General features: G+C 40.5%; 2 protein-coding genes and 1 pseudogene across 2 annotated transcripts; 2 read left to right on the top strand and 1 right to left on the bottom strand.

Annotated features, from left to right (window-relative positions):
* Positions 1-41,366: 41,366 nt before the first annotated feature.
* Positions 41,367-41,979, bottom strand: LOC131196743 (HAUS augmin-like complex subunit 7; annotated as a pseudogene).
* Positions 41,980-50,930: 8,951 nt separating this feature from the next.
* Positions 50,931-68,501, top strand: NPM1 (nucleophosmin 1). The gene is made up of 11 exons (XM_058180831.1): positions 50,931-51,143; positions 52,395-52,474; positions 52,888-53,007; positions 57,647-57,740; positions 57,871-57,971; positions 58,886-58,953; positions 59,782-59,836; positions 63,857-63,955; positions 66,599-66,712; positions 67,284-67,358; positions 68,188-68,501. The coding sequence occupies exons 1-11, from the start codon at positions 51,086-51,088 to the stop codon at positions 68,224-68,226; spliced, it is 903 nt and encodes a 300-aa protein (XP_058036814.1). The 5' UTR covers positions 50,931-51,085; the 3' UTR covers positions 68,227-68,501.
* A 10,864-nt stretch (positions 68,502-79,365) lies between these two features.
* Positions 79,366-222,340, top strand: FGF18 (fibroblast growth factor 18). Its single transcript, XM_058180841.1, is given in 6 exon segments — positions 79,366-80,281; positions 80,284-80,332; positions 80,655-80,691; positions 151,748-151,928; positions 197,615-197,721; positions 221,174-222,340. Coding segments are annotated over 6 exon segments (828 nt in total). The 5' UTR covers positions 79,366-80,094; the 3' UTR covers positions 221,441-222,340.
* Positions 222,341-288,358: the final 66,018 nt, after the last annotated feature.

Below are 288,358 nucleotides of genomic sequence, written 5' to 3'. Positions count from 1 at the left end.
TCCCAGTCACCTGCTCCAGTGGTGGCATTCAGCTGGCTCTCTCTGGTTCAGGTGACCCAGTACCGGTGGTGGGACGCTCGGCCCACCCGCCCGGATGTAATCATGTTCCATTTTTGATGCTCTGCGCATGTGCGTGTGAGAAGAGAAATATATCCATTGGAACGTTGCAGGTAGTAAAGCTTAGGAGTGGGCTTGCAGGTCTCACTGAAACCAAGGTTTTAAACTAGCATAATTGCAAAATTTACCAGACATATTTCTAATACGCTGACTTGTATGCTGCGTTTTCTGCAAAGTACGTGGTTTTGAGATATATTTGGGATCAGAACGTTGAAACTGTGAGAAATAGGGAACTGAAAGTAGACAATGGATAGAGGTTTGAGATGAACATGGGTATGTGCATACAGTGTAGGAAAGAACAGGGAAGTGAAACTATGGAATATGACTTCTGTAACAGAATCATCAGTGCTTGGAACACTTTACCTGACTCTGTGGTCTCTTCCCATAATCCCAAAAGCTTTAACCAAAAACTTTCTGCTATTGACCTCACCCCATTCCTAAGAGGACCATAAGGGGCGTGCATAAGAGCACGAACATGCCTACCGTTCCTGTCCTATTGTTTTTCTTTTTTCTTCTTCTTATATATCTTGCTTATACCTCCTAATATTTCCTCATAGATATGTTTACATACTATTTAATCTTTTTGTGTGATGCTTATATATATTGTTGTGACTAAATAAATAAATAAAATGCGTATGTCAGTAAAAAAAAAGGTATAAGAAATGTGGCTTGAGTTGAGAATGGTGTCTTTTGCCCAATAGCAATCCTTGTAGGATTTGCTATGTGACATTGGAACCCATTGCAGTGGTTTAATAGTGCAAGTTTTGTCATGAAATTGCATTGCTATGTTGGCTGTTCATTTTCCAAATTGCTCATGAATAAACCTCTGATCTTAAAGTAAGACTTATTGCTTGTGGTTTCCTTTTTGGGTTTTTTATTGGGGTATTTTTACAACACGCGGAAGGCCCTGTGCATGTGCGGAGGTGGTACGTGTGCTCAAATTTGCGAACCGGTAGCGAAGGTAAGTGAATACTACCTTTGACCTGCTCCACCTGCTCCACCAACCATCACCACTGTTAAATGACCTGAACTCTGGAGCTTGGCACTCTGGAGTGGCAGTGATGGTGGGGTGTGTGAAAATGCCCAGATTTAGCCCATAGCCTTGGCATCTCTTCATGGTTCCCTGCTCAATTATTAATCAGATCTGATCTTGCTTATTTTTTATTTTTGTTTTGTTTTGAGGTCAGCCAAAATACTTCCCACTGAAGCAATGGACTAGAAGGAACCTCATTGTCAGACTTATTATGGGATAAGCAAGCTCAGAATTGAAATCAAAGGCAATAGGGGAAAAAAAAATCTATTGAGCCTCTTGCTATGGTGCCACATTTTAAACTGGGCTCTATAAGTTGTGGCTTTCTGTATTATGAAAATTATGAAATGATTAAAATTAGCAAGGGATCCAAGAAGTCTGTGGAAGGATCATATGCCATTCTCTGCTGGTTATATATCTTTTTTTTCCTGAAAAGTGCATAGGCTATCATCCCTATGAGTGTTGGAGGCATGCCACCAAATATGTTGAATCTGATGGTAAACTGATGTTTGCCTCATCGCCTTAGGTTTTCAAAGAAATTATGGGGAAAATTTTAGCTGCCCACAGAACTCAGTGTTCATGTGTGTTCTGTGAAAAATTTTACTTCTGTATTTCTGCAAACCACAATCCTATTAAGGGGATTGTGATTTCCCTGCCAACAACTCCCTGCAAACATCTCATTGTTCGCCGATGAGCCAGGAACAGATTTTGGCTTTTTGTCTTCTTCTTGAAACAACCAGCAAGTGATTCTCTTCCTCACTTAGAAGAAGATCTTCTAAGATCCATAGAGAGCCATAGAGATCTTTGGTCCATCTGCCAGGGATGGGCTGGCTTATTCACTAACCCTACTTAGGACTTCTCATTACATGCTACAATTTCACAAATTAGTTCGGCCAATATTCTTCTTTTCTGGGGAAATGTGGCCGTTATATTAGTCAGGCATCAAAATATATATCATTACGTATTTTTATGTCTTAGCCCTGGAATCCTCAATTGTCAAAAAAAGGCAAGATAGTGATGGATAGAAAACCACGAGGGGCGTAACAAATAGCGTCTCCAGTTACTACAACAAAGCACTTCCAGTTCTCCCTGTTGTGCTGGACTCTGAGTTTCCAGACTGGGACTGCAGAACGTCCTCGCTGTTCACAGATGAGCCACAAAACTGTGTGTCTTCTTTGAACCCGAAGGGCCACCATATATAACAATCACAGCTTGGTATGATTTGTGAACCCTTCCCACATATTATTATCATAGCCCCAAAGGAGTAATGGGCAATCTGGAGGTCTCCAAATGATATTGGAATATTACACACATCATCCTTTATGACTGGCCATGGTGGAGAGCTGATGGGAATTGGAGTTCTGGAGAGCTAGGCACATGTTGCTCCTCTGTGTCACAAGGAATTGTGCCTTGTTCTATGAGTTTGGCTCTTGCAAAGTTTTTTTCCCTATGCCTCCCTCCTGTACCCAGCCCTATGGTTTATCTGAAGATTAACGGCAGTCACCCTAGCTTTACATGTGTCTTAGGCTTCTTGTTATAGGAGAGCTCTCTGCCGTGTCAGCGAAGGGGCATCCATTTCAATTTTGCGGAGAAGCTTTTCTATCCATTATTTACTATCTACAGAAAACAATAAAACCGCTATCAAAATGGAGGCTAACCCAAGAACTATTTTTCACTCATCTTGTTAGCCCAAATCACAAGAGAAGTAAAACTTAATCCAGGAGATGTCCGTGCCTTCAAATCAGTGCAGCCGGCAAATTCAGAAGAACTCAGAGCAAGAGTACATCTGAGACAGATGCAAAGCATGGCTGAGATACAGGTTGAAGAGCCACCTGAGATATCTATGTATCCACCAAACCACCCTGCAAATTTATCCCTTTCTTCTGTTTCAGGGTTTTTAGTTCAATCCCAAAGGTGCTTTTTTCAAGAGGCAACTGGACTTTCTGGTTTTTTCTTTGAAGATGTTTTGCTTCTCATCCAAGAAGCTTCTTCAGCTCTGACTGGATGGTGGGGGACGGAAGGATTTATACTCCTTGCAGACAGATGGTCATTTGCATTTTTTAAGAGAGTCATTAAGGCCACCTTCCATTTCCCACCGTCCAGTCAGCGCTGAAGAAGCTTCTTCAGCTCTGACTGGATGGTGGGGGACAGAAGGATTTATACTCCTTGTAGACAGATGGTCATTTGCATTTTTTTAGAGAGTCATTAAGGCCACCTTCCATTTCCCACCATCCAGTCAGCGCTGAAGAAGCTTCTTGGATGAGCTTGGGAGTGCTGCTCACAATCCTTGCAAACTCCGTTTTTGGCTGCGATGGCCTCCTACAACCCTCTGCCAGTGAAAATGGAGCTTGGGAGGGCCACACTCAGCCCTCCTGAGCTCTGTTTTCACTGGCAGAGGCAGGTCCTTCATTGTTTCCAGGGTAGCCCTGCAGGCCAGATCTGGCCCCCGGGCCTTGAGTTTGACACCCCTACTTTATTTGAACTAATCTGCAAGATGGCTTGATCTCATCAGTAGCAGGAGGCAGTTCTAGAGCATCCAAGACTGAAAGCTGAGGAATCTTCTGTAAAACATCACACTCAACTGTTGATGGCCTATTGGATACATTGGAAAAGTGTTCAGCCCAGTGGCTTTTCAGTCTTGTGGTTTTCATCAAACCAGTCTTGATGTGTCTGGGTTTTCAGTCCAAGTACATTTGATGTAGTCTGCATGACGACATCTTTAAACGTCATCCATTTTTCATGGGTGACGGTGACATCTTTAAAGTCATCCATTTTCATGGGTGACGGTGACATCTTTAAACGTCATCCATTTTTCATGGGTGACGGTGACATCTTTAAAGTCGGGCTGACATATTGTGACACAGCAGAATATATGCCAGTGTTGGAGCAACTTCTGCAGGCAAGTCGTTCCACTTATTAATTGTTCTAACTGTCAGGAAATTTCTCCTTAGTTCTAAATTGCTTCTTTCCTTGATCAGTTTCACCCATTGCTTCTTGTTCTACCCTCAGGTGCTTTGGAGAACAGCCCAACTCCCTCTTCTTTGTGGCAACCCCTGAGATATTGGGACACAGCTATCATGTCTCCCTAGTCCTTCTTTTATTAAACTAGACATACCAAGTTCCTGCAACTGTTCTTCATATGTTTTAGCCTCCAGTCCTCTAATCATCTTTGTTGCTCTTCTCTGCACTCTTTCTAGAGTCTCAACATCTTTTTTACATTGTGGAGACCAAAACTGGATGCAATATTCCAAGTGTGGCCTTACCAAGGCATTATAAAGTGGTACTAGCACTTCACGTGATCTTGATTCTATCCCTCTGTTTATGCAGCCCAGAACTGTGTTGGCTTTTTTAGCAGCTGCTGCACACTGCTGGCTCATATCTAAATGGTTATCCAACATTTTCTTAAAAATTTCCAGTGTTGGAGCATTCAGAACTTCTGCACGGAAGTCGTTCCACTTATTAATTGTTCTAACTGTCAGGAAATTTCTCCTTAGTTCTAAGTTGCTTCTTTCCTTGATCAGTTTCCACCCATTGCTTCTTGTTCTACCCTCAGGTGCTTTGGAGAACAGCCCGACTCCCTCTTCTTTGTGGCAACCCCTGAGATATTGGAACACAGCTATCATGTCTCCCCTAGTCCTTCTTTTTATTAAACTAGACATACCCAGTTCCTGCAACTGTTCTTCATATGTTTTAGCCTCCAGTCCTCTAATCATCTTTGTTGCTCTTCTCTGCACTCTTTCTAGAGTCTCAACATCTTTTTTACATCGTGGAGACCAAAACTGGATGCAATATTCCAAGTGTGGCCTTACCAAGGCATTATAAAGTGGTACTAACACTTCACGTGATCTTGATTTTATCCCTCTGTTTATGCAGCCCAAAACTGTGTTGGCTTTTTTAGCAGCTGCTGCACACTGCTGGCTCATATCTAAATGGTTATCCACTAGGACTCCAAGATCGCTCTCACAGGTACTACTATTGAGCAAGGTACCACATATACGGTACTGGTGCATTTTGTTTTTTTTGCCTAAATGTAGAATCTTACTTACTTACTTACTTACTTACTTTCTTGTGCTACAGAAATGTCCCAAATGGGCAGAAATAATATTTTTATACAAAGCTACAATGAGGCTATCACAGAGGTCACTAGGTATCTCCTCTGTGGAGAAAATATCTTCCAAGAGGTCTTGGAATGCCTTTGAGGTATTTGGGTCTAGTGCTTTGTCGATCTCAGCAGGAATCCTGTCCTGTTGCTTTATTTCAGGGGTGTCAAACTCTATTTCACTGAGGGCCGCATCAGGGTTGTTTGAATAATTGGGTCCAAGTTTTTATAGAAATCTTTCTTGCCTTCGTCCAGATTCGTGAGACTGAGTGCATAGGTGCTGGCAATACTGGGATTTGCCAGGAGGAAAGCAGAACACCATGGCTTCAAAATCTAAGGGACTGGTCTGGACAAAACTCAGCAGCACTTTTTGTGCGGCTGTTGATAAAAAATAGGATCGCCAACATGATCGCCAGCATTCAATGACGGATATGGCACAAGCAGAAGAAGAAGGAGGATGCCAAGAATTCTAGTTGATTGTTGTTCCTCCATCTATTCTCCAAGTTCATCTCTATGGTATGTTCCTTTACATGACAGGAATGTAACTCCCCCACATCTCCAGTCTTTTGGAACAGCCTCCCTCTTGAGAGTCACATGACCGTGACCATATTCTGAGCTGGCTCTTTGCACTAGCACTAAGTGATATGATCCTGATGAATGAATTTTTCCAAGCTCTTTATGTTCTTATGTTTGGGTGTTATGTCTTTTTTTTTTAACATGGACTCAGTTATGGGATGTACCCCACCCTAAGTCACATGCCAAGTGGGCAGCTATATAAATTGAACTAATAAATAAAAAAAATGAGCAATAAAAGAAAATTAAAATGATACAAACCTAACTAACAAAAAGAAAAAAAACCCAGCAAATGAATAAACAGCAATAGAGGTGCAATTTCAGATACATAAATGTGGACTTGGTAAAATAAAGGAATAATATATTTTTGTAGGCTTTAAATTTTAAACATACAAATTTCTACTGGAACCATAGAATTCAGTCATCAGAATTCATACATACCATTCTATATTTTTCATTTCATGACAGCTCTCTAATTAAATCATATTCAACTGAACACTTTACTGGTAATGAAGCCAACTGCAACAGCAATTGATAGATTTATTCACTAACTTTTGGGTGCACATAGTTTATTTAATGTATTTATTTAGTGTTTTCATCTTTCTTAGTTAAAAAAAAGTATCCTAATGAAAGTTGAACTTACCACTTTATATTACCAGACTACAATCTATTTCCTGCTGAACTGAATTAAAAGATATTTGGTTTATTTATTTTTAATTGTTGGCAGGGTCACCAATTCCTGAAGTTCTCATTCAGCCAGAAGAGTTAGCCAACAGTAAAATTCACCTAGGTAGAGCAGACCCTCTAACCTGCTGTTTTTACAAAGTAGACTGCAGATCAAAGCATATGAGATAGCCAGGGAAATGGCTGAGTCATGCCTGAGAGTCCTTTATCAAGTAAACCACGTTTGAATAAAATGTTTGGAGAATCAAGATTTACAACAAACCTGGTATTAAGCCTGGCATCCAAAACTTGGAAGCCAGTCCTATTCTCCAGTTCTGCCACCCTAACCAATCTGCTTTTATAGATGCAGTGCAATATGTAGTGTTTTCATTGATGCCAACATGAATGTCAGTCTAATTAGCTTTTATACGTGGTTACAAGACTAACCTTATGTTCTGATCTGGGTAGGAAAATGTTGTGGACCAGCTATGCTAATTTATAAATAGTCCTGCCAGAATAATCTATCAATTTTCTTAACAAAAAGTACAATACTGCAATTTTTGGTGCTTTCTTTCCCTTCACCCTTTCTATTTCTTTCTCCTTCCCAAGGTCTCTATAAGATTCAAGAGCCAATTAATGTTAGAGGTGAACAATCTGTCGAGTTCAACAAGAACTGTATCTAACACAGGATAGCAGAAATCAATTTTTATGTATTTTTTGACTGCTCTTAGGAATAGCCTGTGGAGATGACTATCCCACTGTGCCAGCTTGCTGGATATTTTCTTTTGTTCTTTGTGATCTACAGGTTATATCACTGTCAGAGTGGTTTTTTGATACTGCCAGGCTAGTAATGGCAATTTCAAGCCGTATTTTCAGCTTCATCATATCATACTTTTCACTTATTTTTAGCTCCGCTCATTCTTGAGAAACACTAACAAGCTTTGACCTGTTCCAGGATACTAGCTACACAGAAGCTTTTGTGTCATAGATTTTCCAAAGCAAAGCTAAGATTTCAAGGCACCCTATTAAGTAAACAATCTCCGTATTTTTCCATGTTTAGTGCTTCATTTTCCAATGGAGATTTACGTTCCCATCCCTATGCGATCTCTTGCTTATGTTTGGAAACTACATGTAAAACAGTAACAGTAAAACAAATCACTTCATGTATTCGTAAATATTTTGCTGTGTCTCAATCTTGTCCTGGCAATCTCTAAGAATCAGACATGATTGAACAAAGGAAAACATATTATCTTTTCTTATGTCCAGCTTATATCTGAGGAGGCTTAAATTCATCCTTAGTTGTTTTAGTTGTAAAGTATTGATTTTCTTTTCCAACATAATGTTTGCTTTTCCAACATAATGTTTGCTTTTCCAACATAATGTTTGCTTTTCCAACATAATGTTTGCTTTTCCAACATAATGTTTGCTTTTCCAACATAATGTTTGCTTTTCCAACATAATGTTTGCTTTTCCAACATAATGTTTGCTTTTCCAACATAATGTTTGCTTTTCCAACATAATGTTTGCTTTTCCAACATAATGTTTGCTTTTCCAACATAATGTTTGCTTTTCCAACATAATGTTTGCTTTTCCAACATAATGTTTGCTTTTCCAACATAATGTTTGCTTTTCCAACATAATGTTTGCTTTTCCAACATAATGTTTGCTTTTCCAACATAATGTTTGCTTTTCCAACATAATGTTTGCTTTTCCAACATAATGTTTGCTTTTCCAACATAATGTTTGCTTTTCCAACATAATGTTTGCTTTTCCAACATAATGTTTGCTTTTCCAACATAATGTTTGCTTTTCCAACATAATGTTTGCTTTTCCAACATAATGTTTGCTTTTCCAACATAATGTTTGCTTTTCCAACATAATGTTTGCTTTTCCAACATAATGTTTGCTTTTCCAACATAATGTTTGCTTTTCCAACATAATGTTTGCTTTTCCAACATAATGTTTGCTTTTCCAACATAATGTTTGCTTTTCCAACATAATGTTTGCTTTTCCAACATAATGTTTGCTTTTCCAACATAATGTTTGCTTTTCCAACATAATGTTTGCTTTTCCAACATAATGTTTGCTTTTCCAACATAATGTTTGCTTTTCCAACATAATGTTTGCTTTTCCAACATAATGTTTGCTTTTCCAACATAATGTTTGCTTTTCCAACATAATGTTTGCTTTTCCAACATAATGTTTGCTTTTCCAACATAATGTTTGCTTTTCCAACATAATGTTTGCTTTTCCAACATAATGTTTGCTTTTCCAACATAATGTTTGCTTTTCCAACATAATGTTTGCTTTTCCAACATAATGTTTGCTTTTCCAACATAATGTTTGCTTTTCCAACATAATGTTTGCTTTTCCAACATAATGTTTGCTTTTCCAACATAATGTTTGCTTTTCCAACATAATGTTTGCTTTTCCAACATAATGTTTGCTTTTCCAACATAATGTTTGCTTTTCCAACATAATGTTTGCTTTTCCAACATAATGTTTGCTTTTCCAACATAATGTTTGCTTTTCCAACATAATGTTTGCTTTTCCAACATAATGTTTGCTTTTCCAACATAATGTTTGCTTTTCCAACATAATGTTTGCTTTTCCAACATAATGTTTGCTTTTCCAACATAATGTTTGCTTTTCCAACATAATGTTTGCTTTTCCAACATAATGTTTGCTTTTCCAACATAATGTTTGCTTTTCCAACATAATGTTTGCTTTTCCAACAGAAATGTCCCAAATGGGCAGAAATAATATTTTTATACAAAGCTACAATGAGGCTATCACAGAGGTCACTAGGTATCTCCTCTGTGGAGAAAATATCTTCCAAGAGGTCTTGGAATGCCTTTGAGGTATTTGGGTCTAGTGCTTTGTCGATCTCAGCAGGAATCCTGTCCTGTTGCTTTATTTCAGGGGTGTCAAACTCTATTTCACTGAGGCCGCATCAGGTTGTTTGAATAAAATGTTTGGAGAATCAAGATTTACAACAAACCTGGTATTAAGCCTGGCATCCAAAACTTGGAAGCCAGACCTACATATGTCCTATTCTCCAATTCTGCCACCCCAACTAATCTGCTTTTATAGATGCAGTGCAATATGTAGTGTTTTCATTGATGCCAACATGAATGTCAGTCTAATTAGCTTTTATACGTGGTTGCAAGACTAACCTTATGTTCTGATCTGGGTAGGAAAATGTTGTGGACCAGCCAAGCTAATTTATAAATAGTCCTGCCAGAATAATCTATCAATTTTCTTAACAAAAAGTACAATACTGCAATTTTTGGTGCTTTCTTTCCCTTTCACCCTTTCTATTTCTTTCTCCTTCCCAAGGTCTCTATAAGATTCAAGAGCCAATTAATGTTAGAGGTGAACAATCTGTCGAGTTCAACAAGAACTGTATCTAACACAGGATAGCAGAAATCAATTTTTATGTATTTTTGACTGCTCTTAGGAATAGCCTGTGGAGATGACTATCCCACTGTGCCAGCTTGCTGGATATTTTCTTTTGTTCTTTGTGATCTACAGGTTATATCACTGTCAGAGTGGTTTTTTGATACTGCCAGGCTAGTAATGGCAATTTCAAGCCGTATTTTCAGCTTTCTTTGGTAAAGGTAACAAGTGTGAAACCTTGGTTTGTTACCTTTGGTACCTCTTTGAAATAGAATAAACCATAGCACATCATACTTCTATAGTTCTAAACAGTTGTTGTCCGCCTCCACCCCCAATCTCCTGGCCTTCTGAAAATATTTAAAGACCTGGCACAGTTATCTTGCTAAAAAAAAAATTAGGGATGCAGACAAGAAGGAAAAGATGGTATAAAAACCCTAATTTTCAGCTTCATCATATCATACTTTTCACTTATTTTTAGCTCCGCTCATTCTTGAGAAACACTAACAAGCTTTGACCTGTTCCAGGATACTAGCTACACAGAAGCTTTTGTGTCATAGATTTTCCAAAGCAAAGCTAAGATTTCAAGGCACCCTATTAAGTAAACAATCTCCGTATTTTTCCATGTTCAGTGCTTCATTTTACAATGGAGATTTACGTTTCCATCCCTATACGATCTCTTGCTTATGTTTGGAAACTACATGTAAAACAGTAACAGTAAAACAAATCACTTCATATATTCGTAAATATTTTGCTGTGTCTCAATCTTGTCCTGCAGAGGGGTAGATTACAATATTCTGGTTCTGTGATGGCTTATTTAAAATTGAAGCAATGCTGATCTTTTGTTTTTAACAGGAGCTTGTGGGCAGTCTATTCTTTCTTTTGAAAACTTTATTGAATTTCAGAAAATTCTAAGATACAAAGAACAAAAAAAAAACATTTAAAAGGGGGAAAGCAGAGGAAAAAAAACAAAATTAGGGGATGCAGACAAGAAGGGAAAAGATGGTATAAAAAAATCTAATTTTCAGCTTCATCATATCATACTTTTCACTTATTTTTAGCTCCGCTCATTCTTGAGAAACACTAACAAGCTTTGACCTGTTCCAGGATACTAGCTACACAGAAGCTTTTGTGTCATAGATTTTCCAAAGCAAAGCTAAGATTTCAAGGCACCCTATTAAGTAAACAATCTCCGTATTTTTCCATGTTTAGTGCTTCATTTTCCAATGGAGATTTACGTTCCCATCCCTATGCGATCTCTTGCTTATGTTTGGAAACTACATGTAAAACAGTAACAGTAAAACAAATCACTTCATGTATTCGTAAATATTTTGCTGTGTCTCAATCTTGTCCTGCAGAGGGGTAGATTACAATATTCTGTTTTTAACAGGAGCTTGTGGGCAGTCCATTCTTTCTTTTGAAAACTTTATTGAATTTCAGAAAATTCTAAGATACAAAGAACAAAAAAAAAACATTTAAAAGGGGGAAAGCAAAGGGAAAAAAAATTAGGGGATGCAGACAAGAAGGGAAAAGATGGTATAAAAAACCCCTAATTTTCAGCTTTCTTTGGTAAAGGTAACAAGTGTGAAACCTTGGTTTGTTACCTTTGGTACCTCTTTGAAATAGAATAAACCATAGCACATCATACTTCTATAGTTCTAAACAGTTGTTGTCCGCCTCCACCCCCAATCTCCTGGCCTTCTGAAAATATTTAAAGACCTGGCACAGTTATCTTGCTAAAAAAAAAATATATTTTTATGCCACATCTCCCATTTAGAGCAAAAAGAGGAGGATGCAGCCATGGGACTGGTTTGCATCCTGAAGGCCTTCTCTCCACCTTTTCATTAATTTGTAAGGTCACATTTTAAACTATTCTTTATATTCAGTTTTCTGTTTATAACATTTTATATGTTTTTGACATTTTATTTGTACATTACCCAGGGCTCCTGTATAAGGGAGATGAACAGTTTATAAATATGATAAATTTAATTTCATTTTGTTTCAAGATGAAAGTCCAAAAGTAGGTGGTCAGGTCATTCTTATTTAACAACATTTTTCTCTTCTTGAATTCAAGCATGCCCTTCTATTTCATAATAATTGGCAATCTCCCTCACCCCCCAAAGCATCTAATATTTTGAATTCTAGTTGGCCAAAGTAGGGAACAATCGTCATCCGTGTACCTTTTTATGGTCTCTTCACCTGGGGAATTTTGTATGAAGTAGGTGTTTGCAATGTATGGCTGTTTGCAATGTATGGCTGTGAAAGTTGGACTGTAAGAAAGGCTGAGCATCAAAGAATTGAGGCCTTTGAACTCTGGTGCTGGAGAAGACTCCTGAGAGTCTTTGGATTGCAAGGCGATCAAACGGCCAGTCCTAGAGGAGATCAACCCTGACTGTTCTTTAGAAGGCCAGATCCTGAAGATGAAACTCAAATACTTTGGCCACCTAATGAGAAGGAAGGACTCCCTGGAGAAGAGCCTAATGCTGGGAACGATTGAGGGCAAAAGAAGAAGGGGACGGCAGAGAAGGAGGTGGCTGGATGGAGTCACTGAAGCAGTGAGCTTAAATGGACTCCAGAGGATGGTAGAGGACAGGAAGGCCTGGAGGATCGTTGTCCATGGGGTTATGATGGGTTGGACATGACTTTGCAACTAACAACAAGAAGGTATAACAAGAAAAGCTTCAGTTTAGTCTGAATCTATGTTGGCTATGTTTTAAAGTTAAATTCCGAGTACAACTTCAAATGTTTTTATAAGATATGTTCTTCCTTTTACACAGCTAATTATCTCTCACATACTTTTCCATTATAGCAACATGTGGGAAGATGGTGATGGTAATGGTATCATTTTAAAAAAAAATATGGTGTGGGGTTAGGCTTTGGAGGCTTTAGCTGTTCATTCTCAAAGTCCTCATTTAATAATTTTTTGTGCTCTCTAATTGGAGAGAGCTGATAGTCTCTAATTGGTCTATGGAGATTGGCTGATAGTGATTTCAGTATGTTATCTGCACTTCAAAGCCAAGAGAATTGAAGAGAATCAAAGGTCCTTTCCAAACCAATTTGAAGAGACCAGAAAATGAAAGGCTCGCAATGCCCATTTCATAGAGATTATACTTATAGTCCTGCAGACCAAAGTGTTTCCTAGTACATGCTCAATATAGGAGTTTGTTTTCAGTATTAGGATTTAAATTCATGCACAAATCTTTTTACATACATATTAACTCCTGTCTTCCTACGCTTGCCTTCAACTTAATTCTGAAAAATGAAAAATATGCATGTGTATGGATGATTTCTGTCTGTAATCCATTGGGAACCTGAAACTTTGTTCATTATAGGCAGTCCTTGACTTGCAACAACAATAGTGACCGTTCAAAGTTACAACAGCACTGAAAAAAAAGTGACTTATTACCGTTTTTCACACTTACAACTGTTGTAGCATGGTCACATGATCAAAATTCAGATGTTTGGCAATTGCTTCGTATTTATGATGATTGCAGTGTCCTGGGGTCACGTGATCTCCTTTTGTGACCATCGACAAGCAAAGTCAAATAGGGAAGCCAGATTCATTCAACAACCAGGTTACTAACTTACCGTAACAATTGCAGTGATTCACTTAACAACTAGGGCAAGAAAAGTAGTAAAACTGGGCAAAATTCAAGCGTCTTTTTTAGCAACAGAATTTTTGGGCTTACTTATGGTCATACGTTGAGGACTACCTGTACTGCCAGCAATTCAGGGGTCCAATGGTAAAATATATCCTATGTGACCTTCTGCATCTGGAATTCTATAGCTTAGGATGAAAAATGAAATTATTGCTGGTTGACATTTATATATTTGATTTCAGGATATTTGCAGCAAGTCTTCTCTTGATAACATTTTAGTGGTGTCACAAAAGAAGTATGTTTTCATTTCAAAGATATTTATAGATAGCCCTAGTATATACAGATATAATGTTTTTATTTATCTTCCTTTGCTGTCTCGATAAGATATTTTCCATGACTTTCTACTAAGTTTAATTACATTGATTATGTCATAAAATATATTTCATATTCCAAGAGCCCAAGACATTATGGACATCTATAAGCTATATATTTACATTGACTTGTTGCATTAACTTCATTATAGCAATAGTTATGCAATAAATATCGTCAATGCACTATTTCAAAGGAAACAGGCATGATTATATTCACCTAAAACAAAATGAGCATATCTTTTGCCAAATAAAATTGTTTATTTATACCTATATCTATAGTTCAACAGGACAATATTTTATTTATTAAATGTTTACCTTACCTTTAGCTCTATTGGCTCTCTAGTGATGGCTGATATTGACTTAACAGAATGACTGACATTTTTTCTCATTCTTCTTTAACTTAAAAAAAAAACCCTAAACAAAGAGAGAAACAAAAATCCTCATAGATCCTGAATGGCTTGTCTTACATGTCATAATATCTTACTGTATTCAGTCTTGAAGCTGTTGCACAATATTCTGTTGAAGATATTTAAATTGGGGGGGGGAGGGTACTAGTTATCCTCTCATGTAGAAAATATCTGTGCTGGTCCATGATGTGATGGCCATCTGTAAGAGTCCACTTTTCCATAACAAACCAATATTTTCCTGTTTCAATTAAACCACCATTACTGCTGTGAACTATGCATTCTTGCTTTTTACAGTGCCATTTTGAAGAAAGTTATTTTACCCTTTTGCCATGAATAGAGATGATCAGATACTCCAGTTAAATGTTGTGGTAGCTGGTGATGGGGAGAATTCTTAATCAGATATCCTGGTTGATCTAGTCTGTCAGTTTTACCAAGCCATTGTCAATAAGATTTAAAGCTTGCTCTCACTGGTGTTATTCGTATAGCGATGATTGGTGGACTAGAGACAATGCTGTGGGTTTTCCCTCATTTACCTCTAACCATTGTATGAACATGCCCCAGTAAATGCTTTTTACTCTCCCATATGCTCAGGATAGCACCAGTCTGGTGTAATACAGAGGTGGGTTTCAGCAGGTTCTGACCAGTTCTGGAGAACCGGTAGTGGAAATTTTGAGTAGTTTGGAGAACCGGTAGTAAAAATTCTGATTGACCCCACCCCCATCTATTCTCTGCCTCCCAAGTCCCAGCTGATCGGGAGGGGATTTTTGCAGTAACCTTCCCCTGGAGTGGGGTGGGAATGGAGGTTTTACAGTATCCATCCCCTGTCATGCCCACCAAGCCATGCCACACCCACCAAGCCACACCCACAGAACCGGTAGTAAAAAATTTAGAGACCCACCACTGGTGTAATAGTTAAGATATCTGGGTAGAACTTGGAGACTGTGAGTTCTAGTTCTGCCTTAGGCACAAAGCCAGCTGGATGACCTTCGGCTAATCACTTTCTCTCAGCCCTAGGAAGGAGGCTATGGCAAATCACTTCTGAAAATGTTTGCCAAGAAAGCTGCAGGATCTTGTCCTGGCAATCTCTAAGAATCAGACATGATTGAACAAAGGAAAACATATTATCTTTTCTTATGTCCAGCTTATATCTGAGGAGGCTTAAATTCATCCTTAGTTGTTTTAGTTGTAAAGTATTGATTTTCTTTTCCAACATAATGTTTGCTGTGGGTTTGATCTGACCTGCTTTATCAATCAATTGGTGGCTGATATGGTTGGGAGTTGGGATCTGCCCAGCCCTTATTGGACACTCCAAGTTGCTCTCTTTTATGGGTCTTAACTCTAAACCAGGGGTGTCCAAACTTTTTTTTTTTTTTTTTTTTATTCAAAAAGTTTTTATTAGTCAAAAAAGGTTTATACAAATACATATCAGGTATGGTAAATTTTCATTTTTCTTATCTAAAATAAGAATTTTACTCAAATTTTTTAACACATACAACAGCCATATGGCAAGCAGGTGACACGAAGTAGCTAAGTTTACAAATTTTAAATACGTAATAAAGAAGAGTCAAGAATAAACAGAATATCGTACAAAAGAGAATAAGGAAAACCAACACAATCCCAAATATCTTTATCACTTCCTAGTTTTGGATCTCAGAACTCTGGGTTCAGCCTGACCCAACTCCAGGGCCGCAACAGCGGCAGCCGCTTCCGCCCCATGATCTATAACCTCCCCTTCTTCAATTCCTGGGTCATCTGATTCCTCCACATAGGCCGTAGCCTCCGCCATTGTACTGGTTTTTTTCGTAATGCCCTCCCCGAAAAACATCAATCCCTCCGGCCTCCGCCATCTGAAGCCCACTCCTTCTGGTACAATTTGCTTGACAAAAAATAATATTTCTTTCTTTTTTCACGTACCTGTCTGGGAATCTGCCTCAGAATGGCTATCTCCCTGCCCCTGTAAATCAGTGCCCCACTCCTATGTTTTCTAAGAATTTCATCTCTCGTCTCTCTTCTCACAAATTTGACATGAACCTCTCTGGGAACTGCATGCGTGCGTGCATATTGCGAATTAACTCTATAAACTCGATCCACATCCCAATTCATGAAATCAACACCTCTCCCAAGAAATTCTCCCAACAATTTAGTCACAACATCTCTCAAGTCTTCTTGGTCCACTTCTTCCAAATTTTGAAACCTAAGGAAATAAGACATTTTATCCATCTGTAGTCCAAGCACAGCATTGCCTGTCGTCTCCTCTCTTTTCTGCACTGCCGCATCTCACCCTCCAAACCTTCCACTTTCTGCTTGTTTTCTGCTGAAACTTGTTGAGTATCCTTTAAATCCTTTTGGATAGTCACAATTTCTGCTCTTATTTCATCCAATTTCTTGTCCATATTAGATAACTTTTCCAAAATTCTCTCCATCTCTCCAGCAGTTGGTCTCTGACCTTTTGCCATTAAGGAAAAAAATACAAAATCCTCAGGCAGGCACAGTATCCTTGTAATTTCCTCCGGATCCACCAGGGGCACTCACAGGAGCAACGAGTCCAGAGTACAGTTAGTCAACCAGGAAGCCGAAGGAAGTGATGTCATCAAAATTCTCATAGTGAAGGCGGAAGCTGGGCGCCACCACTGTTCCCCAGAAGGAGGGGCCTCAAACCTTCCCTCCTAAATTTCTCCATCACCTCTTCTCTCCAGAGCTCCACAAAACCGGTAATCTTCTTATTTTAAGTTCTCCTCTCTCCAGAATAACTCGTGCTCCTTCCAACCGCAGGGGAGAAAAAACCCCCCCGCACTCCGGAGCACTCCACTCACGTTTACCGATATTCCCTTCCCTTCTCCTCCTCAATTCTTCTCCGTTCCCTGTTCACCACCAGGCTGCTGCAGTTATAAATCCAATGCCCCGGTGTCACCGGGCACAGCGGCCCAGGCGACGACCAAAATAATGGCCGCGGCCTGTGGCCTCCAAACCCCGCCAAGCCTAGGACGCGCCAGCATCGGTCCCCACAGTCCTGTATGTCGGCTGGGAGACCCCTGGTGAGCCGTCCGTGCGGCAGGTGTCCTTTTCGGAACACCTGGCCCCTGAGGGCCTCGGCGGCGGTGTCCAAACTTTTTTGAGTGAGGGCCAAATACAGAAAAATAAGCAAAGGCCCGGGCCCCGGGGGGGGGAGGGGGGGGGAAATGGGCGTGGCTTATTTTGGGGGTGTGGCTTGGTGGTCATGTGACTGGTGGGCGTGGCTAACTGCTCATGTGACTGAGTGGATGTGGCTATGGGCATAGAAACTACTCAGAGGGCTAAAAAAAGTAATTTTTGACCAGTCCTCACACTTATGACCATCCTCACATTTATGCCCATTGCAGCATTTTTAACAACCATATCACTCATTTCACAACTGCTTCTCTTCACCACGGTTACAAGATAGGGTGCAAAATATAAAGATAGTTGTACGTGTGAGGACCAGTCAAAAGTGTGAGAACCTGTCAGAAATCACTTTTTTCAGCCGTCTGGGTAGTCCCTATGCACAGTTTAGGCTTAAGTATACTATATGTGTGTGAGTTATATATATGTGCATGTGTATCTCTATGTTTGTGTACGTGTGTGTTTGTGTTATGTTGATTTTTAATGTAATATTTGGATTGAAGGCGAACTCGGCCTCGGGATGCTCCGGGGACAGAAACGCCGCAAAAGAGCGACGGCTCAGCTGCCCCCAAGGGGAAGGGAGGACCCCGGAGAAGAGCCCGACGCTTCGCCACAGCCACGCACCTGATCGGCCTCCCAAGGAGCTACGGCCGGGGTGCCCGTCAACGAGCTCAGCTCCCACAGCCAGCCCGGCCTCGCATTAGCCGGGGCCCCTTTCCAGCAGCTGGTGGGCAGCGGGGGCGTGCGGGGCGCAGCCGGGGCCTCCAAAAGCAGTAGGGCCGCCCAGGCCTTGAGTCCGCGGCTGGCGTCCTCCAGCCCTTGAAGCAGCAGCGGGGCGGCGGCCTCCGTGGCCCTTCGTCTCTAGGCGGAGAGCAGGTGGCAGTCAGTGGCTCCCAGGCGGCGATCCCCTCAGCCTCTTCCCCCCACTCCCCGCCTCCCGCCTGACTCACCAGCCCTGGGCCGCCTCCCGCCTGGCCCGGCCTCCGAGCGGAACTTGGCCGGAACCACCAGCGGCTCTCCGTCCGCCTCCCGCTGCCTCTTCCTCCCGGGCAGCCGAGGGCACCGCCGCTTCAGCCCGCACCCCGGGGGGAGGGGGGACGGGGCGGCGGCGGGAGCAGCGCCTGTGCCTATCCTGCGCGCCGCTTCCCCCCGCCGCCACCCCAGCGGATCCCGCCACTGAAATTCATCCTCAGAGTCGCCCATTTTGGCGGCGCAGCTACGCCCGGGGTGCCCGTCAACGAGCTCAGCTCCCACAGCCAGCCCGGCCTCGCATTAACCGGGGGCCCTTTCCAGCAGCGGGGGGGCAGCGGGGGCGTGGGGGGCGCGGCCGGGGCCTCCAAAAGCAGTAGGGCCGCCCGGACCTTGAGTCCGCGGCTGGCGTCCTCCGGCCCTTGAAGCAGCAGCGGGGGCGGCGGCCTCCCGTGGCCCTTCGCCTCTAGGCGGAGAGCAGGTGGCAGTCAGTGGCTCCCAGGCGGCGATCCTCAGCCTCTTCCCCCACTCCCGCCTCCCGCCTGACTCACCAGCCCTGGGCTGCCTCCCGCCTGGCCCGGCCTCCGAGCGGAACTTGGCCGGAACCACCAGCGGCTCTCCGTCCGCCTCCCGCTGCCTCTTCCTCCCGGGCAGCCGAGGGGCACCGCCTCCCTTCAGTCCGCACTCCGGGGGCGGCGGCGGCGGCAGCAGCGCCTGTGCCTATCCTGCGCGCCGCTTCCCCCCGCCGCCACCCCAGCGGATCCCGCCACTGAAATTCATCCTCAGAGTCGCCCATTTTGGCGGCGCAGCTACGCAGGCGCCACCTTTCCGTTGCTGCGCGAGCTCCCCCTGCTGCTCGGCGGCTGAACTGCCCCAACCCTCTTTGCAACAGCGCAGAATGGTGAAGGCGGCGGGCCATATTCAATTATATGTTCAGAATTTGCTGCGGGCCAATAAAAACTGACCCGCGGGCCGCAGTTGGCCCACGGGCCGTAGTTTGGACATCCCTGCTCTAAACTGATTTTTTACTGGACATATCTTTAATTAGGGGAGACCTTTTAATAGAGGACTTACAGCTCTTCACAGAATCAGCTAAAGGTAAAGGTAAAGGTTCCCCTCGCACATACGTGCTAGTCATTCCCGAATCTAGGGGGCGGTGCTCATCTCTGTTTCAAAACCGAAGAGCCAGCGCTGTCAGAAGACATCTTCGTGGTCATGTGGCTGGCATGACTCAACACCAAAGGCGCACGGAATGCTGTTACCTTCCCACCAAAGGTGGTCCCTATTTTTCTACTTGCATTTTTAATGTGCTTTCGAACTGCTAGGTTGGCAGAAGCTGGGACAAGTAACGGGAGCTCACCCCGTTACGCGGCACTAGGGATTCAAACCTCTGAACTGCCGACCTTTCGATCGACAAGCTCAGTGTTTTACCCACTAAGCTACCACGTCCCTTGTAGAATCAGCTACTGTACCTCAAATCCTACATTACACAACTGGACTTTCACTCACATTCTGTAGCATTTCCCCCCTTTTTTCCTCCTATTAATAGATCCCTTGGCTCTTTGGCTTCCCTATCCTTTGGAACAGATGCTTTGGAACTGCAAATGAAAGGAGACATTTGGTTTGCTTTCAGTCTGCCTATTCCATGTATTCTACTGAAATGCTCAAGGCCAACAGAGGCTTCACAGTTAAACAAACTGTACTTCCCAAATCAGAGAAATCTGACGCTTTTTACTCTGTTTTGAAGCACAGTTACGCATAGATTGCTTACAAATAAACATAACAAATACTCCATTTTTTACGATCCTATAATCCCTTAACAGAGTTGGGGTGACTGGATGGAGCTCAGTATTTATTGGCTGGATGCCCTTCCTGACACTTACCCGGAATTCACAGGAGATATTTTTTCTTTGTGCCCTTGAAGAGAAACATCCGCCACTACCTAGGATTGAACTCTCAACCTTCTGAGTGGGAGGTGAATACCTTAACCACTAGGCTACCATGCTGCTCATAACAAATCAAATAACTAAATAAAACATCTTCCTGTTGAACTGTGGAATGATACAAATAAATTGCTTTGTTTGTAGATCTAATCAATCCATTAAATAAAACAAATAAAAATTATAAATTGTTAATAACTTAAATATATTAGGAGTGGAACAAATAACCTGAACAGGAACCATTTACTTTTCACACAAAGACACCTAATATACATTTGCCTCCTCCATGATTGGTAATTCTCTTGATCATGGATACTGGGAAGAAAAATGTATTTGGGTGATGAGAACTGTAGACTAAAAATCTAAAGAATCTAAATCATCTAAATCATCTAAATCTCAATTTCAATCCAAATCCATGTAGAAGGGGCCAGCAGGTTGAAAAAAGATGACTTACATCATGGCACAGTGAAATAATTTCAGCAAAGAAATTATTGAATATTTGCCAATAATCACTACACATCCTATTTTGCTTCTTAAAGTGAGGAAATAGCATGCCTGCACCATTTCCTAACAGATGGCAGGTGAAATAAAACCTTCCCAAGACTTTCTTACCATGTTTTATGTTCACTTTCAAGGAAGATAGCCGATCTATGTTAATACTTTTAATCACTAAAATACTGCTGTCGTTTATTGTGGGATAAACTTTGGTCAACGTCTTACAACGGTGTTATTAGTCTTTGAGGAGAGCTAAGATTCCTTGTTAATTTTAATTAAATAATTAGTGGTGGTTAACATTGAATGAGAATCTCCACTTCCAGAACTGCTGCTTGAAATAATTAAACAAAAGGCAGCTGCCAAGCAGAAAGTGAATATGGGTTGTTCGGTATGTGTGCCACTTTCTTAGAAGGGATACTCCAGTTAAACAGTCTGTAGTGCCCTCTGGTGCAGTTTATGAGGTAAACTTCTTCCAAATAGAAATAAAGCAGGATCAGAGAGAAGGGGATAACACGAGCTACCTCTGCAATATAATTTTTTTATTAATAGGATTTTATATTTTTTATTTTATTTTATATTTAAAACTAGCTTAAAAAATCTTCCTGAATGTAAATATCTGAGAAAAAGAAAATCCAGGTTTAGGTATGGTTTAGTTTCTTTTTCGACTTTGAATAACATGGTTTCATGTGAAATTATACTAATTCTTCAATTGAGTTTTCCCTAAAAATCATGGTGCCTACTGTACAGAAATAAAAAATCTAGTAAAGAATGAATACAGTAAAAACCTATGCCAGAGTCAAATATTCCAATTCACTTTAGAAGAGTTTGTACTGAACTTCTGCCAGGACCAATCTGATAGTTGGAAGAGGTAGGAAGAGCCAGTTTGATGTAATTATGAAGAGCTGGGCTAGAAACCAGGAGACTGTGAGTTATAGTTTCACCTTTGGCATGAAAGGTGGCTGGGTGACTGGGCCAGTCATTCTCTCTCAGCCCAAACCTTCTCACAGGATAGTTGTCGGGAAAATAGGAGGAGGAAACAATATTAGGTATGTTTGCTGCCTTGAGTTAAAAAATATGGGGTGGGGATATAAAAAATACATAAAAATTAAGTAATAAAGGTGGAATAAAAACACATAGACAAACAAATTGTAGTCAGTGTGAAGAACTCCAGGCTGTGCAATAGAGGAAGTGCAGGTAGCTTGATTTTAATGTCTATTTGATCAAGTGGGTTTGAGGAGATTTCTTATATGTTTCTGTAGACCTCTGTATTTTTTAAAGTTTTGCATTTTAAATTGTATCCAATTATTCTATGTGTTTTAATGAACAGGCATGATAGTCTGTTGACTGTCAACATCCAGATTCTATGAATGAAAGAAAATCTATATACTACCATTGGGACTAACCACCCCAGAAGCATTGCTGGGCCTCCAAATGGTGTTAATACAGTTTTAAAATGTATGGAAATTATGTTCATTATAAAGAAAGCTTCGATAGTTGCTGCTAGCAATCTGAACATAATAAATTTTCATTTTTCTTGCTGTTTTTGTTTGTCTAGATGTAACAACCAACATTTTTATTGTTGATTTTGCTAATTAGTAGTCATATGGATCTGCTGTCTGGATTATCTTGTTCCCCCCCTATTATAATAAACCTATTATATAGTAAAACTCTAGACCTATTCAGAGATAGCTCTTGATATTTGACTGCTTGAAATTTTCCCCTTGCTTCCTGCTTCTTCTAGAACAGGGGTCTCCAACCTTGACAACTTTTAAGACTTGTGGACTTCAAAGTCGTAAAAGTTGCCAAGGTTGGAGACCCCTGTTCCAGAAGGTAGCCTCAAAGGCAGCCTTTTCCATCATGGATGTTCTCCAAATTGTGGACTTCAGTTTCCAGAATTCCTCAGAATTACTATTGCTGAGAATTGAGTTTTCATGCTTGGGGTGTTATTGCACTTTTTCTTGAGTTTATCCAACATATTCCACCTATGGTTTAGAAGTGTACTTAGCAAGTGAGCGGTAAAAGCAGGTCATATAATCTTTTGTGGAAGAGTACTTTTAGAACTAGTAATATTTAATCCTATTGGGTTTTACTACTGTATATTTTCCACTTTTTTTTTTTACAAAGAGGAGAGAAAATGTCCAATTATCTTTTTTTTCTAGTTGATGCTTGATATAGTAAACATTCTAAATATATTTTACCCTGGGTTGTTTTATTCAGTTCTAAATGGATGTGGAGAAAATACTTGACTGCAGTGTTAAATTCATCATCATTTAGTAGACAATCAACATCTTTTTTCCAGAGACGTTTTTCCAATAGGAGAGGTAATAGTACAACTGCTGATGCCCTGATAACACCTAATTTAGTCCAGTAGGAAAGAATCACAAAAGATCGCTCTTTGCATTTGTTCCTGTTCTCTGCTGTCAATTTGATCAATGACTGAAATCAATTATGTTTAAGAGGCTAATGTTCATAATATGCTAAATTCAGTGTGACTGGAATAATTTAAACTGAACATCTGACGTAAGTGTACCTCATCCCCTAATTGTAGAAATTCATTCAGAGAATGGTAAATTCTGAAACAAATGGGCAGTCTCTACAACTAAGTTATCTTTTAGCTATTTCCCCATGTAGGTTGTAGCCCAATATCATGTCTATTTACTCAGAGATGTATCTTAGACTAATTTTCAAGGGACAGTCTTAAATAATTGTGCAAGTGAATTGCACAATTTCAATAATTGAAAACAAGTGTTTTTAAACTTCTCTTGGCATTATTATTTATTCTATTTATACACATCCTTTTCTGGCTGAAACTACATCCCTTTTGCCCTTACAACAGTCCTGTGACTAAAATAAAGCAAGTGATTGTTTTTAACTAAAAAGGTAGCTAGTAGGTTTCTAGGTTATAGAGGATTTTAATCTGGCTTTCACCACTTCTAGTTTGCCTCTCTAACTCAGCCTTTCTAATCTATTATCCTCTAGGTGGCTGCAATCCTAACCATCCTCACCAAATATGTGGTTAAAATTTATATTATAATGACAGAAAATGCAAAAAGTATTTTTAGTATTTGTATGTGAGCATGTGGATTGACTCAGTTACAGTGGCGATGGTTGTATCATTGGAAGGCATGAAAGATCAAGTTAGAGACAGATCATCAAGGAGAAAATCTAACAATGTGGTTGCAAAAATAGGTAGTCCTCAACCTACAACAGTTTGTTTAGCAACTGTTCAAAGTTACAACAGCACTGAAAAAAGTGATTTGTGACCATTTCCATACTTATGACCATTGCAGCATCCCCATATGATCAAAATTTGTATGCTTGCCAACGAACTCATATTTATGATGGTTGCAGTGCCCGAGGTTGTATGATCCCCTTTTGCCACCTTCTGACAAGCAAAATCAGTGGGGAAGTCAGATTCACTTTGCAACTGCGTTACTAACTTAACAACTACAGTGATTCACTTAAAAACTATGGCAAGAAAGGTCATTAAATGGGGAAAAACTCACTTAACAAATGTCTTTGTTTAGCAACAGAAATTTTGAGCTCAGTTGTGAGCACATGTGTGAATGGGAGATAGAGAAGGAATTTTAGATTATCACTTCATTCCATCTTATTTTTAGAATATTTTCTTTTGTTGTACTTCTGGAAACTAGCAACTCTCTTTGACAAGTTGGAATAAAATTGTGGAATAAACTTTAAAAACCTATTTCAGATCCTACGTCCCCAAGGTAATGCTTCCATTAAACAAGGTGATGAAATAAGTATTTGAACATTCCCTCAGATTCACATAGGAAAAATCCCATTAATCTAATAAAATTACACTCAAAGGATCACAGAGTATATTTGGGAGGAGTCTATATATATTTAAGTAGAAAGTTAATATTTATCATTTACTGCTTTTCAGAGTTGGGAAGTGGGTGAAGTAATCAGCTAGAGATTATAACTGCAATTAGGTAATGTTAATAGAAGAAGCACTGATGCCTCACTAAGGGAAATTGCTAAGATTATACTTTAAGTATAGTCAATTAACTAGATTTTGACAAAGCAAGGAAAAGATGAAACAGAAGCCTTTGGATAAAATAATGAGAAGGAACATGTCTGTTTTGGGAATCCTAATATTTTGGTTGAAATCCATTAAGTGAAATTAAATACTATTTTAAACCAAAGTGCTAGAATATCTAATTAAGTTAGGGAAAGACTCAGGGAAAGGGTATTGGTATGGGAATTGAAAGACAGTTTACTAGCTTATCAACCAAGCCCATAGGAAAAAAAATTGTCTTGTTTAATTGGTTGGGAAGATCCCTGGATAATAAAAGTAAAGTTTAGCAAAGATTTATTTAGGATGACTTTGAGTTTGAAGCCATAGTTAAGAAGGTAAAGAGTCGACTTCAGAAGAATAACCGAGGGACTATTGAGAAGTAAGGAATACAATTTCCAGTGTAATCTTCCATACCAAATGCTCAGGAGCCACAGTTAAAAAGAAATGAAATAAGGGGAAAGAAGACAAAGGAAGGTGGTAAGGTGAGGTAAGGCCTCATAGCACTATATGGCATGAAACCTGCTTTGCCACTTACTGTATTCCAATATTTTCCAAAGTAAAAATGTTTCCAGCGTAACTGCCTTTAGCTGAATGAACATGCCCATATGTAGAAATTGAATTTTTCTGCTCATTACATTTCCCAGTGCATCATTCTCCTAGATGTATTGGGACTGCAATTTCCAGAATTCTCATTTAGGTATGGTTGATTGGGAATTCTGGGAATTGAGGGCTCCACATATTTGGGGAACACCATTTTAGAGAGGGGAATGCAATATTTAAGATAGCTGTGGACCAAACCCATAGGGATAGTGGGATCAGCAAAACAGTTTCTGATATGCTAGTCACTGATGACTCTGATAATCTGAAATGTCATACACAATTGTTGATCAATAATAGAATAAAATAACTACCATGCTATTTTATAAATATCTTTGAAAATGTTTTATATTTTTTATTTAATTATATTTTTCCTTTTTCAAAAAGAAGTTTTTCCATGTCTGTGCTATTTTTTGTGCTTGTTGATTTATATTTCAGTGGGAGCATTTTTCTTTCAAATAATTTATCAGACCAATTTTCCTACTTCTAAGAATCAAATCACATGGATCGAGCAATGAGCAAAGAGTGATAGTCCTCAGAAGCAAGTGCCCACCTTGCTACCACATTAAAATGTTTACTTTGAAGATTAATATAGTAAGCTGAACAAAAATGCATTTCTACATTCACATCATCATACATGGAAGGGTAGAAATAGAGTACTTTATATTGGTACGATAGCTCTTTCCGAGGTTAAGAATCTTTGACATTAGAAAAGCCAACAAGTTTTAGTAGAATTTAGTAGAACATAAGGATTCCTTTGGATTCCTCCTAGTCTGCCCAACTTCTACTAAACTCCTTTGTAAACCTTTTGAAAACCAGAGATTGACAAAGCCATCCAAGAATCCTATTGGGAATCTGATGCTACATTTTCTGATTCCGTGCCTGAGGTCTCCTACTGATCTCAGAACAAGGAATCTGACCAATCTACTGGCTTGAGGTTGAATGCTAAAGAAATGAGTAAAATCATTTTTCCCAGTCAAACTTGACTTCTGACGTCTTTATGAATATTCCCAAGCAATATTTTTCTCAATAATTCAGAAGTAGTTTGCCAGTGTTTTCTTTTTTCATAACATTTTTGTAGCTTCCCAATCTAGTTTACTATTTTAGAATTTCTTTGATGTCTCCCACTCAATGATTAACTGGTTTTTCAAGATTAGCCATAGTAAATTGAGAGCTGCCATCAGGGATTATAACCTTGTAACCAATCATTTGTTTGATACATCTTAACAGTAATTGCCACTTCAGCTTTAATTATTTGACATATGCAAAATGTAGGCAGGTGGTCAGTCAACAATTAACATGCCTGCTCTATACATCATTTTCAGTTTTATACAATGGTGTCAAATATAATTGATATAAGGGTTTAAAAAGTGTTTTTATTCACATTTATCATAATCAGAGTGCTTTCAGTGTTGTTACTAAAGCAACGTGAAACGTTTCTCTCAATTGAAGCTGTAAATGTTTTTCCCATTTTTTAAAAAGTACACATGGCCATTTTTCAGAGAAAGAGCTGGCACCAGTTTTAAAAATGCAATACTATAATTGAGTATAGTAAAAGCCTCTCTATTTCCTTCAGTTCTCTAATTATTCTTAAAAACAGGCTGATCTTTGGAGGAAATTCTAATCAACCTTTGTTTTAAAAATGAGCTGGGTATTCCATACTCTCCTATATTAATCTAATTGATTTAACTCAAGGTATTACTTAAACAATATTCATCATAGTACTGTCTATGGAGATTCTCAGCCATCCAGGTCATGGTTGTCCCAAAGGTACTTTTTCAATAGGCAACTGTACTTTCTTAGTTTTTCTTTGAAGATGTTTCACTTCTCATCCAAGAAGCTTCTTCAGCTCTGAAGAATGGATGAGAAGCGAAACGTCTTCAAAGAAAAACCAGGTTTAGTCCAGTTGCCTCTTGAAAAAGCGCCTTTGGGTCATCATAATACTCTGAACAATTCCTTACTTGAAAGTAGGGGGGTATTTTTTTTAAATGAATATACAGGAATGTGACCTCCTGTAGTGGTAATGGGCTGTGTGGAAACATCCTGAGTTCTGGGAATGTGACCTCCTGAATCTTGTGCTGTAACATCCTGGGTGGTTGGTTGTGTTGTAACGTACTGAGCTATGGTGTTGTGGCCTCTGGAGTTCTGTGATGTGATGTCTTGAGCAGATGGCTGTGATGCAGCATCCCGGGTTTTGGTTTGGCTCCGAGTTTGAGGTCTTGTCATGTGTTCATGGTGTGTGTCAGCTTGCTTTGTGTGGGGATCGGAGGGGGGCGCAGCAGCCGGTGGTGCCAGTGTGGTCTGGCTTCTGGATGGTGGTTGTGTTTCTGTGGGGTGGGTTTGGGTTTGAATTTGGTGAGGATGACTGGTGGTGGCGTCATGTGTTATTCTGGGTCCGGTGTCAATTTTTGTGGCTGGGAATCATTTGTCGACTAGGGCTAGTTTCCAGATGTCTGGTAGGCGGGAGGTATCGTCACGTTTGTTCATGTTGTGGGCGTGTTTCTCTATTTTGATGGCTTCCATAATTATTCTCTTGTTGTAGTGTTCAGTTTTGGAGATTATATATATGTATATATATATAAAATATACATACATACATACACACACACATACATACATACACACACACACACACACATTCCCACAAGGAAATAATAGTCACTCATAAAGCATCATGTTATTGGATTTGTCTTTATAATAGTTAATGGAATCCTATGCAAATTAATGGAATCTTATGCAAATTAAAATGAATCCTAAAATAGTTATTCATTCTGATAACTAATTCTAGACCAAAGAGATGCAGAAATCTAGTTGTAATTCCGGGGGGGGGCGGGTTTGAGTAAAAATGGTACACTAATGAAAATAATAACAATGATTACATATGTTTGAAGATAAATGGAAAGAAGATTAAAGGTTTGCCTTTAAGAGTCATCAATTAGATCCAAGCTAGCTGTTAATTCTTCTGACAGAGAGATGGAAAGTTTGGCTGTAGGTGTGCTGAGTCCTCTAGATAGGCATTGTTCTAGTATTTAGAAAAAGTAAAATAAAAAACAAAGCTCTTTTCATCCCTAAATATTAAATATTAAAAAGCCAAACATTCAGTGTTGTAGCAGACCAATGCATCACCTGGTAACTTAGTTAAATGGAAAATTTCAAAAGAAAAATACATTGTTCCAGTCAGATCACAGAAAATGTGAGTCTACTCCGAATAGAAAAAGAAGTCTTTAACAGTGATTAAAACTAGATCCAATCTATTAACCATTATAATAAGATCCTAGAGAAAATAATATCTTCATCCTCAGCTTGATGTAAGGATGAAGGCTAATAAAGCCCTCGTTTTTCTAGGAAGCAGTGTCTTAGCACTACAGAAAGAACCAGCAATCAAATCAAAGTTTTGGTCGCCACGATGTAAAAAAGATTTTGAGACTCTAGAAAGAGTGCAGAGAAGAGCAACAAAGATGATTAGGGGACTGGAGGCTAAAACATATGAAGAACGGTTGCAGGAACTGGGTATGTCTAGTTTAATAAAAAGAAGGACTAGGGGAGACATGATAGCAGTATTCCAATATCTCAGGGGTTGCCACAAAGAAGAAGGAGTCGGGCTGTTCTCCAAAGCACCTGAGGGTAGAACAAGAAGCAATGGGTGGAAACTGATCAAGGAAAGAAGCAACTTAGAACTAAGGAGAAATTTCCTGACAGTTAGAACAATTAATAAGTGGAATGACTTGCCTGCAGAAGTTGCTCCAACACTGGAAATTTTTAAGAAAATGTTGGATAACCATCTGACTGAGATGGTGTAGGGTTTCCTGCCTGGGCAGGGGGTTGGACTAGAAGGCCTCCAAGGTCCCTTCCAACTCTGTTGTTATATTATAAATCCTTTTGTGGATTCCTGACCAAATATTTACCTATTCCTACAGAATTGGAAGTTTCTGAAACAGATTTCCTAGACTGCCCGGCTCCTTTGAAATTTCAGAATGTAATCAATGGTTGTGGGAAAGAAGATAGTCACATGCTTTTTCCCATCTTAGCTCCCAGCTTCCCTCTGCAGTTCTTTTTCTCCGCCCCCCATTTGAAGCAGACATATATATTTTTTTCTCTCCAGAGGAAGAAGGAAAAGCTGGGTACTGGACTCTGTACATACTCAAGAATTATATTCCACTGGAGGAAATATGTGTTGTGAATGCCTGCAATTTAGATCTGTAGCCCACAATGAACTCTCCCCAATAAATGAGGATTTCTTATGCTATGCAGGGCTAAGAAGTGAAATAAAATAACCTTTTGAGCAGAGGATTTGGACAGGTGGTGAGTGGGGCCAAGGCTCTCCAGTTGACTTCCTGCTTCATTGCTGGAGTAAACATTCAGCTATTGCAGGGATGTCAAACTTGGGGGGGGGGAAAGTTGTGGTACAGCCCTGACCTATTGTGTACATGCACAGCTCCCTAGGGTGATTTGCAACCCTGCTGGGCATCCTGCAGATCGGGATCCCCAAACTGCTCATCCTATTGACCCCTTTATGAAATTTTAGATTGTTCTTCAACCCACCAACGTTTATTATATGAAGAAAATTTAATAGGCACTATTTAACTAATAGTACAACAAAGACTTCCAGCCATTTGTTGTTTCCTTGAATACAGGGAGTCCTTGATTTATAACTCTAAACGAGCCTCCTAACAGTTGTAAAATGGGTCATCACATCCTGTTGTTTTTGCTTTCTATGTGGTGGTCATTAAGTAAATGCAATGGTCATTAAGTGAGTGCAATGGTTGCAAAGGGAAACCTGTGGTCATTAAGAAAATCCATTGTTTTCTATGGAGTGGTTTTTGCTGGAAACCAGAAGTAAATGGCAGTTTCTATGGTAGGAAAAATGATGTAAATTGTGTTCATGTGACCATGAAACACTACAAGCGGACATAAATGCGGTCTGATTTCTGAGCACCCAAAATGCAGTCATGCGATCGTACAGGTGGGCAGACTCAGAACTTCGAATCTGGATTTTAAGTAGCTTTTCTCTGGGTCCACCGTAAATTTAAACGGTCGCTAAGTGAGGACTATCTGTAGTCTCATTGAAGATGGACGGGGGTGGGGTGGGGGAGGAAACTGTGCTGCAGAAGTTTTGATTGGATGGATGGCCACATGCCAGCTGGAAGAGGAGGACAAGGAAAGGAATGGGAAGAGGAAGAGGAGGAGAAGCAGGGGTGAAATCCAGCAGGTTCTGACAAGTTCTGGAGAACCGGTAGCGGAAATTTTGAGCAGTTCTGAGAACCGGTAGCAGAAATTTTGAGTAGTCGGAGAACTGGCAAATACTACCTCTTGCTGGCCCCAGAGTGGGGTGGGAATGGAGATTTTGCAATATCCTTTCCCCAGGAGTGGAGAGGGAATGGGGATTTTGCAGCATCCTTTCCCTGCCACGCCCACCAAGCCACACCACGCCCACCAAGCCACGCCCACAGAGCCGGTAGTAAAAAAATTTGGATTTCACCACTGAGGAGAAGGAATGGCCTGGGAGAGATGGAGGATGCAGCAACAGAAGCACCTTGGGAGAAAGATCTTCTCTGTTCAGGCTGATCTTGAATAGGAATCTGAGCTTCTGAGTTTCGAATGAATGGCTGGTTTCAACGCTGCTGAGCGAAAGGCATGCAAATCCATTTCCCTCCACCCAAGTTAGGCGATTTCTTCTTTGGATTTCTACAGAGAGAAATTTAACACCTTGGCTCAGCAAGAGCAAGAACACCGGAGGCTCTCTTAAAGAATTTACTGAGTATTTTGATCTCCATCATCATCGTGTTAAATTCATTTTACATCTAGAGATGAGTTAGTGAAATATGCATGGGCCACTGGATTAAAAAGAAACAGTATTGTTCAATTCATATCCAATTGGCACTTTGCAATAATTGCGGAGAGTGTCTATACAACCCCTCAATGCGATTTGATGTTATTTTATTACCGTCCTATTATTCTCCTTGCTAAACAGGCAGGCAGGTGGCGACTGCAGGTTTTTGCAAATGCTTACTGGGCAATATTCAATGTGGGATGTTTTATTTATTAGCATAAAGAGACACAATGGATTGTTGCTGATTAAAGGGATGATACGGCTGCCATAGTTGTCAAAAATATAGACTTAATTCAATAGAGAGGCGACAGTCCGTCTCCACGTTGATCTATGCTGAAGCCAACTGCATCTGAAAGCCGCATAAAGTCAGCATTGGCCTCTTAATTTTATGCTCCAGGGCATGATATAAAAAGGCTGAATTCTTACTAAGTGTCTGTAATTGCATGCTCCTAGCAATGAAAATACAAGCCAAATTTTTCAAAATTGGAAAGTGTTAATGCTTTTCCACTCTGGCCCGTGTCCAGAGTAAATAAACACACAAACCAAAGTGTTTTGTTTAAAAAAAAAAGAAATAGAGAAAAAAGGCCAGCTCCTGTCTGCATGATGGCAGTTTAAAGACACTTAAGTTTAACTACATATTATCCTTTGGTTAGGGCAAACCAGTAGTATATATAAAAATATCTACAAATATTCATGCAACCTATTTTATTAGTATTTTTTGCTGAATTTGGACAATGGTGTAGAATTAAACTAGGGTAAAGATGGAAAAGAAGACAAAGAGCAAATCAAAACAAATTTCCATTATCCTCATTTGCAGGTGTCAATGATTAGCAGATCTAAACCTGAAAAACGTCAAATCAAAAATTCATATATGGCAGTGATGGCGAACCATTTCAGCACCGAGTGCTGAAAAGGGAGCACTTCGGCATATTGTTAGGCATATTGTTAGGCATATTGGAGGCATATTGTTAAGGTGAGAGGGAGGTATTGTTTTCATAGAAGGTGTATTAACTGGTCGTACCGGAATCGTGGGTAGGAGGCTCGGGTTCACAGGAATATTGTAGTTAGTATCAGGGTTTTTATTATTAGATTAATGGTGAAGAGTTGTGGGGATGTTGTTCCAGGGTTAATGAAGATGATGGCTGATAGGGTGTTTATTAATAGGATGTTAGCGTACTCTGCTAGGAATAGGACCAGGAAGTGGAGCTGCCTAGGGGGCATGCGTGCTCTGGATAAGGTACTTCCGGTTTCCGGTGCACGCATGCTTGCTGGCAAGCAAATATTCCGGTTACTGCTACACATGCACAAGCGCTAATCAGCCGGCCAGCGTGCATGCTCATGCTGGAAAATGGAAGACCAGCTCTTCTGGTTTCCGACACTGCCGCACGCACAAAAGCCAGCTGATCATCACGAGTGCATGTGCGCCAGAAACCCGGAAGAGGAATGGGCAATGCCGCACATGCCAGGTGACATGGCTCTGTGTGACACTTTGGGCACACCATCACGGATATAAGGTATATCAGGAGCAAATTGATCCTGTTACACTAACTGGGAACTCTTTACTGCAAATAAATTAACATATTAAACAGAAACAAAATATTACAAGGAGGCAGAAATTGCCATCCAAACCCTCAATACTACGGCTGAACATGATAGAACTTCAAGAAAAAAGACATTTGAGATTCATGGTGGAAACACAGTACAATTCTGTAACACATCAGACTTCGATAGAAAAAGATGGGATTTGAATTAATAAAGATAAATGCCTTTGCAAATGTAAAAATTCAGCTTATTAACCAAAATATAGGTTAAGCATAAAGAGGCACAAGTCAAGCATTCTAATAATAGCCATAATAAAAAATTGGTGGGAACATATAGTTGAAAAAGCAGTTGAAAATGAGCAGGGATTTGTGGGATACTGTGGGATTTCCAAATACTGATTGATAAAGTCTTGGCTCATAACACACCAGATATAATTGTGGTTGAAAAGAAGAAAGTGTGGATAATTGATGTGACAATATCAGGAGATAGTAGAATAGCCATATCAAAAAATCTCTGATGAAACAAAAAAAAAACCTATTGACAAAATTTCCATCTGTCAATTGCAAAAAAAACAACCCTGCTTGAATCTGAACATATATTACGCCAATACATTATGACATCCCAAGTTCTTGGGAAGAACTTGTTGCGTATGAAGCCCAACATCAGCTAAAGAAGTGGCAGCTGTGACTTCCCATTGTTGTGAATAAGTAATAATAGTAATGCAGCAACAGACAGCAAATGCAAAGAAGCTGATAAAAACAATGGACCACCTAGTTTAGCTGCTGCAAGAAGATTGCACAGAATGACTACAAACAACAATATAGCAAAGTAGCAACAATGGCACCTTGTAATAACTGCAAGAAATACTACTTGCCTGCAAACAAGAAACTGGTGGGACAAAGTAATAGAAATATGAAGAAGCTAAAGTGCTCTGGGACTTTGGAATTCAAACAGATAAGCATTTGCCATCTAATACCCTAGGCTTAACAATTGTCGATAAGAAAGATAAAGTCTGGATAACAGACATTGCAGTATCTGAAGAAAGTAGAAGAGAAAGAACTGGAGAAAAGTGAAAAGATGTGCAAATAGAAATAGAACGGATGTGGCAAAAAAAGGCAAAGGAGGTATCAATAGTAATAGCACCTTGGGTGCAATGGTGCACTTGAACACCACTGGCATTGACAAAATCACCACCACTCAATTGCAAAAGGCAACTTCACTTAGAACAGCTTACATCCTGTGGTGATCACTTTAATACTGTTAAACAGCACCACCTACCTATCCGAGGACTTTGGGAAGGACTCAATAGGTGGATAAAAATGCCAAATCCAATTTAAACATTTGGCTGACTGTACGATCAACTATAATAATAATCTTTTACTTCATTAAAACATCAGAAAATACAGCAAGCAATTTATAGTGCATTTATTTTCCTTCCTTCCTTCCTTCCTTCCTTCCTTCCTTCCTTCCTTCCTTCCTTCCTTCCTTCCTTCCTTCCTTCCTTCCTTCCTTCCTCTCTCTCCCCCTCTTCCTCCCTTCCTCTCTTTCTTTCTTTTTAATGTTTCTCTTAAAATCTTTTAACCAAGGATGTGTTTTTGGTTTCCTTCATCTGAACTTACCGTCCTCAAGTTTTTGGGGAGCCGAAGGAATGCTGTTCTTTAGAAGACTTAAAAAAAGATCGGGCTTGGCAGTACTGTAGCCTCAATCAGTCATACATCTTGCTAATAAAGTGATATACAGCAATACTGCTATTCAACAGAGTCTCCAGCAGTTCATTTGGCTCAGTTAATCTTCTCCTGTCCAAATCTTGCAATTTTATTACATGTTGATGAGATGGCTGGTGGGCCAGACAGAAGAAGAAAAACAGGCTTCAGAGAGATCCTTGCAACCCCCGTGAACTTTTTTTCAGGTATCTGGTCCCACATTAAAAATGAATAAACACCACAATAGCCAGTGCTTGAGCTTTGCTCTAAGTGTTACCACTGTGGGATCTTTATAATACATTGGAAAATGGCAAAATTGCTTTTTCCAATGAATTCTAATGAAAAATTAATACAGTAAGTAATAGGAAAATTTTTTGCTCTACCTACTTTGTGAAGAAAAGCACATCTCACTGTCATTTAACAAAGGATGCAGTATTAATAGCTGAATTATGATTAAAGTTCCGGTTTCAATTGCTACTCTGGTTCTTGGGACTTTCAGGGGAAAAAAAGGCCACTTATGAGTTTGACTTAATGAAAATGTTATAAATATTTCTTTTTATAGGTTATTTGATCCCACAAATAATGTTTAAAAAAAACAACAACCCAGAGGAAATCATGCCTGAGAGAGATGGCAAGGATTCTTCCTCGACCAAGCAGGTAAAGTTGTAGTGGTAGACTTTATCCCAGAGAGTTAGCTATGCTTTATTATTACTTTAATTCACAGTCCATTAAGAAAAAAAATTCTGCAATTTTGCTGACAGGTTCCAATTGGATCCCATGCCCCAGTGACCAATCTGGATGAGAAACAATGTGGATATGGAAGTCTTTAGAAAATGATTTAGTAGCAAGCCCCTAGATGGTGGATTTATTAGGAAGCCAGTTTTCTTTTCAAACAAGGGTTGCAAATCTAGTTCCTGAGTAATTGTATATAAGTCTGTAGCTGTCAGTGAGAACTGGCTGACATAAATATGGACTAGGGATGATTCCCGATTATATGGCTCTTTTGACTGTTTATTACTTAATGCAACTTAAACTCATCATCTTCAGAATAGAATAGAATAGAATAGAATAGAATAGAATAGAATAGAATTCTTTATTAGCCAAGTGTGATTGGACACATAAAGAATTTTTATTGGTGCATGTGCTCTCAGTGTACATAAAAGAAAAGATACGTTCATCAAGAATTCTAAAGTACAACACTTAATGATAGTCATAGGGTACAAATAAGCAATCAGGAAACAATCAATATCAATAAAATCGTAAGGATACAAACAACAAAGTTACAGTCATGCAGTCATAAGTCATAAAAGGAAACTAGATATTACAGTATGTCCCACCTACCCCCCTTACATGTGATCTTTTTCACTAATTCCATAGCTTTCTATCTGCAGGGGAAATTAGGGATAAAGAAGCATTCCACAAAAGGCTCCCATTTATTAAGAGGTGGTGATATCCAGATGCAGGCCCATTCTCCTTCACTTTTCCTCTATTGCCTCTGTTTGAATCAGAGTCGTTCTGCTCTATTCTTCAAAGAAGACAGCAGTAGAAATGTAATATTAATCATTTTGTACTCTTGATGGCTTCATTGGACAATGAATCAGTTATATTGGATTGGGAAAGATACTGCTCAAATGCTATTAGCTCTGCCTCCATTACTGAGCTGGGATTTTAGTCCTTATTTAAAGAACTCTGCTGCACTGAGAATAATACCCTTGTAAGGTCACCATGTTTTATCCATCCCATTATTACTTTATATATTGCATTCTAGGAATTAAGGTTGCAGATTATACTTCACAGTGGTACTACTTTTTCTTTATGTTTCACTAAAAAAAACAACACCCCACAACAAACTGAACTGGGCTTTTAAGAATGTATAAATTATGTACTTGTTCTAAAAGTTTATAGAAGCGTTATGTTGATAGGTTGCTGATGGTGGAATATGGAGGGGGAGGCAACATAGTGGGATCATAGAAAATAGGAATTGTCCTCAAAATGTATGGAAGAGCTTGGGGTAGGCTGCTCTAGCTATTTCTTCGTGTGTGTCTGGTGTTCCTCCTTTCACAGAGTTCATCCAGGTGATTGAAGTGCTATCCATCCACCTTTGAGCTAGCAGAAAAGTCAATGTTGCCATTAATATGCTACTCTGATCCCTATTTTACCACAGGAACAAGGCTGGCAAAGAGTACTGTCTTTATTTATTCATTGCAGGTGCTGCCTCTTTAAAGAAATATAGACTGTAATGAACTTGGCACGTAGGTATGTTGTAGCAATAAGTAACAATGAAATGGCCATTTAGTATTATCATTTCTGGTTTGAAAAAGAAGGCAATGTTTTGGTTGACAAAAACAACAACAAAAACAAGCCCACAACAAAAAATTGATTGATTCACAACAATGAAGTTATTTATTTGCGAGAATGAAAAAGGAATGAAGCAATATTTTGATTAGAGATGAAATGTGCTGTCCTTTTGGAAATAAATTTTCATTTCTTGTTTATTTGAATTAATATTCAGTTTTACTACCGGTACCTGCGAAAACGCATAACTCACTAAATCATATTGATTGTACATTTCAGCTTTGTAGATCAAGTATGATTTTTTTTCTCTGAGAAGATATTTGCATCCCTGAAAGATGTATGAACGGTAATAAGAAAATGCAGAGAGATATCTTGCTTTAAGCCTAATGACTATGCCTGAAATAATGGGACTGAATATAAAAGAGAAGGAGATGATGGAGATCGGAGGATTTGTATTAACTGTACTATTATTTCAAAAAATAATAGGTTGCTTAGGTATCTTGATTATGGTTATCTATAGCATTTGATTTTTCTTTTCATAAAGGCAACTATTTGCATGCAAAAGAAAAGATAAAACAAGATTTATCCCAAAGAGTCAATATAACAGTAGAGATGTGACACTATTCTCTTCTAAAATAAATGCTTTACTCAGAGTAATATTTTTGCTTAATGTAATGCCAATTTAAATACTTAATGTCATCTTGGTGAAAGTACAGCCTTAGATTATGAAATTTATGTTGGAGGGTTTTTTTTAAAATGGATTTGTTTTCTACAAAGAAAAAGAAAGAAAGGAAAGAAAGAAAGAAAGGAGAAAGGGAGGGAAGGGAGAATGAAAACAAGGCCTGCCCCCAAATATTTTTTTTTATTTGCATTTATATCCCGCCCTTCTCTGAAGACTCAGGGCGGCTTACACTGTGTTAAGCAATAGTCTTCATCCATTTGTATATTATATACAAAGTCAACTTATTGCCCCCAACAATCTGGGTCCTCATTTTACCTACCTTATAAAGGATGGAAGGCTGAGTCAACCTTGGGCCTGGTGGGACTTGAACCTGCAGTAATTGCAAGCAGCTGTGTTAATAACAGACTGTCTTAGCAGTCTGAGCCACCACAGGCTCAATATGTTGTTACCCAAGGTACCGTAGTACCTATTCCCACCCAGATCAAGATGCATGGTGTCCAAATTATGCTGGAACTGGAGGCAGAAAATTCCACATACACTTCTCCCCATATATAATTAGAATGAAATGAATAGTGTGAAGGAATTAATGCTGTTAGCTGAATTAGACTTATTTTCAGTTGCTTTTAATTCAAATTAATTGTGTGATGCCCCAAATTTAGCATTTAGTTTAATTTTGAGGAGGGGAGGAGGAGGGTAGCCCTACTGAAAGAAAATGTCAGTTTAGCCAAGCTTCTTAATATAGGATTGATATGATTATTCCATATTCTGTTTTTCCCTTTTCTTATACCTTGACAGCAAATCTGAAACTCAAAGAGAGAAAGAATAAAAATTGTTTACATTTCTACCACAAGAGTAGCAAAGTAGGAAAGAGGAGTAGCCTTAGAAACAGAGGTACCTTGCATGATCCTGTCTTTCTAGTGTATCATTTAGACAAGATAAGCAGAGTTAGCCCTAACAGTAGTTACCAACAGCAATAGTAGGGGGCTGAGTTATTAAGAGGCACAGAGAAAGCACTATCTTGTGTAAGTCCCGTCCCTCAAGCCTGTCAGCTATAAGCAGTTATTAAATTAGGGCCCACTCTTTTCCAGAAGAGTGCTAAATAGGTCTCACTTTTTTTCTCATTTCACCTGCCACCACTCCCTCCCCAGATATCTCGGAAAGGTGAAAGTGGGAGTAAATGTTGCAATGTTTATCTATCCATATGACAAAACCACTGACAAGCATGGAAACCGTATGATAGGCAAGTAGATTCCCCACCAATTAGTGATCCTGGGAAGTTGTGGAGATGGCAGCTTATCTGCATAGGAATGGAGGACTCTGGCTGCCAGCCAGGAAGTGGCCACTGGGAATAGATTGGATAGCAAATCTGTGTTTTTCAATTTTTCTGCTACTTTAAGGATTTTAGGAGAACATTTTCTATGTAACTTGGAAATAACCTTTAGAACATAAGGCGGATTCTGAATTATTTGCTCTAGATATAAAGTTCTTTCAGAACTTTAATTAGTGCTTTTACTACAAAACGTTAACACACCTTGACAAAATTGAAAAAAAAAAACAACCATGAGAAAAATTGGTGAAAAACACTTGATAAACGTCTTTGCCACCCATCAGGCCAAAACACAGTGCAACATGATATGTTAAGATTAAGGTCATTTACTGTTCTATTTCCCAATAATAGAATATTTGACGTCAATGGTTTTGGAGATTCAAAGTCTTTGAAGAGCCTTTGTCCTAGTATAAGATTCCTTCCCATTTCTTTTTTGAATCAAACAAGCAGGATTCTAGGTAAATTATATTTACCAGGGAAAGTAGTCTAGTTACATGACTTGTTAATACCTTTTTTCCTCTTTTCTTATCCCACAGCAGTAATTTTCAAGTTCAAAGAGAAAAAGAAATCATGATTAAATTTCTACTATGACAGTAGCAGATTAGGAGAGCAACTCTAAGACACAATTTGAGATAGTACATGCTTTGTACTGTCAGGTCAAATTATCTATATTTGCTTCAATGGTATTTATTGCTGCGCCGGAATATATTTTTAAAAAAGTTTTTCTATTTAAAAAAAAATTAGTATTTTTTTCACAATCAATTTATATTCTTGGTTTAAGTTAAACACGATGATACATTTGAAGAGTTTTGTGTTTTAAAAACTGTTTGGTATGGCTATTTAAATCATGCTAGCTTCACTAGCGCCACCTGCTGTAATCCCAATTCAACAGAATTTCAGTAGCACAGGAGGGATAGCAAAAGTATGGATGTATTCCACAGAAATGAAAAAAAAATATTTTAAGGGTGCTCTAAATCAGTCTTTGTAGGCTGGATTTGAAGACTAGTCTTCTGCATCTTGATGCCCTAATGATATGGTAGATTCCAATACCCCCCACCCCCCCCAATTATATTCAGACAGAGAAAGGGCTCCTTTACAATAAGGACAAAATGACATAAAATGTGTGGATATATGAATGTTTCATTAGAGCTTTTTTCTTCCAGTTTCTCCCCTCCCCCTTTATTTTAAGTCAGTATTTTAAGTCAGAAAAACCTATGACGTGTGTGTCAAAGGTGAAACACCGTATTTTGGGTATGCCCATGTTCGCCAACACCTGACAACAATTATTCTTGAAAGCCTGTTATTTTCTTGCATGGGTTTTGGAAACTGTGGAGGCCGCATGACAATGGGGTGTGTCCTCTCCTGGCCTCTGGACACTCCGAAAGTTGTGTGAAAATGGGACATGCTTTTGGATATATTTTTTGGAGGCTGCGGAGGGCCGGGAAGAGCATTCAGGAACAGCATTCTGAAGGTAAACAATGCATGGCAGATCCTGGGGATTACAAGCACGATTAGACTGTGTTTCTCTTGTGTGTGTGTGTATGTGTGAGAGAGAGAGAAAGAGAGAGGAGAGAGACACAGAGAGACACAGACACACAAGTTACTGTATTTTTCGGAGTATAAGACATACCTTTCGCCTACCTAAAAGAGGGTGAAAAATTTGCTGAAAATACACCGAATATAGCCCCGCCCAGCCTCTAAAACGGAGGTTTCAGAGGCTGAAAAAAAACAAGGCGCAAAGCTCACAACCAATGAACTTGTTGCTAAAGTTCACCTCTGGGAACAGCTGATTGGGGGGTATTCCAGGAGGCCGCCAATCAGCTTTTTTCTTATTTTCCTCCCCAAAAACTAAGGTGCGTCTTATACTCCGGTGCATTTATAGTCTGAAAAATACGATAGGCATTTTCCAAATTTGTAACACGCCAAAGTAGACAGTCTATTTTTTTTTAACTTTCATTTCAAAAGTTTCATTAGAAAAAAAAAACATACTGTATTTTTCAGAGTATAAGACGCACCTTTCCCCCCCTAAAAGGGGGTGAAAATTTGGGTGTGTCTTATACATCGAATGTAGCCCCCCCAACCCACTGCCCCCCACCCTATGGCCTCTGCCTCCCAGCAATTTACCTCCTTGCAGCAAGCAGCAAGAAGAAACAGCCCGTTTCAGCTTCAGCACAGCCTAATTAGCACAAGTTGATTGTCCGTTGGATCGGCCTCCCGACTCTCAGCTGTTTCAGGCTGCAGGGATTGCCATTGCCTATTGCTGCAAGGGCCTCTGCTGCTTGCTGCAAGGAGGTAAATATCTGGGAGCGGATTTTTTTTTCTTGTGCTAATCAACCTATACTGAAAACGAAAATAAAGCAGGCTGTTTGTTGTTACAAGGCAAAATTGCTGGGAGGCAGAGGCAGAGTTCTTTTTCTCCGAAAAATACGATACTTGACGCTTGAGAAAATGGACAATGTTTGTCAGGTTCTCATTTGCATCCTGGGATGGGATACTTTTCCTACAATTTGCAGTCCTTTTATATCCAAGAGCCTCTCAGGGGGGCAAGGATGGCCTAATATTGCTGTGGTTCTTCAAGCATTAATGTGACCATCGCACTTCCATTCCAGATCCCTTTCTGTTCAGGCCACCATTTTACTGTCTCCATTATGGATTCTGAGGTTCTTCATAACTTCTGTATACAGAGCACCGGATTACATTACATGGTTTGGGAAAGGAGGCCACAAGGACTCAGCCTAGAAGTAGGATATTCAGAGTGTTTCTACAGTTCATTCTCATATATTTGTTCCAAATATATGTGAGCAAATGGTATCAGCCTGAGATGAGGGACCGAAGGGCTGTGGCACTGTTGCTGGATATATTGGTTCTTCAGTGGAGCCAATGCTCCTCTACATTGTGCCGTTAGATTTTGCAAGGCTGCTGCTGTCATTTTCAACTCCGCCGATGCCTCCAAAAGAATTTGCTCATGAGAAGGCATTGGGAGCATGGCCTTTTCTGCTGTACTACTTCACCCAAAAGGAGGGCTTTATATTTGCGCTCCAGGGATGACATTCTGGATACTATATTGCCTGCAAATTGGAGCTGCAGAAAATCTGCTTCGTGAACTCTTTGTTCTTACTAGCTATTTCTTGAAAAGATTCCTCTAGGCTGGAATAAACAGTAACAATAACAGAGTTGGAAGGGACCTTGGAGGTTATCTAGCCCAACCCCCTGCTCACGCAGGAGACCTGTACTAGGGATTCAAACCGCCGAACTGCCAACCTTTCTGATCGACAAGCTCAGTGTCTTAGCCACTAAACCACCTAGTCAGGCTGGAACCTGATATAAAGTCAGATAGCACGAATTATTCTGAGGTGGACTTACAGCCACAGCCTGCACTAGAAAGTGGAGCTCATTCTAGGCACTGGCCTTTCCCTTCATGATATCCAGATCATCACCTCAGTGAACCATTAGATAATACCCCATCATTTGCCTTTTATCTTTTTATGATTCTTGGTTGAGGGATGAGAACTGCTGTTGAAGAGGTGAATACTCTGACATAGATCTAGTTCAGTATGTCCAATTGAGAACAAGTTACCGTATATACTCGAGTATAAGCCGAGTTTTTCAGCATGTTTTTTGTGCTGAAAAACGCCCCCTCGGCTTATACTCGAGTCTACCCTTGCAGAGCCGACCCAGGGAGAGGGTTTTTTGCCCTCGGGAACAGCTGGGCCGGCAGGACGAGCCCAAATGCTGCCGGCATGCTTTGCCAGCTCGGCCGGCTCGTTTTGGGGCGCCGGCTGGCCTCCGGCCTTTTCTTCCGCCGCTTTTTGATGGCGGCGGCGGCGGTGGTCGGCGGAGGGGGCGGGGGGCGGAGGGGGCGTTCGACATTTTCGCCCCCCTCTCACTCATCCTCCTCTTGCCCGCGGTGGGGGCGGAGGGGGCGTTTGTCACGAATACATCCCAATAAAATGCAAAGGTTTCAAAGCATGTTTTGGAAAAGCAGCGAGGATGGGGAGAATGCTGCCTTGAATGTGAAAAGCGTGGAAAACTCCAACTACAGTATAAAAAAAAAACATTTGCACTCAGTACTTTTTATTTTATTTTATTTTTTGCCAAGTTTTCCCCAGGGTTTTTTTTCCCCCCTATGGAAATTGGGGAGGTGGGGAGAAAGAGGTGAAAAAGAAAAGCCTCTTGGAAAGCGGAGAAATACGGCAAGAACAAACAATTTCTCCCCCCGCCCCTCCCGGCGCCGTCCTTCTCTCCCGCCAGTCACACGGTTCAGTTTTTTTCCAGGCTAACTATACTTTGCGTTTCACTTCCCCGAGTGAACATTGTAACCCGAGACTTGCTCGTAAACAGTGAGCAAAATTACGGTAATCTCCTCTGCCAAATCTATTCCCAAACCCTCCCCCCCCCAACACCTCCGCTCCGCAAAGGCAAGAAATGAACGCCGAATCCGAGAGGGGGGCAGGAGGAGGAGGAGGAGGAGAGATGGGGGCATTGCAAGCTAGGGTGGGAAGAAGGAGGAGGAAGAAGAAGGGAGGCAAAAGAAACCGACCCTCGCGCAGATCAGCAAATTAGCTTTCCTTCTCCAAACCAATTTTTTTTTTAAAAAAAAACCCGTTCTACCCAGAGCAAATGGCAAATAAGCAGCCCGTTTTGAGTCTGATTATTGTTTCGCGGTGGTTGCCCTCTCTGATCTCCTTGTACATGACAAGGCACCTCTAACCCAGCGCTTTGTGTTTGTTATTGGTAATTCTCCTCTCCCTTCTTCCATTGGAGTCCTCTCCCCTTCCTTTCCGAACGGGGCGGGCGTTTTCCCTTCTCTCCCTCTTTTTTTTTTCCTGGAGGTGGAGGTGTATTCCTAAGGATGCCTTCAGTGCTGGGGAAGGAGCCGATCCATGGAGGGGAGGGGGGCGACGCTGCCGAGAAGCCGCTGCTTACAGAGAGCGAAAGAGCCAGGGAGACCTTGGCATAGGTGGGCGGTTGGTGTAAGGCAGGGCAGAACCTTCGACCCGCAAGGACCCCGGGAGGTGGGGGACGAAAGAGAGGCAGAGAAGGAGGAGGAGGAAGGAAAAGAAAGAAAGGGGAGTGAAAATAAGAGCAGTCCGAGCAATAAATAAATATTGCTGGGCTGCTTTCCAAAAATCCTCAGCACGGAACTAAAAGTTGCAAGTGTTTTGTGAGTTCAAACAGTCCCTTCCAGACTAACACGTTTCATTAAAAGATACAAAGTTTGGTAAACTGAAGCTCGCTCTGTCCAATGCAAAAAAATCATCATCATCATATAATAATAATAATAATAATGATGATGATGATAATGATAATAATGATAATGATAATAATAATAATAATAATGATGATGATGATGATAATGATAATAATGATAATGATAATAATAATGATGATGATGATAATGATAATAATGATAATGATAATAATAATAATAATAATGATGATGATGATGATGATGATGATGATAATAATAATGATAATGATAATAATAATAATAATAATAATAATAATAATAATAATAATAATATTCAGCCGTGCTTCGCTTTGATGGCAGCCTGACGTAAAATGGGGGGCAGGGGGATACATACACGGTTAGGGAAAAATAACAAAACAACGTTTTGGGCTCAATTGCAGTCTTAAATTGAGGACTACCGGTACTTGCAATTTGAACCTTATTGGACACTTCATTCCTGGAGGGTTTTTAAAGAACAGACTGGACAATCCTTTGTCTGAAACAGTATAGGATCTCTTGCTTGAGGAGTGGGGACTGGACTAGAAGATCACTGTTAGTTTGGGATATGTTCAGAGCCCACACATCTGATGACATAAAAAAATTGGCAAAGTCATCTCAAGTCACTTTGGCCGTTATTCCAGGTGGGCTTACATCTGTATTGCAGCCCCTAGATGTCAGTTTAAATAAACCTTTCAAGGACCGTGTGCGAAGGATGTGGCATGAATGGATGACATCTGGTCAAGCTCGTCTGACAAAAGTTGGAAATCTGAGAAAGCCAGACATAGAACTAATAGCACAGTGGGTTCGTGATGCATGGGAAGATATTCCAGAGGACATGGTGCAACGTGCCTTCAAGAAATGTGGCATTAGTAATGCTATGGATGGCAGTGAAGACAGCGCATTGTATGAGAGTGACAGCAGTGATGATGACGACTGTGAACTCAGTGATGACGACAACGTATATGTGGATAACATCACAGAAGCTGAAGTAGCTGAAGCTCTGTTTGGACAAACAGATGATGAGGAGGAGAACTCCAGTTTTGAGGGATTTTAGCTCTCGTTAGCTTGGTTGCTGTTACTTTTAAAGATACTGTATTTTTGATACCATATTCTTTTTGGGGACCCCCTTTTGCACTTTTATTGTTTTTCGTTCAAATAAATATTCATGTTATTTTACTTGGCTCTATCTTTATTTTTTACATTGACCAGTAGCTGCCTCATTTCCCACCCTCGGCTTATACTCGAGTCAATAGTTTTTCCCAGTTTTTGTGGTAAAATTAGGTACCTCGGCTTATATTCGGATCGGCTTATACTCGAGTATATACGGTAGTTGCAGTAATGATAAAAAGAAAAGGCAGTAAAAGATCTAAGACCTAATGATTTATGACTGTTTTTTTTTATTTTGTTTCTTTCCAAGAACCCTTTCTAGGGAAGGGGGATATACTTATACAGGTAGTCCTCAACTTATGACCACAGAGCCCAAAATGTCTGTTGTTAAGTGAGAATTTGTTAAGTGAGTTTTGCCCCATTTTACATTTTTTTGCCACAGTTGTTAAGTCAATCACTGCAGTTGATAAGTTAATAACCTGGTTTGTTAAGTGAATCTGGCTTCCCTATTGACTTTGCTTGTCGGAAGGTTGCACAAAGTGGTCACATGACCTTGGGATGCTGCAACGCAGAGTTGGTATTCAGCAGGTTCTGAACAGTTCTGGAGAACCGGTAGCGGAAATTTTGAGTAGTTCGGAGAACCGGTAAATACCACCTCTGACTGGCCCTGCCCCCATCTATTCTCTGCCTCCCAAGTCTCAGCTGATCGGGAGAAAATGGGGATTTTGCAGTAATCTTCCCCTGGAGTGGGGAGGGAATGGAGATTTAACAGTATCCTTCCCCTGCCACGCCCACCAAGCCACGCCCACCAAGCCATGCCACGCCTGCAGAACCGGTAGTAAAAAAATTTGAATCCCACCACTGCTGCAACGGTCATAAGTATGAACCGGTTTCCAAGCATCTGAATTTTGGTCACATGATCATGGGGATGCTGCAAAGGTTGTAACTGGGAAAACAGTCATAAGTCACCTTTTTCAGTGCCTTTGTAACTTTGAACAGTCATTAAATAAACTGTTGTAAGTCGAGGACTGCCTGTATTTATTAGACTTGACAGGCTTAAGGAATTTATATAAATTTATATATAAATAAGTATTTATATAAATACTTATTTTGTGTGCAGTGATGATGAAGATAAGAACGAAGATTATTATTATTATTATTATTATTTATTACATTTTTATACCGCCCTTCTCCCGAAGGACTCAGGGCGGTGTACAGCCAAAGATAAAATACAGTACATATACAATTAAAACCAACAATTAAAACCTAGCAAATTACAAAAGGCTGAAAATTAAAAGTTTAAATTTAAAATTATAAAAGATTTAAAAACCCAATAAAAAACCCCAATTTAAGATTAAAACTATTAAAACCATTATGCCAGATGATGATGATGATGATGAAACTAAAAATTCCAGTGAGCCCAGTTAGGAATAGCCATTTGTCTCACCTCTTCCCAGAAAATGCATTTCCTTTTTCTCTGTTTCATGCCTTCTCACATTATATTGTTTATTGAGTAATAAGGCACTGTTCTGAACACTGAACAGCACATACCTCTTGGATGACAATGTTGATACCATTCAGCGGCACAGTGGGCAATTTGTTTTCTCTATTTCCTACACACTTTACTTTCTGTGAAGGAAAACAGCACCTGGCTGTTAAAGCGGTAAAAAAAAAAGTCTGGACTGGAAGGACATTTTGTGAATTATAATATAGAAAGAAGGTGCTTTTCTAATTTGGTCTTAAAAATGTATTTTAAAGATCAGATAGGAGAAACACCTTCCTATTTCTATTACAAGTTGAAAAGTGAAAAAGGATGGCAATTGAGCTGTTTCAGATCACATTGGTTAAAGAAATGTTTGGAACAAATTCGAAAAGAATCTGCTTTCTAGTTACAAAGTGGTATGTAAGGCTAAATTAAAATTTTCCTGCCTTTGGCTCAATTAATAGTTCATTGCAGAGTTAAGTTGTATACATGTTTCTGGAGGCAGCATCAGTAGGTGGAGCTGCAGCTTAAAATAACAGTCTGGAAACAAGATTAAATAAAAATAGTTCTAAAGCAGTGGTTTACCAGCAGTACGCTGATGACACCCAGCTGTACTTTTCCACCCCGGACCACCCCAATGAAGTTGTTGAAGTGCTGTCCCGGTGTTTAGAAGCCGTACGGGTCTGGATGGGGAGAAACAGGCTCAAGCTTAATCCCTCCAAGACGGAGTGGCTGTGGATGCCGGCATCCCGATTCAGTCAGCTGCAGCCGCGGCTGGCTGTTGGAGGCGAGTTATTGGCCCCAAAGGATAGGGTGCGCAACTTAGGTGTCCTCCTGGATGATCGGCTGTCGTTTGAAGATCATTTGACGGCCGTCTCCAGGAGGGCCTTCCACCAGGTTTGCCTGGTCCGGCAGTTGCGCCCCTTCCTTGATCAGGATGCCTTATGCACAGTCACTCATGCGCTCGTTACCTCTCGCTTGGATTACTGTAATGCTCTCTACATGGGGCTCCCCTTGAAGTGCACTTGGAGGCTTCAGTTAGTCCAGAATGCAGCTGCGCGGGTGATAGAGGGAGCTACACGTAGCTCCCATGTAACACCGCTCCTGCGCAGACTGCACTGGCTGCCTGTGGCCTTCCGAGTGCACTTTAAGGTGTTGGTTATGACCTTTAAAGCGCTCCATGGCTTAGGACCTGGGTACTTACGGGACCGCCTGCTGCTACCACACGCCTCCCACCGACCCGTACGCTCCCATAGAGAGGGACTTCTCAGGGTGCCGTCCGCCAAACAATGCCGGCTGGCGGCCCCCAGGGGAAGGGCCTTCTCTGTGGGGGCTCCCACACTCTGGAACGAGCTTCCCCCGGGTTTACGTCAAATACCTGACCTTCGGACATTCCGTCGCGAACTGAAGACACATCTCTTTATCCGCGCGGGGCTGGCTTAAATTGGATTTAATGTGAAATTTTATCAATTTTTTAAACGGGGTTTTTAGTTTACGGAAATTTTAATTTCAGGCTAATTTAAATAAGTTTTTAAATGGTATTTTAATCTGTATATTGTATTGTTTTATCTTGCCTGTACACCGCCCTGAGTCCTTCGGGAGAAGGGCGGTATAAAAATCAAATAAATAAATAAATAAAAATAAATACATATCATCTTATAAATAGATGGTGGAAATAAGGAAATATTCAGTCAGACATGGCTTCCATTTCGAATACACAACTCTTACAGGTAAGTTGCTTTTGCTTTATTTATTTGTAAAATTTATTGACTGCCCATCTTATCACAGGATAACGGCAATTCTGGTTGGCTGCAACATTTTTTTAGACAGTTTTGTATGCTATACAAATAAATTAATATATGCTCTGTAAACCAATTTGCTCAAGTAGGCTATATTAGAACTACACTGATTTAGAGCTTTGGCCTCCCTTCCCTTTGAGGCAGAAACGTCTTAAAAGCAGGATGACAGATTAATTTTGCTAGATGAATATATAAATACTATTGTGTAATTGGTTTTGTTTTGTAAAAGGAAGAAAAAAATGGCTTCAGTTTTTTATTTGCCTGGCTATGGTATAAAAATGAGAATTCTGACAAATAACTACTAGCAGGGTCTGTGAAACCTGATTTCTTTCTGGTTGGTCCATGTTTAACTCAGGGAATTTGCTTGGATTTAGCACTATTTATGACAGCAGAATGGCATGTTGAGAATTGTCTTTTTTGCTTCCTTTTTTTGTTACCTTTAAGACTGCAATTATATACTCACTTATTTGAGGCTAAGTCCTTTTGAACTCAGCAATAAGTGGAGATGCATAGGACTACATTAATATATATTTTCAATGCTCCATCAAATTTATTTTAATTATCTGATATCTGAAAGCCTAAAATTCAGCATTCAGCGTAGTAATTACAGTGCTGGCCTAGAGACCAGGAGACTATGAGTCTTAGCCATGAAACCTGAGTGACTTGGGCCAGTCAGTCTCTCTCAGCCCAACTCACTTCACAGGTTTGTTGTTGTAGGGAAAATAGGAGAGACTATTAGGTATGTTCACTCTCGAGTTACTTGTAAAGCAATAGACAGTCCTCAATTTATGACCAATTGCTTAGCGGACCTCCTGGGGGACTATTTACAACCTGGATTCAAAGTTCTGATGGTTGGACCCTCAGTCACAAGACTGAACTTTAGATGCTTTGCAGTCAGGCAGCCCATATGGCCATTTGCACTGTCTTGCAGTCATGTGATGGTAGTTTACAATGGTTTACCGAAAACCAGCATTTACTTATTTTTCGGCAAAACTGCCAACCAATTAATTTAAGTGTTCTCTTAAAATAATCATCACAAAAAAAGTTTGTAAAATCAGGACCAACCCATTTTTTGACTATCGTGATTTATGTCTGTGATGGGCACACTCCATTACAGTCCTAAATCGAGGACTACCTATAAAGATGGGATAAAAATAAAATAAATTTTACGTAAGATTGTGACAATCCCATCTAGAATAACTTTCATAGCGTGGGAAGAAATGTCCTTCTGGGTTCAGTTCCAAGTGGGGAAAAAGACACTGGAAACATGGAGACTGCTTGAAAAGATGGTTTAATGTTAGAAAGGAATCACATGGCTTGAGTTCCTGAACAGAAAAGGTGATCACATGCTTCAAGGTGTTGGGTGATGAACCAAAAAGGAAAGAAACGCCCATCATGCTGAGAGTGCCTGAGTTTATACCCTCTCTTGGGCCCCACCTTAGTGTTTCCTCTTTCTGTATAAGAAATGTATCCTGATTGGTTGTCAAACTCCCAGGTGGTGGTGGTGGTGGGGTCTTAGCTAACTTTGTAGGTTTGTCTCTCAAGCTTATTTGAGCCTTGCCATGTGGTGAACTTCTGTTGCTAGAAGGGTCCTATTGTGTTGCAGATGATGGCCCATTGTCGAAGTGGGAGAGGGGGGGGGATGAGTTTCTGCCTCTGGCCCAGGGGAAGGCAGGAAGCTGCTTTATCTTTAAAACAGGTTTCTCCATTTCTCATCCAGGGAAATATAATATTCTGCCCTTTTTAATATTTTCTAAAATATTTCATTCTTCTAGGAGAGGGGTGGGTGCTAACTTCCTACAATAGGTTTAAAACAGTGTTTCTTAGGTAGTTTTTCAGGATCCTTCCCATTTTTCAAAATTATGGACAATGCCAAAACAGATTTTGTTTTATAGATTGTATTTACTATGAAGTTGAAGCATTTGCTGCCACTACTGCTTTTCACTATTGCTTGACGGAATTCGAATATTGTATTAATTTTCAACAGTGTCTTTCAAATAATCTTGATTTTGAGGACCACCAAAAAGGTCTTCGGGCGGGTCCCAAGATGTGGTCCCAAGACCACATTTTAAAAAGCACTGGCCTAAATTCTGAACTAACACCTGGAACAAAGAAGGCGAGACCAGAAACGCAAATAACTTTTTGAGATTGACGTATTTTGTGACCCAAAAGCAGAGAGACGAGACAAAGCAAGGCAATTTTCTGCACTTGGCAGAGTAAGACCGCGAATACCAGACTTTCTGTAGGGCGCAAAAAGAACCGCTGCACGCACTTTGGGATTCCACCCCCGCGCCCCTCATTTCACGAATCTATAAACCACAGCAGTCCGAAGAGCGCCTGCGCACCCCGCGGCCTACCCTTCCCAACCGCGTGCGCCACTCCGATCACATGGCGAAGGCCCCGGCGTAAAAATCGGGGCCGCCGAGTCGCCGAAAGGTGATCTCCCCTCCTCTCGCGAGATTGGCGACTTCATATAGCTGGGAGGCGGGGCAAAAGGCGGGTTCTTTTCCAGAGGTCGCTGCCGTCTCTGCGTCGTTGGCGCCATCGTGCTCGAGTCTGCTTTTTTTTTTTTCTTTCCTCCCCTTCTTTCCCCCTTTCCTTTTTCCCGAATCTTCGGCAGCCGAGGCCGGTGCTTTTCCAAGCGCGCCAGCAGCATGGAGGACAGCGATATGGACAACATGGGCTCCCTCCGCCCGCAGACCTTCCTTTTCGGTAATGTAGATGGGCTCTTTTCTCCGCCGTCTCCCCTCCGCGCCCACTTCCGCTGCAGGGGCGGCAAGGCTGCGTCTCCTCCGCTGGGCCTTCGCACGTGGCCGGGGTTTGGTGGGGAGGAGAAAACGGCATGCGGGACCCGGAGAAATGCTGCATATTTTGAGGCTGGATCCTCCTCCTCCTCCCTCTTGAAAGTACTTGCTGCTTCTTTCCTCGCCACGTGGTCGACTTTGGGATTCTCTCTCTCTGGGACTTTTTAAATCGCAGCCCCTTTTCCATTTTTCTTTGCAAACCTTTGCATTCGGGTTCGTTAAGGCCACACGCCAAGCGGTGGTTTGCAGGCGCTGGAATTCTTAACGGCGGTAGCCGAGTTCAGTTTAGCCCAGCAGCTTGTGCGAATCCCGATCACGGGTTTAATAAAGTCAGAAGAAGTGTAGGAGAAGGAGAATATAAGATATATATTTATTATATATTATTACTTCCAATCTTATATATATATATATATATATATATATTATATTATATATATAAGATTGGAATATATATTCCAATATATATATATTATTACTTCCAATCTTACACGGGAAAAGACCCGAACATACCAAAACCTGCATATATATATAGAGAGAGGGGGGGGGGAGTGAGTAGTATATATTTATAAGTGTATAAGTAGGATATGGAAGTTTGCTCGCATCAATAGTCCGTCTCTTGATTACGGTCGCTTGAAATCTGTACCGCTGAAAAAGAAAGCTGACCCTGCTGGGGAAAAAAAGAAAAAAGCGCCAAGGAGCCATCATGCCAGTTTTATTACTGGGAAATAGGCAGGGGAAGAAAGACCAGTGGCCACGTGCTTCCGTAGGTAGAGCCGGGTGCAGCTTTCTTGCAAAGGGTAGATGGCAACGTGGTTTTTTTTATGGCCTACAGGCAGAATAAGAAAGCAGGTTCGCTGCTGCTACCTGCTGCTACCTGCAAATTCTAAATCAGTTGTACTAAATCAGTTGGCAATGTGGAAGATTAACTACCCCACCCCCCTTTTCTGGGAGCTGGGTTCATGGCAGTAGGCTTTGGGAAACAAACTTCTGTAAAATATTTTTTACTATATTTTTTATAGATAGGTGTAATTCACATGTATTTTGTATTTTGGTCTGAAATGGAATTATTTTTTCCTTTTTAATAAAAAAGGAAAAATAATTAAATTGGAATATGAAATTTTCTATTTAATAATTAAATGGTCATAATCTGTTTCTGCAGGCTGTGAGCTGAAGGGAGACAAGCCATATCACTTTAAGGTGAACGATGAAGAAAACGAACATCAACTTTCTCTAAGAACAGTAGGTTTAATTTTTTTCCCCTCTTGGAAATTTCTCAGTTTGTGAGTCAGAACACTTACTTGACAACTTGCTATTTGAGCATGCTTTGCAGTTGTTTAAAATGCTCTTAATCATCATATAAAGTACCTTCAGATATGCATAATCAGCAATTACTTGCTTAATATGCAAACTAGTTAGGGTAGCATGTGCCCAGTTGATATATTTCATTATTTATTTTTTTACTTATTTTTTTTAAATTTTTTGAATTTATATCCCGCCCTTCTCCGAAGACTCAGGGCGGCTTACATTGTGTAAAGCAATAGTCTCATCCATTTCCAGATAGGTAATAAAACCACATTTTCTTTTACTAGTGATTGCTGTAGGAGGTACTTGAGACTGTAAAGGAAGATCTAACATTGTGTCTTATAATGCAGGTTAGCTTAGGAGTTGGTGCTAAAGATGAATTGCATGTTGTTGAAGCAGAAGCATTGGACTATGAAGGCAACCAGATAAAAGTCACATTGGCATCCTTGAAGATGTCGGTTCAGCCTACGGTAAGAATATTTCTTGTTTAGTAAAATGTGTAGCAAGCATTACAAACATTGTAAAATGTTATTTTGGCAATGGTTCCATTCTTACCAATGAAAATTTTAAATTGCTTTAAGTACATTGCTTTCTCTGCTTGAAGCCATTATGGGAACTTTGGGTAACAAAAATTGAGTATCAGTGTTTGTACTTAATTGTTTTTTCAGTAAAGTTTTAAAAATAATTTACATAATAAAAGTGCATTTTGATGAATATGTTTCAGTTATTTCAATCAGTCAAATCTTTGTTCACAGACCAACGAGTAAAATACAGAAACCAGTTAATTAAAATACCCAATTTTTTGTTTTAGCAATTGTGGATCCTATAATATTCCTAATCTTATTCTTTCACTCTCCCACTATCTGATTCAGTTTGTTACTGGAATCATTTTTCCTGCTGAGGTCACATAGATCCATAGCTTCAATAGAGAAAGGAAGTTGGATAGAGTTACCTTCTTCCTTGAATTATGTCAATTGATTTGTTCTCCCCTTGGTGTTCTCAGCTGGATTCGCTATATAAAACTATACTTGCCAGTTATCCTAGTTTGGATAATTGTGTATCTGCTATTCGATAAACAAGAGGACAAATAAGAATGGAAATGGAAGGAAACTTCTCATATTAGTACAAAGTAGACTGTCTTGAAATGTACCCCAAGAGTTATGCAAGTAATTACAGGCCGGCATCTATTTATAATTCAAACTCTGCTCAATGGATTTGGATTTTTTAAAAGAAAGTACCTATTGTAACAAATATGTTCATTATCCTACTAGCTTATTAAGGATTTTACTTGTGAAGATGAGTGCTTTTTTATATCCCTATAAATTGTTCTTAGAAACCTTTTATTTATTGCATTGTTATATTACTATTGACAGGGCTTGACCTAATTGGTAACTACTGAGAATTGACGTTATTCAATAAACTTTTAAAAATCTAATTGGCCTTTTAATAGGAGAAGGGTCTCACTTAATAGACAATCACATTCAACACACATTAAAAATAATTTTGCACATGCTTTGACCCAACAGTTCACATTTGATTACAATGCTTATTGTTGCAACCTTTCGTAACAAGATAGGAAATTCATTAAAGGAGATTTGAATGTAGCCCTTAGTGGGACTCAGTCCCCTAATTTTTACCATGCTTACTATTTTCATTCTCTCATAGCATAGCAAACCCCCCCCCACAAGAAACTAAAGAGGTCTCTTCCATGATCCAGATTTTTCATTAAGGCTTTGTTTTAATGACTCAAGAGCTGTTGGTTGTGAGGCAGGAATTCTCCATACACAACATGAATTGTCATTCATTTGTTTATTTCTTCAGCTTGGACCTCCAATTTCTCTAGAATCTTTTTTCTCCTGATCCTCCTTGGAACACATATGTGATATGCTTGCCACTGGAGAATATCTTCTTAAGCATTGAATGCCTTTGTCTTAATGAGCTGATTCTAACCTTTTTTTAAAGAAAGATCTTTTAAATTTTGTCAGGATGGCTTAGTTTCATAGTTTCAGTCTAATTCGTAGACTGCAACTTGAAAATGCCTTGAAGTAATTGAACAAAAATTGAAAACCAGGAACAACTTGATTAGGAAAATTGCAGGAACAGACTGGGGAGCACAAACAAAACATTTTGTAGAGTGCCACAATTATTAGAATGCTGTATTGTTGAATACTACATACCTGTATGGGGAAGAAGTCATACAAATAAGATTGTTGTTCACCTTAATGGCTTTACGAGAATATCTCAAACCCTGAAATCCACACCGCTCTCATGGCTCCATGTTGTTTCTAACGTTACCCCTACTGATTTCAGGCGGCAACAGATAGTTGAGAGTGGAATACCAACCAGTACATAAGATATTACTTTGTACCTTTTCACCAAGCTAAAGTCTAGGAAACCAATTTGGGATAACATACCACAGTTTTACAATCTAGATAAAGAATGGCGATTAAATTGAGCATCTTTTAAGAACTATAACCTAATGGACCACCCAGGTCCAAGAAAACCACTCCTGGAATGCAGTTACCCTAAAAATATGGAGCCACCTGAATAGAGTCAGGCCAGGCCAGAACTAAGGCAAAGCTCTTTAAATGGAGAATGGCCGAGAGCCTGCAATGTGATAATGCCGGCTGGCGGCCCCCAGGGGAAGGGCCTTCTCTGTTGGAGCTCCTACTCTCTGGAACGACCTCCCCCCCGGTTTGCGCCAAATATCTGACCTTCGGACCTTTCGTCGGGAATTAAAAACTTATTTATTCATCCAAGCGGGACTGGACTGATTTTTTAGATTTTTTAAATTTCTAAATTTTAAATTTTAAATTTTTAAATTTTCTGTAATTTTATATGGGGTATTTTAGGTTGGTCAATTTGACGGTTTTAATTCGGCCACTATTGAATAGGTATTTTAAATTGATTTTTAACTTTGTATACTTACTGCTTTTTATCTTGGCTGTACACCGCCCTGAGTCCTTCGGGAGAAGGGCGGTATAAAAGTTTAATTAATAAATAAATAAAATAAATAAATAATGTAATTTAAGAATTCTCAAGAAATGTCATGATCTCATCTCGGACACACTAGAAGCAGGTGGTTCCCATTGTGATTATATTGTGATACATTATGGTGATTTTATTATGGTTTTATCTTAATTTAATATTTTATCGTATATTGTCCACATGCCATATATTTTTTATTTTTATTTTTTTTTGTTTACATTTATATCCCGCCCTTCTCCGAAGACTCAGGGCGGCTTACAGTGTGTAAGGCAATAGTCTCATTCTATTTGTATATTTACAAAGTCAACTTATTGCCCCCCCAACAATCTGGGTCCTCATTTTACCTACCTTATAAAGGATGGAAGGCTGAGTCAACCTTGGACCTGGTGGGGCTTGAACCTGCAGTAATTGCAGGCAGCTGGTTTTAATAACAGGCTTCTTACAGCCTTGAGCCACCACGGCCCTTTCTACATATATGTCTACATATATTTGCTGATTATTTAAACTCATATTTGTATATCACTGACTGTAACCTCTGTAGATGCCATACACTAAATAGACTGCAACTCCTGCATCCAAGTTAGTAATTTAGAAATAATTTCAGTTCTTTCCACTTTATTGGAAATGCTACCTGGTTACAGTCAAGTCTCTATTGCTAAAAATAATGGATTCCAATATTTTGTGGAATGGTAGCTTGAGCAAAAAGTCAGATTTTAATTCATGCTTGGTGATAGAAAGTCCTGTAAGGAGAGAGCAATTATTCAAATACTGTTTTTAAGCAGGCGTAACTAGCTATAAAAGCTACAGCTTTAAATTATTTCCTTCAGCAGAGCCCATGAACAAAGATTCCTGTTCTTCCCCATGTCAACAAATATTGATGAACATCTCTCTTTATCTAATGAACCAGTACATAGCAGAGTTACATATTTGGCAAGCTCTGCCACCAGTGCTCAACAAGAGAGAAAGCGCTGTAATACTGATTTTAAGCATAGAGTCTGAAAACCTCAAGATTTAAGCACTATGCACATCAAGCTGAAAGCAACGTACGCTTTGCAATTCACAAAATATGATTATGAAGACTTCTGTAAACGTGCAGAGAACTGGGCAGAAATGTATCCTTGCGTTTAAGGTACTAAAAGTCTAGCAAAATTAGGCCCTTCATATCCTGAATTGGAAGTCACTGATAACTGATTCTGTACATCTGCTTCAGTTCTAGTTGTTATTGAAAGGCAAACAATTGCCTATTCATAAAGTTTTGATTTGAGTTGTGGCATCTGAGTAGCCCAGCAGTATGACTATATGCTTAAATGATTGCTGTTCTGCATTTTCTTGTTCTGCCAATACTGTGAAAGAACCAGGATTGGAAAAAACTGAAACTGTCTGAAATCTTCCCCCCCCCCTTTTTTTTTTTTTTTACAACCGTGTAATTTGAAACAAACACTTCAAAGGACCTTTTATGGCAAGCTTGCTTTGCTCTAAGTTTGTGATAAAACTTTTTTTTTTATGTACTTGGTTTGAATAGTGCAATACAAACATTTTTGAGTACGTTTTTATGTTTAAAATGAAAATGTATGGAAATACATGCAGCCTAAAGAACAAAAGCGTGGGGACCAGGGATCATATTCTGAAGTAAGGATGCTGATACTGAGAATATCTGGATTTCAGCCTTCTGATAATTAGATGGGGGAGTCCCCAGAGCATCTTTCCCTGCTGGGCCATATGGGTGGGGGGGAAGATGCAACTGTATCAAAGGAACAAATTTGTGCAGTAAGTATTCCCTTGAATTTTACCAAGAAGCCTACTGGTAGCCTGTGAAACACATTGGTTATTCTCTGAACTGGCTAGGGTGCCAAGTAGGTAGCTGTATTTTGGGTCTATGCACCCTCAAGGGCATTTACATTTCTTCCCCTTTCTTTGCAAAAAACTCTCCTTTTTTTGTCTTTCCCGAGTTAGTTATCTTAACTTTGAGCAAAGGATCCTTTTTTGGATTGAAATCTTTAGCTTTGTTTGGAAATATTGGCAATCTCCTTCAGCCTGGTTTGCTTTGAATTCTAGTTAATGATGTCTCTGCTTGTCACATTTTTTTTTCATTTCAGCAGAACTTTCTATTTTTCTTTTAAGGTTTCATTAGGTGGCTTTGAAATTACACCTCCAGTAATCCTGAGATTGAAAAGTGGTTCAGGGCCTGTTTATGTCAGTGGACAACACCTTGTAGGTATGAACATTTATAACATTCTGTGTTTTAATTTGGGTTATTATTTCCATTCAGCTTGCTAAAGTAAATTTAGTTAAACTGTTCTCTTTGTGGTTGAAAACTTCTGGTTTACTCTTGTCTTCTGTAACAGCTTTAGAGGAAGAACCAGAATCTGAAGATGAGGATGAAGATAAAGTACAACAAAATATGGTAAAAAGACCTGCAGGTGTGACATTAGCTAAAGTTCCCCTGGTAAGCATCTAATGGAATGCATTATTTTGACCTGCAGGATTTTAGGAATACAGGTATTCCTTGACTTAGGACTACAGTTGAACCCAACATTTCTGTTGTTAAGTGAGACATTTGTTAAGTGAATTTTACCCCATTTTACGACCTTTTTTGCCACAGTTGTTAAGTTAATCACTGCATGTGTTTGTTAAACGAATTTGGCTTCCTGATTGACTTTGCTTGTCAGAGGGTTGTAAAAGATGGACATGGTCCTGGGACACTGCAACTGTCATAAACATGAGTCAGTTACCAAGTGCCTGAATTTTAATTGCGTGACCATAGACATTCTGCAGTGGTCTTCAGTGTGAAAAACGGTCAAGTCACTTTTTTCAGTGCTGTTGTAACTTCGAATGATCACTGAACGAACTTGTAAGTCAAGGACTACCTGTATGCCTGTGCTGTAAATTTATCCACAAATTTAGTTAGCAAAAGAAAATACTTTTTGCAAATCAACCTTATGAGTAAAACTGAATTTTCTGAATGCGTGGTTCAACTGCTTCTAGTGTGAAAGGTGAAAGAAACAGATTAACCATTTTTGTACTTTGATTTGACATTCTGGATAATTTTTAAGGAATTTTTTTTTTATTTTTAACAAACAGGCAGACATAAAATCATCATCAATCCAAATACATTGTGTTGATGGGTTGATCCCCAATCCTGTGTGCCCGTATACATTCCAATTAATTTATCTAAACTTACATTTTATCAGTATGATATGTATCTCAACTATAATCAAATAATTTCTAATTAATTATAACGTTTCAATTTCTCCTTTAAAATCAACTGACATCCTGGAATAATTTTTAATTATCTTATTTTTATACATAAAATTAGTATTGAAGTTGGCATGTATCTTATGTTACATTTGTTCTTTCAAGAAAAAAGCAAGGATGGCAGATAAGGATTTTGAAGATGATGATGATGATGACGATGACGATGAAGAAGAGTATGTTATATTTCAGTAATCTATTGTGTTTAAATAAATAGCCTGGGCAGGAGATACAATCAAAATACATTTCCCTAGAGTTGTTAAATATATTTTGGGTATATATTTTAGCGACTTTAAAAAAATCCTCTATTACATGCCTGAATTTTACCTTTGATTAGATAATGGGTGGAAGTATGACTTTATCAAAGAGTCTAAATTTTAATACACTTAAGGAAGTGGTCACACAATTAGGCTTTTTGTGAAATTTCCATTGTTTCGTTCCTATTGATTTGTTTTTCTTCAGCTTATTCCAGTAGGACCATCTGTTGGGAGAGGGGTCAAAAAAGTCAAAGATGATGGGCAAAGCCCTGTGATCAAAGTTGCTACTCTTAATGTGTGTTACATACAAAAAAGAGAGACAGCTGTATTCCCCACTTGGGAATGGGACAACTCGCAACAGCCAACTCATGCCCAACTCGTTGTGGGACAACTTGCCATAGGAAAGCCCACCGTGGGACAATTTTAACAATTCTATTTATTTAAAATAAAAAATTTTTTTTTTAATTTTTGCCATTCACATTTCATTCTGTCCCTCCTTTGGATCCTTTAATGATTCTATTCCACCATTTCTTTGATATTAGTGTAACTCTTGTCCCACAGCAACTTGTCCTGCGGCGAGATGGCTGTGGTGAATTAGCCATGCTGAGTTGGCTGTGGCAGTTTGTCATAGCCCCCCCCCCCCCCCCAATCCCCTGTTTGCTCTAATGTAAAATTGGATATGGGGATATCAAATTTATTAGACTTAACAGGCTTTAGGAATTTACATAAACTGAATTTTGATTGTAGTGATGATGAAGATGAGGATGAAGAAGAGGAGGAAGATAAGACTCCACAGAAAAAAGTAAGTTATTTCTACTCAAAGTGTTTCATTCTGAGATGAAAGTAGACTTAAGGTATACATAACATAAGGTATACATAATATACATAAAAGGCAGGGCTAGATGAATCAAAAGTAGGAATTAAGATTGCCGGGAGAAATATCAACCTCAGATATGCAGATGATACCTCTCTAATGGCAGAAAGCAAAGAGGAACTAAAGAACCTCTTGATACGGGTGAAGAGGTGAGTGCAAAAGCTGACTTGAAACTCAACATTAAGAAAACTAAGATCATGGCATCTGGCCCTCTCAATTCCTGGCAGATAGATGGGGAAGAAATTGAGGTAGTGACAGATTTTATTTTTCCTGGGATCCAAGGTCACCACACATGGGGACTGCAGCCAAGAAATTAAAAGACGCTCCTGGGGAGGAAAGGTATGGCAAATCTAGACAGCGTACTAAAAAACAGAGACATCACCCTGAAAATAAAAGTATATAGTCAAGGCTATGGTTTTCCCAGTTGCAATGTATGGCTGTGAAAGTTGGATCATAAGAAAGGCTGAGCGTCAAAGAATTGAGGCCTTTGAATTCTGGTGCTGGAGAAGACTCCTGCGAGTCCCTTGGACTGCAAAGCGATCAAACCGGTCAGTCCTAGAGGAGATCAACCCTGACTGCTCTTTAGAAGGCCAGATCCTGAAGATGAAACTCAAATGCTCTGTCCACCTAATGAGAAGGAAGGACTCACTGGAGAAAAGCCTAATGCTGGGAAAGATTGAGGGCAAAAGAAGAACGGGATGACAGAGAACAAGGTGGCTGGATGGTGTCCCTGAAGCAGTCGACGTGAGCTTAAATGGACTCCAGAGGACAGGAAGGCCTGGAGGAACACTGTCCATGGGGTCGTGATGGGTCAGACATGACTTTGCAACTAACAACAACAACAAAAATACATAACAGAACTGAGTTTAAAGGATTCAAAGATGAATGTTTCCTTTTTTGAATATTTTTTTCTGCTTTTCAAAACATTTTGGATGGACAGCATGCATCAATACAGTCTTAGTGTTTTATGCACCTTGTTGCTTCTAACTCTGAAATTGGGTTCCTGTATTCCATATGCAGAGCATTATTTTCCTGTCTTCTCCCTGCTATTACATGCACTAGTGGACCCATTTAGGAGCAGCTTTTTTGTCTCTTTCCCCAGAAAATACCTTTGCTTTTTCTCTGTTTCATGCCTTCTCACATTACTACTCTGAACGGTTTCCAGCAAATGTCTGGAAGTCAGTGTTGATACCATTCAGCTGGCACAATGGGCTATTTTATCTTTTCCGTATATGCTTGACTTTCTGTGAAGGAAAACAAAACTGCACCTGGCTGTACTTAAAAAGAGGTTAAAAAAAGTTTGGACCGGAAGAACATTTTGTGAATCATAAGATAGAAAGAGGAAGATATTTTTTCTTGTCTTACAGGGTTTTTTTAGGATTAAATAGGAGAAACAACATCCTATTTCTATTACAAGTTGAAAACTGAAAAAGGATGGCACCGAGCTGTTTCAGATTGCTTTTGTTTAAAGAAGTGCTTGGATTAAATTATAAAAGAATTTGCTTTCAAGTTAAGGAACGTAAAGTGAATTTTCCTGCATTTGGCTCAATAGTTTAAATAGTTAAATAATTGGAGGCAGCATGAGGAGGTAGAGCTGTAGCTTAAAATAACAGTTTGATTTTCTTAGAAGATAAAAATTGTTATAAAACAATTCACTCTCACAGTTCACTCTCCATATAGATAGATAAATGGTTGAAATAAGTAAATATTCAGTCAGACATGGTTTCCATTTTGAATACGTGATTCTTACAGGTAATATTTTTGGTTGACTAATGTTTTTTCAGAAAATGCAGAGATGTATATTTCTTGTAAACCAAATTGTTCAATCAGGCTACATTAGAACTAAACTGATTTAGAATCCTACCCCCACCCTCCCGCCATCCCTTTGAGGCAGAAAGCGTCTTTAAAAATAATGAATATTGTTGACTGGAAAATAAGCACTGAATTTGGTACTGCTATGACAATGGTACCTCGGTACTAGACTGCTTTGAAATTTTTCAAATTTGGTACTTGATGCATTTTGACGCAAAAATTTGTACCAATATTCGTTTGTTTGGTACTCAACACGCAAACTAGAACTTCTCATTGTCAGCTGCCTCCAGGCTCACTGCCTTTTTCAATAGAAACGAAAAGGTCATGAATTAGTCATATGGTAGCTCTTGCCCTGTGTACATCCCCTTGTCTTGGCTTCTATAGTCATTTTGTGTATTTTTGCGCTCCCCCCCCCCCCCAAACATTGGGTCCTAATAAAATGAGCAATAATAGTGTTGAGCAGAAAAGAAAATTACTTCGCACTACCATTGAGCAAAAAAATAAAATAAAAAATAGGCAAATATGAGAGTGGTTTTCGCTAGGGAATACAGAATGTCTAAAACAGTGGTAGTCAACTTGGTCCCTACCGCCCACCAGTGGGCGTTCCAGCTTTCATGGTGTGCGATAGGGGTTTTGTCCTATACTGAAGCACTTTCCTTTTTTTTAATTTGACTTTAAAAAATTTTCATAGCATTATTTAAAAACATTTTCATTAGGTTTTCATAAAATTCCCTGTGACAATTTAAATTTCTGAAAATATACTATTTATATTGCCCGCACATAAGTTTAGTTCACGTTACGTAAGTGAAATTAAATGGCGCTATAGTGCGACCGCAAACAAAAGAGCCTCGTCCCAGAATAGCTTGCGCATCTCCCCCCACATCACCCAGCTGTAACAGACAAGCAGAGCTGGTAGCCGCCCCCCAACCCAATCCACGATGTGTGAGAGGCATGTGCAGACGATACACGGCACATTGTGGAACTGGTGGGCAATTAGAAAACTTTACTACTAACAGAGATACAAAAGTGGGCGGTAGGTATAAAAAGGTTGATTTCCCTGATCTAAAACAATTGTCTCCATCATTAAGAATAAAGAAGTAACAAAGCTGTGTTTCCAAACATTCAAAGTTGAAAAGCTGTTAATTTGGATAACTGAGAAGCAGTTAGCAGGCGACAGTGTATCGGAAGGCATGAAATGTGAAAAAGCAAAACCTATTGCATGCTGATCTTTTGAAAAACAAACTAGGACTGAGTGGTGAGAGTGTTAAAAGTTTTTAAGGCCAGTCATGACTAGTTTGATAATTTTAAAAAGAGGATTGACAACCCTAGTGTTATGAGGCATGGCGAGACAGTGAGTGTTAATAAAAAGGCTGCTAATGAATTTGTCTGTGAATTTCATGGTTACGTAGAGGCTGAGGATTTTATTCCCCACCAAGTTTTTAACTGATGAGACCAAATGTCTTTAGGAAAAAATGCCGAACAGAACCTACATCGCAAAAGAGGAAGAGGCATTACCAGGTCACAAACCAATGAAGGACAGGCTTATTGTATGGTTGTGTGGGAATGCTAGTGAGGACTTAAAAATCAAGCCATTTGCAAGAAGCATAACATAAAAAACAAACTCTGCATGAGTTTGTGCATGTGGACTGGAACAGGACAATCCCATTAGGACATGAAGTCTTAGTACAAATAAAGTGAATTTTTTGTTTTATTCAGGTACAGTATTTATTTTTAGGTTTATATCATGTAAAGTAAGTAATATGCAACTATATCTTTTTACTTACTGTATTAAAAATGTGCATTGTATTTGGTTTGGGAACACATTAAATTTATTTACATTGTTTCTTATGGGAAGGTTTAGTATTCATCGAGCCTCTGAACCAATTAACGAGTACCGAGGTACCACTGTATTTGGTTAGACTCCACTGGAATAGTGAACTGTACATTTTCATTACAATAAGAACTGATAGTTAACCCTTTGTAGTAGTGGCAGGCTGTAAATTTTCATTAATTACAGCAAATATGGACAATAGCATAGACTATGGAAATTGTAGTGCAAAATGTGTGGTAAATAATAGTTTAGTTTCTTTCTTGACTATATTAAAATGAGGCTGCTAACATTTATTCTACTTTTAGCCTGCCAGAGATTCTTCTGTGAAGAAAACACCAAAATCAAAACAGAATGGAAAAGATTCTAAATTGGCAACACCAAAGTTGGCAACATCCAAATTGAAAGTGAGTAAGAAGGAGTATGTTTTATGTCAATGTTTGTTATGTATTGCTGTTTTTCTGTTTTTCTTTGTTAAAAAAAATGAAAGTGAGTATGTAGCTTAATTTTCATCATTGACTATTATATTATTAGGAAAATTGAAAGTTGTGCTAATCTAGGTTTTTGATATCTGATTGAAGTATAATATCGGTGTATTATAGGAATTAAAATAGGAATCTGCATGTATTTATGAATTGCCATGTGGATAGTTGCGCAGCTTTTTCATGTAAGCCTTTGAAAGATTAATATATAGTTTTAAGTTACACCCTAAACCGTGTGTCGGCAACCTGCGGCTCCGAGCCACATGTGACTCTTTTCCCCTTCTGTGGCTCCCTGCCACTCTGGTCGTGCAATCTGTTCTCCGCCCTGAGACACTGGCCCAACCCGGCCATGGCCAAAGCCATCCTCGCTAACACAAGGGCTGGCAGGGTAGGAATGGGATCTGGGAGGAGGATATGATGGAAAGGGGGACAGCCCTGCAGCTGAGGAGCGAGCATGAGCTTCAGTGGTGGCTTTCCTGAAGACGACCCTCCTCAAATGACACCCTGGCTGGCTGTTGCGGGGCCAGGAGGGTGTGCACAAGCGAGGATACCCCTCCTCAAGTGGGTGGCTGGGCTCGGCCAAAGCACAATGAAGGTGCACGGAGCAGTGGGTTGACTGGCTGATGGGTGAGTGTTCCCAGCGGCACTGCTCAGCTGGAGGAGTAAAGCTCAGGGCAGCGGGAAAAGGAGGCTGGTCCCGCTGAACTTTGCACGCCCACCCTGGAGATCAGGCTCGGAGAAAACCAAAGCGCCCTCATGAAATACTCTCGTCTGTCAGCTGGTCAGCCCGCCTGCACTTTTGCTGCACTTTGGCCAAGCCTGGCCGCTTGCTTGTGGACAGTATTTTGTGTGTGTGCGCAAGAGAGAAATGACGAAAAAAAGGGGAGAAAAAGAGAAATGAGAAAATAATGGAGAGAATGAGAGGAAAAAAAGAAATGAGAGAGCTGGAGGGAGAGAATGAGAGAAGGGGGAGAAAGAGGGAAAGAGAAATGAGAGAGCTAGAGGGGGAGAATGAGAGGGAAAAGAGGGAAACAAATGAGAGAAAGGGGAGAGAAAGAAAGAAAGGGAGAGGAAAAACAAATGAGAGGCAGAGAGAAAAGGGGAGAAAGAAATGACAGAGAGAGAGGGAAAATGTGAGAAGGGAGAGAGGGGGAGAGGAAAAAGAAAAATAGAAATGGGAGGGGGGGGAGAGAGACCCCTTTTCCCACAGAAAACACAGGGAGTCAAAACCTGGGTAGGGGTGTCTGGGTGGGAGTGATGTTAAGTTGGCCATGCCCACTCTGTTTTGTGGCTCCTGGTGTTTTCTGTGGGAAATGGGTCCAAATGGTTCTGAGTGTTGCAAACCCCTGCCTTGAACGATCATTCTGAGGCAGAAAGTATTTCCCCTTCAGAGCAAATGTTGTAAGCTGTGTCTGATAAATGCTTCTCCCTCTGCAGGGAAAACATCTTAAAAACAGAATGCTCAAGAGATTCTCTCCCTGTCAGTTGACACAAAATAAAAGCTAATGGCAAATTTATAAAGGCTAATATTAGGAAGAAGTACAGAAGTATAGACCTTGTTTAACAACTGTTCAGAACTTATAGTGGTGCTGAAAAGGAGACTGACTGATCCTCAAAGCATCCCTGAAGTCACATGATCACCGTTTGCATACTTTATAGCTGGTTTTCAACAAACCGAGTCAGGAAAATCACAAATTATAGTTATGTGATGTGTTGCTTAACGAGTGGATGTTTTATTTAGTGATGGTTTAGTGATGGTTAAACAACAGCGGAAGTGATGCAAATCTGGCATGGCCACATGTTTTGCTTCGCATCAGTTGCCTATCCCAGTTGTGATAGTTAAATGAGGACTTCCTATAAATGAACTGGCTGAAACAGCACAGAAGTTCAAATAAATGAAAGTAGAATGAGGTGCAGGGGAAAGACTTCTGAGTAGGCTATATCCTTGTAGAATCATCTGCAGTCTTAAGTGTTTTTTTCTATTGGGGCAACCTAGTCTACCCACATATGGGACGGAACATACTGCTTTCACCTTTCAGCCCCAATCCAGGAGCCTGGATTGTCGGTTAATATATAAAGGTAACATCTGCAGTCTTGGCTCCCCAAAGAATGAACACCTAATCCATCATCCTTGCAGAAGTCAATGGATAAGGCAATATATTCTACTGTGGATAAAATAATCAGTGAAAAAGTGACAATGACAAAAGCTATATAGTATTGGATATTATTTCTGATGAAATTTTTACTTTTGTCTACTAAAGCTAAGTTAAAAATTTTAAGACATGTTTACAGACGTGAAAATTTACTGAAAAGTTAGAAGTCTGTACTTGAAATGTCTTTCAAGTCTTTTAAAAAATACATTCCATTATATAAACTACTGAAGTTCAGGAAGCATTGGTTGCTGATACTTGACCAAATAGCATAGTGGCCCAAGATTTTTCTCTTCCTAACTTTCATATGCTTGGTTTTCCCTTCCTCAGGAAACCTGAGGATTACATATCTATTATTGATCATCAGTTTTCTTGTTCTATTGTTGAGGGATTTTAATCCTTGTTTGATATGTTTCAGACTCCAGAATCTCAAAAGGCACCAGAGACTCCCAAATCACCACGGCCTGCAAAATCACCAAAACAATTCTCTATAGAGGAGATAAAAGCAAAAATGCAGGCAATCATGGAAAAGGTAATTTTATCACACTGAATAGCTGTGGCTACTGAGATAGAAAGTATGTATACTTTTTGATATAGAAAACTTGATTTTTCAACTTGTAATGGTGAACAAACAAATCTTATGTTTTTAATTTTTGTATTTTTACAGTGGAGGGTCATCTGTATCCCCAGCTTTTCCTTTGTGCATTCTTCAAGACATATAGCATTAACTGTTGTTTGGTGGAAGAATTAGATTTTTCCTCCTGCCAATTGTAGTTTTTACTCACAATCTCCATTTAATGTATTTACCATATGAATTGCAATTTTATGGGTCTTTGTTGACAATCTCAAGCTTTTTCTAGGGCAGGGCTGTCAAACTCCTGGCCCACAGGCTGGATGCATCATGCGCTGGCCATGCCTGGTTTAGTGAAGGGGGGGAAAAGTCCTTATATGTTACGTGATGCTGCCGTGACGAAGTGAGTTTGACACTCCTGGTCTAGGGCGTTTTCATGTGAACCAGTTCTATTTTAACTAAACTTATTTGTAGCGTGAACTATAGATTTTGTAGTTCATTGTTTTAATGTTGTATTTGTCTCTTTCAATAGGGAATGAATCTTCCTAAATTAGAAGCCAAGTTTGCAAATTACATTAAGAGTTGTTACAAGGCAGAAGACCCGAAGGTAATGAAATTATGTCTTGATAAAATCACTCAAATTAACAGAACTGTGTTAAGAATTGTGTTATTTCTTCAAGTCATTACAAGAAGAAACCAGAACTGGATGTTTTTCTGATGGTGATAATGGAGAATGTTCACATTTTTCTGTGATTATTGGGGGGAGGTGTCAATAAGTCCTTTCATTAAGCCTATAGTGCTTCAATCCCATTTTTAACCAACTAAAATGCTTTTGCATGGAGCATTGCCTGATGCACTTGCCTGTCTTTTAGTGCCTATTTCTAGATCAAAATTATTTTGTAGCTTTAAGCTTTTTTCCTCCGAAGTCAAACAGCATGTGAGGAAACATGGTAGATAGTGGTGATAGTGTCAGGAACAAATTGATTGGCTTAGAGCTATAAATCTTAAATTTTGTGATCCAAATTTCTGAAAGAATGTTTTCCTTTCCCCCAGGAATTCATCCCTCAAAGAGATTTTGTGATGGAGAGTGAAATTATGGTTGCCTAAAAGAGAATTCTTGATAGTTTAAGTTAAGATAGTGAAAGGGCCTTTACTATGCTTTGTAAAATGTAAATGTAAATACACTGAATAATTTTAATCATTGTGATCTTGAGTGGGGCATTTAGTAAATGTTTTTAAAAATCGGTACACACCTGAAATTCCTGTATGTGCATCTTGTTCTAAACCTAAAACTGTTATATTCTGTACCCATAAATATTTTTGAAGCATTACATCTATTAAATAATAAATTTATTCACAAGTTTTATGGTGTTGTAAGGTTACAAAATTACAGCAGGAAACTTGGGTAAAGCTAACCTCCTTATGTATATTTCTAGGTGATTCAAGAGCTCTGGCAGTGGAGGCAGTCTTTGTAAGCAAGAAGTCAAATGGCTCCTTTTTAAACGATGGTCCTGTGTGTTTAACCATTTATACCTGATTGAAGCTTTCTCTCCAGAGTCCAATTAATGTCGTCCACATTATTTTGGCAAGAATGTATGGTCCACAATGCCTGTTCAGTTTTTTTTAATACCAAGATTCCATCCTTTTCATTTAAAATATGTATGGAAATGTTTTGATAATACATACTAGTGGTGATCTGGGAAGAAGGAGACTAAATGTAAATGTGAAAATAAAAATTTAGTATTTTAAATCGTTTTGTTGCTTTGTTATGGGAAAAAAACAATTCTGTATGAATTGCCCTACAGTCGTATCAACTGGATCACTTACTACATTTGCCCAAGGGACTTGCAGATGCTCACTTTTCCAGCCATTCAGGTAGTAATGCTTTTCAGAATTTACAATTTCTGCTTTTTTTAAAAAAAAATGCAAGTTATGGCAATGCACACAATGCATATTAAGTCAGATTGTGTTCCTACACATAACTGCCTTTTTTGATCTTTTGCTGGATATCATTTGAGTGCATTTTTCCCTCCTTTGTCTCCCCTGCAGTCAGTTCTATCTGGCCTCACATTAAGGATGTATACAAAACTAGAGAATTTGTTTTTCACATATTTGAACCATCCATCTCCCTCAGAAAGTTTTGGCGGTGTAAACGTGCTTTGTTCAGTGCATAAAATGAATGAATGTTCCTTGGACATTGGTTGCAGCATTCCAGGCAAATAATTAGGAAGATAAAATCTGGATCATTTAAGTTTTCCTGGTTTGGGCTGAGACAAATCCAGAGGAGCCTTTAGGTTCAAAAAGATCAAGGCCAGGGCATCTTGCTTGTTTCTTCTTCCCCCATCATAACTACTGGCTTGGTTGTTGATCTTTCTATTTCACCTGATAGGCTCCTCAGCTACACCCACCCAGCAAGCTTCTAATCCAGCCTCGGTCTCTTGCACTGCTAACTTTCTCTTGCTACTTCAGAAATTCTGGGTGACTGAACTAGTCAGTCTCAAACCAACTTGCTTTAATAAGATGGTAGTTGTGGGGGAGTGATGGGAGTCAGGAACTTGCAACACACCAAACAATCCCGTCTACCTAAATAAAAGAGAGAAAAGGAGTGCTGGAGCTTGTGTTTCAGGTCCATGCGTAGGCAACATGCTTTAAGCTTTGTAACCATCTCAATACTGAAGGATGTTTTAAATGTTTTACATATATAGTATCTACTTCGTAAGTTTTTTGTTACAGCTGTTTCATGGGCTTATGAGAAAAATGTTCCTCTTAAATAAGAAACCAAACCAGATTGATACAACAAATATTTTCTTTGTTGTACAAACTAGTGATCACCAGGCTTCCTGTTAAAGAACTGCAAAAGAGTCTGGAGCAAATCAAGGCTACAGATTATATGTTGGATTTATTAGATAATAGCAAAAGAGATATCAATTTGACCCCTGCACTGGAATGCTTTTTATAAACTATTGGAATGATACTCTTATGTTTTATACTGGCTGAGTCCTATCCTTTTAGATAATAGCAGTATATGCAAAGAATTATATCCATATTCTTTCACACCATTCTACTTGGTCTGAGGAAAACTGATATCTGTCTGCATTTCGAGGTTGAGTATTTTCTCATAGACATTTCATTACTAAACTAGGTATCATTACATTATACTATTGATGTTGACTAATTTAGTAATAAAATACCTGCGAGAAAACCAAGCTCAAAGAGCACCAAAGATCCCACCTCACAGAATAGGTCAACAGCCACCTTTCAACTGAATGCTGAGGTACAACCAGTTCTTCAGGTTGTAAAGAACCTTATATTTACATGGAGACCCAGTAAATATAACAGTACAAGTTTGTTGGTTATAATTTATATTTGATCTTTCTCATATTCACGCACATACTTATCCAAACCCACCTCAACTAGGCTAGTAAGTAGTTATCAAGCATATGGCATATAATGTCAGGGAAATCTACACACTAGACACAATGCAGTCTTGGCAGCCTAAAATTATAGTTCATTCTCTTCATGTGCCTCTCCTTGGTGTACCACAGGGTGAATTAGCTTTACCCCAGCTGACTAGTAGCACTTGAGTTGCTGGGTCTTCTGCGCTCCTGGCTGGTCTTACCTCACCCCGTCTTGTGTGTCAATGTCTTGCTTTGACTTCTTAACTCTGCACACACGAACACAGCTAGTTTTTTTCCACTAAAGTGGTACTCATTTATCTACTCACAACATTGCATGCTTTCAAACTGCTGGGTGGGCAGGAGCTAGGGATCAAGCTGGGCTTTAACTGCCAGAGTGCAGACCATTTCTGGGCAGCATTTCCTGTGTCGTTAAGCCTCTGCAGCACTGCATCCCCCACAGAGGTGGTATTCAGCAAGTTCCTAGCAGTTCTGGAGAACCGGTAGTGGAAATTTTGAGTAGTTCAGAGAACCGGTAAATACCACCTCTGACTGGCCCTGCCCCATCTATTCTCTGCCTCCTGAGTCCCAGCTGATCGGGAGGAAATGGGGATTTTGCAGTAACCTTCCCCTGGCGTGGGGAGGGAATAGAGATTTTACAATATTCTTCCCCTGCTACGCCCACCAAGCCATGCCCACAGAACCAGTAGTAAAAATTTTTGAATCCCCCGCTAGTAGGTACAAGGAAGATGGATGGAAGGCATCAAGTCTGGATCTAAAAACTCAAAAAGTGGGTGGGCTTCAGGACCCCTTTTATTCCACAAAGGTTGCTTTGCTGATCCTCAAATCTGGCAGCTATTTTTGCCTAGTTGATTTTCAAGTCTGGTAGCTGTTGATGGGATTTGGGGAGGGATTTCTCATGTCTCCTTTCTCATGGCCCAATGTCTTTTGCCTGGTTTAGGTGACATGTTTTCTTTGTTTCCTTAATGACTTAGTTCCTTCTTATCTAGCTCCCTTATCTTTCTTCCAAAAGGATCTTTTAGACCAGAGGTCTTCAAACTTGGCAGCTTTAAGACTTGTGGATAGCTATGCTGGCTGGAGAATTCTGGGAGTTGAAGTTCACAAGTCTTAAAGCTGCCAAGTTTGAAGACCTCTGTTTTAGACATTATTCCTGTTTTTTGACCATTCTGTTTATGTGGCTGCTTCCTTTTAGGTATGAGGATCCCCTACCTGGAATGCCACTACTAATATATAGTTCAAAGGATAAACTGCTGGGCCATTTCTAGAACAATCAGATTGGTATGGTTTGGAAGAAAAAAAGAAAGGCTTTGTCCATACTAAATTGTTATCCCAGTTGAAGCAAGTGGTTGCAGTTGTATAATACATTTTTGCTTTTCTTACAAACAATCCAGGCTGTTTGAGGAATTCATTGATTTCTCTCTTAAAGGAAACTACCACAACTACTGCGGCAGTGTGATAACATCAAATCTGCACTTACGGAGTAACCTATCAGGAAGGAATTTGAAACAGCCTGGATTGTTTGTGAGATAGTCATCCAAAGCAAAAATGTACTATACAACTGTATGCTGTGCACTGTGGCTACATGACAGAAACGTCTTTGGAAAGTGCTGGTTCAATGGCCTAGAAAGGGAGATCAGCACCACCTCCTACAGTCAGCTACGATGAGCGGAGTAAAATCTGCAGGGACTCCTTTACCTTTATACGTTGCTTTGAGCATTGAACATAATATTTGTGTTACTGGTTTCCTAAATAAAACCAATAGGACATTTTTAAAGGACAAGATGTGACTTTTTCATTAAACAGAAAGTTCCTTTTCCTTCACTAATTTAGTTAGTTGAAGTTGACTTCACACTCATTAATTGGTGCTGCTATGCAAATTAAAACTGCCTGAAACAAATGTAATTTCTCAAGAGAGTGACACTAATTTAAAATCCAAATTTAGTGTCAAATTACCACACAGAAAGGAACAGTGCTAAAATTAAGACTTCACAAGAAATGGGCAGCCTTTAAAAGTATCACAATCTGTAGGAGACTCTTGTTGAAAATATTGTGTGAAAGCACTGCTCACTCGCTTTGTCCAGAATAGAAGTGACTCCTAAGCAGAATCACATCAGATACCTGTACAATTAGCACAGCCCCCCCCCCCAAGGCTGTGTGCTTTCCCCACTTCTCTCTGTATATCAATGACTGCATCTCTAACGATCCATCTGTTAAACTACTGAAGTTCGCAGATGACACAACAGTGATCGGTCTCATTCAAGACGATGATGAATCCATATACAGATGGGAGGTTGAACAATTAGCCTCGTGGTGCGACCGGAACAATCTGGAACTGAACACACTCAAAACCGTAGAATTGGTGGTAGACTTTATGAGAAATCCTTCCATACTTCCACCTCTTACAATACTAGACAATACGGTATCAACAGTAGAAACCTTCAAATTTCTAGGTTCTACCATATCGCAAAATCTAAAATGGACAGCTAACATCAAAAACGTCATCAAAAAAGCACAACGAATGTTCTTTCTGCGCCAACTCAGAAAGCTCAAACTGCCCAAGAAGCTGCTGATTCAGTTCTACAGAGGAATTATTGAGTCTGTCATCTGCACCTCTATAACTTTCCTGGTTTGGTTCTGCAACCCAGCAAGAAAGACACAGACTTCAGAGGATAATTAGAACTGCAGAAAAAACAATTGCTACCAACCTGCCTTCCATTGAGGACCTGTATACTGCATGAGTCAAAAAGAGGGCTGTGAAAATATTCACGGATCCTTCACATCCTGGACATAAACTGTTTCAACTCCTACCTTCAAAACGACGCTACAGAGCACTGCACACCAGAACAACTAGACACAAGAACAGTTTTTTCCTGAACGCCATCACTCTGCTAAACAAATAATTCCCTCAACATTGCCAAACTATTTACTAAATCTGCACTACTATTAATCCTCTCATCGTTCCCATCACCCATCTCCTTCCACTTATGACTGTAACTTTGTTGCTTGTATCCTTACAATTTATATTGATATTGTTTCCTGATTGCTTATTTGTACTCTATGACTATCATTAAGAATTAATGACTATCATTAAGAATTATATTAATTAAGAATTATATTATAATTATAATATAAATATAATTATATTATAATTATAATTAAGAATTATATTATTTAATATCATTAAGAATATATGACTATCATTAAGAATTCTTGATGAATGTATCTTTTCTTTTATGTACACTGAGAGCATATGCACCAAGACAAATTCCTTGTGTGTCCAATCACTCTTGGCCAATAAAAAATTCTATTCTATTGCTAAAGCAAGAAGTGGTTTTGAATGGCTGTGTGGATTTTGCTTGATAGGAAAGCAATTGAATAGCATTTAATAACGCCTATAAACAGACACAAAAACGTAACCTAATGTGTAATGTTCTTTGATAGTTCAGTGTTTCTACATTATGTGTGTATTTCAAGATTGATAGCTCCGCTTTCTTTTAATTTTATAATAAACTTTTAATAGTTTTTAATTACAAACAATATTGTTGTAACAGTTTTGGTGAGAAGCAAGATCTAAATATAAATCAGTCAATCAATATATATGCATATTTGTTTTAGATTTGCACATATTATCTTTAGCTACACAGTATAGTATTAAATTGTTTTAGTAATGACTCTAATTAGTTTTTTCAACTGTTGTTGTGCCCTTTTAATTGTTTTTGCAAATTTGCTGTTAAGGATGCTTTTTCTTAAATGAAAGCCAACATTAGATTCTCAACACTTCCACCACTGTTAATACTCCCAAATTATTTGCTTTTCTTATTTATCTTATGATATCAGAACAGTTTGCAGTACTCTGAAAAGTTCTTCCACCAGAGATTTATGATCTTTGCTTGTGCTAATGAAACTTACTTTATATTAGCAACAGCCCCTGTTCAAAGATATATAAATTATAAAGTACAATGCAAGTAAGCATGCAATTTCTTAAATCGTATGATTTGAAAAGGTGGTATGGTTTGTGCACTCCTTAATTCAGAAGATCATTTATCTCTGAGTTCAATGGGAAGCAATTTATTATGGCCTATAATAAATATAAAATATATTTATCCTTAAAAAGACTTTTTTGTTCCAAAAGGAACAAATGCATGCGACCTATTTTCTTCCATATTTTAGATATGGAGCCATAAACCTTTGCCCTCAGTGTAAATATCTTCAAATTTGGCTCTCTCGTAAGAGTTGCTGGTTCAAAAAGAAAAGAGTGGATCTTTTCCTCAAATAGTAAAAGCAAGTTATTTGCTCAAAAATGCTATTTTCACCTCCATTACTTGACCACTAGATGGCAAGCTCGGACTAGCAACTGTTGAAAAACAGCTGGGATGTGGGAAAATTCCTTTGACTTTAAAATAAAACTTGGTTCTTGAAAACAAGAGAGAGAGAGGGAGGGAGGGAGGGAGGGAAGGAAGGAGGAAGAAATAATACCTCAGCAACAGCAGCAATAAAAAAATAGCTTTGTAAAACCAACATCATGCTAATTCTACATAAGTAGGCATGTATTTTTTTTTTCTACAATCCTGTGCCCGTTTCCCTGCACATGGATTGTATCAGTAAAATATATAAAACCAAAAACTTGACAAAACAAGTAATGCAAATTTGGATCAAAGCAGAACATTGCATAAACACAGAAAACAGTCCTATCAAAATCCAAATAGGAAATGGACACCAAAGCCAAATATAGAAGAAAGGACCTATAATGGGAGATTATCCTGTAGATCTTGCCAATGTTTACACATCGATGGTACTGACACAGGGATGTGCCTTGATCAGTTGGACTAACGAGGTATTTCCCCAGGATGGCTGGGATTTAATGTTGATCTAATTCTTCTGTAAGAAAACTGTCCTCTGAGCATGTTGTCATCCACTGATTCTGCCAATCATCACAGCCTGGTGCTCAACCTGGTTGTTTCACAATGGGCATGTGCCCAGTATTCAGCAAGGTGTTCAACGAATTCAAGGTATCTTTCGAAGAAATGCAGTCTTTGCAGGTTAAAGAGATTATTATTTTCTGAAACAAGGAAGTCATCCAGTGCTTTCTTACATTGCTTCTCGGAGGCAAATGTGTGGCAGTCTCTGAAACTATTGCTAGATACTCTCCTTCCTTTCCCTTTCCCTTTCTCACACATTGCATTTGTCAACCTCTGTCCGAATTGTAACATCCAAACTGAGTGAGTTAATTCCCTTGTTTGCCTATGGAGATTCTCAGTCATCCAGGTCACGATTGTCCCAAAGGTGCTTTTTCAAGAGGCAACTGGACTTTCTGGTTTTTCTTTGAAGACATTTCGCTTCTCATCCAAGAAGCTTCTTCATCTCCTCCTTCTGGTTCTTCCTTACTTGACATTTGAAGTAGTATTGCTTACACAGGTTCAATGGACTTGTTGAGACTGGATTGCAATTGCCCTTCAGACAGTCACCATGCCTAACTTTCTTTCCAACGTTACTGCCTCCCCCCACACATTATGTTTATATGGTTTTAAGGGAAGGCAGCACTACTGCAGGTCTCCTCCCAGTTTAACCTATTTCTCCCTATTGGTCATACTAAACTTTCCCAAACACTTTCCCAACTTGGTAGCTTTCAGATGTGTAGCATTTCAGTTCCCAGATGTCCAATACTTAAGGAGCTGGAAGCCCAACACATCTGGAAGTGGTATGAAAAGGGCAGCTTGATTTAGGCTATTTCCCTATTATATGTTGGCAGGACCAAACGAAAACTGTGGCACTCTTGGTTTGTGCTAAAGGAATCTAATGAACCTCTACACCTCACTCCATAAATAAAGGACCTATTTACAATCTCAGGTACTACCTAAGCTTCTTACTGTTTACTGCTCCTTACTGTGCTCTTCCTTCAACTGTGACCCTAGAGCATCCTCTTCTTAGGTAGAGACTCAACCATACTTTCTTAACATGCCATGAAAGTTTTAACTCATGCCAGAGCCACAACTTTTGAGACACATCCCATCTTTCCTTGAGAGTGTTGTATAAAAAAGCAGGTGAGCAGTTGGGTACAGCAGCTAGGAACATAAAATTTGAAGCTTTGTTTTTTTAAGAAGCTGGCTACCTTGGATATCTGCTGAGACATCTGTATATGTTTCCAAAAGACCAGGAATGAGATGCTCAAATGTGCTTTTTGTACCAGTATCTAAAAGACACAAATGTATATCCCACACATATATTACACAAAGATACCTATACTTCCAATAGAGGATGAAATTTGGTTTAAATACAATTAGTATGTGTGGTCGGTCATCATTTACATTAAGACCTGCAGTGAATCGGAAGCCATGGGGAACTGGCCATGTGTGTGTCGGGGGGGGGGGGGAGAGTGAGGATGGCCATGGTCAGATTCATTTCTTGTGAAAAAGTGCTCTAAACAAACCTCTGTTTCAGTTCCCACGTTTTTTTTCCCAAATAAAAGTCTGAATTTAGTCCAAAAGACTACAAGAAGCCCAAATCAGGGATTTGAATCTAGGTTTATCAAAATATTATCCACTCACTGTATAACACTGAGTGTTAGCTGTATTATCAGTTCTACCGGGATGCTTCCAAACAACAGTCATCATTTTGGTATATTGGATTGAACGTTGGGCAAATGCACCCTTTAAAATATCCCTAATTTAGCTGAAAAAAAATGAATAGGCCTTTTAACATACGGGATTAGGTTGGGGATGGGAGGAGCGGCACAGGAGACAGAGATAAATAAATCTTAATCTGCTCCTAAGGAGTTGCTCCCTTAAATAAGGGATGGATAGCCTTTCCTGGCTGAGGACTGCACTTAATATTTTTCAGACAGCTGACAGCCACAGAGAATAGGGTCACATCATACATAAGAGTGGGGCTAATTTTAGATCTCTTTTAATAAAGATACGCCTGTTAAAGTGTTAGGTACCTCAAAATGCTGGCCAACTCTGTCCTTGGCCATCTCAAAGAGGGGATTTCCACAAAGGGTTAGGGTCACAGGTTATCCAATGCCCTACAAGAGGCAAGACAACTTGTTTTTAAAATCTGTTGGTAGATGGCTATGCTTCCATAATGGGCAATGCCAATTCTGGTGAGGGAAGGGCAGTAGAGTGAAGAAGGCAGAAGGAAGGAGATTAGACAGAACTGGATTTCATCTGAGACCTGCACTTAAAGATGACCTGATCTGAGACTTTTAATTTCCAGGTCAGCTGAAAAAAAAATCTAGGCAGATGTAAAGCTTCCCCTTGTGTTCAGCAAGCAAAAGGAGTTGGGATTTCCAGCTGAAGCAGGACCCCTCGGAATGGGACTTCAAGAGTCCCTTCTGCTCAGATCTTTCTTTTTGACTCTGGATTGTCTCCTCTCCAGTGACATAAACCAATTCTAACAGGCTCTTCATCCAAGAAGGGTTTCTATTTCAGCCCAGGAGGTTCCTGGTGCTGCAGATTTTGACTTGGGCTCCAACATAGGTGAAGTAAGAAGTATCTTCACACAGTCATGCAACTTTCTTTGATTTAATAGTTTCCTCTTAAATAGTGAAGGTTTTTTTTTAACTGCTCCTAGCTGTCCTTTGGAAAGATGGGGTGATTTCAGGACCCCGCTCAATAAAATGAGATGGTGGAATGTCCTCCCAACATAGCAGGGCTGGCTTACTGTACCTAGCCACAGAAAGAACAACTTTTCTATCATGGTATTTATCAAGCTTCCCCATTAACTTTGCTTGTCAGAAAGTCATCAAAGGGGATCACATGACTCTGGGACATTGCAACCATCATAAATAGGAACCAAGTGTCCATATTTTGTTCATGTGACCATGGGGCACGTTGCAACAGTCCTAAGTGTGAAAAATGGTCATACCTCCCTTTTTTCAATGCTGTTTCAACTTTTAACAATTGCTAAACAAACTGTTGTAAATCTAAGGACTACCTGTACCAGTGTTCTTCTCACCTTGGCCCCATCTTGTCTCCAGCCTAGGATGTAAACCGGTCAATCCTTCTTGTTTCAGAACAACTAATTGTTCCTGCTTAAACTGATTGGGTCCTGCCAGGCAGAGTGAGCAATCGTAGTTCTTTCCTACCCTTCTTGGAGAAGGCAAGGCCAGATCCACAGTATGTCTTGGGAAAATAATGAGCTTTCTCCCATAGATCATGGGAAGAGTGTGTATGTACAAGTCACATTGACTGACCATTGGTGTGAAAGCATCAGCACTCAAGAGTAATGGCCAGGCATTTGGTTAGCATGGAGGATCACAGGATGGAAGCCACCACCCAGTCAACCTAATTTACGGTGGCCATGCTTTTTATTGAGTTGGAGCCATCTACCCTTATCAAAACTATAGCAGCATGACATTTGCTCTTCTCATTGCTGATCCCGATTTCTGCCTTGACTACCTCAGTTCTCAGGGCTATTGTACTCAATTAACTTCCTCCTAAGGAAGAGAGAGTGACAAAGCCTAAGCAACACTGTCTTTGGACAGTGTTGGAATAAAAAAGAAAAAACTATTTAATACCAGCCTAGCTAAGGACAACTTAAGTCTCTCTCACTTATGGACTAAGAATGAGATGAAGGAGACACAGCAAGAAATCTCAATACTAAAGGGCATGTTTGTGCTGTGGTGAGGGAGAACTCAGACGCTTCCACGAATGGTGCTTTAAACCACTAGTAAGGAAAGATGCTCAAGATACACCGGCAGATTCCAAGAGGGCAGGGTGGAAAGAGGACAGACCTAGTGAGGAAACAACATCCTCCCTTCTCCAAGTCCGTGTTCTTCTTCTCTTCTGGATTCCGGATTCCGAAATGCGCTGCTAGTGCAGGCAGGGCCCGGGATCAGACAGAGCCAAAGTTAAATCAGAGCTAACCAAAGCTAAATCAGACAGAGCCAAAGTTTCAAGCTAGTCCAACATCACCTTTTCAATTGGGCTTGCATATGTCTGGAAGCGCTCGTAGGCGCTTCGCCTGCACCGCCCGCCGCCCTCTCTTGCATTTGGAAGGATAGACTGCCCCTAAGCATGGCCGATCGATCTGGGCAAACAGCCCTCCCAGGAGAGCTCTCTCTCTTTCTCTCTCTCTCTCTCTCTCCTTCCAACCGCCCAGCCTCGGTTTCGCCTGTCAGCCACCCGCTCCTCCGCACCAGAAGACGGGGCGCCTTGGCTACGTTCGCTTTGTCCCCGAATCGCTGCGGTCGCCGTTGGCTGCCCAGGTGGAGCTCCACACCCGCCACGGGACTGGAGGGAGGCGGGGGCCGGCAGCCAGCTGGCTTCTCGATTGTCCTTCGCCTCCAGCAAGTGCAAGTAGCAGCCAGCACCTCCCTTCACTGGCCGATGATGCGCGCTCTCTCGCGCGGTGGGGAGGATGTTGAGAGAAGACAAGAGGGAGGCTAAGGCGGAGAAGGCGCTGAAGCGGCGGCGGGGCAAGGCCGGTGGCCCTATTCGGGTTGTCCTTGCCCTCGGCCCTTCCTCTTCGATGCCCTCGCCAAGAACCTGTCCGACGTCGCCGGGAGGAGGGGGCAGTTTTGCGGTGCCCGGAGGCTGCGCTCGATCAAGAGGAGAAAAGGGTAGAAAGGCGGAGAGTCCGCTGGGATCCGAGAGCCATCCTTGAGCGCCAAAGCGCAGGCTGGGTCGCTGGGATTGCTCTTTTGGTCAGGGAAAGCAGCCGGATCCGAGAAAGAGACGGGAAGAATAGGCTGAGGAGGGGGGAGGAGGAGGGGGGGGAGGCGACCGGAGGGCAGGCTTGTTTGCTGACGATCGGAAGTTACTGACAATCAAGCAGGACCTTTGCCGCTCCAGAGATCGAGCACGAGGGAGAGAGAGAGAGAGACACGCACACCCGCGCGCACACACACCCATACACACACCCATCCATCCCCAGACCAGGAGGAGGAGAGAGTGGTGGTGTGGGGGGGGGGGGAGAAGAGGAGAGCTGATGTCTAAGGGAGTCACTCGGTGGAGGCAAAGCAGGCAGGCTTTCAACTTCTCCTCACTGCTGCCGAGCGCCAAGCGAGATCGCTGGAAAGCGGCGGAGCTTCCCGGAGCAGGACCCTTCCTATGGCCAGCCTGCGGCGGGGGATTTGACGCCGTTCCCTTGAAGCCACTTGACCAACCCCCGCCGCTCCACCTCACTCAGCGATGTCTTATTCCCCGCTCTCCGCCTGCACTTGCCTGTAAGGATAGTGACATTCTCTCTCGCTCTCACCCCCCCACCAACCTCCCGGCGCGCGCGCTTGCCTGCCTGCCTTTTTTTTTTTTTTTTTGCTTTCTCAAAGTCTCGGTTTGGGTGGTTCGGATCTGTTGCGGGCGGCTGGGTGGGTGGGGGTGAAAAGGGGGGGGGGCGCGGCGGTGGTTTTCCCTGAGGAAAACAAAGCGGTCCGAGCTCCGACGGTATTCCTCGCGACCGTTATAAACAAAGCCACCCCGCGTGGGTCGAAGTTTCACTGTTTCACCTCGTCCTCTGATCTTTTTTCCTTCTCACTCCTTTCTTCCCAGATGGTTACATTACCTGCTGCTCTGCATCCAAGTCCAGGTAAGCGCCTTGTTTCCCCTTCCTCTAATTCCCCACCCCCCCCTTTCTGTTCCTCTGAAAGGCCGGCGTGGATTTGGGGCATAACCCAGGCGGCACTTTTCATAGAGAGCTAACCGCTCCCGTGTAAAAAGGTCCCGGGCGTTTTGTATACTGTAGCCTGGGGTTTATTCTACCCGTTGCTCTGCAGTAAAAGCGGGAGATAATCCTTGGCTCTGCAAAACGGCGCCTCTCGCTCCCTGAACTTCCCCCCCTCCTCAGCTGGAGCCGCAAGTGTAAATCAAAGCACCTTCTGCGTTGTTTCCCACCCCCCACGCCTGAGCCACGCAGCCCGGCCGCTCCTTCCCACACGGCTGCCGTCGCCTGGCGGACGGCAGGAGCCTCCTTTAGTAGCGAGTGCTTTTGCGGAGGGCCTGAGAGGCCGGCTAATGAGGTGGGAAGGAAAAGTTAGCCGCCGCAAACGTTGTGGAAAGTGCGGGCAGGAGCTTCTGTTCTGGGAGCCCCGGAGGAGGGAGGGAGGGAGGAAGGGAAAGGGGGGGGGGCAGGGAGAAAAAAATGGGGGGAAGGGGAGGGAGTGAGAAAAGGAGGGCGGCGTGTGTGCGGTTGCAGTTTTGGGTCACTCAGCTTTGAAAGCGTCGGAGTTTCTTCCTCAAAACCGGACCGGGGGTGGGTGGGTGGGTGGGGGAGGAAGGAGGGCGACCGACCGATAATGGAATCGAATGGGCCAAGTTCCTCTCCCCCGCCCCCCCCTCCAACCTTCGTTTCTTAAGAGAAAACCAGCCCGGATTGCGGGAAGGATGTGGGGGTGGGGGGTGGGGGAAGATAGATTGGAAAAGGAAGGGATTTAGAAACGCCGCGTAGTTAATCTCCGCTTATACCTGTCGCTCGAGGTGCGATACAGGGGAGGGACGTGAGGTGAAGAGAATTACAAAATAAATACATGCATAAATAAATAAAAGGACGGTTGAGGGTACGGTAGTTTGGTGGAGTCGATCCTATTCTTTTTCAGGGTATTCCACGGTTTCGACCGTGCTTTTGTTGTTGTTGTTTTTTTTGTTAAGCGTGTATGTGAGAGAGAAGGAGGGCAGACTCTCCTCTGTCGACGGCTGGACACGGAGGTAAACGCAACACGTGCGAGCAGCCCCGCCCCGCCCCGCGATCAGGACGATTCCAGAGCTTGGCAGAGCAGGTGCTTTGCGCCTCCGGAGGCCTCCCCGGCAGCTTTGCGGACGGCGCTGCTTCCCGCGCAAGTTGCTCCGGCGCAGCTCCATCGGCCGCACCTTTCCCAGTTCGCTTCCAGTCCGACCTCCTTCCTTCGCGCCCGGAATGCACCTGTTTGCCAGGCTTTTTCCTCTCTTTGCGGATCTTTTTTTTTTTTTTACGCGATGGGAAGGAGCTCAACTCCCGGGGAACTGGAGGTGGGAAATCTTGAGTCATCTGGCGAGCCGGAAAGCGGCGCCGTAGCCTTTACCTTCCTGGGGAAAAAAAACAAACAAACCAAAAACCAAAGAAACCACGATCCAGTTAGAGTAAGGGAAGGGGAAAAAACAACAACAACCACTCAACAACCCGGGAACGGGACTCTGAAGGGAAAGTGAGAGCGAGAGCAAGGGGGGGAAAAAGAAAAAAAAGAGGCAGAAAGCGACTCTCCGAGCTTGGCTGGAAACGAGTTTGCGGTTGGAAGGAAAGGCGTTTGCGCGCGGCAAATGGGCGCACTTGGCAGGGGGAAGAAAAAAAAAAGAGGCGCCCCCGCCCTTCCCTCCTCCTCCTCTTTTTAATTTGTGCGGTAACTGAAGTTAATCCTCCCTCCTCCTTCGCCAACTTTTATCGGACCCCTCCCCCCCTCTTGTCCACTCGTTGCTTTTAGTTGAATCAGAAGGCTTTTGGCTGGTTGCCTGCAAAGCACTTGCTAAAATCTGATCTCTTACTTCAGCAGGAGCCTTAAAAAAACTTGGGAAGTTATTGGCATTTATACAGTTGGAGCTCTCAAGCTTTCCAAAGTAATATAAAGTAATGAAGGGGGGGGGTGTAGAAGGCGGAGGAGAGAGAAACTCTCTGTACTTTCCTACTATTAGAACCATACTTTATTTAGTGCTGATTATGCAACATTCCGCGCACAGGAGATCTGACAGGCGGATTTACTCTGAAGAAATGAAAAGTCAGCCTGCGTGTCTTTCCCTTCTTTCTTCTCTTCCTCAGAGGGCAGAGCGCTGAAAGAGGATTGAGGTGGAGGGGGGGGGGAAGGCCCAGATTCAAGTTCTCATTGGACTTCAGTATCTCTCCTGGGTGGGACAGGCAGCCTTTGAACCAATCCCTGCCTCTCAGTTCAATCTACTTCGCAGGGCTACTGGTAAGTTTAAGAAGAAGAACAGAGTTGGAAGGGACTGTGGAGGTCTTCTAGCCCAACCCCCTGCTCAAGCAGGAAACCCCATATATCATTTCAGACAAATGGTTCTCCAATCTGTTCTTAAAAACCTCCAGTGTTGGAGCGCCCACAACTTCTGGAGGCAAGCTTACTTTCCTGCCTAAGTAAAATAAACATTACTTTTCTGAACTGCTCAAGTCTGTCAAGGTTCTTCTGAATCTTGAGTCTTTCTTCCAAAACGTTGGCAATTCTCCCCAGCTTGGTGTCATCTGCAAATTTGATGAGTTCCCTTTCTATACCCTTATGTAGTTAATTTATGAAGATCAATCATGATAGAGCTGGAAGGGATCTTGGAAGTCTTCTAATCCAATTCCCTGCTCAAACAGGTAGCTCTATACAATTTGAGACAAGTGGCTTCTTAAAAACCTCCAGTGCTGTAGCACCTACATCTTCTGGAGGCAAGTTGTTCCACTGATTAATTGTTCTAACTGTCAGGAAATTTCTCCTTAGTTCTAGGCTGGTTGTCTCCTTGATTAGCTTCCATCCATTGCTTCTTGTCCTACCTTCAGGTGCTTTGGAGAACAAGTTGACCCCCATCCTCTTTGTGGTAGCCCCTCTGATATTGGAACACAGCTATCATGTTACCCCTAGTCCTTCTTTTCATTAAATGAGACCTACCCAGCTCCTGCAACCATTCTTATATTGCCATTGGGTCCTGCAGAGTAGGTGGGATGTAAATACAGCAGAGAACCAAGTGTTCCAAGAAATAAAAATGAAAAGAAAGCTAGGGTCCCAAAGCAGCAATGACAGCGATCAAGGTTCCAGCCTGAGGCTGTTCTGCACTTCAGCCTTAGCTTAAAGAGGTGGAGTGGGGGAGATAAGAGAGGATAAAGTCAGGTTCCTTGTACAAAAGTTGAGTGTTGAGGCAGGACCTGGGAGGTCTAATCCTTGGGAAGGACTGTGTTGTCAGTTGATCAAACAAAGAAATATGTGAGAAATGGGTTCCCTTCATTCGTCTTCTGATCTTCTTGTCTTTCAATAGAGGCAAAACATTTTGTTAGTTTTGCTCAGAAGCTTTGACAGTTAGTGTGGATGGTCTTAGTGAGACGATGAAAGCACAGCCACACGGCTGCTAGTTGTGTTTTGTTTTTTCAGTTACCCACTTTGCAGTCTGGCATTTTTGGATTGGTTTGAGTTGGATGACTAGATTGGAGATTGAAGGAGAGATTGGGGTGGATTTTGAATACAAAGATTATCTTGGGAAAAGGTTAGCATTTGGTGACCTGATATGAACTCTGTATTTAGTTTAGATTTATATCAGGGACATTAAATTATTGCTAAAAGGCCTATGTTGTATTAATACAAACAATTTGAGATTGTTTCCCAAAGTGTCTACATTAGTTTTATTCTGGTTCCCATCAAACCATAGGATATACTCCAGCAAAGCAAATGTGTTTAAGGAAAGGGTTTATACACTGACTGCATGTTACTTGGTAGTTTGCTGATCAGCAGTTAACCTAACTTCTCCAGCTTCTTAAATGCTTTTGCATCCGTTATTTGATTCTCTCTTGATTGTAGCTAGAATTTTTCTTCTTGCATCAAAACACAGTTCAGATAACCCCAACATTTTACAATGGATCTAATCCCCAGTAATTTTGTCACTGTCCTCCATCCATGTCGTTTGGAATGAATGAAAAATATAATATAGTGGATCAGCCCAAGTAACTGCTGCCTAAACTACCCAGAAAAAATCGAGAAATTCAGTTGATGATGATGATTTTCTGAGTAGTCTTGATTGATACGTCAAAGCATCAATATACTTGGGAACTAGATGTTGTTGGGAGGAAAGAGAAGAGAACAGTTTCAAAACAGGAAGGGAAAAAAAGGGGAAGCTAAGCCAAATACAACTATGTCTGCTTGCAAAGAACAGGGATGGTACCCTTCTCACATGAACATTGTGGCAGTCTACTATTGTCTTTGTAATAGCAGCCAGCCCAATATTTGTAGAAGTTTCCAAAGACAGGCAGGATAGATACTGCCTGTATTCTTATATTACAGTAGACTATCATATGATTCTTTACTTAGAGCTTGATACGTTGCATGAAGCCAACTATTCAAGTTTGTAAAGCATGGTTTCGGTTTTGTGAACCCAGCCAACTGTGGTTTATTTATTGGCTGGCTTATGCAAACAGGTGTGCAAATAGCATAATCTGTGACACCCATCAATAGCTGGCAGCTCTTAAACTATGATGTCATCATGCACTAATCTTAAGATGCTACCGAGTTTACATTTCCATTATCTGAAATGGCTCTCTGAATGCTTTCATGATCAATAACCAGAGATGAAGGAGAATGATGTACATGCTGCCCAGAGGCTTTAATTTATCTAGACTTTGGTAAAGCCAAGAAGTTTTAAAAAGTATAATGCATGTATTTCAATAAGTGCCTATCACACTTATTTTATTTTAATAAGAACCCTATTGCTGTCTGAGGAAAATCAAAAAAGACTGAGAACCAGATGGTTTCATTGGTTAAGACCATATGATTGAGACTGGAAGTCCTTGGTTCAAAGGTCTTGCTCAGCCATAAAAAAATAATTGAGTGATCATCAACTCTCAGTTTAATTTTCCTCCCTGATTTGTTGTCATAATAAAAGATGTCTGTATGTGTGTGAGCATAAAACATCCCACAACAGGATGAGACAGGATGAATGTGTGTGGTTTAAGAGCTGGTGGCTCTTCATTACTTCAAATAAGTGATGGCATTGAGCTAATAGCTTCATACAGCATCTTTAAAAGGTCACCCATAAGAATAAGAAAGGCTAATCTTAGCCAAAAGTCTAATAATAAGATAGGTCTTTTGATTTAGATTAATCTTTTTTATCCTGGTGTCTTTCAGATTTTCATAGCATTCACTTGGGTGATGGGAGTCATAATCAGATGTTTTGGTTTATCTAGCCTGGAAAGGATTGGTTTGGCAAGAGCAAATTAAGTTGTGCATAAGAGGCAAAAGGATCTGCCTCTCAGCCATGGTTTTGGTATCTTTTTTGTGAGATTATCACCAGCATCCAATATTATTTTTGGCTCTTCTAATAGTCAGGTGTCAATCAGCTATGTCTTACTGCAATCCTATGCTAGAAATTCGTGATCTGACGTTTCCCTCCTCACACTTGGCAGGCCTTTCACTGTTGGGGGGGGGGGCACTTGTATAGTTTATATTGGAGAGTGGGGAGACATTCTTCTGCTTGCCACCTTGATGGATTGGGTGAGGTCCAGCAGATCCCATCCAACAAAATGCATACAGTCAGTGGAATAGAATCCTCTTTATCTCTGAAGACTCTTCTGCATGTCCCTCCCCCCCAGGAGAAGGCTAAGGAACCTTTAAAAACAAATTTGAAGGAGTTAGAAATAAGGGGTGTTTGATATACCCTGGTGCTCCTCCTTCTTTGGCATGTTGCAGAGTTGAAGAGTGCTGCAAAGTTTGGTGGTCAAGTGGCCAAGAAATTTAATTTGTTTCTGTTGGCTAAAATTACTCTAACATTTGGTGATCCAGCAGTAAAGTTCTGTTGCCAATACTATTAATGATCTGCTGGACGGGAAATTTAAGCACCTAGATTTTTCTTTTCTTCTTTAAATGAATGTTTCCATCAGTCCATGGAAGCTTGGAAGTAAATGCCAAATTTATGGAAAAGTCTTTTGGGGCTAGTTTGAGAACAAACAGTAATACTTGAATTGGCAGTAGGGAGGCTCAGCTGAAATAAGGTAATGAGTGGGGTCACCACATTTTATGAGTGCGGTGGAAAGATTAAAGAAGGCACAGAACCGAAGGAAAATACAAAGCCTCCAACATGCGAGATAACAGAGAGGATGGAATAGGCATGGGCAGAGAATTACCTTGGAGCTGTTTCCCTTTCTTAATGCTTCGACATGCACTGTGCTTGTGAGTTCCTATGTCTCCAATCCATAAGGGCGCCTGTAGTAATAAGATAATGTAGTGATCCTGTTGCCATGATTTTATGCAGACTAAGAGAAACACTCATTTCTATTATGACTGTCTAGTGGACCCACTGTTGCTAAGGGGCAGGTTCTACCTGAACTTGCTGTTTGCTGTTCCCAAGAGTCAGGAGGTTGCGGATCATGTGTTGTGTGAAGGTCTTGATTTGTCAATCCTCTGGATGCAGGTCTTGGGAAGGTACCACGAGCAACTTGAGTGTTCAGGCAATGGAGCAATTAAAAACAGTGCCTGCACATCCAAGCCCCTTTAATGACTTTGAACAGCTGCATGCTGGACAGAGCTGAGTATGAGTGAGCACAAATTGGTTTGGCTTTGTGGACCCTTTGGGACTCCTGAATGTCAGGATTGGCCAAAGTTATCTTTTGTGAAGCCATTTGAACTGTTTACAAGAGGGAAGAGCTATTTCCAGATATACACACCAAGAGATTGTTCTGTAGGGGATAAAGTTATGCTGTTGTCTGAAAGAAAAGCCGAGGAACCCAAAATTTTGTAAAATAGGATCTGAGTGATAGGACGCTGTGAGAGGCCATTGCTTTTGCTGGACATATTTCTGGCCTAGTTGGATTTGATGCATGCCAAAATTTCCAGCCATTAGCAGCGGAGACTCTGTGGGTGTTCCTGTGTGTGGGCCATGGATGTGTAAGCACCTGTGTGCTCATGATCCTGCACCTCATATTAGTACTTCTGAGAGATTTGGATCCCTATTCAAGTAAATGTGGAGAACCTTCATTGTTTCCTTTGCAGTCATAGCAAGAAGAGCATGGGGGTTCGTATGCAGAATTTCATTACATTGGTAAAAAAACCCACAGTAATTGTATTGCAGCCACAGAATACCAGATATATTTCTTACACTTTATTTTGGGCAGCATTCCACTTTTATATCAGGAAAGATTCATTAGGAAGACAATTGAATGTGTTCAGCAGAAGTAGTTTTCTAGTTTTCCCTTGAGCTTGGAAAAGTAATTACATATTGGCAGAATTTTAAAACACTAATGAGGAAATGTAGTGAGACAAGCAAAAAGAAACCACAATCCATTACACAAATTAAATACTTTAGGTTACTGCAGTTGATTATTGCATGGTAATAATTGTTCTTTTCTTTCCTATTATTGCTTATCAGAGATTACACATATCAGTGGTAATATTTTGGTGTTCTCTTATTATTGGGCATGTATTTAACCAGGGCAGTTCTATGCATGTCTACTTAAGAAGTGAACCTCACTGAATCCTGGATGTGCTATTGTTGGTATGGATGAAGTAGATGCTGCAATAGAGGCACAGCTGCTGAACCAGTGTAGGCGCCTGACCTGATAGAGCTCCATAAGGACCAAGCATTGGAATGGAACAGAGTCCATTAATGTAATCTTAAATCTTCCCCTTGCAAATATCTTTGCACGGTGGCTGGTTTCTGAACATAATTCAAAATATTGCTGTTTACCTTTGAAACCCTTACATAGCTTGGGAACATCTGATTATTTAAAAGAACATCTTCTGGATAGAATTTCCTCAACCCCACTACAAAAAAGCCCTGTTTCTAGTGCCCATCTCAGTTACTGTTGGATGAGATCAGAGTCCCTGCTTTGCACGCTCTGTGACTGCGCAAATAGGAATTAAGGTGAAATCAACATCACAGGAAAGAATTATGTAGCCTGTCCTGAGAACAGCAGTGAGTCTCACTCCCACAGGATTGGTCCCTAAATCATGAGAATAATGTCAAATCGCAAGTTGGAAAATGAAAAAGGTACCAGATCCTAATAGGGATCATTTTTAAAAAAAAAAACATAAAACGACATATTTGTTTCTTGAGAGTGAGATAAACATGTTATAAACAACAGCTTAAGCAATGGCATTTCATGTTGAATCAGTTGCCATCCACAGATGGATACAAATTCAGACTTGCGCTTATTATTTCTTTCCTTTCCTCCATAATAACTTAAATGCTTTCATTTAGAGAATACCACAGCAATTTGGGGGTTTGGAAATGTTTGAAAGTTCAAAGATTTAAGGATTGAGTATTTAATAGGGCAACCATCTAAGAATAATAAGTAATACATCCAAGATAAATGGAATAGGAGCCCACTTCCCATTCATTTCAGTATTTAAAGATATAACAGCTTACTCCTGATCTCGTTGGAAGTACTGTAAGTCTTCAGGTTGATTCAGTTCTGAAGGGAGATGATCAGCTTGAAAACATACTGACAAAATATATAAGGTCTTGTTGCAGGAGAATCTTTAATAAAAGAAATTGGTTAATTTTTAAAAAAATTCCATTCTATTAGGAATTTTAGCTTGCATCAACAGAAAGATTTTGTCATGAATTTTATTTTTGTGCAGTATGTGACTGTAATAAAGAATGATTGGATAAGATTTACATAAACTGAGAGATGGGTGCTTCTGGTAAAGTTTTCAGTGGGGATTTTTGTTTTGTTTTGCTCTTTTCATGGAATCTTATAAGGCCATGATGGCAAACCTATGGCACGCATGCCACAAGTGGCACGTGGAGCCATATCGGTGGGCACGTGAGCATTGCCCTAGCTCAGCTCTTCCCCACGGGAATTTGGCAAACAGGCCATTTCCAGCCTCTGGAGGGCCTTGGCGGGAGGGTTGGGGAAGGCCATTATCACCCTCCCCAGGCTCAAAAAATGCCTCTGGAGCCTGGGGAGGGCAAAAAACGGGCCTACCGGGTCCACCGTGCCAAAAGCAGGGGGAGCACAGGGGGTGTCACATGCGCATGCATGGGGGTGGGTGGGGAGCATTGAATTATGGGTGTGGGCACACGCACGTGTGACCACCCTGCGCTCCCTCTGCTTTTGCGATGGCAAAAAGGTTAGCCATCACTGTTATAAGGCAATGGCCCCCAACCTTTTGGGCACCAGGGACTAGTTCTGTGGAGAGAGGTTTTTCCATGGACTGGAGGGAGCGTAGTTTCGTATGCTGCCTGCATCTCACGGATGGGATTTTGTTTGTTTGTGCAGCCCGGTTTCTGCCATGCTGTGGACCGGTGCCAATCCATGGATGCTGATCCATGGATGCCGATCCATGGACCGGGGTCCAGATGAGTTCCAGGCGTAAATTTTTAACTTCCTCGCCCTCCCACCTGTTCTTTTTTCTTTCCTTGGTACTTCTGGGAGCCATTCATATGGAAGAACTGGAAGTTGTTTGGAAGCATTTATCCTTTAAGAACTCCTTTTGGAAAAAAGTTCTTAAGAACAATGGTACAGATTCACTAAATTGTCCTGTTTGGCACAGTGTATATAATCAGTGCAACTGCATTAATATATTAGACCAGTACTGAAATTAATGGAAAATAATAGGGATACGTCATAGGAATAACTTACGAAATGTTTTCCCCAATTTATAGCCAAGGTAAAGATAGCTTTTCCACAAGTAGCACGTAAAATCAGGAGGTTCGTAAGCAACTGCTTCCTTTCCTAACCAGCCTACAGGTATCGGTCTTTTAATAATGGCAAATACTTTGGTGGTTCCAAACACCCCAGAAAGTAGCCAAGGTAACAACCTTCCCTGGGAGCACCCAAATGCTCAGTAAAGGCATAAGGCAAACACAAAGCTACAAACACGGAGAGGTCTGGTGCGGCTATGGGATGATATCTAGCCCAGAACAAGTTTTGTTAGTAAATGGTCATTACCTTTGAACTGCTGAAAAGAAAAGGCATCGGGACTGAAGGTTTTAATAACAGCAGTTGCAGTAGAATGGGGGGGATGCCTTTCAGCTCCTAAGGATAAGCAGCTGAAGTCTAATGTAGCTGGTGGGATAGTCCTCAGACTTGCTTTGTTCTTGCTGTGTAGCCTGGACGTTTCCCCCTCCCAGCCTTGCCCTTGTCTTCAGGAGACTCTGTCCTCTCTTGCCGTGAACTTCTCTTGCCGTGCCGCTCCTAAATCCCAACACCAGACTGCCACCACGTTGATTAGTGGCAGCAGCCATAAAGGCCTATTGTGTGCTCATTTGTTCCACCGTAAGCCCATGTGTGATGAATATTGTCCTGGGTTCCTAGTTGGCCAGGTGCAACCGCCCAAATTCACGGGGGCTGCTCTAGCCTACCTGATGGGCTCTCTCTCTCTCTCCCTCCACAGAGGCAGGAGATTGGACATCTAAAGAAATGGCCGGCTGTCTGAAGCCGCCCAACGATTTCCTTATTGGCATTCAAAGGCATCACCTTAGGATGGAGAGCAACATAAAAGGAAAGAGGAAGGGCCCAGCTTAGGCTGTCATGGTCTGAGTATTTTTCTTTGTGAGAGGGCCTTCCAGTGATCAGAGTCTGGGTGGAGGTGGGAGGTCTGGGAAAAGGCTGCCTACTTTTCTTCCTTGTTCAGGAAGGAGGGTCCCAATTTTCAGGACTCCAGAAGCAAATCCCACTTTGGCTTTTATTATCACAGCAGTTTCCCCCCACTTTCCCACACTTCCTCCCCCCATACATTAAAAATGTTCTTTTGTGGCTGGGCAAGGCCTCTCCAGAGTTTTCACAATGAAAATCTCAGACAAGACTCTGTTCAGGAATATCAAACCAAAGGGAGAAAAAATTAGAGATCAAGGAAGGCAAACAAAGTGAAACCAAATTATGGTTTATTGGGTCATTTGTTGAATGAATGAATGAATGAATAGATAAATACATAGACTTTTCACCTCTCAGTTTGGTTCAAAGATTTCAAAAGGAAAGCATTAGAGCCTCTGTGTAAAACACACACACACACACACACACACAAAAGAAGAAAAGAAAAACCTTTCAGAAAAATGGGGTGTATTATCTTACATTAAGATTTCTGATGACTAAAATGAAAATGCAAGGAAGCCATAGGATATTCAGTATTCCTTCATCATTCTTAAACAGTTACATTTGCTTCATTTGTTCACAGAAACAATTGATTAGAGAAACTCAAAACTCGGCAAAAAATAATAAACAGCTTTGTAGTTTCCTGAAAGCCTAATGTATGATTACAATACATTTATGTATGTAATGTATGATTATAATACATTTTCTTGAACTCCAGTCCATTTCATCAAATATACTTAATATATACAAATATACTTAAAACAAATATTTTGAAGATTTAGAATAACCCAGTTTGGGGGGGGGAGGAAAATAGCATTTGTTAGCATTATAATAAACAGCCTCCTGGCAGAAAAAGCCAGATTCTGTGTCTACAAATAAACGTGCAGAAAGCAATCTTCTTCATTTATGCCAGTTTATTGGGGTTGAATGGGAATTTGTGAGACAGAGGTGAGGAGATCAGCCATGAAGTGAGCAGATACAAAAAAACGGAGCCAAAATTCCCTGTGTGCAACCGTGCATTCCTACTTGCATACAAAAAAGAGGGGAGGCCATGTCCCTCCCTTTCCCTCCTCCAGCGAGGTAAGACACTACACAGAATTCCCCAATGACCACAAATGGCTCTTCTGGTAAAATAAGAGGACCATCACCGGAGGAAAAATCAACCCAAACCCCTGTATGTTTAGAAGTCCCCAATCTCTCCTTTAGATCCCCAATCTCTCCTTTAGGATAAGTAAACAATAAATAAACAATAAATAAAAATAAAGTCATTGAACTATAGGGCTGCTCCTTAGAATCACCAAGGTCATCTTTCCTACTGCACCATTTGCCAATGAATCAACAAGGTTGGCGTGACTCTTCAGCAGGATCCATCCTTATGTGCATGGCAGGGAAGGGGCTTCCTAACTAGTTAGAGCAGTGGTGGAATTCAAATTTTTTAACTACCGGTTCTGTGGGCATGGCTTGGTGGGTGTGGCGGGGGGAAGGATACTGCAAAACCTCCATTCCCACCTCACTCCAGGGGAAGGATATTGCAAAATCTTCATTCCCACCCCACTCCAGGGGAAGGATACTGCAAAATCTCCATTCCCACCCCACTCCAGGCAAGGATACTGCAAAATCTTCTTTCAATCTGGGGCCAGCCAGAGGTGGTATTTGCTGGTTTTCCAGACTGCTCAAAATTTCTGCTACCAGTTCTCTGAACTGCTCAAAATTTCTGCTACTGGGTCTCCAGAACCTGATGAATAGCACCCCTGAGTTAGAGCCATTAGCCAACCAGAAAAAGTAATCGATGGCTACTTTCCTGGAACAGAAAAGCAGGGGTTGGGGTGAGCAGAAGTACAGCCTTTAACATCTTCCTCCCAATTCACTTTTTGAAGATGAAACTCACCTTGCTTCATTTTATTGCTGGTGACTTTAACCCTGTGAGTATTGCTTTGCAATTTTCTCCCTCTGCCCTCCGAACGCATTCTTCCCTGGACAATGGTGATGAGCAAAGATTCCTTTTCTCCTGCCCAGACCTTGTTACTTTAAGAAAGGAAGGAGGCCTCTGAAAAGCAAGACCATGTCCAACTTAACCTTTACCTGCCATAAAGTAGACTTTGGAAATAAATGTCATGCCCTTTCACCCCTGGGTGGGATTTGAATGGAAGGGGGCAGCCCTCTTTGGCATAATGAGTGCTGTTCTCTGTGGTGGAAGCTGTGATAGTTCTACAAATAAAAAGGATCAGGGGATCTCATGACATCCTAAAATGATTTGTAGCATCTTGAATGAGATGGGATCCATCAATCTGTTGGCAGTGTGCTCTAAAGGACGAAAATTATTTCAGTTAATGGCACAAACTAACAATATAAAAGTATAAGAAAACTCTTAACACTCATATTTACAACATGTGTTTATTAGAGTATATCCTGATTTTCTTCCAAGAGCTCAAAGTGGCATAAATAACATCCGTGCTTATATATTTCTCCAATACAACAACTGTGAGGCAGACTGGATTGAGGCAGAGTAAGTAACTCTAGTTTATTGTCTAGTAAGCTTCTATGTCTAAGGATGGACTAGAACTTGCCGTCCCATAGGAACACTCCCAACATACTAATCCAATGTTTCTCAACCTTAGCAACTAGTGTGGATTTCAACTTTCAGAAACCCTTAGCCAGAGTTAGCTGGTGAATTTTGGGACTGCCCTAATCACTATACCACATTAAGGAAACAATACAATCAACATCATTTAGCCTAGGGGTGTCAAACTTGCGGTGTCATGTCATCACGTGATGTATTGCGACTCCCCCCCCTTCACTAAACTGGGGGTGGGCATGGCCAGTGCGTGATGCATCTGGCCCGTGGGCCGCAAGTTTGACACCCCGATTTAGCCCATAATAAGCCAGGTCTCAATGTAGTTACAAAGAAACAAGTGGATACTTGGTATTGCAATGGCTAGAGATAGAAGGATTAATGGGAAAAACTAGAAAATCTAGGAAATATATAAAGACCTTCAAACAGAGGTCAAAAGAATGTGGCAAAAGAAAGTGGTGCCAATAGTGGTTGGTGCATTTGGTGTCATACCAAAAAATCTGAAAAACCACTTGGACACAATAGGAATGGACAGAATCTCGATTCAAGTCATCAGTTACAAAAAGTTGTATGACTTGGAAGATTCGGAACAACAGGCAAATATTGTAGACTGGTGGTTGGCTAGCTCTAAGTAACTATTTGGAAGAGTTTCCAATTTATGAACTACTTGGCCTATTTGGGATTTTGTAAATTTGGATGAGTTAGGGTAAGCAAATCTGTTCCCTCAAGCAAGTATTGGAAGGGTTTCGTTAATTGACATGTCCTCCCCTTACATTATTATAGTTCATTGGTTTGGGAAGTTTGGAAAAGCTTAATATAGTAGTTTGTAAGCGAGGCAGCATTTTTAAAGAAGGAACAGTGACTAGGTTGTGGTCTTCTGTGATCCTATAATTCAGGTGCAAAAATTGTGGTATGACCCATATGTCCTGACATCCAGCATTAGTTCTGTACTCCACTCCCTCCCCCTCCTAGTCTCCCAAGGGGACGGTGCCAAAGACCCCCCCTTTTTTTTGCATTTTTGATTATTTCAGGATTGAATTCAGGGATGGGATGAGATGGTAGTTAAGAGATAATATCTTTCAAATGATTAAGACGCACATTTCACCCCTTAAAACTCCTGAAACCCTTCCCCCAATGAACTCTATTTTCTTATTTTTTTTGGAGCACAGCTCCTCTATATGTTGAACAAAGCCCACCAAAGTAATCAAAATTAGGCACTATTATCCTAGTACCCTGTAGGAATTTCAAAAGAAATTCAATAGAAGTAGACTGATACATTCCTAGGAAAAAAGAGAAAGGGGGATACAGGGTTCCATAAAATTTGCAAATGCAAATGTAATTGTACAGATGTACATTTTGACATCACGAATACACCTTACAAATGGTAATTTGTGTCAATTTTATTTCTGAATGTGCAGTTCCATGCATATTTATCTGGAAATATGCTTAATTGGACTTAATGGGAATCACTTGGTTTAGCATGAATAGATCAGGCTGTATTTCTCATTGTATTTTGTAGCCCATGATGCTGTGTCAAAATCTGTTGGAATTTTCTTACGCTGCTCTTCGTCTGTGAGAGAGGCTATTATTATACTTCCAATTCATTCTCAGGATGATTTAGAATTGGAAGAATGTAATTTGAATGTATTCTTGAGCTGACTTTATTATTGTTAGGTGTTGGAAAGTGCTGGTGTTGACTTACATTGTACACAGTTTCCCATTGTCCTGAAGTCCTTCTGATCTGAATGAGACAAAAAACAAAGAAAGGTTTTCCATGTGGTCCCTTTGTGGTGTTCAGTGGAAATTTGCGAAGTCAGGGAGGCTGCAGACACCAGGAGAGATTACAGTGAAAAACGAGTCATAATCCCATCCCAACTTCCAACAAATGCCCCAGCAATCTTATAACTCAAAGGTGAGAACATGCACTTAACCACTGGTGAAATCCTCTGCGGGTTGCCACCAGTTCTCTTCCCATGCATATGCGATGCGCACCAACCACACATTGTGTGTGCATGCGCAGTGCACACCAAACGCACGCTGCATGCACACACATGCGCAGTATGCACCAAACGCGTGCTTCATGTGGGAAAAAAAGCCTTTTGAAGGTAAGTCGAACATTAGGTGGGGAACAGCTTTGATGCGCGATTTAGATTTGCTAGAAAGCAGGATTTCCTGCTTTCTAGCAAATATAAATTGCTCAGCACAGCTGATCGTCGGAAATACTGGTTGGAATGAACCAGTAGCTTTTTTTTATTTCTACTGTTCGCCTGAACCGGTAGCTTTTATTACTTACCGGTACACCCGAACCGGTGTAAACCGGTAGCATTTCACCCCTGCACTTAACCCATGAGAATTTTGAAATCTTTGAAATTTTGTTTTAAGAAAAAGAAGAAATGAAATGATTTCTTTTTCAACAGATTGAGTTAGAATAATCAGGCACTTTGGTTAAAGTCAACTTCAGAGGAATTGTTCATTTATTGTTTTTATTCCTCCTTTTAGATTTTTTAAAACATATTTTATTAGTTTTTTTAATGTAATGTAATGTTATTTTTGTATTTTTTATTTCTTACATTTTTAAATTCCTTGTACCTTGCCCTCTTTCTGTTGGTTTTTTGACCACAATAAAGGTGGATTTGATTTGATTTGAACTCCGGAAGGAAGCTAGCTGCTTTGAAAAAATTCTCCACGGTATTAGAACTCCTGTAAGCAAGAGTTTGATGAAATCCCTCAACATATTTCTTTCATGTTGGCCATTCATTTTTATATTTAGTCCATATTCATTTATCACTCATTCATTCTTGACCCTATCTCTTCTCGCCTTTACCAAAGATACTTTTTGAGTATCCATAGCATTTAGTTTACTTTTTATTTCTCCTGATGTATCCCAAATTCATTTTCATATACCATAACAAAATGAGCATAAGTATGTTACACATAGCCATTTTTGGTTCTTCGATGAACAATAATGCCTCATGACACAGTATTCATTTCCTTCCTACTAGTATTTACACAAGTTAACATTTGCTTAATGTTCAAGCTACAAAAGTAAGTGGTCCTTTCTAATAAACTGTAAGTCAGTGAGGATATATTCAAAGTATAAGGTTTGCTGTAGTCGGGAGCTGATTTCTGCAATAAATGCCAGAAGTAGAATTGCCTTCTTTTTTTAAAAGCAGCATCTGAATGGAATCCGGTATTTGAAATAAACCCCAAACTAAATATTGAGCAATTGCAGTGCTGCAGAATCTTTAATGTTTGTGTTAGCCTGTCAGTTATACTGTTGGGAAATATTATTGAAGACATACATATTTTGGAATAGATGAGGAAAACAGGTGATAATAGGGTTCTTAAATAGCAGGGGCCATTCTTCTCAGATCCTTAATTTATGAAAGATCTTCAGCAAAGATATTTTCCATACAAGCTTATCACAGTCGCCTGACTATTTAACTATTCATATCTGTTCATTTGCATAGTAAGGCTCAAACGCGCAACATCAGTGGGCTGGGTAGGGTTTCCATTAATATCCACATACTATCAACCTGTAATGATTATACATGTATAAGTGCATTTAAACACCACCAGACAGGCATAGGAAGTTTCACAGGTAAAGGGCTTTTTCCACATTAAATTGTGTTTGTATAAATCTAGTTTAATATGTTGATCTAAAAATGATTGAGTTAGATATCTGTATAAATTCAGCCTCATCAGTGATCTTAAAAGCAATTGGAAGCTGGATATATCTTTTTACCAAAGAATAGTATTTTTTTTTCTAATGAAGTAGAATGAAACAGTAGGATTTTGTCTAAAGATTCAAAGTTCTATTACTGTTCTCCTTTATAAAATAATATATGTCTCTGAGTATTTGTCCTAGTTTGCCTTTTTAACTTAAATACTAAGTTACAACTTAACAATAATCGTCAAGAAAACTATTCATTGAGAATTCTCATTGGTATTTCTAAAGTAAACAATGTATGAAAAGAATTCACGTAAAAAAAAAGTATGCATCAAGTATTAACTCTGGTGCGATTTGAATTAACATCACTTTTGCTGTACTGTAAGTTATGGAGTTAGAACATAGCAATTATTTTTCCTTGGTTACATTACAACTTCAAGTTCTGTCAACTGTTTAATAGGCTCATCAAATGCTGACTGGGCCTACAGCCATATCTGGTGAAATTGCTCGAGCTGTAATGCAGAAAACTTAGATCTTAAATCACTGGTGCAATCAAAGAGATAACAATATATGGAATTCCATTAGATCCAGTATCCCTCCTGTCAGCTGTCTGAGTAAATTTAATTATCTGCTGTAGGATTCTTATAAAATGAAACAGCTGCTAAAACAGAGATAGCCGTTAAATGGAAAAACAACGATAAGTATCTTTATATGACAGATATGCAAGAACATAGCAGAATAACATCAGCAAACCAGTTAACAAATTTCATTAGGTGTTATGCTTGGATTATGATTTGCCATGTAAGATATAAAGGACTGAGGTCCTTTTGCTTGGCCTTAATCACTGGGGGCCTTGTACTACAACACTGTCTATAATACAGCACAAGTTAGTATTGATCATCCGTAAAATAAATTATGATTGATGTAATGCTGGTGCATGACCCTGTGGTCACGACCTTCGTTCGATTGTTAGGACTCCCTTTTAGGTGAGATCAGAATAACAAACAGTCCCATTGCAATCAATAGTGCATTCCATCAGCCGAGGGCCCAGGGTAGGGGTGGGGGGGTGGCGGTTGTTATTAAAGAGAGTCTAGAGCCGAGGGAGACCACTGTACCTCAGATTGCCGGGTGTGAATCCCTCTTTGTGAGGTGGGGTCATAGATGTCAGATGGGCTTGCTGGTCGCGTACCTGGCTCCTTGCTGCGTGACAGCTGCCCTGCCCGAGCTCCTGGAGGTGCTAGCCGGGGTGGCAGTGGAGACCCCCAGACTTTTAGTCATGGGGGACTTTAACTTGCCATCTGCCGGCTCGTCATCGACGGTAGCTCGGGAGTTCCTGGCCTCCATGACGGCCTTGGACCTGACTCAAGTAGTGGATGGCCCCACTCACATCGGGGGAGGCACACTGGACCTGATTTTTGTCTCTGGTCAGTGGTTGAGAGATCTGGACTTAAAGGAAATAGTCATTGAACCTTTGTCATGGTCAGATCACTCTCCTTCGCCTGGACTTTCTGACCGCTACCCAACACCGCAGGGAGACGGAACCATTACGGTGGTACCGCCCCAGGCGCCTGATGGACCCAGAGAGGTTTCGGACGGAGCTTGGGCCACTTCCTGAGGGTCTGGCTCACGGCACGGCAGAGGAACTAGCTGCAGCCTGGGAACGGGCTGCGGCTGGGGCTTTAGACCGTGTCGTGCCTTTGCGGCCTCTGACCCGGCGCAGATCCCAACCGGCTCCTTGGTTCTCCGAGGAGCTGAGGGGGATGAAACGCCGGAGAAGACGCCTAGAGAGTTTCTGGAGGTCCAGCCGTTCAGAGGCTGATCGGACACTAGTTAGATCCTATACCAGGACCTACCTAGTGGCACTGAGGGAAGCGAGGCGTTCCTACGCCTCCTCCCTCATTGCGTCGGCAGATAACCGCCCAGCTGCCCTGTTTCGGGTGACCCGCTCCCTCCTTCGCCAGGGGGAGCGGGATGACCCGTTGCGGGGACGTGCTGAGGAGTTTAACGGTTATCTATACGATAAAATCGTTCAGCTTAGGGACGGTTTGGACCAAAATTGTGGCGATTCAGACGGGGTATCTGAGGGCGGTCTTGGTGATGTTGTGTGGGATGAGTTTGACCCTGTGACTCCCGAGGACATGGACAGGTTGCTGGGTAGATTGAATGCCACCACGTGTTTACTGGACCCGTGCCCCTCCTGGCTGGTGCTGGCCACTCAGGAGGTGACACGAGGCTGGCTCCAGGGGATTACAAGTGCTTCCTTGTTGGAGGGAGTCTTTCCGGCCGCCTTGAAAGAGGCGGTGGTGAGGCCCCTCCTCAAGAAGCCCTCCCTGGACCCGGCTGTTTTAGGTAATTATCGTCCGGTCTCCAACCTTCGCTTCGCGGCGAAGGTTGTAGAGAGTATGGTGGCATATCAGTTCCCCCTGCACCTGGAGGAAACTGTCTATCTGGACCCGTTCCAGTCCGGCTTCCGGCCCGGTTACAGCACTGAGACGGCTTTGGTCGCGTTGGTGGATGATCTCTGGAGGGCCAGGGACAGGGGTTATTCCTCTGCCCTGGTCCTATTAGACCTCTCAGCGGCTTTTGATACCATCGACCATGGTATCTTGCTGCGCCGGTTGGGGGGATTGGGAGTGGGAGGCACCGTTTATCGGTGGTTCTCCTCCTATCTCTCCGACCGGTCGCAGACGGTGTTGACGGGGCAGAGGTCACCGCGCGCCTCACTTGTGGGTGCCGCAGGGTCGATTCTCTCGCCCCTTCTGTTCAACATCTATATGAAGCCGCTGGGTGAGATCATCAGTGGTTACGGTGTGAGGTACCAGCTGTACGCTGATGACACCCAGCTGTACTTTTCCACGGGCCACCCCAATGAAGCTATCAAGTGCTGTCCCGGTGTTTGGAAGCCGACGGGTCTGGATGGGGAGAAACAGGCTCAAGCTCAATCCCTCCAAGACGGAGTGGCTGTGGATGCCGGCATCCCGGTACAGTCAGCTGAGTCCGCGGCTGACTGTCGGGAGCGAGTCATTGGCCCCGATGGAGAGGGTGCGCAATTTGGGCGTTCTCCTGGATGAACGGCTGTCTTTTGAAGATCACCTGACGGCCGTCTCCAGGAGAGCTTTCCACCAGGTTCGCCTGGTGCGCCAGTTGCGCCCCTTTCTAGACCGGGATGCCTTGTGCACAGTCACTCACGCCCTTGTGACGTCTCGTCTGGATTACTGCAATGCTCTCTACATGGGGCTCCCCTTGAGGGGCATCCGGAGACTACAGTTAGTCCCGAATGCAGCTGCGGGTGATAGAGGAGCCCAGCGTGGCTCCCAGTGACACCTATCCTGCGCAGGCTGCACTGGCTGCCTGTGGCCTTCCGGGTGCGCTTCAAGGTGTTGGTGAACGTCTTTAAAGCGCTCCATGGCATAGGGCCGGGTTACTTACGGGACCGCCTGCTGCTACCGAATACCTCTCACCGACCCGTGCGCTCTCACAGGGAGGGACTCCTCAGGGTGCCGTCGGTAGCGACAGTGTCGTCTGGCGACACCCAGGAAGGGCCTTCTCTGTGGGGCTCCCGCCTCTGGAACGAACTCCCCAGGACTTCGTCAACTTCCGGACCTCCGAACCTTTCGCCGCGAGCTTAAAACTTACTTATTTATCTGCGCTGGCCTGGGTTAGTTTTTAAGTTTATAGGTATTTTAATGGGTTTTAGTCTCAAATTTTAATTGTGGCCAATTTTAATAAGTTTTTTAATTGTATTTTAATTGTATTTATATTGTATTGTCTATTTTACTTGGCTGTGAACCGCCCTGAGTCCTTCGGGAGAAGGGCGGTATACAAATTTAATAAATAAATAAATAAATAAATAAATAAATAGACGGAGAAACCCAATATTCTAACAAAAATGCATCGGGTGTGTCCCAGTGACTCTTGCAGTGTTTAGGATTTTACATGCTGGCTGTGGATTATAGGAATTGAAGTCAGAGGTCCCTGGAATCAACCCTAGATGGTTAAAATGAACTGTCAATAGAGACAATTTTGCTTAGATGTCAAACCCTGTGAGGCTGGTAAATTCAGGAAACAAGAACTACATAGGTTTATGAAAAGCTTATGATGGCCAGTGAAGTAGAGAACATGGAAAGCCCATTAAAGCATTTCTCCAGATTGGCTTGGAACCTCGCATAAGTAAGGTGGGGTTATTTTTGAGTTTCTTTCTCACGGTTCCCTCTTCTCTTGACTTGGATGTCTTGCAGGACATCCCACCACCATAGAATTAAAATGTTGTGCGGGAAAATAGATGACTTACTGTCCAGTACTAGAGCCTTCTCCAGAGAACTAGGATTTGCATCATGTATCTGAAGTAAGATAATTTCAGCCTGGTCATTTGTGCGCTTGGTACACCTGACCTGGACCATCGAACCTGCTTAAGAAAGAGACTTCTCTGATCTTTTGACTTGATATCCTTTTAAAAGGTTCTGACGATCAGGCAACTCAGCTGGGATCGTCAGAACCCTTTAAAAGCTTTTTTTACAACCTCTTCAGCGGAAGGTTGTAGAAAAAATGCTTTTAAAAGTAAAAAAAAAAGTTGACCACGCCCACCCAGTCACATTACGCCCCCAAGCCATGCCCACAGAACCGGTAGTAACAAATTTTACTTTTCCCACTGGTTTGAGACCCCTAGCCTAGAGGGTCCCAACAAAACGGTGTTTGAATCTTATTTCAGCACTGATGATTGGATAACACAGGTTTGAATATATGGAGGACAATTGACTAATTTAAGAGGGGTGGCTGGGCAGACTTTTATTTTCCAATGGGGGGAATAGCCAGAGTATTGTCACTATTTTTCTTCTCCCTGTTGTTCAGTATTTGCCTAATGCTAGGGCTGACTCTGTCTTTGAGATAGTTCTGCAGGAGACTGAAGTATATGCGTATGTGGCATTCTATTTGGTTTGATTTTTTTCCTGTTTAATTTGGATTAAGATTCAGTTTTTTTCCTCATGTAAGTTGATCAGTTACTGTGTGACTCTTTCACACATTACCATATAAGCCATGATTTGTGTAAGTGTGATTGACTGACTAAATCATCTGGGGCTGGGGTCACACAGCATGCTAAGACAAAAGCAGGTGAACTTCATTATAGCAAATAGCCTATGCGATCCTTTCCATGCGTATTTTAAAAAGGAAGTAATTGGGGGGGAAATGTGCCCTTAACTATTGTTTAGCAGCAAGCAAATAGAAATTTTGGTGGTCTCTAGCACCTACTGGTTCTAGGCAGAATTGGAAAACAGTCAGGGAATCCAACATTAACAACGATTCATGTCTCGGTTCCCTCTTGAAATAGTGATCTGTTGCTGCAGCTGGAATAATAAGAGCTGATGCTCTTAAATCCTTGTTAATTTTAACGGCTAATTAACCTCAGTGCTTACTGTGGGAAGAGTGAATGGATGCTTAGTATAAATGGTTCTATATTTTAATTTCAAAAAGGAAATATTCACGCCCTCACCCTTAAAATGAGAGAATATGCCACAGGCTCTCAGTTGATGTTTAAATGGTACTGTGATATTTGTCAATAATACCAAGATGGTGGTGGACTACAGTGGTGGATTTCAAATTTTTTTACTACTGGTTCTGTGGGTGTGGCTTGGTGGGCAGGGCATGGGAAAGATACTGTAAAATCTCCATTCCCTTCCCACTCCAGGGGAAGTTTATTGCAAAATCCCCATTTCTTCCCGATCAGCTGGAAGGCAGAGAATAGATGGGGGCGGGACCAGTCAGAGGTGGTATTTACTGGTTCTCCGAACGCCTCAAAATTTCCACTACCAGTTCTCCAGAACTGGGTCAGAACCTGCTGAAACCCTCTTCTGGTGGACTAGGATTGGAAGGCCCAGGTTTGCATTTACCCTCAACCACAGAAACTCACTGGTGATCTTTGGACCAATTACTTTGTCTTAAGGGGAAAAAAAATGGCAAGGAATTGCTATGCATACTGCTTTGAGCTCCTGGAGGAAAGATAAAATGATCTAAATAATAACAATATTACATAAAAAAATAATTTGGAGCAATGAAATCAAGCTCAGGCAGTTACTGGGAAGATAGATTGCCGTGCAAATTCTTCAGACTCTTTTAAGGGGAAAATACGTTGGGCATTTATTTATGTGTACCAGTGCATGTCATGGAAGAGAAATTCAGTAAATACAAACACCGGGGATATCCATGAAGAATATCCACATTATTCAGTTTATTTAAGCGAGATAGCTAAAGGGCCCAGTTCTCTGGCTTCCTGTGCATGAAAAAAAAAAAAGTATGCAAAATGCAGAATTGAGATGTGATCGTTCTCTAACGGTGATCTCTTCCCTACTCAGTTCATTTACCCTCCCATATATTTATTTCCCCCATCCACCCACATACAATTCATCCCTTTTTCAGTCTACTGGGGTAAAGATTTGTTTAGCTTGGCCCCTCTCTCTTCTTCACTTTAAAGACTTGGGTGAGAGCCTGGCCACACTTTGCCAACAGAAATTGGCCTGGGAAGAGAGCTCATTCTGTCTCCCAGCCAGCCTTGCCTCTGCAGTTTAACCTGTCCAGTTCTGTACTCCAGCCCGGTTTATTCATGACCAATGCCTTTTGGCTGATGTACAGTACTAACAGTACCTGCTGAGCGATATATGGAAGCCCAGTCAGTCAATCAAATAATTAAATAAACATAATCAAATTATCAAATTAATAAACAAGTAAATGAAAGGAAACACTGATTGCACTCTGCTTATTCTCACTCCTAATGAAATACAACCAGCACTGATGAAAATGGCATTTTCTCAAAGAAAGGCAAACCTTGTGCTTGCTGGGTGTTCATTGTTGGTTCCAGACAATAGCATTTGGCACATGAGGTGAACATTCACGGTACAATTGGGATCACTGTCCCTGGTGGAGGTGCAAGAGCTGTATGGAATTAGCTCCTCAAAGTGAGTACCCACTTAAGGCTGACTCCCTCGCTTCTAATTGAGGCACCTTTGTCCAGATGGGTGCTGCTGCTACCCAAGTAGCCCTAAAGGTGGAGTTGCTGACTCATTTTAGGGGTGACTACTGGAGAAGAGCTAGTATGCCTATTAGTAAAATATCTGGTTTTATATGTAGTTTGATAAGAATGATAATAGTTGTGTTTTTCAAGTGCTTAATCTCTGCGGTTTGCAGCAGAATGAAATACATGCCAAGAATCTGAATAGTGCCAAAGTTAGGTAGCTGCTTTTCATAAAGTTCCAGCACAGCATCTCCATTGATTTTAGCTGGATCAGTTCACAGCCAGCCAGCCAGAAAAGCTGTGGGAATCCTAGTGCAGGCCCTGGCCAATTATTATTAGTACTACTATTTCATTCAATATTAGTTTTGTTGCTTTGTTTGTTTACAGAGATTGTTGATAGGTTTCATTATTAAAAAAACCCCGATTTCTTCATACAGTATTGCTGCAACTTTTTGGTAGGATTGATCCTGGAAACTATAGACCAATCAGTCTGTCATCAATACCTGGAAAAATCCTGGAAAAAATAATCAAACGGCTGATTTGTGAGCATCTATAAATGAACAAGGCAATCACTAGAAATTAGCATAGATTTGTTAAAAACAGATTATGCCAGACAAACCTTATTGTCTTCTTTGATAAAATAACTAAAGCTGGGAAATTCTGCATATATAGTTTACTTATATACAGAATTTTGCTTGATGGCACAGTGATTAGAATGCAGTACTACAGACTACTTCTGCTGACTGGTGACTGCCTGCAGTTTCTCGCTGGCTCAAGGTTGACTCAGCCTTTCATCCTTCTGAGATGGGTAAAATGAGGACCCAAACATTGGGGGAAATATGCTGACTCTGTAAACTGCTTAGAGAGGGCCTGTAAAACACTGTGAAGCGTTATATACGTCTAAGTGCTATTGCTATTGCTATTACTTGGACTTTAGTGAGGCATTTGACAAAGTAGATCACAACCTACTTCTTGGTAAGATAGAATAACGTGGGATAGTCAATACCACCACCTGATGGGTTTGCAAGTGGATGACCAACCACATTCAGTATGCAGTTCTCAATGGAATTACATTTATGTGGAGGAAAGAATGCAGTAGGGTACCTCAAGGTTCTGTCTTGGGGCAGTGCTCTTCAATAACTACATAAATGAACTACATGAGGGGATAGAAAGGGAACTCACTAAATTTGCAGATGACACCAGAGGTGGTATTCAGCCAGTTCTGACAGGTTCTGGAGAACTGGCAGCGGAAATTTTGAGTAGTTTGGACAACCAGTAAATACCACCTCTGGTTGGCCCTGCCCCCATCTATTCGCTGCCTCCTGAGTCCCAGCTGATCAGAGTCCCAGCTGATTGGCTGGGTCTTCTTTTGTTGCCCTGCACAGGAGAATGGAGCTGGAAAGCAGGTTAGTGGGGTGGGGAGGGAATGGGGATTTTATAGTATCCTTCCCCTGGAGTGGGTGGAAATGGAGATTTTGCAGCATATCCTTCCCCTGGAGTGGGGTGGAAATGGGGATTTTAAAGTATCCTTCCCCTGCCACGCCTACCACGCCACCCATGCCACGCCCACCCAGCCACGCCCACCAAGCCACGCCACACCACGCCCACCCAGCCATGCCCACAGGACTGGTAGTAAAAAAATTTGAATACCACCACTGGATGATACCAAGCTAGGGAGAATTATCGACACTTTGGAAGAGAGACTCAAGATTCAGAAGAATCTTTACAGATTTGAACATTGGGGCCTGTCTAACAAGATCCAGTTTAGAAAGGTTTACTTACTTTACTTAATCAGGAAAACCAAATGCATAGGTATAGAATAGTTGACACCTGGCTCAGCAGTAAAAATTGTGAAAGGGATCTAGGGGTCCTAGTGGACCATTGCTTAAGTATGAGCCAGCGTGTGCTGCAGGTGCCTAAAAAGCCGGTGGGGTTATCCCTTGCTAAATTTATCCCTTGCTAAAGTTAGCATCAAGCTCACAAGACTAGAGTGATAGTACCACTCTAGAGCACACTACTGAGGCTACACTTGGAATACTATATTCATGATATAAAAAAAATATTGAGATTCTAGAATGAGAGCAGAGAAGAGCAACAAAGATGAAAACGGGGCCTGGAGGTTAAACCATATGATGAACAGTTAAGGGAACTAGGTATGTCTTGCTAAGGAAGAAAAGGATCAAGGTTGGCTTGATAACAGTCTTCCAGTACTTGAGTAGCCATCATAGAAAAGAGAGGGGTCCACTTATTCTCCAAAGCACCTGTGGGCAGGACAAGTAGCAATGGGTGGAAGTTGGGTTAAAGAGTGATCCAGCATGGAATAAAGGAGAAATTTCCTGAAAGTCAGAACAATTAATCAGGGGAACTGCTTGCTCCTGGAGTTGTAGGTAACAGTAACAGAGTCGGAAGGGACCTTGGAGTTCATCTAGTCCAACCCTCTGCTCAGGAGACTTGTACTAGGGATTCAAACCAACGAACTGCTGACCTTTCTGATTGACAAGCTCAGTGTCTTAGCCACTGAATCACCTAGTCAGGTGCTGGATGTTTTCAAGAAAAAATTGGACAGCCATATGGCTGGGATGGGGTAAGGTCTCCCTCTTTGGGCTTGGTGGTTGAACTAAAAGACCTTGAAGGTCTCTTCCAGTTCTATGATACCATGATTGCAAAGAACTGTCTGGTCTTGCAAAAAAAACCCCAAAACCCCCCCCCACAATCCCCCCACCCCAAACTCACAAATTCTCAGGAGCGAGATTAGTTAATAACACTTGGTCCTTTTACCCTGCAATTTGAGTATCTTGAAGAGGAGCTCAATCACTGAGAGGAAGGCCTGAAACCATGTGGGCTGAAATGATTCTTAGCCATTCATAAAAACAGGCCGTGGGCTGGTGCAAATATTTTAGTAAGGGATAACTTTATTTGACTTGCTAGGCTTGGCGTAAGAGTGTGGCTCCACCATCAAAACCACAGCTTTCATATTTAGCAAGGAGCTTCTTTTGCATGGAGAATGCCATGCTTTTCTCCAGGAAGTTTATCCATACCTTTTTGCCACAACAAGCATGTTAATGTTGGAGATGCCATAAGATTCAGTGCTTCGGGTATGTATGGAACCAAACAGTTATTGCTGTGGTTGCCTGGGTTAAATATCTGCCTTCTCCAACTTTGTGCTCACCAGATGTCTGGGATTACAATTTGCAGAAAGTGTTACTTGTAGTTCTTATGGCAGTTTTCCAATCTTTTTATCGTAAGTGGCTCTGATCAGCATTTAAGTGCTTTCTCCTGATGAGGGCATCCACAAAATTATTACACTTCTAAAGTAGCACCTACCAACCCATGTCTGTTACATTCATAGATGGAAAAAAAAAGGAAAGGCCTTCCCAGACTTTTGTCTTTTTTTTGAAATATGAGATTTTATTAGTTCATTTGTTGGGTAGCATTTGTTTTTATTGTTAATATTGATTGAAGAAGATTAGAGCCGTAATCAAAACATCTAGAGGGCAGAACATCCTAGTTGGAGAAGGCTGTTGGACGGGAAAATAAAGAATAATTAAACAATGATGAAATGTGAAGCAGAAATATAAGTAGGAAACAAAGAGTTATGAGACATGTTTATTTTAAAAAGTTTTTTTTAAGGCTAATGCACTAACTAGTTTCCTAACCCTGCTTTCCAAAAAGTAAACAATTTGATTTCCTAAATAATGTTAGACTTAATATGATTATCTACTATGCATTTCATTGCTTTTCTCTTCTAATCAGATCAATTATCACAATACAGTGAGAATATTTGAAAGAACATTGCCAGGGAAGAATATATTCAAGTTTGAGGAAAGCAACATGTAATCCTAGGTCTTGGATTGTATGCCTCTGATTTAAACTACTGGGTGAAGTTTATATGGATATATGAATTAAAACTATGAGACCTCATTCCTAAGCATATGTAGAATGAGTAAGCTCCATGTAGTTAGTGGGACTTATTTCTGAGTTGATTTTAACATACATAGGATTGTAGCCATAATTGAAAAGTTTGCATTCCACATACTGGGTTCACCCATTGCAGCAAGGCATAACATGATTTGTTTTGCTTTGGCTTGGCTTGTTCTGTGAACCCAGTCACAAAGTAGGCTATATGGCTTAGCACAAGTTGTGAAAAAGGTCTTGGCTAAGCGAACAAACCATATTATGCAGTGTCTAAACCTAGCTATAGAGATTCACTTTCACAAATCAAGAATTTATGCAGTCTGTTATTAACAGCAGCTGCCTGCAATTACTGCAGGTTCAAGTCCCACCAGGCCCAAGGTTGACTCAGCCTTCCATCCTTTATAAGGTAGGTAAAATGAGGACCCAGATTGTTGGGGGCAATAAGTTGACTTTGTATATAAATATACAAATAGAATGAAGACTATTGCTAACATAGTGTAAGACGCCCTGAGTCTTCGGAGAAGGGCGGGATATAAATGCAAAAAATAAAATAAAATTATAAAGTGCTGGTGTTTCAGGTTGGCTACCGCCCCTGCCCCCTTGCCAACTATCTTGAGTAGCAATCTTTTGAAATTTTGATAATTGAAAAATCTTTCGGTCTCTCACATCTCTGCCTTGAATTCAGTAATGGGTTTAGGCCAGTGGTTCTCAACCTGTGGGTCGGGACCATGTTGGGGGTCGAATGATGATTTGCCAGGGGTCACCTAAGACCATCGGAAATATGGGAAGTATACTTGCGGGTCGAAGAATCACGCTTCAATGGTTGACTCTACAAGCCAGCTGCAGGCTCTTCAAATCACTAGCCGAATTCGGCTTCAGGCGCGATGAATTAAAAAAGAGAGAAATCTTTGCTCTGATGTCTCCCTCTCAAGCCAGCTGCAATCACTCCCAATCACTAGCCTAATCTGGCTTCAGGTGCGATAAACTTAATAGGGGAGGAGTCTCCGCTTTAATGCCTCCGTCCTCAAGGCAATCGCAAGCAGTTCAGATTGCTAGCCAATACAGCTTCAGGCGCGATAAATTCAAAACAAAAATAATTTTACGGTTGGGGTCGCCACATTGTGGGGAATTGTATTAAAGGGGTCGCAGCACTATAAAGGTTAAGAACCACTGGTTTAGGCAAACATAGCTCTTCCCACCCCTCTTCTTCCTAATCGATACTATTAATCTGTTTTACAATATTGCAATAAATAGTGATGATGGACAGAAATATTGTAAAAAGAGAAATTTACCACATATTATTTCAAATGTTTGCTTTGCAAATTCATGCAACCATTTCAGAATACAGTGCTTAATTCTGGGCAGTACACTTTAAAAAGAGAGAAATACAGGCAGTTCTTAAGACCATTTGTTTAGCATACTTGGCTTAGGATACACTACAACTTAATACTGAATTTTCTAGTCTCAATTGTGGTAATAAATTGAGGACTTCCTGTAGATTATATTTAGTGAAGCACAAGAAAGATAGTTAGGGATATCTTATAAGATGTCTTATGAAAAAAAAACTTTCTTTAATCTTCAAAGTAGAACATTATAAAAGGGGACATGCTAGCTTCTCTAAATACTTGAAGTGCTATTAATTTATGGACAATGATGGCAAAAATGTCTTCTGCGTTGCCCTGAAAGGCAGGGTAAGATGTAAAAAGTTTGTTACAAAACTAGAGATTCTGGCTGAAGAATCAGAACATGTTTGATGGGAGAGCAGTTGGCTGTATATTCACAATTAGAGGAGAGGTTGGGAATCTGATGTCTTTAAAATATTTTGGAGTCCTACTTTTAGTAGCTCCAACCATTACGGCTCCAACCATTACGGCAAATGGCAATGGCTTATGGGGATTGTAGTCACACAATCCATTGTCATTAATTGAAGTGAGGAAGCCTGCAATTTAGGTTGCTCATTTCTGGATTATAAAGTTGGTAGATTCTTCTTTCCTTGAAATAGGCATAATAAGCTAGACAACTGTCTTTTAGGAATGTATTAGCTCTTGGTTTTCTACAAGTCTGTGATTCTATGAATCATAAATATTTGGATGCAGAGTCTGAGTGAGTAGGGCTGAATCAAAATAGAGGGCAGGATCTGGCGAACTGTTTTCATATAAATGTTGTTGTTGTTCTTGACAACCATGTCAAAAGCATACAAAGGGCCTTCTAGAGAGTCCTGAATAAAAATGAGCAAGCCCATGCCTCCAAGGAATTTATCCTGTAAAACATTTCTACAGGAAAAAAAGAAGGGAAGGGAAGGGAGAGGCAAAGATAGTAAGGTGGGAAGGATGAGTCACATACTAGCTATGTATGCCCGGACATCTCTGTTTGCTTGAGTTTTGTTTTGTTTTTTTGCAAAAATGATATTGGAAAACTTAAATGAGTGTCCAAGGGATGCCTCATCTAGGCCCTTGAGCACCCCCATCAAAACATATTTGGAGTCTACTGCCCCCCCTTGCTTCTCAAGAGCGAAGGCAAAACCAGACCCTGCAAATCACTGCGAGAAAGGGCTTTATTGACGGTAGAGAAATGGTCTATTCAGATGGATGGAAAACATCTAGTTACATGGAATGAAAGAGAAAAAGTTAATAGGAAGAGAGGAGCTGGCAATCCCTGACTGAATTTATGCTAAGCATTATTTGCCCCACATGGTTTATTAAATGAACTACAGTAGACTGGGTTTATGCAATGTTTTGTTGGCAAGCCACAGATAAGGTGGGTTCCCCCCAACATATTTAGCTAAAGCCAATCAATAAGGCTTAGGGCTAGCCAGTTATGTGAACTTTGCCTGTTTGTAAAATATATTCTCTCTCTCTCTCTTTTTACTTTATATGAGTTAGCAGCAGGAATACAGTTGGCTTTCGGCTTGTAAGGTAAAGGTAAAGATTCCCCTCATACATATGTGCTAGTCATTCCTGACTCTAGGGGGTGGTGCTCATCTCCATTTCAAAGCCGAAGAGCCAGCGCTGTCCGAAGACGTCTCTGTGGTCATGTGGCCGGCATGACTAAATGCCAAAGGCGCATGGAACGCTGTTACCTTCCCACCAAAGGTGGTCCCTATTTTTCTACTTGCATTTTTTACATGCTTTCAAACTGCTAGGTTGGCAGAAGCTGGGACAAATAACAGGAGCTCACCCCGTTATGCAGTTTGTACACTTCTTGATTTTACACTGCCATTCCCTGATTCAAAACCGTATATTCAAGCTGAATAGATTAATGTATACATTAGAACAGGGGTCCTCAAACTTTTTAAATGGGCCAATTCATGGTCACTCAGATTGTTGGGGGGCCGGCCGGCTGGGTGGACATAACTAGGTGGTCATGTGACTGGGTGGGCATGGCCAATTTAGCAGTCCATTAAAAAATACTAAATTAAACTTCATTTTTTTTCCTTCTGGGGGTGTTTTATTTGCTTTTGTTTGCATGTTGCTCTTTTGGTTGACTTTTCTTTTTACTAAATCGTTTTTTAAGTTGTTTAGGAGTCTAGTGGTCCACTTCAGGAAACTCAGTTTCGCAGCAATTCTTGTCAGTCCGAAGGAGCTTACAATCAACAAGTCTCTCTCTCTCTCTCACTCTCACTCTCACTCTTTTTTCTCTCAGTCTCTGTCGCTCTCTTTCTCTTTCTCTCTCTTTCTTTCTCTGTCCCCTGGGGGGGGGGAAGAAACCCCTGAACTGGTGCTGGGTGGTGGGAATCTGACATCTGGAGGCTGATGAGCAGTGCGCCAAAGACCAGTTGGCCGGCGTAGAGGCGGGGCAATCCTGCAGTCTCTCCAAAAGTAACACATCTCTTGTCACTTGAAACTTGAAGACTACTCCGGCCGGCGGATGGGTGAGCAAGCAGCCCTCCTCATCCAATCCAGTTCTGCTGCAGCACTCTGCCAGCCAGCAGAGTTCTTCTAGAGGTGGGAGAGGCCAAAAATGGACTGTGCGGAGCATTGGTGGAATTCAAATTTTTTTACTACTGGTTCTGTGGGCATGGCTTAGTGGGCGTGGTGTGATTTGGTGGGCATGGCTTGGTGGGTGTGACAGGAAGGATACTGCAAAATCCCCATTCCCTCCCCACTCCTGGGGGAAGGATATTGCAAAATCTCCATTCCCACCCCACTCTGGGGCCAGCCAGAGGTGGCATTTGCCAGTTCTCTACCCTACTCAAAATTTCCGCTGCTAGTTCTCCAGAACCTGTCAGACCCTGCTGAATTTTACCCCTGGTGCAGAGGACCCTGGAAAGCACCCTGTTTTTGGCCAGCAGAGTGCTACTGGAGGCGGGGGAGGCCAAAAATGGGGTGCGTGGAGGCCTCCTGGGGCCCATTTTTGGCTTCCCCCACCTCTAGAAGCACTCTGCTGGCCAAAAACAGGGTGCACTGAGGCTTTCTGGGGCCTCTGCACTAGGGGTGAAATTCAGCAGGCTCTGACAGGTTCTGGAGAACTAGTAGCAGAAATTTTGAGTAGGGTTGGTCTTACTTCCAGTTCCAGCCCGCAGGGCTCACAAAGGTAAGTTCTGTACTTGGCTGAAGGGTGAGGGCCAGTGGGTGGGCAGGGTGATGTGGGCGGGGCAACCTTGTGGTCCCACGCGGGCCAGATTAACGGCTTGAGTGGTATGTATCTGGCCCGTGGGCCGTAGTTTGAGGACCCCTGCATTAGAAGAAGCCATGTTCACATTGGCACATGTCGTGGAAAATGGCATACCAAAATACATAGGGTTTTCCTGGTGGAGTTTTTGCAGTGATGCAGATATAGGTTTGACAAACACATAACCCTACTAAAAATAGGTATATTCTTTATAACAAAATTGTCAAGAGTGCTTTATATCATGGCTAAAATTTTGCAAGGTACAAGGTGGCCCTTATTTACAGCGCTGGGGGCAACATGGGGTATTAAATAGTGGGTTGGAGGTTGCACAAGTGAACATTCATACACCTGCACATACCAATAGCAATAGCATTTAGACTTATATACCACTTCACAGTGCTTTACAGTCCTCTCTAAGTGATTTTACAGAGTCAGCCTATTGCCCCCAACAATCTGGGTCCTCATTTTACCGATCTCGGAATGATGGGAGGCTGAGTCAACCTTGAGCCAGTCAGGATTAAACTACTGGCAGAGTTAGCCTGCAATACTGCATTCTAACCACTGTGCCACTATGGCGCTTAATCCCACTCCACAGCATAGGAAAAAATCTCTCCTGCTTGCAGCAACCTTGACTGAATCAAAATGTAAATATTTCTTCCCAGCACTTTTGATGCAACTGCCATCACAGGAAAGGAAGTGTCAAGCTCTCCTCCCACTGATACCCCATTTCTGGGGTTTTGCTAAATGTGCTCAGTTGCAGTGGTTTCCAGTGATTTTTCTTCTTCAAGACCCCTCCGTATTGAAAAATGCTGTAAGGACCTATGATCTGATGCAGCTCAGCAATGCCTCTGAATAGGAAAGGGAGAGAGGAGAAAGAAAAAGCATACATTCAGGCTGTTCAATTATTCTTTTATAATTTGCATATCATGGCCAGAGAGAGCGCAAAATCATACTTAAGCTGTCCTGTCCCATGCTCCTGCAGGTGTGATTCTAAGCCATTTGGAGAAAATCTGGTCTGGGTTGAAATTCTTTGGTAAAAGCTTGCAAATATTAAGTCTGGACAGGCTATTATGCCTTCTCCTTGGACCCTTCACCTGCTGCTAAGCCCTCTGACCTTTTGATCTCAGGGAAGGAAGGAGCAATTTCTTTTCTTCCTGTTACTGTGCATGCATGTAATACAGGTGTGTGTGTGTGTGTGTACACTCCCCCCACACCCCCACACCCTGGTATATATGTTTTAACAACATTTTAATAAAACAAATATTTTTCTGTCTCTGAGGGAGTGAAATGCTTTTACAACAGAGGACTGCAAGAATAATGAAGTGGTGTAATATCGGACTTTAAAAAAATAACACAAGGAAAAGTAGAAAGCTGATATATATATATATATATATATATATATATATATATATATATATATATATATATATATATATATATATGTATATGTCTTTGGTTATTCAGGTTTTATCCCGCGTAAAATTGGAGGTGTCTTGGCGACGTTTCGATGAAGTCTCATTCGTCATCTTCAGGCTTCAGCTTCGTGCTTCTGGGAGCAATATGTGATTGCAGCTGTTTCTTCCTTTTTAACTGCTTGTGGGGTTTGAACTGATTGGGTGGGAGCTTGGCTGTGCTCTGATTGGATGGGGTTTTTTTTGTGCTCTGATTGGCTGGGGGTGTGTCCTGTTTGGGTGGGGGCTTGGTTGTGCTCAGATTAGTCTGAGTTGCAGGGGGATTTGAGCTGGTGAGCTGCACTGCTGCTGTTTGGCTTCGTGGTCGTGGTCGTGCTACATCTTCGTAGTGGGTGTCAGTCTGCTGCATGTATGGATTGGAGGGGTTTGAAATGGCTAATGTTGCAGCTGCGGTCTGGCTTCTGGTCCTTGGTCGTGCTTCCTGATCAGTGTGGGTTTGGGTCTGCTTTCTGGGTGGATGTGTGGTGGTGACATCCTGTGTGGACCTCGTGAGTGTGGGTCTGGTGACAAATATATATATATTTGTTTTTTGAGGTTTTCGCAGGTGTTTGTATGTAGGTCTTTGGTTATTCGGGTTTTCTCCTGCGTAAAATTGGAAGTGTCTTGGCGACGTTTCGACGAAGTCTCATTCATCATCTTCAGGCTTCAGCTTCGTGCTTCTGGGAGCAATTGCTAAGCTGGCTGAGGAATTCTGGGAGCTGAAGTCCACAAGTCTTAAAGTTGCCAAGGTTGGAGACCCCTGCTCAAGAGGTCTTCCAGTCAAAACAGTGCTAATTTAAAATGTCACATTTGGCTATTGTGAGATTCAGGTTGAAATCTTTCTGCTGTGAAAAGATGTCGACCCAGATTATGGTCAGGCTGTGGCAAAGAACAGCCAGGGTTTAGTTCTTCTACTGAATTATTTGAAAATTCAGCGCTGAGATTAATTATGCTAATAGTGGGCTGATCATGATTAATTTGTGTTCCTTCCTCCCTTCAAAGAAAGCAAGGCTGGTATTGATTTCTTTGTTTAATCACCCGTATCTGTTCAGAAATGATGACCTGTCCCACATCTTTCCACCTCCCCCCCCCCAATTACCTTCGCCTAACTGGCGCACCATTAAGTCCTCTAATCATTTTGGTTGTTGTTAGTATTTATAGTCCTGAAAGTTTATGATTTGTCAGCACAGCTGCCAAAAAGGCTTTGTTTATTTCCGTATCAGGCCACACAAGGAGCTACCTTCTTATAGCCTCATGCTTAGGATACTCTTCTGCCATTACAGGCATGTCAGCACTTACAGGTTCAAAGCTGACCTATGTAGTTTTTTTAAAAAAAATATAGCTATTTAATAAAAACCATCTTCCTAGGTTTGGGGGTGGAATAAATTGGGCTTGAGGGGAAGAATACTGCAGAACTTTTCTTTTTCAAATTATTTTTATTCCTTTAGAAAAAATGTTTTCTTCTTAATGTTGTTTTTAAGGTACTTTCAAATACCTTTAGGAGGCATTAGATTTATAGAAAAAAAAATCAGAGTGTGTTGTTAAATTATTTGCTGTCACTGATCTTAAAATAAGAATGAGAGTGTAGGTATTGATCATCTGTGGTGGAGTTCACACCTAAATACTTAGCCTTGATCATTCATTTATTTATTTGGCCTACCCTTGATGGTCACAAATCCACCTATTATGGTTTACCACAGAGGGAGCTAAAAGCCCTTTGATTTTTGTTTATGGAAATATCACTTCCAGAAGTGTTACTATACTTTTTGAATAGTTCCTACCTCACGTTTGACAATCATATTTGTGATTTCTGGAGATTTAAAGGATGATTTGAGAACTCCACGTGACTTAGAATGATGTGTGAATCTGGCATGTGTAGTCTGTACAACGAATCATGCTTGAAAGTCCCGAGATAGCATGCCTTAACTAAACTAATACAAGTATTATTAGCTTTCAAGTCTCTCTGAAAGATCCAAATCTCAGTAATTCTGGCAGAAGCTACACAGAGCCTGTGTCAATTTTTCTCTTGATCTTTTTCTGGATAGAAATAAAGTTTGATATGATATGTAGAAAATTCACACTTCCATGATTTCTTTTTTCTGCTACTGTAAAGAGGTCAGAAACGTGCCCTTTCATTTCCAACTAACAATGGCTTGTTATAATGTCTGGGCCAAGGGACAGCATTAATTTTGGCTTATTGAAATAGGCTAGAACAAGGATGTCAAACATGATCGAGTCATGTGATGTAGCATGATGTTTTTTGCCTTTGTGGAGCTGGGGTGGGCGTGGCTTGCACGTGACACATCCGGCCCGCAGGCTGCCAGTTTGACAGGCCTGGCCTAGAATCTTTTACCATACTTCGCATTTGCCTTGTTATAATCAATTTTGACTAATCTTGATTGCAATTTATTCCAAACCAGACTTGAATTAGCATCACATTAGCAAATTAATTATAGAAAGGGATCTTTGTTGCCTCGTACTGTTCACAGGTTTAACTAGTTTTGACTTAGTGTTGTTGGTAATTTGTAAACCATAGTTTAAGACAGAGTGCATAATCCAAAGGGCACAGTGAATTATGTAAACACAACAGTAATGACTTATTCAATCAGGGGCAGGTTTCAAAACCCGTCACTACTGGTTTGCTGATAGGTGTGCGTGCGCTCTCGTGCACGTGCAACACTTTTGTGCATGCACAGAAGCGTCTGGGTGAGTTGGCGGAACCTGCCGCCACTGCTGCTACTGGTTTGCTTGATCCAGGGCAAACTGGTAGCAACCCACCACTGTATTCAATAATCTATGATTTAAACCAGGGGTCTCCAACCTTGGTCCCTTTAAGACTTGTGGACTTCAACTCCCAGAGTCCCTCAGCCAGCAAAGCTGGCTGAGGAACTCTGGGAGTTGAAGTCCACAAGTCTTAAAGGGACCAAGGTTGGAGACCCTTGATCTAAACAATTCATGACTTAGCACAAGATGTTAACCTAGCCATTATCACTTGAAATGGAAGCAACCAATTATTTCAGTCTCTAATTTGTAATTGAACTGATGAAGAATCCTAGAGTTGGAATAGTCATATAGGCTATTACAAGTATATTCAACACCCTGCTCAGCATTAGAATCAAAATTAAGACATCATAGACAAATAGTTGTGGAGCAAGAAAGGGGAATTCATCACCTCCTAACATTCCTAACATTCAATAGTAATGAGCTTTCCTGGATATTAGGATTACTATTCTTTGTCCTGCACTCAGAGATGATAGAGAACAGGTCTGGATCCTCAGATGTTATCACATTCCCATTCAGCCAGACTTTTTTTCAGCTAAACATACCCTGTTCCTTTTTTTTTTTTGCGGGGGAGGGGGAACTACTTCCAAGTTTACGGTCAACCTAGTTATCCTCCTCAAAAATATTTTCCAGTTTCTCTGAGTTGAACATCTTGAAGTTTGTGCTCAACATTATAAACCATAGCAAATATTGTTATAATTGGGAAGGACTTGATAGGTTGCTAAAATGCCAGAATAAAAAATGCCTAAACATCTGGCTGATTATGCAATGAATCATAATAATAATAATGAAGACCAACACCAGCTAAAGAACTGGCAGCTGTGACTTCACAGTTGCGAACGGAGAATAATTGCATCCAAAATTCATCCAAAGAGGGAGAACATTGTTAAAGACAAAATTGAATGGTAGAAACACCATCAAAGCCATACCTGTGATATGAACAAGCTGAACTGGACAGTTTGGACTGAAAAACAAGAAAAAGAGTATTCACTATGCATTACATCCCCCATCACATAGTGATAATGATAGATTATATCTGCCTCTCAGAAACGGAGGCAGAAGTTTACTTCAGGTCAAATAAACTGTCAAAGAAGAAAAGCGTGCATTGGCTAATTATGTAAAGGACAGCCAAGAATAAGCATTGATGGAAATTAAAAGTTGGAACTTAAATCTAGAGGAAACAAAAATTGAATATCAAAATAATGTAATAAGACCCAAATAGAATGTAGCAAGGGAAAGCATTACATGGTCAATTTCTACAAAAGATTGAGGGGAAAGTGGATCAAGATAAAACCTGGCAATGGCTGAAACATTAAAAAAAGAAACTGAAGAGTTGATTTTGGCAGTGAGCTGTTCGAATTAATGTAATCAATGCCAGAAGTGAAAAATCATCAAATGATTCAAAGTACAGATTGTGCAAAGAAGCAGAAAAACAGTAAATCATGCAAGAAGACCTACAAACTGATCATAAACAACATAACACAGTTGCTAAAAATATTCACTGACCATGTACCAGTAATTAAAAATTGATGGGAACATATAGTTGAAAAAATAATAAAAAATGAGCAGGTTAATTGGATTTCTGAATACAGACTGATAAAATCTTGAGTCATAAGATATCAGATATAACTGTTGCTGAAAGAAAAAACAGTGTGGATAATTGTTGTGGCAATAGGAGGGGATAGTATAATGGAATACAAAGAATTGGAAAAAACACAAAATATTAATATCTGAAAATCAAAAGTTAAAGATTATGGCATAAACCTGCCAAGGTGGTCCCAGTGATTATCAGCACTGAGTGCCATATCAAAATAAACAGCCCTTAGAAAATCTCTGCATTGACAAAATTTCCATTTTTCAATTGCAAAAGGTCACACTGCTTGGATCTATACATATACTATGCTGATACATTACAGCCTCCTGGGTTCTTGGGAAGAATTTGATGTGTATGAAGGCCAATATCAACTAAAGAACTAGGAGCTGTGACTTCACATGGTTGTTAACAGATACTAATAATACAATAACAACAACTACTACTACTAATAATAATGACAACAACATTATCATCATCAACAACAACAATTCTGGATTATAGCTGTAGAAATACCTGGAGACAGCAGAGTACCGTGTTTCCCTGAAAATAAGACCCTGTCTTATATTTTTTTGAACCCTGAAATAAGCACTTGGCCTTATTGCCATGCGCTCAAAAGTCAAATTGGATTTATTATCAGGGGATGTCTTATTTTGGGGGAAACAGGGTAGAAGTGAAAGAACTGGAGAAAAACCACAAAATGCAAAGTAGAATCTAAATTAAAGTAGAACGACTGTGGCAAAATTGTGATAGCTTCCTTGGATACAGCCTCAAAACATCTGGCGCACCACTTGAACACCATCAGCATAAAAAAAAATCATCAGTCAAGGTAGCTTTAAAACAAGGTACTTTTACTTGGAACAGCTTATACCCTGTGATGATATCTTTAACACCATCAAACAACACCTACCTACCCAAGGTTTCTTGGGAAGGACTTAGGTAGACAAAAATGCCAAATTCAGTCTCAACGTCTTTCTGACTGTGCAACCAATCAAAGTAATGTATTACTATATTTTATAAATGTGGATAAAATTGGAAAAAGTCTAGGCCAAACTTTCTCAACCTGATGCCATGTTGGGAAATATGACAATTGAAGTCTAAGCATACAGAAGGCAGTAGGCTAAGAGAGGCTAAGGGTGGGATGGACAGTGCTTAAAGGGTCAAAGGCCACAATTTTTCCTGTTTAAAAGAAGGCCCCAAGAGAACAGGCCATCTAGTAATGAGATGAGATCATTGTAAGAGACAGGCTTTCTTTGGCCTTTTAAAAATTGTTTTCTGTGGTTTATGGATGGGAATGGGAAGCTTGGGGAGACAAATGGTTCCTGTCATGAATCCTTCCTAACATTAAGAGTCAGTTAGGTATAGTGGTTAAGATACTGTCCTAGAAACCAGGAGACTGTGAGTTCTAGTCCTGCTTTGGTATGAAAGCCAGCTGGGTGACTTTGAGCCAATCACTCTTTCTCAGCCCAACTCACTTCACAGGTCTCTCTTGGAGAAAAAGAGGAGGAAGGAGTATTATGATTGTTTGCCACCTTGAGTTAGTTATAAAGTAATAAGATGGGATAAAGTCTAATCTATAAATAGTTCAGAAATTGCTGTTTTTTTCAGGCCACTTTTCATTACTTTTCAAGCATTTTAAGGTGGCCCTGTAAATGGTTGCCTTCATCATGCTCATTAATATTTGGGCTATTAAAAAGATATTGGGATGGTGATTAATGTTCCATTTTCACTTTTTAAAAATTAAAACTGAAAACTATTCTAATATTTTGCAGCAGAATTGGGGCAACATGATGTCAGGGTTGTGGGGGATTGGGAATATCCTAGTTTAGGGTGTAAGTACAGTAGATGACTATAGAAGCATTTTGAACTAAAACGTGTCCGCTTTTTAATTTTTTTTATTTTTTTGTAGCCTCCTTCTACATGACCTCCATGTCCCCCTTTCTGATAGCTTAAACCAGGATCCTGTTTTGCTCCAACTTTCATATAAAAGTGAGCTGATCTAAAACCCAAGATTGTCTGTCCTGTCCTGTCCTGTCCTGTCCTGTCTTGTCCTGTATCTATCTATCTATCTATCTATCTATCTATCTATCTATCTATCTATCTATCTATCTATCTATCTATCTATCTATCTATCTATCTATCTATCTATCTATCATCTATCTACCATACAAATCCAAACCAGAGGTGGGTTTCAGCAGGTTTTGACCAGTTCTGGAGAACCGGTAGCAGACATTTTGAGTATTGTGGAGAACCGGTAGTAAAAATTCTGACTGGCTCCACCCCCATCTATTCTCTGCCTCCTAAGTCCCAGCTGATCAGGAGGAAATGGGGATTTTTCAGTAATCTTCCCCTAGATTGGAGAGGGAATGGAGATTTTACAATGTCCTTCCCCTGCCACACCCACCAAGCCATGCCATGCCCACCAAGCCATGCCCACAGAACCAGTAGTTAAAAAAATTGAAACCCACCACTGATCCAAACAGCTGTGAGTAGTTGACAAGGTGCTATATTCATGTAACCCTGAATTGAAACACACCCACATTTTACTGGACTGAACAATCTCCCACTTAATGAAATTGAAAGAAAGCAAAAGAACAAAAAGAAAAGCTTTAATGAATTGTGAACTAAAATACGAGCTTCCTTGCCCTGTGTCATGAAACCAGATCCCCTCCTCCTTCCATGCTTCTGTTATGCCTTGAACAAATTTTGGATTGCAAGAAGTTGTTCATGTGTAAGCCCATGAAACCACATGACTGACTTGGATTTTCCCTCTTCCATCTGTGACTGGATCAAAGATTTTCTGAGGGACCGGCCACAAACAGCGAGGGTTGGGTCTGTCATATCCACCCACCTGAAGCTTAGCACTGGCTCCCCACAGGGCTGTGTGCTCAGTCCCTACCTGTATTCACTGTACACACATGATCATGTCCCATCAGACCCATCTACTGTGATCATTAAGTTCGCAGATGACACCACTATACTGGGTCTTATTACAGGTGGAGACGAAACATCGTACAGAGGGGAGATTAAAAAACTTTCCACATGGTGCTTAAGAAACAACCTGCAGCTGAACATCAGCAAGACCAAGGAGATGGTGTTGGACTTCCAGAGGAAGAGAGAGGAACCTGCATTGAGAGGGGCTGTGTAGAGAGAGTTTCCTCCTTTAAATTCCTGGGAGTCCATCTCAGCAAAGACCTCACCTGGAAAAACAACATGATCCAGGTGGCCAGGAAGGCCCAACAGAGACTCCATTTCCTTAGGGTCTTGCATAAAAACAGGGTGGAACAACAATTGATGACCTCCTTTTACCGGTCCACAATAGAAAGCATCCTCACTTATTGTATCATGGTATGGCATGCTGGTCTGACAGCCAGGGATAGAAAAACATTACAGAGGGTGGTGAGTACAGCACAAAACATTGTGGGCTGTCCCCTGATACCACTAGATGAGATCGCTAGGGCTCGTTGCCTTATAAGAGTGAGGAAAATTCTCGGGGACGACTCTCACCCTGGTCATCACTTCTTTACCCTCCTTCCATCGGGAAGGAGATATAAAAGTATAGCCAGCTGCACAAACAGACTGAAGAACAGTTTTTATCTGTGGGCTGTCAGACTCCTGAATGAGAAATAACATCATAACTATGTAGTATGATGGACTGCAGGGCCGGCGCAATGTGTAACATGTTCACACTGGTGTAATAGGACTGGGTGTTTTGTTAATATGATTTATTGGGTCAGGGATTTTCTGTCTTCACTGTGAGTTGTATTGTGTTGGGGGGGGGTTCACTGAAGGAGCTCAACCAATCTCATTGTACATATGTTGTGCACTGACAATAAAGATTTGAATTGAATTGATAAGATCCTGTACTACATGAATGAAGTGGAATGCAGCAATGACTGTTAAGCAGCAGGGAAATGCTCCCGGTTTGGACCGGTTCAGGCGAACCGGTAGCAATGGCGGTGCGAGGCTCCGCCCACCCACTTGGTCGTCATTACTTCCTGGTTTTAACCAGGAAGTAACCTATTTTTGCCCTCTATACATGCACAGAAGAATTTGCGCATGTGCAGAGGGTCTTCGCACGCACGTGCCTTCCGAACCGGTTGGGAAGGTAAGTAGATTTCACCCCTGCTGTTAAGTCTCCACCAAGTCATACCCACTGGATTTTGCTGTATTACAGCACCCTAATACTGTACTTTAAGACACATTTTGTGGGTCCCTTCTGCCCAGGACATGTGGTGATGCTAGCTCTCTTTAATGGGAAGGAGAACACAGGAGGAATATAACTTTCCTTCCTGAGTTATTTGAGTGGTTTGGGGGAAATGTGGAAATGAATCGAAACAACAAAAGAGGCAGGAAGAGCCATTAGTTTTAGAGCACCTGACCATTTTTCCAAGTGAACCAACAAAAGGGGTTCTTGTGACATAATCTCAGCAGTTGGCATTAGTTTGCCCAGAGGGTGCAACACTAGAGAACCTGGATAATCAGGGATGCTAGCAGCAGGGTTGAGGTATTAGTAAGGCGATGTGCAGCCGTGCGATACCATCTGGTGAGAAAGAACTACTTGAAGACACATAGGGACGAGCTATTAGCTATTAGGTATCAAGAACTTGCAAAACTGAACTCTGACCTTGAAAAGAAAATTGAGGTAAGTCTAAAACTATGTGCTGATTTCCCCAGTTAACATGCTTGTGGTGAAGAGGCGGGGTCACGTTCGGTACAGAAATCAATCATAAGTTACTCTTTCGGATTCTTTTTCCCCACTGAGAAATCCTCTAGGATTTCCTTACATAAAGAAACACAAAGCAGAATGTATCAATCTTAGAGATCATTGGCTCCATCAGGCTCATGCAAGTAGTGATGTCATGAATTGCTTCTCCATAACTTCCAACAACTTGTTGGACCGATGGGGGATGGCAGAACAGAGACTGTAAAAGAGGCTGTGGAGCATTACATATTTTGTCTAAAGGAAACACAAGGAAAAGAATCTAAACATGAGCCTCTTAAGTTAAAAAGGCATCACTGTGCCAATGCATCATTTTCTCCAAATGCAATAATTGCTGTGGGGCTGTCCATAGTTATACAATAGTGTATATTTGGTGTACTCTCTGTCCATCAACCCCAAACAGTCTAATTGTGGGAGGAGCTGATGATGCACGTCTCATGTGCTTGGTTTAATTTATAACAGGGCTCTCCAACCTTGGCAACTTTAAGACTAGTGGACTTCAACTCCCAGAATTCCGACTTCAACTCCCAGAAAGCTGGCTGAGGAATTCTGGGAGTTGAAGTCCACCAGTATTAAAAGTTGCCAAGATTGGAGACCCTGATTTATAATTAGAGGCACATGGCACTGTGAGAAAAGTAAGGAGCTTGCATAAGTGCACAAAAGTGCCTACCATTCCTGTCCTATTTTTTTTCTATCATTATATGTGCTTGTATATAATTTTGTGACAAAAATAAAAAAAAAGTGGGAGGTTGAAGTTTGGTTTAAAAGAATGAAAGAAAAAAACAATGGATGCACAGCAATGATGCTCTTGAAATAAAGATGGCATGAAGCAACAGGATCTGCACATTGTACTACACAGATTATAAGGAAAAAAATAATGGGGAGTTTTCTGCTTGGAATTCCTTCTTCCCACTCTCTGCTTTAAGTAAGGGGGAAAAAAGAATAACAATTTTTCAGCTTTAATACAATTTTCAGTATTAAGAACTACAACAGCTCTAGAATGGACCACACAAATTCAGTAGTGCATGGAAACCACAGTCCACTGGGGGAACAAAATACGAAAAGTGTCTGGGAATAAATGGAGTAGTGAGGGAAAGATAATGTCAGGAAATACTGTGTGTGATGCCGCGAACCAGATGCTGCAGACCACGATAAAACCCTAATGTACATTAGCACTCGGGGTTAATATCTTTTGCTGATACCAGTTGTTTTACTAATTACGGTTTTGCTATTCCAATTGCTACTTTCTGAGCACATTCAGTACAGTTTTGTGATTGTTACTTATAATTTCTTTTGCAAGGCAGCTCCTATTTGTGACAACTTAAAGCAGGGGTCTCCAACCTTGGTCCCTTTTAGACTTGTGGACTGCAACCAGAGTCCCTCAACCAGCTTTGCTGGCTGAGGGACTCTGGGACTTGAAGTCCATAAGTCTTAAAGGGACCAAGGTTGGAGACCCCTGACTTAAAGAGTTTGTATGTGGGGAAGAACATCTTCTGATTCTTATGGTGTCAGGATCACATTATTTTTTCAAAACGTTCAGATTGGGCTATTTTTCTTTGTGGAATGAGGTCTTAGGCTCTAGGTTGTGAAATATTCGTTAAATTTATTTGCTGCTTATACAGTAGTTGGTCAGGGTGGAGATTCTGAGCTTGATCTCTTTGCAACTTTGTTGATTGCTTATATAATAACATGAACCTAGATTACCAAGTACTTCTCAGGAGAATAACAAAAACACAGGTATCTCCCCCCACCCCATGCCCCGGGGACTTATAAACTACAATTCACAAGTAGAGAGAAAAGAGAAAGACACCTGCTCCTTCTTAAAGTACTTGCTTTCATGTTGGAAACCCAGGCTGAACTTTGGGCATTTAGAGTTAAAAATAGAATCAGGCAGCAGCACACACAAAAAAGCTTTGGTTTGATAGTCTTAGGAGCTGCTGCTGGCTAGGACAGACATTTTTATTTTAGATGGTACAATATGGTAAAACTCAGGTTCTTATCCAAGCAAAGGCATGATATTTCAGTTGAATCTATACTGAGGAATTTATTTTCATGGTGCTGAGCAGGGACCCCATAGCTACACATGAAGGAGTGGATTTGAAAGTATTTAGAGAGGCAATGTCATATAGAACAACAGTAGTAATGTATTAGTACAGTTGCCTAATTGTAGGACAGGCTTTTTAATTGTTAGCACAATGTGCCATCTGTGTTGTAAAGCAGAGCTGTATAATAGAATCTCCTGGAAGGGTAGCATCAAAGCCAATTGGTTAAGCCAAAGCCAGACTGCCTTCACTGGAGTCATCTCAAGCCCGTGTGTTATACAAGACTTAACAGCATTTCCCTCTAGATTCTGAAAAAGAGTTCTGTTGGATTAGTCTAAAGATTTGTGTTCAGTCTTTATTGAACACAAATGTTCTTCCCATCTTGGCCAAGTTAGACCCCGTGAAAATCCCACAAATAGAAGATAAGCATGGTGATGCTCATTAGTACTACGGTGCTCTCCCTAGTACCACAGGAGTCTGGAGAGGGTAGCAAGCCATGTGTCACATTGTACCTTCTCACCACCCGGCAGCACCAGGTAAGGTGTTGGCTGGAAAGCTTCCATTTTGGGCCCCAGTCCAATGGGGTTACAGCTAGATAACAGCATTTGCTTGTGTTTTCCAGTAATTCATAATTATAGACAGTTGTTGAACTCTTAACAGTGCAAGGTCCAATGAATGTCTCTCCTTTGATGGTTTATCAATTAAGGAAATCATTGCTCTGTATCAATCTGTAACCATCTCTAACCTTTTGAAGCATTGCGGTCTTTAGCTCCAATATATCGTAGAACAATGGGGAAATACATAAGAGAGAGAAAGTACTCATGAAGTCTCCAAAATTTCTGTGCCTGTCTTCCTCTGCTATTAATTTACTGGATGGCTACATCCATTTATACAGTATATATACTGTGCACCATGCACCAAATGCAAGGTGTGCACGTGTGCAAACAGTACACACCAAAAGGAAGCATGGGATAAGTAGAACAGCGAGGGGTGTGTGGGATCAGCTGTAGCGCGCAATCTTTTTTTTTTACTTTTAAAAGCATTTTTTTTACAACCTATTTGGCCAAATAGGTTGTAAAAAAATGCTTTTAAAAGTTAAAAAAAGGCTCTGACGATTGCGCGGCTCAGCTGTGATCGTCAGAGCCTCTTTTTTTTAACCTTTTAAAAGCATTTTAAAATGTAAAGGGGCCTCTGGTGGCTCAACAGACTAAGCAGACTGCTATTAACACAGCTGCTTGCAATTACTGCAAGTTCAAGCCCCACCAGGCCCAAGGTTGACTCAGCCTTCCATCCTTTATAAGGTAGGTAAAATGAGGACCCAGATTGTTGGGGGCAATAAGTTGACTTTGTATATAATATACAAATGGATGAAGACTATTGCTTAACACAGTGTAAGCCGCCCTGAGTCTTCGGAGAAGGGCAGGATATAAATTCAAAAAAAAAAGAAAGAAAGAAACAACAAGTGAGCGACCAGGCGATTGGGTGGGCATGAACGGGGGTGGGGGTGGGGCCAGGGATTTTTGCTACCGATTCTCTGAACAACCTGCCGCCATCGCTACCGGATCGGGTGATCCGGGCCAAACCGGGATCATTTCACCCCTGACTGTGGGCCTGAGTTTCCTATGGACGCCTGCAACTCCTTCTCGGGGATTCTGGAAGCAGGTGTTTCTCTATACAGAGACTGTCATGGCCTTGTGTTTTTGCTGAGTCTGATTGATGGAAGACCCACATGTCAGAGTCCTGGTGGGAAGCACAGGCATCATCTCTTACTGTTCGAAAATACTGCAAACCAGGAAACAGACTCCACAGGAAGGCTAGACTTCTGCTTTGTGGAGATAGGCTGCACTGTAACAGAACCTTGCCAGTCTTCTCTTCCATCTCTCTTGCACCTTAGGGAAATGGGAGTGGTAGGGAGGCTAACCTGACTCTCTTTGTAATACTCCCTTGACTGAAGGCATGTTTCTCCTGTTCCCAAACTTTTCCTAAAGATCTTTGGATTCCTTCCCCAAGGTTCGCTACCTGCTTTGCAAAACCACCAGAGCGTGTAGATCAGCCCACAAAATCCCCAGGTGCATAATCAGGCCCCAGCAGTTTGTAGGGTTTTGATATTTAGTGTGAGATATCCCCCCCTCCATCTTTGTTTGCTTCCTTTCACTTCTCAAGTGGTGCAAAGGCAGAGGTGCCACTTCCCCCCTTTTCTTTCTCTCTTTCTCATTTTCTTTAACTGTATAGAGTGGTTAGACCTGCTAGAGAGTGATGTACAAATGCATCTCATTTCTTGAGTTCCAAAAGGGCTCTTGGTGACTCTGTATGGGCTGCCAAGAGATCCAAGAGTGAAATGAAGAAGCTGGATGTGAAGGGAGAGAGAAAGAGCTGCATAGTGAGGTGGAAAGCAAAAAGTGACCAGGGAGGAGAAGGAAAAAGAGAGTGTTGGACCAGGAGTTCCTGGACAAAATATGGGGTGGTTCTGCGCCCATATAGATAGAGCGTCTTGCCCCTCATCTCTCTGGCCTTGCTACTAGTGATGAGGAGAAAGAGAGACTAACATGAATCAGGAGCAGTCTGATCGAGAGTGTGGTTAGCAGGTGGAGAAAATAAAATTCTTCCTCCTATTTCTCTTTTCTCAACTTTGTATATCACCCCCATTGATCTAATTTGGTTGGTTTCTAGAAAGACCCGCTGCCAAGATCACATGCTCCTGGCTTTGTGCAAAACGCACCAGGTTCAGAGCCCCAGGTGCCCAGCAGGAACTGAACAGATGTCCATGTTTGGCTGCTCTGCCACCTGTGCCCGAATTATACGTTTTGTTTAACTAAGATTCTGCTTTCAGAGCAATCATCATTCGTGTCTAAACCTACAAAATGTAGATCAGCAATTCTCCTTCCCTCTCCCATTTTTTCATTATCTCTTTCTCTGTTTCTCTCTAAGTTGTTCATCTCCTGCATTTGTCCAAAGAATTTGGTCTCTGGCACATAATTTGGATTCCTGAGAACTCTAGCATTTTTTTTTTAAAACAAGGGGAAGGTCATAGCCTTCATAGTTGTAAAGATTAATTTAAAATTATATCTGTGCATTCTCCTCTATGTTTCCCTGTACTTTTTTGACAGCTTTCAACAACACAAATTTTGCTTCATGGAAAAATCTATTGGGAGAAACCATGCAAACTCTTGGTTGTTGGTGTCTGTTTTCTAATATATATATGCACCATACCCCTTCTTATTTCCCTATCCTGGACATGTATCCCACATCTCATCTGGCACAATCTTATCTCTTTCTGAAACTTATTTCGAGAGAATACATAACAAAAGCACTTTTGTGGCAAAGGTGTGAGGCTTTTTTGCTCTACATGAGAACTATGCATAAACGATTTGACTTTATCTCTCTTGCTATCACTACATGAATTGAGGTGCAGCATTTTACCACCTCCCTGGTAATCTCTTTGCAGAAGCCAAAATACTTTTGCTTACAAAAATCCAGTCTTGGAAAACATCAGCAGGACTGAACCCCGTCCTGTGGTGCCAAAGTTTAATTTTCAAAGAGCAACAGAGGGGAACTTGGGATTCTTGCTTGGAGTGAAGTTATGGGTACATTGAATGCCTGGGGAACAAAGGCTAAGAGGGCAGAAGGTAACGTGGGGAGGGGGCTTTTGTCTTTCTCCTCCCAGGGTTACAAAAAACCCTTGGTCAAGAACATTCTCTGTTCCCTGTATATATTTTTTCCCCTGTTTCTTTTTGTACATTACCAGATCAGGCATACACAATATTCAGTTAATGCGGGGACTTCCCCTTAGGGTTTCTTACTCCACTCACTCCTGATGAAAGTGCGTTGCTCATAGATGCCTTTGCCAGTAATGCAAACCAGGTGCTTTCCCTTGTGTGAATTTAACAACCTCCAACTTGTACAGCTGGCTCTGAATACTGTCTATCCTGATGCGATGCTGTTGGTTGGGGTGGTCCAGAGGGATCAAGCTGTTTGATTAATGCACAGGGCTTGCCATTTGGCCCGTGTTTTGTTTAGCACCTTGCACAACCGGAGCAGTGTACCTTTCCAATATATGATGGGCAGCTAATGAGTTTGATTTGCCAACCTTGTGCTACCCTTTGAGAAAGGGACACGTTCATCCTTCTAACCAACCCCTTTGGATTCCTGGCTCTGGGACATCTCCAAGTAAGCTTCAGTGCTAAACGTACAAAAAGCCGATGGTTTCAGATTGCTAAAGGGAAGAAAAGAAGACTGGCATCTTTCACAAACACGAGTATTTGCTTGAGGAGCATGGGAGCTGCTTTCCTTAGATGATCTTGCAAGGTGCGAGCGGATCAAGTCAAAGGAAGAAAGCCAAAGCTAATATCACAGGGTGTTTCTCCATCCAATCAGAATTGATCCTGTTTTGCTAGAGTGAATGATGAGTTGGAGTAATCATTGGCTTCTGTAGCACAGCCAGGATGCTCAGAATACACGCATTTCTGGGTGTAACCTGTGTTAATTTCAGGATCTTTTGCGAGATCTTTTTAACGATATCATAAATGCAAGCTGGTTTTATTAGGCTAGAGGCACAGCTGATTTAATGTGCTTTATGCCAGGTGATGAGGCAGCACAAAAATATCCTAGAATAAGTTGAATTGCCCCTATATGGAGCCTCTGCACTGCCTTTATAATGAGATTGTTGATTGGTGCTGATCTGATGGCTTACCCTGGATCAGATGAAGGTGCCATGATTTATGGATTTTTTTGTCACAGAAGAAGCCTCTACCAATTTCTGTCCACCCACTGGTGTGAGGCTGTGAGAAGAGTAGAATTTGGATAGCTGAGCATACACAAGAGTTTAGTTATCTGTCAGAATCTGATATGAATAGAATAGAATAGAATAGAATAGAATAGAATTTTTTATTGGCCAAGTGTGATTGGACACACAAGGAATTTGTCCTGGTGCATATGCTCTCAGTGTACATAAAAGAAAAGATACCTTCATCAAGAATCATAAGGTACAACACTTAATGATAGTCATAGGGTACAAATCTGATATTTATCCATTACACCACAGGTGTCAAATTCTCCATGTAACATTGTGGTCTTGTGGCGCTTTTCCCATTGAAGGAGCTGGGGTGGGCGTGGCCTGCATGTGACGCATCTGGTTTGACACTCCTGCATTACACAGAAGAGGGAATTGACCAGGGGTGAAATCTAGCAGGTTCTGATTGGTTCTGGAGAAGCGGCAGTGGAAATTTTGAGCAGTTCAGAGAGCCGGTAGCAGGAATTTTGAGTAGTTTGGAGAACTGGCAAATACCACCTCTGGCTGGCCCCAGAGTGGGGTGGGAATGGGGATTTTGCAGTATCCTTCCCCTGTCACGCCTGCCACACCACACCCACCAAGCCACACCCACAGAACTGGTAGTAAAAAAATTTGGATTTCCTCACTGGGATTGACTTATTCTCCAAAGTGCCAAAAGACAAGAAGTAATGAGTGTAAGCTTGTTAAAGAGAAATCCAACCTAGAAGTAAGGAGAAGTAAGTATAGTTAATGAATGGAATAGCTTGCCTCCTGGAGTTATGGGGGCTCCATCACTGGAAGTTTTCAAAAATAGACTGGACAACCATTTGACCAAGTATTTTTCTCTCTATGTGTCTTGCTGTTGTCTCACTTGCTCATCTGTTTCATTTGTACATTTATCTCCCTAAATTCCCCCCCTCCTCTCTCCTGTCTTTAGTGCACCCTCTCTCTTACTCTCATTGTGTCCTATGATCTTTTGTTCTACTTTCTTTTAGCCTATCCTTTCCTTATTTTTTTTAATTCATTCCTATGTCTTATGCTTCCTCTCAGTCTAATACTCATGCTCTTACTCATGATTTTGCTGTCTGTTTCACTTTGATAGAATAAAATAGAATAGAATTTTTTATTGGCCAAGGACAATAAAGGATAGGACACACAAGGAATTTGTCTTGGTGCATATGCTTTCAGTGTACATAAAAGAAAAGATACGTTCGTCAAGAATCATAAGAATCATGACGGGGAGCTGTTGACCAGCCTTGGACAGGGGAACTCTAACCTTCAACTGGTGTGGTCCACTGCATGAACCATTAGCCATTTGTGACCTTTTTTTACACCTGTTTAAACTCATGTTGATAAGGAGCCTGTGTAATGTGTGGCTGGTGGTGTATGAAGCTCGAATGAGGCTTTATGTGGCTAAATGCCTGGTGCTTGATCACTCCAAAACAACCATGGAGGGAAGTCACACTTTCAGTCTTGCGGAGGAGAGGCAGAGCTGGAGAAGATGGAAATTTTTACATTAGATCAGATAAATATGAAACTGGACAGACTTGGCTATGTGACAGGTATGAGAGGAAAGATTCTTTATGTAGATGTTTCTTTCAAGCGGATATTAAGGAGCTGGCTAGAACAAATGAAGTTTGAGTACAGTTCATCCCAAGGCAAACTATTAAGCAAGATTTTAAGAAATGAAGCCTTGCCCTTACAACAGTCCATGTACTGTCAGTATCACGAATACACACATGCGTATTTCAGCATCAGAAATCTTCCAAAAATGCCTTTGAAATGACCACCCTGTCTTAGCCTATAAGTCTGAATCAGATCTCAGCCCTGCCATTAATGGAAAATGTTGCTTTTTATGTATGTGTAGATTGGGTTAACTAAATTGGATTTCTCTGTGGACAAATGGTTAAGAATGTTCAGTCTGTGTTTTGAGTTTGTAACACAGGAATAAAAATGTCCAGACCGCAGACGATGGGTGTGCCACACATTCAGTGATGCCATTTAGGCAGTTCCCAGGATATGATAAAAAATTGGCAGCATTGAGGCAGGTTTGGAAATCACAATCAGTTAATGAATATCTTAGCTAACACTGTTTAAGGTTCAGCAAGGAATGTGTTTGCTCATAAATGTACTAACTGTCAAAGACAGAAGTAAGTTGCAGGAGAACATTGCATCGAGCTCACATATTTTAACCTGCCAAGAATTGAGAAATAGTTCAGTTCTTCATGGATATCTATTGAACCCTTTATGCCTTCTATACCTTTTGCATTCAAGAAATGATACTTGAGACTCTGAGATGGTTACATGGGAAAGCTCCCACACTTGTATTTTCTTCTGGAAGTTCTGGGGGCAGCAAGCCCCACAGACCAAGCTACCTGGTCAGTTCCCATCCCACTACTTTCTGGTTGGTGAGGTTGTTGGTTCCAAACATGGATACTTAATCCATGTAACATAGCTTCTTTTCTTGTAATGTGTAGTGTTTTACTCTGTTGTTCCACACGATCTTTCTTCCCAGGTAGCATTTCTGTGAAAATCATCATGTAATGATGAAGAACAATTCTTTGATGCAGCCTGCCCCCCATCATCCAACCAGCATACTGATTGCAGCTGCAAGAACTTTACGCAGTGTAGCCGTGTGTGGGTTGGAGATCCCTTTTGTAGGGATCTATTGGATGTTATACAATCCTCTTTTTAAAAAATGAAGACAGCATGAAAATGGTAGGGGGGAAAATCGGTCTTAAAAGAACCTGATGGAACCTGATGGAATGGAAAGGTGCTCAAAGGATGATCCAGGTAATCCCTTCCTAAAGTTCTATACGATAGATGTGTTGGAACAGATCTTTAATTATCTCTAGTCAATATGATTGGAAAAGGTTGAGGGACAGTTTGATGAAATCTGGGACCATGTGTATTTTATTGGGGAATAGAGACAGTGTTCATAGATTGACTGCATGAATCAAGAAGAGAGCCGTGAAAATATTTACAGATCCCTCACATCCAGGACATAAACTGTTTCAACTCCTACCCTCAAAACGACGTTATAGAGCACTGCACAACAGAACAACTAGACACAAGAACAGTTTTTCCCCGAAGGCCATCACTCTGCTAAACAAATAATTCCCTCAACACTGTCAAACTATTTACTAAATCTGCACTACTATTAATCTTCTCATCGTTCCCATCACCAATCTCTTTCCACTTATGACTGTATGACTGTAACTTTGTTGCTGGCAATCCTTATGATTTATATTGATATATTGACCATCAATTGTGTTGTAAATGTTGTACCTTGATGAACGTATCTTTTCTTTTATGTACACTGAGAGCATATGCACCAAGACAAATTCCTTGTGTGTCCAATCACACTTGGCCAATAAAAATTCTATTCTATTCTATTCTATTTTCTTTCATATGAGCCCTCCATAGTCTAAAAATGACCTTAGAGTTTAGTAACTAGCATATTTACCCATTAAGCTGTGTCTCTATTAAGAGCCATGGATCCTACTTGCACCCCTTTCCCACTGGATCATCCAGCCATAATTAAGAAAGAAAAAAGTGAGCAGCAACAAGGCTATTTATTAAATATCCCACTGTTTCTCTTTGTTATGGCTATAGAAGGACCATTCAATAGGCCATGCAGTATGGTGGTAAAAAAAAATCAGACAAAAGCAACTAAGTTCCAAGGTTCCTCGTGTAATTAGAAAACTGGCTGTTCATAATCATAAGCAATGGGTGGAAAATAATCAAGAAGAGAAGCAACTAGAACTAAGGAGAAATTTCCTGACAGTTAGAACAATTATCAGTGGAACAACTTGTCTCCGGAAGTTGTAAATGCTCCATCACTGGAAAGTCTTTAAGAAGAGATTGGATAACCATTTGTCTGAAATGGTATAGAGTTTCCTGACTTAAGTAGGGTTGGATTAGAAGACCTCCAAGATTCCTTCCAACTATTCTATTCTATTCTATTCTATTCTATTCTATTCTATTCTATTCTATTCTATTCTATTCTATTCTATTCTATTCTATTCTATTCTATTCCTATTCCTATTCCTATTCCTATTCCTATTCCTTTCCATTCCTCATTTAGCCTGATCTATTTTCTAAGGCTGTTGTTTCCTTGAATCCCTGGAGATAACATGGAACAGCATATACTGAATAATAGCTGACATTACTACATCCCCCACAGGGTATCCCCTTATGCAAGGTTAATTCTCCAACCAATCATATGAATCAGTCGTTATGGAAAATTGAACCAGTTTGGCATTGGAATATTCTCTCTGTCACTTGTTTGAAGAATTAGGTCCCATTCTTCTGTCTGTTATTTTGGAAAGCCCCTTCCCCTGACCTCTCTATACCAACCGTTTAGTTTTATTTGGGCTCGTGGACGTTGTAAAAGCCTTTTGTAAGCACATGCATGACCATTGGCTTTTTTCAAGGATAAGACCCCTTTGTCTAAAAATGAGAAGTGTAGCCAGGGCCAGATAAGTGAAAGGCATCCTCAGATTTATTGTCTAAGTATGTGGGATGCAGAAATTACACTTACTTGGTGGAAATAACATCATACATGTGTTTGGAGCCAGGGAAGCAATATTGTTACTTAATAATTTTTTCCGCTTCAGAACTTTGCACCATTAGTTCATTTCTTCATCCCTTGGACCGTGTCTTACCATTTGTCACTATAAGGTGGATCCAGCATTGTCCAACATCTAGCACTTACAACATCTAGCACGCCCTGTTAGCAAGTGGTCAGATAACAGGAATTGCACTGCACTGAGATCTGGAAAACCATCAGGTCTCCATCCCTGATACAGCCCCCAAGCAAGTGATTAAAAAGTGATCCAGCTGTACTTTTGGAACTAAGTTGCAGGGAAGTTATCACAACTTGAAGCATGATTGTAAAATTTTCTTGCTGTTTACGTTTGCAAATCACATCCGTCCACAAAAGGGTAGAAATCTACCCGGTTCATGAAGACAGAGAATGGGCAAATTAGTGTAATCAGGTACTGGAAAAGAGGTATTTCCTGCATGAGGGCATGTTTAAATATGTTGTGACAAATGTTGGGTTTGTGTGCAGATAATCATTTTCCCTGTTGTGTTTCAGGTATGAAAGCCATTTGTGATCATGAGTAGCTCACAGAATTTCTTCCCTTTGTGGTTAGTTAATAAGAAAAATTGCTATAAGGATTTTTTTAAAATAGTAAACGGAGAGGATGACCTATATACCTTTCATCTTCATATATTGTTCTTCATAAATTCTGCTCTATGTTCTATTCTGTTCCTCATATATCATGTATCCTTACGATTTTATTGATATTGATTGTTTCCTGATTGTTTATTTGTACCCTATGACTATCATTAAGTGTTGTACCTTAGAATTCTTGATGATCTTTTCTTTTATGTACACTGAGAGCATATGCACGAAGACAAATTCCTTGTGTGCCCAATCATACTTGGCCAATAAAAAATTCTATTCTATTCCATTCCATTCCATTCCATTCCATATACTGAAGAACAGAATATTGTTCTTCATAATTGGTGTTTCTATGTGCTGGGATCCATCCCTGAATGAAAAGAAAATTAAAATGTAAGTCAATAAATATACATTCTAGTCCTATGCCAAAACTTAATTCTGAACTTTTCTCTTTTGTCACCAAGCCTGTAATTTTGTCTGGCGTGTTCTGATTAGGCATGGTGGAACACATCTCTATTGTTAAAAGTACAATCTAGGTCAGGGATGTCAAACTCAAGGTCTGCAAACCAGATCAAGCCCGCGGGGGTGCTTAGATCTGGTCCATGGGGCCACCCTGGAAACGGCAAAGGACCCGCCTGAGGTGCCTCTGCCAGCGAAAACGGAGCTCAGGGGGGCTGTGCACAGTTTAGGCCACGATGGCCTCCTGCAATCCCCTGCTAGCGAAAATGGAGCTCTGTTTTTGCTGGCAGAGGGCTAGAAAAGCAAACTAAAAACAAAACAAAAGGAAAAATAAGGAAAGAGGGGGAGGAAGAGGAAAGAATGAAGAGGGAAGGAAAAAGAAGAAAATGAAGGAAGATAACGGAAGGAAAGCAGGCAGGCTTGATGGAAGGAAGGAAGGAGATTATAATGAGAGTGAGTGAGGGTCTCAGGGAAGTCCTGCCTTAGCACTTGGCCACCATAGGTGACCCTGACACGAGTGACGTCGAGCTGGCCATACCCACCATGGCCACGCACCTTGACCATGCCCCCTGGCCATGCCCCCACCCCTCAAAGTCAAAGACAATCCTGATGCGGCCCTAAATGAAATCGAGTTTGACACCCCTGATCTAGGTCCACTCCTCACTCCCCTCCTCCAAAAGACTGCAGCTTCTCCTAGGCAAGTAACTTGAATTTATGGGAGCGTTTATCAGAAGCAATTCCTAATAGACACCTGGCTCTAGAACTTGGGAGGATTGTTCTTCCATTAGACAGCATCGATGGTAGCTTCAATTACTAAAGAGGCTGGTACAATGTCAACAATGCCATGTGGCCTGCTCTGTGCCCTTTAATCCTTAAAAGGCTCCAACATTTTTCTTATCTAAATTGCAATTTTCTTACAAAGATAGGGGCTTTATTTTTTCTGGACTTCCAGTCTTAACATCGCCTATGTTATGATTTGCACTCTACTATTGATTTGCTTAAAAACTATTATGGATACATCTAGAAAGATATTATTTGACCGCTTTAAGCTCTTGGCAGGATTGGCCCTCTTTTTAGTGGAAATTCAGTTGTTTTTCCTCATTGAAGACATATTTAGACAACCATGGGATGGAAGTTTAAACTTGATCCTTATTCTCAGGATCCCCATTCTCATGACACATGACACTTTTTGGATAATACTCAATTGAAAATTGCAAGAAAAAAAATAATTTTTTTCTGGAGTCCTTAGGCAAAAAGTGGTATTAATTCTTTAAGTTTGCTCATTGTAAATGAATCTTTTAAATCATCTGCTGTTTCACCAGAACAGTTTGAACAATGGCATTATATTAAATTAACAGTCCTCTCAGCTGTACAATTTCAACCTAATGCATTGGCAGTATCTGAATCCGTAAATATTATTATTGAAAGGAGTTTTGGGAGATTTTAAATTTACAATTCATGTTTATATACAATTAAAGAGTAATAAATCAGATATTGGTAATCTGCAAGAATTTGGGAACAGAATGCCCCATGTTAACAAATCAGTGGAAATGGGTTTTAAAGAATGTTAAATACGTTTCCTATGATATTAGAGTATGCAAAATTCTATAAAAGTTTCCCTTTTTAAAAATATTTATTGGACTCCTCAGAGGATGTTCAGAAAAAGGTTCATTGTCAAACCTCATTATGCTCTAAGTGAAGGGGATTTTGACATAGGACTGGAGCATGTTCTGCAGTTTTCTTGTTTTGATTTTCAGGAATTTAACAGCCCTAAGTTGTAAATATGATTTGGCAGATGGAAATAAGTGGTTTAGTGATGTGAACATGGTGTTGAACTATACAATAACCATTTGGAATTTATCAATTTATAACAAGTTTATTGTCTTTGGAGTTTATCAAAATAGTTTGTTTCGTTATGATGGAGATATATTGTTATTCTAGTTTTAAAATGTTGGCCTGAAGATACGTGTTCATCCTCTATCTGTGTATGGACAATACCATTTAATTTGATTAAAGTTTAATCAGCTATTTAAAAATGGAGCTGTTTTCCTTCTTTAACATATTGCATAATGTAGTACATGTATTTTTTCCCTTTTATTTTTCATATTGTTGCATTGTGTTCATCTTCTTTTTCATACATAAGTAACATAAGTCGTTAAGTAGCAATAATAACCTATCCCTGTGCTTCTGTAGATTCTGTAAGGCAGGGGTGTCCAAACTTGGCCCCTTGAAGAGTGATGGACTTCAACTCCCAGAATTCCCCAGCCAGCATGAGCTATAAATATGAGCAAGTTGCTGGCTGGGGAATTCTGGGAGTTGAAGTCCATCACTCTTCAAGGGGCCAAGTTTGGACATCCCTGCTGTAAGGGGTGCATCCCATTATCTTTTCTTTGAAAGAAGGGGTTCAGGGCATGCTGAAGAACTGAATAAACAGTGCCACTTTCCCATCCCAGTTTATTCTTACGTGCTTTCTAGTTTTTTTTTTTTTAAAAGAGACATGCAGAGAGAGAGAGAAAAATGTTAACTCAGGAATAAATAGGTACTTTGTATATTAGGGAGAATTTCAGGTAGAATTTTGGAGCAGACTTGGAGCTCCTAACATTAGACTATTCACATTCTGCCTGGCCACTGTGTGAAGTTACACAATTAACTCTTTGCAGTTTAAAAAAAACCCCCAAAAAACACAGGACTCCCTGGGATACACTCGGTCTTACACAGACGCACATGCATGCACAATTGCACCACTAACCTTGTAAATCCTGATATGACCTTAAGAATATAATGTGGCGATTTAATCCTCCTTCGTGATTTCTATCTGTGAATTTTTTGAAGGTTGCCAATTTTTTTTTTTTTGTTGCTTTAGGTCAATTTGATGCTGCTGAAGCATTGCAACGTTGACTTGCTGCTATTCTTGTATAGAGTAAAAGTTTGGTTAATAGTTTCCACTCATTGCAACCAAAAAATGTGTCTTCGAATTTATCTTGAACCTTTCTGTTTTTAAGAGGGGGGGTCTCATGAAAGAAGCAGCAACTGATATGAACTCTTTTTCTTTAGCAGTAAGCCAGTGAAAACACTCTGTGTTGCCAAAACAGTGATGCTTTCTCCAGTTTTAGTTTTATTATAAGGTAAAAATATAGAAGACTTTCTTCGGTGCAATAGATCAACGGCCCCCAATCTTTTGGGCACCAGGGACCGGTTCCACAGAGATAGGTTTTTCCGCGGACCGGAGGGGGCATGGTTTTGCATGCTGCCCATGGATGGGGCTTTGCTTGTTTGCGTGGCCCACTTGCTGGCATGCTGCCGGTCCATGGGCTGGGGGGTTGGGGACCCCTGCAATAGATTACAAAAATAATACCACATCAACCTTTTGCTTTACATTTCACAACATTTCAAGCCATTTTCTCGATCTGCAAAGCATCCCTAATAAATAACTGGATTTCTTTTGAAGCTTGGCTCAAGACTCATGATTTAATTACAGCATCCGTCGGACCTTTGACACACTTCATTTTTATTATTATTATTATTTATTCGATTTTTATACCGCCCTTCTCCCGAAGGACTCAGGGAGTACAGCCAAGATAAAACAAACGGTACAATATACAATTAAAATACAAATTAAAAAACTTATTATATAATTGGCCTAAAAACTTTAAAATATATAAAACTAAAAAACCCCTTAAAATTAATAATAGAAAATTTAAAACCAATAAAATTTAAGCCAGCCCCGCGCGAATAAATAGATGTGTTTTCAATTCGCGGCGAAAGGTCCGAAGGTCAGGTATTTGGCGTAAACCCGGGGGAAGTTCGTTCCAGAGGGTGGGAGCCCCCACAGAGAAGGATCTTCCCCTGGGGGCCGCCAGCCGACATTGCTTGGCGGACGGCACCCTGAGAAGTCCCTCTCTGTGAGAGCGTACGGGTCGGTGGGAGGCATGAGGTAACAGCAGGCGGTCCCGTAAGTACCCAGGCCCTAAGCCATGGAGCGCTTTGAAGGTAGTGATTTAATTGCAAAACCATTCTAATCTTCAAAATCTAAAATCAAAGTTTTATTTTTTTCCCAGTTTTGAGCAAAAGTCCAGAAACAATTTCCAAGTAGAGATAAAACTAGACAAAATATTTTCTTTAATTAAAACAGTCCATTTTGCCATCTTCACTAACAACATTACCTGCTGCCTTCTCACCCTTACAAATGCCCTTAAACTACAGCTATTTAACAAATATTTTTTAAAAAAGCTATCAGATAGTAGATGGCCTAAAGTTTAAATTTAATTCAAGCAAATCTATTACAGTTTTTGTGAGTTGAACATGTCCAACCATCCCATGATAGGGTGTGATGAGAAATATAACTGTTAAAATGAGAAAAATCCTATGAAACTATCCATTTTGTTTTTCTCTATCAGTTTTACTATGTCTCAGTATATTTTTATGAGTTTGATTCAACTAATTTGCATTGTAATTTGCTTTTTTAAAGAAAATGCACAAAAACATATATTTATGTTCATTTCTCCATTCATAAGCTGTTTCCAGCTTATTACATACATTCATTTTGGAAAGAATTTCCAATAATATTCTCCAAACTACACATTTGTGCATGTCCATCCATATCTGTCTATCTGTCTGTCTGTCTGTCTGTCTGTCTGTCTGTCTGTCTGTCTGTCTGTCTGTCTGTCTATCTATCTATCTATCTATCTATCTATCTATCTATCTATCTATCTATCTATCATCTATCCTCAATATAGAGTTTTCCTGTGGAGTATCCAACTGCACTGCAAAGCTCAGATAAGTGCTTATTTCAAAGTATTATGAATGTTTAGTTTTTCTGTGAATTTAACATATATATACCAATATATGTGACAAATAAATAAAATAAAATAAATAAAAACATTTACATTCAAATAGAACAAAATGTTTTCTTCCTATTATACTGTACATTAACTAATAACTGTGTTATTTTTCTTTTAATCCCTCTTTCTGGCTTTCAGCACTTTTTCTCTGGTTCAGTAGTTCTTAGTGTTAGCCTAAGCAAATGTTTGCTTAATTTCTTATTGCTCTTTATAAAAAGTTGCTAGAGCCAATTGCATTTTATGAGCAAGCACATATGCATCTTTTGCTGGTTCTGGCAACACCATGGGATTGTTCTCTTTCTGATCTCAAAATTCTAGAATCTAGCGCTGTATTATACAGTATGCTGAATGTCAACACACACACACGTGGGGATACTAAATGCCTAAATAAATAACTTGATTGCACTCTTCTGATGAAAGGGAAAGTGCTTCTGAAACTTAAAATGTTATGACAAATTCTGTTGGACTGATGAAATGTTAGGCTCAATGGTGCTCGGGTATTCACCTGACTTGTTCTGTTGTATTTTCAAGAAATGTGGGAAATCAAGTATATCTATTTTACCAGGCAAATATTGGAAAGTGACCCACAGTGTGTGGCCTTCCCCTCCAATTTGACACCGTAATCTCAGCTGGCCATTGTGACATGAATTACTGGTTTCTGCTATGTCTCCTTTGACCTGTTCCATGCTGTGTCATGAATTACAGCACCTAACCTTAATCTGACATCCTCCAGAGTTGTCTTTTTTGAATCTCTGGACAGTATGGCCAACTCTCAAAATCCTTTTTGACTGTGCCACAAAATAGCAATTCATTAAAAAAAAATCACAAAAATTTCAGGCCCTACAGTTTTCTAGTAGGCAAACACATCCAAAGATAAATAAGCAATATTCCAACTGTCTGTAAAATGGATTGTGACAGTGGTGGGATTCAAGTAATTTAACAACCGGTTCTCTGCCCTAATGATTTCTTCCAACAACCAGTTTACCAACTGCTCAGAAAGTTAACAACCGGTTCTCCCGAAGTGGTGCGAACTGGCTGAATCCCACCACTGGATTGTGATTGGTGAAAGGCAGATATTTGCTTTGTGTTCCATTCTTTAATTCTATTTTTTGGAACTGCAACTATACCTGCCTCTCTTCTTCTGCAACAATAACTCTGATAGGATTATGGTAGCATAAAAATGTAATATATAAACTCAATGCATGCCTGTACTATGATATTACAGCCTTATGTATTTACTTGGGGTATAAGCATGTTGTGATGTTATTAGAAGCAGACAAAGTGACATTAAGTATTTTTCTTTTTGAAAATTTTCATTCAGCCAAAACAGTAGAAGCAAATAATCAATTCTTTGAAAAACCATGATACATTTTGAAAGAAAAGAAGTTTAGTAAATGGACAGCTGGAATTAAAATCTAAGACTGAATCTATTTAATTCATCTGAAACAAAGTTTTATATTCATTACCTGTAGGTGGCTGAGAAGGGCATAAAATGGGAAAGACAACCAACACCTTTTAATTAAAGCCATTTATTATGGCTGTTTTATTTTATTTTATTTCTAATGGCTCTAATAACCATAGTAACTTAACAACTGCAGTGATTCACTTAATAACTGTGGCACGAAAGGTCGTACAATGTGGCAAACCTCACTTGACAACTGTCTGTCTTAGCAACATAAATTTTGGGATTAATTGTGGTCATAAATTGAGGAATACTAATACTAATAATACGCTTGATAGCTTCCCATATTCTCAAAGCTTATGCTCTATTAACTATGAGAACGATACAGATTGTCTTGTGAATAGGCATTTCTCCTGTAAAAATAGTCATGATGATGGATGGAAAAAAAAGTTTGTTCATAAACTTACCCTTGTATTTTGTATTTTTTTTACATATTTCATAGCTGTTCACAGCTGTTGTTTGATGTTTTATAATTAAGCCTATTGTATACAACTAACTGAACTTTCCAGGATGGATCAAGTTTCAAAGTTTGTGTAGTAACACAATCCTGCTGTGGCTTGAATAGCATTCTGTTACAGAGTTAATTTATGAGTGTATCAAAAGACTATGTGGAAGGAGCCTTTGTAAAAGGTATTTTGATGTGTTCAAAGTTTTAAAAGAAGTCAATTTAAAAAAGAGTGAATCCATGGATCAATATTCTGATATTATTTATTTAATTTATTTATTTATTTAAATTTGTATACCGCCCTTCTCCCGAATGACTTCTACAGAAATTCAAGATTTATGCAGAAAGTATTAATAGTTAAAAGTACAAGAGGGAGCATATTCCCGGTGTTTAATTCACAGTATGCTTAGTTCAATGTGATAAAATAAAGCAAAGGTTAGAATAATTGTTTTGAATGTCAATCCAATTCAGAGGGGACCCATCAGCTTCTCTCCATCCTCCAAAGGTGCCCTTGTATTTCTGTCCCATCTCATATTTCTAAATTCTGGCAGCTGAAGGGAGGTTTGTCCCAACAGTCAGCTTCTTCTTCTTCCTGTTCAATTTCAGTTTCATCTCCTAAGTGCTTTTTACTTAGATTGCATTAACAAAGACTTTTCAAGGGAACGTCATTGAATTTCACTTACCCAAAAGCACTCCAATCAATGATGTAGCAGAGCAACTCAAATTAGATTCCAAATTGGCTGCAAAGAGAAACAATCAACAGTGATGAGAAGTTTTCAAGTAGGATGATACTGCATATCAGAATTCCAAACAATTGGTAAGAGGATGGTGTTACTGCCAAAGACTAATTGATTCAGGAAAATGGAGTCTAATCATTCTAGTATGTTGTCAGATACAATACTCCTTGAAATGTTCTCAAAGTTTACAATCAATTGGATCCTCATCTAATGTGCATTAGATTGCTGTTATTGATGTTTACTGGAAGGATTTTTCAGAGCACAATGATGAAAATTTGGATATTGTATATGTTATAGTTATGTTTAGATATTATAAATATAAGTGTAGCTGTCCTAGACAAAACATGATGAAAAGTGTGAATAGAATGTTGATAATAGATAACCTCACAAAGGAAGTTGGTGCAATTGATGCGATGTTAGCTATGTAGTTTGTTTAATGTGCATATGAATATAAAGTTCATGCATAATTATTACAAGAATGCCATTATAATTCTCTTATAAAAAGGAAAAGGTAACAAGAAAGAATGTATAAACATGGGGATTTGCTGGTTAGGAATCCCTAGGAAAGCATTGCAGAGTCTGACAGAAAACACATGAGAAGTAACAATGAGTAAATATTTGAGAGCAAGGTATAGATTTTTGCTCTACAGCAGTTCACTGAGAAACATATGAATGGGCAAGGAGAAGTTTATTGTTATTTAGAGAATGTATATCAGAAAGTGAATAAGCTTCTATTATGGAATGCATTAGATAAATATGGAGTTGAGGGTTCGTGCTGAATTTCGGTATGTGATGGAAATAATGAATACATTAGAATAAAATGAATATTGAACAAATGGTTGTTTAATGCATTTAATGCAATAAATGTGTAAAGAATGCTCAGTGTTAGAAGTATATTGATTGGGAGTATTAATGCATTTTTACATGCAGATGATACCTTGTTTATTGAGAATCAAATTATTTGCAGGAATGTTAGGTAACTTACAATGAAGTGTATGGATCAAAAAATTAATATATTGAAGACCAAGTTATTTCAGTTTGACAGGAAAACAGAATGAACAATTAAACATTTTACATAATTGCCCCACTTGCTTTTATGTACTTATGTAATTAAAGGTAAAGGTAAAGGTTCCCCTCGCACATACGTGCTAGTCATTGCCGACTCTAGGGGGCGGTGCTCATCTTCGTTTCAAAGCCAAAGAGCCAGCGCTCTCCGAAGACGTCTCCATGGTCATGTGGCCGGCATGACTAAATGCCAAAGGCGCATGGAACGCTGTTACCTTCCCACCAAAGGTGGTCCCTATTTTTTCTACTTGCATTTTTATGTGCTTTCGAAACTGCTAGGTTGGCAGAAGCTGGGACAAGTAATGGGAGCTCACCCCGTTACACGGCAGCACTAGGGATTTGAACCACCGAGCTGCCAACCTTTCGATTGACAAACTCAACGTCCTAGCCCCTGAACTTACTTGCTTTTATGTAATTATGTAATTATGTAATTACATAAGTGAAGCAAGTAAGTGAATTAGTATACAGTGGCAGAATGGTTACTAAACATAGCAAAATGAATGGAGAAATGTCAAGTTGAATATATGCTGGTAGAAAAGTGATATGTTTTAGGGAATGAATGAATTCACTTCTTTGTCCAAAGAAGTGAAAATTATTGTGACAAGAATGTGCTCCTACCTACTTAGCTATATGAAAGTGAGACTTGGGTATATCCAGAGAATAATAAAAGTGAGTTTTATATGGTGGAAGTGTCGGGCATTTGAGGAGTGATAAACTAAAAGAAATTGGATTTCTTTTAGTTTATCACTCCTGGATGAATGGGTGATGCAGGAATGTTATTTAGCCAGGGTTTTTTTTCCCCAGGCACCTCTCCACTTGGTTTTTAATAACACATGGTAGGCAGTGTGCTTAAAAACAGGCAATGGCACTGACCATCCAGTTGTGCCTAGTGATACAGCTCAGTAGTTCCAGAGATTAAGAAAGGAAGGAAGGAAGGAAGGAAGGAAGGAAGGCACATGAAAGTCATGACTAGATAGTGTTGATGACATTCTGAAAAAGAGCTGAGAAGTTTAAAGACAAAAGGAAATCGGTGAGGCAGGTGAAAACAAGGATGGTCTGCAATGAAAAGAAACGTATGGAAATATATTAGTGCACTATGTTGCTGTAAACTAGACTTTTGGTTGCCTGTCTTTAATTCCTGTCCTTCACTACTTCTCATTCTTTGCCAAAACTTTGCATAACAATGACTATCTTAAAAAGAAATAATAAAATGCATGTGAAAGTATTGAATGAGAGCCTTACTTGGATGCTGATGGAGGCCTTTTCTAACTGGATCGTTTTAACTGAAGATACTCAAGTTTGAAGCAGTTATTTTGCAAGGGAAGCATGCTACATTTTATTGATCCCTGTTAACTTCATCCTTTCTTTGGAACTGAATGTAGCATTCAATGCTATTTGCCTTTTTGTAGGAGCAAAGGCATGATGTGAAAATCTTAGTTCTCAGATCACCTAACTGAAAAGATCACAAAATCTAACTCTGTTGCTAGACTTTCCTGCCCCAATCATATGTTGGCTGTCTGTGCCACATGTGCAGTTAAATTATAGAAGCTGATGTACATGATTTGAGGTAGATCTGCAAAAGGTTTCTTTTTTAGATTTAGTGGGGGTTTTTTTGTATTGCAAAAAAATTGTATCCTTGTGTCATTACCATTTCCCTAGAAGATGTTCTGTGCTCACAAAGGTCCTGTTTTTTGTTTCTTGTTATTTCATTTCTCTGCCTCTCACACTCTGAAGTTTTCAGTGGTTGGGCTCTGAAACTTCTGGTTCCCCAGGAAATCTGGCATATTGAATTCTGTGATTTAAGGGTACCATCTAAGATGCACGATTGCTGTGTCTGAGTATGGTCAAGTAACTTCACAAGTTGTGTTCACCTAATTATATGAACCACTGCACCCCCCCCCCCCGAGATTTTATTCAATCTGAGCAAATTGCTTCGACTCTGTTTCTTTTATACCATTTTTGCTTCTTGTCTTCACTCTTAACGACTGCTGGCTTGTGCCTCAGCTATACCTGTGACTAATACGGTGCTGAAATCTCTCCTCTAATTCCCCATTATTTTCCTCTTCTGCAAAAGAAGATTCTGTTTTTATTACCTCATTCTCAGGGTAAAATGAACTTGCGGTTGGTTACCGAAGGCAGACTGCTATTTTCTGTTCTTCATTTGCCTGCCAAGCTACAGATTCCCAGGATGCCCTGGCTTCCTGGTGTGAAAAAACACCATAGAGGTGTTTCCTCCTGGGACCGTCCATCTGGATTTAACTGAAGTGTGGGAAATCACTAAAGCTGCAGATCATTGGGGGAAAAAATACCATACAATGGAAAAAAGAAGAACCTTCTCTTTCATGATCTCATAACTATATTGTGCAAAAATTTCACACCTTCCCGCCTCCTCCCAGAATTTCAACTATTTTTTCCCCATCACACTAAATAAAACAATACTCATCTGATCTTTCATTGTCAGGTGCTTGGCCTTTTTCCTGCTTCTAGCTCTGCGTTCTCCTCTGCGCTTCAACTCTTACGGTTTTGTCTTCTGCAAAAATCAGCTGTACCTGTTTTACACCATATTCCTTTCTGTGGTTCTAAAAGCCAGAAACAGATGCCTGCTGAAGGCTTCATCTCATTCTGTTAAATGAAAGTTAGCATAAGAGTAATTTCCCATGCCACTAGGAAGACTTATAGATCAAGAAAATCTATGGTCTGTGTCAACTTCCTAACTGTCTAGAAACTTACATGATGGGTGGTGTGTGTGTGTGTCAAATTTACAGGATAGCAGAGATGAGGAAAAGGGAAAAAGAGATGGTAAAAGAGATGCGGTGGCTCAGTAGCTAAGACGCTGAGCTTGTCGATCGAAAGGTCGGCAGCTCGGCGGTTCGAATCCCTAGTGCTGCCGTGTAATGGGGTGAGCTCCCATTACTTGTCCCAGCTTCTGCCAACCTAGCAGTTCGAAAGCACGTAAAAAATGCAAGTAGAAAAATAGGGGCCACCTTTGGTGGGAAAGTAACAGCGTTCTGTGTGCCTTTGGTGCTTAGTCATGCCTGCCACATGACCACGGAGACGTCTTCGGACAGCGCTGGCTCTTCGGCTTTGAAATGGAGGTGAGCACCGCCCCCTAGAGTCAGGAACGACTAGCACATATGTGCGAGGGGAACCTTTACCTTTTAGAGGTGGGAAGATGAAATTGTTACTCAATCCAGTGAGAAACATTCTTGTTTCCTTTGTTTTGTGTGCGTGCTTTCAGTGAAAATAATGGAAAATGGCAAGAGTAAGATGGATTGAAGTTCCAATAGCAACCTCATTTCCACATTTTGAGAAATTAATACTCTCAGAGAAGTGATAACAAAAAGTGACACATACATGTAATTCTTGAATTACAACAGTTCACTTAGTTTGAAATTACAGTGTCACTGAAAAAAGTGATTTATGACCGTTTTTTACACTTACAAACATTGCACCACCCCCATGGTCATGTGTGTCGTGATCCGTCAGCAGCCTGAGGAGCTGTCAATGGAATCGGACTGTGAGGAGCCTGTTCCTAAAGCCCGTATGAGAAGAGCTGCCAGAAGGCAAGAGCAGCTCAAGCAGAGAGGTCACCTCGGGAGTAGGGCCAAGAGATGATTGGCTCCTCCCATAAGGTTTAAAACAAAACCAGCACTGGTGTCTCAGTTTGCCGGAAAGCAACGTTGCAGCTGCGCTCTTTGCTCTGTTCTCTGCTCTGGACATTTATCAGAAAGGACCTTGGCAGTTATACAAACTGAACTCAGGTTTGTGATAACCGAAGAATGTTTGTTTGTTGGTGAAGCCTTTGTTCTATATCGAGTTACACGACGCTGGGAATAAGCTAATTCCCAGCTGTTCGAATAAAGTATACTTTTCTTAAGGACTGCGTTTGTTGCTACCTACTCAGATCTGATCAAAATTCAGACGCTTGGTGATTGACTCTTTTTTGTGACAGTCACAGTATCCTGTGGGTCATGTGATCCCCTTTTGCTACCGACTAACAAGCAAAGTCAATGGGGAAACCAGATTCACTTAATGACCATTATTCACTAACTTAACAGCTGCAGTGATTCACTTAATACATGTGACCAAAAAAGTCATAAAATGGGACAAAACTTACTTAGCAAATATTTCACTTAGCAACATAAATTTCAGGCTAATTGTGGTTGTAAGTCAAGCATTACCTGTATTCATTGTTACTCTCTATCAGGTGCAACAGAGACACACAAAGATACGTGTTACCATTTGTATGTATGAGCCTATAGTAGTTAACTTCATTAGAAACATACGTCATTGTTAAATAGGATCTTTCTAGCCCCGTGATGGCGAACCTATGGCATGTGTGCCACAGGTTGCACGTGGAGCCATATCGATGGGCATGCGAGCTCAGCTCTGGCGTGCATATGCGTGCCGGCTAACTGATTTTCGGGCCTTCTGGGCCCACTGGAAGTCGGGAAACAGGCTGTTTCCTGCCTCCAGAGAGCCTGTGTGTGTGTAAGACCCATTTTTCGCTCTCCCCAGGCTCCAGAGCCTTTCTAGGAGCCTGGGGAGGGGGAAAACGGCCTTCCCAACTCCCCCGGAGGCCCTCCTTAGGCCAGAAATGGCCCGTTTGCTGACTTCCAGTCAGAAGTTGGCAAATGGACCATTTCCAGCTTCTGGAGGGTGTCCGGGGGTGGTGGGGAAGGCCGTTTTCCCCCTCCCAGGCTCCTAGAGAGGCTCTGGAGCCTGGGGAGAGCAAAAAACAGGCTTACTGGGCCATCCCCCCCGCACTCCCCCCCCATCACGTGCCAAAAGTGGGGGGGGGAGTGCGAGGGGGGGTCGTGCACACATGCATGGGGGGGCAGGGCAGGGCGCATAGAATTATGGGTATGGGCGCATGCATGACCCCCCCCGTGCTCCCCCCCACTTTTGGCACGTGATGGCAAAAAGGTTAACTATCACTGCTCTAGCCCATCTCTGATTTGATCAACAACCTCAACCCAGCAATTTGCTGATGAAGGTTGCTGCAGTTAAGATTGGAAAAGAAAATGGTAGCAAATAATAATCTGTTATTTTTCAAGACACACCTGAAACAAAAAAAGAACTCAGGAAGCGGCTTTGCAAATTTTCTAATTGACAGAGTGGAAATCTGCCCAAACCATGAAAACAAAATAGTGATTACCCTACTTTCCAGACGATGGAAAGAGACATCTTAGATATTTCATGTTGACGTTGCTGAGATAATTTTATATGTTTGGAAGGTCATAAAGGAAATAATTGCTATTAGGCTGGTCTGGAAGTTAAAAGAAGTGTTTTTGGAGTATTAAAGGGACATGTTGCTTTACTTTTTGAAACCAGAAAGAGGCCTAAATGGAGACATATTTAATTTTTAGAAATGAAACTCCTTTAAAAGCAGCTGAACCCTTTTTATATACCTTACATTATTAAATGTTTCGGTAGAATAAGCCAAGCCACACTTAGATTTCTATTCATTTGTTAAAAGCATTGCTATCCTTTTGCAGCTAATGAAAATAAAATATTCATTAAATTCAAGGTTACCTAGGATGGGCATTTTCTTCCATAAAAAAGTTTTATTTTTACGATCATGTCGAACAACTCATTCAATGTACAGTTATATACAATTAGTCAGGCCTGCCCAGTCACCACCCCACTTTTTAACACTCTTCCCTCTTTTACCTTCTTTTACTTTCCAGACCTTCCTCTCCTTCTCTTATCTACATCCTCTCCTCCCTCCACCCTACACCTTCCTTCTCCCTCTTCTACCCCTCTTCCTTCCTCTTCTCCTCTTTCCTACCTCCTACTCTCTCTTTTCTCCCTCCCCACCGTTCTAAAATGGCAACTGGGCAGACCCGACCCTACATTAATTATATTTATACATCTTCAATAATCTAGGATGGGCATTTTGACCACTTACGCATTCTTAAGAGAAAATGCGACATTAAGGATAGGGGGGGACAAATGAGGATAGATAGAGCTTTGCATAGCACACATGTATGTGTATGTGCATTTGTTTCTTCTGTGTAATTTTGGCAAGAATACCAAAAAATGTATGCGATTTCAGTGTCCTTCTCAGATCTACCTATGGTTGTTGTGGGGAAAAAAGGAGAGAAGAAAGCATCTTGAGTCTGGAATAAAAGGTGGGATACAAATAAAAGTTAGATTGATTTTAAAAATTGGGGGAGAGGCACTCGCGACTTTGCATGCTCTTTCTCCTGCACAATATCAGGCACATATTTCATCATAAATGAGCGGTGGTTCTTTCCCAAATTAGTTGGAGTACGTGTAATCATTAGGCTCATCCAGAAATATAGTTCTGTTTGCTTTCATATTGAGTTGCTCTGTTTTTTTGTTTTTTGTTTTGTTTGCTGGGCATATAGTAGGTCTGGATTTGCTTGATTTTGCAACATGGTGATGTCAAAAGGACTTTCGGGTGTGTGTCAAGGAAATGCACTGCTGGATGCTGGCATAAGGCTTGAGTTGGACTACCTGTAGCTTCCTGGCACTGTCATTCAACACTGTGTGCTCTTAACTCCATGCTTTCAGGTAGAATGAAAAGGAGCTTCAACCTAGTAACTTCTTCTCCAACAGAGAACTTGATGGGGTTCTGGAGACCAAGGGCATGCCAACCTTTCAAGGTAGTCCAGAGAAGAAACCAAAACCATGACTACTAACGTTACCCTTATTTAAGGTTATCATAACAAAATATTGCAAGCCTGAACACATTTCTCCTCTTTCCTGCCTTTACTTTCCAGAGAACTTGGAAAATGGTTTCTTCACTCCCATTCCTTCTGTGGACTATCCCTTATCTGACTGTTACCCTAGCTATTCCTTCTCCTATTCCTATAACTGGGGATATTCCCACAGTTGTAGCCCGTCCTTCACGAAACAAGTCAAATCAGGGTTAGCTCTCAACATGTCATCTTGCAGATTCCAATGGCCAGCCATCAACCTTAATGTCTACGAGCTTCTGAAAGTTGGTTAGACATTATTGACTGTGCTACTTGACATCTGTGCATTGAAAATGGCATCGTCATTTCTGGTTTGTTTTTTCTGGTTTTGAAAATTAGATGTTTGTTGCTGAAGAAAATGTGGATTTTCGGATACATGTGGAAAATCAGACACGAGCAAGAGACGATGTCAGCAGGAAGCAGCTCAGACTTTATCAGCTCTACAGCCGAACCAGCGGGAAGCATATCCAGGTGCTGGGAAGGCGGATCAGTGCCAAAGGAGAAGATGGAGACAAATATGGTAAGAGAATTTACGGTACTTCTATCTGCTATTCTTGGGTGTGCCTAAAGCATGGAGGTGATTCATCGGCTTCTCTGATTGGTCAAACTTGAATAAAATAAGCCAAGACAATGGACATACAGTGATCCAGTACCAAAATGAGTAGACCATTAGCTTGTTAAATATGAGGCAAATTACAAAAATAAAAGAAAATGATTTTGCCTTATTCATTGCTTAAATGGTCTAGGTAATTCCAATGACTGTTAGTATACTTTTCACTATATTTCTTTGTTGTTGTTTTTTTACGGTAATTCCTTTCTGAAAGGAATTGTCTTTCCTTTTGTAAAAAGATTCCTCATGATAATACTATGAGGTAAATGATAGTAAATGAGAGGCTCGTTGATTGAAACTCCTCTAGGGAACTTTGTGGCTAACTAAAAGGGATTAAACGAAGGATCATCTTTTGGAAAACAAGCATCTAATCTGGAAGTACCCCATCCATGACTGTTCTGAGTGTATTGTTTCAGCCTACCTAAATTTGGGGTGAATGGAAAAATCACAACTTGCTGGTCATTATCTTTGAACTTCTCAGATTCTCCGTTGGAACAACATGTCCTCAAAACTTCTAACATAGGAAAATGGTATGGTAGAAGAAGTTAATAGTGGAAGTCCATCTATTATTTATGATTGGTTGTGGAAAAATGGAGGGACAAAAGAGAGACCAGATTCATCCCTTTGGTTTCAATGGGATAAGAGGTGGAGACGAATAAAATACAGTAATGTTTATTTTGATGTCTTGCTGGGTCCATCCATTATGAATATATTTTCCACTCAGAAAATTAGAACTCAGAAAGGTTAAACTATCCTTCCTGTTCTACAGGTAGTCCTTGATTTACGACTACAATTGAGCCTGGAATACTGGTTGTTAAGTTGTTGCAGTCATTAAGCATGTATATGACGTGGCTTGATTTTACAACCATTTGTATGATGGTTGTTAAGTGAGTCACCATGGCTGCCGCCGCAGTGGAAAATGTCAAAAAAGTTGCAAATTGTGATCATGAATCTACAGGATGCTGCAATTGGCCATAAATACAAATTGGTTGACAAGAGCCCAAAATTCAGTCATGTGACCACAGGTGTGTGTGTAGTCATAACTTTGAGGATGGATAAAGTACTTGTTTTGACCCAGTCTTAGCAGAAGCAAGAAACAGACTCCTTGTCACGAAAACCCCTCTTTATTTACCTCTTGTGAATTAATTGCATTCACCCACCGAAAAGTCCAGGCAATAGTCCTTCAAGGAGTATTACTGTACTGTACTGTAACTGTAGTAAAAACCTTATCAGTTCCTTGCGATAATTGCAAGGTCATGAGCTCCCAGCCGAAAGGCTGCAAAAAGTTCTGGCAAGCAGTCTTTGTGGCATGAAACACAATATGCAAAATCTTCAGAAATACGAATTGTTGTCTCCTACGACAACCACTCCCCTTTCCTTCTATTTATTCCCCAGCCAGGGAGGGGCCATTCAGTGTCCATGTGTGCTTTGCTTCCCAAGTCGACTCCTTGTTCTCCTTTGTTCACCTCTCCTAACTGCTCTGTGCATATGTGCATCTGGAACAGTCCCCAGCTGTTTTTCCTCCTTACTCATATCAGCCTCCAAAGGTAGCTGCCTCTCCGGTGGCTGGGAAATGTCAGACGGCCCTGGCTCTATCTCTGCATCCAACACACAGCATCCATCAGAGCCTTCCCCAGACTCCAGCACTGGCCCAAGTTCCACCCCAACCTCCTCATTGTCCGAGTCTGCCATCAGCTCTGCTGGCAGTTGGCGGGTCACAACAGTAGTCATAACCTTTGTGAGAGTTTGATCTGTCTCATCAGTGATCCCAGGAGTTGAGTAACTTCAATGTTTAAAAAATTATGTTACACTTAAACAATTAGGGTTTATTTAGAAGCATAAAAAGTCTTTTGCCATCAGTCAGACATGGAACATTCTTGTAGTAGATTTGATTCTGAACTCTAAACAGAAAACATTACAACAATATGTTGAACTGAATGGTGTAATCATTTTGATAGATAGCTTTTAAACTAGGATCCATTTAATTGGTTATTAATCAGGCTATGTCTAGACTGATAATGTGAAAGATTCTCCAAATATTTCATATTGGTGAGATGCTGAGTGTTCCTGAAGTGCTTTTAGATCATGGAGAATGGAGAGGGGAGATTATGTCTGGACAGGCTACTTAAAAAGTAGCTGCCTATTCATCAACTAGATTTAAATCTTGCAATTCTGTACAATGCCTTTCCCACTTGACTATAACAATGTGAAGTGGTTGACTAATTCTCTTGCACACACTGACTTTTAAAAAGGAAAAGGGTGGGAAATGGAAGGTAAAAGATTCACATTACATGGTATCTCACACTGATGGAATAGATAGGAGAGGCAGCCGTATGTAAGCTGAAACACTGGATTTTCAGCACACAAAAGCAAGCGGACATTCTATACTGTTTGTTCTCTCTTTGTGTGCAGTTCATTTACAGGGCTGGTCTTGCTTGGGGTAGAAAAAGGCTTTATTTGTGTTTAATGGCTGGGAGATTCTATTTCAAAGTATGGGACTTGCCTGTTATGTTGAAAGGTAATGTTAATGTTTCCTGTGTGCCAGGCAGCATTGTGTTATGCACAGTCGGACTCTGGATCTGAATGGTTTCCTGAGAGCCAAAACAAGGGTCAAATGATAAATTATAGAGTGGTGACATTCACATAATATAGGACAGGATGCAGGGTGAAATTGACTGATTTGGAATTCTGGATAATGAGTTTGATCAGTTTGATCCAAGCTGTAGCTCAGGAGGGAGCACATGGTTTGCATGCAGGAGACCTCTGGTTTACTCTCAGCATATCTAGTTACAGTAAACAGTACTGAAGCCGGTGGGCAGTTTACTAACGTAGCGCAAGGCGGTTTTCTATGAAGTACTTGCACTCAGTTATTATAGCTAATCGGCTTCTTAACTGAACATTTCGGTGCTAGATGGTGGCTTTTGCTGTTATGTAGAATAGAATGTACGGTTTCCTAGCTCTCTGGATTCCCCTCCTCCATCTTTCTTGGGAATAGCAGAATTTTTTAATTCATCTTTTTTGAGCATTAGTCCAAGAGATCTATGGAGATTCTCAGTCATCCAGGTCATGGTTGTCCCAAAAGTGCTTTTTTTCAAAAAGCAAACTGGACTGTTTTTTCCTTGAAGATGTTTCGCTTCTCATCCAAGAAACTTCTTCAGTCCCAAAAGTGCTTTTCTCAAAAGAAGCTTAAGAAGCTTCTTGGATGAGAAGCGAAACATCCTCAGGGAAAAAACCAAGTCCAGTTGCTTATTGAAAAAAAGTACCTATGGGATTAGTCCAAGACATTTTCCCACCACTATATAGTACTTGCCAGGTGCAATGGACTTCAACTATCAACTCTGATCAATTTAAGATACCAGGTTAGAGCTCAACAGCAGCTAGTGGACGAAGAAGCCACAATACAGAAATGAGGATTCCTTCTTTCTTCTCTTGGAATAACTGGATGGGACATAGATTGATAGTCATCCCCAACAGAAAAAATTGCTATGAGTTCCTGGTCCATCTTTTTTTGAGGAAAGATAATTTCTATAGATACTATTTATGCCTCTTTCCCAACATTCTGAAGATAGCTAAGTGTGTACAAAACTTGTATATCCCAATGTATTTTAGAACACATTAATAATACAGTGTTTAAAAATAACACTGAAGAAATGACTGGCATTCAATTGCATTAGAGCCAGAAGAGTCTGGTGCCTGTATCAGATATTGACCCGATTGACCACTGTGACTTCCTGAGCCCTGGTTGCAGTATTTCTGCTTGTCAAATTCAAAGCTTATTCACCTTTTATAACCTGGCATCATATTCAGTTTTAACTTCCGAATGTCTTTTAATAATCCTACCATTGGCTCAGGGTTGACTCAGCCTTCCGTCCTTCCGAGGTTGGTAAAATGAGGACTGAGATTGTTGGGAGCAATAGGCTGACTCTGTAAAACATTTAGAGAGAGAAGGCTGTAAAGCATTATGAAGTGGTATATAAGCAGTGGTGGGATTCAAGTAATTTAACAACCGGTTCTCTGCCCTAATGATTTCTTCCAACAACCAGTTAGCCAAACTGCTCAGAAAGTTAACAACCGGTTGTCCCGAAGTGGTGTGAACTAGCTGAATCCTACCACTGTATATAAGTCTAAGTGCTATTGCTATCTAGCAGTTATTTTATGTTCTGTTTATTTTCTAATTTTCTCATAAGTACCACTTATGCTGATCATTGCTACATTTATTTTTGTTCCTGTTTGCCCAGCATTTCATTTTTACCATTTACACACACAAACACACACACACACACACACACTGCAACTTGCAAAGCTATTGTACAGTGACTTTTTTTTTTTTTGAGTATTTGTTCCTGGAGGAGATTCCTTTAATGGTCCATAACTATTTTTTTTTTTTGCCAGACAAATTGTTTCTGAAACTTCCCATTCTCAGTTTATGAGACAAAAGTGGATTTCAAAAGCTGAGTTATATGTTCAGCAGACTGTGGTTGGTTTGATCGAATCACGACAAGCTGCAGGTGGGGTGTTGCATGTGTTAATGCTCCCCCAGGAGCTTGATTCTGCTGATGCTGTGATTTTATATTGTGAGGCTAATCTCTGTGTTAGAAAAAGTAATTTAAGTAGGGGTTGCAATGAGAAAGGAAGAGTTCTGCTAGTAAGTTTCTTCAACCATGCATGCAAATAAGATTAGGTAAAGCTTTCTAAATCCTTCTATATAATGGAAATATTTCTCGACATATAAAGTTGCCTCGTAGTGAGCCAGTCCATTAGTTCATGTAACCCAGCAGTATCTCCAGTGACTAACAGTAGCCCCTGAAGACAGGGATGGGCAACATTTTGGAGCGTGGGTAGAAAGACAGAGGGCTGCAGTGAATAGCCGGTAACGTCATGTCCACATTTAAGTGGGCAATGCTTGGTTTTTCAAGGTAGGTTTTGGAAGTTGGTGTTTATTTTCTTTGTTGTTTTAGACGTGTAAAGGAAGTCTGAGGGATTATACTTCCTGTTTTTCGGGGGGGATGGGATGCAGAAAATGGTACTGTTATGAATTGGTCAGTGCATGATTCTGGGAGGCTCAGATAGTCATAAAAAAAAAGAGGTTCCTAGAGATGTTGTGGACTGAATCAAGAAGTAAAATGGAGAGAAAGCCTGAACTCTTTATTGAACAATCTTTTAGGTTGTTACCAAGACGTAGCATTTTGGAAGGCCTGTGACTGAGCAAACCTGATTATGGAGTTTGTTTGTGAGATTCCTGGAAGGAAGACCATCAAGATGTCTTCCATGTTTGCCAGTTTAGAAAGAATAAGGGATATAAAAGGAAAGGGCAGTAGATTAGTTCTCCCTTCTAATGCATAAAATACTTAAGAAAAAGAAAGAAAGAAATTGCCATACTGAAGAGATCAACATGTGAAGATAATACTGAGTCTAAGAGATTGGTTAGCCAGAGACAAGCCTCCTTTTCTTTAAGCATCAGTTCAATGAAAACTATTTAGAAATTAGTACTTCTTCCTAAGAGTTAGCTGTCCGCAAGCAGCCTGACGGTTCTGGATCACCAAACAGCTCTCTCTGAATTGCGACTCTGATCTATAATTTATTTAGTGGAACCAGAAGGGATGGCAGTTTTCTCTTTCAAGCCAAATATTTCTGCTTGTACTCGTCTTCCCTTCAGAGTCTCAGTAGGACAAAATAACTTTTAAAAGACCTTCTCTCTCCCCTCCCTCCTCTTTACCCTACCCTACATCTTCCCAACCATTTATTTTCATACAGTTAACCTGGGGGCAGTGATGACCTCAACATAATAATGATCACTCGTGGTGGCAGCTGTGCTTTCACAGGGGGGACCCAGAACTGAACAAGGACAAGCAGGAAAGTTTGCGCCTGGGCCAGTGACAATCCTCACCCCCATCTCTCTGAGCACATTTCAGTGGTGTGGGTGTTTGGCAGGATTTTTCTTTGAAACTGGCTACAAAGAAATCGGGAAGGAATAACTGGGCAGCAGCAGGAATTAGAAGCAGGGGTGAACAAGGCAGGCTGCTCCATTGAACCACAGAAAGCCAAGCAAGCAGGACCTCCCAGGATTCTCTGGGTTAGAGGGAAGGACTCAATTACCATCACCTTGGATCCTGTTCTGAAAGGTTCAGCAACCATTTAAAATGTGCCGTAATCATCTTATTTGAAACATCTGTGCTCCTAGGAGTTCATTCTTTATTTAAGTTGGTTTGTTTTGCATTTTTGCAGATACTTTCAAGAAACTAAGGGGTGGGGGTGGGGAAGGAGCACTTTCCTTGAAGAATTCTATTTTGAACATTGGCTTTTGGCTCATCGATGTTGAATGGTAATGTTTTTGTCCCCCCCAGATGCAATGACACATATCTAAGAAATGGGCCAGCCTGAGAACCATTTTACACAAGACGAGAAGAGGCCAAGATAGGTTTTTAAAGAGGCAGACGCATCACAGAGCAGAGATTGCCAGCTGGCTTGTCCTATGCATCTATGTCTTTAAAAATGGGTTGGGCTCCTGCCTGGATTACATTCGTTTTATCAGGCATTACATGTGCACAAGAAGAATGCAACATGTGAAAGAGCTCTCACCTGTGTCGCCCAAAATCGCCCTGGGTCAGTGTGACATGGGCTTTTGTACAATATATGTGGATGTTGCTTATTTCTTTATTGAAACTATTTAGTGGCAGCGCTAAAGTGAATTATGAGTTCTTCAGATTGCCTAATTTTAGAGGCCAGCTTTGGAAAGAGGAACTGGATGTATGTGTCAGTCCCAGGAGGCATGTTGTGGCATGGAGCCAACAGGGAGGTGTGAAGTGCCAAGTCCTACATGCAGCTTTGTTGCTGCAGCTGAGCCTAAAAACAGGCTTGGTATGGTCTGACAGGCACTTTCCGTCTATCTTAGTGTGTTCATCAAAACATGAGATATTCCCAAATGAGAGAGTGTTTCTTTCTGTCCTTTTACTGCCCAATATGCTTGTGACGTGTGGAGAACAGAGAAACTTTATCAATTCCATCCACTTCTGCTGATCAAAGGCAGATGTATTTTCTGATTCTTGTCTCTAATAAAATCACAAGTCCTTTTTTTTTTTTTTTGCCTTTGGGAATTGTTTTCTTCAAGTATAACCAAGAGTTGCTAGAATTGTCATTCCTATATACTCAGTTCACTTCTCTCCAGAGTGTAATTAAACTGTAGTCGCATATAATACATTACACAGAAATGCACCTTAGAGTGTGTTAGGATGCTAATTTTTCAAAGAAACTAATAGAAGTGACATGTCTCTGATTTTTGATGTAGTATTCATAGAAATGTGAAATTCTGGGATGCTGTCCTAACGTAAGCAGAGGGGCACTTGTAGCATTGACGTTCACCAGATATTTGCTTATTCCAATAGATATTATTTTGTTCTTTATTAGGTTACAGAATAACCAGACAAATATCACTTATTTATTTATTTTCAGTCATATTCCCTTATGGCCTGAATAGGGTATTACATCTTATTAAAGTAACTGGTTAAGGCTGGTGCTGCAGACCCTTCATGGGGTCACCAATAACTTTCTGGATGCAATTCAGGGTGAACATTTTAATTTACAGAGTCAGATATGGCTTGGCTTCTAAGTACCTACAGGACTGCCTATTTGGCCTAGGATTGGCCTGTTTCGTGCAGGTGTTTATGAGGGGTGAAGGAAGCAGGGACTGGCAGATAATGCTTTTCTTTCCTTGTTCTTATTTTAACGAAGTCTTTTTTTTTTTTTTAGGCTAATTTAGCGTCCACTTTGATGGCTTTCTTGAATTTATTAAAAACTGAATTGTTTTCATAGAATGTTTGGGAATGGAAGAATGGACAAACCTTTTTGTATCAAAAGGTTTTTTTTTTAATGCCTTCTAGTCAATCTTGACTCTTGGTGACTGCCTGGACTAGTTGTAACTGCATGCATACCATTATCTTTAATGAGAACTCGCATTAGCTCTGGTCTTTCAAATCAGGGGAGGACAAGTTATTTTATGATAACTAAATAAAGCAGACACTTTATGCAGTTTTTTTCAGCAATAAAAAAGTGATGATCTGGTGAATATCTTGTGATTGGAGAGTGCAGGAAAATATATCCCTATTTTAATTTGTGAGAAAATTGGAAGAGCTGGTTGTTACCCCAGCTACTGTAGGTAGTTGTCCTTGACTGATTGGCTGATCTCAAAAGAAAAAGCAGAATCAGACTTAAGTCAATCACTTGGATGGAAGGCCACTAGGAAATCCCAAGGGATTGGGCTAGACTGGGAAATAAAATTAAAAAAAAAACTTAGAAAAAGGCACTTCTGTGTCGTTGCCAAGAAAGCTACATGGATGTGTTTTTAAAGTCACCAGGAGTTGAGTTCAACTTGAAGGAGACTTTACTTTTATGATGTTGCTGGCATACAGGTCAGTCATATTTTTTATGGCATCCTCTCCTTTCTGTTCAATTTTGTGTTTGTCTTGCAACTTGCCAAATTTCTCCCCAAAGGCAGACAGATTACTCTATGAAATCGTGATCTGTTATTTTTGTATAATACATTTAGCAGAGGGGTTGCCAAAATATACCTATCATTTTAAATCAAGACTTCCCCAATCTGCAGCTTCTCTACTTACGTTAGGATGACAAGTCCCAGAATTCCAACACTGGCTTTGAATTCTGGGAGTTGTATTTCTAACATATACAGAGGCAGCAGGTTTCAATAGTTTTAAAGGACTTATTCATCCCTGAAGTTAAGAAAAATATGGCTCCAAATTAGTGGTGGAATTCAATTTTTTTTTACTACCGGTTCTGTGGGCGTGGCTTGGTGGGCGTGGTGTGGCTTGGTGGGCATGCAGGGGAAGGATACTGCAAAATCTCCATTCCCGCCCCACTCCAGGGGAAGGATATTGCAAAATCCCTATTCCCTCTCCACTCCTGGGGGAAGTATATTGCAAAATCTCCATTCCCACCCCACTCTGGGACCAGCCAGAGGTGATACTTGCCGGTTGTCTGAACTATTCAAAATTTCCACTACCAGTTCTCCAGAACCTGCTGAATAGCACCCCTGGTCCAAATGTTTTAAGGATAATTAGTCTTTTTCAAGAGGGGCGTGATGGCTCAGTGGTTAAAGATGCTGAGCTTGTCAGCTGCAAAACTGACAGTCTGGGTTTGAGACCCGAGAGCACTGCACGAAGGGGTGAGCTCCTGTTTCTTGCTCCAGCTCCTGCTAATCTAGCAGTTCGAAAGCATGCAAATGTGAGTAGATAAATAAGTACCACTTCAGTGGGGAGGTGCCTTGTCACATAGTCATGCTGGCCACATGACCACCGAAATGTCTTCAGACAACGTTGGCTTCCTCAGCTAATAAATGGAGATGAATGCACCACCCCCTAGAGTCAGACATGACTGAACAGGGGAAACTTTCACTTTTTAGTCATTTTCATTCACTATTTTTATATGTCTCTGTCTCTGTCTATAATGCTTTGTGTTGGTTTAAGAACCCCCTTCCAGAATTGTAAGCTAAAAAAATAGGACCCCATCTGTGACTCATTTTACCGGAAGTGAAACAGTAGAGCCAATAGCAGTTCCAGTTTAGATAGTCAATACAAATATTGTTAGTGCAAAGATTGATCTTGCAAGGAGCTTTATAACAACGTGAATGCCTATCCCCTGAAGATTATTCAATATAATATTACAGCACCTTATCGTGGCTCAGTTATTTCTTTGCAACATCATCCCAGCTGCTCTTCCGAAAGCTGCTGCAACAGCTCTGAAAGTTGTCAGAAGCTCGCATGAATGTAGTTATAATTTTTGTTATAGTAGTGGGTTTATTTACTTTATTTACTTTATTTATTTATTTATTTATTTATTTATTTATTTATTTATTTACTTTATTTATTTATTTATTTATTTATTTATTTATTTACTTCATTTTAGCATGGTAGGTGCGGACTTGACTTTACTCAATCCACCGTGCGAAGATTGGAGGAGACTTAAATATCCTCCAATCCCTTTCCATATGTACAGAGTCATAAAAGACAACAACACGAGCTTTTTCGTTTCCAAATCTGTGTGTGTGTGTGAGAGAAGAGTGCTTGAGACTCTTTTTTTGCTAGTGGCAATCACAAACAGAATTTGCATCTCCCCTAAGACGAAGTGTCTTATTTTGGCCATGTCAGGCAGGGGAATTTATTGGAGAAAGCAATTATGTTTGGAAGAGTTAGTGGTAAAAGGAAATCATGCCGCCAAAAAACTCAGTGGTTGGACATCATCAAAGCTTTTGACACCAGCCAGAGCATAGAAAAACTCAAAAAAGTAGTGCAAGATTGAAAAATGTGGAGACACCTGGCCCATAGAATTGCCAAGAGTTGGACATGACTGAATGGATAAAATCATCATCTGAAATTAGAGTGGAACAAATCAGAAAGTCACTGTATATGAGCCGTGATGGCGCAGTGGTTAGAATGCAGTATTGCAAACTAACTCACTGCTCACTGCCAGGGGTTCGATCCTGACCAGCTCAAGGTGGACTCGGCCTTCCATCCTTCCGAGGGCAGTAAAATGAGGACCCAGATTGTTAGGGACAATAGGCTGAGTCTATAAACCGCTTAGAGAGGGCTGTAAAGCACCGTGAAGCATTATATAAGTCTAAGTACTATTGCTATTACACAAATAGTATCTATTTAAGTAATCCATTATCATAGCTTTCCCAATTCCACAGATAGCTACTTTGTACAAAGCTAATACCCACCTGGCAATGATAGCCACTACAGGTGGATTAGCAATACTCATTTCAAGTGCAGAAACGTACAGGGAGTCTATTTTGTACACAGTGAGCATGCAGTGCTATATCACCCAGTTGTGGAGACTCAAAAAAAAAGTTCTTTACATTCTCTTCCAATGAGGCTTTTTGGACCTGTAATTCATAGACATTTTATCAGAAAGTGAATTTCTGATAAATTTGCAAGATGAATTCGCAAGTTTTCAGGTTGCTTTTCTGGGAAAGTGAAAAGCGTTCGTAGAGGGGCAAAATTTCATGGGAGTGGAGAGTGTGGCAATCTGCCTACTTTAGATCATGGGTTAGAATTATTTGTCTTCCGAAGAACATTTGTAGTTTAGCTGCAGCAGGAAATGATCTGGTCGCTTATTCAGTCCTGAATGCTGAATCAAAAAGAAAACGTAATGCTCTTGAGTAGCATAGCTGCCACGAAACTGCTGTGGTATCTGATTTAATACAACATTGATAGAACTTATAAAGCTTTTAGTAGACCACTCTTTATTTGGGCAGATGTTTAACCATAGCTGATAAACAAGTCAGAATTGAGTGTATGCATTCATTTTGGGATTACTAATTTCAGAGTTGAGAACCTTTGTCTAGCTATTCAGTCCAGGAGTGGGCTTCAAAAATTTTAGCAAGCGGTTCTCTGCCCGTTTGCTGGGTGGGCATGGCCATGGTGGGCTTGGCCTAGTCGGCCTCCAGCACCATGGCAGGGAGGGGCATTTTTGCCCTCCCTAGGCTCTGGAGGCTTTCCTTGAGCCTCTGGGAGGGTGAAAACAGCCTCCCTAGGCTCCGGAGACCCTCTGAAGGCCGGAAATGGGCCTGTTTCCAGCCTTCCCGAATTTCCGGTAGGCCCGTTTCTCATCCTCCCCGAGCCTCTGTGTGCGCCCTGCACTTACCTGCATCCAAAATGGGCCGCATGGGGACTCTGGGGAGGGGTGGGGTGGACGGGGCCAGCACAGAATCTTAGCTAGAGGTTCTTCCGAATCCCTGCAAACCCCTAGCAGTCCACCCCTGATTCAGTCGCATACATGGTTATTTGCAAGTAGAACCTAAGACCTAAGTGCGATTAACCTAAGCTTTGCTGTGTTTAGGACTGTTGTCTGAATGGTTGCAAAAATGTTAGTGAAGTGAGAACCTTAGAAACAGCAATTTTTTAAATGTAGGCTGTCCGAAAAATAATTCAGGTGTTCAGGCAAAAAAACCTTACCTAATTCAGCTTTCCTTTTTGAGTAAATTCATAAAGAATTGCAATTGAGGCTAACATTCTATATGGCATCACTTAACAGTAAATCACATTAACAATATATTTCAAAGTTGCAATGGGAACAGCTTTTTGTTCGGGACGAATATGAATTAAACTAACCTCTTTTTGAATAAGTACGTGAACTAGATTGTAGTTAACTCTTGGTGTTTCTTAAAATTCTGTAACTGTGTTTGCTGGTTAAAAAGGAATAGAAAATACATGTACTGGTAGAGAAATGTTCAAAAAATTATCCTTCAAAAATGTATACATTGGACTAACTTGTAAGAAATAAACAACTGTGTATCAGAAAAAGGTCGACAGAATGTATACATATTTTTTAAGCTGGCTGTTTGGAAATTGCATGAGGAAACAGGGTGGAATGAAAAATGAGCAATTCAGAGAAACTAAATTTGACAGATTTGGCTTCCCTTACTTCAGAGTAGAAAGTAATAGGATTGGAATGCTTGGCTGCAATCCTATGCATATTTATTTGGGAGGAAATGTCACAGAAACCTGGAGACTTTTTTCCCTTAATAAAGATTCATAAGACTGGGTTATGTATAATTTTTTTATTATTGTGCTCTTATTTCTGAACCTTTTAAATTTTCTTGGTATTGCATTTTCTAGATTATTCTTGTGGTTTAAGAAGATTTGAAAGATAATGTAAGAACTTGTTATTTATTTGTGTCCTGCCTTTGTTGTTTTTCAAATAAATCAAGGTGACGAACATATCCAATACACCAGGGGTGTCAAACTCAAGGCCCAGGGGCTGGATCTGGCCTGTGGGTACTTAGATCTGACCTGCAGGGCTGCCCTGGAAACAGGAAAGGACCAGCCCACAGTGCCTCTGCCAATGAAAACAGAGCTGCGTGCAGCCCTCCTGAGCTCCGTTTTCGCTGGTAGAGCATTGCAGGAGGCCGTTGCAGTCAAAAACAGATCTCGAACATCTGTTTTCACTGGTAGAGTGCTCAGGTCACTACAGGCACCCTTGTCACAAGTGACATTGAGCTAGCAACGTTCCCCCTGGTCACACACACCCCGCCCTCCCGAGGTCAAACACAACCCTGATGTGGCCCTCAATGAAATTGAGTTTGACACCCCTGCAATACACCTTCTGCCTCCTAGTTTCCCCACAACTTGTGAAGTGAGTTGGACTGAAAGAGAGTGACTGAATAAATGAATAAAAGTCACTGAAGAAGAAAATTCCTTATTTTGATGAGGATAAAACACAGGGGTGAAATCCAGCAGGTTCTGGAGAACCGGTAGCGGAAATTTTGAGTAGTTTGGAGAACCGGCAAATACCACCTCTGGCTGGCCCCAGAGTGGGGTGGGAATGGAGATTTTGCAATATCCTTCCCCCAGGAGTGGGGATTTTGCAGTATTCTTCCCCTGAAGTGGGGAGGGAATGGAGATTTTGCAATAGCCTTCCCCTGCCTGGCCCACCAAGCCACGCCCAGCAAGCCACACCACGCCCACCAAGCCATGCCCACAGAACTGGTAGTAAAAAATATTGGATTTCACCACTGATAGAACAACTAGAAATTCTTTGTAATATCTTCTGTGCATAATTTACCTTCCATTCTTTATGGATCATACTGTAGCTGACATACAGCAATAAGGTGCCATCAATCTGGGTTTCTTTCCTGCACAAAGTATTATACCTATTTTTTGATGCTTAAATGAAAGGTTTTGTAAGCCAATATGCAAGCCCATCCTAATTTGGGAGGAGGGGAGATAGATGGGGGATCCTGGATTGCAGAATTAATGCTATTGCTAATGCTAATGCTAATTAATGCTGCACCTGCTATTCCTAATTGCATTATTGAAATCTGTCAAGATTTAATAATATTAATTTGTTATTAGCTTCCATAAAAGGTGTTTGAGAAATTTAAACTGGGAATTCTCAGTGTAAATTATTGTTATTTTTTCCTTCTTAATTTAGGGATGAGTCTGTTAAGCTTTGCTTTTATCTCAGAATTCATTGGAGTATGATCTCTGTGTTTTTATGCAGCATATATATTAAGAGTAAGGATTAATTAACACTAGGAAAATTAATTTACTAATGGGGTGTAACGGGTATAAAAGACAATTGGAAAGCCTGGATAAATTGTTTTCAGCAATCGTTTTCTCTAGAACAGGAATGTCAAATTCGATTTGATTGAGGGCCACATCATGGTTGTGTTTGACCTTGAAGGGGCATGGGGCCATGGCCAGGGAGCATGGGCAGCTTGATGTCACTTGTGTCAAACACACCTGTGGTGGCCTGAGCGGTCTGCCAGCAAAAATGGGCTCCTGAGCTCCATTTTCAGCTGTGATGGCCTCCTGAAACCCTCTACCAGTGAAAATGGAGCTCAGAAGGGTCCTCCCAAGCTCCATTTTCACTGACAGAGGCACTGTGAGCCAGATCTAAACACCCCATGGGCTGCATCTGGCCCATGGGCCTTGAGTTTGACATTCCTGCTCTAGAGTATCGTGAAACTGCAGCCTGATCACTTTCTCTACAAAGTTCCCTAAAAGTTCCCATTGGAGATTGGTCAGAAATTATCTAGTGTCAGTGACTGCTTCTTGTATAGGTGGCAGAGCACTACTTTCTTTAGGGCTGATGGAACCATCTCGTCTCTCGAGGATGACTTCACCATCATTTGGACCCAACAATATTATTTTTCAGGAGGCATTGAGTGGTCAGGAGGGACAAGGTTCAATAAACAGTGGTGAGGTCCACATCTGCTTCCTCAAGACTTAAACTCAAACTCCTTCAGATAATAAGTTAGACTAAAGACTGTCTCTTAGTCACCTCAATAGGACATGCACAGCCAGAATCCAAGATAGAGTAGATCTGAGCAATTTTATGCATTAGATGTCTAAAATAATTTTCACAAGGTCTTGTAGATGTTCCTCTGATCTTTCCTTCTCTAACTGGGTCACCTTGAACAAGCTGCTAGCTGGTGTTCTGCAGATACAGTCAGAGTGGATAAATAATCCTATTTTGCTGCTCTTATAGTCACATTTTAATAATAAAGGGTCTTAGATGTATTGTCTGACTTGATTCTCTCCTGGGATCCATGAATAGTAAGAGACCACACTGATGTAATCTGATCCAAAGCCATTGTTATCCCCTCATTCAAAGGAGTGACTAAGGTCTCAGTTGAGTCTCAGCAAATTCCCCAAGCTCTCTCTGAAACCCAGTTGGATCCCTTAAGTGCCAAGGGTTGACCAACTAAATAGCTCCTACTGCTTGCAGTGGGAAACAGCATCAGAGAGATCCAAAGCCATCAGATAGAGGTCTGACCATGACGTGAGACAGAACTTAACATTTCACTAATTTACATCACATTGTCTCTTCTCTGAGATATAAGTACAAATCACACATTTGACCCAGGATGTGTGTTGGGCCCTTGATGACTTCAGCAAAGTCCATGGTTGCCATGAATTCCTCAGCCACTGCAGCACACATCTTGGAAGGGTTGTAGCCTCCCAACATCAAAATCCTAAGATATTCCACCACAGGATTTTGTAGCGTGAATAAAGAAGCATATTTATATGCATGTCTGTCTCCACTTATCTATGCCCATCCTATAAATCTGAGAAGATTGCCATGTTCCTGGTCTTATCCTTTAAATCCAACTTATAGAACACAGGATATATTATATTTTTTTATCATTTTCCTTTATATTTGATGGGTTTGTCCTTTCTTTTAACTCTAATCACCTTATGGGTGGTTCAATCATACAAATGTTCTGCAGATCATTCTCAATGTTTTGACCTGCATGATCTGCAGAACATTTGTATGGTTGAGAATATTTATCATTCTCAATATCTATCTATTCATCTTTCCAAGACTTTCCCCTCACTTCTTTTGGGAAGATGCTTGTATGCTTGTCTTTGCTCTATTCACTTCCAGAGCATGGCCTTTGGAATGTCAAATGACATTGAATTTGGTCCTTAGATGCCCAAAGTTGTAGATCAATTTATAGTTGTTCCAGCCCAATGAAATGTTGTAAATAAATTGTAGAAAGGCGCTTGGAACTCTGTCATTCTATCCATCAGTCTGTCAGCAAGATGACTCTCCAAAATAGGATGGAACAGGACCTAATTTGTGGTGGAAAGAAAAACCCAACAAAACAAAGATTTAAAATGGGCTAGATTTTTTTTGGGGGGGGAGAAAATCCCGCAATGCATTGCTATTGAAGAGGCAGCTGTACAGTACCTTGCAATGCTGTGGCTGTTCTATTCTTAAGACACCCCCCCCCTCCCACTTGCATGAACCAGGGCAGAGCAGCTGTGAAGGGGCTACAAAGAATTCCAGAATGTATTAGAAGTCTGTAGAGTCTGACCGCCACTCAACACCGCAGGGAGACGGAGCCAGTACGTTGGTTCCGTCCCAGGCGCCTGATGGACCCTGAGAGGTTCCGGACGGAGCTTGGGCCATTTCCTGAGGGTCTGGCTCACGACACGGCTGAGGAACTGGTTGCGGCCTGGGAACGGGCCGCGGCGGGGGCCTTAGATCGTGTCGTGCCTTTGCGGCCTCTGACCCGGCGCAGGTCCCAAACGGCTCCTTGGTTCTCCGAGGAGCTGAGGGGGATGAAGCGCCGGAGAAGACGCCTGGAGAGTTCTTGGAGGTCCAGCCGCTCCGAGGCTGATCGGACACTAGTGAAGTCCTATACTAGGACTTACCTAGTGGCACTGAGGGAAGCGAGGCGTTGCTACGCCTCCTCCCTCATTGCGCCGGCAGATACCCGCCCAGCTCCCCTGTTTCGGGTGACCCGCCCCCTCCTTCATCAGGGGGAGCGGGATGACCCGTTGCAGGGACGTGCTGAGGAGTTTAACGGTTATCTATACGATAAAATCGTTCAGCTTCGGGACGGTTTGGACCAAAATTGCAGTGGCCCAGGGGAGGCGTCCGAGGGTGGTCTTGGTGATATTTTATGGGATGAGTTTGACCCTGTGGCTCCCGAGGACATGGACAGGTTGTTGGGTAGGTTGAATGCCACCACATGTTTACTGGACCCGTGCCGATCGTGGCTGGTGCTGGCCACCCAGGAGGTGACACGAGGCTGGCTCCAGGCAATTACGAGCGCTTCCTTGGTGGAGGGAGTCTTCCCGGCCGCCTTGAAAGAGGCGGTGGTGAGACCCCTCCTCAAGAAGCCTGCCTTGGACCCAGCTGTTTTAGGTAATTATCGTCCGGTCTCCAACCCGCCCGCGGCGAAGGTTGTAGAGAGTATGGTGGCATATCAGTTTCCCTTACACCTGGATGAAACTGTCTATCTAGACCCGTTCCAGTCCGGTTTCCGGCCCGGTTACAGCACAGAGACGGCTTTGGTCGCGTTGGTGGATGATCTCTGGAAGGCCAGGGATAGGGGGTGTTCCTCTGCCCTGGTCCTATTAGACCTCTCAGCGGCTTTTGATACCATCGACCATGGTATCCTGCTGCGCCGGTTGGAGGGATTGGGAGTGGGAGGCACCGTTTATCGGTGGTTCTCCTCCTATCTCTCCGATCGGTCGCAGACGGTGTTGACGGGGGGGCAGAGGTCGGCTCCGAGGCGCCTCACTTGTGGGGTGCCGCAGGGGTCGATTCTCTCGCCCCTTTTGTTCAACATCTATATGAAGCCGCTGGGTGAGATCATCAGTGGCTTCGGTGTGAGGTACCAGCTGTACGCTGATGACACCCAGCTGTACTTTTCCACACCGGGCCACCCCAATGAAGCTATTGAAGTGCTGTCCCGGTGTCTGGAAGCCGTACGGGTCTGGATGGGGAGAAACAGGCCCAAGCCCAATCCCTCCAAGACAGAGTGGCTGTGGATGCCGGCATCCCGGTACAGTCAGCTGCAACCGCGGCTGACTGTTGGGGGCGAGTCATTGGCCCCGACGGAGAGGGTGCGTAACTTGGGCGTCCTCCTGGACGAACGGCTGTCCTTTGAAGATCATTTGGCGGCCGTCTCCAGGAGAGCTTTTACCAGGTTCGCCTGGTACGCCAGTTGCGCCTTTCTGGACCGGGATGCCCTATGCACGGTCACCACGCCTCGTGACGCCTCGCCTGGATTACTGCAATGCTCTACATGGGGCTCCCTTGAAGGGCATCCGAGACTGCAGTTAGTCCAGAATGCGGCTGCGCTGGTGATAGAAGGAGCCTCGTGGCTCCCGGGTGACACCTATCCTGCGCAGACTGCACTGGCTACCTGTGGCCTTCCGGTGCGCTTCAAGGTGTTGGTGACCACCTTTAAAGCGCCCATGGCATAGGGCCGGGCTATTTACGGGACCGCCTTCTGCTACCGAATACCTCTCACCGACCCGTGCGCTCTCACAGAGAGGGACTCCTCAGGGTGCCGTCAGCTAGGCAGTGCCGTCTGGCGACGCCCAGGGGAAGGGCCTTCTCTGTGGGGGCTCCCGCCCTCTGGAACGAGCTCCCCCCAGGACTTCGCCAACTCTCGGACCTTAGAACCTTCCGTCGTGAGCTTAAAACACACTTATTTAGATGCGCAGGACTGGACTAGGTTTTTTAGATTTTTAAATTTTTGAAATTTTAAATTTTATATTGATTTTAATTGGTTTTGGTAATCAGGCTGGTTAGAATAAGTTTTTTATTAGTGTTTTAATCTGTATTTATATGTCCTTTTTATATGCCTGTTAACCGCCCTGAGTCCCTCGGGAGATAGGGCGGTATACAAATGTGATCAATAAATAGAGATTCTCAGTCATCCAGGTCATGGTTGTCCCAAAGGTGCTTTTTCAGGAGGCAACTGGACTTTCTTATTTTTTCTTTGAAGATGTTTTGCTTCTCATCCAAAAAGCTTCTTCAGCTCTGACAGGATAGAATAATCCTTCCATTCCTCACTATCCAGTCAGAGCTGAAGAAGCTTCTTGGATGAGAAGCAAAACGTCTTGAAAGAAAAAACAAAGTCCAGCTGCCTCCTGAAAATCCAGCTGCCTCCTGAAAAAGCTCCCTGAAAGCTGCCTCCTGAAAGTCCAGCTGCCTCCTGAAAAAGCTCCCTGAAAGCTGCCTCCTGAAAATCCAGCTGCCTCCTGAAAAAGCTCCCTGAAAGCTGCCTCCTGAAAGTCCAGCTGCCTCCTGAAAAAGCTCCCTGAAAGCTGCCTCCTGAAAATCCAGCTGCCTCCTGAAAAAGCTCCCTGAAAGCTGCCTCCTGAAAGTCCAGCTGCCTCCTGAAAAAGCTCCAGAATGTATTCTTTGCCATGTTAATACGTTGAAGTGTCTAGGTTGGATATGTGGCATCGAAGCATGCCTCTTTATTTTTAAATGCACTGCTCCCTTGCAGATTGCTATTACTACTACTACATTGGCTAAAGGTTCCCCTCGCATATATGTGCTAGTCGTTCCCGACTCTGGGGGGCGGTGCTCATCTCCGTTTCAAAGCCGAAGAGCCAGCGCTGTCTGAAGACGTCTCCGTGATCATGTGGCCGGCATGACTAAATGCCAAAGGCGCACGGAACGCTGTTACCTTCCCACCAAAGGTGGCCCCTATTTTTCTACTTGCATTTTTTACGTGCTTTCGAACTGCTAGGTTGGCAGGAGCTGGGACAAGTAATGGGAGCTCACCCTGTTACGCTGCACTAGGGATTCGAACCGCTGAACTGCCGACCTTTTCGTTGACAAACTCAGCATCTTAGCCACTGAGCTCATGTCTTATTCATAGTGCCTGTTCTGGATTTTTTTTTTTTTTTAAAAAATTCTGTTCAGTCATGTCCAATTTTTGGAGACAGCCTGCAGTTTTCTTGGCAAGGTTTTTCAGAAGTGGTTTGCCATCCCCTCCTTGCTAGGGCTCAGAGAGTGTGACTAGCCTACGGTCACCTCCTGGCATTCTGCCTTAGGCATGTCTAGGACTCACAGTCCCCTGTTTCTAGCCTAATGCCTTAACTACTACACCACACTGGCTCTTTACCTTTTCTGTAATTCCAATATTGCAAATGGTTTGTCTAAAGTTTATTTGAAGTGTTCACGGCTGTGAAAAGCTATAACATCTCTATATCTGTGTTCTGTGCGAAGAAGACACAGGACAGGGTAGCCCTCAACCCACGACCGTCTTCTTTAGTCACTGTTCGAAGTTACAGTGGCGCTGAAGAAAAGTGATTTTTGACTGGTCCTTGCACTTGCGATTGTTGCAGCATCCTCATGGTCACCTGATCAAAATTAGGATGTTTGGCAATTGGCATGTGTTTGCAACAGTCCCAAAGCCATGTGATTCCACTTTGTGACCTTCCCAGCCCGATTTGCTTAACAACTGTGGCAAAAAAGTCATAAAATGGAGCTGCTTAACACACTTAGGTGCCACACTTAGATTGCTTGATGATAGAAATTCCATTGTTGTCATAAGTCGAGAACTATCTATAGGGCAACACAGTTCTGATTATATCATAATTCAGATTGTCATTGGATTATGACAGAAAGAATTATACAGAAACAAACAGAAGCAGTTGAACTGCTAAAGGAGACAATTAGACTAATCCAGTGTAGAACTCCATATTTCTGAGGGGGGAAAAAAAATACTTGCTACTAAGATCTTTATGAGAGTATTTTAAAAGTTGGTCTGTTTTCTTTACTGTTTAATATAAAGGGGCCTTCTTTGGCCATGACATTAGTGGGCAATGGTTTCCATTCAATTTTTGAAAAGATAAAAAGAAAATAACTTAGAGTACGATCCTGGGATCTAAGGGGTTTTAGTATTTAGTGAAAATGCTTCTTTGCTGGTAGAAGGAGGTTTCATATATATATATATATATATATAAAGGTATCTGTCAACCGAAGTCTTTCCACACGGATTAATTTTATGGTGATAGGCTTGTTCTTTATATCTGCAAATCTATAGCACTTTCCTAGGAATAAGTCACATGGGTTACATATATTTTAGTTTAAAGTATATTTTTATTTAGGCTAAACAGATCCAACTTTCTCAGCTATTTTCATAAGATTTTTTTTAAAAAAAGAAATATTTTCATCTGTAAGTGTAAATATTGTCTTGCTGGGCACAATCCAAGTAACTGCTTAGGATCATAGAGATAGCTTGCTCTGGCCCAGAAACTTTTGACCTTAACCAGCTATCCCTCAGGTTATTGCACAAAATGATTTTGAAGCCCCTTTTATTTTCAAAAAGATGTTTGTAAATCTTCATTGACAGTGCACCTGATACACTCTAGTCAGCGTATTACACACAGAAAGTGGGAATCCCTTTTTAAATGCTTTATAATAAGAGAAAAAAAATGATTGCAAAAGATTTAGGCTGAGGTTCAACTGAAAATAGGAAGGTTACATGCATTGTCAAAGAAGGAAAAATGATAGAAACTGTACCAGGGGTGAAATGCTCCCGGTTCGGACTGGATCGCCTGATCCAGTAGCGATGGTGGTGGGTGGTTCGGAGAACTGGTAGCAAAAAATCCCTGCCAACCCCCACCCCAGCTGAGCTGTGCAATTATCAGTGGTTTTTTTTTTTTTTACTTTTAAAAGCATTTTTGAACAGTATTTCTTTGGCTGAAAAAAATGCTTTTAAAAGTAAAAAAAAAAGCCTCTGATGATCGCGTGGCTCAGCTGGGATCATCAGAACCCTTTAAAAGCTTTTTTCCCTCTGGCGATCCCAGCTGAGTTGCCTGATCATCACAGGCTTTTAAAAGCATTTTTTTACAACCTCTTCGGCAGAAAGTAAAAAAAGCTTTTAAAAGTAAAAAAAAAAGTTGGCCATGCCCACCCAGTCACATTACTCCTCCCACCAAGCCACGCCCACAGAACCGGTAGTAACAAATTTTACTATGTACATTTTGTAGATTTCTTTTGAAATCTACCATCCAATGTAAGGAATCTTAGGCAAGTAATTTCGTCAGTTTAAATTAAATTTAAATGAGATTATTCAGGAACAGATACAATGGATAGCTAGTTGTATAAAAATAATGCAATAATTCTGAAGAGAAAAAAAATACAATTTTCCTGAAAAAAGTGCGCAACAGCAAGCACCATTTTAATATAGCAATAGCACTTAGACTTATATACCGCTTCATAGTGCTTTTACAGCCCTCTCTAAGCGGTTTTACAGAGTCCTCATTTTACCCACCCCAGAAAGATGGAAGGCTGAGTCAATCTTGAGCCGGTGAGATTTGAACTGCCGAACTGCAGCTAGCAGTCAGCTGAAGTAGCCTGCAGTGATGCACTTTAACCACTGTGCCACCTCAGCTCCCTGTATAAGTATATTTTCTTGCTTTATCATGTAAAAAGGTGTGTTTGGGGAGGGGGATGGCTCTCCCAAAACATTTACTTTTTGTAATTTTGCAAACGCATCTTTGTTATGTTTCAATATCTGCTCCCTTTTCAATTAATCCATTCAAATCATTTAACCTAATTGGCCAAAAACGAGAAAGACATACCGTGTTTCCTCGAAAATAAGACCTTGTTTTATATTTTTTTTGAACCCTGAAATAAGTGCTTGACCTTATTGCCATGCGCTCAAAAGCCCGATTGGGCTTATTATCAGGGGGTGTCTTATTTGGGGGGGGAAACAGGGTAGTAAGAGGAAGTGCAGATTGTTGAGCATTATCACATTCTTCTAAAATGTGTGTAACTGTATTTCACATTTAGGAAACTGTACCTTGGAGTAAAAGAGACAAGTAAAAGAGCGGAATTTCTGAGTTAAGAAGTGCATAGGATTTTAGTGGCTGAGGCACATCTTTCATCCTTTTACAATGCTTTGTAAGCTAACCTTAGAATCTTACTTACAGTATTTTATGGCTTTGAACAAATACGTTTCTCAGCAGGGAAGTAACTGGGGAAGTGCAGAAAATTTCATCTCTTGGAGCTAAATTGATATGTCCTTTAAACTGTGAGCTGTGCTCAACTAATTGATGCCAGCTTTAAATATAATTTCTGATCCACTGGGGGTGTATTGATTTAAATTCTCGTCTCCTCCCAGTCCTGCTTCCCAAAATAAGGAAACAATTGCACTGTGCAACGAAAGGGGCAAGATGACTTTACAAGCTGTACTGCTGAGATCTGTTTGGATCTTCAGTGGTTAAAAAAGAACCTAGGCAGAAATGATAAAGGAAGGCCCCTCTTCCTCCTGACGCTGTTGGGAGAGGCTTAGCGTAAACCGTTTAAAAGAGAGCACTATTGATTTTATTTGACCTCCAAACATGCTGCAGCCAGGACTGTATTTTCTTGTTGGGGGGTGATTCAGGGGCATGGAATATGGAGCTTTTGCAGTGAAATAATGTTAGGCTGCAGGGAAATGTTCTTACTGGAAGCCCCTTCAAATTATTCTGTTTCTGATCATTGGGGCCTCTTTATTATCCTGTAAGGGAGGAGGAAGCTGTGTAACAAAAGTGCAGAAGGATTTTATAGACTGTCAGCAAAACTGTAGCCCTGTTAAGCTAATGAGGGTATACGATGCTATTCTAACTGTTTTTGCTTTTTCCCAAACATGCCCCAGATCAACCAAACAAACCAACAAATGTTACTCTCTCTCTCTCTCTCCACTTATTGTGAGAATTGCACCTGGCATGAGGCAAGATGTTCTGTACTAACCAACTGGATTGATTCAAAACCTTCTGTAATCACACCTTTTCTCTTTAGGGATAGATACACTAGGACTAGCCATTTGGTAGACTCAAGATTCATCCCCCACCCTTATGATTATCCTTTTCCTGTTTACAAAAACCCTCCAAGGAGCAACTCCCAATCTTATTAAACTCCCTTTGAGACTTAGCCTTTAAGTGGGAAAGGTTTTGTAATTTGCACTTAGGATCATGCAATTAATCCTAGCATCTTCTTGTGTTTTATAAAAGTCTCTGCAGAAGACACATTAGCCACATGCTGAATAGAATTTCAAAATTAGATCTCTTCATATAATGACATTTTAAGAATAGGCATCAATTAAAAATAAGGCTTTTCCCTCTATTTCTTCCCACTGCTTTAACTAAAGAGGTAAAATATAAATCAAGGCAAAATATATAACATTTAGCTATTAGAAGGTGTTTTGTTGACAAACAATCTATATATTTTAATTTTGGAACCACTGGTACTTAGATGACAACTTAGTCTAAGGCTGTGTACCTGTGTAGGTTATGTAACAAATTATTTGCTCATGATTTGCATGATCCTGTACTCCTACAGAATAATTGAATTGTACACTGCCCTTTACGTTGATCCTGATGTTCGCATTGAGACAATCAGCTCTTCAGAAATTAAATTAGTATCACAAATAGTTTCTCTTAAGTGTCAAGAAGGAACAATTTATATGTGCCTAGATTCATTAAGAAAATTAACAGGCTTGTACATTCTGTTGGAACTATAGGATGGAAGATACCAAAACACTGGTTATCTGATAACATAACTTATAAGCAAATTGCTACTAAATCTCTAATTCCTCTAGATTTACTTATTCTTAATGAAAACCAGATGATTTTAGACAATAGAACCAAGTGGATAAACTCCAAGGAGTTTTGACATATGAATGGAAATGTTTATGTTTATCCTACCCAATTTCTTTGCACAATTCTCTGACTCCCAGGGTGCAAGTAACAAACCTGACTTATTTTTCCTTGCTTTCTTTGAGCATGCATGGTAAAACTGCTTAGAAAATCTAAGCCTACTAGGTGCATGGAAAAGTTCAGATTGTCCCTGGAGTTTGAAGCCCTTAGAACAGGGGTGTCCAATCTTGGCAATTGTAAGTGGTAGACTTCATCTCCCAGAATTGTCCAGCCAGCCATGCTGACTGGGGAACTCTGGGAACTGAAGTTCACAAGTCTTAAAAGTTGCCAAGACTGGACACTTACCCTAGCCTGGAGTATACCAGATGGAAGCTTCTCCAGGCTGTAGGTTGCCCAGGCCCTATTTTTATTCCAATATGAAACAACAGCATTAAGTACATCTCAGCGATTGCATTGCCCCCTTACTTCAAAACAGTGGTGAAATCCAAATTTTTTTACTACCGGTTCTGTGGGCGTGCCTTGGTGGGTGTGGTGTGGCTTGGTGGGCATGGCAGGGGAAGGATACTGCAAAATCTCCATTCCCACCGCACTCTGGGCCCAGCCAGAGGTGGTATTTGCCAGTTCTCCGAACTACTCAAAATTTCCACTACCGGTTCTCCAGAACCTGTCAGAACCTGCTGGATTTCACCCCTGCTTCAGAAGTAAAATAGTATAGTCAATGTCTCTTCCTACATTCTGATTCAGTTCAGGATGTTTAGGTTGAATCAGAGCAATTTCATAAAGATATTTGTATTGAGAGAGGGCTGTTTAGGGAGTGTGATTTTTGCTGCAAGCTAAGCTTGTCTAAAAATGGGCTTTTCTACAGTAAAAGACCAGACAACATTGCTCCATCAAGCTTGAAATTCAAATTAGTATACTTTGAACTAGTTTGCACGTTGGGGTAAACTGTGATTTGTTTAACCATTTTTATCGAATAAACCACATGTATGAATCAGTTCATACACCTATGAACAGTGTTATATCAAACCTCAACAAATCACATTTAATAGGTTCACATAACATCCTTAACTCTCAGTTAGGGTTCACATGGCACAGTTGCTTTATTGACATATCATGTCATGCCCAAATCAATAAACTTAGTTTTCAGAATATGCTAGGAGATATTGTGCTGAATCATAGATTACTAACCCCCAATTTAATCTACCCTAATCTGTTGTGTAACTCAGTCATTATGGATTAGTGCAGTATGTAAACACAGTCACTGAAAACAGAGGCAGAGAAAAAGGGAGTTGTGCAACGATTAATGCATATTTACAGAAAACTGGTTTTCAGATATCAGCAATTTCTCAAAGCAGTATGTACTGTAACATTGAAACAACATATACTTTTTTAAAGGAACTGCAGAGCGTAGAGTTGTTATGCTAACTGGTCAGACTAAAGAACTAAATATGGAGAAAGTTGTTGATAATTTTAATTTATAACCTAATGTTCTAGGAAATTCAAATGTGAGATGAGGCATCTAAAGCAGATTATGATTTTCTTCTCTAAACGACTAAAAGTGTTTACATTGTAAGAGAGAGGGTGGGGTGGGGGGAGGAAAAATTCCAAGAAGTAGCACTTTTAGCAATTTTATTCAAAGTCATAAGCAGTTATGACTGCAGTTCACTTCACCAGATAAGTAGAGGGAAGTAAGCTATAGTTCAAAAAAGCGTAGGCATTTTTTAAAAAAAAGTTAGTTAGAAAAGATGCTACAGACACCTTCTAGAATTCATTAGGTATGTGCGTGATGGTGAGTAAAACCCAGAAAGGGGGGACTGGAGTTGAAATGCAAAAACAATATTCAGTAATTTAAATATTTTCATTCTTAGTTGCCTGACAGTCCAATACAATGGAATTTTTTTTTAAAAATCATCCTAACGGGAAATACACGAGCATAGCAGGAAAACACAGAAAATGATAGATTGTTATTTTATTTTGAGTATTTGTATAGATTACAAATTGCATACAATTGTACATTTTATAAAAATTACAGTAACTACATTATTGCCTTGTTTTTGTCTAACACCTTTTCCTGCCTTGAATTTTTGGGATCCATATTTAGCTTCAAAATGGCCATTGCCAGATGGTCTTTCTTTAACTTGCTATAGAATTGAGCAGACCCTCAAAGGAACTGTGAATGTTGAAGAAAACCCTAAGTGCCTATTAGGAGAAACCATCAGGATCCATAAGATGCCAAGCATAGACTTAATGGGTCTGTTCACACTGTGGAGGCCCTGGGTAACTGTCAAGCTCATCTGGACTAGGAAGTGATTTGACAATGGCTAAGGACAGATGGAAATGCCTTCCATATCCAGATTACTACACATCTGTTACTGTCTTAATTTCATTTCAATTACTTAATTAAAATCTAAATCTAATCCCTTCAAATCAGTTTCTGTTATGCTCACATCTTTGCTTTGCTTTCATTTAATTTGAAATGCAACATTTTGAACATCCCCCCTCAAAAGCCAAATAGCGTCCTTGGCCTGAAAATCTAGCTGATGGCAACAAAAATGGCGCAAGATCTGAGGGACAAAACGTGTCAGAAGAGATTGGAGGAACTGAATATGTACAGCTTAGAGAACAGAAAGGTTATGGGGGGCACATGATTGAAACCTTTAAATATATTAAGGGTGGGTTTGGAATAAGATTCTAGAAGTCAGTGTTTCCAATATTAAGCAAAAATCAAAAACATAGGGCATAATCTCAAATCGACAGGAGGGAAGTTCATGAATAATATTAGAATGTATTATATCACAGAAAGAGTAATGGAAGTTTGCAACCAATTTCCAGCAGAGATAGTGGGTCAGTCATCAGAAACTGAGTTTAAACATGCTTGGGATAAACACACATCCATCATCTGACAAAAATAATAAATAAATAAATAAATAAATAAATAAATAAATAAATAAATAAATAAATAAATAAATAAATAAATAAATAGAAAACAAAAAAACTCAAAGGACAGACTCAGTGGACTCTTTCTGCTACTGGGCTTCTGTATTTCTGCTCTGAAGAGTATGGATGATATAAGAATGGAAACTCCTTTCCCCTTTTATTCCCACAACTATCTAATGACTGGCCCCAAACAACCAGCTTCATATTTAATGTGGATTTGAACCTAGTTTGCCCAGCGTCAAGTCCTGTTGTTATATGTTGGCAAGTTCTTTTTAGGATGTATTAACTGATGCTTTGCATGTCTGGAGCTTCTAGACCAGTTGAACAGGAAGAGCTGTCAAGACACTGATAAAATCCTTGCTTTTAGTGAGGGTGAGTGAAGACCCCTTGGGTTGTGTGGGTTGTTGTTTTTTTGTTCCTATCTGGGTGGTGTTGGTTTTTTTTGTCATTCTTGCAATTTTTTATTCTTCATTTTTGCCTGTTATTGTACTTTTTTTGTTTTTAATGTTTTTGTTTATGAACTTTGGAGTCCTTGGGAATCAGGTAACATATACATTTAAATTTAAATAAATAAAATCAGTGCATGCCAGATGGCTTCATAGAGCGGACAGATACGTCCTAAGAAACGTTTGAAAATGTAATTGGATCTCTTGATTATGTCCAGGACAGTCAGTAGGAGGTGAAACACCAGAAAACTGCATCGGATATTTTATTCCTTCATTCCTTTATTCTTGATTCTAATCTGCTCCATAATATTGTTATCTCAGTTTGTTCTCTGCATTCAAGGTGAAGTTTGAAGGCCTCTTTATAATTTACTGCTCCTTTTCTTATAGTTTATCAATATGAAGCCTTGCCATTGTCTGAGTAATCTACTTTTTTCTTATTTGAGCAAATATTTTGTTAAAGAAAAACCAGGTAAAATATGTATGCCAGATTTGCTTGCAAAATGGGATGGAAGGGGGAAAAAATAAATGAGCCCACGACTTCTAAACTCCAGCTGTCTGCTCCAGGGTTAGCATTTTTATATTTTGTTTCTTTAAGAGATTATGGAAAATCTTACCCTATCTTTACTACTGCTGTTATCAACTTCATTCTGAGTTCTTAAAGAAGCATTTTTCAATCTTTAATGTGATTCTTGCACCGAAACATCTTTTTCCCCCATAAAAGCCTGGATAAAAGTCTGGAACCTATACCACATTTCTGACATCAATACAATTGAACGTGTCCAGAAATATTTTACAAGAAGAGTTCTCCACTCCTCTGATTACACAAAATACCTTATGCCACCAGACTTGAAATCCTGGGTTTAGAAAACTTAGAACTACGTCGCCTACGACATGACCTGAGTTTAACTCATAGAATCATCTATTACAATGTCCTTCCTGTTGAAGACTACTTCAGCTTCAATTGCAACAATACATGAGCACACAGTAGATTTAAGCTTAATGTTAACCGCTCCAATCTTGATTGCAGAAAATATGACTTCAGTAACAGAGTTGTTAATACTTGGAATATACTACCTGATTCTGTGGTCTCTTCCCAAAATCCCCAAAGCTTCAACCAAACTGTCTACTATTGACCTCACCCCATTCCTAAGAGGTCTATAAGGGGCGTGCATAAGAGCACAAACATGCCTACCATTCCTGTCCTGTTGTTTCCTTTTGTTATATCCAATTAATATAGTTATTACATACTCATGCTTATATATATGCTCATATATTGTATAGTTATTTCATGCTTATGCTTATATATACTGTGTGACAAAATAAATAAATAAATAAATAAAAAATAAATAATTATTATGGGGTTTAATGAATGGCACAGAGTTGTGCTCACTGTCACTCTGAAACATTTCTTCTGAATAATTTTTGAAGCATGTGGAACCCCTTGAATAACAGTATGCTTTTCTGAAAGTATCTGTAGATATTTTCTTTCCACTTAACAAATCTTTAAATTCAAACCCTGGTGATGTTTCATAAATAAACACACACACACATAAACAAAAATATCCCAAAAGAGTGTTGTTGGGTTTTTTTAGATTTCTAATACAGTAGAAGTATATGTGCAGCCTTTAAAGATGATCAACCTAAGATCAATTTATGCCTAGTTGGTGTCATTAGATATATTCTATTATATGTTCTATTAGCTAAATGACAGCTAAATATATATAATTTATTTTTGGTAGAGTTGGTAATATTGATTTTACATGCCTGCAGAAAATTAAATTTCCTTCTATTCTATCGGCAGATAAGAAAAACTTGTATGACATGTAAACAGCCAAGAAATTTTAGGGATTTCAGTGGTCTATAAATGTGACAAAAAGTAAATGATGATCTTTTCTCTTTTTTTGCCATTAAAAATGCCAGAAAAAATTAATTCATTCTCTTTCCCAACTTTGTACACAGTTCTTTTTAATAAACCAAGTTATATGTGCAACATTTTCTAAAATAAGATTTTAAAGAAACATACCAGTCCTAACATATACTCTTTTGTTAGGCAGCTTTCCAAAACTTACCCTCTTTTTTTTTAATATGCCTGTTTATTTTACATGAATACTGGAGTGGAGAACGTTGGATTTTAGATTTTGTGAACTTGCACCAGGGTAGAATCTGTTGTAGCAAAGCATGTCAGTTTGGTCTGACTGAACTCAGGGTTGGATCTTTATTTTGAAATCCCAAGATTCCTTCCTTCAGCTGAAGGGTTTGGTTTTGATGATGGAAAGTCTTTTTCTCATTAAAAGAAAGGAACCTTTTGGCTTATCCAACATAGTTAATACTATGCAGCTCTTACTCATGGGCAGTCTGATAAGTTATCATCTGGCAACATGATAGCATCCAACTATAGCAGCATCAGACCTATAGATGAGAAACAATCCCACCAGCTTGAGATGCTGCTGTACAATTGATCTTCTTGCCTGGGAAGTTGCAATTTCCGGCCCTTCAGCTCTCATAGGAAACACATTAGCAACCCTTTACCTCCACTCATGGGTTTCCTGTCAATTTCTTTCCTTCGCTATGAGGTAGTAAATGAACTGGAGACATGCTGCTGACCTGGAAGAGCAATAGTGCTGATCAGCTTCTACCCTGGAGTAATAGATAAAATAATGAGAAGTAAAATATGGTGTGTGTGTGTGTGTATGGTGTGTGTGTGTAAATATGTACGGTATATACATATATTGTGAGTGAGTGAGAGAACCTTTATTGCAGTGGTGAAATCCACCTCTCCCCCCGGTTCTATCCGGCTCGCCGAACCGGTAGCGCCGGTGGTGGGAGGTTCCGCCCATCCGCCAGGACGTCATTACGTCCCATTTTTTTACCATCTGCGCATGCACAGAAAGTTCTGCACATGCATAGAAGAGGCACGTGCACGTGTGGCACACGTACACTCCCAATCCCGAACCAGTAGCAAAGGTAAGTGGATTTCACCACTGCTTTATTGTCACTTTTCTATATACATAATAGCATACATTAAAGTTCTGATGCCCACCCTCAAAAGAAGATAGACAGACAGACAGAGACAGAGATAATTTAAGAAGGTTGATACTATTTGGTACAAAGCAATTACAGAATGTAGATGTTCTGCTTTGGATATTTTGAAGCCAAAGAAAAACGGTTATGGAGAGGATATGCAGCATCTTTGGCAATATTGCAGACCCTGATCAGTTATATATAAATTATAATTAAAGGTTCTGGTTAAAGCCTTGCATACCTTGGGATCAGGTTATTTGAAAGACTACCTCTTTACTATTGAATCTACTGGCCCACTAGGATGGGAAGGCAGGGCATGTAACAAGTCCATCAATTCTGGATTGGTATGACCACCTTCTCAGTGGTGGCCACCTCCCTATGGAACATCATTGTCCCCAAGTATGGGTGACCCCACCCTTCGGTTTTTCCAAAAGGCCCTAAAAATGTGGCTTTGTCGGCGGGCTGACAATCAATTAGCTGATTAAGTGGCTAATCTGATAGTAACATTGTTGCTGCCATGGGAAATGGGATAAAATAGTTTTATTATACAATGGATTTGAAAAAAAATGTTGTAAGTTGCCCGGAGTCACCTCTGTGTGAGCTCAGCAGCTATATAAATTTGTTAAATAAATACATGAATAAATAAATAATACAACACTGAACTTCTGAAGTTGTTCCTCAAATTGAAGAAAAAAGAGACCGGCAAGGATCTTCTGGATAATATCTTTGGTTGAGGGGACTCACTTCCTGGAAGAGATAGCAGTCAAGGGAAATGCTATCTGCACTTTCTTGGAAGTCAGTGTCATCATACAAGTTAATATTGCCTTCTAAGTACCTAAAACTGAGTTGTTAATGAGTTTGTTCAATCACGCTGCTTCATTAGGCCCCCCAAGGCTGTGTGCTCTCCCCACTTCTCTTCTCTCTGTATACCAATGACTGCATCTCCAATGATCCATTTGTTAAGCTACTGAAGTTCGCAGATGACACAACAGTGATTGGTCTCATTCGAGACAATGACGAATCCGCATATAGACGAGAGGTCGAACGACTAGCCTTGTGGTGCAACCAAAACAATCTGGAACTGAACACACTCAAAACCGTAGAAATGGTGGTAGACTTTAGGAGAAACCCTTCCATACTTCCACCTCTCACAATACTTGACAACACAGTATCAACAGTAGAAACCTTCAAATTTCTGGGTTCTATCATATCGCAAGATCTCAAATGGACAGCTAACATCAAAAACATCATTAAAAAAGGACAACAAAGAATGTTCTTTCTGCGCCAACTCAGTAAGCTCAAACTGCCCAAGGAGCTGCTGATCCAATTCTACAGAGGAATTATTGAGTCTGTCATTTGCACCTCTATAACTGTCTGGTTCGGTTCTGCAACCCAACAAGAAAAACACAGACTTCAGAACTGCAGAAAAAATAATTGCTACCAACTTGCCTTCCATTGAGGACCTGTATACTGCACGAATCAAGAAGAGGGCCGTGAAAATATTTGCAGATCCCTCGCATCCTGGACATAAACTGTTTCAACTCCTACCCTCAAAACGACGCTATAGAGCACTGCACACCAGAACAACTAGACACAAGAACAGTTTTTTCCCGAAGGCCATCACTCTGCTAAACAAATAATTCCCTCAACACTGTCAGACTATTTACTGAATCTGCACTACTATTAATCGTTTCATAGTTCCCATCACCAATCTCTTTCCACTTATGACTGTATGACTATAACTTGTTGCTGGCAATCCTTATGATTTATATTGATATATTGATCATCAATTGTGTTGTAAATGTTGTACCTTGATGAACGTATCTTTTCTTTTATGTACACTGAGAGCATATGCACCAAGACAAATTCCTTGTGTGTCCAATCACACTTGGCCAATAAAATTCTATTCTATTCTATTCTATTCTATTAGCCAAGGTTTCTGATTTGCTGCGAAATGTCTTTGGCGGCTTTTCTCAATCCCTGCTCTTCAAATGGGTTGGGATTACAATATAATTCCCATAATTGCCACCTAGGATCCCTTTGTGTCTATAAATTATGGGACCAACTCATCTGGAAGGCAACAGCTGGGGGAAGGCTGATATTAAGAAGTGAACACTGCTGAAATGATTCCTGTGAGTGACACTTGTAGACAGGATAATTTGATAGCTCAAAACAGCAATCTCAGGAATAGCAATGGAAAAATAGGCCACATCAACTCTGGATGGAGATGAGTTTGTGGGGAGGGGCAAGTAACTGAACAGAGAAGAAAATAAAAAGAAGCCCTGATTAAATGTTACAAAAATTGAGTTAGAATTCCACCAAGTGTCCTGCCAACTAATGGTTAATCTTGAAAGGCATCCAGGTCTACAATTATTTGGCACCTCCACATCCCTTCTTTTGTCTTCAGTAGTACCTTCTTTTCTTCTCTCAGGGAATGTAAGATGATCCTTCCCATCATGTTCACAGGGAATTTAGGAAGAAATAAAAAACTGCCTTTCTATGGGTTAGGAAGTGTGGACTGTTAGTATCTGACTCGCTAGAGAGCCATGAAATCCCGATAACATATTATTTCCATTCCAGGTTAGTTTTTGCATGTTTCTCAGTTTCCTGGTTATTTCTTGTGTGTACCACACTATCATAAAGTTACCAGAACGTAATTACTGCACAGTTCAGTTGTTCACATAAGTGAATTTTAATAGTGCTTTGGAAAATTGGCTTTCCATCAGTGCCTGTACTGTATATGATTAAATAGCTATTTTAAATGGCATTGCAAGTTATGTTTTCAGCTGAATTAGGTTATTTATGACTTGGCTTACTAAAGATGGACAATACAAAATTGTTACGGTGGATTTTAGTGTATAACTTAAATATACTAAAGACCCCTGGGGAACATTGTTTTGTGTTTCTCAAACATGTTGTATAATCAGGCAGGAGAGAAAGCAAAAAATCTTATTAAAAAACAATCCCAAGTAGAAAATGCCATACAACTTGCAAAATTCAAAAATCTCACTAAGAACGCATTGTCTTTACACAGGAGCAGTAGGTGGCGGTACCCTAACACTAAAAGCTCAAGGCCCTATGCGTTCGACCTTGACTTGCATAAATGAGTTCTTTACAGAGTGGAGATCTTTCAGTTCTGTCTTTTACAGGTGGTCCTCGATTAATGACCATAACTGAGTCCAAAATTTATGTTGCTAAGAGAAACATTTGTTAAGTGAGTTTTGCCCATTTTACAACTTTTCTTACCACAGTTGTTAAGTGAATCATTGCACGAGTTAAGTTAGTAACACGGTTGTTAAGTGAATCCGGATTCCCCGTTGACTTTGCTTGTCAGAATGTCGCAAAAGCTGATCACAGGACCCCAGGATAGGGAAACCATCTTAAATATGAACCAGCTGTCAAGCGTATGGATTTTGATCATGTGACCATGGGGAGGCCATAAGTGTGAAAAACAGTCATAAGACACATTTTTTCCACTCCGTTGTAACTTTGAATGGTCACCAAATCAACTGTTGTAAATTGGGGACAACCTGTATATCCTACGAAAGAATGGGAGCCCTACAGACACCTATAGCACAGGTTGCAGCAAAGCTTGTTGTTTAGAACGATACACCTATTGTTCATTCTTTGTGATTACTGTTTCCCTTCTGTCCTTATTCCCTAAATTCTAGATCCACAAGAATCTTTCCTGCTGGGCAGAGTAGCAGAGTACAAACTTATTTTCAGGATATTTCTCACTTTGCTGGGAGAGAAAAGTTACAGTGAGTTCCTTTGAGTAAATATACAAACATAAGTATTCCTATTTGTAAAATGAATCATTTCCCCCCAACTTTTATTAGTGGGGACAGAGTAATAAAACCTGCTCACCATATAGAGAAAATACCCTCCTACTTTAGGCATTGCTTGTAATCTGAATTCATGTGGCCCTTATAAATGTTCAGCCCATTCCTCTCCATTAACTTGTGCTTGGAACATTTATAATCACAACAGCCCAGGACCTTGGAGACGCTGGCTCTTCGGACAGGTTGCCAGTGACCTAGAAAGAGATTGATGTAGGAAGAGAAGACGGTGTGCTGTTATTTCTCCTCCTGTGCAACAGGAATTGATTTCTGAGCTGCCCAAGGTGGATTGATGATATAGTTCTAATCAAACAGAAGATGGGGAGATGGGCAACATACCAATTTAATAAATAAATAAAAATAGAACTCAACTGAACCTCTGGCCAGAACTAGGACCACTTTAAAGATGATCACATGATTTGTTTTCTCCTACAATTTTATTTCTGCCTGCCTGTCTGCCTATATCTATCTATCTATCTATCTATCTATCTATCTATCTATCTATCTATCTATCTATCTATCATCCATCCATCCATCTATCCATCTATCCAGTGGTGGGTTTCAAATTTTTTTACTACCGGTTCTGTGGGCGTGGCTTGGTGGGTGTGGCAGGGGAAGGATACTGTAAAATCTCCATTCCCTTCCCATTCCAGGGGAAGGTTACTGCAAAATCACCATTTCCTCCCGATCAGTTGGGACTCAGGGGGGAGAGAATAGATGGGGGTGGGGCCAGTCAGAATTTTTACTACTGGTTCTCCGAACTATTCAAAATTTCTGCTACCGGTTCTCTAGAACTGGTCAGAACCTGCTGAAACCTCTTCAATCCAAATACAGTGTGCAATCTTTTGTGCAATTTCAACATATACATGTCTTAAATTTATCTAATCTTACATTATGCCATGACTTCCTTGCCCAATCCTCTGAAGCACAGATTGACTGGCCAGCCGAGTATCCTTAATGTGGCTCAGACTGCTTCCTAAAGAGTCTGTCTCTGTGGCCAGTCAACAGGTATCAGATGTTCAAATGTCAGCCTAATGGAACATGTTCTGTGCTCTGCATGAACAAACTCCAGAACAAATGATAATCATAGAAACAGACACAAAAATCAGAATGAAACCACTGTTGGATGGGGAGCAGAATTAAGTGCCATCAAGTTGGTATGGATTCTTAGGAAGAACCCTGGTGGCACAGTGGTTAAAGTACTGTATTGCAGGCTAACTCTGCCCCTAACCGGGAGTTTGATCCTGGCGGGGCTCAAGACTGACTCAGCCTTCTATACTTCTGAGGTCGGTAAAATGAGGACCCAGATTGTTGGGGGCAATATGTAAATAATGCCTACATTGTAAACCACCCAGAGAGTACTGCAAAGTGCTATGGGGCAGTATAGAAGCCTAAATGCTATTGCTAGTGGAAACATAGATAGATATTTTCCATAATGATCTCTCTCCAACCAGTGCTCTCCCTTCGTCCAATGGTATAGGAAATAATATGGTGTGGGAGGGAAATTACACAACTGCGTATGAATAATTTACACAATTGCTACAGCATATTTCATCTGAAAAGGACCAATCTTCTTGGACATGATCATTGTTTGATTTTGGCCTCTCTATTTCTGTTCTTACAGTACCTCTTCTCCATGGTGGGCTGCTAGATTATTTTAATTCTTAAAGTAGATTCAAAAAGTAGAGAGAGAAACAGAAGCCAGCAGTAGTGTAAATGAGGATATTTTTTACAAAAGTGCCACTTGTCAACCTTGATTTACCAGCTGAAACTATTCTCCTCACTTCATTGAAAATATTAATTTCCCTTATTTTGAGCATAACTCAGTGCGGGGTGGGGACTGTACTAATGACTTGACGGCAAGACTCTCCTCTGAAAGAGAATATTAAGCACGCTTTGAAAAAATTGAACAGAGTATTTATTTATGATTAAATATGGGAACAGGATTGGAAAAGATTGAAATATTAACCCTATATCCAAGGTTTTTCTTACAGATCATTTCCCTTGTTTTCTTTTTATTGGATTATTAGCTGAATACCCGTGCTTTGCTACAAAACTATGTGATGGGGCTTGATAAATTGACACTTAAAGCTTAAAAATTAATGAGTAGTTAAAAAAGTGACTGTATTATTTCGTTAGAGATGATAACAGGTTCATATTGAAAACCAGACAAATACTTATTAATCCAAGGCATTCATCTCATTTGTGACTGATTAATGTAGGGGTTATTAGATGTTATTAGATGTATATTTTTTTTATAGCATGTCTACTGACTTGGGGATGAGTTTGACGATACTTGTGTGCAGCTTCCCTTACTTGTTTTTCCCTAATCACATCTGTAAATCTTTTTCTGAATTTTTTGTCTCTTTTCCCTTTAACTGGTGTTACAGTAGAAGGAACAGATTCGTCTGAACTGAGGAAGAAAATAAAGGGGAAAAAAATCTGCCTCTGCCTACCAGCATCCATCAGTATTCATCTGGCTAGCGTCCTGTCAGTGTGTGAGAGAGTTGAGGGATGTTTGGAAACTCAAACAGTATTTGCCATGTAAGCAAGAAGGAGACAGGAAGAAGGCTGGGCGTGGCTTAGCTCAACTGTTCTGTAGTAAAGCTGCCTGCTGCTGTGAAAATAAAACTGAAACTCCACTCCTCCTGCTTGTGTTTTGCATTTGGAACAGATTTCTTTTCAGGTGGGGGGGGAGGAGGAGTGGAACTCCTTAGCATCAGAATATGTTAATAATAATATAGGAAATACTAATGCTCTGATTGTCATTTCAAAAAATCCTTTCTTAGTGAGCACCTAGAAGCCAAGAGGAACATACATGGCAAATTTCAAGTTTGTAGGCTTATGATTCTGGAGATTTTGTGCGAGTGGTATTTCACTTATATATATATAGATTCACTCAAGATGAGAAGTTGTGGAGAAGGTACTTGCTCCCCACCATCCTTAGTAGTTGCTGTTTCAACATCTCCTATTCTCTAGAATAAGGGGAAAGGGAAAATGATGAATATGATTTATATAATCATCATAAACTATTTATAATTTTTATTATTTATAGGCTCCTTCTATCATGTATGGCAGCTTTCAAACTGGGGTTCTAAATGTGAGTTGTGGCTGAAAATACTATTTCAGGTATTTTAAGAATTGCTTCACACATTTTCATATATTATACAGAAAAAGGATCCCTTTATAGAAATGCACCAAAAATATCTGAAGTGGCTGAGTTTCTTACTTTACTTTTGAGCAAGAAAATTCTATTAGGATTCAGTGATTTCTAAGCATCTGCATAAGGAGCAATCTTTCCTTAGTAGGGTGAGAGCTTACCAGGAAATTAAAGGACTGTTGGATAATTAATTAATTAATTAATTAATTAATTAATTAATCCTGGAAGAGGGCAGTGTTAAAACCATGTTTCTATTGTTCCCAAAAAGCCTAGGTGTCCATGTAATTAAGGGAGGTTTTTTTTTTACCTTGTACAGAAATAAACTATTAATAAATGCCGTCAAGACTAATCCAAAAGTATTAGGTGATCAAAGCAAGATAATTTGTCCTTTCACCTACTTGTAAATATACTGCAGACAGTTTTATTTATAGGACAGGCATTTGATTTAAAAGAAAACAAGATCATATATTTATACTTGTTTTATAAAGCCAGCTACAAATTCTGCAAAATCATTTTCAGAAAAGGAAATATTCACGTTCCACAAGTTAGGCTCACCTGATCCTCTGAATGGTACTGAGTGACAATTTCTCTTTGCAGGTAGAGTTTGTTTGTATTCCAAATGAAGAGAACAGAATTTTCATTCATAAAATAGGCTATGTTGCCTTTCCATTCCTTCGCATGCCCCCACGCTCCTCAAAACAGATCCCTCCAAATACGGTTCGAGATGCTGCAAGAGAAGCAAATTAATAAATCCTTGTGGAAATTTTTAATAAGATCCAGTGTACCTTAGGTGTTGTGGCCCACCAGCAGAGCTGGTGGCAGATTCAGACAGTGAGGAGGTTGGGGAGGAACGTGGGCCAGTCCTGGAATCTGGGGAAGGCTCAGAAAATGGCTCTGAATCGGAGGCAGAGAGGCGGCCAAGGCCATCTGGTAGTTCTTTGCTGCCTCTGGAGTCTCTGCAGTCTGACATCAGCAAGGCAGAAGAATGGTGTACGCCTGTTCCCAGTGTGCTCATGCGCAGAGCTGCCAAGAGACAGGAACAATTAAGGAAACAGTCTCAATTTGGGATTAAGGCTTGGAGATGATTGGCCCCTCCCATAAGAGATAAAAGAGAAGCTAATGGGACGTGAGCTTTTGCAGGAAGCAATTAGTTCATCTGGCCAATTCAAGATTTGAAACTTCTGTTTGTGACTCTGTGCCAAGTTTGGCCTTACCCTGTGTCTGGAAATTAGCTTTCTGACAGTGTTCCACATGAGATAGGTGGGTGTTGATAACCTTCCTCTGAAAGACTGTTTATCATGTCTTGTGGACTGTAAATGAAAAATTCAGCTGTACGAATTTAGCCATACAGTAAATTCAGCCATATGAATTAAAGACAGTGGCGGGTTGCTACCAGTTCGGTCCAGATCTTGCGAACTGGTAGTAATAGTGGCGGGAGGATCCGCCCACCTGCCCAGACATCATCATGGACGCTCTGCGCATGCGCAGAAGCTTCTGTGCATGCACAGAAGCGTCACATGTGAGTGTTCCCATTGAGAACCGGTAGCAAAGGTAAGTGGAACTCACCCCTGATTAAAGAGGTTTGGCGGGACTAAGTTTGTGCTGTTTAATTTCTAAGGAAGCCTAGGTCAGAACATTAGGAAACTATTTATTTTGCCAGGGATTCTCAGATTGCTGCACCCAAATTTTTAGATATAAACTTTAAAAGGAGTAAGAAACAATAAGAGCAAAAAAGGGTAAATGCAGGCGACAAGGGAAGGAAAAATGGCTAAATCTTGTTTACACTAACACCACCCACTATTCCTCTCCATATCTTTCTATCCTTGCAACTCATCCTTCCTTCCGCCCTATCCATATACTTGTGTTTTTTAGACTTCTCATCTCTGTCTTTCTAAGGACCTCTTAAATCCATCCAGCCACAACCATTTGCACATACGGTACATATGTACATTACACATGTGGTGATATATTATTTGTTTACGATAAACTCTTTTTGGATATTTTCACAATCAAAAAATGTAGGGACTGTTTATCTGGACCTGCATCTGAAATTGTGGTTGCTTATGCCATGTAGATAAAAAGAATTATACATTTGTTTGTTTCTCGGTGGTTGAATTTGCTTACAAGTCTGTTGGCACTACTTTTGAATTAGCTAATGGAAGGAGTGCTTTGCTGTTGGTTTTTTCCTCAAGAGACAAATCTCATGGCGGGCTATACATTGCATTTGATTCAGAAGAGATTGATTTAGGGGAAGGATATATGTGCATAATGTTTCCCTTGCCTGCTATTTTTTCTTCTGAAATTCCTTCCTCTTGAGGCTTTTACTCTTTTGAGTTCCAGCCTGTTTATTTTGCAAATGTGGGCCCAGGTATCCTGGAGATTAAGTTTAGCTAGGATTGGAAGTTGTGCTGCAGTGGTTAGCTACTCTTTCCTTTTCACCCCTTCTTTCATGCAAATGACCCCTCCCATTCTACAAAGAAGTCAGGTCCATAGATTTTCTAATCTAATAATCTAACAAATAGTAATATTTGTTTCTGTAGTATAATATGTAATTATTTATTTATTTAAATTTTTATACCGCCCTTCTCCCGAAGGACTCAGGGCGGTGTACAGCCAAAGATAAAAACAATAAAGAATACAAAGTTAAAATATCAATTTAAAATACATATTCAATAATGGCCGAATTTAAAACCATCAATTGACACAACCTAAAATACCCCATATAAAATTACAAAAGATTAAAATTTAAAAAATTTAAAAATCAGGCCAGTCCCGCTTGGATAAATAAATAAGTTTTTAATTCCCGGCGAAAGGTCCGAAGGTCAGATATTTGGCGCAAACCGGGGGGGAAGTTCGTTCCAGAGGGTAGGTGCTCCAACAGAGAAGGCTCTTCCCCTGGGGGCCGCCAGCCGGCATTGCTTGGCGGATGGCACCCTGAGAAGGCCCTCTCTGTGAGAGCGTACGGGTCGATGGGAGGCATTAGGTAACAGCAGGCGGTCCCGTAAGTAAATTATCACTCTTGTAGTGAGAATTTATCTATTTCTATGTGTCCTTCAGTCAAGCAAATTTATATATCCATCTCACAAATGTGCGTCATTTGGTAATTCATGGAAAATATGATGCTGCTTAAAAAAATATTACAGGTAGTCCTTGACTTACAACAGTTCGTTTTGTGACCATTCAAAGTTACCAACAGCCCTGAAAAAAATGACTTATGACCATTTTTACACTTATGACAGTTACAGCTTCCCCATGGTCACGTGTTCAAAAGTCAGATGCTTGGCAATTGACTCATATTTATGATGGTTGCAGTGTCCAGAGGTCATGTAATCGCTTTTGCAACCTTCTGTCAAGCAAAGTCAATGGGGAAGCCAACTTCACTTTACAACTGTGTTACTAATTTAACAACTGCAAGCATTCACTTTTAACAATTGTGGCAAGAAAGGTTGTAAAATGGGGCAAAACTCACTTAACAAATGTCTTGCTTAGCAACAGAAATTTTGGGCTCAATTGTGGTTGTAGGTTGAGGACTACCTGTACTCTACCTTAGAGACTTTTTAAAAAAGTTGAAAAGTTGAAAAATTGTAGGAGGGTACTAGCCTGTACAGGCTTATTTGTTTGTTTATGCAAATTGATACAAATTTAAGAAATTTGGCTGCAATGCGCCAATTGGTGCTGGCACTCCAAGAGGACAAAAAATATTCATGATTAGTATATAAACAGCAGTGATAAATGACATTTGGACTGCCTTCTTTAGTGCACCCCCTTGCCGGGGGTGCTATTCAGCAGGTTCTGACAGATTCTGAAGAACCAGTAACGGAAATTTTGAATAATTCGGAGGACCGGCAAATACCATCTCTGGCTGGCCCCAGAGTGCGATGGGAATGGAGATTTTGCAAGATCCTTCCCTCAGGAGTGGGGAGGGAATGGGGATTTTGCAGTATCCTTCCCCTGGAGTGGGAAGGGAATGGAAATTTTGCAGTATCCTCCCCCTGGAGTGGGTGGGAATGGAGATTTTGCAATATCCTTCCCCCAGGAGTGGGGAGGGAATGGGGATTTTGGAGTATCCTTCCCCTGGAGTGGGCAAGGGAATGGGGATTTTGCAGTAACCTTCCCCTGCCACGTCCACCAAGCCACACCCACCAAGCCACACTATGCCCACCAAGCCACACCCACAGAACTGGTAGTAAAAAAAATTGAATTCCACCGCTGCCCCTTGCCTAATTATCTATCCCAGAACTGGATTCACAGCTTCTAAAATAGGCTAATTCGGTTTGTCTCATTTCAAATTCACATTATGATCTTTGCATTAGAGAAGGGTAACCTTTTTTCAAGGCAAGGAGTCCCATTGGGGCTTTGAGTAGGATGCCAACGGACCTGTTGTAAAATGTTGTGAGTTTATTAAAAAAAACAACAACACCTGAATTTCATTTTGTTTTGTGGGGATAAAATCATCAATTGGTCTTAAGTTTAAAATGGGTATTTCATTCTGTCCCCCTGTCTCTCATTAAAAATAAAATAGAATGACAACTTCTGGAGATCTCTGAGAATAAGGCTTTCAAGAATCATAAACTTGCCTGGAATCATTTGTGCTTGATTAAACTGAGGTGTAGTTCTTTCCTAGTAGATATGTCCTTGTCCATTCCAGTATGTTGTTTCTGAATTGTGTACATTTCAAACCTGTTTCTTGGTGGCAACTGCTTCTAGTTTTGATACATTTGGAAGTTGTTCCTTGTGCTTTTCCAGAAATGTTACCTGCTTCACTTTTGCCTTGTTTAATTCTTGCTAACATAAAGCTTTGCCTATACTATTCCTTGCCAAGTCAAAAAAGCAGAAAAGTGTATTTTTCGTTTCTTCCAAAGTTATTCCCATTATTTTATTGGCGCTTTATTGCAATTGTAATTCAAATGTGGTACTTGGAAAAAAAAACAGGGGGTATAGTATTTTAATTAGTCACCGTGTCAAAGGAGAGCTACATTAATTATTGGAAATCACGCCATCCAGATGGTTTTAATTTTCACAGCAGGGAACTGACATCTTTTTAAGGTGATACTTTTCAAATTAAAATCAGCCTGGGTATTACTCATACTTGTTTTAGTTTAAGAGTGAGGTGATGTATCTTGTAGTTTTAAAACTGCCCAGCTTTCCTTGGAGTATTTTGGAGTGGAGAGGTACACATGCATTTTAAAAGAGGCCGAGCCATTTGCTTTAACGTGATTGAAATTGACAATTTGGCTCCAGAGAATGGAGGATGGGAGGCAGGCAATCTTTTTGTCATTAGGATTTGTTATTGAATCTACAGGACAGAGTTTGCCAAAAATTGTTTTTATCTGACAGTCAACATTATACACAGCAAAAAAAAAAAAAAAAGTAAAAATAAAAAAAAAGTTGAAGGTTTGAATTCCCTGAGCATTTGACCTATAACTGCAGCAACACTGGCAGACAGAAGCAGCAAAGTTAACGTGAAGTTATGCTGGCCAACAGGCAAATTTTCCTCACACTGGGTTAATCCATTGGCATTCCCTGCCCAGTGTTATCTGTTTTGACTGGCAGCAGCTCTCTTGGATCCCAGAAAGACCTCTTTCTCACAACTCTTTGGCAAAGCTGTTTCCCTGTTCCTTATGGGTCTTTCTTACCATCTCTGCTAATATCTTCCTTGCAGGCATTTTTTTTTTAAACCAAGGAACACCTGCTGTCTCTTTTCCAAAAGCATCTGTTCATGGCTCACTGTGAAACTGCTGAGCCTGGTTACTGGAACTTGGCTCACTGCACTTCTCTGCAGTCAAGGTGGCCTGCTTTGAGCTTAGAACCATGATGTGAATAAGTTGCCTTGTGTTTCACCTTTGATCAACTTTCATTTAGGGTTTGAGTTTGGTCTGGTCAGATGAGGTTAACTTATTTATTCTAAATCTGCAGCACAAGGCTTCTTTAAATTAACAGACTTAAATTAAGAACATACCTGTCAATTTTTTATTACTTGCCCTTATTTGTTTCCACCACCACCAATGCTCTTTTGAAACTACAGGAAGATTATTCTAAAACCTCCAGAAAAATCTTCATGCGGTTAGCAGACTCGTTTTCCAAAGATGGATCTTCCCATTGCTAAAATTGTGTTCTGCATAAACAAGATGGAGTTAGAAACAAGCTCAGAGACAAGCCAAGATTTGTAAAAAGTGTGTGTGTGTGGGAACTCTTAAGGAAAAGTAGAGGAAGCTCTTTACCAACCTTAAAAGGCCTGAAACTTGTTCAGTGGCTTCAAATGCTGCCTCGTATTTTGGTGGGAAGAGGTGCAAAGAAGAGAAATGTATGGAATAAACTGAAAGAAGACAAGTTTGGGTGGCTGGAACATTGCACAATATATGATTTTGCTGTAGGTGTCACATGCCACATTCTGTTTGGGCATAATCTCTACTATTATGAGGTGCAATTGGTATCATATTCCTTTTACTTTTGAGGCCACAATGATGAGCTGCCCCCTGTTGTTTTAATGCATGAATTTCAGTGCATGATAAAACATGGACTCATTTGTTTTGAAAGAAATAATAAAAATGGGTAAGAAGGACCAGTGGTGGGTTGCTACCGGTTCTCCCCAGTTCGGGAGAGCCGGTAATGGAAATCCTGATATGAGAGCAAACTGGTTCGTCCTAATGTCAGTTGGGCCCTCCTACCTGCCCCCGCGCTATACCTACCTGTATTCCTTTGTTTTTAGCTCAGCTGTAAGCCGCGGCAGAGCGGATTGACATGCCTCAGCTGTTTTTTTACTCAATGCCCTTGTGCAAAACGCAACTTTGGCGTGCGCACGATCAAAGCGAGCATGCACATGGCGATCGCGCGCAAAGCGAGTGCATGATGCGAACCAGTGGTAAAACTGTTAGAATCCACCACTGAGGAGGACACTCAAGGAATGTATGTTCCATCTTTGCTGTATTAGGATAATGTGTGGCCAGGGAAAAACCTAATATGGAGAATTTTCAGAGAACATTCAGTCAAGCAGACATCTTTTTTTTCTAGTGCAGCTGGGAAGTAAGAAGATAATCTCAGGAACTTTTCTTGGACAATATCTTTTGAGGAATCTCAGCTTGGCTTTATTTGATGATATTGCCATTCTGAGACAGTTGACAAGGAGGAGAGTTATTTGACTTCCTTTCCAAAGATTTGCTGCACCATTTGAGATGCCAGTTCTTGCCAGCAGTTATTGTCCCATCTCACGATACCATTTGAAACAGGTGGCAGGGCCATCTTTCTTACTAATGTAATGCATTATTTGCTCCCACACAAAGTAGCAGTAGAAAAGTAGTTGTAGTAACTCACCTCCCTGCACCGTTCCTCCCTTTTTTCTTGATTTACCTGGATTGGATTGAATGGGGGGAGGTAGGAAGGGAGACTGGCTTTGTGATGGAATCAGTAACATCTGGATGCCCCCTGAAATTTGAAAGAAAGTGGGGTTGGATTTTTTGTGTGTGAAACTAATGCTATTCTCATTTCTATGGTGTTCTTTTGATTAGAGTTGTCAGCCTGTCTTTTTGTCCAAACAAAAACAACAACAACAATAACAACCCAATTATGTACCCCAATGTGATTTTTCCTGATGATATATAATGTGCTCATTTTTTACAGCATGCCTCCAGTCATATAGCAATAATACTCTGTCTCTGAATTGGAAAACATATAAGAAGTCATCTTCTTCATTCACTCTATGACCAGTCTGGTAAATGCTTGTAATTTTCCCCCTTTTTTTCTTTTTTCCTTCTTCTTCCTCTTCCTTTACAAGCCCAGCTTCTAGTGGAAACAGACACATTTGGCAGTCAAGTCCGGATCAAAGGGAGAGAGACAGACTTTTACCTTTGCATGAACAGGAAAGGCAAGCTAGTAGGGAAGGTAAGTGTTTTCTATTAATTTATTTGTAATATGAGTGTTACCTTTAGCAGTGACTATGAACTCCCATAATGATGTGTTCTGAACTTTGCCTGTCAGCCCCAAATGAAAAGCAGGATTTGAGGAATGTGGAATTCTTCAAGCATTCATGCTTTTACTTAAAAACAGAAAAAAGAAGAAAAAAAAATCCTAACTCATAAAATTAAGTACTGTGGCTAACCACTGGGGTTTTATTACTGATTTCTCTGCGTACATGCAGGTTTCCATTTTACAGATGCGTAAATTGTTAAAAGATGTGCTTCTCTCGTTCTCTCTCCAAAACAATTGGGAGTTTGCATTACGTGGTAGAAATTTCTCCTACCTTGGTGGTTTAAACAGGCAGAAACAGAAAACTGCAGAAACATGTTAAGATGTTAGACAATGGGGTATCACTCTTAAAGTAAGAACAGTTTAAAATGAAATGATATTGCAGTCTTTAGACCTTATTGGGGATGGGTTTATGCTTCTTATATTACAAGAATATTTCATTACCTTTGATCTTCATATACAAACAGTGGAAGCATGCAATGAATTATGTAATATTTGCCTATGCCTCTTAGCTGCTAGCTTCAGATTAAAATGAATCCATTACTTTTGAGGGCAGCCGGGCGGGGGGGGGGGAGTTAGTTCTGACCCATGTCTTACTCTTGTTGGTTTGTTTGAGTCACATTTTTGTCACGTTTGGAGTTTGACAAGGTAGGCAACAGGCAAATCCAGACTCCAGATATTTAAAAAGGATTTTCACCTGCCTCCCTTCCAAAATTAATTATTACACTGGCATCAGATTTTTTTTCAGGGGTGGGGGAAGGAATCTAAATGTTTAGTGGTGGGAGACAGTGTGAATTTAGTTTAGAGTAAATAGAGTTGTACAGCTGGAAGCCACATTTTCAGATAAAAACCAGGTGCAGAAAGATACATTGTTTAGTTTTAAGCAAACTTCTTTGTGTTTCAACTTGCAACGGTTCATGTAGTGATTGCTCAATGTTACCATGGCACTAGAAAAAGTGACATATGACCGTTTTTTCACACTCACAACCATTGCAGCATCCCCATGGTCGCATGATTAAAATTCAGGTGTTTGGCAACCGGTTCATATTTATGACAGGTGTCGTGTCCTAAGGTCATGCGATCACCTTTTGCAAACTTTGGACAAGCAAGGTCAATGGGGAAGCCAGATTCACTTAACAACTGAGTTACTAACTTAACAACTGCAATGATTACCTTAACCACTGTGGCAAGAAATGTCTTAAAATTGGGCAAAACTCACTTAACAAATATCTCACAACATAAATTTTGGGTTCAATTGTGGTCATAAGTTGAGGACTACCTGTATGGGAACCCCCTACACTCTCTCCTGATGTCCTTTGAACTGATGGTGAGCTACCATGAAGAGGCAAGACCAACACAAAAATTGTGTTACAATTTTTATTTCTAGGTAATAATAGAAACAGTCAGAGAATAAAGTCTCTGGTTTGTTTAAGCCCTGAATAGATATAACACTGTTACCCTATTAACTAGGAAAAGTAGCATTTTGTTTTTACTAAAAACTGGCAAGGAACACTTTTATTCACAACAGCAAATTCTTTAATCTGATAAAAGAGGCATTACTAGATCAGGAGACCAGCATTAGCAACAGTGATAGTACAGTATAGTGATTACTCTCGGATTAGAGATCCAGCTTCAGATTGACATTTTGCCAAGTGGAAATCTTCCACTATTTACTGGCTCCTACTTCGCGAGGATGCTGTAGGAATAGAGAGGAAAAGAAATAAATCTGTATACTGCCCAGTTTTTTTGCACAAATGGAAGAGTATAAATTAATAAAGATAATAATAATTATCTGAAAAAATATTTCTATCCTGTTATCCAAACTATATTATTATTAATAAAGATTCATACTTCATATCATGTGTTTGATTTACAAAATACCACATGCATTATAATTCTTCCAACAGTCCTTAAAAATGGATCTGTATTGCTAGTTATTCCAGTATTTCAGATGGAACGGGGAAGAATACCACTAAGTGAGACTTGCCTAATGACATGCAACAAGATTACATGAGAGGGGAAACTTTTGGATCAGGAACTTCTAGAGTTGCAGTTTTATAAATCACTGGGCTGTATCAGATCTCCTCGGTCCCAACTGATGCTATTATCTTACCATCTCTTATTCTTTTATTTTCATATGTAAAATCAGAAAAGAAATATCCAACCTAGGCAAACAGCTGGGCTGCAATAATTACCTAAAGTCATTGGAAGTCAGGCAGTAAATATATTGAATATATTATGATTGGCACAGTCAGCCAGATGTTTAGACTGGATTTGGCATTGGTATCCACCTCCTGAGTCCTTCTTAAGGATCAAGGATAGGCGGATGTTGTTCTTTGATGGTATTAAAGGTATCATCACAGAAGGCAAGCTGTTCCAAGGAAACTGCCTTTTGCAAATGACTGACGCTGATTTTGTCAATGCTGATGGTGTTCAAGTGGTATTCCAGATGTTTTGGGATTGCACCCAAGGTGCCTGTTAATATTGATATTACTTCTGCTTTCTTTTGCCAGAGTTATTCTAGTTAATTTGCAGATCTTTGTATTTTGTAATTTTTCTCCAGTTTTTGTCTGTTCTATTTTTCTGTCTCCAGGTCTACTACATATAGTAATCTTCTCTCTGTCTCTTTGTATACATATACATATACATATACATATACATATACATATACATATACATATACATATACATATACATATACATATACATACACACACACACACACACACACACACACACACACATGTTTTCGTAGGTTTTCACGGCTATAGTATGTAGGTCTTGGCATATTTGGGTCTTTTTCTGTGTAAGGTTTCCATGTAAACCTTACACGGGAAAAGATCCGAATATGCCAAGACCTACATATATGTATGTATGTATATATGTATGTACGTACGTACGTACACACAGTCATGTGAAAAACTAAGTACAGTATAGCCTCTTTGAGTTCTATGGTTTTATGTATCAGGACGTAGTGAAAATCATCTGGTCCTTAGCAGTTCTTAAAAATAGGTGAATACAACCTCATATGAACACATGACATATTACATCATGTTATCATTTTACAAAAAGAAAGCCGAAATGGAGAAACCATGTGTGAAATTGCTTCTTCTAAGACAGGGGTGTCAAACTCACAGTGTCACATTGTCATCATGTGACATATCGCAACTTTTTCCCCTTCACTAAACCAGGGATGAGCATGGCCAGCACGTGATGCATCCAGCACACGGGCCACAGGTTCTAAGATCCTTGCTAATCTTTGGTATTGTGTTAACACACACCTCAATGTTGGAGACCAGCAAACTTCTAAAGCTTCAGCTTTTATAGAAGTACTCACACTTGCTCATGGTCAATTGATCAAGGCCACTTGACTAGCAGCACCTGGCTGCTTCATACCTTTGGAAACAGTAAGGGTATATTTATTTTTCACACATGGCTTCTCCATTTTGGCTTTCTATTTGTAAAATAAATGATGATATGATGTAATATGTCATGTATTATTAATCTGAGGTTGTATTTACCTATTTTTAAGAACTGCTAAGGACCAAACAATTTTTACTATGTCCTGATACATAAAACTATAGCACTCAAAGAGGGTGTAGTGACTTTTTCACATGACTGTATGTGTGTGTATCCAGAGCTTTTAGTTTTGCTCGAGTCCAGTCCACTGTTCCAGCTGTGTGTCTAATGCCTGGATTTGCCCAAGTATTAATTGTCTTTTCTCCATTGACTTTGAAATTTATGATTTTTTTTCATTTTAATGATGTTCACTTCTTACTTTCTTTTTGACATCAGTGTGATTGATGTTGTCAGCTTGATGGATGGCCAGGTATTTGTAGTGATCGTCTTCATTCAGACTCTCGATGTTCTTTTATAAGGCATCTGGATTCCTTCAGTTTTCACAATTCCCCCCCTGCTTATGGTGAGGGTGGCACATTTGTCCAGTCCAAACTCCATTGCAATATCTTGGCTGTATATTTGGACAGTGTGGAGCAGCGATTCTATTTCAGATGGTGTTTTTCCAAGCAGCTTTAGATTGTCCATGTAAATGAAGTACTGTTAATATATAACCTCACTCACTGGTCAGGATGACAGGAGGAGGTGCGAATTTTTATCCAGCCCATCAGTGCAACTGGTTGGAAGACGTTGGTTTTTTTTTTTTTTGTTTTTTTTGTTTACATTTATACCCCGCCCTTCTCCGAAGACTCAGGGCGGCTTACAATGTATAGGGCAATAGTCTCATTCTATTTGTATATATTTACAAAGTCAACTTATTGCCCCCCCAACAATCTGGGTCCTCATTTTACCTACCTTATAAAGGATGGAAGGCTGAGTCAACCTTGGGCCGGGCTCGAACCTGCAGTAATTGCAGGCTTTGTGTTCTTAATAACAGGCCTTACCAGGCAGAGCTAAACCGGCCCCTAGGCCTCCATGACTTTTGATAGTTTTTGACATGGAAATAAATTATTTTTCATTCAAACTTTATTTTAATCAAGTGAACGTATTTTATTTTTTCATAGATTTCTTCTATTTTTTTAAAAAAGGTGTTTGATCATCAATCTTTGTTTGCATGTGTGTGCTTGTAACCTCATTGTAAAATATCACATTTACATCTTATCCTGGCCTTCCTTTTCTTGTCCCAATTCCTAACAATTCCAACAAGTAGATTGGCATGACAAATTGGGAAACTGTGCAGGTAGTCCTCAACTTATGACCACAGTTGGGACCTGAATCTCCATTGCTAAGCAAGGCTAAGTAAGTTGTGCTCAATTTTACCTTTTTACTACACTTGTGAAATGAATCACACAGTTATTAAGTGTATATGGCTTCCCCCATTTGGTTTGCTTGCCAGAAGCCAGCTGGGAATGTCACAAATAAATAAATAAATAAATGGTGATCACTGCATTCACCATAAATAGAGGCCAGTTGTCAAGTGCCCAAATTTTGATCACGTGTCTATGGGGATTCTGCCATTGCTGTAAATATGAAGACTGGTTTTAAGTCCCTTTTTTCAGTGTCATATCTTTGAATGGTCATGAAAAAGAATGGTTGTAAATCAACCTGTATAAAAATACTTTATAGAAGCCAATCTTTCCAGTACAGCTGCATTGCCAGTATCAATAACATCTTAAGGCAGGTGGGTTGGGGTAGGTGAAGGAGGATACAAAACGGAAAAAAAGTTAGTGATACTGAAGGTCATGTTCATCATTAATATCTTAGCCTCAGCCCTTTTTCTGGCAATAACTTGAGCAACTGCATTTTTAATATATTCAACAGCCAATAAAACTCACAATACATATTTGTGCCTAGATCAAGATACAGATATTTAAGTCCACTCTGGGGGCAAGAATCCCTTTAAGTTCATTTGCCAATAATGAAACCGTGCACCATTCCTCCCCCCTCCTCCTTTCCTATTAACCTACTTAGCATAAGTCTTTCCTAGCATGTGCCATCTGGCTTTCTTCTCTTTCCCAATGAACATCTTTGAGTTTTCCCCCAGCTGAAAACCTGGTCTGAGTTTTAAACCCTTGGTTTCCTATTATCGCCTACAAAGGGCATTACAAATAAGAGCAGGGAAACCTGACCAGGGCTAGGTTTTTGAGAAACAGGATGAGTTCCCCACCTTGTGATTTGTTAGGTGCGGTATCTTTGCAAGTGGCATTCACTCCTAGACCTAACAAGAATAGTTTCTCCATCTTTTTTCCATTGAAGCTAAATTACATCTCTTCCAGTTTTCCTGTGCCAAGGTTTCTAGTAGAGTTTTTTTTTTAAAAAAAAATCTTGGAATGCAATCTTTCTGGCATTTGTTCTCACTCTCTCACTCTTTCTCTTTTCTTCATACACACTTTTTCCCCTTGTTGATTATTGTTTGCCACTCAATATGGCCATGATATTACGAGCAGGATTCTAAATCTGTTTATTGTATGTTTGCGTTTGGTGCATATACACAGCTGGTCTACATTAACAAAAAATGTAGCCAAATCAGCCAATTTAGCAAATGCTACGAGTGTAGACAAGGCTAATAATTTTAAACATGAGCAGGCTAGTCAAGGTCAAGTCTATATTTCATGTAGTTTATTCCAGTTTCAGTGGAGGTGAGCCTGTCTTCACTAGCTATTCCCTTCCTTTGATACTAAAGCAGGGTCTCGTCCTTCGTTATGTTTAAATTTGCTCTTTTGATCATTACATATGTAACATAAAATATGCAACAATAATTATGATGATATATAATAATAGAGCCTGTATATCTTTCTTTCAGTGCTCAGAGGCAGTTGTGCAAAATGCCTCAAGCTGTTTTTTTTTAGCATCCAAATATCTCTCTTTTTTACCATCTCTATTATTCCCTGAATTTGACTTCTGGAATATATATCTACTTTTTTACTTGTTAGAAGTACATCCAGCATTAGGCCTAATATTCGATTCATTGCTGATTATATCATATAGTTATTTGCATATTCATCAGTTTTTCCTCTGCTGGATCTAATGTCTGTACAGCAAACTAATAATATAAGAGTGGCTATCATTGGTTTTGTATAGGATAAAGGTTTTAGCAAGATCTATGTAACACAAAGGTTCTGATGGATCCCTCTGCCAGGTACATATTTTAATGTTCAATTTCTAGGTATTTAATTAACTTTATTAAAAAAACACTAGTGTACACAACAAATACAACAGTATTGCAAATAAAAAATTCAAATATGGCACTCAATGTTAGACAACTAATCTTTAGAGTTGTGGCTTCTTTGAGCTTTTAGAGTACGATGGATTACAACTCTTAATCATTATTTGCGTTGTAAATAACCACTCAGTCACTGCACATAAATCAATGAGATCATTTCCAGTAAGTCTAAGATCTACATTGGCTTTACGTCCGTCTTCATATTTGTCAAAGGAAATGGTGGTAAACTGTAATCCAAGCAGATGGTTTTGGATAGTCCTAATCTTAATGCGTTGTTTGGCTCACGGAACATAATGTTTAAGTCTTGAAAATCCCAAGCCTGGGTCTTGGTTTCTTCAAAACCTTAGAATTGGGGAATGGCCCCTCTCTATTAACATTTAAGAGAGATGCTGCCAATCAGAACAGAATGAACTAAGGCTGGAAGGACCAATATGAGTCTTGGTTTGATCTCTATAAGCAAGGCTTTTTCATGGAATGTTGGTGGCTTCCTTATCTAAAATGTAGTCATTTTACAATGTGGTGATCAGGAATTTCCTTTTGGAAGGGCAGGAATTCACACACACACACACACACACACACACACACACACACACACACACACTCTTATAGATTTCCTGGTTAGGGAAAAACAGTTTTCTTCAATAAGGATGGCCTCCAAATTAATGTCCCAAAGTTGTATTTTTTTCAAAAGACAACTGGACAAAGAAAGTCCAGTTGCCCTTTGAAAAAAAAAAACACCTTTAGGACAACCATGACCTGGATGACTGAGAATCTCTACAGACACCTCCAGACTGATCTCTACAGAACACTTCCAGAGTTCCCAAGTCACCATAACTATTAAGCAAATTCTGGACATTTATTCCTAGATTTGGTGGGTACCTAGCTCTTTGGTAATTTTCTTGATGATCATAAATTAGCTGAGTGGAAGCTGCATTGGAATAGGATCATTTAATCCAGTTTTCTTACAATCTACCATATTACATGAACAGAAGAGGAAAATGTTCATGTTTTGTACATGAAATTACTGTGGCTATCCACACAGAGTAGGACAATAGGACTGTTCTTTTAATAGCTTACATTACCTGTAATCCTATAGTAGTTATATGACAAGTCATAAAAGTGGAAGTAGATAAAAGATTCATCATTGTGTTGTCCTCATTGTCAGCCATTCGGTTGTGCCCAACCCTCAGCCACTCTATGGATCAGCACGCTCCGTGCCCCTCTGCCTCACACCACTTCCTTCATTGCACTGTCAAGTGAGTTGAGTCTGTCTACTTGTCTGAACTGCTATATAGAGTCTCCTGCTTGAGCAAGAGGGTTGGACTAGAAGACCTTCAAGATCCCTTCCAGCTCTATTCTGAATTCTAAAGTTTAAGAAAAGTTTGCAGGGGACCCATAATTACACTTTGAACATGTCATATTAGATTATGCCAAGTCTTCTCATTTCTTAATGGCCAAATCCAAAAGGAGTAGGACAGGTATAGAATAGATCCAAGATCAGCAGCTTCATTAGAAGTGGAACCATCTTGTTAGCAAGCACTGTGTCCTTTTTTATTGAGGTTCCAGCTTGTCTTCCAAGCAAACAGAAAAGTAGATTTCAAGGCAGAGTTTTCCCCAAGAGAGGCCTGGCTTGGTAATAATTGATTTACCATTTGGCTCTCACAGTGGTTGGAGCAAGTCCTCTGCCTTGGAGCTGTCCATAGTCCTGCAGGTTGCTAATCCCCATTCTGAGGCCTACTTTCTTATGATACCTTCACACACACCTCAAATATTTTTTTTAAAATTGGTTTTCTCGTTGCTTAGGTCTTTCCTCCTTGCTAGTAAGTGCTTTTTTCTTCTTCCTCAAAACGGGGCATTGGGATTTTGATTTTTAAAATTTTTATCTTTTATCATTTCAGCAAAACGATAAAAAAGTATTTATTTGTATCCTGCCTTTATTCATTTTATAAATAACTCAAGGCGGCAAACATATCTAATATTTCTTCCTCCTCCTATTTCCCCCAAAACAACAACCCTGAAAGTGGGGTTAGGCTGAGAGAGAGTGACAGGCCCAAAGTCACCTAGCTGGAGAAAACCTTCAATATCTCTATTGACAATAGCGAACTGTCAGCATACACTATAATAATATAATGCAATTGCTTTGGGGGGTTCATCAGCTTTCAGTTCAAAACAGCAATATTGTGACCGTCTTGTAGATGACAGGCTAGAAATGTAACTCTGGATGGAGATGGCTAGTGGTCCCAGAATCTTGTTTATTTTGGGATGAGGAGGACACCATAATTTCCCCAGAGTACCCTGGGTGATTTGTAGATGTACTGAACTTAACCCACTTGATATGTGTTGCATTGATTTGGATTAGTATGACCTTAATCCTCTTAAACTGCTGTAGGTACAGATGAGAACAGTGGTGTTCTCCCCCTCCACCAGGTAGTAAGTAGCATTGGAATGGAGGTAGAAAGAGGGTTCAGGACATTTTTAAAAAACTGTTCAAAAGGCAAAAGAAGACAGGTAGTGACAAGTGGTGTAAATGCTATCAAGATGGCTGCTCCCAATGAGCAGGGCATCCATTAGTTCCAGTGGTGGGTTTCATTTTTTTTACTACTGGTTCTGTGGGCGTGGCTTGGTGGGCATGGCTTGGTGGGTGTGGCTTGGGCATGGCAGGGGAAGGATACTGTAAAATCCCCATTTCCTCCTGATCAGCTGGGACTCAGGAGGCAGAGAATAGATGGGCATGGGGTCAGTCAGAATTTTTACTACTGATTCTCCTAACTACTCAAAATTTCTGCTACCGGTTCTCCAGAACTGGTCAGAACCTGCTGAAATCCACCTCTGATTAGTTCCCTGTATTGTTATGACAGATAGGTAGGTAGGTAGGTAGATAGATAGATAGATAGATAGATAGATGGATGGATGGATGGATGGATGGATGGATGGATGGATGGAGGGACGGACGGACGGACGGACGGACGGACGGGCAGACAGACAGATAAATGGATTTCGGTGTGCCAGAAAGCATAGGAGAGCACATTACTTCAGCAATCTTTTATAAAAGTTTGGGGGATTTCCATATGTTTGTTTCCTGATGTTAAAAATTAAAGTACAGGTAGTTCTCGACTTACCTCCACAATTGAGGCCAAAAGGTCTGTTGCTAAGTGAGATATTTGTTAAGTGAGATTTGTCCCATTTTATGATTTTTTTTTGCCACAGTTATTAAATGAATCACTGCAGTTGTAAAGTTAGTGACCTGATTGTTAAGTGAATCTGGTTTCCCCGTTGAACTTGTTGTCAGAAGGTCACAAGAGATGATCACATGACCCCATGACACAGCAAATATTAGTCAATTGCCAAGCATCCAAAGTTTGATCATGTGACTATGGGTATGTTGCAATGATTGTAAGTGTGAAAAATGGTCATAAGTCATTTTTTTCAGTGCCATTGTAACTTTGAACGGTCATTAAATGAGCTGTTGTAAGTCAAGGACTATCTGTATAGGCTAGACTAAAGAACTGCAGAAATGATTTTGGAAAAGGAATGTGATGGTAGTTGCAAAATATGAACTAAGCCCATGAAGGGAAGAAAAATGTTAGAAAGAAACTCAAGATTCCGCTACCTTGATTTTCTTTGGTTTAAGGGGGAGAGAAAATGCTGTCAAGTTTTCAAGAAATTGTTATTGTAGTTTATATTAGTAGAGTTCCAGTATTTATTGTGGAGTCAGTTTCCTGACCTGGCCTAACTTCAAAGGATTGACAGGGATGAGTTTCCAGTCTGTGTAAGCATGGAGATCGTAAGAATTCCTAGAGAGGTCAATTAATAGATACAGAATAATTTTGTACATTGAGTTGTGAGTTTATAAAAGACTTTCACTTATTTCAACAGAATACACAATAGATAGCCTTTTTTTTTAACAGTCCGCCAGTAGATATTGAATGGATATGGAAATATACATCAAATGTGCACTGCAATGCAGGCACTTTGCCTGCTGCATTTGTTTCAATGAGCTGCAGGTTTACGTGCGTCCTTAAATAAGGAAGCAGCCTCTCTCTACCACTGCTTTCAGTGAGGTGCATATTAGTCAGTGCTTTTGCAGGTACATTCCATATTGATACCACAGACACCAATTAATTTCCATAAGAATTTTCTTTTCTGGATGCTGTTTATCCGCCAAACAATTTTGCATGTAATTTTCTGCAGTACTATTTCCAGTACACAGAGAGTAAATTTGATATGAGACCCAGTTTGATTAGTGGCTGAGGCATCAGGCTAGAAAGCGGAAAACCATGAGTTTGTAGCCCCACCTTAAGTGACCTTGGGCCACTTTCTTTCTCAGCCCTAGGAAATAAGGAATGGCAAAGCACTTTTTTTAAAAAAAAGTCTTGTCCAGCAAACTGAAGGAAGTAGTCCAGGCAGTCACCAGAAGTCAACACTGACTTGAAGCCACAAAATGGATGATAGATGATGGATGGATGGACGGACGGACGGACAGACAGACTAGAACATCAGAAAAGTCGATGTAATTTTCTATACTAGTGAAACTAGAATATCCAAATCAGAAACTGAACTTGTCAGGTTTCCCCCCGCCCATATGCATAAGAGAAACATTGTAGCAGTTTATAATAACTATAACAAATTCATTATAAAGGGAATATGATAGTTGGGTCTGACAGACTCTCCTCAGCTGTCATTTATCCATGTGCAAATACTCTGTCAGTGGCTGTCAGAAGTATGTGGAAGAAGGTCATATGTTTTGGAGTGAGCTGCATTTCAGTCACATATTTCATAAATGGAAGCTATTAATATATATATAAACACTGAGCTTTCTATTGTGGTTAAATTCCAATTTGGTTATCCTGCCAGGTAGATAATGTTTAAAACGCTAGAAAATATCAACCTGACATCCAGTGGAACAAAAATGTAAATATTTAAGCTTTTTGCTAAGCTGTTTTATATTATCTTCAGTTTGAGCTGTCTTTAGAATGCTACAGATTTTACCGATTATATTGGTAGACTTCTAGAGAGTAAAAATTTAGCTACTTCAACCAAACCGTGGGCAACATTTTCTTCATGGTTCTGTATCTCTTACTCACATATCAGCTTCACCTTTGGTGAAAAGAAGTTCCAATAGTGTTGGACAATGTATAAGATTATAAGCAGTAGTTCAATAGGATGGGAAATAAAGGAATTGTAAAAATACATTTATTTGAAAGAGCTATTAAGGAGAGGTTTAAAAATTCAGTTTTTTTTTCTTGATCTGTGGCATCCTGTTATATTTCACCCTAGATTCAGCAAAGATATTCTTAATGTCTTCTTAAATTATTCTTAGTTCTTAAGCTATTTTCTGGTTTGAAGTTGTTGGTCCAACTGGTTAGAAAGAGACCTGAAGGCAATCTAATCGTTCATTTGTGAAGACTTTTCTGTGAAAAATCATCTCAAAAAAGCAGCAGAAAGTTAAAATATAAAAGTCCTTGACTGAGAGTTGCCATTAAGTATGGCCAACTACTGAAGTGATCCAGCAAGTTGCTTGCAAACATTGGCTGATGTGTTTCAGATTTCAATGATTCCCCAAAGCCACATTAGGATTTTATATATAATTATAAATCTTTTTAAATTTCTTAACTGAGTTTCTACAATTTACAAACTACACTGACCTTACTTCTGATGGAACGAGAAGGAGAATAGGAATGCCAAACCTTTAATTCACTCAAAAATCCCTTAATGAGATCAGCAGATACATTGGATGGAGTGATTAATGTTGGAGTTCTTAATTTTAAGGGGAACTAAAAGTTAATTATGAAATACAAATCTTGAACTTTTAAAAGTACCCTTAAAGTTTTTATTTATTTTAAAACGTATCAATATATACAATAATATATTATACAATAATACATTATACAATAATACAATGCAATACAATACAATGCAATATAGTACAATATAATACATATATATACAATATATACAACAATCCAAAAAATAAGAATGAAAATAAAAAAATAAAAATAAAATAATCTACCTTAAACTCATGGTCACTTAAAATAAAATAAAATATCATGTAATACTGTATAGTACAGTAATCAAATATCAACATTATTGTAAAAGTTCATAAAATATTTGTCCTATTGCTTCATCCTTTGATTACTGGAAAATATTGTCTTTTCTAGGAAAGGTAAGCAACACATTCCCAAAACAATCAGATTTCAAAGACAATCAGATTTCAAAGCTTTGGCATATAAGTCAATATCACATTAACATATTCAACATTTTAAAATTGTCCTATAAGTCTACATACAGTATGTATATACTGTGTATGTTTGTACCTTAAAATACTATTGTAGGAAAATGACAAAATTTTACAAGATAATATCATATACAATTATTCTGAAAATAAATCTATGAGATTCTGTTGGCTTCTGGTATATTTTGTAATTATGTTAAAATAAATAAATATTTTGAAAATAGTATTTCTCTCCATATTGCTTTCAGATAAGAAGTGAAAAAAATAGGTTTTGGGACTAAGCATTTGAACAATAAATTAGAAGTTTAAACAGCAATAATGGGAAATGTTTAGGATGAATCTATGTGATGAACTGTTCTATGTAATTGGATGAATATCTGTGGAGTATCAGGAATATTTTCACTTAATTGTTTAAGATTAAAAATATTTTACTGTGCTGAACTACAAGGAGCCTGTGTCTATCTGTACTTAGTTTAGAATTATAGCATCCCTGAAAGTGTATTCCCAGTGGGTCATTTCCCGGTCCTTCTTTTGTTCAATTTTTTCAGATTCTAGGAGATTGCTGAACAAGTCCCTGCAAGTTTTTTGGCAAGGGTTTTCAGAAGTGGTTTGCCATTGCCTTCTTCTGTGGCTGAGAGAGAGTGACTGGCCCAAGATCACCCAGCTTGCTTTGTGATTAAGATGGGACTAAAACTCATGGACTCCAGGTTTCTAGCCTGGTGCCTCAATTATTATACCAAAATGGTTCTTGAGGGGGGCATTTTTCCTGATGAGCATGCCATGCCATGTATTATAGTAAGGATTACCATGGCTGTTATTTTGAAAAATAAAAAAAACGCTAACAGAATTAGGCATTTTCATACATTCACATGATTAACATGTGAATGTCTGTTTCAACAATGGGATGTGTGTTGAATAAATAAAGTCACCATGTATTAATTCATACAACTACCCTTTGAATTCAAGTTCTTCTGAGCGTAAGAAAAGCTGACTGGATCTAAGCCAGCGGTTCTCAACCTGTGGGTTGGGACCCCGGTGGGGGTCGAATGACGATTTGCCAGGGGGCGCCTAAGACCATTGGAAATATGGGAAGTATACTTGCGAGTCGAAGAATCGCGCTCCAATGGTTGATTCCACAAACCAGCTGCAGGCTCTTCAAATCATTAGCCGAATTCGGCTTCAGGCGCGATGAATTAAAAAAGAGAGAAATCTTTGCTCTGATGTCTCCCTCTTAAGCCAGCTGCAATCACTCCCAATCGCTAGCCTAATCTGGCTTCAGGCGCGATAAACTTAATAGTTTAATGCCTCCGTCCTCAAGGCAATCGCAAGCAGTTCAGTTTGCTAGCCAATACGGCTTCAGGTGCAATAAATTCAAAACGAAAATAATTTTATGGTTGGGGTCGCCACATCGTGGGGAATTGTATTAAAGGGGTCGCAGCACTATAAAGGTTGAGAACCACTGAGCTAAGCAATAGGCTAGCTAGTTTAGCATTTTATTTCCTTAGTGGCTAACTAGATCCCTCGCAACCTTGCAAGAAAATGTAATTCATTTCTGCAGTGGTTGGAGAACCGCTGGATTTCTTCAGGATTTTGCTAAGACAGCACATGATCACTATAATAGATTCCTTTCATATAGCCATATTCTTTCAAAAATCCATCTAGGTTCATCACCGTGTTTTATGGAAATAAATTCCATAGCTTACTGATGTGAAGCAAGATATTTTTTTCATATTCTGCCAATGAGTGGCGGCTCTTTCTTTTCCCAAGATTAGCCAATCTGAAGATGTTACTGTACTCGGCAGAACACAAATTTATGGAAATGGTGCCTACATGAGCATATTTCCATCTTGTTTACTTCCCCCCTTGCTCCTTTCACTGCCAAAGCTCATACCCTGGCAATACCTAGAAGTCACTTTCACAGTTGTAGTACACTTCTGATATCTTTGCTGAACTTTCTTACTAAGACTCCTGAGGATGTGTCTCAGAGGAGTCTTGAAGTTCAGAGGCCAGCATGTTGGAGGGATTGCATGTAATGAGTAACACTTGGCCTTCATTTACTGTTAGGGATGGCCTGGCCTACAATATTATGAAGCAGCTGAAATGCATAGACTATGGGGAATCAATCTGGTCATATTTTCAGGATTTCTTGGCCTGAAGTCAGACAGCTGAGAACAGGAGAGTCTTATGACAATTCAATGCAATAGCTTCATTATGTAAAAGTTGTAGCTCCAGCTCAATTATCTTCCTTGATACCCATCACATTCTGCCATTTTTTTCCTTAGATTTTCTTATTACTGTGATATTCCCCCCATCACCAATTTTTCTTTATTTTCCACATGCAAGCAGAAGATACGATACATTCCAAGGGTTATTTGGTGTTGGAGCGGAGCGTTGGCTGCAAGAGAATTTGAGGGTGAGAACTCGCTGAGTTGGAACGAAAGATTCTTTTCTGCACCCAGAAGTATTTTCAAAGAAACCTTTAGTTGATCCAAATTCCTTGGGCAGAAGAAGAGATTCTCTTGGGAGACATTGGATTCTCAGTTAGCTATATTGAGAAGCAAACACTGTGACTGACCATCTGTTAGCAAGTCATATTTGCAAGATAGCTGGGCTGAGCATTGGATTGGGACTTTTAATTTCCAAACTGAAAAGATATCTATAGGGTTTTTTTTGCATGAGCAAAAAAACAAAACAAACCCCATATGATTTTTCTTGCATGAGCAAAACCACAGAAACAGCTGTAGAATCCATTACAACGTAACATGAAGTTTTGCATGTGTGTTTCCAGAAGAGCACTAGATACTAGCTCCTTTAGATGGAACTGATCTTTCATTTGCAGTAGGGTTTGTTCACAATCAGAGTCCTAACATTCTAGCACTTATCTAAAGTGGACCAAGCATTAAGACCTGTGTCCAACTTGCTTAGCTCGGCTTACATAAGGAGTTTGCAGTCTTTTCAGCAGTAATAAAAAATATAATCCATTCCTTCTTCCTTTTTAAGGTTTCTGAAGTTCGGAAACTGAATTAAGAAAAAAATTGAGCAAAGTATCTTTTGAGTCCAATGCAAATCACTTGGAGATAGTTAATAGACCTTGACCAATTTTTGTTCTCCTCTGTCTTTAACTACTGATCATTTCAGCTTTTCCAATCTGAATGTCCTCTGGATGGGTTGTCTTCAGTCACCTTTAGGGGAGCAGCTAAGACAACTCTATTCTGGTGAACCTTTGGAGCATAGTACTATTACAGCTGCTGCTAGTTTCTTTTCTGATTTTATTGTTTTATTATGATTATGATAGTAATAGCACTTAGACTTTTATACTGCTTCATAGCCCTCTCTAAGCAGTTTATAGAGTCAGCATATTGCCCCCAACAATCTTGATCCTCATTTTACAACCTTGAAAGGATGGAGGCTGAATCAACCTTGAGCAGATGAGGACCAAACTCCTGGCAGTTTGCAGAGTCAGTTGCAATACTGCATTCTAACCACTGTGTCATCACAACTCATGATGTGTATATTTTAATGGTTATTTAACTGATTATATTTTATCTTTCTGTGACATTTCAGAATTAATGTGGTTGTGAGCTATTCATTATTTTTTATTGGGACAGCTTATAAAGCTTTGGCTAGTTGATCACTTATGATGTCAAACTTAGCAGGCACTTAGCTAGAGGATGGCTTTCAGGAGGATCACTTCTCAACCTGGCCCTTGAGGTCTTCCAACACATGTGCCCATCATCACTCTAGCTAGGTCCATCTACCTTACTGCTGATTAGCCTTTTCTCTTTCCTTCTTCTTTTACCTTCAAAGTCTCATCCAGACAAGAGCTAGGTCTTTGTATAATGTGTCTAAAATATCACAATTTGGGTTAATTAATCTTTGCCTTGAGTGAGAACTTTGGATCGATTTGTTCTGTGAACCATTTGTTTTCCTTGGCTATCTATGTGTTCTCAGAAATCTTCTCCAACATTAATGCTAAAAAATGTCAGTATTCTTTCTATCTTGCTTCTTAAAAATCAGACTTTCTCTTCACAGCATGTCACTGGGAAAATGGCTGCGTGCATAGTTCTGAACTTAGTAGAAATAGACACATTATGGAATCTGAGTATCTTTTTCCCCCGAGGACCTTCATTGTTATCCTGCTAAATGCTGGTCTGCCGCACATTTCATGACTGCTGGTTCCTTTATTATTGGTGGTTAATCCTAAAAGGAAGAAGCTAACAACGACTTCAGTATCTTCACTGTCAATTCCAAGGCTGTTGTCATTAGTTTCATTTCATTTATATTTAAATTTAGTTTCATGTTTTCACTGTGCTCCTCGACTTTCTTTACTAGAATTTCCAGATCGTTTGCATTACCATTTTTCAGAAGAGTCATCAGATAGCACAGGTCATTGATGTTTTATCTCCAATTTCGATGCTCTTTCACTCCAGCATCCCTCCAGCATATATTCAGAATATAAATTGACTAAATAAGGGAAGAGTATACCACCCAATCTCACTTCTTTGCTGTTCTAGAGTCAATCTGCTTTGCGATGTTTTATCTTTCTGGCTTTCTGTCCTGTGTATAGGCTTTGCATGAGGAGAATGAGATATTCTAGGATTCCTCTTTTCCAAAGGACATCCCATAGTTTGACCTAGTCAACCCACTTGAAATCCTGTCTATAATCAATGGAACATATTGACAAAACAGGGATGTTTTCTAAGGTACTTTGGATTTTGACATCTCTACTATACAGTATTTCAATATGCTCTTCCCATCTTAGTGTCATCTGTCACTTTGTTAAATTTCCTCACTTTCGTGCTTTTTATATTCCATGTTATATTTCCATCTTTGCAGCTTTGGATTTTTGTTTCCTATGTGGCAGCATCAGCATCTAGAGGTCTGAAGGCTTTAATCTAGCTGTATCATAAACACCACGAGTAACCTGAAAGATCCTCAGTTCTTCCTCAGTAGCATACTGAGCGCCATCCAAACAATGCCGTTATATCATCTATCATTTTACCTTGTCTATCTATGGATAAAATATATCACTGGTTTTGTATTGCCTTCTTCTGCCCAGTTTAAAATGATACCTTAATCTGTTGTCACTAAAATGATTATCTGCCTCCAGCATCTTCCTATATTAGTGCTGCCCAATTTGGTCTAGTAGTGGTTAGGATTTAAGTATTGCCTTAGGCGTGAAAGCCGGCTGGGTGACTTGAGCCAATCATTCTCTCTCAACCCAACTCACCTCACAGGGTTATTCGTTATTGTTGTTGAGAAAATAGGAAGTGGAAGGAGAGTATTGGGTATGTTTGCTACTATATTTATAAAAATAATAAAGATGAATTTTAAAAAGTATTTTTAAAAATGTAACTTACTTTAACTGGGCAACTAAGTTCACTTTCACAGCTTGGGTGACTCCACTGGGATTGTATATTTTTGGCATATATTTCCAACATTCTTTACTTGTCTTTCCTAGAAACATCTTTTTTTTGCCCCACAATAAAACAACACTTGATGGGCTATAAAGCTTTAAAACTAAACTAGTTAATTTTAGAGAACCAATAGCGGAAATTTTGAGTAGTTTGGAGAACCGGCAAATACCACCTCTGGCTGGCCCCAGAGTGGGCTGGGAATGGAGATTTTGCAATATCCTTCCCCTGCCACGCCCACCAAGCCACACCATGCCCACCAAGCCACGCCCACAGAACTAGTAGTAAAAAAAAATTGAATTTCACCACTGTACTGAATATGCATTTTGAGCATTCTTATTAAATTGCTTTATTATAGGTTTTTTTTAAAAAAGAAAACAAATCCTATGCATAATTACATTAATGCAGGTATCATCTCCAAATAATGGAGTAGGCTACATTCTGCTAGTATATTTTGAGCCTGTTCAATGGAAAGTAAAGAAAAATGGTAGAAATACCGTATTTTTCAGAGTATAAGACACACCTTAGTTTTTGGGGAGGAAAATAAGAAAAAAGCTTATTGGCAGGTAGATCGGCCTTCCCAATCAGCTGTTCCCAGAGGTGGATTTTAGCTACAGGTTTGTTGGTTGTGAGCTCTGTGCTTTGCTTTTTTTTGCTTTTTTTTTCTGCCTCTGAAACTTTTGAAACTCCGTTTTAGAAATTTTTTCTGCCTCTGAAAGCCTCCAAAACAGAGCTTCAGGAAAAAAAAGCCTCTGAAGCTCTGTTTCTGAGGCTTTTTTTCTGAAGCTCTCTTTGGAAGCTTTTTTCAGCCTCTGAAAGCTCCGTTTGAGAAGCTGGGTGGGGCTACATTCGGAGTATAAGACACACCCAGATTTTCACCCTCTTTTTTAGGGGAAAAAGGTGTGTTTTATACTCCGAAAAATACAGTATATGAGTATATGCCCCCTGTTGTGAAGTGAAATAATGTTCAGATTATTGTAATAAATCCCTAGCTAATGTTTTTAAATTTTTGGAACACATAAGAGGGAGAGCTCATGGATTTTGGCTTCCTCGCTTTCCCCATAATTCAGCTTCTGAGTAAAACAGCAGGATTTGCCAATGGCCAGCTTACAAGAGCGGGTAGGGACTGTCGCAGCTAACATGTTTCACAGCAGCTGAGGACACATATTTTCTCACCAGCTCTCATCTCCTGGGCAAGTGATAACAAGTGATAACAAATGCAAGCACCAAGTTCTTAATTATCTATCTCGGAGCCTAATCAAACATTCCCTCAATACTTAGCAGGCATCTATACCTCCTGTTTTCTCTGGATTCATTACAAATGTGAAGGAAGGAAAAGAGGGACTCTTATAAGGAGGGGAAGTTTAACCCACTCCTCCCCTAGCATAATTGAATTGGACCCTCCTGCATGGCATACTGTGAACATTTATAACAAAAGTACAAGTGCTAACTAAGGTTGTGTGTGTTGTATCAAAGATTAGGAAAGTGAATTGGCTCTGATGACAAGGGAGAAAAAAAGGTCCCTTCTCACCGCACTGCATTTTCTAGTAACACATACTAGAAAGTTGTAATAAAGGGGAAAGCAGGACGTATGACAAATGCTGCGGACTGAGGAATGTCTAGCTTAATTCTCAGAACCCAAATTTACCCTGCTTGTAAAGAACGTGACAACATCATGAACGGAGTGACTTCTCCTCCCCCCCTCTCACTTCCGCCTGCCATTTATTTCTGCTCCGGATTTAGTCATAGCAGCCTCAGCTCTGCTATTCCAAGAACAGCATTCTCCGTCCTGGAATTTCCCTCAAACAGAGAAATGTAATTCCTCACGATGCATTCAAGTGCTGTGGCTACAAAGAGGTTACCCAAGTGCCTTGTGAGCATGGTCAGTGGTGCCTAGGCAAGTGTATGCTACATCTTCTGCTAGAGTAGATGTTATTTTCATTGCCTGAAAAAGTGATCTACAACCTTCCCTCCTCTCTATCCCAAAAGTCAACTGTTATTTCATGCTTATGCTTATATATACTGTGGTGACAAATAAATAAATAAAAAATAAAAAACCAGCCAGGAAGAAGGTTGAATCATTGTGAGCTAACATCAACTCCCTCCAGCTGCCCAATAGCAGAACACCAAAGACATGACACACCGCCAGCGAGTGAATGCTGTGTTATTTAGTCCTGCCCCACCAACAAACACAGCCCCTGCCATAAGAATAAGCATCTTGCCAAAACAGGACAACAAAAAGCAATATGATGTATTTTACACGTTATAGAACACAATGTCTAATGCCATAGACATTTTGTCAGAGATTAGATGCATGCAGTTCCCTGTTAGGAGATGAAGCTGCCTTGGCTTGATGCTACATACTGCCTGGACTTGCTCTCCTATGGAGATTGTGATTGATAAGAGAAGATGTCAGGAGAGAGGATGGAATGGGGGAGGGTTTCAAAGAAAAAGAGGTTGGGAGTGGGGGTAGGAAAGGCAGTGGCGACAGCAGGAAGGGGTTGTCTCAGGCTGGAGCTGTTGCCAGTGCCAAGCTACCATCTGTGGCGTTGTGATCCCAGCAGGCACAGAGGAAGGAAGTGGCAGCCGAGAAGGTAGGGGTTAACGTGAAAATTGAAAATAAAGACACGAAAGAGCAATTAGCTTCTTAGAACGGAAGATAAGCTCTCCCCCCTTCTTTTTCTGGGAATGGGGTGAAAAACAATCAAATCCACCAAATCCATAATGGTTGGGATTTTATGTTTCTTACCACCTGCATATTTGAGGTGATGATCTTCCATTCAGATCATTCTTGGATGTTGATTACTCTGCTAGTTTAGAGGCAGGGAAATGCTGTTTCTTTGACTTATCGGTTGTATGCAAATTTGATATCCTAAAAGTAGATGCTATCCTGAGATGTTAAAGTGAATGCTGGATCTTTGGGACAATAGCAAAATTTTATTTAATTCTATTTTAATAGTAAGAGCTAGAGACATAATTTTTAACAAGCCTGATGTAGGAGATGCTTCATTCTCAGTCAAGGCACTAAATATTTATTTTGGACCAGTATCTTTGTCAGATCTTTGAATGACTAGGAATGGTTAAATCTGTCCATTTTGGATTTGTTCAATTTTCTGTTTATCCACTTTTATGTTCACTTTATCCCATTCCTGCATCCGTTTATTATTTTTTTAAATTTGCATAAAATGAATTTGGGGTTTTTTTCTTGCACATTTCACAAAACAGATGCAATTCCATAAGCATTTTCTCATAACATACAATACACACTTTTGTATTTGCATAAAATATTACAATATATGTTTGCAATAAATAAAATAAGTGCAATATGTAGAATTTTTTAATGCACTTTTATTGGGGAAGAGTCCCATAAAATGTTGAGAAGTGCAAATACTGAAATGTAACCCTGTTTCATTTGTAAATTGCTCGGGGAACTATAAACTAAGTTTGTATTGGAATATGAATTGAAGACATTTCCCCCTAATTTTTAGATTGGCCTTAACTGCTTTTTTTCCCTTTCCCCCGCCTATTTTTAAAAATACTTTGCTTAAGTCTAGATGCAGAGAGCTAGAATCGTATCAGTAATGGCAGTGTTTTCATAGTTCTGAAAGTTGCTGATTTGGCAGCAGTAACAGTTGCTTAAAGGAACCAAGTTTTTGGTGTAAAAAGACAACATACAGTATTACTTCAGATCTCTAGAATCATATCTCTGTGACTCCCCTGCGTGTTGGCAGGAAATCAATAGATCAGTTCCAAAGAGAAGCTAAAGAATTTTCTTCTTGCCTCCAACTTGGCAGAAACACATCCTCAAATGTAGTCCATCTGTGTTATTTCAACACAAATTATAAGCATTACAATTATTACTTATCTCTGAAACAAATCCAATATGTGTAGTTTAAATAAGTAAGTTACCTTTGATCTTTTTTATTTAGCATAGATGAACATGGAGAATGATAATGGAGAAACTGAATGTGATTTTTTTTAGGTTCTATACCCTAACTTTGTCTGATTGGACTGTTTCATTGATATTGCTGAATTACTTGTATATACTTTTAAACTAGTTTTAAATACAAACTATATAGGTTTCTTAAAGAAAGGAAACCAATATTACACCTTCTCTTCTAAGCGCACATGATTGCAACTCCGATGAAATTTATCTAGGAAAGAACTTAGCCAACCATGGAATTGAAACAAAATGTTTGACTGCATACAGCTATGGTAGTAGCAGTGAGACAGTTACAATTTCATGCACGATGGATCCTTTTTTATGTAGGGATAAGAAGGAAACTTTTTGCTTGAGCATGTTAAATTTATAGAATGCACTTCTGTACTCGGCTGTTTAAAATAATAACAACAAACAGCTAGGTAATAAAAATTAAATGTCAACAAGCTAGACTGCACAATTGCATTGCAGAATTTTTTTTCTTTGCAACACTGCATAATTCTGGTTTTGTTATTGATGGGCAGGTAAGTGAAAGAAACCCAGCCATCATTTCACAAATATTTCCTCAGTCATATAAAATGGGAACCTCCTTTTCTAACTAGAGGACAGCTGTATTCCCGAAGGAAACAGAATCCAGTGACTATTGCAGGACTGTTGGCTTTTACTGCAGTCCTCCATCATCATGGCATACATATATCTCTGGGCAGGGTATAATACTAGCCTAAGACTTCAGGTTCACTCAAGGCCCCTGAAGGACTAGGGCAAACCCCCAAGTGCCTCCACATGTTGTCATGAAATGATACTTTTTTATCTGTTAGAAGGAAGAGGTCATTAAATATAATCCCATTTCCTCTTTGAGTTGAGTTGACTTGAATGATAACGATGAATGAAGATGAATGCTAATGCTTTCACTGGCCCACCCTGAGCTGAATATAGAGACATGCCTCTTCCCCCCCCACCCCGACTCCCGGATGGAAGCTGCAGGTGTAGTGATTTGGTGGCTTCTCTTCTGATAAATGGGGGCTGCCCACATTTGTCCCCTTGCTTGCAAACCTTTGGCAACTTTTTTTTTTTTTTTAATCTTCTCTGTGTTTCATTTGCAGCCAGATGGCACCAGCAAAGAATGTGTCTTCATTGAAAAAGTCTTGGAGAACAACTACACGGCTCTGATGTCAGCAAAGTACTCAGGCTGGTATGTTGGATTCACCAAAAAAGGGAGGCCCCGGAAAGGGCCCAAGACCCGGGAGAACCAGCAAGATGTCCACTTTATGAAACGCTACCCAAAGGGACAAGTGGAGTTACAGAAACCTTTCAAGTATACCACAGTGACGAAGAGGACTAGGAGAATACGACCAACCAACCCCAGTTAAAAGACCAAGGCAGTGTCTTGCAAATAAACTACAAGAATAGACTGTACCAGAGAAATATTTTTACACTAAAAATAAGGGAGAAGTTCTATTTTTGTACATTGTTTTTTAATTTTTTTTAAAGACTGGGTTAAAAATAGAAATCCACTGGGGAAGCTGTAAAAGATTTATTGTAACTTGAAGAAGAAGAAGAAGAAGAAGAAGAAGAAGAAGAAAAAATGAATGGCTCTATTTAAATTGACTTTTTTGTGCTGTGGATTGACATACAGGTGCTTTATTTCTCACTGGGAATGGACAACGTTTGGAATGGACAACATATTCAAGCCAATCCCTAGAGGGGAAAAAGTTCATGTTATAATGATGATAATACTAAAAAACCAAAACCACAAAACCAAAGAAAGTTCTCCCCCACCCCTCCCCCACCCAACCCCTGAAAATCCTTGGATAATTCTCTGGTGTTGCAGCCCTTGGTTACTTTGGCTCTGCAAGCTAGGCTGAGATGTGAAGATCTGCTGATCTGGCATGGGGCTTCCCTGGAGGGCTTAGTACCTCAATCCTTTATAATGTTTCCGATGACATAAGGTGTCACGACTCTGTGATCCTGCATTGTTCTGCTCACTTCTGGAGAATGCTGCTAATGACCTTCAAGTGACTAAGTAAAATAACCTAATACACCAATGATAAGGGAGTATTTTAAAAACCAGCTCTATTATATATATATATATATATATGAATGCATGTATTATATTTATGCATATAAATGTAATACATATATTTATATATATATGTATATATAAATATATATGTATTATATTATAAAGCTATTTATTTCATTTCTCTGTATATTGCAGTTCCATGAACCAGGTATTACTGCCTCAGCAATTAAAAATTATTTAAAACACATAGACGTATTACTGCTGTTCATACATTCCCCACTCCCCCAGCTTTTCGCCAAACTACACTGAGACCCTTAAACTTGTTACCAGAGCTTGGGCTCGGTGAGAATTTAGAGATCAGTAATAGAATTTTATGTGCCAGGACAGGAAATAATTGTTTCTCCTTTGTTATGCTAGTCCTCCCATCACTTCCCATTCCACTGTGTTGACTTCCTGCAAAATGCTCAGCCTTGTCCAAGCACAGGCAGAGTTTTGAAATGCAGTGTGCAAAGGATTTCTTGCTGTGTTCTCTTGCCCATTGTGTTCTGCTGGGACCAAGCTGACTAGGGGACCACCTGTTATTAAGTGCTTAGTGGGGATAATGGGGATATCCCATTACTGAATCCCCACGGTGTGTCCTCTCCACAACGCAAGGTGACCTTCCTGCTCTTAGTCAGCCAAAGGCTTCTGTCTTTTCTAGCCAAACTGGAACCAATCAAGGTCTGAAGACGCTGCTGGACCCCACTGGAAGTAGCCCTGTACCCAGGACAGGAGCAAGAGGACAGTGAGATGAAGTGGCAAGGCCTGGGGAGCTAGTGTGCTTACCTTCAGAAGATTATGTACTTTTTTTTAAAAAAAAATGCACTCTGAGTCAAAAGCCTTTTAAAATAAACTTTATTTTCCTTAAATAAGAAACCAAGATATGTTGTGATTGCTCAGAAAAATGTTTAATATGTGCATTGCTGTAGAAAATGCTCTCAATCAAGTGAATGGGAGAGAAAGCAAGAGAGGCTTTTGCATGTGGGAGATTCAGTCGTTAGTTGTCCAGTGAGCGGTTTCTTTCCTTCTTTTTCTCCCTTCTTCATTCAGTCTTCCTATCAAGATTACTTGCAACCAGCTAAACCTTGCCCATGTTCGGATTTATATTTATTCAGCCTGATGTAGCCCTGCTACTCTGTAAAACAGAAATAAAAGGATTAGCTATACTGCAGTGATGTCAAAGCTATGACACACGTGTCAAAGGTAACATGCTATGACATTTCGGGTAACATGCCAACATTCACCAACACCTGACAACAACTATTCTCAAAACCATGCCCTATTCTCACACTTTTTTGGGGGGGGAGGAGTGTGGAGGCCGTATGAGAAGTGTGTGTCTTCTGAACCCTCTAGTGGTCATGTGTGTGAGAGAGAGCCATGTTCTCATATGGTGTCTGAAGCTTCCAAAAATTGCACGAGAATGGGATGTGCTTTCGCATGGTTTTTGTAGGCCACAGAAGAACATTTTTAGGAGCTGTTTCAAGAACAAAGGTCTTTTGCCACCCAGAGCAGCCTCAGGTAGGTCGCAGGGCCTGCCAACAGAAAGAGAACACCATTCGAAAGTAAGTAGTGCATGGCAGTTCCAGAGTACTGGGCTGTGTGGGCAATGGCACCATTTTCCAAGGCTCGTGTGTCTTGGGAAATGGCAGAAGGTGCTTCTTGAGTGACAGCAGTAGGTTTAAGGCTGAAGTAAAGGCCTAGGACTCTGCTTTAGGCCCAGAATCAGCTCTGCTGAGTGCTGCTATCTATTCAGGTGGGCCTAGATGGGGTGTGTGTGGGGGGGGAGGGAGGGAGAGAATTAGCTCTCTTTTATTTGGGTGCTGGGGGTGGGGTGACATGCCAGCAGAGTTAGGTTAGGCATTTTCCAAATTGACATACCAAACCCAAAAAGTATGTTATCACTGCTATACTGCAGCCAATAAATCTTATCTAGTGATAGGAATGGAGCAGGAATGAGGAATGTTCCCCTTTCATGACTAGTTGGCACAATGCACATGGACTAATCTGACCATTGACCAGTGGCAATTTGGACTATGCCCCCCCCTTCTTATAATTCTTCTACAACATGGAAAAATGCCAAGCAAGATGCTGCCTGCTTCAGGGGTTTGGCCAGTCTCTGAGGAGAGCAGTGAGTATAGTGGAAGTCAACCTGGTCCCTACCGCCCCTAGTGGGCGTTCCAGCTTTCATGGTGGGCGGTAGGGATTTTGTGATACTGAAGCACTTTCCTTTTTTTAAATTTAATTGACTTTTAAAAAAAATTTCATAGCATTATTTAAAAACATTTTCATTAGGTTTTCATAAAATCCCTCGTGACAATTTAAATTTCTGAAAATATACTATTTGTATCACCCGCACATATGTTTAGTTCACGTTACGTAAGTGAAACTAAATGGCGCTATAGTGCGACCGCAAACAAAAGAGCCTCGTCCCAGAATAGCTCGCGCATCTCCCCCCACACCACCCAGCTGTAACAGGCAAGCAGAGCTGGTAGCCGGTGCCCCCCCCCCAACCCAATCCATGATGCGCGAGAGGCATGCGCAGACGACAATACACGGCACATTACTGTGGAACCGGTGGGCAGTTAGAAAATTTTACTACTAAAGGAGATACAAAAGTGGGCGGTAGGTATAAAAAGGTTGACTACTCACTAAGTGAGTAGAACGATGTAGGGAAACATCACAGATATGTGTACTTGTGGTTCTCCTTTCATATTGTGATAACAGCTGTCAGGTTAAGAAAAGGCTGAGGACAACTGATCTGGTTTCCTAAAGTATATGCTAGGCAAGCTCTTGAACCCCAAAATTTAAAATTGTGCTTTGGTCCTATTTCATATACATGCATTATATTTCAGGTTAACACAGGACAGACTGGGACCTCTGCTTGCATATCTGATAAATAAACCTAGTGCTGGCACTGATTCTCATGCAGTTCTCTGTCTTGATGTTAGGCAATTCTGTTGAACAAGGCTTTTACAAGGCTTACCAGTCTGTTATTAACAGCAGCTGCTTGCAATTACTGCAGGTTCAAGTCCCACCAGGCCCAAGGTTGACTCAGCCTTCCATCCTTTATAAGGTAGGTAAAATGAGGACCCAGATTGTTGGGGGCAATAAGTTGACTTTGTATGTAATATACAAATGGATGAAGACTATTGCTTGACATAGTGTAAGCCGTCCTGAGTCTTCGGAGAAGGGCGGGATATAAATGCAAATTTAAAAAAAAAACAAGCATTATTCATTATAAGCTCACTGATTCAGAAATGTATTGGAATCCTGTTAGAATTGTGGGAAGTAATCTAAGTAACCTTGAGACCTTAATGAGTGCAAGTAAATATTTGAGAGGTTACTTATTCTTGGTGCTTACAAACAAAGGATGACTTGGATATAAGTTTTCCTTGATTCATGTATACCAAGACCACATTGCCAAATTAAAGATTTAGCTAACAAACCTTTTCTTTTGCTTCAGTATTCAGTTAGGTGCGCATTGCTATAAAAGAGAAGTATCCAATCAATTATTTTCACGATTCAGTTATGACTTTTGGCTACATCAACATTTATATTCTGAAAAATCATGAAACTGGAACCTATTGAGCAAATGTAATTGATCATTGGGTTTCATAAAACGGCAGAACATTACAATTTAAAAAAAATTATTTAAGTAATGACATCAGCCATTGGCAATCAGATTTTGGGGATGTAAACTTATGATTGTCTAAGAGATCAAAATGTCTTAGACTAGCAAAGAGTATAGGACAAAATAAAGGTGGCAAAGGGTTACTAATCACCTTCAGGTAATTCCAAGTGTGAATTGATCCTTCTTCCCAAGTGTTTGCTGACCAGGGATGGATGTGAAACTGCTGTCAAGAAAATCAGAAATCACATATAAAGTGGTTGCCTTTACTTCAAATTTAAGATTTGAACCATTTGGTTTGCTTTACAAGAGAAATGGTTATTGAGAAAGGAAGATTTCTCACAGGAAAAGGGAGCCAGAAGAATCTCTGCAAAGACATTCAGAAAAGAGCTTTTTTGTTTGTTCAATAAATGACCCGTGCAGGTAAGTAGCAAGACTTGCTCATAAGGAACAAAAAGGAATGCCAGCCATAGGGATTTGCAAAGCGTTCATACTTCAAATTACATTCCCTCTTGTAATGACAACTGGGATCAAACCTTGGACACGAGATATATTATAATATATCTTATGACTAACATAGGAACAAAAGTAATGTTTTACCACTTCTTCAAGCTTTCAGCAATAATGGGAGAGCATTAGGAGATGGGACTGGTTGTAAACTTAGAAGAATGTGAATGATGCTAAGAGTCAACAATTCCCATTACAAATCTACATTCCAACCCTGTATATAGTAATTTAAAACACTGAAGGAATGTGATTTTGCAGACCCATATTGCGATCATATATCTTTTTTGTTGTGTGGATAGGATGACAGGCAGCATTGTCTGCAATTTGTTTTCTGTTTTCTCTGGGAAATCTTTGTGAAAGGAAACAAAAGACAACAATTTTTTCCATTGATTTAAGAAAATAAGAAAAATGGCAAACCGATCCAAAGGCCTCTTTAGCTCAATATGATGTATAACACAGTCCTCTATTCACCTGGAAAGATAAACAAGGATATTCCTCTTCCACTGTTGGTCACTAGCAGATGATCCTGGGAACACTACTCTAATTCTGGTTGGAAGTTCAGAACTATTAAGGCTGCAGCCTGGAAGCCCTCTACCCCATTAATGGGTCTCATCTCTTTTCAAATAGCAAATTAATGGCCATGAAACAGCAACTTAACAAGAATTACAAACCCTTGGATCAGTTTTAAAAGGCTTCTGTGCCTTTGGTCAGTAATTTCCAAAAGCAGCTTGATCTTCATACCTCAGACCAGGGGTGTCAAAATCAAGGCCCGTGTACCGGAACTGGCCCATGGGGTGCTTAGTTCTGGCCCGCGGGGCCGCCCTGGAAGCCATGAAGGACTGGCCCGCAGTGCTTCTATCAACAAAAACAGAGCTCCATTTTAGTTGGCAGAGGGTTGCAAGAGGCAGTCACAGCCAAAAATGGACCTTGGGAGCCCATTTTCGCTGGCAGAGCGCTCGAGCCACCACAAGCGCCCCCGACATGAGTGATGTTGAGCCACACTCACCCCAGCCCCCCAAGGTCAAACACAACCCTGATGCAAGCCCTCAATGAAATCGAGTTTGACACCTCTGCCTCAGACCTTTAAACTGATAACTCTGATCCAAGATTACTAAAAAATATAGTTTTAAAATTTTATTTCTATAGAGACCCCTCTCAACAAATGCCAGGTTTGGCCAAGTGGCACAACACATTGTATGTGTGTTTATCTTGAGTTAGGCAGTATTAAGGTGAAATCTTAACTGAATCTGCATTTTCACTCAAAATTGCCATCCTGGGCTATAGGGCTCGTGATCTCCTTCAGTAGAAGATAGCTTCTTCTTTTCCGACAGGCTGAGTAAATGTAAACAATTCTTTATCTCAAAGTTGTGGGACACTATATGTGCTTATATAGAAATAAATTCAACTGTACCCAGTGGAACTTACAAAGAGGTATAGCCTTAATAGATTTAAAAGGTATCTTCGTGGCCTAGAGGTTCCCCCCCCACCAGCCTAGACAAGGAGAGTATGACATTTTGTGGGGTATCTTATTTTTTGTCTATCTGGCTGCTGGTTTTGAGACAGTTATGGCCTAGGTGAGGAAAAATAAACAAAAAGGATCTTTTTCTGAAAATAAACCAGTGAGAGAATGAGGGGGCAAGAGACCTGTCTATATACCATGGAACCAATAATCCATGTTTGGCCTCTCTCAGTTTTGAACCAGCTTCTAATTAGGTGTCTCTGCTCAGCACATTTTTTATTCCTGGGAGACAGCCATTTTGACACACTTTGCACATACCTTTATGTGCTTTCCCTGCCTAATCCTCCTTTGCTTTACAGAAGCCCAAAGGTCTTCCAGCCAAAAGAGAAATCAAAATCTTTTGCTGACTGCTTCGTGTATGAATTAAGCGGAGGGTTGTAGGTGGGATCTTAATTAGCCCTTGCAAATGGCAGGCCCTTGAAACCATACCACCTTGGGGTCTGATCGTGAGGACCACACAAAAGCTAAGCAACTGCTTCTCTGCACCCAACTGAGGTGAAATCCACTATTCACAAAGACAAGGCACATACAATGCCCTCCTTCAAAGGAACTGTATCTCCTTAAGAACGAAGGCGGTGGGAACACGGGGGAAGGGGGGAGGACCACTTCAGCCAGTCATGGTGGTCGTATAGAGAGAGAGGAGGAAGAAGAGAATTTCAGCTAAGTTGAATGTGAAAGGCCAAGGATATAAAACACAGCAGGCTGAGTGAGGCTTTCAAGCCTCTAGTTTAGGCCCAATGGCAAGAGAGATCTTGCAACCACCTTCACAGCATTAAGTGCCTGAGTTAAAAACGCTAATCTGTGAGTTCATGAAAATTGTTCTAGTTAATAGCTGCCGTCATGGACTGTTTTCTCACACAGCCAAAGAGATGATCTTTAACTAGCAAAGTCCACCAGGAACGTTTGTTTGTTTATTTGTCTAATTTCTATAGCTGCTCATCTCACAAAACCGGTGATTCTTTTTTACTTTCGTGGATGGCTATTCATATCATGTTTGGCAATATACACCATGTTTGGAAATATATGCACAACAAATTATGCATGAATGCAATAGTCACTGTCCGCCCCAGATGGCGTAGATCAGTGGTTCTCAACCTTTATAGTGCTGCGACCCCTTTAATACAATTCCCCACAATGTGGCGACCCCAACCATAAAATTATTTTTGTTTTGAATTTATCGCACCTGAAGCCGTATTGGCTAGCGATCTGAACTGCTTGCGATTGCCTGGAGGATGGAGGCATTAAAGTGGAGACTCCTCCCCTATTAAATTTATCGCGCCTGAAGCCAGATTAGAGTGATTGCAGCTGGCTTGAGAGGGAGACATCAGAGCAAAGATTTCTCTCTTTTTTAATTCATCGCGCCTGAAGCCGAATTCGGCTAGTGATTTGAAGAGCCTGCAGCTGGCTTGTGGAGTCAACCATTGGAGCGCGATTCTTCGACTCGTAAGTATACTTCCCATATTTCCGCTGGTCTTAGGCGACCCCTGGCAAATCGTCATTCGACCCCCAACGGGGTCCCGACCCACAGGTTGAGAACCACTGGTGTAGATCCATCTGTGACCCAAGTCAAAATTTATGACTGGCAGGATGACATCCTGAGCATCTTGGTTTTCAGTCCGTCTCTTGATAGACTTATATGGGAGATATGACAAGATCCTGATGGTGGTTCAGTAAATTACTTCGCATTCGTTGGCTGGAGCACCAAGATGATAGGAAAGTATAGTTGTTATAAAATCGTATTTATTATAGCTACAATTTTTTCATATGCTTTTATTCCTTAGTGGTTATCTGTTTTCAGTGGGAGATCAGCTTCTCTGCTGCTGCCTGTAACATCTGACTAGGTGGCTCAGTGGCTAAGATGCTGAGCTTGTCAATCAGAAAGGTCAGCAGTTTGGCGGTTCGAATCCCTAGTCCAGGTCTCCTGCGTGAGCAGGGGGTTGGACTAAATGACCCCCAAGGTCCCTTCCAACTCTGTTACTGTTACCTGATTATCTATGTATTCCATCTGATTGGCAATATCTTTTCACATTATTATTCTGTCACAAATTGATTTGGGCCAAACTTTGAGCAAATAGGAGACAGGGGGTTGTTTTAAAAGCCAGACTTCCTTAATCTGATATCCTAAAAATCTAGTGAATGTTCAAATTGGAGATCCGTTATAGGCAATTTTTAAAAGCGCATAATAGACTCTCTCACAGAAACCGGACTAATTATTGACTGAAACAGTTGCAAACCTCACTTAATGTAGCTTAAACAGAACCTATAAAGTAGGAAAAAACAATACAGAATGGAGTGAAAATTCTTGAAGGTATTGACCAGATTACAGAAATAATCACATTCAAGTCAATCCATTTTGTACACAAAATACAGACCCCTCCACTTTGTAATGCAAGGTAAGAAACAGTCAATACCGGGGATGTTTCTTCCTGGTAATATTAAATACTTGATGGATGGGAAAGCAATAGGTGAATAATTGTACAATACTTAAACTGAATCTATACTGGTTCTGGATTTTTTCCAGTCCATTGTGGTGGGTGGCAATTGGGGGTGGTGGTGGAGAGAAAGGTTTTGTTGAAATCTGACATTTACTGATAGTTCCGTGGGAATCTAAATAATAAAATAAAATAAAGAAAAATCCCACAACATTTACCAGAATACTAGTTTCTAAGCATTTGTAACAGAATAAATATAGAAAATATGCTCTATGTTCAGTTGTGCAGTTGAATAGAAGCAGGATAATATACTTTTTTTTGGTTTTTTTTGTTTACATTTATATCCCGCCCTTCTCCGAAGACTCAGGGCGGCTTACAGTGTATAAGGCAATAGTCTCATTCTATTTGTATATTTTTACAAAGTCAACTTATTGCCCCCCTAACAATCTGGGTCCTCATTTTATCTACCTTATAAAGGATGGAAGGCTGAGTCAACCTTGGGCCGGGCTTGAACCTGCAGTAATTGCAGGCTACTGTGTTCTAATAACAGGCTCTAACAGCCTGAGCTATTCTGGCCCTTACTGGTCTAACTCCCTACAGCTCCATTTTCTTTTCAGGGTTAAAGAAAAGGAACAGGTGGCATTTTCCTGATCTGTCATTGGGACTGAGCAATTATGTCTTATTTTGAGCTGACTGCTTTACTGAAGGTGCCATACCTCTTTCAGTACACTCTAAAAGAAATATGAACATTACTTAGCTTTCATGCTTGATCTGCTCGCTTGCTTTTCATCCACAAGCAGTTCAGAAGTGCAACTGCTTTTGAGCCAGGCACCATCTTCCCTTTCATAGCTGGGATGGACTTGAGATTGCTTCCGCCTGGGTCTCGTAGCATTTTCTGCTTCCGTATCAACAGGCCTAATGAGGACCTTTGTGCTGAAATGGATGTGGTTACTGTTCCAGCCCAGAGAGAACCGAGGAGGTTCAATCATCAAGGGATGTTATGCTGGCTGATTTTGAGAAGAATAAACTTATAGTCGTGGAGAAGAGAAGCTGGAATTAGCTGCATGTGAAAAGAGCATGTTTGGCTTGCAGGGACGCAGATCAAAAGTACTCCAGACAATGGGATACTGTTTTGGAACCTCCATTTCCATGAATTATAATTAAGAATGTGGGGTGGGGGGAAGCGAGAGTAGATTTCCAATGCCCCATTGTGCTAGACTGGGACTACGCAGCCTTCTCCATGCCCATGTCTTCTTTGAAACTGAAAGACTACCATAAAGACCCCACCAGTACAACTTGCTTGCAGGCAAGTGGTATTTCTTGCTGATTTTCCAAGGCACCATTGTTCCTACTTTGTTTGTAATCATTCTGTGCAAACGGTTAACTAAGTGATCCGGTCTTTCTTCAGCTTCTTTGCAACAATGGCTGCAATGGCTGTCTGTTGTTCTAATAGCAAAGTGTTATTTGTTTTCAGCCTTTGTATACAGTATTTGCGATGCAGAAGCAACATTTCTTTGACTAGTCAGCCAGCTGTTTAGACAGGATTTGGCATTTTTATCCACCTATCGAGTCCTTCTGAAGGACCTGGGATAGGCAGATGTTGTTCTTTGATGGTGTCAAAGGTATCATCCCAGGATGCAAGCTGTTCCGAGTAAAGCTACCTTTTGTAATTGACTGGTGGTGATTTTTGTCAATGCCAATGGCAAGGTTTCAGTTTCTTTGCCCTAGGTAGACCTTTGCAGTTATTTCAATTCTATTTCTGTGAATACTTTATTTAATATTATGCGTTCACTTTTGATTTGCTAGCCTCTGTTACTTCTAATTCTGAATGTTGTTCTTTCCAGACCAGGTATGTTCTTCTCAGGTATCCTCTTCTTCCTGGACTTGATTTGAATAACAAATAATTATTTCTCTGTTTCCAATTTTTTTCATATTTGCAATGGGTGAACTTTTCTTCCACTAGTCCTGCAGCTGCTGGCCCTGATTGCTGGCCTGATTGTCACTAGTCTTGCAGCTGCTGGCCCAGTCCTTAGTCCTGTAGCTCATTTGTCACCAGATATCCAAGAATTCCAACTCCAGCCTTGTTGACTTGGGTGACAACTGATCTATTGGGGGTTTCTGTTAATGGGAGATATACTCTTCATCTGGCTCCTCTGATGAGACCTGCCTAATGTGGTTGAATCTGTGGCATAGCTATTATCTTCCTCAGAACACACAAGCCCCAAAACCACATCAAGGTAGTACCTCGCTAGGGGTTTATTATTAATAATATTAATTAAGGCTTCTACTGATTATACATTTTGTATTTTGGTCTAAGACTGCAATTAAAGTATCTGTCTGTCATCTATGTCTGTCTGTCTGTCATCTACTCGGTGTGTTGGCCTTGATACAAATGGCAAGCACAATGAACCCCAGGTCAGCAGTCTGCTTCAAAAATTAGACTAGGATATTGTAAACCCGCTGAGATCTGCAGCCCTGTTTTGAAATTCCCATCTCAATGTTAATACTGAACTCAATGGAAACATTGGCTTTGTATGAAGGCAAATAAGGTCTCAACACATTCTTGGCACGATTTCATCAATAGGAAGCTTTCATCCACAGGATCCAGTTCCTTACAGGTTGCTTTGCCACTTTTGTATCTCTTAGGCTCCTGGGTAACCATGCATTGCAAAGGGAGCCAGAAGCAGGACTTTGTGACGGAGCACATACCTTTACGGTATGTGCTTCATTAAACACCTTTCCATGGAAGCCAAGAGCTTTGAAAACCAGAAAGGAAATCAAAAGCTCTTTTTGGCTGCTTTGCAGCCAGACGAGAAAGGGCTAGGCTGTCTCTTAATATGCAGAAGAAAACAGCTTGAAAAACTGCTGGCAACAACTTGGGCGAGTGTCAGTTAAACTCAAGAGTACCTAGAATGGCTTATTTTAAGTGACAAATCTTCTGGTAAACAATTAAGAATTTATAGCCATCCAGGAGGAGAGAACTCATTTAAATGCTCTGCTTAATATTATTAATTTCTGATAGGAACCTGGGCCTGAAACGTGGGGTTGCAAAGAGGGTTATCTTTGAAAGCCCCAGCATCAGAATCCTTGTCACTCAAAATAATGGAAAACTCCATTGGGATGATAACTAGGGAATGGAAGCCAAATTCTACTTGGAGTAAATGCTATATTCTGCCTCCTTGACGTTCCCTTGCAGTATCAACTGTTCCACTGTGTATCTCCAACTCTTCTTTTGGAACCTAATCCCTGCAAAAAGAGACTACATTTTATTAGCAAGGAGATGGATTTCTACAGAAAAACCACACAACCACAAATGCAACAGTCAAGTAAAACTTCCACGTTGCTCTGGAAAACATAGGGCCAAGAATCAAATAATGTAAAACTTGTGGGGAAATCTGTGGGCCATGTAAGTGTTTGTTGCTAGACAAGCGGTTTTATTTATTTCCCTATTATTCATTTTTTTAAGTCCAAGTTCATTTTCTTAAATATAACTTGCTCTCCATACCCATAAATGAATATGTCACATGTTATGTTGCTTGCAATGTTATGTGCCATGAAGAAAAATATCAGGGATGCATAGTGAGTCAGAAATAAACAGTTAATTTTTCTACAGCTCCAAAAAATAGGATCCAAGTCAATTAGTTAAAGGAACAGGTGGAGTGTTAGGTAATTAGGAATTAGTTAGTATTAGGAAAAACTTCCTGTTAGTATGAGCCATGGCATGTGATAGTTTATTTTAAAAAAAATCAAACTGAGATTGCATGGCAACCTATTAGGAATGCATCGCCAAGGAGAACTGGGTGCCCTTTGAAGTCTCCTCCAGTTCATTCATTCTGCATTTTGTTCAAAAAGTGTTATATGTAGGGGATATCTTGACTACAACCAGGCTGCAAATTCTATAGACTCTAGAAGGATGTCTCAGGATTTGTAAGTTGTATTAGAATTTCCCCTCCAAGGCAGAAACATGCAGAAACAAGCTTCAAATTCAGGCAGGGAAATCCAATATCATATTTCTCCTTTTGCCCTCAGCAAAATACATCTGAACTGCTTCCCACCCAGATACTAAAACTTGGAGTGGGGAAAATGGGGGCTGGGGGCTGGTGGTACATGTGGATTGGGTTAGGTATTGAAGAAACATAACTGCTCCAGTTCCATTCCCATCCCAAGGAAATATTTAGACCAATTTTGTTATTGTTCTCAAGCATTTCCTTCCCATTCTTGCAACAAGGGGCATTTTTAAAAAGTTGGCAGAGCAGATTAAAAAAATGCAATTTCTCTTCCCCTTCCCCCAGGAAAATACTGGATCCATCAGACAACTAAGAAACTATTTCACCTTCAGAATTGGATTGTTCTCTTCTTCAAGCTTTGTAGCCTGTAGTTGAAATATCTTGTACTGAATGAAGGAAGTGGAATGGTGCAATTCAATCCCAGTGTGACGATGCAGGGGCTCAACTGCTGTCTGTAGAGTCTTCTTCAGATTGTTATAAATAAATAACTTAATTGATGAGGATTATGCTGTTGCCATCCTTTCCAGGGATGGGTTCTACTTACCTTTACTACCGGTTTGCATCGTGCCCATGCGTGCTCTTCTGCACATGCACAGATCACTTTTGATGACGTTCGGGTCAGTGGGTGGAGCCTCCTGCCGGTTTTACTACTGGTTCTATAGAACTGGTTCTATAGAACCAGTCTGAACCGGGTGCAACCCCCACCACTGATCCTTTCCCTTTAACTGTTAGGTTTCCTGGAAATATCCTAAAGAATAATTCAACTATGAAGAGGCACAATTTTCTCATGGAAAACGTTCCCAAATTAAATAATGCCCTTTCTGAATTTTCCCAACTTCTATTATAATGCCTTAATTCATATTAGCAAAGATAGCTTTATCTGGGGATATAGGAAATAAACCTTCAGGGTTCCGGAAAGTCAGCAAAGAAAGCAAGGGTGGAAAGCAGTAATTTGCTTTGATAACACCTTTCTATCTGTGATCTATTAGCAAGATGCATCAATGATCGTAATGGGAGAGAGCCAAAACCTCATTGACTTATTCCTCTTTGAATGATGTCCGTGTTCTTCTGTAACATATGGGATCATTTTGCAAGGTTTATTTGTTCTTTTTCTAACCTCTAACTTTGGAAGGCAGAACTCAAAACTCCAAGGCCATGTGTAGTTCCCCCCCAAAAAATCTCTGAGTAAAAAATCATAATTTGATTAAATATTTTGTAGGATTTCTGGGTATGTAGAAATTATCAAATACATACCTGTAGTGTATTCATTCACCATACTGATGTTCCAGGATCTCTATGATATGTAATCCAATGTAATTTTAGTTTTGGCCACAACTTTTTGGAATGCATGTCACTCAAAGATCAATTAGCATGTCAATCAAAGATCAATTCTTTATCCTAGGATAAATTGTGCATCCCTGCTCTTATATTTAATCTTGCTTTGCTCAAGCTGTTCCCTCTGTTGATATCATGGTCTGTTATATAATACCCACTGTTCACATTTCAGTAGGCTTGCAAGAGAGAAGAATTTTGATGTTGCCCATCAATAATTAGTTCCTGGACAACAGTCTGAGTGGGCATTCAGGAAGTTTTTCCAGCTAAGATAAAGGAGATTGTATTTCTATTCGAACAGCCATCCCTGAAAATTATGATGCCAGTTCTGAAAAACTGCTGCACACCATGACAATCAATGTATGGCATGGCATTTTCTCTGGAGGTTTTTAAAAAAATTCTTACTCAAACATACCATGAAAAGAGAAAAGACCAAATTGAAGTGCTTAGTAAAGGGATACAAAGACTGGCCTATAAATCCAAGGCTTTTGTTGTACAACAATATGCTGGTTTCATCAATATTTCCTATATAGGTAGTCCATGATTTACAACAATTCATTTATACCATTTTAAAAAGCAAGTTATGACCATTTTTCACACTTACAACTGTTGTAGCATCCCCATGGATATGTGATGAAGATTCAGACGCTTGGCAATTGACTCAAAATTTATGACAGTTGCAGTGTCCCAGGGTCGTGTGATCACCTTTTACAACCTCCTGACAAGCAAAGTCAAATAGGGAAGCCAGATTCACTTAACAACCACTGCAGCGATTCACTTAAAGGCAGCAAGAAAGGTCATAAAATGGGGCAACACTCACTTAACAAATGGCTCACTTAGCAACAGAAATTTTAATTGTACATCAAGGACTACTTGTACAGCTCATGTTCAGATGCAATGGAAAGAAAGTATTGGCTTGGTTTTATTAACTCCTTGAAATTACCATATTTACTATGTTTCCTAACGCTATATTTTACTTGCAACTACAGTATATCCCTTTATTCTCAGGTAGATAAATTACCTTCAAAATGCATTCCAGCAACTTTATTGACTTACTTTGGTAACTATTTAAGACTGCAGATCTACAATATAATCCTATGTATGTTTACTGTGAAGAATGACACACTATGTTCAATAGGAGCTATTTTCAGGAAAAATCCACCTTGTTCAAGTCAGCCAGTTAACTCTTTTTCTAAATACTTGCAGAAGTGTATCAGGTATTGTTTCCTTTGATCCCCCCACCCTTTATACTGTTTCCTTTGTTCAATCCTTGACATTTTCCCATGCCGCAAGACTTCCCTCTTGAGTGTTGCTGGTGTAAGAGCAATGGCATCTATGCCTGAATATCAGAAATAGTGCCGTGAATTAATGGATTCTTAAATCTGAATAGCCTGCTGGGTGGAGGGGGGGCATTTATACATTCTCAAAATAAAACTATCTACTATCTACTTCAACAAGAGGCAAAAGGTGAGATTCAGGGAGAGAAAAAGGACTCATTTTGTTAGTTTTCATTAGCCGATGATAGAAGGGAACTTTTATTTCTCTTCAGTGCTGCTTGCTTAGTTTGGGACAATTTTTACTGCTGCTTCAGCTTACTCTTTTTCGACTTCTTTATCCGTTTGTTCAGACTATTTACAGTACATTGAGTTTACTTCAGTCTGCAAATCTCAGCTCATGTAATCAATTACATTGGCCTACAAATATATACTTAGTTGCCTTTGTTGCCTTAGTTGTTGTTGAATTACATCTTAATTCTTTAATGAGCTTTCCCCCCCTTTGATTATTCTCAATGTTGAGTTTGCAATTTAACATCACGTACTCCAAAACTGCTTGAGCTTACTGTGGAACTTTTTTTCTGGGGAAAAGGGATTTCCTGTTCTAACGGAGTTCTAAGAAAACTTAGAACTCCGCCGCCTTCGACATGACCTGAGTTTAACTCATAGAATCATCTATTGCAATGTCCTTCCTGTTGAAGACTACTTCAGCTTCAATCACAACAATACAAGAGCAAACAATAGATTTAAACTCAATGTTAACCGCTCCACTCTTGATTGCAGAAAATATGACTTCAGTAACAGAGTTGTTAATGCCTGGAATACACTACCTGACTCTGTGGTCTCTTCCCAAAGTCCCCAAAGCTTCAACCAAAAGCTGTCTACCATTGACCTCACCCCTTTCCTAAGAGGTCTATAAGGGGGGTGCATAAGAGCACAAACGTGCCTACCGTTCCTGTCCTACTGTTGCTTCACGCTTATGCTTATGTATGATGTTATGACAAATAAATAAATAAAAAAAATAAAACCTCACACAGATATTAGGTGAGGGGGAGATTCTAGAACAGGTTGGGCAGCATATTTATCTTCCTGGATAAAAATCGTTCACTGGAGGAAACAGTCACACTCAAACATTCAAACTATCTTCAACTCAGGTTGAAAACTGAGATCCAAGGATGGGTCTGGCAGGTAGGACTTTCTCCATTCAAACAGATTGAGTGCTGTTTTGAAAAGGGCCAAGGGGAAGATGAATCCAGGTTTTGGGGATCTAGGATATTTTGACAGACTAACAACAACAACAACAAAAAATAAAAAAATAAAAGAGGGAGCTGTTGGGCTTTTAATGATCTCTGCATTTGCAAATATATCAATAGGCTAATAACATCATCAATGCATGAGAGAGTGTAGTTTGGCTCAGTGGTGAAATCTGAACCGGTTTACTACCGGTTCGCTGGCTGCGCAGGCACGCTGCATGTGCGCATGTGCAGTGCGCACCACACACCAAATGCGAGGTGCACACACGCGCAGTGCACGCCAAAAGAAGGCATGGGGTAAGTAGAACAGCGCACGGGTGTGTCTGTGTGTGATCAGTGTGGCCTGCAATCTTTTTTTTTAACTTTTAAAAGCATTTTTTTACAACCTATTTGGCCGAATAGGTTGTAAAAAAATGCTTTTAAAAGTAAAAAAAAAAGGCTCCAGCGATTGCATGACTCAGCTGTGATAGTCAGAGCCATTTTTTTACCTTTTAAAAGCATTTTTAAAAAGAAACGGCAAGCGGGCAATTGGGTGGACATGGGCGGGGGAGGGGGAGATTTTTGCTATTGGTTCTCCAAACCGCCCGCTGCCATCGCTATCGGAACAGCCGATTTGGTCCGAATCCAGAGCATTTCACCCCTGGTTTGGCTGTTCATATGTGGTAATTTGGGGAAATTGTTTTGTCCTCGATTTTTTTCTGCTTACAGTATTTGGGTGTTGGATGCATTGAGTTTCAATTGACTTCCTGGTACAATTTAAAGTGATGGTGTTAACTTATTAAACCTTTTATATATTGGCACCAAGTTCCCCACAGGACTGCATTTGCCCACCATAGTTCAAGTCTTGTCAGGAAAAGAAGCTAGTGTGGAAGGGCACTTTGATCCCCACATGGATGAACGGCATAAAAGTTGATGGAGTTAGCAGAGATGACTGAATTGACTGCTGTGATTAAAGGGGAAAAAAGGCACCATAACTTTTATTTGTACTTGGAAACCGCTTCTGGACTTTGTGCTTGAGGTGGGGAAAAATGAAACTTTGCTTTGGGTTCTACCGATTAGATAGGTTTATTGTTATAGAAATGGCTGTTTTATACTATTATATAAAAAGTAAAAAGTTGACGTTTGATGTTATTATCTTATTCTACTGCACCAAAGGGAGTCGGAAGTCAATACTTTTTCTTTCTATTTCCCTCTTTCCCTACACTTCTCCCTCCCCTACTTTTCCTACTATTTTCTTTTATATTTTTGTATTTTATATTATAAACTAATAAAAAAAAGGAAAAGCAGCTAGTGGTTTTGGGAGGTGTGTATATTGGGGGGGCTGAGTCATAGAGGTGATATTCTTCTATAGCTGCACCAACCAACTGGAAGATGCCCTTTGAATAACAACTCTCTAGGTCAGCACTGTCAGCTTTGCTGGCTGGGGAATTCTGGGAGTTGAAGTCCTCCAGGCTTTAAGTTGCCAAGGTTGGAGATCCCTGCTCTAGGTATCAGGTTAGCGTGGAACCCAGTCACCTTCCAGAAATAGCTGAAAATGGTGCTCTTCCGGAAGCATTTTAGGTGGGATGCCTGTTTTATTAAATTTTTTGAATTGTTTTTGGATTATTCTGATTTCTGATTAGTGCATTTTCTACATTTGAATTTTATCGATTGTGATTTTTAAATATTTGTTGTATTTTCAGGAAGCTGCTAGCAATAACCGTAGCAATAGCACTTAGACTTATATACCACCTCACAGTGCTTTACAGCCCTCTTTAAGTGGTTTACCCCCAACAGTTTGGGTCCTCATTTTACCCACCTCAGAAGGATGGAAGGCTGAGTCACCTTGAGCCTGGTAAGATTTGAACTGCCAAATTGCAGGCAAGAAATAGCCTGCAGTACAGCATTCTAACCACTGCACCACTGTGCTATAAGCCCAGTGGGAGGATACAAATGTAAAATAAATGTTGAGTTATATTCAATACTTTGTTAAAGCAATGCATCACAGGGAAATTATAAATGTATTTGGAGAAATGTACGGAAAGCCATTTTTTCCTCAAGGCAGATGAGAAGATACAGTTTATAACAAGGTCAGGAATTGTACACAGACAGCTAATAGAAACCTACGTGGTTATGTTCAGTTGTTTGGTTTGCCACAAATTACCAGATTTTTCACCACCAAGCATTATGCTCCATCACAAGATCCCATTCCCATATTGATTATGGCCTTCATAGACTCTTAACAGACCATCTGTCATTAGTCCCAAAGCATGAGCTAAGAGCACATAACGGCAGCCACTTCACTGGAGCTAACCAGTGTCATTTTAAAATATGTAAATTGTTTTATGCATCCTTATTTTGTTTGATACCTGTTAACAAACTGACAAGACTTGGGTTCTGTTAATTTTTTAAAAAAAAGCAATCATACTTTTCAGAACCTTTTATCCATCAAAATGAATTTCCCCCCTATATTTCCTACATTTCTTCTAGCAATATAGTAAATTTCTGTTCTATATCTTTTCCTATTTTTTAATCGGCCAGAAAATGTAGTGAAATTGCTTTCACTTTTATTTTTTTTAAGGCGAAATCATCATTTTGAAAAATCATGACTGGGTCAGACTGAGATTTTACATTTTGTTAAGTTATAGTGTGAGGTACTTGAGATATTTTGGGGTTGACTGCACAATCATTTCTATAGCTTTCTTGACTGCTACTAAATTTAAAAGGATGACTTCAAAGGAAAAAAAAACTCTTTCATTGGGTTTTTTGAGATCAGGAAGCAGGAGCAGCCATGGAAACTGCAGAGTAATGGAAAAATTTGTAAGGGAAATAAAACAGCACCTTAATGCAGTGCCTCTAAATACTAATGTAACTTGAGATTGCAACTCCCTCGTCTCTTTAATTGTAGGTACACAATAACAAGGCTGCACAAAACATTAGACAGAAGGGTCACCGTTAAATACAGTGGAAAAGTTAAAACAAAAATAAAAGCAAATTAAAGTGAGCCAGAGAAAATAAAACTAGTTTTAACTATTTCCCCCTTTTAGTTGCAAACTGTATCTTGAGCGAATGGTAAAAATTCTCTTGCAAAGTTTGATGCATTCAATTATTGTAATTACTATATCACATTTTTTTATTGTCTTTTCCTCCACAATAAAAAGCAAGACAGAGTACAGCCAGCATCCAAATAGCTCTGCATCCAAAGGTTTATATTTGCTAGTGATCCGTGGACGTGTGTGTGTGTGTGTGTGTGTGGGGGGGACAACTGGCAGTAACGGTGATTCTTAAATCTAAAAAAGGTTGAAGATGACAGGCCTAGAAGAGTAGCCCTAAACAGATTAAGCCAATGCTGAATTGGCTGCGCTGAAGCCCCACCAAAATCAGTGTGGAAAGTTATTTATGGCTTGTTCCATTGATCCCTCCAGAGGAAACTGTGTGCAAACTGTGTTTGCCTAGAAGACTGTGTCCAATCCATAGCCCCTTTATAGCTCCTTCAAAGTCCCATGTGCTTTATGTTAGTATAAAAAGTACCTTCATTTCTGCCAATCTGTCCAGTTCATTTGCTCTCTTCTGGCCTAAAGGCAGCATGATCATAGCCTTAGCTGACACCAGAATGAGAGTATTGGAAGGGAATAAAAACAGTATATCTCCTTGCTCCACCATCTCTCTCTCTCTCTCTCTCTCTCTCTCTGAACTTTCAGGCGGGAAGAGAGGGGAGGGGCAGAGAAAGAACAAAGAAGGAAGGAACTGTTTCTAGGGAAAAGAAACATCATCTCGGTAGCTTCCCAAATATCGAGGCTTGTTGTTTTTAATTGAGTTGAGAGAAATGTGGGGTTAGGAGACATGAATATAGCGTGAATATAGCGAGGAGAAGAATGAAGTCAAAAGGAAAAAAGTTAAGAGGATAAGGAGAAGGGTGCAAATGACTGCCCAGGTGTGTTGCAGGTGGGCAGTGTGAGAGGAAAGGAGGTGACGGAGCCTGCTTGAACCTGGGAAAGGGATCCATGCCCCCAGTAGTGGGTTTCACTTACCTTTGCTACTGGTTTGGAACTGTGAGCACGTGTGCATGCTTGCTTTGCTCGCATGTGCCGCTTCTGTGCATGCGCAGAGCATCCGTGATGACGTCTGGGCAGGTGGCCAGAACCTCCTGCTGCTGCCACTACCGGTTCTCCCAAACTGGGGCGAACCGGTAGAAACCCGCCACTGCATTCCCCTCCTTGGCTGTTGGATATTGACTTCAATGGAGGAAAAGCCTCCATTCTGGAGAGTATGTTAATCCTATTTCTGTGTTTGATTTCCAGTTGGTCTTTTGCGCTCTCCCTGGTCTCTAGGAGGCAAGGTCTAGAGTTGGAAGACATTTCAACAAAGATTTGTTTTTCTCCTGAGAAAATATTTCAGCTTCCCTCCTTTATCTCAACAATAGCCTACTTAGGGCTGTTTTCTCCAAAGATGTCCTTTGCTGAAAATTATGATTGTCAGCTCCTTCTTTCAGTATTATTAGCGCACGGCATTGGTACAGTAACCAGGAGACCACAATGCTGTTGCAGAGTAGTAGTTTGGCTTGCCAAGGTACCAGCCCTGTTGTATAAATTGGTGTCCTGGAAAGATACTCCTTCAAGTACATTGATTCAAAGTTACAACAGCACTGGAAAAAGAGACATGACCGTTTTTCACACTTACAACCATTGCAGCATCTCCATGGTCATGTGATCAAAAATTCAGATGCTTGGCAACTGGTTCACGTTTGTAACGATTGCGATGTCCCAGGATCATTTGATCAGCTTTTGCGATATTCTGACAAGCAAACTCAATGGGGAAACCAGCTTCACTTAACAACCGAGTTACTAACTTAACAACTGCAGTGTCTGAAACTTTTTCCAGAAGTGACTGTTCTCCAATTTCGCTTAACAACTGTGGCAAGGAAGGTCATAAAACGGGGCAAAATTCACTCAACAAATGTCTCACTTAGCAATATAAATTTTACTTGTGGTCGTAAGTCACCTGTATTGTAAAGAATGCAGTGTGGTTGCCAATAGTATCTCTGCTACTTCTTCTTTGAGACAAATCATCTTCCTCAGTTCTCTAGAGAAATTAAGTGAAAATTTTACCCTTTCTGTGCATGCAAAGGGATTAGAGAGGCCTGGAGGCCATTTGTGCATTGCTCTATAAGTCCCATTGTTGTTGGTGTTTATTTTTATATATTTTTGGGGAGCCTGAAGGAAAAAAGTTAGTGGGACCCAATTCGGAGGTGGAAAAACCATGACCCTTCACTAAGTAAGAAGCACAACATGTGAAGCATAAACCTTTGGCTGGTTCCACACAGTTTATTTTCAGTCAGTCTTGACAACTCTCAATGTTAGGACAAAGCAAGTGTCTGAAACTTTTTCCAGAAGTGACTGTTCTCCAATTTCACGTTATACTGGCAAAATTGGGGAGTAAATAAAAAGAATTGGGGAGTAAATAAACAGTATTTACATAAAATCAAAACTCATCTGACAACATGCAAAGATTAGCTATCTCGGAAGATTTCAAACTTTTAAATTATAACGGTTATCATGGTATTCCAAGATGCAGCAGAGGGGGGGGGGAAAGATAGGATCCCCATTTCTCAGAAATTACTTTGGCATTTGAGCTCGTGTGGGAGGGACAATTGCTAACTGTGTGTCAGCAATTCATTTTTGGCCCACAGCAGCTTATGTAATTTGAAAGAGCTGCAGCTGTTGGGCAGAGTTTTATCCTGAGTTTGTTCCTATTTGTGTGTGTGTGTGTGTGTGTGTGTGTGTGTGTGTGTGTGTGCATATGTGTGTATTCTTTGTAGAAAGACACACTGTTGTGCAGTTCTTCTGTGAACATGGAGGTGGTTCTGCAGTCCCAGTCTGAAAGCACAGTGTCTATGGCAGGGGTCTCCAACCTTGGCAGCTTTTAGACTTGTGGACTCTGGGAGTTGAAGTCCACAAGTCCTAAAGTTGCCAAGGTTGGAGACCCCTGGTCTAGGACAATGGGGAGCACTGGAAGTCCATTATTGTAATAACTGTGGGTCTTACTCTGTGATGCCACTCACAATTCTTAATCGGTTTTTGGCAGCACCTGTTTTCAAAGCCAGTGGAGGCTTCATAACATGGGCCTCACCAGTGGGTTCTGTAAGTAGCCACAGCTTTTCCTTCTCTTGGCTGGATGTCATAGGGTTTCTTTCATAACATCTTTGCAGCATTTGCATGCAAAATTGCTTGTTGACTCCGAGATCTCTCCTCAGACTCCAGTGCACCATAGAGCAACTGGTGAAGTATACAGTGGATGTCCATTCTGATAATGTCTTCCTTACATCTCATTTGGGCTCTGATTTTATTTTATTTTATTTTAATTTAATTTAATTTGCATTTATATCCCGCCCTTCTCCGAAGACTCAGGGTGGCTTACACTATGTCAAGCAATAGTCTTCATCCATTTGTATATTATATACAAAGTCAACTTATTGCCCCCAACAATCTGGGTCCTCATTTTACCTACCTTATAAAGGATGGAAGGCTGAGTCAACCTTGGGCCTGGTGGGGCTTAAACCTGCAGTAATTGCAAGCAGCTGTGTTAATAACAGACTGTCTTACTAGTCTGAGCCACAGCGGCCCTTGCAGAGGCCCTGATTCCTGATAATCAGGAACTCAATGAACGATCCATGACTGCCAGTTTGGAAACATGATCATGCCAATGGATGCCAAGGATGGAACATACAGCATGCATGTAAAATTTCTCCACTTGTCTGATGTTTCTTTGGTACATAATTCAGGACTCACATATATTTAGGTGGGAGGGTATTATTTTCTTCTTACAATAATATTCATATATTATTGAATACAATAATATTCATATATTACCCTGATATTCCAAGGATATCTGAGAACAGTTTGCTTCTCTTCATAAGACAAGAATTCTTGGTTTAAATCATTGCTGCTGTTTATTATGGGGAGCCATAATAACTCTGGCAATGTGTGTCCCAAAGGTGCTTTTTCAAGAGGCAACTGGAAAGTCCAAGTGCCTCTTGAAAAAAGCACTTCTGGGACAGCCATGACCTGGATGACTGAGAATCTTCATAGACACATGCTTTCCTATTGTTGGAACAAGAAGCATCAAATAAAATGCAGACACTGAAGAACAATGAGAGTGGACAGTCACTTGTCTGAAATGGCATAGGGCCGTGATGGCGAACTGATGGCACACGTGCCACAGGTGGCATGCGTAGCCATATCAGTGGGCATGTGAGCTCAATTCCAGCACACATGCGTGCTCTGGCCAGCTGATTTTCCGGCCTTCTGGGCCCACCAGAAGTAGGGAAACAAGCTGTTTCCTGGCTCCAGAGGGCCTGGGTGGTGGTGGGTGTTGTGTTCGGTGGGCTACCCTGACAACACAGTTGCCGTCATCCTATTGGCCATTATGCTATGAGTGGGAGTTCTTTTACAGTTGATTGGCTAGCTGGTCTGACAGTCGCATATATAAGAGCTGTCAGCCCGAGTTGTTGCTGCTGGTTCTGCCTTCTCTTCTTGCCGATTGCCTCAGTATCCCATCCTCATTGCCAGTGCTCGGTTGTGAGGTGGAAGGAATGACTGAGGTGAAACAGATCTGTTAAACAGCTCTTTTAATAGTAACAGGCAATGCTCAGAACCAACAGCAACAACTCGGGCTGACAGCTTTTATATATGCGGCTGTCAGACTGTCTAACTAATCAACTGTAAAAGAACTACTGCTCATAGTGTGATGATCAATAGGATGATGGCGGCTGTGTTGTCAGGGTAGCCTGCCGAACACAACATTGGGGAAGACCCGTTTTTCTCTCTCACCTGGCTCCAGAGCCTCTATAGGAGTCTCTGGAGGCTGGGGACAGCAAAAAAGTCACTTCCTGTCCAACCAGAAGGTGGGAAACAGGCTGTTTCGTGCCTCTGGAGACCCTCTGAGGGGGCGGGGAAGGCTGAGGGGGCGGAGAGGATCTGGAGCCAGGTGAGAAAGAAAAATGGACTTCCCAGGCCATTGCGTGCCAGGAGTGGGGGGTTCTGTGCGCATGGGTGGGGTGCATAAAATTATGGGTGTGGGCACGCATGCGCACAAACCTTTCTCCTCCCTCCCCATTCTGGCACGCGATGGCAAAAGGGTTAGCTATCACTGTCCTAGTATATAATATCTCAGCCTGAATTCATCTTTTCAGGGTTTGCAGAGCAAAGTCTGATTAGTACCTTTTATGAGTGAGAAGCTATCAAAGTGAGCTCCTTTGCAATGCTTTGAATGTTAGGGTCTTGATTTGAATTCAGGACACATTAGTGATGGTCTTATAAGCGTGGCTGTAACTTTTCTGTCTGGAGAAATGAAAAACAAGAAAGAGAGGTACCACAAATCACCAAAGGCAAAAACAATATTCTGAACTTCATGTTAGACATGGGGGAGGTGGATGAAGGGATATCCAGAGGCCTCTGTTTGGACTGAATTTCTGGAGCAAATTCTGTGATAGAACAACATTAGCCTATTTTTTTCCTAGTACTTCATGTTTCTTCGATTTCCATTGTCTGGGGATTAGTTTTCCTGCTCAGCAAAGTTGGAGAAGAGGAATGAAATTAGTACTTTTTAAAGAAGTCATTAGCAATAGCAATAGCACTTGGACTTATATACTGCTTTACAGTTCCTTACAGCCCTGTCTAAGTAGTTTTTACAGAGTCAGCCTATTGCCCCCAACAACCTGGGTCCTCATTTTATCCGCCTCAGAAGGCTGGAAGGCTGAGTCAACCCTGAGCAAGTGCGATTCAGACTGCCAAATTGCAGTCAGCCGGCAGTCAGCAGAAGTAGCCATGGCCAACTTGTTATGAACAACTCGCCTCATCCAACTTGCCGGTTAACTCACCACAGCCATCTCGCCACAGGACAATTCATTGCAGGACAAGAGTTGCATTAATATCAAATAAATGGTGGAATGCAATCATTAAAGAAAGGATGCAAAAGGAGCAACAGATTAAATGGGAATGGGAAAAATTGAAATATTTTTTTTATTTTAAATTGTCCTGCAGTGAGTTGTCCTGCAGCAAGCTGGCCATGATGAATTGGCTGCGATGAGTTGGCTGTGGCGAGTTAGCTATGGTGAGTTGGGCACAGCAAGTTGGTTGTGACAAGTTGTCCCATTCCCTGCAGTACTGCATTCTAACCACTGTGCCACCATGTTTACTCATTAGAAGAGTAAACAATTACAATTCGATATATATTTATCTAATGCAAATATTGTTCAAATAGGTATATAGTTATAATACATTATATGACTATCATTGTATCACACTACTGTATTGTGTATAATAATGAGGCCTATATCCAGTGGTGGGATTCAGCCAGTTCACACCACTTCGGGAGAACCGGTTGTTAACTTTCTGAGCAGTTTGGCAAACTGATTGTTGGAAGAAATCATTAGGGCAGAGAACTGGTTGTTAAATTACTTGAATCCCACCACTGCCTATATCTCATTATATTCATCTATATAAAGTCTATGTATATAGCAATTCACTTGTAAATGGCAAGTGCAATCTGGTCTTCAATCCATTTACAATCCATTTGTACTACAATACAATACAATATAATGCAATGCAATGCAATACAATACAATACAATACAATACAATACAATACATTTATCTTTCCAATTTTTTACTCTTTTATTTTGGACCTGCTTATATGTTCTGTTTGTCTTCTTTTCTTTGACAATGTCTGTATCCTCATCATTATTATCTTTATATCCTGTTCCTTTTCTTTTTATTGTTACTATTATTTAAAAATCAATAAATAATACATTTTAAAAAGGTCCCATTTTTCCTGCCTCCATTTTTGTATAACTCCCAACAATCTCGAATCACTTGATAGTAAGATGGTAATAAGATAGTAAGATGGGCAGCATATTCAATCAATCAATCAATCAATCAATCAATCAATCAATCAGTCTACCCAAGATCACAAGAGATTATCCAATTGGCCAAAGCCCATATATCTTTTCAAGGAAGATGGGCAAAGTCACAAAGGTATACTTCATCCATATAAGAAAAGAGATGGCTACCATTTAGGAGACCACTGCAGGTAAAGGGGTAGAGCATTGTTTCTACTCAAACCGAAGGACTTTTCCCAAGATATTAATGGCCTTTTAAAAAAGAAATGTCAAAGGCAATTTAGATCTTCTTAATTTCATATGTCAAGTCTTGTTCCTCTCTGCATTAATTTACATTACAATGAATCTCCGTTACCATTTGCACTCTCTTTGCTCCTTTTGGTTTCACCATTCTGAATAATGTGATATGATCAGCAAAAGTGGTAGACGGACAGCTCACTTCTCATTCCAGGTCCAAATTGTATGAACTAATGTAATAGTATTTTAGCACTCGACTATTTCCTTCCAACCAGTGAAAACTGTCCTCTGCAAAAACTCCCCTGCTTTTTGCTTCCTGCCATTTATCCAATTGCCAATCCATACAACAATCCATCTCTTATTGCATGATTGTTATGCTTCGTTACAAACCTAAGGGTTTGGGAATTTGTCAAATACTTTTTGGAAAGCTAAGTAAATAATATAATACCAGATCATTCTCACATACAAGCTTGTCAACACCCTTAAAACTCAATGAGCTAACTTAACAAGGGAGTAAATGATCCATTACACTGAGCTCTTGATCCCCATGGAGAAAAAGAACTCATTTCTGACATGCTTCATACAGTGCATAATTTTACTGGAACTAACAACCATGTTACCTTATATTCTGCAGCAGCAGGTTCTCTACTTTAAAGTGAGGTCACACATTTTTTACCTAAAAAACCAACTGTGAAATAACATGAAAAAAATGCTGTATTTAGTTTTGGCAAGCTCCTGGAACTTTGTTTCCATGTCCATATTAACAGGTTGTGTGAGAAATATACTTAGAGCCTCCCAGGTAACCTTTATTCATCCAGTCATTCATTCATTTAATCATTCATTCATTTATCTGTTGGATTTTCAAAAGACTGGTGGTTTACAATATAGCCTGGCAGGGGAAACCTTTACCTTTTAAAAATAAAATGGAATATATTAAAACATTATTGTAAAATCAATAGTCTCTCATCAATGTTATTAAAAGCCAATAAATGGGAATTGATCAGATTTCTGGGATTTCAGAGTCTGGGTCCAACCCCTAAGCCCTAGAAGAGGTCCAGAGAGATACCTCTGGTGGTATTCCTTGATGGTTTTTGATGGTGTTGCCCCTGAACAGTCCAACAAAACTGAGATGGAATACTTCTGTCCCACAGGTCACAATAGATGACATCCATAAGAGTAACTAATGTTGTTTCAGACTTAGGTTGGGTTTGAACCTTGACTTGAAAGAGTTCAGATAATTTGCTTCCTCTAGGATACTCTATAGCAGGGCTCTCCAACCTTGGCAACTTTAAGACTTGTGGACTTCAACTCACAGAATTCCTCAGCCAGCAAAGCTGGCTGAGGAATTCTATAAGTTGAAGTCCACAAGTCTTAAAGTTTCCAAGGTTGGGGACCCCTGCTCTATAGCTATTCTCTGACCCCAGTCTTAGTAACCTTCTTCGAAAAGGAAGGTTAGAGGCAGATGGACAGGGAGAACTTTTTAAGGAGTTAGTGCAACACAGCTTCTTTGAAAACTGCTGGCATCATCCCTCATCAGTGGTGAAATCCAATTTTTTTTACTACCGGTTCTGTGGGTGTGGCTTGGTGGGCATGGTGTGGCTTGGTGGGTGTGACAGGGGAAGGATACTGCAAAATCTCCATTCCCACCCCTCTCTAGGGAAGGATACTGCAAAATCTCCATTCCCACCCCACTCTGGGACCAGCCAGATGTGGTATTTGCCAGTTCTCCAAACAACTCAAAATTTCCACTACCGGTTCTCCGAACTGGTCAAAATTTCTGCTACCGGCTCTCCAGAACCTGTCAGAACCTGCTGAATTTCACCCCTGCCCCTCATCCAAAAAGTTATTGACCACATTTCAGTTCCAGTCTAAGCTATAATGAGTATAGCAGTAAAATGATTGGCAACATTCTTTCAAAGTACAGTAATGGTAATAGTTGTTTGTTATAGAATTAACTATTCAAATGATTCACATACTGTACATTATCCCAGTAATCTTGTTAATATCCTTGGAAAATGATCTAGAATTACAGTTTCCAAGTGTTATAGGTATGGGAGATTATTTTGTACGTTTCACATTTTATAATAGCTCACATGTTTTTATATAGTGATTTTTTAGGATCACTACAAGTTAGCAGGATTTTACTGTTCTGTATTACAGAACAGCAAGTTCTTTTGGTTGTCTCTTTATGTTGCAGGAATGCTATTGCATTGAATGAAATTGTGACTAAATGTTTCTATGTAGTTTTATTGTTCAATTTGCATTGGATAATTGAACTAGACTTTCATATTTTTAATGTCTAGTATGTCTAGTTAAAAAAAATAGTCAGAGATATTTATTGTTACTATGTCACATGATTACAATGGAAGTGGGCATTTCCTGACCCCGTACTACAGTTTTTGGGACCATCTTCAGAGTATTTACTATGAAAAATAGTATGGATGAAGTTTGCCTTTCCGTGGGAAGATGAATTACTGCAAATTTCAGTCTAGTTTGCTCAATTGTTTGAACGGCATGTGTGTTTTATGTTGTATTACAATATTAATGAAGTGAGAAGGATACTTTAGCACCCATTAACTCGCTGGTTTACATCAATCCAATTCTGTACAACAGTTACTTAAGTCAATGAGAATGCTACCAGTATATTACACTGGAAGAGGAATACACTCAGATTCCATACTTCTTAAACAAAACATGTAAATCAGGGAACAAAATTACAGGTAGTCCTCAAATTATAACCATTTGTTAGTGACCGTTCAAAGTTACAATGACAGTGAAAAAAGTGACAACCTGTCTTTGCATTTATGACCATAATGACACTTTTTAACACATATCTGGAGGAGATTTGAAAGTTCTAAGCCAAGAATTTTATTGAAATTGGTATCTACTTGGTGATAGAATATTTGACTCATTTACCAATGTTCTATTGTTATGTCTTAAGTGACTTAAGAACTGTATAATATTGTATTATTGTACCTTACAAAATATCAGGACTCTGATAGCACCTTTTGAGTTTTGAATCCGCGTTATATTTGAATTTGTCTCGGTGCAAATGAGATGATTAACCAGAAATCACTAACTAAGCCATTGGTTTTGTTCATTTGTTTTTTGCTTACGGAACGAGAAGAGAAGCAATTTATACAGCAATTTATACTGAGAAAATGTTTCACATATAACCCAATTTAATTGCTTTCACAAGATGTTGTAATGGCCTTCAGTTTAGACAGCTTTAAAAGAGGTTCAATCAATTTTCAGAGGGTAAAACTATCATTGATCATCATAGCTATATTTTATTTATATAGATGGGAGGATACGAGTCCATGAGGTCCTGGATATAGTCTATCTAGAAACAGCTGACTGGTCACAGTGGAAACAAAATCCGTCCCGAACAGCTTTCTCACCTTCATATGAGCTTGAATGAATAATATACCTTAAGAAAAACTCAAATAAAGGTAAAAAAGCTGATTTTTTTTAATACTACCTCATGAATTAAGTTATGCACATTCGATTTCAAGTCACGCTGACACACTAATCAATAATCAAAATAATCAATAATCAAAATAATTACAATAATCAAAATAAGATACTGACTATCCTCTCATTTAAAGACTTCCTGTTCTGAGCAAAAACCCATGAGGTAAATCTCATAATACTTCAGCATGGATGTTTCTTAGAGCTGAACATTTTGAGAGAGCTTCGCTATGTTTGAAAAATTGTCAATAGATCAAGCTTTGACTCTATGGTAAATACCCAGTAAGAGTAAAGGGGAAGAGGGATAAGAATGTGAAGCAGAAGGGGAGATTGGAATAATCAAGTGCTATCCCATAAAAAGCTCTACAGTTCAAAAGGGTTAATGGCCTAATTGGAAGAGTCATGGGTCCTTCTTCAGCGTGAAGAGAACAATCAATCAGGTCTGTGTTTTCCTTGTGCTAAATCTGAGAGGGGATTCTAACTAGACCTCAAGGATCCTTATGTACCATGCAAGACCCCCCATACAAAACACATAAAGGCTGCCATAAAACAGAAGGAGGGGTACCAAAGCCACAGGGAAGCCCAAGACTTGAAAAGAAACAATAGCAAATTAGGTGTGAAGGATAGAAAAGCCTGTTTCCTAACATTCAAATTGCTAGTATGTCTGTTTCGGACATTAAGGATTAGAACACCCCACTGTTCAGACAACTCTCCAAAGAGAAGATAGGATTTTAAAAAAGAGCCACCATATTCCACATACTTAGTAATCAACTAGAAAATGTAAATCATTCTAGACATGATATTTTCCTCATTCATAGTATTTTATTTGTTTAAAGGCTGCAAGTAATTTTTGCAGGTTTATTTGTGTTTGAAGATGATGTAGTCCTTCTCCTTCTTGTCCTTTTAAAGAATCAAACTGTCCTTCCATGGATTTAAACTCTTCAGTTTGCTCAGACCAGAATCTACCCTCAGTAGTCAATGCACTACACATGTTGCTGTTGTTAGTAGCGAAGTCATGTCCGACCCATCATGACCCCATGGACAATGGTCCTTCAGGCTTTCCTGTCCTCTACCATCCTCTGGAGTCCATTTAAACTCACGCCTACTGCTTCAGTGACTCCATCTAGCCACCTTGTTCTCTGTTGTCCCATTCTTCTTTTGCCCTCAATTGTTCCCAGCATTAGGCTCTTCTCCAGTGAGTCCTTCCATCTCATTAAGCGGCCAAAAGATTTGAGTTTCATCTTCAGGATCCGGCCTTTTTAAGAGCAGTCAGGGTTGATCTCCTCTAGGACTGACCGATTTGATCACCTTGCAGTCCAAGGGACTCCTTCAGCACCAGAATTCAAAGGCCTCAATTCTTTGGCGCTCAATCTTCCTTATGGTCCAACTTTCACAGCTATATATTGCAACTACATGTGTACATTGACCCAAATCTGAAAGAAAAGAAAAGAAACAGCTGAATACCATTTTTATAGAGTTCTGAGTTCATAATTTGTGCTGCTTTTCTGAGCAGTTCTGAGTTCATTACTTTAAGGAATACTTTAAAAGATGCTGGTACTAAAAAAATTTTTTTTAAATGCTTTATAAATGTTTGCCTGAAAAAGGCTAAACATACTATTATGATAGCCTATTTTGTATGTATGTGTGTATGAATATACACACATGCACACAAGATAACTATTATCATATACTCCTGATCATTTATACATTGTTATTCCATGAGTATAACAAGGCACAATATTTAGACATTTCCTTTTCAAATTATGGGGTTCTTTAAATATTAGAAGAAAGAGAGATTATTTCCTGCTTGTTATTTTTGGAGCCTAGTCCTCATGGAAACAATACACTGGTGTTTGATTCAGTTACTTCTTGAAACATACTGTATTTTTTGGAGTATAAGATGCTCCTTAGTTTTTGGGGAGGAAAATAAGAAAAAAGCTGATTGGCAGGTGGATTGTCCTCCTGGAGTACCCCCAATCAGCTGTTCCCAGAGCTGAATTTTAGCAACAGGTTCCTTGGTTGTGAGCTCTGTGCCTTGCTTTTTTTTTTTGCTTTTTTTTTTCTGCCTCTGAAACTTCTAAAACTCCGTTTCAGAAAGAACTTTTTTTTGCCTCTGAAAGCCTCCGAAACAGCTTCAGAAAAAAAGCCTCTGAAGCTCTGTTTGGGAGCTTTTTTTCTGAAGCTCCGTTTGGGGGCTTCTTTTGTGAAGTTTCGTTTCTGATGCTTTTTTTCAGCCTCTGAAACCTCCGTTTGAGAAGCTGGGAGGGGCTACATTTGGAGTAGAATAGAATTTTATTGGCCAAGTGTGATTGGACACACAAGGAATTTGTCTTGGTGCATATGCTCTCAGTGTACATAAAAGAAAAGATACGTTCATCAAGGTACAACATTTACAACACAATTGATGGTCAATATATCAATATAAATCATAAGGATTGCCAGCAGCAAGTTATAGTCATACAGTCATAAGTGGAAAGAGATTGGTGATGGGAACTATGAAACGATTAATAGTAGTGCAGATTCAGTAAATAGTCTGACAGTGTTGAGGGAATTATTTGTTTAGCAGAGTGATGGCCTTCGGGAAAAAACTGTTCTTGTGTCTAGTTGTTCTGATGTGCAGTGCTCTATAGCGTCGTTTTGAGGGTAGGAGTTGAAACAGTTTATGTCCAGGATGCGAGGGATCTGCAAATATTTTCACGGCCCTCTTCTTGATTCATGCAGTATACAGGTCCTCAATGGAAGGCAGGTTGGTAGCAATTATTTTTTCTGCAGTTCTAATTATCCTCTGAAGTCTGTGTTTTTTTTGTTGGGTTGCAGAACCGAACCAGACAGTTATAGAGGTGCAAATGACAGACTCAATAATTCCTCTGTAGAGGACGCACCCAGATTTTCACCCACTTTTTTGGGGGGGAAAAGTCCGTCTTATACTCCGAAAAATACGGTAAGTAGATAGATCATTCATGAAGTGCTTATTTTGACTACAGTACCATTACCATCAATCAACACATAAAATTGTTACCACAAAAGAAAGCTAAAAAATTAATAAAAACTTGTTTTAAAAAAGAAGAAGAAGAAAGCTGGGTTAAAAATGATTTCTCCATATGATCTAGTGCTCTGTGTGGAGGAATATCTTTACATACATAGAAACAACCTATCATTAACCATTAGGAGCTGAGTTTAAAATGCTTCAGCCCAAGAATAATTTTATGATTGTGTAAAGCTGTATGAATGACACTAGAAGCTTATGTTTAGTTTTGTTTCCGAGACATCATAAAAAAAACCAAACACCAGTGGACTGATTAATATTGGAGATCCATCAAGAGGCATCTTTAGGGGAATGACAAAAAATAGCACAAAGATGGTTGTGATTGTGTAATTGAAGCTCGGCTCCTTTTTATGTGCACTGTTCACATGGTCACATGCATGTCCACATCCCAGATGCCATCTTTATCCCCTCCATGGATGGCCTGAATATGCAGCTCCTGAAATGGTACTGATGGAATTCAGTAGAAGAAATCCCAATTTTCAGTAGCATGATTTTCCTCTCAGAAATGTTAAGATCATGGTGGATAGACAACCACGAGGCCTTTGCAAGATAGATGGCTCTTTTTCTCACCTAATCATCTGAACTATAAATTGGAAATGTTTGTCCCCAACAATTGTGATGTCATTGTCCTCCCTGACACCCCCTCCTCAAATCCCATAAATAAAGTTTAGAAATAGTCAAATACCACTGAAATGGTGCCCCTGTGTTGCAGGGACATATACAACGGTATGGAAATCAAAAAAGCTATGGATGCTAGAAGTTCAATATTCTAGATAGACTTTTTTTTTATTGGCCAAGTGTGATTGGACACACAAGAATTTGTCTTGGTGCATATGCTCTCAGTGTACATAAAAGAAAAAATACCTTCATCAGGGTACAACACTTACATGCATGAAAGATCAGCAACTCAGGTACTATTCCCCAGGTTACTAAGAAGAGCCATTCCAATTGGAATGGACAATCTAACTGATTTTGGGGATCACTTTGCTTTACTTTAAATCATATTTTCAGTCAACAGCAGCCACTTTGGGAATGGTTAGGACATTATGACTAGGACTACCAGATCTGTGATATAAAGATAGAAAGGACCACTAGGTGGCACCAAATAGAGTTTTCTGAACTTCTTTACTGCCATCTAACAGCCTCCAGAGTTCTGCAACCTAGATCAGGTAGGCCTAATTATAGCCTCAGAATGGGGTAAGATGGAATTTTAACCAACCTTCCTTATGCCTTAGGCCAGGGGTCTGCAAACCTGGCTCTTTTAAGACTTGTGGACTTCAACTCCCAGAGCTTTGCTGGCTGAGGAACTCTGGGAGTTGAAGTCCACAAGTCTTAAAAGAGCCAAGTTTGCAGAACCCTACCTTAGGCTGATCAGAACTCTGTGATATGCTCATTTTCTACTATAGCTGAAACATTAGACTGCTGAACTTTGGTAGTGAAATCTCAGAAACTACAAAAGATGGCTTACAGGGCCCTACCCATCACCTCCACTCCCCAGTTTATAGAAAAGTACATACTGCATCATCTCTGGTATTTTTCAGAAATCCCCACCAAAGACAACTTTGCTCCAGCTCATGGTTATTTAATATGCTACTGTACACTGGAACATGTTTAGCTGCTTCTACCTTTAGATCAGGGGTGTCCAAACTTTTTTGAGTGAGGGCCAAATACAGAAAAATAAGCAAAGGCCCCGGGCCACGGGGAATGGGCGTGGCTTATTTTGGGGGTGTGGCTTGGTAGTCATGTGACTGGTGGGCGTGGCTAACTGCTCATGTGACTGAGTGGATGTGGCTATGGGCATAGAAACTACTCAGAGGGCTAAAAAACTTATGACCATCCTCACATTTATGCCCATTGCAGCATTTTTAACAACCATATCACTCATTTCATAACTGCTTCTCTTCACCACGGTTACAAGATAGGGTGCAAAATGTAAAGATAGTTATGCGTGTGAGGACCAGTCAAAAGTGTGAGAACCTGTCAGAAATCACTTTTTCAGCCGTCTGGGTAGTCCCTATGCACAGTTTAGGCTTAAGTATACTATATGTGTGTGAGTTATATATATGTGCATGTGTATCTCTATGTTTGTGTACGTGTGTGTTTGTGTTATGTTGATTTTAATGTAATATTTGGATTGAAGGCGAACTCGGCCTCGGGATGCTCCGGGGACAGAACGCCGCAAAGAGCGACGGCTCAGCTGCCCCAAGGGAAGGAGGACCCGGAGAAGAGCCCGACGCCGCCACAGCCACGCACCTGATCGGCCTCCCAGGAGCTACGGCCGGGTGCCCGTCAACGAGCTCAGCTCCCACAGCCAGCCCGGCCTCGCATTAGCCGGGGCCCCTTTCCAGCAGCTGGTGGGCAGCGGGGGCGTGCGGGGCGCGGCCGGTGCCTCCAAAAGCAGTAGGGCCGCCCCGGCCTTGAGTCCGCTGGCGTCCTCCAGCCCTTGAAGCAGCAGCGGGCGGCGGCCTCCGTGGCCCGCCGTCTCTAGGCGGAGAGCAGGTGGCAGTCAGTGGCTCCCAGGCGGCGATCCCCTCAGCCTCTTCCCCCCCACTCCCCGCCTCCCGCCTGACTCACCAGCCCTGGGCCGCCTCCCACCTGGCCCGGCCTCCGAGCGGGACTTGGCCGGAACCACCAGCGGCTCTCCGTCCGCCTCCCGCCGCCTCTTCCTCCCGGGCAGCCGAGGGGCACCGCCTCGCTTCAGTCCGCACTCCGGGGGGACGGGGGATGGGGCGGTGGCGGGAGCAGCGCCTGTGCCTATCCCGCGCGCCGCTTCCCCCCGCCGCCGGCCCAGCGGATCCCGCCACCGAAATTCATCCTCAGAGTCGCCCATTTTGGCGGCGCAGCTACGCCCGGGGTGCCCGTCAACGAGCTCAGCTCCCACAGCCAGCCCGGCCTCGCATTAGCCGGGGCCCCTTTCCAGCAGCTGGTGGGCAGCGGGGGCGTGCGGGGCGCGGCCGGGGCCTCCAAAAGCAGTAGGGCCGCCCGGACCTTGAGTCCGCGGCTGGCGTCCTCCGGCCCTTGAAGCAGCAGCGGGGGCGGCGGCCTCCCGTGGCCCTTCGTCTCTAGGCGGAGAGCAGGTGGCAGTCAGTGGCTCCCAGGCGGCGATCCCCTCAGCCTCTTCCCCCCCACTCCCCGCCTCCCGCCTGACTCACCAGCCCTGGGCCGCCTCCCGCCTGGCCCGGCCTCCGAGCGGAACTTGGCCGGAACCACCAGCGGCTCTCCGTCCGCCTCCCGCTGCCTCTTCCTCCCGGGCAGCCGAGGGGCACCGCCTCGCTTCAGTCCGCACTCCGGGGGGACGGGGGATGGGGCGGTGGCGGGAGCAGCGCCTGTGCCTATCCCGCGCGCCGCTTCCCCCCGCCGCCACCCCAGCGGATCCCGCCACTGAAATTCATCCTCAGAGTCGCCCATTTTGGCGGCGCAGCTACGCAGGCGCCACCTTTCCGTTGCTGCGCGAGCTCCCCCTGCTGCTCGGCGGCTGAACTGCCCCAACCCTCTTTGCAACAGCGCAGAATGGTGAAGGCGGCGGGCCATATTCAATTATATGTTCAGAATTTGCTGCGGGCCAATAAAAACTGACCCGCGGGCCGCAGTTGGCCCGCGGGCCGTAGTTTGGACACCCCTGCTTTAGATGGTCCTGGAGAAGATTCCTGCGAGTCCCTTGGACTGCAAGGTGATCAAACCGATCAGTCCTAGAGGAGATCAGCCCTGACTGCTCTTTAAAAGGCCAGATCCTGAAGATGAGACTCAAATACTTTGGCCACCTAGTGAGAAGGAAGGACTTACTAGAAAAGTGCCTAATGCTAGGAAAGATTGAGGGCAAAAGAAGAAGGGGAAGACAGAGAACGAGGTGGCTGGATGGAGTCACTGAAGCAGTCGGAGTGAGCTTAAATGGACTCCAGAGGATGGTAGAGGACAGGAAGGCCTGGAGGAACGTTGTCCATGGGGTCGCGATGGGTCGGACACGACTTCAGGACTAACAACAACAACCTTTAGATTAATAGTTGACCTTGCAATAAGTTCTGTAGCTTTAAAAAAAAACAACACCTCTTGAAGGCAGATTAGCATTTTTTTTCTTGTTCCCTGCATTTTGGTAAGAACTGCCCCACCCTAGTCCAGCCTATCTCAGGCTGGTATCTTCCATTTGATGCCCTGGGACTCCAGCTCTCAGAACAGCCAGCCAGCCAGAGAGAGGGTTGGTGGCAGAACATGCCAGAGATGAAAGCTTTCCTTGCTGTACCTTTTGTTTATCAATTATCACCAGATTAAGAAGAAGAAGGTCTGGCAGAGTCCCCCACCCTGTTGTTTTCTCTCTTCCCAAGCCCCCACCACTGCTGCTGTTGTTGTTGTTGTTGTTGTTGATTTTAGTCCTTCTGTTTGTTTTTGCAGGGCTGAACCTTTGCGCTGGCCACAGTGGTGTCGTACTGGACTTCTGCTCCAATTAAGGTTTCCAGAGACAGCTGCACAAATACACACACAATTTCAAGCGAACAGAGTTAACGGGAATATTGACTCTCTTATTCCAAACGACCTTTAAATGTGAATGTGAGAGAACTGAAGACGGGAGCTTAACACTTCTCTGCTTGTCCTGATGAGAGAGAGGGGGGTGGGTGGAGAAATGCATGTTTTTATACCGAGCAGTGTTGATTTAAAATCCTGCTCAACTTTAAACTATGTTTAGTTAAACACACACACACACACACACTCCCACACTCACAACGCTTAAATATTTCCCCCTTCACAGCGTGGCTGACCTAGGGATTCATTTATTCCTGGAAGTATTTTATCATTTGTTTATGACTGGAATGATAACCAGAAGTACCCCAACCATTAACTCCTGCACTGATGGGGAGGGGAGGGGAATGCCCACCGCCCTCTCCTCACTCCCACCATGCTGGACACCTGGTGTCAAGAAGGGAGGTCCTCCAGGCCAGTCGAGCTGCATTCCACAGAGTGGAATCAGATGTGACTGAAAGCTAAGCCAGAGGAGAAAAAAGACAGTCCGTTGGGTCTTGTCCAAATGACTGACTTACTTTAGGCCAGGACTAGTTGAGGTTTAGTAGTTAATGACCTGGAGCCGCCATATCAAAGAGGTCTGGACCCACTTGACTCTTTATCCTGCTCGGAAGAAATGCCAATGTTCGTTCCTGTCAAAACCTCACGGACCAGGCCAGCCCATTTATATCTGGTTCTGGTGGTATTTCTTGTAGCTTTCTGAAGCTGCACATTTCCATTTCAATGCCATACTGTCATTTCTGTAAACATATGCATAAAAAATGTTTTGGCACATTCCTGAATCACAAGAGACGATTTGGAAAGCAGGATCTGGCTTTTCTAAGAAAGCCCTAGTTTGATCCTTTGCTAAAATGTCTTTCTTATTAGAAGTGCATATTGGCCTTTTTACTAAAAAACAAAACAAAAAGGAAAAATCAAAAAGGAAAAATCAAAACAACTGGCCTCCCCCTCCCAGTCTAACTGAACTTAAGATTTCTGCTCCATTAAAGAGAGCAGAACCAACACTTCTGATGCCTTTAATTCACTGGGCCTCTGTGGCTCAGACTGCTAATGCAGTCTCTTATTAACAGCAGCTGCCTGCAATTACTGCAGGTTCTAGTCCCACCAGGCCGAAGGTTGACTCAGCCTTCCATCCTTTATAAGGTAGGTAAAATGAGGACCCAGATTGTTGGGGGCAATAAGTTGACTTTGTATATAATATACAAATAGTATGAAGACTATTGCTAACATAGTGTAAGCCGCCCTGAGTCTTTGGAGAAGGGCGGGATATAAATGCAAATAAAAAAAAAAAACTGGTGGGTTTCAAAATTTTTTATTACCGGTTCTGTAGATGTGGCTTGGTGGGCATGGCTTGGCTTGGTGGGCGTGCCTTGGTGGGGGTGGCAGGGAAAGGATACTGTAAAATCTCCGTTTCCTCCCGATGGGAGGCAGAGAATAGATGGGGGCGGGGCCAGTCAGAATTTTTACTACCGGTTCTCCAAACTACTCAAAACTTCCACTACCGGTTTTCCAGAATTGGTCAGAACCTGCTGAAACCCACCTCTGCTTTAATTCTAGATTTCTTCTGAAAAGTTTATCAAAAGCTTTGAAAATTTACTAGGACAGATGGCAGCTTCTAATAGCCTTCTGGAATGCAAATCCAACCCATGGAACCTTTCTTCAAAATGGTAGCGATATTCCAGCCCCCTACAATTCACTGCTATTGGAAGGGGAAATTCAAATGGTTTTTGTTGGGACTCGAAGTAGATCACAATCGAGGCCAACATTTCCGTTGCTAAGTGAGACATTTGTTAAGTGAGTTTTGCCCCATTTTATGACCTCTCTTGCCAGAGTTGTTAAGTGGACCGCTGCAGTTATTAAGGTAGTAACATGGTTGTTAAGTGAATCTGACTTTCCCATTGACTTTGCTTGTCAGAAGGTTACAAAGTGGGATCACATGACCCTGGGGACACTGCAACCATGATAAATATGAGCCAGTTGCCAAGCATCTGAATTTTGATCATGTGACCCTGGGGATGCTGCAGTGGTTGTAAGTGCGAAAAATGGTCATAAGTCACTTTTTTTTCAGTGCCATTGAAACTTTGAACGGTCAATAAACGAACTGTGGTAAGTCGAGGACGATCTGTACTTTTGCACTATGACATGTAACGGTATCTCAGTGAAATGATCTAAAGTAAGTCTAGCCAAAAAAGGTTTCCAGACCACAGAGACTTAAATGCTACAGAAAGATCATCATCATCATCTTCTTCTTCTTCATCATCATCATTTTCTCTAGACGTCTTTAAAATAATGATTAACCTAAAGCCTTAGTTATATATGTGCATGACGCTAAATATGAAACTAAAGTCAAATAGATAACCCAGTGTTTCAAATCCTTCTGAAAGCCAATGAGGAGAGTCTCTTCCTATTTCAAGTAGGGGTGGGAAACATTTCAGAATATGGAGGCAGCTCGGAAAAAGCTCTGTTTCTGGTCAGAGGTGGGTTTCAGCAGGTTCTGGCCAGTTCTGGGGAACCGGTAGTGGAAATTTTAAATAGTTTGTAGAACCGGTAGTAAAAACCACCTCTGACTGGTCCCGTCCCCATCTATTCTCTTGCCTCCCAAGTCCCAGCTGATCGGGAGGAAATGGGGATTTTACAGTAACCTTCCCCTGCCACGCCCACCAAGCCACCCCCACCAAACCATGCCACGCCCACCAAGCCACACCCAGAGAACCAAAAGTAAAAAAATTTGAAACCCACCACTGTTTCTGGTACTGGATAATCTCACAGCTTTCACAGTTGAATCAGAGAGCAAGACCTGAGATGCTGATTTCAGAAGACAACTGCTGTAGGTGTGATGCAGGCCGTGTTTTCAATAAAGTGGTCCCAACTTGTATCGGCGTCTCATATTCAGAATTTCTATCATATCTGGTCAAAACAAAAGCCAAACAAGCTTCCTAGGCTCCAAATGCCTTGTTTCTATAAATGCTCAGGCTGTTTGCAGTGTGCACCAATTTTAATTTCCCACAGATCTTGAAGGGATACCCTAAATAAAACACATTATAATATTCAAAGCTGCATGTAATAGAACCTGCTGAGGACAAGCTCTGCTTTTCCAAGAAAAGATTCCAAATTTGTCAAAAGTGTAATAATAATAAAATAGAGTTGGCAGGGACCTTGGAGGTCTTCTAGTCCAACCCTCTGCTCGAGCAGGAGCCCCTATACCATTCTAGACAAGTGGCTATCCAGTCTCTTCTTAAAAGCCTCCAGGGATGGAGCCCCCACAACTTCTGAACGCAAGCTGTTCCATTGGTTGATTGTTCTAACAGTTAGGAAATTACTCCTTAGTTCTAGGTTGTTTCTCTCCTTGGTTAATTTCCATACATTGTTTCTCATCTTGCTTTTTGGTGCTTTGGAAAATAGTTTGACCCCCTCATCTTTGTAGGAGCCCTTCAAATACTGGAACACTGCTATCATGTCTTCCCTAGTCCTTTTCATTAGACTAGCCATGTCCAATTCCTGCAACCATTCTTCATATGTTTTAGCCTCCAGCCCCCCTGGTTGCTCTTCCCTGCCCTCTTTCCAGAGACTCAACATCTTTTTTATATTGTGGTGACCAGAACTGGAAGCAGTATTCCAAGTGTGGTCTTACCAAAGCTTTGTAAAGCGGTGCTAGACCTTCACACGCTCTTGATCCTCTATGAATGCAGCACAGGATTGCATTAGCTTCTTTTGGCTGCTGCTTCTGGTCAGGAATATTCTTGGTCTTAGTTCTATGGCAAACTGCATACTAGGGGAGCGATACACCTGTTGATGCTGCTGCATCCACCTCTATGGATTTACAGGAATCCTGATGTTCAGAACATATATTGTACTTGGATCACACTTCTGTTTCCTGGCCCTCCTCTTAGTCTATCCTTATTGGTAATGGCCAAACCTAGGAATTTGTAGCGTTGTGCCAAACTGCTAATGTGTTGCGTTTGTGAAAAATGGAGAATTAAATGGGAGTGAACAGAAATGGGATGTCTGTTTGAATTTCTTTTAAAAACTAACAGTAAAAAGAACAGGAGGGGCAGGTCATCTCAATTTCTGTTCTTTAGCTTTAAAAAAAGCCAAATGCACATTACCTTTCTCTTCCTTACTATGGCATGGGGCCTCTCCTTCATCTCGCTTCTTACAACAGTTTACATGAAAGAAGTTTACTTCTCTCGGTTATATGAAAATTAAATTGCGCTCATGTCTGAACTACAAAATTCAGACTTGAAACTTGGAAATTTGCTGAATTATGTACCTTTTGGGAAAGTACACAGGGAACTCTTATTTGAGAACAATATGAACAAAAGGAACATTTGACATGACAAATTGTGTACATAAATATACAGAGTAGCAAAAATGAATGTAAAATGCAGTGTGTATAATCTTTGCCGGTTATATACACAAATATTTATGCATACTCTCTTCAGCTGAGTTCCTAAATGCCAGAGGCTCAAAAGAATTTGCAGCCAGCTAAATGCAATTTCAGAGAGGCATGCAACATATACATTTTTTTTCTTTTACTTCAGACAGGCAAGAAAGGAGGTGGGAAAGTATGAACATCAAGACACTGCCAAGCTGCAGCCCTTAAAATCTCCAATATTATGACCCATACTGAGAAAAATCTGGATGTTTAACTTTATCAATGTATGGAAGATCACAGGTCTCCAGCCTTGCTTCAGATATGTGTCCTCTTTTACATGTTATTACATGTGACTACAACTGGATCAGACTATTTGGAAGGTAAAATGTTTATTATAATTGGCAGTTTCTTTGATTTATGTACCAATGACTGAAAATTGTACTTCCAGTAAGCAAAGACAACATCCTATATTTCTGTACAAGCTGTGCTTTAATTCTAAATATATTGGATTTCTATAGTTCCCCCCCCCTTTTTTTCCTGACACTAAATCAAAAATGAAATGGGAAATTTCTGATTAGAGTTCATAATTTTTATTTGGCCAATTGTAAGCTATGGGGGAAAATATTTTCAAAATAGATAAATTTGTTTCTGGGATTGTATCCTATTCCTTTCTTCCCTTTCTTCTCCTTGATGTAACTTCCTTGTATTGCAATTGCATTATCAAGATAGGAAACCCATCATAAAATAAATTGTTAGTAGCTATGTTAATCTATTAGAAAAATGCACTGTGAGCTAATACATTTATCAATGAACTTTTTGTATCAGATCTTTACATTCTGATGGACAGGCATAAAGGCATTATTATCCTATTAAGACCTGCACAAACATACATAACAGCATTTCTAGGCTGCATAGACACAAGGGAGAAAATAATTCAATTCCCAGCCTCAGAATATTATTTTTCTGTTCTTCAAAGCAGCCACAAGGGCCAGATAATTAATTACCCAAACAAAATTTGTGGTTTGGCTCTCCAAATGTAACTGGAATATTTGCTGAAAACTGGATTCTCATTTTATGAACATTCTTATCCTTAGTGTTTAATGATCTATACTTTTTCCACCATGCGTTGGTCTGAAAAAGACTAAATAATTAGAATTCTTGATTCTTTTTCAGAATCAAGAATGAGAGTGTAGCTTTATACCAAGAATCAGTTAGATGGCATTATAAAACCTATACTTTGTGTTCTTCAGAAGGAAAAAAAATATATTTGAGTTTTATTATCTGGTGAAAAAGTTTATCTTCCAAATTGTTATTTGGGGGAGATAAAAGTTACCTTAAATTCTTTGTCTTCACCCTGCTTACAGACTTTGGAAAGATCTAAAGAGGAGAATGGCATAGGTAAGACAGAAGAACCTGAGGACAGAAAAGCTGCTAAGGGCTTCTGGTCCTTTGCTGTACTTATAAATCTAATAAAAATCCAGGGAGATCTAAATATATTCCATGGTCTGCAGCCATCTTACAGGAACTGGAGGACACTGAATGACCTTATAATTAACCACAAGTAAAAGCACTACAGATAAAATATGTTTTAATATCAGTCAGGCATATCTTTAATCACAGGTCATTTTTAGTGGTGTGTTCAAAGTGGAAAAGAGGAGATACCATTCTGCTCTGAGTGTGCTGCTCTTGTTAATTCCTAGGGGTTGGTCACATTCAGCAGTACACAATACTACTGTGTTTCCCCAAAAATAAGATCCTGTCTTATATTTTTTTGAACTCTGAAATAAGTGCTTGGTCTTATTGCCATGCACTCAAAAGCCCAATTGGGCTTATTATCAGGGGGTGTCTTATTTTGGAGGAAACAGGGTAGTATAATAACAGTATTGCATCAGTATAAATCTGGCTCCTTTTTCCTTGTCATATCAGGACCAACTGTCTGACCTTTTCATCTGAGATTTGTTTATCAAAATTCATGGGGCTATTTATTCATAAAGCTACACAGACATTGAAAATTGTAAGCTGCCTTGATTTGCCTTTAAATGAGATGGAAAACATATATATTAAATAAATAAATAAATAAATAAATAAATAAATAAATAAATAAATAAATAAAGTTCTTTCTGTCTTTCTTTCTTTCTTTCTTTCTTCTCCTCCTCCTCCTCCTCCTCCCTCCCTCCCTCTCCTTCCTTCCTTCCTTCCTTTCTTTCCTTCCTTCCTTCCTTCCCTCCTTCCTTCTCATCTTCCTCCTCCTCCTCCCTTTCTTTCTTTCTTTCTTCCTTCCTTCCTTCCTTCCTTCCTTCCTTCCTTCCTTCCTTCCTTCTTTCTTTCTTTCTTTCTTTCTTTCTTTCTTCTCCTCCTCTTCCTCCTCCTCCCTTCCTCCCTCTCCTTCCTTCCTTCCTTCCTTCCTTTCTTTCCTTCCTTCCTTCCCTCCTTCCTTCTCATCTTCCTCCTCCTCCCTCCCTCCCCTTTCTTTCTTTCTTTCCTTCCTTCCTTCCTTCCTTCCTTCCTTCCTTCCTTCCTTCCTTTTCTTCTTCTTCTCCTCCTCCTCCTCCCTCCTTCCCTCCCCTTCCTTCCTTCCTTCCTCTTTCTCTCTCTCTCCCTCCCTCCTTCCCTCTTTTTTTGTTTCTTCCTTCCTTTCTCAATTTCATCCCTCATCCCTTAGTTTGGTCTGCATGTTATTGCCTTCAGAATTAATAAGCACAGAATATTGATTTCCAAGCCTCCTGGTCAAATGAAATCAGGGGATAATAGCAGTGATGACGTTACCTAGTTTGGTTAATGGAAATTTGCAAGAAAACAAGCAAGCTCAGAGAGCACCAAGGGCCCCTCAGATCAGAGGCAGTGAAAATTTACAAAGCTAAAGTGTATTCCACAAACGAGCTTATTTAGGCAACCATGCCTTAAAATGCCCTGTAATCTAAACTTTGCTACCGACTCTTATTCCCAGCCTGTATTTTGACAGATGTCATTCTCTCTCTGGAGGGAGAGCTCTTTCCTAGCTGCTTCCTTGGCCATCTGCTCTTATTACCAAAGTGCCACCTGACCACCAGCTTAGGTGCCAACTTTATCATCTGAAACCTGTAAAACCAAGCAAATGGCGGATAAATACTGGGAATCAAGAGGAAAGTCATGAAAAATAGTTTTGGAGGCCAGACAGTTTTTTTTGTTCTTGACTGTATCTCTCACCTCAAGTAAAAGACGGTGGCACACAAATTGTCATCTCTTGGCTGAATTTCATTTTTATATCTGAATGTAATCGGTAATCAAAAGAACAGCAAAGTTAATCAAGTTGGTTCCTTGAAAAAGATCCCCGGATTTAGGCATCCTGAATACTCTAGACCTTCTCACCAAACTTTTCACCAAGCTGGAGTAGGAAATGAAGGCCTGTATGAGGGGAAATGACAAACTCAGTCATAAGTAGGAAGTGGAGAGTAACTGCAAACAATCAGTTCTTGCCAAATGGTACACACAACTTGAACCTTCAGCCCTGCGTGGGGTTTCTGGGTGAAATCCCTCTGGCAATTCCTGCAAAAGCATAATTTCAATGTGAAGGAATGGAAAATTGTTAAAGCCTTGACAGCAATAGGATTAACTTAGAATGACTTGATCTAATTTTATTGTAATTTAAAGATTAAAATTATTTGTAATTCATTCAAGGTAAATAATAATGAACATTACTTAACAAAACAATTTGTTGGCGGGTTTTGTTTTTTGTTTTGTCCTACCTAGTTACTTGGTTTAGGTTCATCCGGTTTTTCAGATTACATTATCTTTAGAGCAGGTGTGTCCAACCCACAGCCCATGGCCATGGTCAGCTAGTAATGCAGCTCCACAGAGCAGAGGGTTTCAGCAGGCTCTGACCAGTTCTGGAGAACCGGTAGCGGAAATTTTGAATAGTTTGGAGAACTGGTAAATACCACCTCTGACTGGCCCCACCCCCATCTATTCTCTGCCACCCAAGTCCCAGCTGATTGGGAGGAAATGGGGATTTTGCAGTAAGGTTTGTAGTGAGGTTTTTTGTTTTTTGTTTTTTTTAAAATTAGAGTTAGATTTCATTTTGCTATGTGCTTTTACAGGCATTAAGCATATGAGGTCACATCTGAAAGTCCTACCCTGTTTCCCTGAAAATAAGACATCCCCTGATAATAAGCCCAATTGGGCTTTTGTACGCATGGGCTAAAATAAGCCTCCTCCTGAAAATATTTAAACACAGAGCTGGAAATCAGATAAGACGGCTAGAGGAGCCCCATCTTGCTCCACGTGGCCCAAAATAATAAGACATCCCCGAAAATAAGGCCAAGCACTTATTTTGGGGTTCAAAAAATATATAAGATAGGGTCTTATTTTCGGGGAAACACGGTACAATTTAATAATTGGGGTTGTAATTTTACAAATCTAATAGGGATATCTTAAAAAGTTAGGTTTTTTTAGAGCTGAATCCATTTAAATCAAGTTTAGATAGATTGAAATACACATTTCAGGGAGGCGGGAATGGGAAAGTCTGATTTCTTTTAAGACCTGCGAAACTTTTGATGATCCTGCCGTGAGCCTGCAAACTTCTGCCTTATTAACATCTCCTCCATTTGGATACAGGCTAAAAAAAATGTGAGAAGCCTTTCTTCTTCTTGCCAATGTTGCTCCATCGTCTCTATTGCTCCAGCGAGTTGCAAATTCAAGATGCCTCACTGGCTCATCAACCTTGCTTACCCAAAGTTGCTTCCAAGTGGTTAAAAAACACCAAGTAGCGACTTGGCAATGAGCAAAACCCAAGTCAATATCATATGATCCCACAGATCAGATCCACGTTGAATAACTCTTTTTTCGCTCCGACTTCAGCATGGCTAAATGTTATTTCTTGGCAGAGCCAACTCTGCAAGTATGCGGAGAGGAAAAGGGCAAACTCCTTAAAACTCCAGCAGCTGTGGTGCTACTAAACCAGAGACTGGAAAGTATTCTTCCCACACAGACCGAGTCTGGGCTAGGATTGAAAAAGGCACTAGAGGTGGAAGACACTACACTGATTTTAGCCTGGATGCCCGGTCTTCATAGAACGAGGGTGTGAAACCTACCCACTTCCCAGAGCAGGATTTCAGACCGCATGAGATCCTTCCTCAGGGGTATCTATAGTGTCGTTTATTTAAATGAAACGGCTTCATAAAATCTGAATTTGGGAGAAGGGGGATAGAGTTCTGTTGGTTTGTTTTGGAAATATCCCAGCCAGATTGTTGTCTTTTGGTCCTCTTACAAGTGTTAGGGAAGAGTAGAAAAGAACCCCTCCCCCTCATTCACTTTCTTGTCTTCTGATGTAAAATCTGTTCATCCAGCTGTTTCTCCAAATATAAGTGTTTAACTAATCATTTTATTTGCACGCTTGTGTTTCGATACAGGTATTAATACCTTCCTTACATGTGGGGCTTTTGTTATAGGGCAGGGCTGTCAAACTCATGATCCACAGGCTGGATGCGTCACACACTGGCCATGCCCACGTCAGGCTTAGCCACGGGGAAAAATGTCCCAATTGGTCACATGATACCACCGTGACGCCATGAGTTTGAGACCCGTTATAGGGGATGATCCTGCATTTTCTGAACAGCTGGAGCTCTTTCCTAAGGCAACAAGAGAGGAAGAAGAAGAAAGGGAATAAACCTGATATTTATTGTATATTGGTTGTTCCTTAGTTAATTAGCTAATTTTACTTACTGTTTTAGTATTTCTAATGTTTTATATTGTCATTGTTGTTTTATAAGCTGCTTAGAGTCGCTTGATAGTGAGATGGGCAACTATAAGTTTAATAAATAAATAAAACAATAAATAAATATTTCTTGTAACAATATTAAAAAAATAGGGTTATGAGATCTCCGCTTAAAGAACTCAGAATAGCAGGAAGGAGAGTTTTCTGTGGTTTTTTGAGGTTTTTTTTTTTTAGTGTGAACAAGGAATTGTTTGGGGTTTTGCAAATTCAAGGCCGCAAATGGTGTCCCCCCCCCAACCTCTGTATGATCGGTGTTGCTTTTAAGATTGTTTTAGTCTGGACTATCTATGTGGTTTTGTGTTTTGTCTGATTCTGGGGTATTGTATTCAGAGTTCACTGGAGTTGAGTGATTATATAATAAATAAAATTCTTTTAAAAATCTTTCTGTTAGACAAGGCAAGGCACTTTTCCTCATGATTGAGCTGAAATCTCATGACTTCTAGTTGGGAAACATTATTTAATGTACTTGTCTACTTTGGAATAAAATGCATGAATTTAATTGGGGTTACTGCATATTTTGGAAATTCAGTTTTATGCATATATAGGAGAAGGGATGTGCTATTGAATTTACCAGGACTAATATGTGAGCAGGAGGTCTATGTGAGGTAACTTGGCTTCGATGTAGGGAAGTTATTGGCATCACAATTCTCCCTGAGATGAGGAGACAACTCAGTACAATTCTCCTTGCTCAAGTGCTTCATGTTGCCTAGAAGCCAAGCCACCAGTTCCAATAGCTGGAAGAGGGTTTCACTGCATGGAACACAGATGCTCCTCTACTGTTTCCAATAGCTCACCGGAAGCATTGTTATCTGTTCACATCATTGAAGATCTTAAAGGGCCACATGTCCTAAATTGTCAATCTGACTATAAACCCATTTTAACTTGTATTTATTTTAAAAAGGGATGATAAAGTTATGCTAAGTGTCTTTCAGAGTCAGGGCACTGGGCCATTCAAACTACTGTTGGTGATGCTGACTTACAGATTTCCCAGAATTAGATTGAAAAATTCCTGGAGATAATAAGAATTGGACTTTTTCTTTACAAAGGTCTAATTGACTACTGTGAATATTGAGTTTATGCAGTATATCCTGAAACACATTAACCCCAGAATAAAATAGACTGCTTATAAATACATTTTTCTATATGGATAGAAATCAAATATTTATCTAATTTTCCAAGTAGCCCCTTTTAAACATTTATTAGCAATAATAAAAAGCTATACAGTGGTGATCTTGATATTAAGCATTAAGTTCAAACCAGGGGTGAAATCCAGCAGGTTCTGAAAGGTTCTGGAGAACCAGTAGTGGAAATTTTGAATAGTTCGGAGAACCGGTAAATACCACCTCTGGCTGGCCCCAGAATGGGGTGGGTATGGAGATTTTACAATATCCTTCCCCCAGGAGTGGGGAGGGAATGGAGATTTTGCAGTATCTTTCCCCTGCCACCCCCACCAAGCCACCCCCACAGAACCGGTAGGGAAAAATTTTGAATTTCACCCCGGTTCAAACAGAGAATATCCAGATTCTCCCTCCCTCCCTCCCTCTCTCTCCCGCCCCCATATTTAATGCATTCTATCGTCTATCAATGATGGTCATCAAAATTCAAACTTTGGAGAATATCTAGTGCTTATTTCTCATCTCGAGAGAAAGATTCATGTACTTCTCTCTCTGATTAGGACTTTCTTATATCAAATTCTGATCCCATAGTGTAAATAATGCCCAGGACTACATCAATGCAATCTAATAGGTATGAGGGTTGAATAGTTGTTGTGGACTTCTTAAACTTAAATTTCATATTTTACTTAGAATCATTTTGATTTCCTGGAAACCAAATATTGCCTGTGATTAAAAACTGAAATCCAATGGAAACATAACTGTAAGCAAACAGCTATTGGAACCTCTTTCTTTTTGACATGGCTGATATTATTTGCACTTCTATTTTGTTTTATGGCTTTGATTTTTGTTGCAGTCTCTTGTTATCCATTATATTTCTATGTACTCTGCATCTGTTCTTGTTCATGGATGTATATTTCAGGAGGAGGATGTAGAAACCCATAGGGGTTAACAAGGAATGTAAACGAAATTGATCAGGTAAGATCCATGTAAAAAAAATGTAAAATGTAAAAGAAATCGAATGTGAAAAACCCATGAATCAAATGCAATGCTGGAGAAATTGCAGCACTGAATGGCATCTGCAAGCATCCTTCCTCCTCCTGATGAAACCACATTTATTGCTGAAAGCTGCATACAAGAAAGGTGTATACTGGGGTTTTGTGGTTTTTAAAAAGGGATAAGCTTTCTTTTTTTCTTTCCTTTTTTTTGTAAAGGAGCTTGGAAAGAGCACTTTTTAAAAAAAATTTAAAAGTCTACATCGGGAAAACTTGTGGAAAAAATTGCATGCCAGGCATGGGCATCTGTAGCATTTTTTTCAGAAAGTAGCAAAGCTCTCTTTGTAAGTGAAGATGAGCACATCAAGCACGCATCAACCCCAGCTCGCCAAACGATTTTTCTTGTACGTGAATTTTGTTCCTGAATGTCATATAAACCCACAAGATGGATAAGACTAGATCACGTATTTAAGATCTTTTGAAGAGCCCATTCCTGCAATCTCCCACCGTTTGACGCACGCAGAGTGGGATGCATAAAATGCCATCTCAATAGCTACTCCAAGGATTTTGAACTCTGCCAAGAAGCTCTCCTCCCACTCCGGTTTTTACAGATCTTGATTTAAAAGCACTGCCCACTCATTCGAGCCCAGAAATAGTGCTTGCATTAACGCAGCTATCCGCATTGCCAATCCATCTTAGGCCCTTTGCTGGTTGGTCTTGATTTACGAGTGCACCACTCCTAATAGGCAACATCATCGGTTTTCTTCTCCAGCTTTGCCACTTTCAACACATGACCAGCTCGTGGGGAAAACATCTGAGCCCTTCAGCAGGGATGGGGAAGGAATCACTCTGAAATTTCAAGATCCCAAGTCAAGAACAAAGAAATGTATGAGAAAACACCAAAGCAGAGGTAACCTCAGAAAGGAAGGATATAGGCCCATGATGGCGAACCTATGGCACACAGAGCCATCTCTTTGAGCATGCGAGCCATTGCTGGTTGCTCTTCTGGGTTCCGGTGCGCGAGCCAGCTGGCTTTCATGCGCGTGGGAGTGCTGGAAACCAGAAGAGCAGCCGCCTGGTGCGCAACTGCTCTTCTGGTTTCCAGTGCATGCATGCGCACTGGCCACCTGGTCTTCAGGTTTCTGGTGCACATGCGCATGCAAAGGCTAATTGGCTGGTGCGCATGCGTGCACCGGAAACCAGAAGATCATCTTCTCGACACACGCATACACATCAGGCGGCTGCTCTTCCAGTTTCTGGCACACACACACACACACACACACACGGCACTCAGTGCTGAAAAGGTTTGCCAACACTGATATAGGCCCTCCAGGATTGTGAAACTAAGACTTGCAGAACTAGAAAATTGAATCTGACTAATAGCAGGGCGATCATTTTCTAATTGTGTTGGTGAGTGAAGGTAGAGTTAACTGATGCCAAATATAAGGAAAGTAGTAAATTAGCAACAAAAGCCCAATTCAATACCCCTCATTTTTGGGCGGGACTAGCAAAGAGAAAAAGCAGAGCTGCTCCATCTAAAAGTAAAGAAACTCACTGACACAATTTCAGGAAGCCATTCAAGCAACATAACACAAATATGCCCTTTCTTCTTTCCTACTAAAAATAGAGGAATTTTGATTTCCTTTTTTTCCTTTGAAGGAACCCTGGTGGGAAGATGTTTTTAAAAATTGGTGTGATGGGAACTTCCGGTTGGCTCTGCTGCGTCGAAGATGGTCCCATGGATCGTCTGCTTCGGGATTGCATTTAGAACCATCTGGACAGCGCAAATCAGCTGTCCGACGGTTTGAATTCCTTCCCCTCGGGAGAAGAGGGGAAGGAGACCAGTCAGGCATGGGTAGAGCTCCCTTAGAACCCCAGGAATAAAGCCTGGGGCTTGAAAGGTGACAGCTCCCCAGAAGCTTGACAAGCTCCGGACCCGAAGTGCGTCTGCCTAAGCAGAACAAGACGCCGCATCGACCTCTGTGCTTAATACTTGTTTCAAGATGATTCCAATGCAGACGGAGCGAAAACAGGAGTTCTGGCAACTGTAATTGCAAGTATCAAATTGTAATTTTATTTCTACAAAGTTTCCTTCAGAATCAACGTAAGAAGAATAAAGATGGCGCTTTTACTGTAACAGGGCGTGAAAGTGAAAGTTAACTGCTCGTTAAAATTGTTATCGCTCTCACCGTCGCTGTGCTGCTGGATTTATACTGAACTGAAACTTCAAAATCATGTGAATGGATTTTTAACGCAGACGGAACAAAAACAGGAGTACTGGCAGTTATTTGTAAGGAAATTCTAATTCCCTAACCAGAGGATACTTTGATGGAAAGATCGGAGACGAAGAAAGGAAATGGTGTTTTGTTCTTTGAAACCAAAAGTTAAGGAAGTGCTTGTTAAAACAGTTGGTGTTGAAGCTACACAAAGTATATAAGAAGAGATTAACTAAATGGAATGAACAAGAACTGATTTACTTTTTATTATAGTGTTCAAGAGGAGAAGATTTACTGAATTTTTCCATTTTTTTAATTATCTCTCTTTGCCATTTGGCATATTATTGCTTAATAGGAAATGGCTTTTAAGCAAACAAAGCCAAATGTTATCAAGGATTGTGAAATTTCTTTAGTTCAAATACAGAAGGTAAAAGAAGATCTTAAGGAATATTTAAGGGATTTTTTAAAAGGAATTTTGGGAGGCTCAAATTTCTATAATAGATCAAAAATTTAATGAAATGGAAAAAGAAATACTGGATTTTAAAGATACGGTGGAAACTCAGAATGAGAATTTGGAAAGTGTAGTGGATGCATTTAAACACTTAGCAGATTATACTATTAAGATGAATGAAAGAATGGAAGAACTTAATCAAGTTAATTTGGATTTGAAAAGGAAAATAGAGGAGGTTCAAATAAATCAAGTTAATTTGAATTTAGAAAACAAAATAGAGGGAGTACTGGCAGTTATTTGTAAGGAAATTCCACAAAAAGTCCTCTCACCCTACCTCCAAACTAACAGGTGGCAATATGGTTCAGATTTTAATCAGAGGAAGAACACGACTTTTACATCGGTACCTTAATGATGAATTTTAAGCTATTCCTTTCACAGTCTGGGAACAAGATAAGCATGGGAAAGAGTGGAGTCATGATTGTGCTGTGATACACTGAAAGGGCATCTATTTCTTTCTTCAAACAGATAGAGCATTCTTGTTCAGCCAAGTATTTGTCAATTAAACTGCTTTACTTAATTTGATGTATGTAATGTATTTTGTTTCAATTAAATAGCTCACACTAAATTTTAATTCTGTGATTAATACCATTGTCATTCATTTTGGAGGGATAAGCAGAATAACATATCTTGAGAACCATGGTAACACAGTGGTTAAAATGCAGTGTTGCAGGTTTACTCTGCAGATGCCAGGAGTTCGATCTTGAGCAGCTCGAGATTGACTAAGCTTTGCATCCTGTACAATTAGCACAGGGGGCCCCCAAGGCTGTGTGCTCTCCCCACTTCTCTTCTCTCTGTATACCAATGAGTGCATCTCGAACGATCCATCTATTAAGCTACTGAAGTTCGCAGATGACACAACAGTGATTGGTCTCATTCGAGACAATGACGAATCCGCATATAGACGAGAGGTCAAACGACTAGCCTTGTGGTGCAACCAAAACAATCTGGAATTGAACACACTCAAAACCGTAGAAATGGTGGTAGACTTTAGGAGAAACCCTTCCATACTTCCACCTCTCACAATACTAGACAACACAATATCAACAGTAGAAACCTTTAAATTTCTAGGTTCTATCATATCGCAAGATCTAAAATGGATAGCTAACATCAAAAACATCATCAAAAAAGGACAACAAAGAATGTTCTTTCTGCGCCAACTCAGTAAGATCAAACTGCCCAAGGAGTTGCTGATTCAGTTCTACAGAGGAATTATTGAGTCTGTCATTTGTACCTCTATAACTGTCTGGTTCGGTTCTGCAACCCAACAAGAAAGACACAGACTTCAGAGGATAATTAGAACTGCAGAAAAAATAATTGCTACCAACCTGCCTTCCATTGAGGACCTGTATACTGCACGAGTCAAGAAGAAGGCCGTGAAAATATTTACAGATCCCTCACATCCAGGACATAAACTGTTTCAACTCCTACCCTCAAAACGACGCTATAGAGCACTGCACACCAGAACAACTAGACACAAGAACAGTTTTTTTCCGAAGGCCATCACTCTGCTAAACAAATAATTCCATCAACACTGTCAAACTATTTACTAAATCTGCACTACTATTAATCTTCTCATAGTTCCCATCACCCATCTCTTTCCACTTATGACTGTATGACTGTAACTTTGTTGCTGGCAATCCTTATGATTTATATTGATATATTGACCATCAATTGTGTTGTAAATGTTGTACCTTGACGAAAGTATCTTTTCTTTTATGTACACTGAGAGCACATGCACCAAGATAAATTCCTTGTGTGTCCAATGACACTTGTCCAATAAAAAATTCTATTCTATTCTATTCTATCCTTCCAAAATTGGCAAAATGAGGACTCAGATTGTTGGGGGAATATGCTGACTCTGTAAATCACATAGATTTTACTATGTAAGTCTTAGTGCTATTGCTGTTGTTAAGTGCTATAGCCGTGATGGTGAACCTATGGCATGAGTGCCAGAGGTGGCACGCAGCACCCTCTCCGTGGGCATGTGAGCTGTTGCCTCAGTTCAGCTCCGCTGCACATGCGTGCGCGCCTCCCGCCAGCCAGCTGGTCTTTGGGTCTCTGCCATGCATATGCGGGGGGCTTGGAGGCGTGCATGCACGGGGCGGAACATGTGCGGGGGTCCTGTGTGCACATGCACAGGGGTTAGGGCGCATGCGGGGGCGTATGCATGGGGCCTGCATGGGGGTGGGGCGCATGTACATGCACATTCATGGGGGTGGGGCGCATGCACGGGGCCTGCACGCGCATTTCATTTTGGGGATTCGGGCGCGTGCACTATGGGCACTCAGTCCGGAAAAGGTTAGCCATCACTGTGCTATAGCATCTCTGTCAACATTTCAGATTCTACAATAGAACAATAACTATTTCAGGGGCTTACAAAATACATTAGGTAAACATGTTTTTGTTCTCCCAATCTCAGGCTCTCTCTCTGAAATCCTTAGGCTCTCTCTTCGAAATCCTCAGGTTCTCTCTCCGAAATCCTAAAGCAGGGGTGGGGAACAATGGCCCCTTTATGACTTGTGGACTTCAACTCCCAGAATTCCTGAGCTAGCAGGGAGTCCTTAAATTATAAAAGGGCCATCAGTCCCCACCTCTGCCCTAAGGCATAATTTTCATATAGGCCCAATTTAACCAAATGCTCCTGTAATGATTCCTTTACTTGCAATAGATATACCTATAATCCTATTCAAAACTAGGCAGTAACATCCATGGATAAATCTGTATCTCTGTCTGCTGAAGTTCAGAGCAGTCCATTCAGGGAAAAATGTTTGTAAGACTGTCGCCTCTTTAAAAAGCTACCTTGGCAGCAATTAAATAAGCTTGCCACACCATTAGGACAGCAACAGTTTGTTCTACCTCCTTTTTTCCTGGCTAATACAAAGTCATCTAGGAAAGGCCTTCTTTTATGCCATATGTACATGGCAGAGTGCAATGCTATATATTTCTATTCAGAGTGAGTCTCACTGAGTTCATTGAGGATTATTCTTAGGAAAGGGGGTTACAGGCTTTTCCAGACAGAATTACCAATGCATGCAGATTCAAATGCCAATGGATGAATTGGCAACTTTGCAACGCCCTCCGAAGAAAAAGCGCAAGTCTTCCTTCATCTCCACCCTAATATTTATAATTTATGCCTCTAATCGCATGCATCAGAAATTTACTAAAACAAGCCTGGCTCATGCACACATCCCTTTGCTTTGATCCTAGCCAAAGCTCAAACAAATCATAAATAATCTCATGAGGGTTGTTTTTTTTAAAAAAAGATTTTTTAAAAAAATTAGGTTTCTTGTTTCTTTTAATTCATTTTTATTCCTTTTAAAATAATAAAGAGGAAAGGAACAATACGCAAAGATAGTTATGATAGAAATACATACAGTGTCAAAGAGATCAGTTTATTCTTGGCATATTAGGCACTATTGAACTAGCAACATTCTCACATGACATGCAACAATATGAGTCAGGCATACATATGGAAAAACCATCCATTTGCTTTCTATTACAGTATTAATATGTAGAGAATCCCACATCCCAACACAATATCCCATCTCATTTTCCAAATCATAATCTGTTCGATTTTTAAAAGTATTTTTATGCTGAACACTCAAGGGCCCATTTTTAGAGTCCAAAGTTTGCTGTTCCTATGGACATTTCCTACTACTTTCTTAAAATATTTTTGACTAACCAAACTTAGAGGCATTTCAATCAAGTTTGCAATTCTAGAAAGCGGACAACAATTAAAACACACGAGCCACCAAAATAAAAAAGAATGTATACCAAAATTCACAATGGGGAAACAGTAAAGCTGTTACAAATGCTGCAAACAAACCAATGATTGGAACAGGAGTAGAACTTGCTCTAGCACAGGTCTGCTGGACTTTTTCTAAAACCAGTTTTTATTTTGTGTTTATTTATCCAGCTTTGAGGTCCTTAACAATTTTGGGCACCTTATGAATAAAATTGAAAAACAATACACGTGAAGAAGGTTATAGCTGATATCAAGAATCGAACCAACTGTAACTACTAAAATGTCACTATTGAGAACTTTACAGTCACCCTATCGTAAGGCTGAGGAGAGCAACTAATAATAATTTTTAATAATTCCTGAATACCTTTAGGGGAGGAGCTCTATGGATTTTTTTTCAGTTTTCAAGAATAATAAACCAGTGCCATTCTCTATGTACGCATACATTTGTAAATACACGATATAGACAGTATTCACTAGAGTTATTGGGAAAGTATTTCAATATTACGGTATGTAGCTTCTGTTTTTGGTATTTACATGCTATCTAATAACTATGTTCTGTAGGCAGTTTAAAATAACAATAAAGAAAACAATAAAGAAAAAATGGCACAGCGCACAAACACACCCGTTCCGTCTGGTAGTGAAAATAAAATCAATCTCAAACTTTCTATTTCTCACTGGCCCATTTCTAGTATTTACTGTATGTCTCCCAATTATAAAATTAATCAAGGGGTCTATTAAAATAAGAATCTGCATCACTTGGGTTAAAATATTTTTTAAAATGTGGAGAAAGTTATAATTTGCAAATGGAAAATGCCCTTTAAATCTTTAAGGGACATTTGGGAGAACGCTGGCAATAACATTTAGTGTTTAATTCATTTTGTGCGATAAGCATGATTCTGCAGTTGGCTGTCATTTCAAAACTGCTAATGGGAATTAAAATGGAGACACTTCTGCCATCTTATACCACATCTCACAGTTTCAGACTTTCCACTTGGACTCCTGACTATTTTGACAATTTGCCATGCCACTAGCTGAGGGAGAAATATTTCTCTTACAATTCGCTTTATTAACTCACTGTGTTTACGAATTTAAATATTCTCTGCAGATGCACCATATGGCAAATGCTGGCAGGCTTATTCTTAGCCGCTTCTCAACTCCAGATGCAAATATTATTTCATAACTTGGCTTCCCCAACTCGGATCTGTACTCAGAGCTTTCTGTTTTAAATTACTGTTGTATTTGATATTAATGCTAAGCATACACACAGCTGCCCTAGATTGCTGTTTCACCCTCCCCAGGATTGAACTCTCTGACCGTAGACATGACACTCCTCATGACTCGCCTCACTCAAGTTTCCCGCATCAGCTGGCTCGTGAGGACACTGTCTCAGGGCCTGGCTATACAGCACATGGAACTGCTTCTCATGAAGATCCAAGGGCTTTTTCAAAACTCTTGTTCTTCGGAGAAACCTCATGCTGGGAAATGCCATTGTAAACAGAGATATTGCGGTGACAGAGCCAGCAATGCAGTATCAGAGGAAGGACCCCTCCAGGGCCCTGGAGAGCAGCAATGGCAATAGTTGCTATATTGTTCACAAATACTTTTTAAGGACTAGATGACTCCATTCCAGACTGCTAGTCTTGTCTGGTTTTTTGGTTGTTGTTTTTTTAAAAAAAGCATGTTGTAGGTGCTTTCCCTGAGTGCTCTTTGTGATTGGGCTCTAGTCAGCTCCTGTGACGGGCTTAGCCAATCATCTGACACATATTCATCATCGCAGATGACTTTCATTCCTTCTATAAGCCCTCCCCCAATGACATAAAAGGATGTCCTCAGTCACCCACCTCCCAGCTAACCTGCAGCAATCCATCATGGTTACCTTCGAAGAGAATTTCTATGGGAACTACATGGAGATCTGAGACATCCTTCTAAATAAATATGCAGCTATGGCTTTGCTGCTCTGAAAAAAAAGAGGGGGAATCCCGGCGGATTTTACTCCGATAGTCCTTGCTGACTGTAGGGGGTGGTGCTCAGGGCTGAAATCAGAGCAGATTCTGGAGAACCGGTAGCGGAATTTTTGAGCAGTTCGGAAAACCAGTAGCAGAAATTTTGAGTAGTTCAGAGAACCGGCAAATACCACCTCTGGCTGGTCCCAGAGTGGGGTGGGAATGGAGATTTTGCAATATCCGGGTTTAGAAAATTTAGAACTCCGCCGCCTTCGACGTGACCTGAGTTTAACTCATAGAATCATCTGTTACAATGTCCTTCCTGTTGAAGACTACTTCAGCTTCAATCACAACAATACAAGAGCAAACAATAGATTTAAGCTTAATGTGAACCGCTCCAATCTTGATTGCAGAACATATGACTTCAGTAACAGAGTTGTTAATGCCTGGAATGCACTACCAGACTCTGTGGTCTCTTCCCAAAATCCCCAAAGGTTTAACCAAAAACTATCTGCTATTGACCTCATCCCATTCCTAAGAAGTCTTTAAGGGGCATGCATAAGAGCATCAACGTGCCTACCGTTCCTGTCCTAATGTTCTCTTGATTGTATCCAATTTCGTATAGTTATTACATACTTATGCTTATATTTATTTATTTATTTATTTATTTATTTATTTATTTAGTCACACAGTACGTATAAGCATACGCATGAAATAACTATACAATATATGGGCATATATATAAGCATGAGTATGTAATAACTATATTAATTGGATGTAATGAAAGAAAACAATAGGACAGAAATGGCAGGCACGCTTGTGCTCTTCCTAAGAGGACCCTTACAATCCTCTTAGGAATGGGGTGAGGTCAATAGTAGACAGTTTTTGGTTGAAGCTTTGGGGATTTTGGGAAGAGACCACAGAGTCAGGTAGTATATTCCAAGTATTAACAACTCTGTTACTGAAGTCATATTTTCTGCAATCAAGATTGGAGTGGTTAACATTAAGCTTAAATCTATTGTGTGCTCGTGCATTATTGCAATATATAGCCATAATATAGCAGCCAATCAGCCAATCAGAGCAGCCAATCAGAGCACAAAAAAAATCCCATCCAATCAGAGCACAGCCAAGCTCCCACCCAATCAGTTCAAACCCCCACTAGCAGTTAAAAAGGAAGAAACAGCTGCAATCACACATTGCTCCCAGAAGCACGAAGCTGTAAACATCTAGCCTGAAGATGACGAATGAGACTTCGTCGAAACGTCGCCAAGACACTTCCAATTTTACGCAGGAGAAAACCCGAATAACCGAAGACCTACATACAAACACCCGTGAAAACCTCAAAATATATGTGTGTGTGTGTGTGTGTGTGTGTGTGTGTGTGTGTGTGTATTTATTCTGAAGTTTTTGTGGGTGTTTGTATGTAGGTTTTTGGTTATTCGGGTTTTCTCCCGCGTAAAATTGGAAGTGTCTTGGCGACGTTTCGACGAAGTCTCATTCGTCATCTTCAGGCTGGTGCTTACAGCTTCGTGCTTCTAGGAGCAATGTGTGATTGCAGCATTTTCTTTCTTTTAACTGCTAGTGGGGGTTTGAACTGATTGGTTGGGAGCTTGGCTGTGTTCTGATTGGGTGGAGGTGTGTTCTGTTTGGGTGTGGGGGGGCTTGGTTGTGCTCAGGTTAGTCTGAGTTGCAGGGGGATTTGAGTTGGTGAGCTGCATTGCTGTTGTTTGGCTTCGTGTTTGTGGTCGTGCTACATCTTCATGGTGGGTGTCAGTATATATATATATATATATATATATATATTCATAGTGGGTGTCAGTCAGTATATATTTCTCGCCAAACAACTACAGCCCTATGCAGAATCCATCACCTCACACGTAAAAAACTCATTCCAGTTCATAGAGATCATAAAGAAACAAAACTTACAGCCCAGCAACCTACTCATGAGCTTTGATGTCATATCCCTCTTCACCCAAGTGCCAATCAAAGAAGCCTTGACAGCTATCCAAAACAAATATAACCCCCCCAAGCACATCCTAGATCTGACCAACCACTGCCTATCCAACACATACTTCATCTATAATGGACAAAAATACAAACAAGTAGAAGGAGCACCCATGGGATCACCCCTCTCACCTGTCATTGCCAATCTCTACATGGAACACTTTGAAACCCAAGCTCTAGAAAAATCTGATCACAAACCCAAACTCTGGCTCAGATATGTAGACGACACCTTCATAATCTGGCCACACGGGAAAGAAAAACTTGACAACTTCCTCACACACCTCAATAGCCTACACCCCAAAATACAGTTCACCATGGAAACAGAAGTTAATAACCAACTTCCCTTCCTGGATGTCTTAGTCTACAGAAAACCCAATGGCTCCCTAGGACACACCATCTACCAGAAGAAAACACACACAAACCGCTATCTGCACGCACTCTCACACCACCACCCAGCACAGATCAACTCCGTAGCCAAGACACTCATCTCCAGAACAAAATGCTTAGCTGATGAACAACACCTAAAACCGAACTAGACACTCTCACTAACGTACTAACATCCAATGGATTCCAAACAAATAAGATTACCAAGCTAATCCAAAAGAACCCCCACTAAAATCCAAGACAGAGAACAAGAAAAGCGGCACAGCCCTCCTCCCATATATAAAAGGCACCACAGACAGAATCAGCAAGATCCTCCACAAACACAACAACAAGACAGCATTCTGCACAAACAGAAAAATATCCACCATCCTAAGAAACCCCAAAGACAAAATTGAGTTAGAAAATCAAGGAGTATATGAAATCCCATGCACCGCCTGCCCCACCACATACATTGGACAAACCAACAGAAGAATAAGTGCGCATTGAAGAACACAAGAACTCATTCAAAAGAGGAACCAACTTCTTCCCTGGTCCAACACTTTAAAGTCACAGGACATGATATTGACTTTAAAAGACCAGAACTATCGCCAAAACTGAACACTTTAACAACAGAATAATCAGAGAAGCCATTGAGATAAACGCCCACACAGCATGAACAAGCGAGATGACACCTCCGCCTACCAGCCATTTGGAAACCGCCCTTATTGACAAGCGAGTCCCTAACACGAGGAATGACACCAGACCCACACTCACGAGGTCCACACAGGATGTCACCACCGCACATCCACCCAGAAAGCAGACCCAAACCCACACTGATCATGAAGCACGACCAAGGACCAGAAGCCAGACCGCAGCTGCAACATTAGCCATTTCAAACCCCTCCAATCCATACATGCAGCAGACTGGCACCCACTATGAAGATGTAGCACGACCACAAAGCCAAACAACAGCTATGCAGCTCACCAGCTCAAATCCCCCTGCAACACAGACTAAACTGAGCACAACCAAGCCCCCACCAACACAGGACACACCCCCAGCCAATCAGAGCACAAAAAAACCCCCATCCAATCAGAGCACAGCCAAGCTCCCACCCAATCAGTTCAAACCCCCACTAGCAGTTAAAAGGAAGAAACAGATGCGATCACATTGCTCCCAGAAGCACGAAGCTGAAGCCTGAAGATGACGAATGAGACTTCGTCGAAACGTCGCCAAGACACTTCCAATTTTACATGGGAGAAAACCCGAACAACCAAAGACCTATATACAAACACCCATGAAAACCTCAGAAAACATATATATATATATTTGTAGGTTTTCACGGGTACAGGTATGTAGGAGGTCTTGGCATATTCGGGTCTTTTCCCGTGTAAGGTTGAGAGTATCTTGGCGACGTTTCGATGAGGTCTCACTCATCATCTTCAGGCTGGTGCTTTCGGCTTTGTGCTTGTGTGAGTAAAGTGTGGTCGGAGCTGCCGTCTCTTTTGAGAAAATTGCTTTGAGTTCTGTGGGACTTACTTCCAAATAAGTATGCATGAAAATGAAGCTGTTTTTACTTGGATGAAAGGCCACCAGGACATTCCAAGTCTCTGGAGCTGGGAGCCAAAATGGGGTGTGTGGGGACTCCTGGAAGGGGCATCGAAACATCGCCAAGATACTCTCAACCTTACACGAGAAAAAACTCAAATATGCCAAGACCTACATATATATGTATATATATGCATGCATGTATGTATGTATGTATGTATGTATGTATGTATGTATGTATATGTATATGTATATGCATATGCATATGCATATGTATATACATTACTGTTTTCCCCTATATATTCTTTAGGTAGTGCAGACATTTTCATACATGATGTGTTGTGTATACTTTTTCAGCACACATTTTGCACAGAAACCTCAATCGCATTATTTAGTGAAGTGTTGTCTGCAGCATAATGAGGTTCCAAAATGCACAGAAGAATGGGATAGGAAAAAAAATGCAGCTTAATGGACCTTTCCTTTCCTCTCTTTTAAAAGTTGCAGGTAGGTTACTCAGAGGTAAACCCTTTACTCCCTTAGAAATATCTTTAAATTGCAGTCTAAGTTTTCTAATTTCAAGAAGATGTCTACATTCAAAATCTGAGCAATTGTTTGGCTTTGATCAGTTAAAGAATCTGTTCTTTTGGAACCCTAAATTGGAAATTCCAAGCCGTAGTTAGGAATGAACGCTTTGATGGAAATAAATGCAAAGGAGATTATTTTATTGTGAAGGTTCGGTTCTGGAAAAGTTAAGTCTAAAACTTATGGTCTTCCAAAACGTAAACATACTAAGACTCCTATAATTTAGGGAGGTTTTGAGACAGAGAAAAAAAAAGATATTTGACACTTAGAGATTTCCCAACCAGTTTTGGAATCAACAAGCCCCATTTAGCAGAGAAATATCACTCTACTTTTACACCTCCTGTGTTTTTCCTTTCTCACATCCACAGCTTTTAAGGTAAGGAAAGGGAGGAGAATGGCTTCGGGACCGAAGCTAAAAAGGTTAGATTGATTTCCATTTGGTGACAGATCACTTGTGTTTTATCTACAGCAGATAGTAAATACGATCCTGTAGCTTTCATCAGCTTGGCTGCTTAGATCGTTTTCCAAACTGCGCTGGGTGTGGACTTGTGTAATAAATACGCAAGTGCAAAGCAGAAATATAACAGCAAGTCATCTGCCACATTCTCAGATTGTTGAGGTATGTGTAAACAAATTAATCCATGCTATAAATTCAAGTGGCTCAAAATATGTGGGTAGCTATTTCTTGGCTGGAATAAAGGATGTTATCTCATCAAAAACACATACAACATAGTCATCTGGGACAAGTGGAGGGAACATGTGTCCTTACTGATGTTGCTGAGCTACATTTTCAGCATGGTCAACATGCTGGGATGTCGGGAAGTCAAATTTTGTAATCTCTGGAGAATTGTAATGTGAAGGATTATGCAGATTCATCATTCCCCAGCAATGTCCAAATGGGGTGGAATGTAGACAGCAAATTGCCTATTGAGTCTAAGGCAGGGGTGACAAACTCATGTTATCACGCGGCGTCATGTGATGTATGGGGACTTTTTTTCCCTTTCGCTAAACTGGGTGTGGGTGTGGGTGGTGCGTTACACATCCGGCCTGTGGGCCGGGAGTTTGACAGCCCTGGTCTAAGGGGTAAATGATGCTAAGAATCACAAGAAGCCCAATACTTTAGGCAACAAGGAGTTTCAAACTGGTAAGGAAAAAGGAGACTTTTTAATTGATCATCTGACCTACACAACACTTCTTTGGGCTGACACCAGTGGTGGGTTGCTACCGGTTCACCCTGGATCGGGCAAACTGGTAGTGGCGGGGGCGGGAGGCTCCGCCCACCCACCTGGATGCTTCTGTGCATGTGCAGAAGCATCCCACGTGCACAAGCGTGCATGTGCCCATGAGCAAACCAATAGCGATGGGTTTTGAAACCTGCCCCTGGCTCAGACTATGTTATGGGGGGCACTTCCAGAACTACAATAGGATTAAACAAAGGAAAGTAAACAACTAATCTCTGTAATGAATTTAAGAGCTTAACATAGTGACTCAAGAAATGATTATGACGGAATTCAATGGGACTGTGAATGGGAACCCACTTGGTTGCAATCTTTCTCTTCTTCGTATTATAAAAATACTGAAATATTTTAGGCAACAAAAATCAGCATTACATTACATTACAAAATATAAGAAAGAAAAAAGGGAGAAAGCCATGTGAATATGTATGAAAATGAGATCCAGCTTACAACAGTCTTTATTTCTAATAAAAAACTATTTGCAAAAAATAGTTGAGTAGCCAATAAGACAGCCTGGAGAAAGGTCTGGGACAGATGAATGTTTCAGAATACTTCTCGGTCAAACTACAAGTTGCTCTCACTAGCCAAGTAAGTTGCTCATTACTGCCTCGGCTGCTACCATTTTAGACATATACTATCTTTAAATTATTACTATCAATCTGTAAATTAGGCGATTTGTAGAGTAATGTACAGGTTGAAGGCCATCCAGTAAAATTAACTCCTCTAAAATAAATATAAATCTGCTTTTGACTAACCTGTTTTACCCAGTTACTGTAAAGATTATAACACACATGGATTAATTTGACCATACTGTACTCAAATGATATGATGAAGATGATCATGATATGAACAACTTCAATATTTCGTACATTCAGATATTTGCAGATATTCTGATGAAATAAGGCATCAGTTAAGGGATAGTTTCGGTGATTTTTTTATCCCCTAATAGTTTGGTGAATAATACTGATGGTTGTTAACAAGCCATTTCAAAATGGGGAAAAATTAAGCATGGAAAAAAAAGGAAAATAACCTGTTGAAAAAAGAAGGGGACATTTCATGTCTGTGGCTCCAGAACAGAGGTGGGTTTCAGCAGGTTCTGACCAGTTCTGGAGAAACGGTAGCAAAAATTTTGAGTAGTTTGGAGAACTGGTAGTAAAAATTCTGACTGGCCCCACCCCCATCTATTCTCTGCCACTCAATTCCCAGCTGATTGGGAGGAAATGGGGATTTTGCAGTAACCTTCCCCTGGAGTGGGGAGGGAATGGAGATTTTACAGTATCCTTCCTCTGGAGTGGGGAGGGAATGGAGATTTTACAGTATCCTTCCCCTGCCACACCCACCAAGCCACATCCACAGAACCGGCAGTAAAAAATTTTGAAACCCACCACTGCTCCGGAACCTGTATCAGGTTTTCTTGCTGGTAAATATTTGCTAATGTATATTTCAATACAGTATAAGCAAGGCTGTTTAAAAGGAAATAGCCCTCTGTTTCCCAGGATCTAGGGAAAGCCCAATTAACTAGCTTTTTTCCTTGGCCTCTGAAACAGAAGCAGAATTCTGCTTTTAGCCTTTCACAAACCCTTCTGGGCATGTTGTCTTTGGATTGAAAATTTTCTTTCACCCCACAAGAAAGGCTGAAAAAGGCTAAAAGTATTTTCTTTACTTGCTCAGGGAAACTTGGTCACATCCTGATTTTCAGAATTGAAACCTGTAGCATTGTCTCTTAACTGTGGGATGACTATGTACGGTATGGAAGGTAAACTTAACAGTTATTTTACTAGATCCAGCAATTGGATGAGAAGGAATGAGAAGTTTTTGTGTCCCCAAGCTTGGGGGTTAATTTCCATGTGTATAGAAAGATGCAGGGGTGAAATGCTCCCGGTTTGGACCAGATCGTCTGATCCGGTAGTGATGGCGGTGGGTGGTTCGGAGATCCGGTAGCAAAAATCCCTGCCCCCCCCACATGCATCCCTGCCATGCGATCATCAGAGGTGTTTTTTTTAACTTTTAAAAGCATTTTTTCTTCGGCCGAAAAAATGCTTTTAAAAGTAAAAAAAAGCCTCTAATGATTGTGTGGCTCAGCTGGGATTGTTAGAACCTTTTAAAAGCATTTTTTTTGAAGAAAAATGCTTTTAAAAGGCTCCTCTGGTGATCCCAGCTGAGTTGCCTAATCATCAGAGGCTTTTAAAAGCATTTTTATACAACCTCTTCGGCCGAAGATGTAGAAAAAATGCTTTTAAAAGTAAAAAAAAAAAGTTGGCCACACCCACCCAGTCACATTACCCCCACCACCACCAAGCCACGCCCACAGAATCGGTAGTAACAAATTTTAAATTTCACACCTGGAAAGATGGGTAAGTTTTTGCACATTTGTAAACTTGCCCATGGGTTGTATTTTGTCATGAGTCAACCGGCATGTGGCAGCTGGGCTTCTAATTGTTTGAAATGGTTGGAATATTTTCTTAACAATAGTGTCTAAAGTAGCACAAGAATTAGTGAGAAACTAAATGGTTTTAATGAGTCGTAACGATGCCATTTTGCAGGGGAGAGCTAGCTGTGTCTTGAGTAAGTGAGCATGATGTAAATTGTGGGTGTAGGGAAAATTAGAGGTAGGCATTGTGGTTAACTGTAGGCACTGCCTCTGCAGCTGTTTTGGCTAGCCGTAGATAAGAGGAGAGGGGAGCAACATGTGGGATAGCCAGGCTCAGAGAGTGTAAATAGGTGAAGGGAGAATGTGATCAATGTCTTACATTC

Source organism: Ahaetulla prasina, chromosome 1, assembly GCF_028640845.1.
Source record: "Ahaetulla prasina isolate Xishuangbanna chromosome 1, ASM2864084v1, whole genome shotgun sequence".
Lineage (NCBI taxonomy): Eukaryota > Metazoa > Chordata > Lepidosauria > Squamata > Colubridae > Ahaetulla > Ahaetulla prasina.
Note: the sequence above shows the minus strand (reverse complement) of the source record. Positions and strands in the feature narration are given on the sequence as shown.

Bases quoted from the DNA above. Each gene is read 5' to 3' on its own strand.
- NPM1 (XM_058180831.1), top strand. From the start codon at position 51,086: ATGGAGGACAGCGATATGGACAACATGGGCTCCCTCCGCCCGCAGACC. The intron at 57,972-58,885 runs GTAAGCATCTAA...TGTTCTTTCAAG, and splicing joins CATTAGCTAAAGTTCCCCTG to AAAAAAGCAAGGATGGCAGA. The intron at 63,956-66,598 runs GTGAGTAAGAAG...GATATGTTTCAG, and splicing joins TGGCAACATCCAAATTGAAA to ACTCCAGAATCTCAAAAGGC.